Source organism: Scophthalmus maximus, chromosome 17, assembly GCF_022379125.1.
Source record: "Scophthalmus maximus strain ysfricsl-2021 chromosome 17, ASM2237912v1, whole genome shotgun sequence".
Classification (NCBI taxonomy): domain Eukaryota; kingdom Metazoa; phylum Chordata; class Actinopteri; order Pleuronectiformes; family Scophthalmidae; genus Scophthalmus; species Scophthalmus maximus.
Window position 1 is genome coordinate 15,492,007 of NC_061531.1, and position 277,994 is coordinate 15,770,000.

At 45.6% G+C, this 277,994-nt stretch overlaps 15 protein-coding genes across 45 annotated transcripts in view; 7 read left to right on the forward strand and 8 right to left on the reverse strand.

Moving 5' to 3' along the window:
• The window catches only part of map3k14a (mitogen-activated protein kinase kinase kinase 14a), an 11,455-nt gene extending 7,922 nt beyond the window's left edge, over positions 1–3,533 (reverse strand). The window contains exon 1 of one of the 2 annotated variants that reach the window (XM_035614713.2): positions 3,433–3,533. In XM_035614713.2, the coding sequence (XP_035470606.1) occupies positions 3,433–3,490 (58 nt within the window). In that variant the 5' untranslated portion in view covers positions 3,491–3,533. Of the gene's footprint in view, positions 118–3,432 lie in introns of those variants that run through there. The other variant, XM_035614714.2, reaches the window with a different exon arrangement.
• A 2,511-nt stretch (positions 3,534–6,044) lies between these two features.
• On the forward strand, positions 6,045–32,538 carry gpatch8 (G patch domain containing 8). 9 transcript variants are annotated; one of them, XM_035616323.2, is made up of 10 exons: positions 6,185–6,200; positions 11,527–11,604; positions 15,888–15,906; positions 19,102–19,174; positions 23,299–23,340; positions 25,782–25,849; positions 26,508–26,594; positions 26,716–26,859; positions 26,962–27,092; positions 27,425–32,538. In XM_035616323.2, exons 6-10 carry the CDS (start codon positions 25,823–25,825, stop codon positions 31,323–31,325), a joined length of 4,290 nt encoding a protein of 1,429 aa, XP_035472216.2. In that variant the 5' UTR covers positions 6,185–6,200; positions 11,527–11,604; positions 15,888–15,906; positions 19,102–19,174; positions 23,299–23,340; positions 25,782–25,822; the 3' UTR covers positions 31,326–32,538. The 9 variants fall into 9 exon arrangements, with proteins under 9 accessions (XP_035472210.2, XP_047184280.1, XP_035472216.2 ...); XM_035616324.2 differs by lacking the exon at positions 6,185–6,200 and adding an exon at positions 12,555–12,590; XM_035616320.2 differs by lacking the exon at positions 23,299–23,340.
• A 770-nt stretch (positions 32,539–33,308) lies between these two features.
• Positions 33,309–38,834, reverse strand: gosr2 (golgi SNAP receptor complex member 2). The gene is made up of 6 exons (XM_035616325.2): positions 38,642–38,834; positions 38,386–38,450; positions 36,301–36,409; positions 35,168–35,300; positions 34,926–35,066; positions 33,309–34,430 (listed from the first exon to the last, which is right to left on the reverse strand). Exons 1-6 carry the CDS (start codon positions 38,668–38,670, stop codon positions 34,269–34,271), a joined length of 639 nt encoding a protein of 212 aa, XP_035472218.1. The 5' UTR covers positions 38,671–38,834; the 3' UTR covers positions 33,309–34,268.
• Positions 38,835–47,386: 8,552 nt separating this feature from the next.
• wnt9b (wingless-type MMTV integration site family, member 9B) lies at positions 47,387–54,734 on the reverse strand. The gene is made up of 4 exons (XM_035616223.2): positions 54,060–54,734; positions 53,182–53,435; positions 51,638–51,903; positions 47,387–50,112 (listed from the first exon to the last, which is right to left on the reverse strand). Exons 1-4 carry the CDS (start codon positions 54,143–54,145, stop codon positions 49,651–49,653), a joined length of 1,068 nt encoding a protein of 355 aa, XP_035472116.2. The 5' UTR covers positions 54,146–54,734; the 3' UTR covers positions 47,387–49,650.
• A 1,451-nt stretch (positions 54,735–56,185) lies between these two features.
• Positions 56,186–62,042, forward strand: arf2a (ADP-ribosylation factor 2a). The gene is made up of 5 exons (XM_035616231.2): positions 56,186–56,322; positions 59,175–59,329; positions 59,452–59,562; positions 59,675–59,799; positions 60,060–62,042. The coding sequence occupies exons 2-5, from the start codon at positions 59,185–59,187 to the stop codon at positions 60,219–60,221; spliced, it is 543 nt and encodes a 180-aa protein (XP_035472124.1). The 5' UTR covers positions 56,186–56,322; positions 59,175–59,184; the 3' UTR covers positions 60,222–62,042.
• A 2,399-nt stretch (positions 62,043–64,441) lies between these two features.
• On the forward strand, positions 64,442–160,669 carry si:ch211-278a6.1 (SRC kinase signaling inhibitor 1). 11 transcript variants are annotated; one of them, XM_047328109.1, is made up of 23 exons: positions 64,442–64,686; positions 65,445–65,548; positions 125,494–125,843; positions 130,973–131,011; positions 137,173–137,368; positions 138,303–138,314; positions 138,781–139,076; positions 140,778–141,601; positions 141,832–141,933; positions 142,361–142,488; positions 143,926–143,946; positions 144,709–144,866; positions 146,950–147,125; positions 148,081–148,211; positions 148,553–148,700; positions 149,385–149,691; positions 149,847–150,108; positions 150,383–150,522; positions 150,749–150,901; positions 151,382–151,510; positions 152,469–153,344; positions 155,032–155,169; positions 160,162–160,669. In XM_047328109.1, the coding sequence occupies exons 3-23, from the start codon at positions 125,517–125,519 to the stop codon at positions 160,165–160,167; spliced, it is 4,569 nt and encodes a 1,522-aa protein (XP_047184065.1). In that variant the 5' UTR covers positions 64,442–64,686; positions 65,445–65,548; positions 125,494–125,516; the 3' UTR covers positions 160,168–160,669. The 11 variants fall into 11 exon arrangements, with proteins under 11 accessions (XP_047184065.1, XP_047184060.1, XP_047184063.1 ...); XM_047328104.1 differs by having other exon boundaries at positions 64,668–64,686; positions 160,165–160,669; XM_047328106.1 differs by having other exon boundaries at positions 64,669–64,686; positions 142,448–142,488.
• On the forward strand, positions 160,423–161,461 carry LOC124849451 (uncharacterized serine-rich protein C215.13-like). The gene is made up of 3 exons (XM_047328179.1): positions 160,423–160,434; positions 160,634–161,154; positions 161,362–161,461. Exons 1-3 carry the CDS (start codon positions 160,423–160,425, stop codon positions 161,459–161,461), a joined length of 633 nt encoding a protein of 210 aa, XP_047184135.1.
• A 4,715-nt stretch (positions 161,462–166,176) lies between these two features.
• fmnl1a (formin-like 1a) lies at positions 166,177–179,689 on the reverse strand. The gene is made up of 26 exons (XM_035616222.2): positions 179,447–179,689; positions 178,615–179,318; positions 175,684–175,767; positions 175,315–175,401; positions 175,129–175,202; positions 174,241–174,324; positions 174,006–174,149; positions 173,387–173,495; positions 173,129–173,205; positions 172,096–172,189; positions 171,666–171,740; positions 171,454–171,564; positions 170,313–170,462; positions 170,114–170,215; positions 168,883–169,597; positions 168,644–168,768; positions 168,336–168,538; positions 168,016–168,250; positions 167,842–167,910; positions 167,672–167,752; positions 167,465–167,594; positions 167,197–167,360; positions 167,006–167,107; positions 166,806–166,901; positions 166,608–166,713; positions 166,177–166,519 (listed from the first exon to the last, which is right to left on the reverse strand). Exons 2-26 carry the CDS (start codon positions 178,798–178,800, stop codon positions 166,455–166,457), a joined length of 3,468 nt encoding a protein of 1,155 aa, XP_035472115.2. The 5' UTR covers positions 178,801–179,318; positions 179,447–179,689; the 3' UTR covers positions 166,177–166,454.
• Positions 179,690–180,962: 1,273 nt separating this feature from the next.
• mlx (MAX dimerization protein MLX) lies at positions 180,963–186,137 on the forward strand. 3 transcript variants are annotated; one of them, XM_035616229.2, is made up of 8 exons: positions 180,963–181,082; positions 182,455–182,491; positions 182,606–182,695; positions 183,362–183,471; positions 183,584–183,686; positions 184,136–184,235; positions 184,646–184,847; positions 184,979–186,137. In XM_035616229.2, exons 1-8 carry the CDS (start codon positions 180,993–180,995, stop codon positions 185,033–185,035), a joined length of 789 nt encoding a protein of 262 aa, XP_035472122.1. In that variant the 5' UTR covers positions 180,963–180,992; the 3' UTR covers positions 185,036–186,137. The 3 variants fall into 3 exon arrangements, with proteins under 3 accessions (XP_035472122.1, XP_035472121.1, XP_035472120.2); XM_035616228.2 differs by having other exon boundaries at positions 180,980–181,082; positions 182,452–182,491; XM_035616227.2 differs by having other exon boundaries at positions 181,024–181,082; positions 182,393–182,491.
• A 454-nt stretch (positions 186,138–186,591) lies between these two features.
• On the reverse strand, positions 186,592–189,389 carry LOC118289311 (PSMC3 interacting protein). Its single transcript, XM_035616230.2, has 8 exons — positions 189,265–189,389; positions 188,573–188,673; positions 188,379–188,468; positions 188,170–188,281; positions 187,713–187,858; positions 187,551–187,604; positions 187,029–187,088; positions 186,592–186,904 (listed from the first exon to the last, which is right to left on the reverse strand). The coding sequence occupies exons 1-8, from the start codon at positions 189,281–189,283 to the stop codon at positions 186,848–186,850; spliced, it is 639 nt and encodes a 212-aa protein (XP_035472123.1). The 5' UTR covers positions 189,284–189,389; the 3' UTR covers positions 186,592–186,847.
• Positions 189,390–189,897: 508 nt separating this feature from the next.
• Positions 189,898–198,105, reverse strand: retreg3 (reticulophagy regulator family member 3). Of its 2 annotated transcripts, none has more exons than XM_035615678.2 (10): positions 198,011–198,105; positions 196,588–196,855; positions 195,363–195,469; positions 194,805–194,835; positions 194,557–194,683; positions 194,379–194,463; positions 193,766–193,903; positions 193,191–193,270; positions 192,253–192,385; positions 189,898–192,160 (listed from the first exon to the last, which is right to left on the reverse strand). In XM_035615678.2, exons 2-10 carry the CDS (start codon positions 196,836–196,838, stop codon positions 191,610–191,612), a joined length of 1,503 nt encoding a protein of 500 aa, XP_035471571.2. In that variant the 5' UTR covers positions 196,839–196,855; positions 198,011–198,105; the 3' UTR covers positions 189,898–191,609. The 2 variants fall into 2 exon arrangements, with proteins under 2 accessions (XP_035471571.2, XP_035471570.2); XM_035615677.2 differs by lacking the exon at positions 198,011–198,105 and adding an exon at positions 197,117–197,244.
• A 1,583-nt stretch (positions 198,106–199,688) lies between these two features.
• Positions 199,689–207,396, forward strand: tubg1 (tubulin, gamma 1). The gene is made up of 11 exons (XM_035614629.2): positions 199,689–199,872; positions 200,181–200,293; positions 201,306–201,473; positions 201,588–201,656; positions 202,826–202,905; positions 203,000–203,126; positions 204,368–204,454; positions 204,892–205,041; positions 205,266–205,418; positions 205,526–205,687; positions 206,290–207,396. Exons 1-11 carry the CDS (start codon positions 199,824–199,826, stop codon positions 206,485–206,487), a joined length of 1,356 nt encoding a protein of 451 aa, XP_035470522.1. The 5' UTR covers positions 199,689–199,823; the 3' UTR covers positions 206,488–207,396.
• Positions 207,397–207,736: 340 nt separating this feature from the next.
• Positions 207,737–241,078, reverse strand: plekhh3 (pleckstrin homology, MyTH4 and FERM domain containing H3). 6 transcript variants are annotated; one of them, XM_035614626.2, is made up of 14 exons: positions 240,499–240,629; positions 235,365–235,376; positions 235,183–235,263; positions 225,578–225,672; positions 221,186–221,368; positions 219,818–219,975; positions 217,091–217,214; positions 215,922–216,219; positions 213,617–213,824; positions 213,288–213,415; positions 212,552–212,672; positions 211,632–212,120; positions 211,350–211,541; positions 207,737–210,097 (listed from the first exon to the last, which is right to left on the reverse strand). In XM_035614626.2, exons 4-14 carry the CDS (start codon positions 225,642–225,644, stop codon positions 209,927–209,929), a joined length of 2,139 nt encoding a protein of 712 aa, XP_035470519.2. In that variant the 5' UTR covers positions 225,645–225,672; positions 235,183–235,263; positions 235,365–235,376; positions 240,499–240,629; the 3' UTR covers positions 207,737–209,926. The 6 variants fall into 6 exon arrangements, with proteins under 6 accessions (XP_035470519.2, XP_035470517.2, XP_035470516.2 ...); XM_035614624.2 differs by lacking the exons at positions 235,183–235,263; positions 240,499–240,629 and adding exons at positions 239,168–239,662; positions 239,803–239,892 and having other exon boundaries at positions 235,321–235,376; XM_035614623.2 differs by lacking the exon at positions 235,183–235,263 and having other exon boundaries at positions 235,321–235,376; positions 240,499–241,078.
• An 11,424-nt stretch (positions 241,079–252,502) lies between these two features.
• On the forward strand, positions 252,503–268,538 carry cntnap1 (contactin associated protein 1). Its single transcript, XM_035614560.2, has 24 exons — positions 252,503–253,354; positions 257,844–257,945; positions 258,937–259,130; positions 259,403–259,556; positions 259,887–260,090; positions 260,508–260,692; positions 260,770–260,919; positions 261,027–261,288; positions 261,440–261,589; positions 261,685–261,859; positions 261,937–262,043; positions 262,156–262,278; positions 262,517–262,720; positions 262,824–262,980; positions 263,062–263,189; positions 263,281–263,454; positions 263,550–263,768; positions 263,894–264,133; positions 264,211–264,450; positions 264,602–264,729; positions 264,930–265,023; positions 265,130–265,360; positions 265,456–265,500; positions 268,313–268,538. Exons 1-24 carry the CDS (start codon positions 253,294–253,296, stop codon positions 268,510–268,512), a joined length of 3,927 nt encoding a protein of 1,308 aa, XP_035470453.1. The 5' UTR covers positions 252,503–253,293; the 3' UTR covers positions 268,513–268,538.
• Positions 268,539–271,935: 3,397 nt separating this feature from the next.
• The window catches only part of ezh1 (enhancer of zeste 1 polycomb repressive complex 2 subunit), a 13,084-nt gene continuing 7,025 nt past the window's right edge, over positions 271,936–277,994 (reverse strand). The window contains exons 11-20 of one of the 4 annotated variants that reach the window (XM_035614564.2): positions 277,853–277,994; positions 276,453–276,544; positions 275,833–275,861; positions 275,593–275,718; positions 274,279–274,457; positions 274,102–274,197; positions 273,498–273,579; positions 273,313–273,393; positions 273,143–273,227; positions 272,670–272,861 (exon numbers count right to left, since the gene is read on the reverse strand). The exon at positions 277,853–277,994 is cut by the window's right edge and continues 40 nt beyond it. In XM_035614564.2, coding sequence (XP_035470457.2) covers positions 272,801–272,861; positions 273,143–273,227; positions 273,313–273,393; positions 273,498–273,579; positions 274,102–274,197; positions 274,279–274,457; positions 275,593–275,718; positions 275,833–275,861; positions 276,453–276,544; positions 277,853–277,994 — 973 coding nt within the window. In that variant the 3' untranslated portion in view covers positions 272,670–272,800. Of the gene's footprint in view, positions 273,001–273,100; positions 273,228–273,312; positions 273,394–273,497; positions 273,580–274,101; positions 274,198–274,278; positions 274,458–275,592; positions 275,719–275,832; positions 275,862–276,452; positions 276,545–277,852 lie in introns of all 4 variants that reach the window. The other 3 variants (XM_035614565.2, XM_035614562.2, XM_035614561.2) reach the window with 3 other exon arrangements.

Genomic DNA, 277,994 nt, shown 5'->3' on the forward strand with positions numbered 1-277,994 from the left:
CCGCTCTGTATAACCTGTCATCTACATGAGCAGAACTAGGTGCCGCGACTGTCTGCCCCGTCCTACATGCTCTGATTCTCATTAACAGTTTGGCTCGGTCCCTGCGACGCTGCTCCGCTCTGCCTGATGCTGGCTGCCGGCCAACAGGGGGAGGAGCCGGCCAACAATGACTTATGGGAAATGCATCTCCACTTCCCCATATTCCCCCCTCCCTCTGCTCCCTCCAACGGGGCCGGCGCTTACTTGCTCTTCCCTCCCGACTAGATTAAAGGATAGCACGTTTGATGATCAACGTGAACTACACGGGACGGTAAGAAAACCAGAAAATCAGCTCTCTGTGGGCCCACGCCTATCGTGTTTTTACACTAAGAAGAACTTATGGACGAGATCATTCTGTAATCTCAAAGGCAAATTAAAAGGACTTCCACATTAATCTGTGTGTATTATTGTTAGACACTGGAATGAGTCTCTGATCTTCTGCGCACACCCACGGCACTAAATGAAATGTAAAGAGTTTTGTGACCTTTCGTGTGTCGTCTGACATCCAAACGAGCATGTGGTTTCCTCATGTCACACCACTACATACCCTCCGCTGGAAGTGATAACAACAACAACACTAACACGAACTAACAAACATACCCAACAAAAAAAATGTGGTATCTGATTTTTGTGAGGTTCTTCTTCTTCTTCTTATGGAATATTAGGGAGCAATTGTATGAGGTATCATTTGAAAAATGAGGTGCCCTCCGTATCTGTATGCAATCTTTATGTGCAACTTGCACACATGAAAAACGCTGTAGAAACACAGGAAACTCAGAATACCGCCCGAGAGGCTCCGCTGCAGGCAATAAACAGAAAAAAAAACTGACGCAAGTCGCTCACTGCTTCCTTTGTGATAAGCCAAATCTGTTTGTTGTCATGGCAACAATATCTGAGACTGAGTGAGGACACTGTCATTGCCAGTTAGGATTTGATAATGTTACACGCTTAGCCAAGCGAGTGATTCAAAACTTTTTACATAATTTCTAGGAAAAAAAAAAAGTCTTGAAATGCCATGTTTCATATTTCCAGCAGCAGAGACTCATTTTGAATCAACAGACTACATGAGTGGTAGGTGTTAGCAGCAACGGCTGAACACAATACTGATATTGCCGTTAGGGATGCAACCAACAATTATTTTTATGTTGTTGGTTAAACGATCGATTCATCTGCAAAGATTTTTATTTAATTAATGGAAGAAAAAAAAAGGTGATTATTTTCTGCTTTTGCTCTATGATAGTGAACTGAATACATTGGTTGGTTGCATGCTAAGCTTTGGTTTATGAAATGTGAAAACAAAGGCCTGTCATCAATTGTTAAAGTCAAGAGATGTTCAGTTGACAGCGATCTAAAACAGAGAGGGATTCTCACATTTGAGGAACTGGAACCGATGAATATTTGAAAAAAACAGTAATGACTTTTCTGTCAGTGGAATACAAACCAGTACAACACAACCACCAGCTAGTTTCCTTTGATTCCGACTGAGTCAACCGAAAACCACACACTATCAGCTTCACAGAAATAAGGGATAAGAAAAGTTATCTCAGGGCCGTTGCATTGGTTCACATCCGAATGTACAAGTGGACCCAAATCAACTTGCAACGGAGAGTGAACACACACCAACTTTAATACGTGAAGACAATCGGGTTTCATCCATCAACATCAACTTTTGCGGAGAAAACCTGAGTTTACCGTCGCATGCGGCCGGTGGCCGTTCTGGGCCAACTTCTGCTGTACACCCACACAGATTAATGAAATTCCAAAGGCCTTTAGTAAGGAAAGTGAAAAGGGGACTCAACCTGCAGTTGGCCACAGCACAGGATACACACAGGCGAGCATTCCAAGAGGGACACACCAGCTGCCTCTCAGGAAAAATGACCTGCACCACACATGTCCAGGGAGTTTTCACGAAATCTGCACAATTTTGATTGCGAGCACATTTTAATGAGATACTTTCAAACCTGTTTGTTTTCCTTAACCTTTTTTTTGTTTCCTCCTCACTACTTATGAATAAACTGGTTTCAGTGCAGTTCGTAACACATGATATGACTCTTTCTCTGCAGACAGAGTGGACACAAAATGTTTCATCATCTGTTCCCTCGGGAGACGTGCTGCAAAAGAATTGTGGTATTCCTTTTTTATATGACTTCCATTGAAAATTCTGGATTAGGTCAGAAAAGGAGGAAGACAATTGCTGCTTCTTTGAAAACCTCTGGGTTTTGAACTGTCGGTTTGACAATAACAAAAAAAAGGAAGTCATTACCTGAAACTATGGGATCATTTTATAAGGAGCATCTTCCATCTTTCACTATTTTCCGACATTGAAAAGACAAAAAGATGGACTGATTAATAAATCTAGTAAATTAATAAATCAGATGAAAAGATAATAAGACATTTGCGCTAACAGGACACCACTTGTTTTCTCTCTCATGAATGGACACAGGTCATGTAAATGCAGGCAAGAGGTTTGACCCGTGTGTGTGTGTGTGTGTGTGTGTGCAAAATCAAAGAAGCAGCGGAACTTGTTTTCAACAAAATCACTGAGGGCTGACCGATAAACAGCCACATCTGCTATGAGCTTACGATGGCCTCATTAGGCGGCTACGAGCTGACAACAGAACAACATTACGCAGATCACTGATGGGGGGAACGTGACGTGAACAGATCAACTGCTCTTATGGTGGAGGTCGTGAGGTCAAATCCCATCTTTTCCACTTGTGTTCTTGTGCAACACATGTGCATCCTGGCTCTGACTGTGCTTCTTCTGGCCTCCCAGTTCTATTCTTCTTTTTGTTTTTATTGTCATCTTATGATAAAGCCTGCTTCTTTTTTCTTATGATAATTTTTTTTTAAAAAGGTAACCAATTAAAGTATCCAACAGACAATAAGCGGTACTACTGACACAAGCAAAAGCAGCAGCACAACAGTTGTTCTGATCAGACACATCTGGCTTCAATAGGTCTGTGTGCGGTGAAAAAAAGAACAAAACAAAGAAACTTGGGTGTACAGTCAAAGTTACAGTAACACCGAACTTTACTGGCGCTGATGTTTCTTTTTCTTTCTTTCTTTCTTTTGCTCATATAACAACCACAGAAACAAAGCCTGTGCCTCCCGGTGTGTGTGTGTGTGTGTGTGTGTGTGTGCGCGCTGCTCTTCTTCTTCGAGACGCTGTCAGGGAACTAGAAGATGAACTTCCCTCTCGACACATTCACCGCCATTCCACGTAATAACTTTACGCTCCGACATTGTTTCTGCCGTTCGCTCGGGAGTCAGCTATTCGAAATAAGACAGCGTTCTGTGGTAATGAGGCGGGAAACGCTGAGTGAGGGTCGGTGAATTGGTTACCTGGATAGACTAAATAGTTTTTATGTCTATAGTAGATTAATAACTTACCGAGCTTCCAGTTGTGGATAGAAGGCGTCGGCCGATGGCGATCGTCAGATCTACGCATAGCCGAGCTGGCTGCAAGAATTACTTCCGGTTGAATTTCAACGTAAATGTTATGATCGCTTAATTTTACAATAGTATTATAACATGTTATGGTACAAAATCATCATTATCTTTGTTTTCAATGACTCTTTCGACATATCATAAATGTTTCTCGGGTCTAAGTAAGATTACCGAAGGTTTTTTTTTTTTGAAGGGAGTGGCAATTATGCTTTTACTGTGAAGCAAAAATCCTCAGTATTTCCTGTATGCGCCTATTTTTTAATTTCACACTTCCGGGAGATTAGAGAAGGAAGAGGCGGTTTGGAAACTGAGAGGCCCAGAAATAATAATGATGATGGTAATAATAATAATAATCATAATCATCATCATAATAATAATAATAATAATAACAACAACAATAATAATAATAATAATAAATTGAAGCACAAATAAATGGATAAATAAATAAGCCAAACATGATCTACTGATACCAGCACCTCAAATGTGAATATTTGTGTTGTGATAGTTTCCTATGACAGTTTTCAATGAATTTTTGACTGTAGGTCAGAACAAGTAAAACAATTAGAGCATGTTAGCTTCAGGGAATCATGATGGGATTTTTCAATATTTTATTGAATTATTAAAGCGACACTGAAGAATCAATTGATTATTAAGCAATTTCTAGACACATTTATGTGTCTAACATCCAATTACATTTTTTCTTACTTTAGTAACTTGACTTTTTTTGACAAACAATTGAATAAAGCAGTTTGTTTAAAACACAAAAACAAATTAGCTCAACGTCGGTATTAAAACACGTAGGACAAATTTATCAGGTGTTGTTGTTTGTTCTCGATTTCCTATAATGATAAATATTCCTTGAAGTTAGACTGAGCCAAATGTTTTACCAGGCTGTGACGATGGCACATACGTAGTGATACCAGTAAACCCACTCTACACAGGGATACCTGTATTGACCCAAGACTGCCACAAGATGGAGTCATAAACCATGGACTAAAGGCAATTTAGTACTCATTAATTACTTCATTTGTATTGGTCTCTGTTATTCTCAACAATCTTGTCAACATCTCAAGAAATTCCTCAGTCTTGCACTAATGTTCATATTTTGTTTTTTGTTACTTTAAATAGATCAGTGTTTCTTGTGTCAGTATGGACATACTGTAAATCGCTTGAGCAGCTTTATCCAGAAATATGCTTGAAGTTCTTTGTCTGTGTTGCATGCCCAAAGAGGATATTGGTGATCTCATAAAATCCCCCTTTCAATGCCTGGGTATCTTGTTGTTGTGACACTTGTGTGAACAAAATCCAAGAGATTTTATATTATATTTTGTTTTAAACAGAGAAAGCAAAAGAGGAAATTCCATTTTGAATTCTACCCCTGGAAAGGTATTTGCTTGGTATATAAAATATGAAAGAAAAAAATGGGAGTCTGCAAATGTGATGAACCCTTACACAAAGCTATCATCTGAACAGAAGACAAAATGATACCAATGTTTTACAAGGGTTGGAAAAACTACAGGTGTTCTTCTCTTTTCTCTAAACCAATGGTCAGTGACCAGATAAGATACCTTAACAGGTAAGATTTGATCCATACTTTTTGAACAGGCAAATTACAATCCACTTTGCCAATAGAAAAGTTAGGATGTGTTTGTATCAGTTGGTTTGATGTTAAATGTACAAAACAGGAGCACAACATATAGGCTAAAATAAAAATGTTACTCAGGCACCAAGACGCCATCCAGAACTCGCAAGCGATAATAATCAGCCCAGGTTGATTAACTGAAGCTTAGATGAGAAAGTGCTTTTTAGAAAATATTTAAAAAAGTATGATAGTTGTCTATGGATTCTCAGAAGACTCAGAGAACTCAAAGGACTTTTCATTAATGTCTGACATTGTATACACTGAACAGTCAACCAATCATTACAGGGGGAGAAAAAAAATATTAAACCCAGTGATAGCCTTATGGAAATATTTGTTGATTACAGCCTTGTAAAAACGCAAATTTACGACAAATGATCTCAATGTAAACTAAAGTCAATTTAAACATAAAAAAATCTAAATCTAAATAATTTCCCTTCAATTTCAAAAACTTTTACAATACAGGACTCTAAAATTAACAAATAATGCAGTAATAGATAGTTAATTTGTTTACATTGTCCTTTACTGGTGCAAATTTTTACAAACATGTCTGCACTTTGTCCAGGTCCCTTTGGGGTCCTTCTGTGTCTGGGGGCCACTGTGCACTTGTCTCCTTTGCCTTACTGTGTGATCCAGCCTCGCCTACGTCCATTACTGTACAGTAAATATATCCGCTCGAAATAATGCAGTAATAGATAGTGGATTTATTGAGAAATCTGCAATGTGTCCAGGTCCCTTCGGGGCCCCTCTGTGTCTGGGGGCCACTGGTACACTTGCCTCCTTGAATCCATTACTGTACAGTAAATATATCAGCAGACCAACAGTGTAAACATACGAATAAAAGCACGCACACTGCGTTAGTTAGTGACACGACTCGACCGAATCCCCACAGGTGACAGTGTAACATCTCGCTGGTGAGATGTCAGTTCACATCGGGCGCATCGCTGGTGAAGTGCGCATCACCACCAACCACCACAGCGACACGGACGGAGCGAGCAGGGAAGCTGCTGCTGCCTGTGTTCAGAAAATGGCCGACAGATTTTCTAGGTTCAACGAAGACCGTGATTTCCAGGTAAATACGCGTGGGCATATCGGGCATTTGCACGGCTCCGTGCACGTTTGGCCGCGTCTTTTACCCGCACACGGACCGAAACGCGGCGGGACAGCATCGTGCATTCGCGGCGTAGACGTCGCTAGCTTGCTCTGCTAGCACTTTGCAAGCTAGCGGAGCTAACGCCAGTTGCGCTGCGGCTCTTTTGAATTTCACTTCCCGCAACGCCTCAGTGTGTTGGCTGCGTGGTGTGTTTAACTCCCGTCATAGGTTACGGGCCGTAACATCAATCCACGCTAACCCTCTTTACCGTGCGACATGAAAACCCACTATCGGGTCTTATTTGCTCGTTAGTGACCTTGGGTAGACTTGGTTATTTATCGACATATGCTAACGATGGATAGCCAGCTAGCTAGCAGGTTGCTTACTAGCTGGCTGGCTGGCTAGCAGGTTGCTAGCTAGCTAGCTAGATGGCTAGCAGGTTGCTAACGCGAACGCACATTGGGTGGTTGCAGTGCTAGCCAGAAACGGCTGCATCATGTTGACAGCTAGAATTCAACCACCGCGGCTAGTTAGCACGCCTCAGTTAACCCAGTGAACCACATGTTGGTCCGGTTATTGACTGGTATCACATGCACCTGCTTGTGACATATGTGGGTTAACTAAGTAGTGAGTGCACGGCGCACACATCTGAGGACGATCGGTTTTGGACAAACGAACGTGTCCTTGGTCACGCGTGTGCTTCTCTTTTGCCTTCTTTCTAATTGCGATGGTTCCCCGTTTGATCTATTGCCTCTCGGGTTTGAGTTTCAGGACATGTTCATCATTTGCTCAAGTCTCTCGTTAAACAATAGTCAAGTGGTGTCATGTGAGCCCTGGATGATTTTTTTTTTTTTTTTTTTAAGATGCTCTAATCCAGAGCTGCAACGATTAACCCGATTAGTCGATCAACAAAATAATGTCTGAAGCTATTTTCATGACTCAAATAATGCTGAATGTTTACTGTCTCCAAGTGAGATTTCTTCATTTTTCTGTGTCAAATATGATGCTGAACTGAATATCTTTGGATTGGACAGTTGGTCCTCAAAACAAGACATTTGAAGAAGTCTGTTTGGACTCTAGGGAAGTCCGACTGGCATGTTTCCACTATTTCTCCCCTTGTTTCTGCTGAAAACAAAATCCACTTCAAAGTTTTTGTGTAAAAAATGTATTGCAGACTTAATGAGATGCTGCAATTGGGCTTCAGCGAATGCAGTTAATCAAATCCAGTGGATCTCTTCTTGCAAAGTAACAGTCTCTTTATCACACGTTTCTCTGCCCTGTTTGTTTCCTTGCACAGTGTTTGGCCGCTGATCTGACAGTAACTCGATGAGATGATTTATTTCTAAAAAGTCTAACTTTGGATGTCATCCATCCTTCCTAATGAAAGCATATTGAGAATGATTTCAATAAGAAAAATGTGATTCAGTGCACATACCATCATCTGACTATTGTTTTAAGAAAGTTGGCTGAACACTCGACTAGGATCCTAACAAGGGGTTCCTAATTGTGTTTAAAAAAATCTGTATCTACTGCAAATGAATTACACTTGGTGATATTTTTGTCACAAGAGGCTATTATTGGGTCGTTTATTTACAACACGGGTGCCAGAGTTGAGTTGCTGGATTTCATAACCCATCTCTGAGCTCTTTCACTTGCTTATCTGTGATCTAAGACCACAGCCCAGTACAAGCCCCAAACACATCATTACAGGCTCGTCTGCTAAGTAAACCTAATCCGCATTTGACATTAGTTATTGGGCAGTTTTCTTCCTCAGTGTGAATCATTTTCGGAATCCCTGCGTTACCTAGCATCAGTCATACTTTGTATCCACCCATATTTTTTAAGCTTTCCTAACAGGATTTGAATTCTGTGGAACTTCCCTCATTTTGACATAGCCGTTATTAGCTAATGTACCATCCGGCCCTACAAGTGAAACATTGTGAGTAACAGTTTTACCATTCACGTCTGGAATTGTGATTTAGAGTCTTGTTCAGGAACACTCCGCAGAGTGGATAAATGCCAGTACGGACACTTGAACCTCAGTTGACATTCTGCTGCACATGTTGTATGTTCTGAGTTCTTGGACCGGATTTATCAAATGAAACTAACCCCATAAAAATATTTTTTGGGGGGGATCACATGGTTGTGCCCATTCAGACTCAGGTGTCATTACTTGACAGTCTCTAAACATTTGTAACAGGATATGTCTTGATGAACTTAGATATTATTATAAATGGGTAAATTATCAGATATAATATGTATCTGGTGTTCAATTTAGTGTGCCTTTAGTTTTTAATCTGTGTACAAATTGGAGAGTTGTGATGTTTGGTCTGGGTCAGACTAAGGGTTAAAATGAGTAATTTGAATACAAACCCAGAGGGAAGTTCTGGGCTCCCTCTGTTCTCTTTAAACCCTTCCTCATATTGTGATGCCAACATTTTGTTCTGTAATTTATGCCCCCACTAAAAATATGGGAAGTCTTTCTGAACAAAGAAAGGGAAGGCTCTGATGTTTTGGCTGGGTTTGAGGGCTATTTGGTTAGTCAATTATGGGGCATTTTGGTAACGATAGAAGTGAACATACCCGTATGTGTCACTGCACTAGTGTTTTCAGTCACCGCATGATTTACAGTCCATTACTTGGTGGACTGTCTGATGATGTGGCAACACTAATATCACATGTGTCCTCCATGTGCATCACAACAGGCAGCACAGCATCGTCCTCCTGAACTGTCGCCACCAGTTCGCCAGCTGTTCATCAGCTGTGGTGACGCGCGACTGTCCTGCGGCCGATCATTGACAGATCCAGTGACCCTCTCTTGCTCACGCAAGCGTCTTATTGTGCTTTGATGACACAGGCCGCTTGTAAATGGCCCATTGCACGTTTTCTTTGTCGGATTAAAAAGTCATGGCATACTGTATGGTCTTCTTCCAGTTTTGTTGATGTTATCATTTTGCTCTAAATAGGTGAGGAGCCACACCCAAAATTTTAACTCTCACATCAGGTCCAGTCCCCGATTCTGACAAATGAGCATTAAATATGGATACAGCCAGTCTAGATTAAAAAAAAATGAGCAATAATCCCTACTCAAGCCAGAGACCATAACCTGAGTTATAAGAGTGTTTTTGTCAAAATAATTTCACAGAAAATTACCTGTGGGTTTTTAATTGGCAGAGTATAGATGTATAAAAGTTGTTGTGCTGAAAATGTATTGCATTACTTAATTTTTTTTTTTTTTAAACAATTGCAGTAGCTGTATGTTTAAGTAGGAGTCAAGTGTTTGCAGCAACGTTGTGGTGAAATAGTCAACTTATCCGACATTAGCCGTGAAACCCGCGGCAAGTTTAAACATGAGTATAAGGAGAAGTGTGTGTAATTGTGGGGTTTTTTTTCTTCTACGTCCACCGTGTTGGTGTCCAGTGGGAACTCCGTATTCTGCTGCATTCAGTGAGGTGAATCACTGTGTGGTCTGAATGAGTCTGTTGAGTGCAGCTCAAGCTCAACACAGTGGGGGCTCTGTGTGTGAGATCTGCTGTGAAGGCATTCATATGCTCAGTATTCAGAAAGTTTCTCCCCGACTCCACGGACTAAAATCTCGCTGCCAGGCAACACGGCGCAGGAAACACCCACAGATGGTCTAACCCGATATCTACTGCACAACCAGTCCAACAGCTCTGGTGATTTACATTTTCGTTGGAGCAATTAGCATGTTGCTAATCTTGAGCTGCAGAAACACGCGCGGCAGTTTACGAGCTAACACATAGTTGGCCAGCGGTGGCTCTCTCATTTCCTAATGCAGGGCGGGACTGGAGTGCGTCCACTTCACTGTCGTAGCACAAATGGAAATGTACTGTTTTAATGCACACCAGAGGTCAGAGCAAAGATAATTTCTATGCAGCATCGATGTGGTGCTTTTGTACCAGCGTCGGGAAGATGAGGAGGCGAGCGGCAGCGAGAATAAGAAGTCATTGTGGCGGGGGACTTGTGCTGATAGCACATTAAGTGGTCTGAGCAGAAAGCCAGGAGGAAGACACATGAGGGGGGTGGGGGAGCAGGCAGCCATCGATTTTGTTCATATATAAATCCTTTGCGCTACCCCAGCATCTTCCCTTCCCCTAATCCCCGGCTTCAGTCCTGCTGATGCAGGGTCCTGTTACATCTGAATTAATGACTGCCAGTGTGGCATCAAATCACCTCATTATCGTGGGCTGATTTGAGCAGTTGCTTATCTCTGCAAAAAACAGTTTCCCCTAGAGAATGTGGTGGGTAAAGACACTTGCATGGCCCAGCCCATGTCAGCATTGTCTTGTCTGTTGTCTATAAACAGCACGTTCCTTCCCTTAAGTAAGAAACGAACAAATCTCAATTTGTCATATCGTTGTTTCTTTTTTACATTATATTTCTCTTCCTAGCTACAAGCAGCTAATTAATAATAGCAATAATAATAAAACAGCATGGACTAGTTTAGGAATCTTAAATTGTTGTGCTTGTGTGGAGACCAGGGAGAAAACACACTCACACACACACACACACACAACATGACCTTCGTGTCTCCTTTACTGCAAAAGAGAGGAAGCCATCTGTCTCGGAGCATAAACAGCTCTACAAACACACTCCTTTTGGTGAGGGGGTGCAAGCCCATTACTCACCCCCTCTCCCACCCAGGGCATAGATTTAAACATCAGTGCTCAGTTTCTACTAGTAAAGTTGTGCTTCAGATCCAGACTACAAATGGCCAGTGGCAGTTTTTCCTCCACCGCCAGAATAAATTTACCAAGAAAAAAATAAACCATGTCAAGTAAATTTTAAGTAACGGCTTTGAATGAACCAAAAAACTTTGAAGTTTTAAGTTATGATATCAACTTTAAATAGGCCAAATAGGCCCTTTTAAAATGGGTCATGGTGAAGGAATGTTAGGCAAAAATGGGCTTAGCATCTATGCTGTACTTCATGAGGATGTTTAAATATACTGTATCAGTTTTAACATACTGTATAATTATAGATTGCTTGATATATAGTAAACAGTTGGTGTAATTTGTGTTTTGTGTTTCATTTTGTTCTATTTGTTAGAAAAGTATTCTCAAAATACTCAGAGATATTTAATTTACTATCAAAATGACAGAGAAAAGCAGCAAATATTCACATCTAATACTTGGCATTTTTTGCTTGAAATATAATGCAACTGATAAACCATTCAACACAATATATGCGGCTTGTTAGTTTGTCGACAGGTTGTCCTGCCAACAAAGACAGACTGTCCCTGTCACGTTTCTAATAAAGCTTCTGTGTGTGATGTGTCACTCAGGGTGGGAATCACTTTGACCAGTATGAAGAGGGCCAGCTGGAGCTGGAGCAGGCGTCCCTGGACAAGCCCATCGAATCGGTAAGGCCACATCCATCATCTTGAACCATTCGGACCAGCTGTGAGAGTGGATATGATTGGTCCAGGGAGGAATAAGAACCACACTTTGTTTTTTTGTTTTGTTTTACTCCATTCATTCTGTCCATGTAGATGCATCCAGTGTTTTCTTGAACACACTTTGCCACGTAACCTGTAGAATCACTTGTCTCATGTCTATTAATACCCTTAAAGTCCCACCCACTTCCCATGTCCTCTGCCTACTCCATCTCCTGTGTGACAGTTAAAAATGATAATGTATATATGCTAGATCTTCCTGTTTTCATGTAGAGCTTACAGATAAGTTAGATGTTTTTTGTATCAGTGTCCCATTAGTCATTGTTTAGTCATCTTAGCATTCAGATGAGATGACTCATGATCCATGTTGTGGATAAGCACTGTCATTAATGCCTGTTATCTAACTGCTTGAGAGGAATTTTAAACAAACTCAAAAATCCATATTTGGTATTGAGCAGATATAATTCTGAATACTGGAAACAGCAGATTTAATTCTGAATACTGGAAACAACTGTTTTAAGTGATGTTTGACACCAGAGCCCTGCAGTTTTTGTTATCTTTCTCTGGTATGATCCATTGGGGATCTACCTTTTTTAAATTTCATTAATTATTTTACATGCCTTTTAAACAAGAAAACACAAACACATTTGGATTTAGAGTTAAAAAAATAAATGAGGCAGAGTTTACAATTTTAAATTTGCAGTGGCTCAAATATAATAAGTATATGCAGTGCTTATTTCACACTATTTAGCAAATAAGTGAGCCCACATTAGATGGTGTGAATGGCTACATTTGTGTTTGAGTGAGTGTGTCTATGTAGCCGTAGAAAATCAATGTGTTAGTGTATAGTGTTTGTGTCTATAGGACAGTTATCTTATTGTACACAACTTGGGGTGTTCGACATTTCTCTCCTGCAGCGAATTGGCCCCTATTAGCTAAGCAGCAATGACCCGGTTTGTATTTGCACGCTCTGCTTTCTTACTCCTATCTTTAGGGTCCTTGTAACGCTTCTCTGACTATCTCACTCTCTCTCACTCTCTGTTTCACTGCTGTCACACTCTACATCTTTTCTCTCTCTCAAGCTCTCACTTCTCTCTCGCTCCCTCCCTACTACACAGTGATTCGGTGTACAGTACCCTCTGTCATTCTGTGCTGGCATGGTGCTTGTGCAACTGGGACTGCATTTTTCGCTGAAGAGGCACATCAATAATAGCGCAGGCAGCTCTTTTCTTTCTGTCCTTCCCAATCTCCCCCCCCCCCCCCCTCTGTCTCTGAAGCACTGTGGTGAGCAGGCCTGAACTCCTCTTACCTGCAGTGTCGGGTCACCTCTCCTCAACATTATGAATGTGCTTTGTGAGCCGATCAGATGCCATCAGGAGCCAGGCGTAGATCAAAATAATGGCCCCTCAAACAGGTTTTATTGAACACTCACGACAGGTTTCGTAATCTGCCCAGTTAAGGACCAATAACGGATTAATCAATAAAAGCTTATAACTTAATAAAGGCATGTTTTGTATCATGTATCATGAGTAAAGCCGTAACACAACTGCGATAAAAACCTAGCTTTGCAATTTTCAGGAAGCATACCATATTGTTATTTCAATAAAAAGAGCTTTAGGCTACAAATGACCTGTATCTCCTTTATTTTTGAGGCACCGGAAGAGGAACTTCAGTCATCCTTGCCGACCAAGGTCATGTTCCTATGCCTCACTGAAAGAGAAAAACACCATTTACATATTCCTTTTATTATTTACCACACCATAAGATCATATCTGTAGCCTGACCGTGTGTTTTTCATAGCTAGAATCCAGCGAACCGAGAACATACATTTTTTATATCCTGGTCAAGTTTTAGCTATGACTCATATGCACACACACACATCCCCCTGTGTGTGTGTGTGTGTGGGTGGGTAGAAGAGAAAAAAGGGAGAGAGGTGGCCTGCTCGCCTGGCTTGAGTGGCTCTTTTTTTACTCCTGCGCTATTATTTGTGGAGGGGTGCTGAGGGCCGCGCCGCAGCAACACACAGCTCTTCACCCATCTGTGGAAAAAACGGGCCACATCAGAGGTGCCGTCATTTGTAACTTGGTCATCAATAGTAATGCTTGCACGCCTGATGTTTTTTTTCTCTTTGGCATGTGTGTGTCAAAAAAAAAAGAAGAAGAAAGCTGGCAGATGAATTAATCCTGAAGATAATTTTAGTGGATTTGCCAACATGTTTTGAGACACCAGGTACATTGTCCTGGTTCCTGTTATAAGGAAAAAATGTGAGAACATGTACAGGTCAGATGCCTTATTGCATTTCTCTCATTAGAATGAGAGAAGTTGATCTCTACCTCCTTAGCTTTACAATATGTACAGTAGACTTTCATACATGATTAACAGTATACTTTAATGGATACTCAATATCTTACTTACAGGACTGTCCCTGCCTCCTTAGTGTGACCCTCTAAGGTGGTAGGATTTATGGCAGTTATCCACAAGTGTCACCTCTCGGAGCTGTTGGTAAATGCTTTGGCCCAGCCTCTCGGAGCCCCTCCCCTGCCACTTATTGTGTGTGATCTATAGGCAGCTAGAGGTCTGTGGTACTTTATTGGGATCTTTTTTTCCTCTTTGTCTCTCTTCCCCCCCTTTGGCCTCTTCTCTTTTTCTCTAACATTGTTTTTGCATTGCATGTGTTAACTTGGTAGCATTCAGTGCTATTTCCTCTCAACACTTCTGTCCTAAATCACTACTACGGTTTTTCCCTTTTCCAAAGTCATTCCTCCCACGTCTCCTGCCCCTTCCAGTCCCTCAAACCTCCCCTCTTCCTCCTCCTCCCTCCCCTTACCTGACCCCGTCTCAGAGCGATATGCAGTGGGCAGCCTCAGAGCCACAGAAAGCGAACACACAGATCTAACAAACGTGACGATTCATTTCTGGGCAGGTTTATCCAAGCTGCGGTAATTCCGATTTCTCTCTAAATACAGTCACTGAGCCCCGACAGACATTTTAGGTGTCGGCCTATCAGCTGTCTCCAAAGTACGAGGTGTGGTAGCTTTATTTATCCACACCGTATTTTTCCCACAGCTGTTTGTCCCTGTTAACTGTTAGACTTCTGGCAGCTATTGTTAAGAAGAAGAACACATGGAAAAGGTCAAACTCAACCCTTTTAATGTATGGCCCTTATTCTCTGTACAACACCTCAAGCTCTCAATTTAGCACCAGTCTTAACCTAGTGAGCAGCAGGGGTCATGGGTGCAAGGTCGTCATTGAAGCCCCTTTAAAAAAAAAAACAATAAACAAACCAAAAAGAGGGTAAAAACCAGTCTGACCACCTTCCCTCAAACTCAGCGGAAATACTTTTGTTACAGTCTCTGTTTAAAGTTCGCTTGATGAATGGGGTCTTCAGATTCATGAGGTAAGTATTTGTTTTTAAATTATTATAAGTAGAGTTGATATTAATTGGACTTAAGGTGCTCAGTGAATGAAATCTTTAATCCCCTTCACATTAAATCGTTTTACGGAGAAGTAGGGGCCTTCTGCTTTCAGATGTTTGCCACTTGTCGCACAGAGACAATTGTTTTCCTTTAGTCACACCAACAACAGTAGTGGGAGTAGAGTCCAGGAATGTACGGCACCAGGGAGCTGCATTAGTTTATGAGGAGCAGCAGTCTGTCCCTGACCAGCTCCTGCCAGAAGACATTCCTCAGGGACACGAGAAAAAAGGATGATGAGTAACTGCAGCAACCCACTCCTTGCAAGACGGCTAAAGAGTCTGTCACAGCCTTTGTTTTGAGAACATGCAAAATCTAAGATCTGTTAAAGAGCAGCCAACCAGGAACATTTACAGAATATGTGCGGTTTTGCTTACTTTAGGTTGAGTAACTCAGAAATGTCTTATACCCACACAAACACAACCATTCTTGACACATATAAATGTCTCTATATACTGAAGTAATAAGATTCCTAAATGCTCTGAGGTCTCTAGGTGTGGTCCCCTGCATATCTCTTCCTTTACCCAGATCTATCTATCAATTTTATTTGGATAACATTTCTTTATTTTATTTTCCCTTTCTCCTGTATTAACACCCCATTGGTGGATTTATTGACATGCCTACCCTTTTTTTCTGTTTGTATACAGTATTGTGTTTGTTTAAAAGCAGACAGAGATTTGCATTTTTTAAGAAAACTAGAGAAGCTAGCAGAATTGCAGTTGAAAGCGTTTTGGCCGGTTTCTTACGTTGTGTCACGTGTGACTGTTTTTTTGACAGCCCAGTATTTTAAAGCCAGGTTCGTATGGAAATGCCTTCACTCCACTTGCACTGCTGTTGGACTCGCCGTCGTTGCTTTCATCCGTCTGTCTGTCAATTCTTTTGGTGCACTCATCTGTTGTTCAACATGCAGTCTGCGCCTCATCTCCGCCCCCCTGGCCTTTGCTGAGCCCTTTGGAAAAATAAAAAAAGCTGATCTCTTTATTAGTATTTGCAGTAGCGACTGGTGCCTCATTCAACCTGCCCTTTTTTTGTTCTTAAATCTCCCTGAGATAAAATAAAAAATGTCAAATATTTAGAGGAGTATGTTTAATTTAATGTTCTGCAGAGGTTCTCCTTTCACTGTGAACCCCTTGATCCGACATCTCTGAGGATTGTGTAGAGGTAGAGCAAGACTATTTCTTAAGGTGCGTTTTTATTTTCCTCCTTGCTCCCCAGCCTCCTACATCAGCTAACCCCCCAAATTGATATAAATGTTCATGTGCAGATGGTTCTTGCACCATAATACTGCAGTAAGGGACAGAAGCGTTCTCAATGTCGGTGGGAGGGGAGACATTCACTGCAGCAGATTCTGCAGTGTTTCCCCACACAATGAAGTCAGGGGGACATTTTGTCCAGACGGCAGGAGTAAGCACACCTTCACCAGCCAACACAGCCTGCGCATCTCACGACATGTCCAGAAACTGACGGGCTAGAAAGCGTCCTACTCGGTGACAGCATGATAATTTAAACCTTCTGTGTCAATTTTATTGGCCGATACAGGCAGGCTTGCCTCTGGGTCTCTGCCCCACCGTGTGAGGCCCAGCCCAGATTCCTCCCTTATCTCATCCCGCAGAGGAAGGTATCCGACAGTCACATAGCTCAAACATCATGAACTGGAGGGGGGGGATAACCAAACCCTAACAGAAACAGGAAGCGAGGCAGGGTATCTGAGGCAAACATCAGCCAGATATTTTGAATGTTTTCATTCTAGTCATCACGGTGAAGACGTTGTAATGTGACGGTTCTTAAGTCTGACATACTGTTTTTCTTCCAGAAATGTTAAATGGGGCAAAGGAAGGCAACAGTTTGCTCTGAAATACCAACCTTGGTTTAAAAAAATAAAAGGGGGGGTAAAACCAAATGTATCCCAATTGATCCCTTGTGGGCGGAGATGCAGTGTGTGCTGTGTGTGTGACTACCACCCCCCTTCACATGCACTAACCCATTACGAGCCCAGCTCACCTCCACCGCCCTAGAACAACTCACCTTCACCATGGCTCAGCCTGCTCGGTTCTGCCCCCGTGTCCTGACCTCCTCCGTTTGTCAAAGAGAACTAATTGAGCCGCGTTGAGCCATCACCTTCCTCTCTGTGCCTGATCCACCTGAGACTAACACAGTTGGAGTTCTGTTAACCCATCCATCCACCACAACCCCAGCCCGCCCCACCCCTCTGTATGTGTACCATTCCCAGTGCGCTACTAACACCGACGATCCTTTTTGTTAAAACTCTTTAACAAAAAGCTGCATGCTGTTGTTTTTTTTTTGTTTGTTTTTTTCTTCTGTTTTGTACCAACCCCTTCACTTTCTGTTTGTGAAAGTTGACGTCAACCTCTTTGTGATTATAAATATCCTTTTTGTTTGGTTTGTATTTTTTTTTCTTCGTAGAATGCAGCACTCTGGTGAATGTTAGACAAGCTTGGAATAGTTATAATCACAACAGAAACAACCCACTGCTTATTAAGAACTCTCATTGTTTCCTGTTTATTTGTGCTTGAGGATGTAATGTAGTGTGTAGTGGTGGGACGGTCTTGCATTTCACTTAATGTTTTTTTTAATTTTCTTGCTGACCCACACTAGTGATATAACAAGTCTCGGACATGCACATTGGGTCCCACAGTGTCCTAGGAATCCCTGTTGTGAATATTCCTGCCCTTCTCTCCAACCTCTTTGATTCATGATCAGTTGCCTGGTCTTGTCCACTTCAGCGAGTCCGCAAATCCATGTACCGATCTGTCACCACGTTCTTTTAAGTTAATTACTTTCACTCTGATAAAAACAGCACTTCTCTTGGAAATTTCCTGGAAATCACTTCTTCTTTGCTGCTTCAAAATGTGGTCGCGCTGTGCTGGGGAAAAGAAGGAGTGATTTCCGGTAGTGAAGCGTGAATATGTCATGCTGAAAAATATCACATATCGGGAAAAATCTCTAATTGTAGAAACGATTACATTGTCTTTGGTCAAATTAGAAGCGGGCTAACGGCATAAATCCTTATGCTACAGTAAAAAGTATTAACGCGGTTGGGAACAGACCACTGATAACTGACCAGAGAGGCTGGAGGTGTCCAGGAACGTGCAAAACAGATGTTCCTAGTTCATCTAGTGGGGCCACATGCACACGACGCCTCCCTCTCTTCACCTGCACACCCACACATCCCCTCACACGTGCATATTCCGTCCACCCCTGGGCCTTGTAATGGTAATCCAAGGCCCACTAGCTCCACTTCTGTCTCTTCCCTCTCGCTGTATTTCTTTTGTGACAGCTGCATATGTTTCATGGTGGTAACCCCCCCTCCCCCTCCCCCTCCCCCTGTCATGGTTACGGAATCATAGCAAGCTTGGAGTTTCTGGTCTTCGTCTTTGTTAATGCAAGATTTCCATACCTGTTCTGTGTCACTTTTCTTTGTGTACTAAGATCTTGCTCTGTAGTGGTTTCGTATATGTATGCGTGTGATACATATAGTACCCTCCCCTTCCTCCTCCTCTTAACTTCTCAGTTAGTGGATGTGACTTGATGTTTTATCTTTATCACCCCCCCCCCCCCAAAAAAAAAATGCTTATGCCCAATTCCTTTGCCTTTTAAAAAGGTTTTTTAAGCTGCACTGCCACTGTAGAAAGGTACGCTGTAGTTTACAGGCTACACATAGCCTCATGTATTCAACCTACTCTTCCTCTCAGCCCCCCCCCCACCCCCCATCTCCCCCAACCCACCCTTAACTACCACTCCCTGTGCTGGAAAACACTGATGTTACACGCTGTAGGTGATGTGGATGACGATAATGATGATGATGGTGATGGTGGTGGTGGTTGTGATGATGATGATGATGATAGCGTGATCTGAGTGTGTTATTTTGTTTTGTGTGTTTGTTTGTTTTTTATGACCCGTGCCCACGGGGAAAAGCTCATCTTATTATTGGAATATTTTTGGTTTTTTTCTCCTCTCTTCTCTCTGCCAGGATAACATCGGGCACCGGCTGCTTCAGAAACATGGCTGGAAGTTGGGGCAAGGCCTTGGCAAAAGCATGCAGGGTAAGGACTCATTCTTCTGCACACCTACGTTCAAATGTATGCCGGTGGTACTGGGCCACTACCTATTTACTGCCATTTTCTTTCCCCTTCAAATCTCCATTTTTTTTTTTGATGTACTAGCAACTTTTTCTTTTCTCCTCACATCCTTTCTATGACCCCTTCCTTTGTGTCTGTTACTGGCTAAAGTGGATTATTATTTAAACAAACGTCATTCCGGTTGTTCCTGTTGCTCTCGTGCTGCTGTTCCGGAGGCCTCGTAAAGGAATTAGCCTGGCATGAGGGACCCTGGGGGTTGGGGCATGGAAGTCAAAGTGTTAATTTATCTTTGCATAATGGTTTGAGTTTTCAGCAATTCGGAAATAATTCAGGTTTAGGTGGGATTCGTCCCTGTCTAGATTACAGTATAATCGGCTACAGTTTTGTTCACATCCCGTTTGTTCTTATGTCCTGGTTTGTTTGTATTTTAGTGCATTGGTCTCTTACCTTCTCCAGATCTCTAAATCCCAAATGTCAGCTTCGATCAGCTTAATTTTGTGAGGTTTTTATCTTTGGTACAGGAGATAAATGTTGTTTGTATTTTGGGCGGTGGTGCACATAATGAAGAGCACATGACTCTGGGAAATGGCAACATGGCTGCGTCTTTGCATGAATGTAAAGAGTGTAGTGAACACACACTGCACAGAGAAACGATTCTGTACGACCCAGAAGGCTGCTTTAAAGCCATTTACTTACTGCAGGTAACTGTAATTGAATGGCCAAGTTGATATTGACCTGCTGTTACAGAGGGAGCAGGCTCCACTGAGCTCACTGTGTGGGTTACTCCCGGCTAGCATCAGCGCCTCATTAGCTCAACCCTGCTGCGCTCGTAGGCTCATTGGCTCGGAGGCGGTGGTGCAGAGGCCTGGCATGTTTCCACTGAGCCTCTTCCTGTCTCTTCGACCGCTTTCCTCTCCTCATCAATATCTTCATTCTCTCTTACCCTCTTCACTCCACCCTTTGTAGCCTCACCCCCTTGCCTGTTCTCCAGGCTCCAGAGAGGATGATGCGTAGCATTGTCAGTGAGTGATATCATCTCTGACAAGCTAATGAATCCTCGCAGTCTGCTATGAAGCTTGTTTTTTTCCCCCCACATCTTTCCTGGCATCCAGTCTTGTCTACCTCCACCAGCATGTTTGTTTCTGTCCTCGAGGTCCACCCTCATTTTAACTGCAGATCCACCTATTTCATTTATATACCTCTCTTACACTCTGACCTCTCCGTCTCCCTCGGTGGCTCATTTGCAACCCTTGCTCGGTGCACTACCCTCCCCTGTAAAAACCCAGCAGTAACATCTGTGCTCAATATCAGCATTTTTAATGAGAAACACCGCTGCATTCTGCAACGCCCGTGTTTCCAGCAACACACCCAAAAACTCTGGACAAGTCCTGGCCTCGCACGTAAAGATGTGAGAGCCTATGCAGAGCTGGAATAATAAGTGAGTCATTGCATTGACGGCTTTAATTGAAGATGATGAGGTATGAGCTCAGACTTTTGACATCCAACTGGATTTTTGAGGGAATTAGATTTTCAAATTTGAAGCTGAAAGCTGTGTAGGAAAGCTCCTTAATGGTTTGCTTGACTATGGGTCTTTCAGAGCAGGCGATGGCAAAATTTCCTTTATTAAAAAGTTAAAGCTAAATGGGAGGTTGAGCCCCTTTTTCCTGCACTTTTGAATTTTGTCAGTGTTGGTTTGAGAGGTCCTTTTCCCTCATTCTCGTAAATGGCGTCAGATTTATTTGGCACAGTGTGGAAATGGTGTCACAGGCAGCCATCGCTGCAAACTCCTCATATCTGCTGTCCAGAGTTACACAGATCTGATGACTGGCTGCTAATCCGCGTCGCTGCTGCACTCGCACCTCTCGTTCATGCACATATATGGCCTCGTTTCCTTGTGTCATCTTGGAGGTATTCTCAGTGCGACCACGGCCAGTGACCGGAGTAGACCGGGACGCCGCTTGCTTCAGTTCTGGGCAGTCTGACAACTGCGCAGAGGCGGACAACACTGCCGAAATTTTCTGAGCTTAGCATTCAGTGGCCGTTCGTTTGTTTATTTCCATCTGGCCTTGAGCGGCTGAATAGCAGTTCTGTTTGATGTGATAAGAATGTGTGCTTTGTGTGGCTGAGAGAACAAGTTTGCAGGAGCTGACCGTGCTTGTTTTTGCCGCTGGCACCACTGACGTGTGGTTATATAAGCATCCTGCTTTTGTGGGCAGATTAGACTGCGGCAAAGTGTCCAGTTGTTGTAGGAATTAATGGCCCCGGTGTTTGGAGCCCACTTCTATCTCTGCTCGAATTTCCTAGTGCGCCCAGGAGGAGGCTCACAACAACGCAGTTGCACCCATTCTGCATCTCACTGAAGTCTGCTGGATAATCATTATGATCTCACTCTCATTCCCTGTCCCTCTTTGCCAGAAGAGAAGTTTTTTTTGAATTTCGAAGTGAAAGCATTGTGTCCCCTTTTTAAGTTTTTCCACTGTATTGACTTTGTTCTTATTCTTCTTTTGTCCTTTTTGCCCCTTTTTAGGTAAGGTTTGTTGGATCCCCCTCTGTATGTCAGTATGTGCGTGCCTGTGTGCGTGCGCTTGTGTGCGTGAGTGTGTTTTCTTTCTCCCACTCTGCAGTTGACCTCAATGTAACACCCCTTTTTACAGTGTACTGTAGGCTAATGGCCTCTGTCAGCTTCCTCCTCTTTGCTGCATAATCACTAAAACCTTTGTTCCAATCTGCTCGAGAGTGAAGCACTTCGATTTGAACGAAGAACAAAAAAATCACTTCTGAATCAAGGTAGATTTAGGAAGCTGTGATTCCATCAAACCCCGTACAATCATCATCTCCACGTATCTTAGATTTTTTCGTATTTTTCCTCTTCGAGTTTCCGTGGCTGCTGTCGGCTATCTGATTGGCTGTCACCACGGCTCAGACTTTGAATGGCTTGCAGAGTAGACAAGTCCCCCTCCCCCCTTCCCCTCCCTGCTTGTTTGCCTGTCTCTACCTCCAAACCTGTTAAACTTGTGTGAATGTGTGTGGTTATTATGTGGGACTGAGACACGAGTGTGTGTTTGTGGGTGTGTGCGCGCGTGTGTCTGTTACTGACCGGGCCATAGAGTCAACTTACAGGGAAAACCTCACCACCCTTCTACGCCCTGAACGTCTCTGTCCCCATGGTTACACGCTCCCATCCTGCCCCCCTTGTTTCTTTGCCCCTCCTGCACAGCATGTTTGTCCCAGAGGTGCACTCCAGTCCTGCCTGCCTCACACTGTCACACTCACCTGGGGCTTTAAGCAGTGTTGGAGGTAGTAACGCACTGAACCACTGTTTTCACTCTCAAAACGGGCGCACTGTTCACATTTTTTTTTAAGTGTACTCTGGTTAAAGATTCCTCTTCCATAGCGATGCAGACACCTGCTCTAAGCACTGCTTAAAGCCTTGCTGGCTCCTTCCTCGGGTACATTTTTATGTATGTCATGTGTCCACTTGTTCCCGGGAGTTTAAGCACATCCCCCAAAAAACAAGCTTGGTGGTTGTAGGCTAGCGAGGAAATGAAGGAATCTCGGGGGGGAGAATAAGTAACTGGGCTGACCACCATGAAGTGACAAAAGCTCAAGGGGGGGGGGGGGGGGGGGGGGGGGGGGAATCTCAGACTAGATATTTGACCACAAATGTTTCCCCTGTAGCATGCACTGCAAAAGTAGATTTCACAATTTTTGCTAGATGTTACACTTTCTTCCTTTACCTGTCAGATTGTCTGTCTTTTTTTTTATTATCTAATAATAAAAAGATATTGGACTTTTGGCATACTTTGTAAGGGTGGTACCCGTGGGGCATACTGTGGTTGAGATGATGCCAGTTTTAGGGACCTGGGGACTGGGACCAGTGGTCGGGGAGACAGTGGTGAGAGGAAATCCCTGTAAGCACTTAGACCCTGAGTGAAGGGACGAGGGGGGGTGGGTGGTGGGGTGACACACTAAAGCCCCTCTGGTAATGAACCCCCCTTTGACCCCACAACCACACTCCCAACCCCACCCTCCCCTTCTCTATGTGCCTCAATCTTCCTGCTTAACCAATTGGTGTTTCTTTTTTACAGCGATTTGATCCTGCCCATGTTGTGCTGATGGTAAACTTAGTGGTAAATGTTATTTTATCCCCCAATTGAATTGTTTTCTTTTTAAATTTTTGTTTTGATTTCTCCCATTATCTTTTTTTTTTTCTTTCTCGTTTTCCTCTCATCCGAGCACCAATGCTACATAGGCTTTCAATTCTTTCTGTATTAGTCCTCATCCTGCTGCTTGTATATTATCATGCATACGTATTACTCTTAGAACATTGTCATTTTGTTTGTTTTCAGTTTTTTTTTTTTGTTGTTTTTTTTAAACCTTGTGATTCACACCCTGTGATTTAGACGCACATTGTTTTTGTCTGGTCGCTTTTGTTTTCCACTGGAATGGGTAATGTGGAAGTATTGTCACTTGTGTTTTAAAAATTGGTGATAGCTTGGGATGACTGATTCGTTCATTAATCTTTAATCCTCGGCCTGACTTGTGACTCCACTCAGACAGACCACTGCAGTGGCTGGCTTAACCGACCAAACCCTGAGATTTTGGTTTCACTTCTCTACTGCTGTGGGGCAAACGACATGAACACACATGTCGTAGCAGTAGATCGTCTAATCATCTAAGATGTTACACAGTCATTCCTCTCCTCTCGCCACCTCCTCGGTAGAATAAGGCCTCCAAAAATCTTTTTCTCAGTCAAAGGCCCTCGCAGCTGACAGACACTGCAGTGGGACTGAGAGTCCAGGCAGGCAACTTTATGTTCCAATGCCCATGCATCCATGATTTCTGAATTAATGTCATTGGGCTGTGATGACTAAATTATTTAAGGAAAAGCGTATGAACGACACAGATATTCTTACCCTTCTCTCTCCAGGAACGTAAGAATATACCAGGAAGTAGCCCCCATTAAAAGTAATAAAGTTTAAAAGCCTTCAAATGCATTAATATTTAATACATAATGCATGTAGCCCCATGGGCTGTTTTTGCCTCAAAATATGACCGTGTGAAGGATAATGGGAAATGTAAAGCATTGCTTTTCTTTTTTCTTTCAATTTGAGAAAACCCTTAATTTTTGGAGTAAGTAATTTAAATCAACAAGTTTTATTTGGAGCAAGAATTACAACAATAATTCCATATGCCCAATGGTATACATATAAAATTGATTCATGGAGAAAAAAAACACCCCTAACTTGAATATGTGGGAGGGGGAAAAAAAAAAACTGAAACCAAACTGAATTGATAATCACTATCAGTAAGATGGATTATTGTATCTGGCTGGCAACAGGAGCAGCAGACTAGTCCAAATTCTTTTTATGCCCTTTGTTTTTTGAGATTCCCATGTCTACCTGTCTGTCTGTCCTCCCCCTTCCTTCTCCTCCCACCCATACCCATGTTTTACCAGGTAAGTATCCCCCATCCCTTGCACTGTCACCATGGCGATACCTGGCCTGTGACGTCACTCTGCTGTAGTTCAGTGCTTGTGTCCTTTTTTAATTTTTTACTCTTGTCTTTATCTCTGCTTTGTTTGGCTGATTATGAGTGGATTAAGCAGTTCTGTGTCAATCTCCAAAGTAGTTTTGATTTTTTTATATATTTTATATCTTTAATGTTTCATTCTGTTTCTTTTCTTTTTCTTTTTTTTGGTTGTCTTTGGTTTGTTTTGTTTTTCTACAGTTAATTTCCTTCTGATCTAGCTCTTTTCACAGCTTACATAACATGGCTTAAGTAAAACAAAGGTAAAATTATCTTTAAGCCTTGGTCTTGATGAGGAAGGGGGCCCGGGACAAGGGGGTAACACATTTGGACCTTAGGACAGTCAAAGGGGCTCGCGAGGGTCAGCCAGCCCACAGGAAACAGATGATGCAATAGGCCTTAGATAATATTTGGCTTTGTCTCCTCATGAGAGGATGTCGCAGTGGCATCGGCGAGCTCAGCTGCACAGGCAGCGGCTGCCACTACAGCTCCCTTCAGTCATGCACACACCACCTCCACACGCAGTCCCTTAAGCTGTATCGTCCTTGGTAAACTTGGCATTCTGGTTTAACAGGACTGCAGCAATGAGCGGGTAGAGGAGGGGTAAGAGAGCACTGCAGAGATATGGAATCCGATTGGCTTAAAGCAGACAATCTTGTTTCAGGTGAATCTTTTTTTTCTAGTTTAGAAATATAGCCGAACAAACCCTCCCCCGGACGCCCTCAACTTCATTTAATTCAACAAGAGTTGCACAGTAAGTGCAGCTAATTCGGCTCATTCAAAATGCAAATCAGCAGCCGGGTCAAATGAAACGTGAAGGATGAATTGGCCTGTTCGTTGGTTGGCTGCAGTAAGCTGTGAGAATGGCTGGTGTTTGGTTCACTGTAGCTTTCTGGTCTCTTTGCACTTCAAGCCAAAATTCTCTAACCCCAGCACCCTATGCTCTAAAAGCAGGCTGTCTCCGAGCTGACCCCCCCCCCCCTCCCCCCCTGTCCCAGTGTCAGAAACTCACCCGGTCCTTTCTCTGTCTCTTTTCCCTCAGGACGCACCGACCCTGTGCCCATTATCCTCAAATATGATGTCATGGGGATGGGACGGATGGAGATGGAGGTGAGATCTCATCACTGTGATTTTAAACGCTTACTTCCCTCCCAAAAAGCTACTGCCGCTTTGACACATCTCAACTATTGGTTGTAGAAATAATATTGAGGAATTCGTTGGCTTTCAGCCTGGGAGTAAAAGATCATGTTCGTTTGTCAAAAGTTCTGCGCTTATGCTGTTAAGTAGAAACAACAACAGAGTCCTTGGCCAATGGCCCGACAGAATTTAATGGCAACTGCAATAACAACTTGTAAAAGCTCACCAAAAGTTACTCTGCTTTGCTTTGAAAGATTTTGTTGGCCATTTGCTGACCTTTGACCTCGAAACCCTGTTTCAGATAAACAGGCCTTGAAACAGAAAACACAGCAAATTTAAGATGCAGGGAGGATGCCTCTGAAGTTTCTGGAATTTTAGTATTCATGCTCAGTCAAATTTGACCTTCACATATTCGGTAGTCCAAAGGAGCACATGACCCTGAATCCCTCATGTCTCAACCATCAACGATCTGTGTGCATCGGAAACTGGCACAAGCACACACGTGTTTCCATAGTTCCTGTGGCCCGGATCCATTTCAGTTTGCGAAACACGGGACCTTATAGAATAATGCAGTGTAAGATGTATTACGCCTGCTGCCGCCGTGTTGTAATTGCTATGTTTGTCCTTTCAGCTGGACTATGCAGAGGACGCCACAGAGAAGAGAAGAGTGCTCGAAGTGGAGAAGGAGGATACAGAGGAACTGCGGCAAAAATACAAGGTGAGGCCTTTCAGCCTGTCGTCACACTGACGACTGATGTCATGCTGTAAAGATTGTTTTTTTTCTACTGCTTTTTAAGATTGATTCACTCATTCTCTCCGTTGTTTTCTTTCCATTTTAGGACCAGGTGGAAAAGGAAAAAGCCATCGCAAAGGCTCTGGAAGACCTGAGAGCCAATTTCTACTGTGAGCTATGTGACAAACAGTACACCAAGCACCAGGAGTTTGACAACCACATCAACTCTTATGACCACGCTCACAAGCAGGTACTGTTCACTGTCCGTCTTTGTACTTTTAATCTGTTTTACTTTAAATCAAAAGGGAACCTGACAAGCTTTGTCTCTCCCCATCTTGTCCTTGTCTCGCAGAGGCTCAAAGAGCTGAAGCAGAGAGAGTTCGCCCGTAACGTTTCGTCACGTTCCCGAAAAGGCGGAAAGAAGCAAGAAAAGATGCTGCGGCGATTGCACGAGTTGGCAGAGCAGAGGAAACACCAGGACCGGTGAGAATTTATTCCAGGGGCGCCCTCTGCTGGCTGGATTCTACATTTATCTATTAATGACTGAGTCTGTTGAGTTCTGGATTATGATTGCGCAACCTGGAAGGTCAAAACAAATACTCTAACAGCCTCTAAATCCCCCAAATTATTATTTTTTTTAAAATAAAATTGATTTCTGATAATTAAATCAGCAGGGATTCCGCAAGTGATGATAAAGAAAACACAACAGTCATTCAATTATCCTCTTACCATCGTCACTGAAATGAAGTCTGTCTTCTCTTTAGTTGGAAACATTGATGATACATCACATTGGTTACGTGCTTCTGTGTTTTTAGGACTCCAGGAAGTGGGCCCATGTTCAAACCCACCACAGTGGCCGTAGACGGAGAGACGGCAGAAGACGGGGACAACATGACGCCCGAGAACCCTGCTTTGACGGAGTGTGTCCCGGAGCCGGAAAAAAGCCAAGCCTCCCCAAAGCCTGGCCCAGCCATCAGCTTCTCTCTGGGCAAGAACAGCTCCTCCTCCCCGACCCCGAGCAGTGCGTCCAAAGTCAGCGTCTCCTTCTCTTTTGCCAAGAAAGCTCCGGTGAAGCTGGAGACAGCGGCTGCAGTGTTTGCCGATCACGGTGAGGAGGCCATGGAGGACGAGGAGAGCCAGGACGGGGAAAAGGCAGGAGGACAAGAGGAGACACCCGTCTCCGGAACAGAAAGCCCCAAGGGAGTATCGGGAGGAGTTGAAGGAGGAGAGGGCGAGGAGGCGGCGGGGACAGAGGAGGTGCAGCAGCCCGACGACGGAGCCTCGCTTGCCTCCACACTTAACAAGCTGAAGATGATGATGAAAAAGGAGGAAGGATACGCCGGACAGGAGCCTCAGTACTATCACTATATACCTCCAGCTCACTGCCGCGTGAAACCACACTTTCAGTTTTTGTTGTTCATGAAGGCGACGGATCAGTGTGAGATCAAAGTAGATGAAGACGAGGAGGAGGAGGAAGACGAGCTGGAAGAAAAGAAGATTAAAGAAAGCCCCGAACGAGAACCGAATCCCGACGTTACAGATTCTAGCCCGAACAAGCCCGAACAAGAACAAGAGGAAAAACAAGAGGAAGAGGAAAAGGAAGCCACTTCAACCGCCGATTCCGAGCCAACTCCTCCGTCACCTAAAGTGAAGACGCAGGACGTGTCTTCATGCGCGGCAGACGCGGCAGACGTGGCAGACGCAGTTTCCACGGCACCAACTTCACCCCTGCAAAAAGCAGAGAACACACCAGTTACTATGGATTCCAATTCCGGCCCTAAAATCCCCACTGGTCCCTTCTTCCCAGTTCTTAGCAAAGATGAAAGCACCACCCTGCAGTGGCCCTCTGAGCTCCTTGAGTTCACAAAAGCACAGCCTTCCCTGTCTTACAGCTGTAATCCCCTCTACTTCGACTTCAAGCTCTCCCGCAATAAAGGAGCACGTGGTGGTAAAGCGGCAAAGTCGCCTAAGCCCGAAGAATCTGACGACAAGGGGCAAGAGGTGGCGACCTCAACAGCGGAAGTAGACACGACTACTACTAAACCCGGGACCAGCGCCGACAAAGAAAAGTCGGTGACGAAGGGAGAAACTGGCAAATTAGAAGGTGATGAGCAAAAGCCTGAAACTGGCAGCAGCAGTGCCAAGAAGAAAAAGAAGAAGAAGAAGCATAAGAAGTCTGCAAAGCACTCAAAGCGCAAAGAAAAAGAAAAAGGAGCGGCACAAGACGCAGAAGGAGAGACGGAGGTAATGCAAGAAAAGCCCAAGAAGAAGAAAAAACACAAACGGAAGAAGAGCAAAAACAAAGCTCCCAATCAGGAAGAAGCTGCAGGTGACGAAAAGGAGAAGGCGAAACCAAAGTCGGAAGATAAAGCTGTTTCCTCCACTGTTCAGCTGACAACAGGAGGGGGAGGAGCCACAGCAAATACAGGAGTCGAGTTGGGGAAGAGGAAACGTTCCGCTAAGGAAGTGCCTTCCAAGTCTGCGGCAGAGGAAGGAGGAGCCAGAAAAAGCTCAGATAAGGCGAACACCTCCGAGGAGCACAGCGGCGCCAAGCGCCAAAAGACGGAGTCTGGCGCATCTCAAGGTGCCTCCTGCTCCACCTCGGCCCAGAAGAGTCCCGGTCCAGGTAGACCCCCGAGCAGCGAGAGCGAAGAGGAAGGGGGCTCCAACACTCAACGCTCACGCCATCACCGGTCAAGTCCCCGGGAACAGCGGCGCCACCACAGTGAGGAATCCAGGCGCTCCTGCAGCCGCTCGTCAAGACGAGGGGAGAGACGGGGCACCAGCCGGCGGCGCCACCGCGGCAAAACCTCCCACAGTCACTCCTACTCCAGCAGCTCCGAGCGCTCCTCGGCGGGCAGCAGCGCCTACAGCCACCGCAGCCGCAGCTACTCCGACAGCTACAGTGACGACAGCGCCGAGGGCCGCAGGCGGCGACGCTCCAAGCGTTCCTCAGAATCTGAGTACGAGCGGAGGGGCAGTCGAGGACGCAGGCGCTCCAGGAGACACCAGTACTCCTCTTCGTCCTCGGACGACTCCCGCTCGCGTTCGCGCAGCTACAGCCGCAGGAAGCGGCACCGGCGGCACCACCGGAGCAGCTCCCGCAGCTCCAGCAGCTGGAGCCGCAGCACCAGCGCCAGGTCCTGGAGGCGCAGCTACAGCCGGAGCCATAGCTCCGCCAGCCGCTCCTCCAGCTCGGCCAAAGTTTCCCCCCACCGCCGGGTTCCCAGGGGCCGCGGTGACGGCGACGCACTCCGCAGAGACTTCAACCGCTCTCGCATCTACCGCTCACAGTCCCCACGATCCAGAGGCCTTAACCGCAACGCCCACTCGTCCAGTTCTCAAGCTCTGAGGCCAGGAGGGTCCCGGGACGCAGGGGAGCAGAAGAACTCCCTCACCGCACGGCAACTTCTGGAGAGGGTTCAGTCGAAAAAAAGTTCCGACGATTCCGCCACTGGAACAAAATCTGGCGTTAAGATTAAAGACCCGCCTCAGGGCTACTTTGGTCCCAAACTACCCCCGACCTTGGGGAGTAAAGCCATGCTTCCGCTCTTTGGCAAACTGCAGGCAGGGAAGAAGCCCTTGATTCCCTTAACCAGACCGGACGAGGGCGAGAAATCAGGAACGGGGAAGGAGGCCGAGGCCGAAGTCATCCTGGTAGAGCCCATCAGGGAATTTCCTCCTCCACCGCCGCCTCCAGCTCCACCTGTTCAAAAGGTTGAGGAAGCCCCACAGATCACCGTCGTACAGGAGGAGACGCAGCACCCAGCTACAGAAGAAGTGCTCCAAGACCCTCAGCAGTTGTTTGAACAGGAGCCTTCCATGATGATGCCTCAGTACCAAGGAGATCCAGGACAGGACCCCTCCCAGAACCCCATGATGGAGCCCCTCATGCCGGAAATGCAGCAGCCCCAGCAGATGCACGCGTACCCTGCGTATCCACCGCCCGACCTGGAGGGCGAGGGCATGGAGGCGGAGGAGGACGGACTGGCTCCTCTGGAGAGTCAGCCCATCACCTTCACGCCGGAGGAGATGGAGAAGTACAGCAAGCTGCAGCAGGCAGCGCAGCAGCACATCCAGCAGCAGCTTATGGCCAAGCAGGTCAAGACGTTCCCCTCGGCCGCCGCTGCAGCAGCTGCTGCCAACATGGCCGCCAACTTGGCGCCGGCTCCGCCTCAGCCGACCCTGCAGCAGATCCACATCCAGCAGCCAACCGTGTCCATGGCCTCCGGCACGTCGATCACCACCATGCAACATGCCATCCTGCAACACCACGCCGCCACCGCCGCGGCCATGGGCATACACCCGGCGCACGCCCACCACCCGCACCCCGCGCACGCCCAGTTGGCCCAGGTGCACCACATTCCCCAGCACCACTTCACCCCCATCTCCCTGTCCCATCTGGGCCATTCCCTGGGCCACTCCCTCGGACACTCCCTGGGCCACTCCCTCGGACACTCGCTGGGCCACGCGGGGATGATCCCCGCCCACCATACCGCCTTCCTCTCTGGTCAGCCCATACACATTATTCCCGCCTCCGCACTTCACCACACCCCTCTGGCTCTGCACCACGTCCCACATGGCCTCTACCCGACACTCTTCACACCTCGGCCCTCGCAGGCCGCCGCCGCCGCAGCGGCGCTCCAGCTCCACCCACTCCTACACCCGATATTTTCAGGGCAGGACCTCCAGCACCCCCCCAACCATGGCTCTTGAGTAATAATGAAAGTGAGAGTTAGTATCACAGCTCTGGTGGGAAGACGTGACCTGAAATGTCTTGGTTGGTTTGGGGGTATCAGATGAAGTCGTGGCGACGGGGTTGCAGGAAGCTCGTCCAACCACCGTTCTACTGGCCGACACGGTGCAGCAAGTTGTAGCCACAAAGTGGTGCTGCCTGCGTCGGCTTTAAAATCGACTCTTAAAGACTTTTCTTATAGTTTGCCCTGTATTTATGGGGCAGGGGGTCAGTTTAAAGAGACTCGCTCAAGACACTGGTTTATACTCCACGTAGGGGGAATATTAACAGAATCCATTTTGTTTTGATGACAGATCAGAAGAAACCACTGGAGTTTTGTCGTTACTCGTTTTTCCACTTAAAATATATTAATCTCACAGTTTTTTTCCGCTTATGTTTGGTAGCCAAAGAGAGACGGGAGGAGGAGGCGGGGGCTCGAAACCGCTTTGACTCTTTAACGTAAACGTCAGACGTGCTATTTCATAATGTAGATCTTTCTGTTTTCACACGACTACTCGCTTTCTTATCGGATCCCCAGTCTCAAGAATAGTTTGTAACGCAGTAACTTGTACATATATCAGTGTGTAATGTGAAGAATCCCGCCAATGATGACCATTATGTAATCACAGCAGCGGTGTCCCGGTCGGCATGACATTGTCATTCAAGACCCCCCCTCCTCTCTAAGGGTTGAAATGTGATGTGGGGGTTTTTAATATCCGTGACGCTCGTGTTCTCCATGGTGAGAGGGTACACCTGAATGAATTGCACTGAAACCTGTACATCATGATGGTGCTTTGTGCATCATGTAACAATAAGATTGTAGTATACTGCAATAACTGTATTTTTTTTTTCTGTTTTTAAATTATTTTCCAGAAATGCTCCTTCATAAGAAGGACTTTGTGTTTTTTCTTTTTTTGTTGTTTTTTTCCTTGTGTAATTTTGTAAATAAAACTGCTGTAGATTAACCTATTAACACTCTAGAGGTTTGTGACTGCTGTTTGGAAAAAAAGTTTAAAAAAAATGACGAGTGGGACAGGAAAATGGACGCTTGTCTTTTTACCAAGGTTATTTCTAAATTCCCCCCCCCGGCTGAGACTGGGACGAGCGAAGGATCGTGGTCTGTCAAACAGTAGCAGCGCTGTATTTTTTAAAGACTTAACTCTGTTTTCAGCAAATAAAAAAATCTTGAGTTCACGTCTTGTCTTTTTTCCATGATACTGTTTATAGGCGGATGAAATGAAATTCACGTGTAGACACTAGAGCTGCAACAGATTTGTAATGGACTACTAAACTATTTTGATTATCGGTTCAAGTAGTTTTTATGGTCCTCTATGACCGTAAATAAATATCTTTGGTGTGTGGACAAAAACAAACATCAAATTTTTCACCATTTTATGGACCAAACAATCGATTAATCAAGAAAATAATCGACAGATTTGTGAAGCTTCACCAAATTGCATAGATTATCAGTCACCTAAAGATGCCTAATATTTTTTCCCCAATCAAGATCCATGAATTCTTCCCTGGCAAATTGGTGGATATGTCAAAAAAATCACCCTCTCATGCAATGTAAGTGATGAATGAAGTTAGTTATTATAAAAAAAATCCTGGATTCGCACCATGGTTGAATGGGTTCTTTCTTGGCCCACGTCCCATCCTGCCATCAGGATAACTCTTTTTTTTTTTTCCCCCGTAGTTCTGCTGACAGAAAAAGGAGGTAATGAACCTGATCTGGGTCAGACGGGCCTGCGGTCCCTGCAGAGGTCAGTGCTGAACATGAAACACTAGATGGTGCCCTGGTTTCCTCGAATAGACTTGTGAAAGCTGTAAATCCACAAACATGCACAGCAACAGCAGAGTGAACACCCCACCCTCCCCCTGGTTACGCTCTCATCGCTGACAGTTATCTGTTTGACCTCCAACTTGTTAATGTTAACGGCACATTCGTCACAGACCCGAGGAAATCAAACATGTTTTTTTTTTATTATTCCATGAAGAGAATTAAATCACTCACATAGCGAGACTAGACACAAGCATCAACCCAAGAGAAAGTGGAGAACAATTACAAAAATGACTGCTGCTTCCATTTCTTTTCTCAACAGTTTGTTTGTCGCCATCCTATTTATCGCCGCTGCTTAATCCTGGATACAATTATGCTCAGTTTATTAGGAACACTTAGCTCAACAGTCTGATACAACAGTCCTGCAGGAAATCCTACCTTCATTAAGGTTTTTTAATGTTTTTTATCAACAGTTTTCAGAAGTTATTGATTGAACTGAATGATATATTTTTGAGGCTGCAGTTTATGTTGTTACACAGAGGCGCCTTAGTCATTTTGTATCAACAAGGTAAGGCTAAATAACACAAACAACATTCTTATTAATAATGATAAAGCTAAATCAACAATTTAATTACACTGTAAACTAATATTATTATTAATAATTACAACATTCACGAAGGTAGAACTTATTGCTGGACCGTTGTATTTGACTGCATTGAGTAAACATCAAAACACATTTCATTAATTGAGATGCAATGTAAAGAAATATGGAGCACTATGTGGTTATTTCCACACAATTTTTTCTATTTCTCTATCAACACAGTCACAGATGAAGGAACAGAACATGTTTTTTTAACTAGAGACAAAAAGCCTGTTGAGTATAAATATCTGGTTAAGGTATTTTTGAGAATTTACAGCTTCAGAGTGGTTTTGATAGAAAAAAAAAAACGTGTGGCAGTAATCTGAGGAAAAGCAGCATAAAGTCCGACGCGCTCTTGGAGCTTTCAAGTGGAATAAAATACTGCTGTAATGGCACTTTTTATAAAAAATTACTTTATTTTTTATCCTAATTTTTTTTTGCTCTGCCACGTTTCATATCACAAGGGACGGTGCGCCACGGCTGAGCAGCGGCGGCGGATGGCGATCAGCCGAGGTATCTGATCACCAGGAACATGAAGACGCAGGTCAGCAGCATTCCTCCGATCATGATGAACTTGTCTGTGGTGGCTCGCCTCTCGATCAGCCTCATCACCGTGTTCGACAGCCCCAACATGTTGGCCACGTCCAGCATCTTCTTGTGGGTCCCCTGCGCGGAGCCAGAACACAAACCGTCACGTGTCGGATTAGGACGTAAGAAAACAAACGCACACAGACACACATTGTTTTAGAAGACGGAGGCGTTACATGACGGCACTGCAATTATCTTTGCCGATTCATCGGGTTTTGGGTAGACGCCGCTGAGGGCCGACGCCCTCGCTGACGCGCCGCTCCGTCAGAAGTTTCTCACGCCGAGACAAACCGGGCCGTCAGTGCTGATCGGGCGGACACACCCTGATAAGAAGAGGCCTGAAGCGAAACCAGGAAGGACCATCTCCTCCCTGGAAACAAGGGCTCACCCTCGAAGCAGAGCGAACGCAACACTAACAATGAGACTATTGTGATCAGTCTGGACACCAGAAACTGGGTCAGGGAGTAGAACTTGGATCCCATGTGTCATGCTTTTCTGATACCTTTCTTCAGAAAACTAGAGATAATAGATCATCTTTTTTTTATAAATTGTGTTTCGATCGTCGGCGCACACCTTCAGCGTGGATCGTTGATCTCGGAGTCCGTTCAGGATGCTGCTGCTGCTGCCCAGGAGGTCGTCCATGCCTCTGTGCGCGTTGTGCAAGTTGGAGTTCTGCTGTAGGGTCTCGTCCATGGGGATGGACGTGTCCGCGTCCTGGTGAACAAGAACAAACATTTCTTTATCTCCATAGTACAAACACATATATATAAACATATATATATATATATATATATATACATATTTATTTGACTTACGTTGGTCGTGAAGGTGCGACTCATGAGCTCTTCCCGCTCTCTCTCCTGGGCCTCTCTGTCGTAGCGTCGGTGCTGGAAGTTCTGCAGAGCGGTGCGGAGGTGCTGCACGTCGTATTTAAGCTGGTCCACTCGCCTGAGGGAAGGACAAAAGAACAGAACACAGTTTAAACTCTGATGATTGAACTTGTCATGAAGTGGACAAAAGCTCTGTCTAAACCTGCTAACTACTACATGTACCCTGGTTTCTAGAAGGTCTTAAAGTCTTATAACGCTATTAATTAGGCCTGAAAAGGTATTTGAATAGTTTCAATTCCATTTGCAAATGTCTTAGACAGTAGCATAAGTTATTATTTATTAAGTATTTTGTATGTTGTTACACACCTATAAACTAAGTTGGTTCCAGCAGTAGACTGCACTACAGGAGGCTGATTAATCATTAGTTACAGTAGATAGGAAGCTCCATGTCTCATAATGGGTAATTTTATCAATAACGTAGGTTTTTAATTGGTTAAACCAATTATTATTATTATACAATGTGATCCATCGATTTTCTGATGATTATCAGTTTATATGAATCTACACAATAAACAAAAATGTGGAATATATGTCAATAAATGAACGTACTGAATAGATAATTCAGTAAGTGTTAAAAAGTCTTAAATTCACATTGGGTGAACAACCGCTCACTCACCTGTGCGATGACACCGCTCATCGCACCACAACTTAATTCTCACTGTTCATGATGAGAACATTTATTTTCCCTAAACAAAAGTCTCTCACGCAGCTGGTGTTGAGGCGTCTCTCACGGTCTCGCCCCGTCCCGTCGCGAGCTTCACTCCGGCCCCACTGCAGAAGATCAGACGAGGGCTGTGGGACGGGATGCTCCGTGTCCCCTGAGGCCTGTTTACCCAGCTCAGAAATGAATCTTTGCCCAATGCAGCAGGAATGCCGGCGATGACGGGGGCTTCAGACCAAATGTTTTCACAGAGCCACATCGCCACAGGGCAGGACCGGGACGGCCTGTCTCATCCTTTACACCCTCCCTCCCCGTGCCTTTATGAGATACGGCTCTCGCCCCCCTGCCTGCTCTGGGGCTTTAGTGGTCACCATCAATCGACTCGCTCCAAACTCACAATTTGGCGTTCTGCCGGCGGTTCAGCGGCTCCTTGCTCACCAGGATCTCCAGGCGTTCGAGATGGTTGAAGATCTGGTCGATTCTCGCCTGCAGGTCATTCTCCAACACTTGAGAAGAAGGAGAAAAAAATAGAGGATTAAGAACTTGACAATTCCTTTGTGTAGAATTACAGTATATTGGGGCTGCAAGTGAATATCAACCATCCAAAACCAAAGTCTGACATTAGAGAAGTTTTAACCTTTGAAAGATTTGGAAAAAAAAAATCAAATGCGGAACTAAAAGTGATAAATCACTTTTTAGTTGCACATCTTTCTTCTTTTTATCAATTTACTGACAAATACTTGCAATTCTACATCAGATTTTCTTACACTTTCCCTTTTTCGATCATACACTTCTTATAAATCTGGATTTAGTGCTTTTCCAACTTCACTCAGTTTTTTATTGTTGCACATCTGACCATGTCACGATTCCTTTCAATGCTTCTTTCATTAGTAACTGTATAAGGTAACCATGCTACGTCCCCGTCCCCCCCTGGGCGTTAAAATTTAAGTTGATGTCATAATTTGGGGAAGGAGAAGAGGGGGGTTGGGGTTGGCGTTGTCTACAGCTTGGCTCCCACCATTATCTAGAAGAAGACCCTCCCAGCTTCTGTCACTGCTCCCACCCTGCTGCTTCCTGTCCTGGCACCGGCCTGGCCCAGCGCTGACGGTGCAGGCACCAACCACAGAAAACAATCAACCAGGGAGACACCAGCCCCCCCCCCCCCCGACAGTCATTATGTGAGAGCGGGAAACGTGAAGCCATAACAAAAAGACCGAGTAACGAGAAGAAATTAAGAGACTGTTCAAAGGGACGTGGAGTGGAAGTGGTGCCATCAACGCTGATCCGACAGAGAAGAGGGAGAGCTGGATGTGAAACTCACATAAATCATGTCCAGCTCATTGCTTGTTTGTTTTTTCCTCCATCGCTCTTTTCCTTTCGCGGAACAAATAACAGCAACAACAAACAAAGCTCGGGGGTTGAGATAGAAACGATACAACGACACAAGGATGGCACATCAAAATATAAAATGAAGTACAATCTGCTAGTTTTTAGTCAGCACGCTTGGATGTGCTGCTTGCAAATGTCCATTTCAAATACTAATAGAGATGGTCTATGACTGGGGATTTAAGATTTATGAATCTAGCTTTTGACAACAATCAAATGGAATAACACTTTTTTTTTTAAACATTAGTTTTAACAAAATCATTTTTTTTCGTAAAGCAAAAGAGTGTATGTTCAAAAGACGGGAATTCAGAACCAGTATGTTGAGTTTTACTAATTTTGTTCTTTATCAATGAATGAACTGATTTTTTCTATAAAGTGGCAAAAAAAAAAAAAGTCCACTATAATTTCCCACAGACCACTGGGGGACATCTTCAAATATAGATCTAGAATCAGATTTAGAATTTACATCTGTAAATTCCAGACTTTCGTCCGGGCCAGGGAAAATTATGTTCAACATTAAATATGTAAAAGAAAATAGAATAAAGTACAAACATTGAGGGCCGTTTTTTTACTGACGTCCACTGCACGTCAGTTTCAATTATTTCCCCAAACAACCTGAAACAAGTGATGCTCAGGAGCCAAAGTGATCCGTTGTTCTGTTGATAAATAAGAGTAAGACATGAATAAGAATTTATTTTTAAATCACTGGTCCCAGCTTCTCAAATGTAGATCTCAGATTGTTTATTAGTTTTCCATGACGGCGACATCATCATCTTTCTGTTTTCATCCGGGTCAAACAAAAAGTGAAAATGCTGTGGAACGCGTCATCATATTCTGACTGTTAATAGTTCACACACTTTGGAGTGAAACTGCTCTACGCGTTGTTTTCTGTATTTTAACACAGTCAATTGAAATTTCCAATTTGACAAATCACAAAATGTTGACACATGCTGAGTCTCTGTACATGAGCACGGAAATGTGTTCACAGTCACTGTAGACACTGCACTTCCGCGTTGCACGTGTCTGACAAACATGTCACTGATCACATTGTACAGAACCGAGTGATGGGGAGTTGGCAGCAGCTCGGACTACTCACAGTGCACCGACTGGCGGTCCGTCTTCTCCAGGTGTCCCATCATGGACTGAACCTCCTGGATGTGTCTGATTCAGAGGAAACATCACGTCAGCTTCACGTCGGGCCACAAACACAACTCGACAGCTGAAGCACCAGCGACGCATGCTGATAACAGTTTAATCACAGTTCCATCCGTTAGCTAGCCGAGTGACACAGGTTCAGCTAGCAGCTAACACCTCTCACACTCCGTCCCCCCGCAGAGACAAGACGCACTCACTTGTTGGTCTGGTGGTAAAGAGTCTCCATGGTCCCCGATGTGGTGAAACGCTCCGCGTCCCCTTCTACTTTATTGTATGTGGTCAGTGTCTCGATAAACCCGTTATTCTGACAGGTGGCAGCGCTAGCACGCTAGCTAACGGTACCCGGACAGTACACGTCATCAGCCGAGTCGTTTGTGTACGGAAGTAGGAAAGCGGAAGCGGCGCTGCGTCACGCGGGAGCGAGAGAGAGAGGGAGAAAGAAACAGAGTTCTCACTCCGCCTCGATTTCTTTGGACACTGAAATTGCACTTGCGCACTTCAGCTTTTCTTTGTGGCCAACGTCAATTTTCTCTGATGAAGATACTTGTAATATTTATTATCTAACGTTCCCATTGTTAAAATCCACTCTTGTTAATTATCATGTATTGATTATATTTTGACAATTACTGAGGTTTGGTCGAAGAAACACCACCTAGTGTCAGTACAGCTCAGTAGCACACAGACAAAAAACAAACCTAACCTAAATACACAATACACATTGTCATTATCATTCTTGGTATTCAATCCTACACGATGTCCTGTTTCACTCCATTTTATCTGGGTCTACATCATTTTATCAATAAGAAATGTGTCCATTGTTCATCTTGTGGTCAAGTTTTAAGACTTTCAGTGTTTCAGTTTATATTTAAATAATTTGTTTTAGCAAACTGTTTGTTTAAAAAAAAAAATCTGCTTGTTAATAACATGACAAACAGATCAGAAAAACAGAAAACTTCAGCAAGGTTGTATCATTCCATCATAGGAGAACTGTAAGGCTGCAACCGAACAATTATTTTCATTATCATTTTTTATTTCTCTAAATAGCACCCTTAATGAGCATATTGAAATAGCTTCCTTTTATTGTCTGAAAGCAGTCAAATACTCCAGAATCTTCAGTTCGCCATCAACAAAATCTTGCAAATATTTACATTTGAGATGCTGGAACCAAGTTTATATTTGGAAATCAGAATAATCAAAATCCACTCATCATTTGAGCTCAAGCGCGCCGGTGGGTCTCTGGACAGGACAGTGGAGATCAATAAAGGTCCAACAACAACTCTTTGCCCCTTGTGTCCCTGACTCAAGTCAACATTTCCTTCAGTTCATTCAACTGAAACTTAACTTCACAAATTTAAATCCAGGCTTCGGGCTACATTTTCCATTGTATCTGATATTCCCCTTTAAAAGTAATAGCCGACTAAAACCAGCTCTGGGAGCATATAGCATAATCTGTTGACATGTAGACACCTGACAGGAAAAGACTCCGCGAAACATGTCCCGGGGGAAGCCTTTGTCAGCTCGACCTGCCTCGGTCTAATTAGGCCCTCCTCCTTTTGCACAGATAGGTGTCAGAATATTCCCGTCTGTCCATCCGGAGGCTTCCTTCTCGCCTGAGGTCAGGGACAACCAAAACTAATGGTATCAAACTTATGAGGCGAGCTTACGGAACACTTGTGGCGCGGGGTTGGGTGTCTCAGGAAGGAGACGGGGGTTGTTTGGGAAGTTGCCCGTCACAGACAGGACTCTGTCACGGAGAGTGCTGTGTGAAAGCGGCATGATTGGATTTCCCAGAACACGCATGTGAACCAAAAAGTTTCACAACAGTTCCCCCCGTGATTTAATGGGAGGAGAATCATCCCGGGGCGCCGCCTGGCACCTTCACAAAACCGCATCTCAATCACCTCTCACCGGCCCTCCGTCGCTGGTGCGTTTGCCGAATTCGGGAGCGGCGGACTGATGATGAGCGTGGAGCGGCAAGCAACGCCAACCTCAAGCATCCCTCTAAACCTAATTAGTTCCCAAGCTCCCGTTGGCCAGTCGTCGTAGGCCGACGTGTTTGTTTGCCTCAGCAATCACAAGTCTGCCCAGACAGTTCTCCACGGCTGCCTGATGGTACTTGAGTTGATGGTTGTATCTTCGGGCTAGACACTTCTCAACAGAGGTCCTTTTCACCCCCCCCCCCCCCCACATGTCAGGAAACCTTGAGATCCGTTCATGCCACTTCTTGCTCTCGCTGCTCACCGCTTTTTTTTTCTTTTTCGGTTGTCATAACACATCCCCAGGGCAGAGGTTGGATGTGCACGGCTTTAACCTGTTGCTCAGAAGAGAGGAGACGCAGAGAAGGGGAGAAATACAAGGCCTCTTTCAAAACCCTGAGCACATGAGGCACGTTGGCCTCCCGCTCTCTCTCTCTCTCTCTCAAGGTCGTGGGGTTCTCCGCGTCTGTCCTTTATCTTTCAGCCCTCGGGAAAGGATGAGATGAGCTTACAGGTTTTTTCCTCCACACCTGAGCACCACCGGGCACAAAAGTGGAATCCAGACTCCAGGTGTGGAGCACAATCACGCCACTCCGACTGACCGGAGGGACCACCATAGTTGGATGTCACAGTGTTCGCGACGCACAGTTCGGGGTCTGTTCGGGTCTCGGGGCCCATTTGACTGTTGTGTGTCTGATTTTTATTAGTGCGTCTCAAAAGTTTGTTACAGGTTTAAGAAAAAAAGTCAGAACTTAAGTTTTTCTTACGGTTCCAGGATTTAAAAACTGATCACATGTTTACAGACCAAATCTTGATCTGAAAAGTAACTAAAGCTCTCAAATATATGCATTGGAGTACAACTTTACTTACTGGGACGTAGTGGAGTTGAAGTATCCAAAATTGTAGTTTAGCATGATACTTTCATAAATGCATTGTTGTACTGCATAGTTGCGTAGCTTGTGTCTGCAGACCTGGAAACAGATGCAGAAATGTCTAGGTATTTTCTAAGTCTAAAATTTCACCAAATGTATTTGGTATTGTGCCGCCTGTGTGTGTGTGTGTGTGTGTGTGTGTGTGTGTGTGTGTGTGTGTGTGTGTGTGTGTGTGTGTGTGTGTGTGTGTGTGTGTGTGTGTGTGTGTGTCCCTTCCTCACTCCTCACTGGATTGTCAGTGAAGGTTATTTCCTGATGCCTTGGTTTCTCCAGCTGGAACCGAACAAAATTTAGCGCTGGATCAACCTCCCTGTCCGGGTTAGACAACACGTTCATTTTCAGTGGAGAAACCCCCCCCCCCCCCCCCTGTGTGTGCTCTGTGATGAACCTCAATAACACTCTTTTGTTCATCAAGGGGAAAATGATACGTTATTCAATCACTTCCAAACAACGTACCTAATGATCTTTTCCTGGCAATATAATACATCATAACTCTGCAGTGATTGCCCAAGACAGACGGAGTGCAGGAGCCAATTATGAGGAGCCAAGTTGCCCCCGGGTCAACAATTTTTTGGATACCAGTCATTTTTTTTGAAGGCACACTGACGTCTCCCCCCCCCCGAGGGAGACGATCCAGTCGTCTTTGAAGACATGATGAGACGCTGAATGAAAGCAAATGAGGGCCTGTCAGAGATGACGGGGGAAACTCATAAGCTCCCAGTGTCTCGTGGGTTATTGGTGGGGAGAGTGGGACCTGGGGGGGCGGGGGGGTTGGTCCCCCCGGAATCTTCAAGAGTCGGACAGTTGGCTCGTTGGCTTTCTTGTGTTGGAAAGTCAATCGAGCGGCGACAGAGAGACTCAAAATGACCAGACAGCAATTAAATGATCCGAAACCCCCACAAAGACTCAATTCTGGTGTCTTTTGCGCGCGTGTAGAAGAGGTGGGGGTCTTTTACAATATGTCCGGTTGCCCTTTCATAATCTGTCCATGGCTTTTTTGGAGTAACCAATAGGCAGCGATTTTACTGGTATTCTTTGTATTTCAAGTTTAATCTATTACCCTGATTTACCATGTTATAATCTTTAATCTGTTTAACAGGGAGTTTCCTTCTGACCTCAAAGACTTCTATACAGCTGCCACACACACACACACTCACACAGCCCTGTGGCCATACCACCTGCGACACCCACACTCCTCAGGATGAGAGACGCATGTCCACCCCTGTGGTTGCATGACGGCTCAGCCGGGCACGGAAAGACAAACATCTCCATGGCACGGAGGAGCGCTGCGCCCCCCCCCCCGACTGACAGCTTCCTACCCACAGTCATGCACCCACCCTCGACCGCAGTCTCATGATTAAGTCGAACGTGTCAGTGATCCAAGCGTGTGTGGTTCGCACACCTCTAGATGATGATAGATGTCAATGGCACATCATTGTGTATTTGAATCCTTTAACACGAGGGATGGTTTAATTAAGTGCAAGTGCTCGGAAGAAAAAAAAAAACCCCAACAGACGCCATCAATGTGTGGCTCTGCAAATTACAAATACTCATTGGCGGAAAGACATCCCAGACGGACTTTTCAGAAATGTTGCTGGTTGAGAGAACACGTAGCTCTGCCTTTTATCAGTGTTTTCCCCTCGCTCAGATATTGTTGTCCTGGGAAAGTTTTGTTCCGCTTGTAATGGAGGTCAGAGTGTGTGTGCGTGCCTGTGTGATTTTTTTTTGGTGAGAGAAAAGCAGAGGAGTACCATACATTGAGCTGGGGGGGGAGTCAGTTGTGAAGGTGCGCGGGGTCTTATCGCGTCCTATCGCAGCTGCTGCAGTGTGGACCCTGCTGTCCGTGCTGCAGGTGTTTCCGTGGAGCACCATGGGAACAACCTTCCCCAGGAGTTTCCCATTTGGTGAGGGGGGGGGGGGGGCACGAACGACTGGTCAAGGGGGGATAACAGTAAACACGTGCGGAGCATCTTTGCAGCATGAAATCTGTTCTCAAACACGACGCTGCCTTATCTGCTGCTGACCTCAAACACCAACTCTCTTTGAAACCATTTTCTGTCCAAGTCTGTGGAAAGTTAGTTACTTGAATACATCTTTAAAATACGTTATTATACACTCATATTAAAAGTAAAAAAGGGAAAGTTGGCAGTAGGGGCATTGTGACAAGATGACCCTCATACAACGTTGATTCAGTGATCGTTTTTGTAGCATTGATATTGTGACTGATTGACAGATTTAATGTTGAATTTCAAAACTTCAACCGTGCAACAAACTTTCTGTGTTGAATGAACAACTTTTGCCGTCCGGCGGGAACACACGGAATTATGGTGTGAGTCATTATATTTCAATACCCTCCATAGTAAAAAGACCACATATCAACACACTTATACCACGTTTCATGAATAAACGACAAAAAAAAAAAAAAAAAATCAGTTCTAAACATTCAGTGTCTCGAATTAGTGCTGAGTGAACCATCTTCCCAATCAATTCGGTGCAGGATCTCTGATAAGAGAGTAAACTTCGGACCGCTGTCAGACTTTACCTCCAGCGTCACGGACACAAGAGCCATTGATGAAGAGTTGTGATGAAGAGTTGTGATGAAGAGTTGTGATGAAGAGTTGTGATGAAGACAGCGATCGCTGCTTCTGCTGCTGCTGCCGTCGGGGCATTGCACGAGGGTGGGAGGCCGCCATCTTTGTTTCTCGTCGTCCATCTTTAAAGCGGTAAGGGCGGGTAATTAAAACAAAGTCTGACAAAACAAACATTGTCATTGTCAAATACGTTTTCGTGGTTGAATAGAATCCTGCCATTTTCATATGCTACTCAAGGGGAGTATTACCTTATTATTACTTTTCAGATATGTACACTGTCCAAAACACAATTTTATCGACTGGTTACAGCTCATGTGACCCTTTTCTGTTGACTAATAGTGCTACCTTTAACATTTGGTATGTCATTTTAGTGCTGTTGGTTCTGTCTGAAGGTTTACCAATTAGACATTTTTATTATCATTTGCAGATGTTTATACCTCAGTAAAAGATCATTCTTATATAATTTCCATAGAGGGGAGAAGAGTGGAATATATTACTCCTCCACCAATCTCCTCTTGAGCTCCACAGGATAACCTCAGAAAAAAACTGGTGTGTTCAGTGAACATCACAGCATGTAAACCCAAATTAAAATGATGAGCCTGAATATGAGCATTATATGTCTCCTTTAAAGTCCCTATAGAGCTAAACCACTAACATGGCTATAAATGTCCATCATGGTTACAGTAGAGGCCCAAGATGACAATATTTCAATTGCAACAGACCCCCCCCCCCCAAAAAAAAACACATTTCGTTGAATATAATAGAAGACAAAGAAAAGAAAACAAATGTCTATAATTTCTGCGCAAACAGGAGTTTCAACCTCAAACACTTACGATGAATTGATAATGAAAATAGTTGTCGGTTTATCAACTAATGATTTCAGCGCCAGAACAAACAGCGAGGAGGAAAACTGAACATCATGCAAGAACCGTCACGTTCCCAGTGATCCAGATTCTAGACGCTTGACTCTGGTAGACGTAACAGGATGCCTCTGGAAACAGAGATCATTTACAGAAAAGGTTTATCATGCAGCCAACTTGCTTGCTCAACGCTCACAGACATGATTTCAATCCTTCTCTCTCTTTTTTTTGCCTGCTCTAATTTTCTGTATTTGCTCTCATTAGTCTGAGTAGTCGTTCTGCAATGCGGCTCTTTTTCTGCGTCCCCAGGTGGAAATCCATCATTTCAACCCTGCCGCCTGCTCAATTGACCGTCACACGTGTTTACACACCGTCTCCACAGCCGAGCGTCTCATCACCCACCGCGAGGAGGCTCAGCCACGCATCCCCGTCCACCCCGGTCTCTGAGCTAGGCCCCCCCATAGAGGTATGCACTCAGCCCTGTCATAGCTCTAGGCAGTGCATGTTCTTGTTGTGGGTTGAGCAACTGCATTAGTCATTTCACATTCCAAATTCCTACCCCATGCTGTATTTACAACTGTCTCTCTCTCTCTCTCTCTCTTCTGTTTCCCTCCGCCCTTTCCCCTCTTTTACTTCGCCGAATCCCACTCAACACGTTCTCTCCGTCGTTTAATTTCGCCCCTTGTGTGATGTCAGGGTGTGGGGATTAGGTCCCAGCGCTGATGCTATCAAAGAAACCTTCTCTTCAGAGGCGGAAGTCTCGCGCTGTTTCGATGTGTGACCCGAGGCTCAGAGGTTCTGATTACAGGACAGGACGGAGCTTTGTGTCCTTGAGCAAAAGTATCTTGCCAGAGCCTTTCCACGCTTCAGTTAACGTCTACTGTTCTTACACAAATGAGTGATGTATCAGCCCGAAGGCTATGTATGTTGCTATGGATAATATCTTTTTTGCTAAGCGACACAAATAGAATACATATCTCCATAAAAATAAAAAAAAAGCTCCAGCCTCAAGTCTGTCAATTCATCTTCATCCATCAGAGCTCGGTGTGGTGCCGCAGCCCAGACCGGCATAGTAACCTTTTCCTGAACCGGACCGGTGCGGCAGACACGAGGGATAGTGTTACCACTACCAGCATCACCCGACATTATCTATGTCATTCAGTGTCCCAGGGTGACGGACAGCACACACAGCGAGGCCGACTGTGGCTGCCACCCGCACAGGAGAACCTCACTACAAACACACACACACTCGCATATCACTCCCGGAGAAGTGACCACAGGTGTGCACACGGCAAGTACGCACACACACACACACACACACACACACACACACACACACACACACACACACACCTATGCAAAAACCTTTCTGCCCTCACCTGTCTCTTGTCAGGACTGTTTCAAACACACACACAGACATAGGATCTTGCGTATTGCACCCCCCCCCGCTCCATCCAACCCCCCACCCTGCTCAAAGCAGCCACCCTCGGGGCTTGTGCGTGCGAATCCGGCTGTGGACTCAGCAGCCCCCATCGCTGCACCCCCTCCACTCAGGGTAGCGAGGGAAATGAAGGCTTTAGGAGTTCATTATAAAACAACAACAGCAGCAGTAGGGGAGAGGCCTCCTGGGGCCACAAACTATCCCGGCTCATCCCTCCATCCTCGTCTTTTTCCTTTATGTCCTTCAATATCTCAACGCCGGTCCACCCCGCCTGCTGCGACACACTCCTCTGTCTCGTTCTTTATCCCACCGCTCTGCTGAGAGGAAAGTTACTTCATTTTTTGGAAATGCCCAGCATACGCGTGGTGAATAAGTTAAAAATTGATCCGCAATATTATAATATGGCCAGTTAATATGGTGAGTCAGTATAGGCTCACCGTGTGAACTTATTTGACCTCAGTCGTCAGAAAGGCGGCTGACGCAGGTATGGATCGCTGCAACTGAAGTTTTTGCAAACTTAAATTAATATCGGAGCGAAGGATGCATGCAAAGTTTTTTATGTGCTGTTATGAGATGAGCGATATTGGTTCTTGTCCAGTGGAAACCACGTATCGCCCAAATTGTCAGCTTTTCAGTGAGCCAAGAATATCAGCCCTTTTTTCAGCTTTGTGACAATATCTTTTCAGCCTGTCCAGGAATGGGCTTTTAATATTGTACTTGTAGAGATGTGGGAATTTTTTTATCAAACCATAAAGGAACAGCGAGACTGTCACTTTTGAAATGTTTTCTAGAAGCAGATGTATTTTGCCATTACAATTCTCTCTTTCACATGAAAGACACTTTTCAGTCTTTTTTCTTTCTTTCCCCCGGATGAAATTTGTGATATTTGGTCGTTTCCCTAAAAGTTATATTAAAAGATAACTCGGGTATAACATGCCGTATACTCATCACACTGTCAGATCAATTGCGCCGACATTAAACCCTTTACCTAGCATCCTCGAGAGATTCTTGAGGTGATTGAACCTGTGAGAGAAACTTTGCAATTTTCAAAATTATTTTATAATTCTCTGCAATAGTCTGGGTCCTATAAGCCGATGTTCTAATAAGGAAATAATAATGGGTAATCTTGGTAATTAGAGAGCAACATCAAAGGCCCCGGAGCGCACACATAAACATGAATGCCTCGCACAATAGCCCTCTGTGCGCCGCAGCGTCGCTGATGAAGGTTGTGACTCACCGGATAATGGCACGTAAACTGCTCTCATCGCCGCGGTGCTGGGGGACGGGCCGATTCTGACTTTCTAATGGGGGAATCGGGGGGTCAAGAGCTCAGCGAGACGGCATTCCTCCGAGTCATCATCGTCATTATGATCGTCGTCGTGGTTGTTGTGCTGGCCAGAGGCACAACACCTGTAAGCGTGTCCCCCACCCCCCCTTCTCCTCGCCTGCTACGGGGGCGGTTGAGGGTGATGCAGCGAGACCACAGGCCTTTCAGATGAAAAGGAGGGCAGGGCGGTTCACCAGCGGGATAGACGCAGGGTGCAGAGTTGCAGGCAGGTGTATTCCCTTGTTGCGTGTGAGGTCTGTGTGCACGTGTGTGTGTGTGTGCGTGTGTGCGTGTGTGTGTGTCTGTATGTGTGTGTCTGTGTGTGTGTGTGTGTGTGTGTGTGTGTGTGTGTGTGTGTGAGAGCACGGTGGAGGGTGACCACCTGCGTCAGCTGAACAAGACACAACAAACGCATAAAGCTCTTTACAAACGTACGTCCATTTATTCATCTTATTTGTTTTAAATAAGTATGCGAAGCAACATGATCAAGGAAAAACATTTTTACTTTTGAAATATATATTTCTTTTTTTTAATTTTGAAAAATATATATATATATATACACAAGTATATTTATGTATATGTATATAACCAACTGTACAGAAAACTTTACTCAAACAGATGCAAAGGAGAGAACGTGTATTTACAGAGTGAGAATAACTCTGCATAGCTCATAAATCTTACTGATATTTGCCCAAAAACGATGAAGTGAGGTAGAAAATTACAATTCCACATTGTCATACGCCTGGAGCCCTGACATGAGTTATATTCATATCTTATATATATAACGTTCAGAATCGCTCAACATAAACTGGCCGATGAAAAGGAAACCCTTTGGGTCTAGTGGGCACTTTTGACCTGCACACATTGATTTGTGAATGTACTGGAGTAATAAACAGTGATTTTCTATGATTGAGCAAATGTGGGGAGATAAGGAGCACGAGTTGGCCCCGTGTTCAAAGGCATCGGGAACAAAGATGTGGCTGGATTAGACTTTGAAAACCAAACGGTTCAATCAGGGAAATTTAAACATGAAAGTATTGCAAAGTGTGTGACTATAAATAGACGGGGGGGCGGGGGGGGGTATGTTCACAAATTAAGTGTTTCATTCTTGTTTCGCAGCGAGTTGTTTTGGTGTTTCCCTCATTACCACTCCGGGAATTTCCCTTTGTTCTGTTGAGCGCACATTAGGCGACATGCAAGAGATTTCCATACACATTTCCATAAGAGCAACTGAAACCCGGCTCGTTTCTCAACAACAATAAACCGGTCCATGCACGCGGTCACAATGCGTATGCAGCGGCCCGTCAGAGCTTCCAGTGGTTGCATTCATACGCGCGCACACACGCATTTAGACACTCGACATTTTTTTTCCCCCTCTAACCTCTATGATTTACTATACGCTTTGTATCATGTCGTAGCAAGAGCAACGTAAGTGCTTTTAACTCAGAAGACAACCCTAACAAGGAGAAAGTAGAGCACAGCAGACGGAGAGACAGACAGGTAGATTCCTTTGAAGGCCGTGTTAGACCTTAGTGGCAACTCTAGATTATTAAAAACAAACAAACAACGGTTATAAGTATGAAGCAGCAGTACAACAGACACAATGACTGATACAATAAATAGTCAAATGAAAAGAGGGTAATTACAATAACAACAAAGTCAGTGTCGGCGCTCCCCTGCGGGGGGCTTGACGTCGCGCTGCTGGTGGCGTCCGGTCCGGTCCACAGTACCTGGCGGTTGTAAGAGCTTGTTCTTCCTCTGTCCCAGGAGAGTGGGAGTTCAGTGCATCCAGTGAGAGGAGAGCAGAGTGGCTTTAACAAACAATCCTCACCTACTGTGAGCGGCTGCGTATCAAATCGCTGCCGGCGATGATTAGCGAGTAAGCGGCAATTTCATAACGTTGGGAATGCGTGTTCCTCGCGCCGAAAAAACAAACAAACGTGCAACTCAGAGCGGAGGTCTGCAAAGACGTGCTCTGGTGTGCGATCGGGGCAGTGTACTGTCTCTAGGAGATTACAGTTCAGTCTGTGTGTATGTGTCTTAACGCGCCCCCTATATTTCTCCTATCTCATCATTTGATTATGCCGCTTTGCAGGTGTACACCTCCTCCTCTCGCACACACGTCTGACACTCCACGTGACAGCACCAGCGTACCTGGCAGTGGCAGGACATGCTCGTGAGGCGCATGGCCGTGTTGTAGCCCCGTCCGCAGCACAGACTCTGGCAGCTGGTGTCCTTGACACACGACCGGCCGCCTGTGCCCGGCGAGTAGCGGGACGGCCGGCAGAAGCTGGGGGAGTCCTCCAGGTAGACCAGGTCAGTAGTGCGGAGGCTCTGGCCGTGGCGGCGGGGCCCCGCGAGCTCCGTCTCGCCCGTGGCCGCGTTGGTGACGCTCAGCACGCGCACCGCCGTGTCGTATCGGTACTTCAGCAGCCGGCCGGTGTCGTGGAAGGGCGACAGCTGCTTCCAGCAGGTCCGTATGGCGCAAGAGCCCGAGACACCGTGACACTTGCAGGTCGTCTTCAGCCCGCTCTTCACAGCCTGAGATGGGAGGGGGGGGGGGGGGGAAGAGAGGTGTCAGTTTCCTTCTGTTTGATTCATTACCTGGCCTCTTATCTGGGAGGTCTATCTGGACAGAGTGAGACAGTTTCCTGCAGGGAGGGTAGAGGGTGTAGGGGTGGTGGTCTGCAGCCGGTGAGCCTTTAGCTCACCTCAGTCAAAAATTTTGACATAATGGATTGAGGGGGACTGCTCAGGATGCTGTATTTCATCTATCACACATTTCTCACTTGGACAGCTCGTGCGATTCTTTCTTCTCTCCCCTCAATGTGTTGAAACTAGCTCTGTCTCCTGTCTCTCTTCCCTCGAGCCTCGAGGCAGAGGTGACAAACGGCGCAGACGGTGGAATCTCTCCACCCTGTTCTTAGCACATGCCTGCTCATGGAAAACACTGATAAGACTTCTTTTTTTTTTTTTTTTTTTTTTTTTTCTGCGCAAGAAGTGCCAGAAAAAAAATTAGCAGCGGGGTTTTTTTTTCGCGATGGTCGCCACCGACCGCAGGTGAATAGTTCACCGAGCTTGATGGTCAGTGATGGGGGCACGATCACTCAGGCTGCTGTCTTTGGCGGGGGCCAGAGACAGGTCACACACACACACACACACACACAGAGAGAGAGCCAGAGGGTACTGCTGGGGTTGAAAAGTTCTGCTCAGTTCCTCCCTTTGCAGGTATGAATGCCTCGGGGGGCTCCAGAGAACCATTACTGAGAGATGTGTGTGTGTGTGTGTGTGTTCGGGGGGGGGGGGGGGGGGGGCTGTCACTTCACGTTTTTGTTAACGCGGCTCCTCTGAGCCACATTAGTGAAAAGTGAGGAAAACATTTAACTCAGGAAAGATGAGATAAGAAAGTTGCCCTAAAGTTCTTCCCGTCGTGTTTTGCCCTTCTTCCTTTTTTTTTTTTTCTGGTCTCCACTGGCTCTCGCTTGGGTGTGAGCCGCCGGAGTGGGACCCCGGGGCCTGCCGTCTCAGAGCTCCACAGTGGCGCTTATGAACATCAGGTGGATTTATGGAGAGAGCACAGTGGATCCAGTAAGAGGAAAAAAATGCCAGCTCGTATATTAAAAAATAAAAGAGGCCTCGGTTATAATCGTTCTCTCCGACATGAGACCTTTAATTTTCTGTAGGGCCCGCACGGCAAGCTTTATCATGCCTGAGAACACCTGGCTCCACCGATCCCACAGCCGTCTGCCGCGCCGCCTCACCCTCCGCCCACTGCGTTATCCACCAAGGCCAACGACGGCAGCGAATAAAGGAGGGGGGGGGGGCGTTTGTCTGGCTGGCACTGAGAAAGATTATGCAGGTGAGGATTGCAGTTCTCTATCTCCTGATGGTGCGGGAGTGTGTCAAGAGGTACAATCGTCGTGTAAGATTGGAGCCCAGCTAATTTAGCGAAGCCTGGCTCAGGTGTCGCTGGGGTTTGTGATGTCTTGGGCTTGGGTGGCAACGTGGGGTATTTTTACTGTAATATTCCTGCTCAAACTCTTTGTGTGCATCTGTTCGCACTCACCCGAATTCCGACGTTGATGTTGTGCGTGTCGACCTGAGCCCTCATGTCCTTGCTGACCCTCTTTTGGCCGAGGAACTTCTTCAGGAACTTGGTGCTGTACTTCAGGTTGTCGCCGCAGACCCCCCACTGCCACGCCTCGCGATGCTGGATGCCGGGGGAGTCGTCGCACGTGCACCGCTCCATCCGGCCCGAGCTGCACGCTTTGGCGAGGGCATGGGTCAGCGCCGCGGACGACACTGCCAGCAGGAAGGCAGTCTCCTTGAACGCTGAGATGAAGAAAAGAAAAAAAATTATAAATGTCAATTAAAACAAAATTCAGTTTTGTCTGGACAAATTTAAAGAGCTACATTAATAAAAGAGCTAGTCATGGTATCAGAAACACACTGGGTTAAAAGCTCCAGGGGATATTTTATGGTTTACAATCGTCACCATAAACCTTTAGGTGAAAGTATTTACAAAGTGCTCGCTACGTTGTCATGGTTTAAAAACAACGTCGGCATTCTACTGCAAGTTTCCCTGTGTCATAATTCCTCTTCTGACCTTTCCCTTCTGGTTTCGCACTGTTATTTGCTTCACCCAGAGCCGTCACCAGGGTATATTTTGATCCAATTAATTGTTATTTTGACTAGGAAGGATTTTCCCAGATGAAAGTGGGCAATCACGCCACCCTTTTCCTCTGGGAATGGGCGCTTTCCCCGAGATAAAAATAACCACAGGGCCTGAGCGCTGCGCACCGCACCGCACCACATTTCTTGGCTTTTCTACTCCCTCATTACCTCCATGCTGACCTGTTCATGCTCACCCACACACTGATATCATATGCATAACTCCTGGAAGATCCCGAGGCTTTTATTTATTTATTTATTTCATGCACAGCAGACCTGCGGGGGGATTTGAGCTTCATGCAATATGGGGATTTTGCGCGGACACATCTATTTTTCTAATCGATGGTCGTATCGGACCATGCAGAAAAAAAAAGAAGAGACAAGTAACGGAAAACTTTTTTTTCAAAGGTGCTCGTTTGAGGTCGAGTAACAAATGTCATGTAACAAATTACTGAATTTAAATGAGATGCATCACAGTGAATTAGTTGCTTAGATGGCTTACTGTGACCTGGGAAGTTGCATCTACTTGGTAAAATCAGTGATGCAGTAAAGAAAAACTGTCTCGGTTTGCATGATAAGTCAAAAACAAATACTGAAACCAATGAATAATCTAAAAAAAAAAAATCTATCTTTTTCTTTTTAAAAAAAACTTTTTTTGTTAAATTTTCTGTGAGACCAAGTGTTCATGTGGTTTATGGGTCAAAATGATAAATATATATTCAAGTTAGACAAGAATCATGTCTGATCCCTTTTTTTCACTCTCGGCTCCAAACTTTTATAAAAGCTCAACTTGTGATAACTTGGTATCCTTCTCAGAGACACACACACTGCATGTCACCTAGGTGGGTGATGGAGATATATAAGAGGGGGTGGCTGCTATGCACCTGTCTCACATCAGGCAAATGCAGATAAAGACTCTGAGTGACCTGAAGTTCTTACCTCTCTTCAACAGGCTCCCTCGGCCGTCCAGGCTGCAGTTCCAGCGCTCGCTCCTGAACTGGTAGCGACACTCCAGGAGGCTGAGGCGCACCGACTCCCGCAGCGTCTCGGCCAGGCCGGGCTCCCGGCGACAGAGCCTCTTCTGCCGCCGGGTCAGGGTCATCTGCTCGCACTGCTTCAGGTGCGCCTTCCCCGTCGGAGGCTCATTGGAAAAGGGACCGGGTAGAAACACCAGGGGCTCCCGACCCGTCAGCCTGGTGGAGGAAAGAAAGGAGACACGTTATGGAACTTGTGAGCCCATATGGTTAAAATATATTCTATACGCTTGAAATTAACTACAGAATTTGACTGTAGTAAAAAAAAAAAAAAAAAAGCTCCATTATTCAGGAGATTCTGCCCATAATAAAGGAAGATGTGACAGTGACGAGTCTGAGCGTTGTAGCCAAGTTGTTTTTCTCTTTACGCTGCAAATATTAATTCCTAAAATTATTATTTCAATGATAAATTGGTAGCCTGTTATTTGGATGCCCCTGCTAGGTGTCCATACTGTTTACAGTATGAACCCATGTACTGGAATAAAAAAAAGAGATAAACAAATCGGAGACAATCACAAAAGTGCCAAATAGCTCATTCTTCCCGATTTGGTTGAGATACCTCTTAGATTTCCACTAACGGTGATTATCTTTTACTGCAACGCATTCGCACAAACATTTGTAAAACTGTGAATTAACAATTTATAGTTTGTGCGCAATTAACGCGTGCGTAAAATTGGTCGAAGCTTGTTGCCGTTATCATCTCTTTTTAAGGATTAACACAACAAATGCAAACAAAAGCTTCGTATAATAGCCGCAGATACATACAAAGAAACATAATCTGACCCAAAGTAAGCAGCGGTGTGCGAGAGGAGGATGCAGAGCGCAACGAGTCGCAGTAGGCAGGGGGTCCGTGGGAGCCTGGAGCGCATGGTGCCGGGTCGGCGCTGCTCTTCATCTCGCTGATTCTTCCAACGGAGAAAGTCTGTGCCGTCTGCTCGGCGCAACTCTGCAAGGGGCGCCACATGCACACAAACCTTGAATCCGGTGCGCCTGGCCCAGTAGTCCGCGGGGAGGCAGGGCTCTCTCTCGTCATTGGACTCTCAATATTTTTGCGCGTTGCCTCCCACTGTATAACGCCACCCAGGTGGACGCAGCTGCGGGGGTGACTTGGTTTACCTGCTGCAGTAAAGAAATCCCGAATGCACGTGGGTGTGTGGGCGTCATTAGGGTGTTCGGGTCTCCAGCCATTCTGGTTTTACGCACGAGAATCCAACCCGACTATGGGCTCAGACTTTAAACAAATTGCGTTTCTCTGATGTCGAAGGAGTTTATTTTTGGTCACCTCCTCTCGTCTTTAACTATCCGTTTAAATTGTCCCCTCACAAATACATTTTTTTTGCTTAAATTTCTATTTGGTTGATCAGTAATCACATGAAAAGCAGCGATGTGGTTTCATGTTTGGAGTCTGGAACTCAGGTTCAAGGTCTAAGGACTGAAAACATTCACCCTGATTATCCTTGAGCAACAGTTTGAATCCCTTAACTTAAGAGAAGAGGAAGTTAAAAGGAAAAAAAAAAAGTATACCCCTTATATGACATTATAATCATTGCCATTAAGCAGCATAAATCCATCAGGCACAGCAAAGCACAGCAGCCAGCATCCAGCCCTGGATGTAGGAAGAAAATGATCCATGTGGTTTGAAATTAAAGGAAGCAAACATAGTATGTTATTAGAGGTCCAATAGTCTGTTCTTCCAATCAAACACACTCTTATGTTCTTCTTCCAAAATCTTCTGGTTCTTCTGGGGGGGAAAACAACCAACAAGCATTGATGGAGCCCCATCTAGTGGATTCAGTGCAGAAATTCAACGTATGATCAAGATTTTATACTGTGATTTAGTGGTTGACCAAAAAAGCTAACCAAATCTGAGGAGAAGAAAAATTAAAGATACACCTTTTCTGTCACAGTGTCTCAATTGGTCGTTTGGGCCATAACATGTCAGAAAATAGTTTAAAAGCTTGCACAGTTTTTAAAAACAAACTGCTATCCAAAGATGTCTTTTTTTTTGTCCGACTTGCACTCCAGAAGACAAAGATATTCAATTTTCTATCATATGAAACAGAGAAGCAAGAAATCCATCCGATTGTGAAATTGGAACCAGAGAACCTGTGCTTCAAAAATGACTCCAAATTATCAGAATATTTGATTAATGTTCAAATTAAATGAAGCCCAAAAAGCAGCTCTCTATACCTCACTGTCAAAGTATAATCCCTTTTAAAAATCATCTGCCATCACAAATCACACATGGGCGGTGTTTCAAAAAAATCAAGAGGCAGTTTTGTATTGTCTGCCAATGCAACTGTGGCCTCAAAGGTCAGGGCACAGATGTGGGTTAATAATGCCTTTACCATCCATTTTTTTTGAGTGAAAGTAGTTTTTATGAAAGCGTGTGGTTGTCCAATTGGCCTAAATGCTTCAATGACGCACTGTCAGAATGCAGTAGAACACAACTCTTCAGGTCACACAGGTTATACCGGCCTCTGCTGCTGAAACAGCCCCGGATCTATAGATTCCTCATATGAAAACTAAAAGAGAGTTGAGACAAATGCTTCAGTTCTTCCTTCACGTACAAGAACATCTTCTGATATGTTTGGCAAAGAAAAAAATCCTAATTTGTCCTCCCTCCATCTTCACAGTCAAGTTTCCTTGTAAGATCTCCCTACAGTGGCTGTGACCATTTATCCACCGAAATCCAGATGAGGAAAAGAAACGCTTTAGATTACAGTCTAAATAAGTAAATATTTTAGTAAATGAGTATCAGAAAAAGTTCTAGTACCTTCTGGTTTGTATGAGATAATAAAGGAATAGCAAGAGAATTTAAACTAGTGGGCGCACATGGCTGCCACACCTTCTACTGGCGGTAATGAGTCTAGCCACTGTTTGGATCCGCCTTAAAAAAACACGAAGAAGAAGACGAAGGGGCGTGGCCATGACGTCGACGGAGAAGAAGACGACGACGACGTCGCCGCCGGTAATCGCCATTTTGTTGTTGAACAGGAATACGTCGAAATATCCCAGAAGAACTAACAAGCGTAAGAAAAAAAAGGTAATATCATTATTTTAAAATATTTTTAAATTCGCGTGGCGCGTGTGTAGGTCTTTCATTGAAGCAAAGGTAAGGAGTGTTCACGTCGTCGTGGCTACAGGTTGGCCGAACGTCGTTGTTGACGCTTGAAGTTCGTCAGCTGTTTCTTTAGCTTGTGAACTTTAGCACGACTTAAGAAGTTGAAAACATTTGATCCTAAAGTGAAAAAAACAAACAAACCAGAAGATCTTTTTCCGTCGTCGTCATCATCTTGTTACTCGTGATGTTTACGCTTCAGTGATCCACTGTCGGTGTCGGCGAGTCGTTAACCGAAGCTAGGTTAGCCTCCCGGCTGCGTGCTAACAGAGGATCGCCTGTCAACATCACCTCTCACAGCCTTTACAGCGACATGGATCAGTGCTTTTTGGGGCAATGGGGTAAACTACCCGAGCCCAGCGTGACCACAACCGACCACAGTGAATAAAATACACGAGTCTTATCAAACTAGTGGAGTTCTTTCCCATTATTTTCAACTTTTACATGGCGCATTAACTGCATTTGAACAACAGTGATCGGGTGTCAATCATCTGATTAGCCTTCCTCTCATATCAATCCTCAGTACTGTCTAAGAATGACTCGGGGCCCTGTTAACAGGGACCTGTCATCCCTGTGTCCTCGAAGGGGAATCTGTCTCCAACAGGCCCTCCTGATGTGTCTGTGAAGCTGGACGTCCACCCCAACCCCAGTTGAATGAACCATATCTTTAAACATGAGTTTTTTGTTGTTGCTTTGCCACTGGTGGATTGTGTTTCCTGCCTCTGCTGACACGATCAGTCTCGGCTGCTGGTCACGAGTGAGTGCTGGGAGTTATTTCCCACTACTCCCTCAGGGAGTTCACACTCCATTCAGTGTTCACATAACCTGCCCCTTCACCTCCTGTATAACGCGTTCAATTACAGCTGCTACACCTGTTTTTTGTTTTTTTACCCCTGGAGATTTTGCCCATATGGTTGCCATATTGAGAGAAGATGAACCTGCAGAAATATTGATCAAATGTCAGTGAGACCCAGTTTGTGAGTTGGCAACCGTCATATGCAGTCGCAGGATAAATCTGAGGAGGGTAGAAAAGGATGAACTCATTTATGCTTTTCTCAGTCCGTCGTCAACACTTTGCTAGATATTTAACATCGCTGCACCCAAACATTTTCAAATAAACAGAGGAAAGCAACCAAAAAAATCAAATGTTAGTCGAAGTCCCTAAAATGATTTACACATTAGGGTCAAGTTTAGCAGGGATATCTGCATCCAAACATACAGGACAAAGCAGACGGTGACTGCGTTGGCTCAAACTATGCAGCTTAACCAGACTGTTGGGTTCAGGAAAAAAAACGCCTCTCAGACCGGCTCAGCCAGCAAGTTGAACTCAAGACTGTCGTTGATCTGAGGGGAATTATGTATGTGTGTCATCCAGCCACGGTTCATTCTCTCTCTCTCTCTCTCTCTGGGGAAATGCTTTTATTTTTGGTGCTGGCTACAGAAAACAAGATGCTAAAAAGTGGCAGTTGCTGAATTTTGTGGTTGGTCAGGCCAAACTGTCGATTTATGAAAGCAGGAAAGACAAGATAGGAAATGTGTCCGGCCACGAGCTGACACACTTGTACGTGTCTCTGGTGAGAGCCAGAGTGAGAGTGGACTTCAGGTTCCACTCTCTGATGAACGACATACAAGAGTTTTTAAACCAGGCTGTGTGTTCAGCGGAGGAGGGAGAGCTCATCTCTCACTCTGTGTTTATGACCTGATTTATTCTGTTTTTTTGCAGTTTTTTTTGTTGCTGTGTTTTTTTTTTCATTTCTTTTGTAGAGGACCGTGATGTTCTCTGGTAAATCTTAATAAACATTGTGTTTTAAAAATCTAATCTCTCTCTCTCTCTCTCTCTCTCTCTCTCTCTCTCTCTCTCTCTCTCTCTCTGTGTGTGATGTCAATCATAAGGAATTTCACTTAAATATATTTAAATTTCAATCATTACTTTTCTATGTTGCTGACAACATAAAAAAAGAGGTAGAGACTGAGCACAAAAGTAAACTGAATTGAAATTAGGTCATATATTTATGGAATATAATTACATGTAATTGTAGCCCATCATCAGCTTGTAACATCTTTCAGTGGCCTCTTTTGACTTTGTTTCACTTGGGAGGAGCGTTCACTGCAGCTGTGTGCTTTCAGGGTTTAAATTGTTTTAGTTTTTTTTTACATGTAATGGGCTAAGGTGAACTTGAAATTGCAGATGCTCATGCACATGCTTCTTTATATTCAGTTTTGAATGGCATTTACAGGCTATAGCAGGTGGTGTTGAATTCTCTTTGTACCAACATTGCCAGCAACCTCTAACAGCCCGGCCGACAAAATCAGCTTTTACAGGTGGAACACAAAGGCTTTGTTAGGGCTGGGCGATAAAACGATAACGATATGTATCGCGATAGACACGTAATCAATATCAATAGAAAATGCGTTCGATAGAACGTTTTGATAGGTTTTTTTTCCCCGTTGGAAGAAACCGGAGCAAAGAGTCTAGATACGCCGGCCGCTAGCTACGCCGGCACTCGTCCTCTGGTACCTGGCAACGTATGGAGTGACACGCCTAATAGCCAATCATGTAACAGTATCACGTTTGGTTGCGCCATCTCGTTGGCTCGTGTTTTTTTTTCTTAGGTCATAAAAATTATTGATATCGACCGATATAAAACACGTATATCGTGATAAAGTTTTCTGCCATATCGCCCAGCCCTAGCTTTGATAATCTCTGGCCATGTTTCCTGTATAGTACCACAATTTGTTTGATATCTGACCACTGGATATCCTTTGTCCTTTCACAGGTGAGCCAAGATGGGGAGTTTCCTTTCCGCGTTCAAAGGATTGTTTGGCAAGAAAGAGATGAGGATCCTGATGGTCGGGTTGGATGCCGCTGGAAAGACCACCATCCTGTACAAGCTCAAACTGGGTGAAATTGTGACCACAATCCCCACCATCGGTGAGTCCTCTCCCGCAGCATCAGGAGCTCGACCCTCATGCTGACTGGTTCAGCGGTTCTGATGATAAGAGCCTGCAGTCTTAACTTTAGTCCCCCTCTTTGTGTTTCCCCTTCATCCGCAGGTTTTAATGTTGAGACGGTAGAATACAAGAACATCAGTTTTACAGTGTGGGATGTTGGTGGTCAGGACAAAATCCGGCCACTCTGGAGGCATTACTTCCAAAACACACAAGGTAAGATGGCGTCCTGATGTGTCCACGTCTCTTCAAGCGTCAGGCCATCGGTGGCTGAATCCCCAATCACACATGAAGACATTTATCCACTCTCTCCATGCTCCATTTTCAGGCCTCATCTTCGTAGTCGACAGTAATGACAGGGAGCGAATCTCTGAGGCGAAGGATGAGCTGATGCGAATGTTGGCTGAGGACGAGCTGAGGGATGCCGTGCTGCTTGTGTTCGCCAACAAACAGGTGAATTTGAGTCATTGTCCTTCAAAAAAAGTAGCATATTTTCCCAATGGTTTATTCAGAAAATGTAAAAATAAGTAATAATGTACACTTGAGAAGATGAAGCGCTTTTTCCAACATGTAATCTAAAATGAAAATAGTTGCCTATTAGTTTTACGTTAATGAATAACCGACTAATAATAGTAAAAGCAGTGATCTCTAACAGGAAAGTTCAGTACTTTTTCTCTTCCGCGTTCATTGACCGTTGGGTTTTCCGCTCATAGGACCTGCCCAATGCCCTGAATGGAGCTGAGATCACAGAAAAGCTGCAACTGCACAGCCTGCACAACCGGACCTGGTACATCCAGTCCACGTGCGCCACGAGTGGAGATGGTCTCTACGAGGGTCTGGACTGGCTGTCAAGCCAGCTAAAAAACGCAAAATGATCTATCACCCCCGCCCTCTCCTCTCCTCCTGTCTGTCATCTCTGTAAAGGGAGACCACACTGGTGCTGGTCTCACTTGCTCCCCCCTCCCCCACGCCCCTTGTCTCTCCTCCTGAAGAGTCAGGAAGAATGTGTGTTTGTATGTGTGCGTAGAGTGGGAGCAGCTCTGCTGTGCCTTGAACTCGGTTAACTCTCCAACACCTCCTTCCTGCAGCGTCAGCACACCCAAAGGTACTGTTTTTTAACCAACACAAAGGACAACAGGATGTTGAGTCTTGGATGTCATCTGACAAAAATATATAAAAAAAAAAAAAAACCACATCTACTAGTGGCATTAAGACCGTATTGATAATAGGACAAAAGGCAATAAATGTTTTCATGGCGTGTATTGAGTGTAGATACAATGTCACTGGTGGATGTGTGTGTGTCCTCTGGTTGAGCTACATTCAGTCCTTTGGATCAATCAGGCCGTTTTGTTTTTCTTCTTCTTCTTTTTTTAAGAGTTGCTCCCACTCTGGATTTTTATTTACTTGTAGTCTTATATTCTATTGTATCTGGTTATTTTGATTAGGGTCTGTTTTCTATTTTAATTAGTTTTTTTGGCTGGTTTTGTTCTAAGTTGTTGTTGGTGCACGCATGACCTGGTCTACTTTTAGCATGAGCTGACTTGCCAGGTTTGTCGTCGTGTTTTGAGTAAAATGCTCTCGGGACCAAGTGTTTGGATTCAGGTTTGGCTCTTGTGATTGGAAGTTTGGATTGTCCTCCAGAGTGTGAAGTCGCACGCATGCTCTTGGTCAAATTGAATTGGAGAGCTTGCTCCGACCTGCTTTATAAAATCGGCACTGTAAATTGCCTCTTCAATGCTTCAGGCAATGTATACAGGGCACTTCCCTCCTATTGTTATTTACATTATGTCCCTCTGATGCCGTTTGCACATCCCCATCAGCTTGCACAACACGGGCCGGTGTGAATTCAGGAGTTTATCCATCAGCCTTTGTAATCAACCCGTAGACAACTAGAAGGGCGCATACCTCCGCCAAGGCTAACGCCCTATCTCACCATGTTAAAGAAAGTATGTGGGTGTGTGTGTGTGGGGGGGGGGGGGGGGGGGGGGGGGGGGGGGGTCCTGGATCCATCCCTTTATCCTTATCTGCTCCAAAATGTCATGGGTCCTTCCTCAGGTCACGGCCCACCGTTCCACAAAATTTCTTCGGAAATCAGTTTAGCGGTTTTCGGTGATCCTGCTGATAGACAGACAAACACACGGCAATGACAACATCACTTATGACCCTCCCCACTCTACACCAGCAGACGGTTAAAATGTACATGTGAAAATGTTACAGCAGTTCAACCAGTGATGGTTTGCCATTGATCCCAAATGCTCCTGCACTGAATTTAAAATAAAAAAACAATCTCGAACAGTGCACACCTGTTACTGAGTGAAGACGACTCTAAGGTCATAATATCACACTGGCCTCCTAAAGGGAAATTAATTTTCCCCATTCTTGTTTTTCTTCAACTGGATGTTTTCTTGGTCATTTTGTGTAACTGAATGACTAATTTATTTTTTTGTTATTTCCTATAAACATCAGTAGTTGCGTTACATAATCTGGTACACAGCAAGAAATACAAATGTATATACTATTCTGTAAGAAAATGTATTTTAACTCGACTTCATCCACCCACTCTGAAGCTTTAATTTTTCAAGACAGTTTCTGTACAAATGTATTTCTGAAGTATCTTTTTTGCCTTCTTTTTTTTTTTTTAACTCATCCTGTACCAGCTGATAAAAATGCACTATAATAAAGAGAACTCTATTGTACATCTGCTTTACTGGCCTCCTCATTGGAATATCATTAAACAAATTTCAAGGTGTTCATATGAGAAATATTCATTCACAGTCATGATTATATAATCTATTAAATTCATCTAGTTAAGTCCGCAAAAGTCAAAAGAGCGAACATGATCGTAACGGCTCTGATCGACTTAAAATAATAAATCATTCATCATGCCAACATGCTAACTTGTTGGCATGAGTGCAGATCATATCAGCCACTTCACACATATTTAATGCAAAGACATAGAAGTGTCAAGAACATGAGTTGCCTTTCAGATCTTGTTTTCCTTCTCAGTCAAATGTAGAAACACGACACTGTCACCATCCGCAGCGTGTTTCCTGTCATGTAGAAAAATAAATAAATAAGAACTGCAAAACTATAGATGTGATTTTGTTTTAGAGCAAAATTTCTGTTATTTTCAGAGATTTATAAATAAAATAAATATAACAATACATTTGCATTTGATATGTCTGTCACTTACTCAAATAATTGATAGTTAACATAGTCATTAGTGCTCAGTGGTTACATTAATTACTGAGTGTTGTTAAGCCTTGACGCTGGTGGGAACATCTGTATGAGGCATCTCCTCAATATATTTAAATATTTAAAAATATTAAAACTGATATTGATACTTGTGGTAGTAAGAAATTCAATGACAAAAGTGTAGCAGTTCTTCACTGAGGCCACTGGAGGGCAGCGAACACACATGATTCTGAATACGCTCAGATCACGTGTTAAGTAGACCTGATGGTCTTTCCACTGTTAAACTATTTCACAGGTGATAAACTGGTTTTAATGTTGTATGAATGTTCCATTAAAACCTTTTAATATTGCGGCTGATCAGTGTTTGCTCATTTACCTTTTTAAAATCATCCTCCAAGTATCTACAGGAACCACATAAATGTAGTGTAGTTAAAAAAAAGTTAATTTCTTTTATTATTACTTTTCAAGAATAAATAAGTGTAAAATTTTAATACTCAAACGCGGTGAATTGTACCAGAGTACAGCACTTAGACTTGCCTCTCTATGTGAGGCCTAACTTTAGGAGGATTCATTGGATTAATGAGACTGATGGTACCAGGGACCACAGTGCAGGACAGAGATGGACAGTAAAGGTGAGGGGCAGTTACCTGGAGGATTAGTGAGCCCGCAGACAACTGCTCACCCACCCTGCGTTGCTGCTCCATTTTAGATTTCAGGTGGCCATTCTCAATAGAGTTGTTACCTTGGAAACAGCACCTTATGTATTTATAGAGTGACTGACTTGACACGGGGGAAGCGAGAGCGGGAAACAAAACACACTGACGGCGCTGGCGGTTTTCATTCAGCACATGGCGGAATTACAAGATGCTTGATGTGGTAATCTGGTAATATTTCTATTTTTTAAAAGCTGAGGTGATAATTATTTTCTTTACAGCACTGTGAAACCTTTTTTTTTTTACTGGTTTAACACATTTGCATGTATTCCCTTAAACCACAACCCCATCCTTTCTGCCATAATCTACCTCAGTCTCACACTCACCGCTGAATATCAAGAAAAGCTGGAATGACCTGAAATTATTCTTATAAGCTATGTAGACTCAAGCTCTCCCTTCACAGTGCACTGCTATTGACCTTTGGCTGCTGCTCTTTGTGCGATCCACGAAATCTCCTTGATGTGTCAACCCCCTCTTTATTTGAAAATGTGAACAACAACATTTTGTCACTCACTATAAACAATAGTTCACTATCCATCACTGTCCAAGAGGTAGACAGAACAGACAGCTAAGATTCCTATCCATTGCCTGCTTATGCTCTTTCTATAAGCAGAGTAATTTCTCTCTGACATAGTAAATACTGAGTAAGGGAGGAAATACCAAGGTCTTGTTTTATGGTGAGTAGTGACTATGAGTATTGGCTAATATACGGATGATAGGCCTCAATGTGTGCATCCACTCAGACAAAGCTTGGAGAGAAAAAAGGGACCCCTCGCTCCACCTTAGTTTACTTGCCTAGTTTGGACAAATTTCTGGATGCCTATGCGATCATTATGTTGTTTTTTTTGATCCCACAAATCAGTTATGGGAAGGCAGCCTAATATTGTTGATTGACATTGTGTCAGACTCCACCAAAAACAAAAAAAACTAAGACAACAACAACAATAATAACAACAACAACAATAATAATAATAATAAGATTTTAAACTTCAACTCCTCCATTGCCACGAATCATAAAATAATACTTTTTCTGTCAGAATAAAGGCGCAAATCAAACACCTGGCCACACCCCTTTGTTCGACCAATGAGAATCTGGCATTCCGAGTAACCGCCCCTTCTTACTTTAAATATGGCTGACAATAACAAAACATCAACTAAAGATACAGGCCTAACACTGAAGAAGAAACAGCCCTGTTTTCTTTCAGCAGGTGTCGGTTGAAACAACAACAGCAGCAGCAGCAGCGGCAGCAGCGGTAGCAGAAGCAGTAGTCCATGTATTTGTCCGGACACAAGCCGACTGCGGGCCGGCTAGCTGCGTCTACCCGGCGGCTAGCTGCGTTTACCCGGCGGCTAGCGCGCCGCTCGGCCGGCAGGGGGCTACATTCACTCACAGCTGTGTTTCTAAACGGAAGTGGACCAGACATACACAGAGGTAGTATTTTTAAAACTAGTATTCATTATGTTGATTGGAATACTTAACTGTAATAGTTATATGTGATGACATGTTGAGTTTGCCATTTGTATTTACATTAGGCACTTACACGGACACCTATTGCCCGTATATAGTAGCGCCTGCCTGGAGGTCCTTGCAGTCAGTTGTTGATTCTGTCGCATGAGGTTCATAAAAGTTACCTGAATGTCTCTTCTGAATTCCTGCTATTTTATATATTTACAAACGTGTAAACAAAACATTAACAAGGTACAATGATTAGTTAATTGTGTTAATAGAGGCACTATCATGGTTAATATTATAATGTAATTTAATACTCTTGGACACCTATAAAAAATAAATATAATAATCACACCATGTGTTTTGTAGTGTTCTCTAGTCAAGGGGTCAGCAATCAGAAATAAACCCGGAGCCATGTTTTATCCAGCGCAGTTTATTGGAGAGAGGTGCAGTGAAAACATAAGCCTGAGTATTTATATTAATATGAATCATAAAACAGTTTAAATACAGTATCTGAGGGCAGATTCCATAATTCACATCAGCAAATTTGTGCTTACAGAGTTGAGGCGTTTTATGCGTAAACTCATTTGGCCCCAAAAAATATAGCCTACGGTGTGTTCGGTGTTCCACACACACACACACACACACACACGCACACACAGTGCCTGCTTAATTTTTTTTGGGACCATTTCATATTACCTGCGCTCATCATCTTTCATTCTTTAATTCATGTTTACTAGCTGCCTCTCACCCGGAAGCTACCCCGAGGGTCGACGTGCAGCACACTGGCGGCTCGGCGCAGCAATACCACCGATAATTTACAACCAGTCTAGTAAAGACACCGGTAAGTTCAACCTTCTCCGAAGGACTAATTTCATTTTAGTGACTGGAGAGAGATTGGGCTGAAGTAAAAATACCCAGGTATTTGAATTTATTATTCATCACCTTGACAGGCAGGTAATATGAGACACATAATGCTAAAGCCTGTTACATATCATAGTTTATCTTATATGTTAAACATATTAAATTCATCAGTGATCTAGATTAAAGCTGGTCTATGAATTTGAATGTATCCTTCATAATTGAAAGCACACACTTTTTGCGGACATCTCTCAAATCTTTAACCCTTCATTCACTCAAACATGATGTCAAATTTTCCACATCCCTGTTTTTACTTGATGTCTACCTTACATTTACTCAAGTACTGAAGATGGGCTTTGTTCTTGAGGATTTAAATTTTTCAATTTTGATGCTACTTATAAAGAAATGTACTTTTGACTCCGCTGCAGTTCTAAACTCCACAGGTTTAGAACTGCAGCTGCTTTCAGATTTCAGATTTTAAATGACATTACATTAAAATTACATCAGATAGGCTTGTAAAATGCATGCATTATTAAAGATTAAACCAATGGTTTCAGTTGTTTATGACTTGTTAACATTTCCTCCCGAAAGTAAAAGAGGAATCCCACTAAAATAGAGCTCGGGGCGTGTGGAGTTGGGAGAGAAGTGAGCCGACCTTTGTAGTCCGCTCCTCGTCCCTGCTTGAAGTCGGTCGCTCGAATCTGTGACAGACACTAATGAATATCCAGCAGTTGAGTTGCACTGTGGGTAGTGTAAGCGTCCGATTTTTGACAGGGAAGAATAATGAATGGAATAGAAAAGATGGTATCCATGGTTCTGCTGCATCAATTATAACATTTTTTTTAAAGCTATAAAGTTATAGGAGTGAATAGAGGAATGCTAAACTGTAGTAGTTCTCTTTGAATCTCCCTCTAGCTTGTCTGACACACTGTCATTTAAAAGAAGCATTTGTGGTTCAAATAGGTAAACTCCCCATTGTCCCCCAAGGGACTCGAGGCAATGAACCATTGTTGGCAATTGACCAGCTGTATCAATAAGCAACCTGTAATGATCAATCACATGGTATTGGTAATAAATTGGTGAAGGGGAGGAGGAGTGCATGGAGCCCTTGTCACATATGCACCATCCAGTATCTCTCATTAGTTTCTGCCTGGTGCTACTGTTGAGCATCATTTAAAAGTAAAGATATAAAATATATGAACTTGTATTTTATGTGTGTTGATATACAGTCTTCTGACAATGCAGTTCAATATTCCACTGCAACACATTTTTTTGGCCGACATGCTAATACCGTGTGCATGTAAAATGAATGGCCTCCTCTTGCATATCTTGGCGTGCACCAGTCACAGAAGGCACTCAGCGGTGTGCCTGTGGTCGGGGTGGTGTTTTAAATTCTGACCATCCACCCACACACACACACACACACACACACACACACACGCCAAAGGAAGCAAGAGTTCAGCCGCCGCTGACTTCACCTTTTATATATATATATAAAAAAAAAAGACGAGTCTTCTCTAGCCTTTTCACATCGCCATGGAAACACAGGATTTGTCCAGTTGATTAGTGGCAGACTGCTGAGGCCGAGAATTCTTTGATTTCATAATAGATGAAGTAGTCACAGTTCAAGAGAGGTGTCTGCTGTGCACGGAAAAAAAGAAGCTACATCATTAGATACGAATGGAGCCTTGCACATAAATTTAGTCCTTATTGCATTGTACAGTACGAAGTCTATAGTGATCTCTAGATTTGCTCTGACCAACCCCGAGTCAACGCAGTCACATGTGAACTGTGACGGATTCACATACACTATAATTACTCACATCCCAGTTAACAGGACTGTCACGACTTTCCAGACAAATTCTAAGCTTATAAATTCATCTCCATAGGTTCATTTCGTGCAGCCCTGAACCACTTACAACCAGCATTTGCATACATATAATATTTAGTGCAGATGTACATGTTCACTGAAAAAAGGCACAAATGCTAAGCTATTGATATTGGGAAGAATAAATATTAGATCTTTCTTATTCATTCTAATTGAAATTGCAACTAATCACAAAAACATTTTTTTAAATCCAGCCCTAATGGGCAGTGGTGGAAGTATTATTATTATCATTATTGTTTAGGTACAGTATTTTTTTAGGTAAAAGTAATAATGCTGCTGTATAACAACACAGTTACAATTATAATTGCAGCATTTTCCCCCCATAGCTTGTTGCATTTGTTTTTGTATATTCGTTAATAATCTATATTTTTGTCAATGGTCTCTATAGATTTCATCTACTGCTTAATCCATACATTTCTTAAGAAAATCCATTCTACTCCTAGCCATGTTTCTTTTCCAACTTTTATATGCTTTATGATAATGATGTGCAACATAGCTGGTGTCAGCTGAGCTGATGTATCTCACGTCCGACTGCCAACTTCTCTAGCCATCTCGATGGGCAGCTCACACCCACACGATGCTCGCAGTGTGTTCCCGTCTTGGTCAGAGGTGTCCTCAAAGGAACGGCCACACAGCAGCCGTCGCTTGTTGGCCCCGCACATTGTAGATCCGGCATAATAGCTGGTGTCACACTCTGTATTCAATCCAGTTTTTGGCAGACGCTTGTTATTGTTCTTTGTGAGCTGGCGGACTGAATGTGGCTCATTGGCTCCAATAAACATTTTTTCCTCTTTTCTTTCTGCTAGAACTAGAGGGTCATAAGTGAATCAGAGGCAGATATAGTGCTGGATTTCTGTAAAGGTTAAAATGGTTTGATGATAAATGTTGGTCATATAACTGGAATAGTCACAGTAAAGAGGACTGATTTCAGTCATTGTGGAAAATAAGGCTCATTCTTTTCCTCATGAGCTCCTCTCTCTGCACTCAGAGGATGAGCAGTGTCATTGGGCGGCACCCTGAAGGTTACAGCAAGACATATGCGACTGTGGGCATTAGTGCATATGCGCACATCATTTATGCATGCTGTGAAGGGGAGGTTGGGAGATGATTGATGGGTCACGACAGTTACCTCATATACAGTATGAGCACCTCTGCCCCTGCCGGGCCAGGTTGTCTCGTCCTCCTGACATTCCTCCCCAGCCCCCTCCAATAACCTCAGATGGCCAGTTTCCACTGAAGCGAGGACAGATCTATTGTGCCACTGAATGTGCTGAAGGGTTTCTGGGTCGAAGCGTTCGCACAGCTGAGGTGAAAGGATAGACGGAGGAAAAAACATGGACAAACTGGGTTCCTTCACCCCTTTAGAGAGGACTTTGGAGAGAACAAGAAATCTCTTTTAAGATTGTGAACTTGAAAAAAACAACAAACAATAGCCAAATTATTCTTTAGATTGAACACACTGATAATTCACTCTGCAAAAATGGCCGGTTTCCAAGCCAACAATAAAGCTGCAGATGTCATTTTATCAGAAAACCACCATGGCCAAAGTGAGCTCATGAACTACACAAAGCCTCTTACTAAGCAAGTTGCACTTTTGCAATGGTCAGCTTCCTTCTCTGGGGAAATAAAGAAACCTTGCGGCAAGACATTCCTAATTTCCACCATTCTTTTCTCAGACGGTGTAAGTTACTGTTTCAACAAATCATAGAAATTATCTCAGTATGACAACTACAGCGTCCTTAGACCTGATAATCCGGATAATTGTTTGTTAACTTGTTGTGTGCAGGTACACAACATGAAATATAGCCATGAAGCAGTTGTAAGTAAAGCGCAAACAGATTTAAAATTGGCATATTTATATATTGCCTGTCAAGTGCACACAGCCTTGGCGTGAGGTGTTTATCACGTGAAATAGACCAAAGAAAAAGACACGGCAGGATGTGAATAATGGAAGCACGGGATAAACGGCCACCATTTGTTCTTTTTATGTTATTAATAACGGCACATTACAGATAAATATCTGAATCCTAAATGCACCACTGGTTTTGGTCATGTTTGGTGAGGATCTTTTTTTTCTTTTAAAGGGGTCAACAAGCCAGACGTCCTTCAGACGTGACTCAGGCTGAGTCCCATATTCCGAAAGTGTGCGTGAGTGCTTGTGTAAGATAATACAAGGTACAGTTAGTGATTTTCATTTTAGATGTGGGATATAAATTATCTGCTTTCAAGTAGGACCCTGTCTCTTGCATGTCCCAGTCTTGGTGTTTATTATTTTTTATTTTGAATTATTTTTTGGAAAGCAAAATCTTAGTTGTTGCCACTTGAAAACAAATTTAATAATAATATCTCAATCTCAATACGGGACAATTTGCTATGAATATTAACCGACCCCTCCTGGGCAACATGGATCTCACAAGCAGGTCCAGCGGTAACAACAGTTGTGACATTAGTTTGCCATTTTGCATATATTTAGAATAAAAGGTGTTTGTTTTATGTAAGTGTGGTGATCCATTGTGTTTGTCTTTTGTGCAGTTACGTCTGGATTTGACAAATATAATGACGATTTAATAACGTACAACAATAAGGATGCATTAATCACACTTGTGAAGGATGTTTCTGTTTGCTCTGGAGTCTGGTAAACATCCCTCACCTCAACCTCAAGTCAAGGAAACCATCGATGAGTCTGTGCCGTTGCAGGGATTTGTCGGCTCGTGTTTACCTCGACGAAACTGTGAACCAGCCGAACGTGATGGACAGACCAGTGTTCTGTGTAAGTCAGCGAGTATCCTCCTCCTGACCATACATTATTCATCCCTCCATCCTCCTTTTATCTCTATTTTACTGTCTCCCCCTTACTTTAGTTCATCAGCACCCATTAGCTACTTGAGCAAAAACACAGCTTCGTTCTGTTTGACAGCAACACACAGAATCTCTCTTTCATCCACCAACACCTGACAGTTTCATCTGACCTTTCTATTTGTCCTTGATTCCACTCGGTCTGTTTGCTTTTCTCAGCCACTTGTGGCTCTCTCCTTTTTTAAAATTGAATCCATTGTTCGCTATAGGATACAGTATTATACATGATTGATTTTATGTATGGATTTTTTTTGTCTCTGCGTTTGAAGGGCATTTTTGAATAGCAGACATAATGCTCGACTCACTTCTGGACACTGATCGTTGCCGACTGGAATTCGGTCGTTGCCAGGATTCAAAAAGAGTAATAATGAATGCTTTCACAAACATCAAACAATTGAAGCGCTGCCCTCCTGCCACGTCCCCCCTTGTCATTCTCACCTTCCACTGCGCTCCGGTTGCCATGCCAATCGGCTGCAACCTCGCCTCGGGCCCAACACAGCCTCATCATTAGCTGCTGTTGTCACTTGGGGATATTTCAAATATTCGCTCTTGTCTCTCCCTTCCACTCTGTCTCACTCGCATCACCAGTACCACCCTCCCTCCCTCGTTCTCCCCCCTCTCTCTGTACAGTAGATGCTTCAAGCATTTCTCCACCCGCCTCCACCCCCCTGCTATCTCAGCTGCTGATCCCCACACAGGACCGTGTCCCTGGACTCCCCTTTATTACCATATCATGAGATGTGCCCAAGGCGTGTAGCAATGCAGCGTGCCGCCTGTGTCTTTAAGAGGGAGAGAGAGGGAGAGAGAGAGGGAGAGAGAGAGGGAGAGAGAGAGGGAGAGAGAGAGAGAGAGAGAGAGAGAGAGAGAGAGAGAGAGAGTATAATGAGTAATGGTGAGGAGATACGGCATGGAGAGAGCAAGTGAGAGAGTGTGAGTGAGGGAGTGTGAATTTATCATGGGTAAATTTTGTGCCTCACTCTTAGCAGTGTGCTGAGCATCCCTGAACCGGCATGCACCGTCTCCCAAGCATCATAGTGTTGAAGAGTACGCCCCTCTCTCTCTCTCTCTCACTCACTCATACACGCACGCACACACACACTCAGGCTCTCCCGCCCAACCTCTCCCTTACACACAAACGCACGCACACGCATGCACACACGTGCAACGTGTTCACACACGCGCAGTGCTGTCAGGAGCGCCGCTGCTGGACCACAGCCATCTCGCAAAGGAGGTTCCAGCGGAGAGGGAAGAGAAAGCCAGAGTGAGCGCAAGACAAAGGGAAGGAGGACGGTAAAAGGAGAGGAGAGCGAATAGGAAGCGCGGGCGCCGGCACAAGGAAGAGGAAGAGACCCAGCGCTTGTGAAGAACGGCAAACAAGGGACAGGAGGAGGGAGGAGGAGAACGGGAAAAAAAGAGGAGGGGGAAACAGGAAACGCGATCACTTTCAGCTGCAGCGGTCCGTGTTGCAGCATGGGCAATGCACCATCCCAAGGCATGTCAACCCTATCTCTTTGCATACTTGTGTAGCAGGTGTTTTTTTTTTCTGATTCTGCAGTGTGTTGTGCTGTCCAACCTGCTGGCTGTCCTCCTGTCACACTCTGTGGAGGCAGAGGATGGGGGTTGGGCTGAGGGCGTGTGGAGAGCCTAGCAGCATCACTTGAGGAGAGTAATGCTGTTAGGTAGCATCAGTTCACGGGCTGTAGACGCAAAGTGAGGCGCCTGGGTAGAGTCCCGCAGGGATGTTGAATACTAGGATCAGGTGCTGGAAAACACTAGGTTTGGGCACCATGTGTGGGAGCAGCAAGAAATGGGAGGGGGCTGGTGTAGAGTTCCATCAGTGAAGCAGGTGGTGCTGGTGGGTGTGTGCCTGTGTGTGTGTGTGTGTGTGTGCGTGCCTGCCTGCCTGCGTGCGTGCGTGCGTGCGTGTGTAAGAGATAGGGAGGTGAGAGATTTTTGTCATGTGTGTAGTTGAGCACAAAGTGCAAGTGTGTGTTCCATTTGCTGCTGTCAGCTATATGGACGACCTCTGGGAAGCGAAGCGATCCAGTGTGTGTGTGTGTGTGTGTGTCTATGTGTTTGTGAAAGATGATTAGATACAGAAGAGACATAGATAAAAAAATACAAATGAAATAGTCTGATCTTTGAAATTATGAAGGGACAAGCCAGATTCCCCTCTCGTGAATGGGGGATGGGATTGTAAACAGATGATCGGGTGGGTCAACTCCTTCCTGTGATGCTCTCTTCTTTCCTTCGGGCCTTTCTCTCTCTCTCTTCTTTTTCAATCCACTTATCTTTCTTTTAATCTCTCAATGTCCCTTAATCAGTGAGTCCCTCTGGTAAAATTGTAGTTGGCGAAGCTTTGCGACTGGAAAATGCTTTGCTGGAAAATCTACTGAAGGTCTCTTGATTCCTGATGAGAGGGAAATATGTATGTCTAAATGTGACTTACCTGTAATCTTGCAGCACACCTTATATTTGCATGCATGTAAGTGCCCATGCATGTGCGATACCTGCAGGAGAGCGGATGTGAGGTGTAGGAGCGAATTATGAGGAAAGGGTGGACAGGGGCGTGGGGCAAAGAATTAGGCGGAAATTTTACTTGATGCACGTTTGATTCACGGTCATGATTCAGCATCAAATTGCTAAATAATAATAATAAAAGAAAGGACAAGAGGGTTTAAAGGAAAAAGGCAGCACTGAATTCAGGGAATCCATCCACCTTCTGTTCCCTCTCTTAACTCGTCATTCTCCCTCACCCTCTGTATCCCCCCTCTCTTCCTCCCCTCATCTTCACCCCTTGCCTACTGTACGTGTGACCCAGGGACAGTCTGGTTGTTAGTTGGAGAGAAAGGGAGCGGGACAGGAGACCGAGGATTATGAAGGGCGGAGGGGGGAAAGAATGAGAGGAAGTTTGAAAAGATGAAAAAAAGGGGTTGGCACTTGGCTCGTAGATGGACAGGTACGTTGCAATGCTGACGTCTTGCAGAGTTTCTAAACACGGTCATCAGTTGGAACGATTGCAAGGGCTCAACGGAGGAATCGTAAACAGCTCCTCAAACGTGTTTGCTTGTGAGCTTGTTTGGTGTGGATGGAATATAGATACCTCCAACTTTTGTAGGTGAGTTTTTGGCCGCTGTGTTTTGTTTTTTTGTATTTGGTGGGCGGGTGAAGTTGACATCTGAATTTTCTTCTCATTTCTTTAAACACAGAGGACATTAGTTTGAGGCTCAGGTGAAGGCAGAGTAAAGAGACCTTTTACACTAGCCAGAGATCTGTGTGTGTATTTTAGGTATTTTTGCTTCATCCCTGTAAAGCTTGTCCTTGGACTTCTGTTTGTAGTCGTCGTCTATTTTAGACCGACTGGCCTGGATGAGGTGGCCTGTTCTATTTAAAAAAACGGAGAATTGATTCGGCTGACTGTTTGTTTCTTTCCTAGCAGGAGCAAAGACGTTTTTGAATTTATTAGCTGGAAGAAGATCCAGCAGAAAAGTCAGGATTGCCATCGCTGCCAGCAACTTGCCCCTGATCCGGTTTAGCTTTGCCAAGCTGGCCAGTAGAGAAGTATGGCACAACGTTTGGAAGTCACAGCTTACCCGCAGCCTATCACAGTAAAATAGATGCATCTTCATAAGCCCGTTACAGAGCTGTACTAGTTCACACTGCTAGGCTAAACCGTGAAGAATAGATTACCCAGTATCAAGTATTAAGCCCAGTATTAGCCTGCTTGTAGAGTAAATTGCTTATCGTAATGTTGCCTTTGTACAGAGACGGGAGATCCAGGTAGTTTTTATGCCTCCGTGTTATGCCTCGTACGCTCAGCTGAGGTTTATGTCAGAGCACATGTCTGTCTATCTGCTGATCCTCTCTAGTGAGGCAAAGCCTCGGAGCAGCCTGCATGTGGCTGAGGTCCGGCATGTTTAAGTGATGCTATACTGTGTGAAAGGAAAGATCTGCACATGATGCAGTGAAGAAGAAGAAGAATGGCGAGACGTAAGAAACCCGATGCTGTAACGTACGGACTGAGTCTGGAAGAGAGAGTCTCATGATCGCAGAACATGGAGAGGATGTTGTCGTGGGCAACATCCCGACACACTCAGTGCATCAGGGTTTACATACTGAAGAGATTTTATTTTATTAAGTCATATGTCAGTTTGACATGGACAGATTTAAACTTCCAACAGAACATTCCAAACTCACATATGCTACATGCAGATTGCATTAATTGACAGAAGCATAAAAATGCTTTTTTAATAGCATGATGGATGTTGTTTTCAAACCAGCTGAGCTCTTCTGGTGTGTTCAACATCTTTTTTTAGATTTTCATTTCGGAGGACAATACTGAAAATCATGGACAACTGGACTGTGCCAGATATGTGCCTGTCAGATATTTATCTAACACGCAAGGACATTTGAAACGACCCGTATTATACCCTTGCCTTTGTTCACTCCATAAATCTACGGATCATATCACTAGCAATTAGATTTTTTTTTTTCCGTAGAAATGTTCATAACCAAAATCCACAGCTGCTCGGAGCTTTTGGGCGTCTGTTATTGACGGCGTCACGCACTCGTGTGTGTGTGGATGTCGGATGTGTTTGCGGAGTCATTGTTTTGTGCTCATGCACCTGCTTATTCCCCAAGTCTCTGCAACACAAAGCCCCACGAATGCCGCCTTGTGATTGGCCGATGGTGATGCAATGTTCTGTGGCAGAGGAGCAGGCATATTTTTGGGGGCATTTCCCAAGTAATTGACCCCGCTGGGAATAGCGTTGCCAGACTTGCACCAGTGTTTAAGTCAATCAGCCAAACAAAATATTATAACACGATATGCAGAATCATGTCCCAGTGTAATTTCTGGGGGCCACAACCTTTCGTGCATTGAAAGGGGCTAAGCACATAATGACTGTGTGATGGGAACACGCCAGATTTCTCTGTCCGACCCAGCAAGCTGTTCTTTGTGTTAGCTCTGCCTCATGCAGTGTCCTCGTCTCAGCAATATGTAAAATGCAACAGGGCAGTGAGATCGCACATGTCCCTCCACATGCATCTGTGCAAATGTGCGCTTTTTATTAGTATACAAAAGGACAATTATATACAAGCAGCATCCAGGGGCATTGTAGAGGAAAAAACTGATCAAAGCATGCAACAATAGAGTTGAACAGATCTGAGAGAAATTGGTGAGGCTGTCTTCACATCTCTTTCGACAGTCTCTGCATTTTCTCAGGTGCCTCCGTCCTTGATGCGAACTGAGGTTGCAAAGTAAAAAAATCATTTTGGTTTGGGAATGTTTTTTTTCTTCCTTTTTACTCCAGGGGTTTGTGATCTATATGACGAGTCTCTCGCAGCCGCAGTGGTAGGCGCACCAATGAGCTCTGAAGGTCATCAATGATTCAAGAGTTTAAATATTACATGCATTTATCAAAGTTGGTTGTTTCCATGTCACAATCATGTGCATGGCAGAGTTTGATATCTGTGCATGATGATAGACTGATTTTTTAAGCCTTCAATAAAATGACAGAATTTCATAAGAATGTGACATTTTCAGAGGAAAGAGAAAATACATTGATCAGTTACAGTTTGTAGAAAGTCTATGACCTGCTGCTCAATATAAAGTATCATTTTTGTGGCGGTGCATCGAGTAAGCCAACCAACATCAAGGGGTACGGGGATTATGAGAAGTGAAGCTCCGGGGTTCAATATTTCTTCATATTTGCGCATCCCGGTTTTTGCGCCCACATGAATTAATGTGTGCCATAAATGCAGGGGGTACACATGCCGTCCTGTCGGCTGAGTAAGTTTGCTTGTCGGTACAAAAGTCAAGTGAGACAGTTGCAGCAGTTGAATGACTCCATAGCCGCTTGAACACGAACCTGAAGTAAGTGCACTGTGGGTCCAAGAGGCCAGTATTTACTTCGATATCCCTCAGTTTTTCCCCCGCTCACAAAGCTCTAGTTGGTCCACAGTGATATGTTGCAAAAGGTCCTGCTGCCCTAATGTGCTGCTTGAAAGCTCCAGCCTGTGAGTCATAAAAAAAAACTTTGTGTGTGTGTGTGTGTGTGTGTGTGTGTGTGTGTGTGTGTGTGTGCGTGTGCGTGTGTGTGCGCGTGCCTGTGGTTTCTGTAGTGAGACATAACAAAATGGACTCTAAATCAAAAGTAGCTCTCCGCTGACCGAGAGACCAAGTGCTACAAAGCTGCTTGGTGCTGCAGCAGGATAAAAAAAAAAACTTTGTATTTTTTAAGTGGTGTTGACATGCAATGACAATAACACGTGTTAAAGTTCAACGTCTCTATTTGTTGGCTGTTTGACACGTTTATGAGGTGGTTTAAAATGTACCATACTAGTACTTTTCATCTGGCATCATCTGGTTTCTGCTTTACTGAAAGCTGCTTCTGTGAATCAATGAGTGAAAATCTAGGAGATAGATATTCAAATTTGTTCCATAAAAAAGCAGCTGCTTGCCTTATTCGTCTTTTTGTTGTTGTTGTTGTTGCAGTGATTAGTGGTCCCTTTGAAATACTTTTTTAAAACTGCACTAGTCAAATAAGTTGGATGTTAAATTTCATTTTGAAATGCATACTCATACTTCTCCAGAGTGAGAGGCTGAATAGATATTAATGATCTTTTCATTTCTCCAATCAACCAGCATGTGGCAATCAACACACACACGCACACGCACACGCACACACACGACTCACAGCACGCACAGCAATGCAGGATGGATCTTGATCATTTTTGTTGCTGAATTTAGACATCAACTAATCAACTAACGAAACCTGTGGTAACTTTAAAATTGACTTTGAGATCATTGAAATGTGTGTGTGTGTGTGTGTGTGTGTGTGTGTGTGTGTGTGTGTGTGTGTGTGTTTTGTAATTAACTCAAACATTGATTCACTGGATCAACCCTCTGAGTCGAATTTATTTGACTCCATAAAACCACTCCCTCTGACTTTTATCCAGTGTGAACACATCATGTTTTAATAATGAAGTCAATAATCGAGCTTCTCTCTCAGGTTAATGGAAGAGACGGATATTTTTGGTAAATGTGTTCATTTCCTTTCCTTTCCGGGGAAAGAGATTCATACATCTCCAAATGTCTGAGAAGTAAATACGATTTCCAGAGCCAACAGCCGGTTAGTTTAGCATTGAAAAACAGGGTGGTTTTGGACAGAGCCGGGATAAGTGTACCCCCCAAGAGCAAGATGCTCACTAATTATCATCTAATATCTTGTTTGCTTCATTTGTTTAAAAAAATGAAAATTTGCTCTTAAATATGTGTCCTCCTTCTTTGGCTGCGAAAATGCCCCGCTATGTTCGCCAGCTAGTCTGCTGCCTTTGTAGTTTTTTGCACAGAAGATGATGTTATGAGAGAAGCTAGAGTGAAGTAAAACAGTGAGAGTCATCATTATGAGCACCGGATTGCACATTGCCCCACGCTGCAAATTATAGAAATATAGATTATTAACACTTCAAATTGCACTAGGAGGCTTTGCATCGACGGCTACATCCACTTTACTACGTTTGAGTTTTACAACGCATCGTTGCGGCTACATTTCCGCCCGCCCTCCACACTACTTTTCGAGCGCCTCAAACAGAGAAGTTGGGAGTTTTAAGATTTAGTTTGAAAACTCTGTGGCTGCGTTGTAGTATGGACCATGAAAAAAGGCGAATTTGGGATATGATAATGCAGTCACCAGCATCCCCTTCCCGATTTGCTGTCACCAGGCACGAACTCGGCGACCAGCGGTGCATGCGAAACGTTGTAAACACTCACTTTAAAGAACTAGTTCCACGTCGGCGTCGTTCCTAGAAAAACAAATCCCGCATGAGCCTCACCTGGTGTGTTGTTGTACCTGAAATAGCAGCGGGCACACGCTCAGTCATATTCGTATTCAGTGGAAATGGGGCACACAGTGTCAGATTCAAATATACATCTGCTTCCTCCTCCCTGCACGGGACGGCGGCGGTCTAAATATAGCAGATGCAGATCATGTCGCGCCGTCCCTCTTCCCGCAAGGTTGTGTTCCGTTACGTGGACATGTTTTCTTGTGGTTATTATTAAACACCGAACGCCAAGTGAACGCTTGAAATGGGTTTGAGCCGAGTCACTTACAAACTCCCGAGCGTGGGACGGAGTGCCTTTCATATTAGGGAGCGCATGATTCACATTTCAAATACCTCAGGGCTCGTTTTCTGGCATCTGTGTTACTTCACAGAGTGCGCTGAACTGAGGCAGCGGAGACGCATGAAAGAACGAAATAGTCGTTCCCTAAAACTTCCCCAGAAGAAAGACAGGAGAGTCGGAGGAAATTAGGATACGGTGCTGGAAGAAGAAGAAGAAGAAGAAGCCCTAATTGCCATCCCTCCTCCTACCTCCTCCTTTCATCACTTCAGATTTTTCATTCCCATGATGCTGAGGCAGGAATACAAAGCAGAGAGCGCAGGCGCTGGTGATATTGAGCAGATTAGTCTCCATCTGCTCCTGACTGGATCCAAATATCCCCCCCGTCTCATTCTGATCCTGGACTCAAAAGACCCCTTCGCCATTTCCTTCTTTATCCTCCTGCCTCGGATTGACTCTGACTTTCAGGTTAAAGGTTATCAACGTTAACACCAGTCCGCGGTTTTAATGTTTCGGCTGATTGGTGGATACCAGCACTGTCTTGTACCTTGACTCCAATTTGGATTTCCATCGTCACTCTGCCTCAGTCAACATTAAAACCTGCGCCACATTTACTGTCAGATGTGTTCTAGTCTAGTGCAGCTCTCCGCGTCTCCATGCAGGTTGCAGCAGTGAGAAAAAGCTAAACTCTGCTGTGACCTTGTGGATAACTTTTCATTTCCTTCCCCCATTTTCCCCACCAGGAGCCTCCCATTCTCACAAGGAAACCAATTCCGAAACGTTATCGCTCACTAATATACATGTAATGACTTGAAACCGGCTGAGAAGCAGATATGGACTTGAATTATCCATTATTCCATCCAAGCTTAAAAGATGGATTTTCTGTAGCGGGGACGCGCCGCGGTTACAAACATTGCATGTGAAATCCACGGATGCGTCCAAACTCGCTGTCATAAACTGTTAGAGTAGCGAGTATGAAAAGGTCAGACGTGTTTCCCCCTGAGACAGACCTGCATGAATCCCGCCTCATCCGATGCTGCCTGTGTTTTGTGTCTCCTGATCGATTTGCTGGGTGGCATCCATCTCCTACACTCACAGTGCATGGCACATGAAACGCAGCCGGTGTGCAGCAGAAACTCAACAGGGGCAGGAGAGAGAGAGAGTCGTGCACAGAAGGTGTTTTCTGAATTGTAGTGAGCAGAAAGGTGGAAAAGACAAAGAGGGGAAAAAATGGCTGAATATGACTGGATGTGCCCTTCTGGTGTTGCGTATGACAACCTGGTTATTGTTGCGAGTGGTAGTGAGTCACTCATTGGTCATAATCTCTGCAGCGAGGCGAAGAGTTGCCTTCGTATGTTTGACCTTGTTCAATAACAGGAGCTCTGCGGAGTACTCGGAGGTAATCGGTGCCAAAGCCAGTGGGTTACAAGAAGGGTGTTTGAAGGTTGTCATGGTGTGGATGCGAGTTCCTTCCTTTAGCTTTGTTTTTGTTTCACAGCATTTTTTTTTTTTAGAGCTCCAACAAATTCTTATTATTAATTTATTATTCATCATTTAAGCCTAACAGTTGTCTATTTCAACTTTTACTCACACGGTCTGGGGACCATGAACATCTGTATCAATTGTTGTGCCAATCCATCCAGTAGGTGGTGAGATATTTCACTGGAAAACTGAAACCTTCTGGTGGCGTCAGAGGAAGATACAGAGGATCAGCAAAATCATTAGTATTCATCCACTGGGGACCAAGAATGTCTGGACAAATGATCATGTAAATGCGTTAAATAGCGGTTGAGATATTTCCGTCTCGATCAAAGTAGTTGACCGATTGACAGGTCATTGCCATCCCCATGGCCATGTCACAAGCATGGCTACAAAAAAACACAAACCATGTGTACTCACGTACTCATCATTTGGAAATCATTGCATCCATGCGCACAAATGATAGACACCTTTTCGATTACAAAGACGCCCGTGTTCACCAGGCCCTGCATTCGTCTCACAGTTACTAGGAAACAAGAGGCTCACACACAGAGCCGCTTGCGGAGGCTGTGGCGGTGCATCGAGTAAGCCAACCAACATCAAGCGGTACGGGGATTATGAGAAGTGAAGCTCCGGGGTTCGACGCTATAAAAGAAATACTAGCTGCCGTATGCATTAAATAGATCCTGGTTTCACGTGGACACCTGTACGCATGCTTCACCCTCTGTTTTGGATGTTCACATGAGCTCACTTATTATCTACCTCCCTGTTTTGCGTGTTTTGTAAAGATCTGTTTCCCAAAAACACAATTCAGTCTTTGACGCTGTAAATTTGTGCTTTCTCTGGTGTGATAAATGTATCCGCACTCCTAATGACTCTCCTCCTGGTGGTAAGACTTCCTTCACACTGATGAAAAATGTGTTAACCTCGTCGGGCATGCATGTTGTATCACACTGTCGTACATCAAACAACTGATCTCAAGTGTAGTGTCAAAGTTTATAAGTCCTCACTTATTAATCCGTCTGTGCACGTGCATTTGCCTGCGCTTATTCTATTTGTGTGTAGGCAGATCGAGAGCTTTCTTCAGCTCTCCACAGTATTTTATTCCTGGCAGTGAGGTGTGCTTGGTTCCCTCAACCTACTCCTCTTGGTTTCGGCAGATTTGATTTTGCTTGGCCGGGAAACTGTGGGTTGGCTCGTGTTGCATCTTTTCTGTCCTGCTTCATGCCGCCTGTGGGCACACCAGGATGCCAAAGGCCATCGTGATAAAATATCAGCTCCGCCTTCTAGATAGCAGCAGGACTCCAGCTCTGACGGTTGCAGAGCTGCGGTGGAGAAGCTCCAGGGTTCATCCGGGCCGAGCCGCACCCTCCCACTGCCAAAATAATGCTCCGGTGATGGAGAAGGTCACTGCTTGTCGTTTAGACAAGTTCATTATGTAAAATATACCCTGGCATGCATGGATGGATTATGACACACTTGGCCCAGACCCTAAGCCACCCAGAATCTGTTGTTGTCTCTTTTGTGGACATTTAACATCTGTTTTTATGTCATTGTGTTTGGTTTTTTTCAGTGGACTTTTTTTTTTTGTATTTTGAAAACTCTTTGTGGCCAATTTGCATCTCTTTGTGGACATGTTGTGTCTGTCTGCTGGCCTTTTGCATGTCTGTGGGGTCATTTTTGCATCTTTTTTCGACACTTTTTGTTTTTTTTAGGTGATCTCTAAATCAAGCCCATATTGAGCTAAATAGGCACACATCTTTTCCTCCCTGTTTCCCCTCAATTCTTACTGGAATCGTATAGAATACGTCATTTGTTCTACGATATATGAATTTTTCACAATATTAACAAAGTGTCCTGTAGTGGGACTGTTTTTCTCCTTTCTGATATCTATCTACCTACCTTAAGATAGTTTTAATAAATCATCATCAATTAAGCAGAAGATGATTGGCAAGAGCAGAAGACATGGGCATGAACAACCCCATCCCCACCAGCAGCTCCGCTGCGTACCAGTGTGTGTAGACTTCCGTTTGGTAGTAATGAAAAAGCAAATTAAATTCCTCCCAGCAGAAGTGTCTCCAGGTCTGGGAGTCGGTGTTGGTGGAGGACGACGACTGTGTTTCCCAGGCACAAATGTCCCCAACCACTTGGGGTTCAACACGTTTCCTCATCGTTTCCCAACTTGCTACAATACCTTTCAATTGAAACTTAGTTATATGCATCAATATGAATATCAGTTGGTGGCCCTGCTGGATTAGAACCCATTTATTCTTGATGGGAGCGCTCACCTGGCCATATGTGACGCTCGCTCAGGCTATGCAGGGAGCGATTTCTTGAGCAATCAGACATTTCACTGACACTCGCTCAGAGACAAAAGCTCATAGAATTATTAATGCATCGTGCGCTCTAAGGGGGAGCGTTTGTACTTTACTGCTTTCATTAAAAGACTGTTCAGTTTCTCAGCTGTGGAAAATGCCAGAAAAAAAGGTTGCCGAGGCCACCGAGGGCTTTTCCTTATTGCTTCAAATCTTCCCCACTCATGTCTTTGAAATTGCACAGCTGCTTACCTTCGGTCTCTCTCACCTCCTGCGATGTGTAATTGTCCAAGTTGGAGAAGTTCGTCCCCGCATGCAGTTTTAAGCTTTGCCGGGAGAAAACAATAATTATTTTCTTGTATGTTGACAACAATGCATATTGCACTGTGCACAATAACATAACAATAGCACTTAAATTGCAGACTTTAGGATGTAAGTGAAGGGATGAGACGTTCAATGTGAGGTATTTAATGAATGCTGACTCTTGGCTGGGTCCGGCACAAATTGACAAATCCGCCGTAGACCGCTGGGGTTATCATCGACTGTCCCGATGTTTTTCACAGCACAGCGGTTGTTGTAATGTAAAGATAATCGATGTCAAGTATGGCGGTGAGATGTCGAGGAGACAGAAGTTCGCCCTTGTAGTTTTGCTCCCCCACTGAGCATGTGCACTCTGACTCACTCACAGTCACACAGACACAGGGAGAGAGAGGGAAAAAAGACGGAGACGAGTATCTTTATTTGAAGTTGATCCTTCCTGCATCAGTAGTCTGTTCTAGTTTGGTGTGTGTAAGCACGTTAACTGCAAACAGTTGTTGCGCAAATATGCAAATGGGTTTTGGAGGAGACGGATTTCACCTTGTGCAGGAACACAAAGGGCCTCCAGTGTGTCTTGTGTGTATCTTACTGGCACGCCAGTGTGTTTCTGTGCTGCGTAGCTTTGACATTTACTAGGGCAGCAACTAGCTTAAAGGATAAGTTGATTGATCAATAAGTAAGGTGGCAGGAAATTTGAAACTTGGCATTTATTTCAAGTAAAAATTCTCAATATTCTCTGGTTCAAGCTACTTATATGAAACTAATTTTCTGTTTTTCTTAGTCTTCTATGAACAAAAAAGTGAATTTATTTTTTGTGTTTTGAACTTTTTAATCCCTTTTGAGAAAAAATGCCAAAAGTTTAATGGTTTTAGTTTCATATTTGATCCTCCTTTTAACTCTTTTTTTTTAATGTTTTATAAATCACATAAATAATTTAGAGAACTAGAACGTCACTCAGTAGAGCGTATACCGGTTCTGCCAAGGCCCGACACTTTTTTTCATCAAGACCCATGAATTATTCCCTGGGAAATAGGTGAAAAAGCAAAAAAAAAAAAGCAATCTAGCAATGTTATAGGAAGTAAAGGAAAAGGAAAAAAGCTCCAGGATTCCTCTCCCTTTGGGTCCTTTCCTGGCTCATGTCCCATCCTTCCAACAAGTTTTGTAGCTAGTTTTTTTTAACTAGTAGTAGCCAAACTGAAGATGTCACCTTCAGGACATTGTAATGGATGTCAGACCACATCACCAATTAATTATTCAAGAAAGGAATTGTTACATTAATCAGTAATGAAATAATGTTGCAGCCCTAGCTGAAACTCCCATTATTAATTAGTCTGTTTTGCTGATCGACTACACATTACAGCGCTAGTATAGACTTTCCCTCCACATTGGTGCAGCTCTTTTTTGGAGCTTTTGTGTATGAGAGTGTGGGTGTGTGTGTGTGTGTGTGTGTACGTGTGTCCGTGTGTATCTGGGTGTGTGTCCCCCTCTTCTGCTGTTTGTGATAATGACAGCCGGCTGCGTTTGAATGATTCATAGCTGAATACTAATGAGACCCACTGCAGATGTCTTGGAGAAGCCCGGCTGTGCCCTTTAGGTGTCACTCAGCCCTCAGGGATGCTGCTGGTCACCTGCACACATCTCCGCTCGCACGATTCCCTCAAAACTCAAAGAGGCTTTGGAAGATGCCAACTGATGCTATACAAATTCTTAATTTCCTATTTGTCCTGGGCCTAATTGAACCCTTTTTCCAGCGACACTGTAACTTTGTCTGTTGTCATGGTAATTTATGACACTCGTGCACAATGCATACGCGATTGAAAGCAATATGAGCGTCGGATTGAAATAGATTAATCATATCTGCACACGCTTCGCATTAGATCAGTTGTTTGGCTAAGAGAGTACAACAGGAACTCACAGAAGAAGGTCACAGGGAGAAAGAACATTGTGCAGCCGAGAGCTGTCTCATAACAATAGGGAGCATCGATGATTCCTTCATTGCTCTCTTCCTCCCCTCATCTCTCCTTTTCTTGTTTTGTCTTCACGGTCAAATATACCTGATGCCGCCGGAGCGTGACTCGATATTGATTTCTCTTCACACTGGGTGTTTGACGCAGGAGTCCAGGGACACGCACGGGGCTTTTGTCGTTGCCCTTTCGCTCCCGTTCTGCATCCCGACTCTGGCCCATCCTCTCCGTATAATACATAAATGCCCCGTGGCCGTGTGCCACCCCGCCTGACGGGCTGTCGTCTGCCCTCACCCGGTGTCACAGCCCGGAATCCCATGGGGGCCCCGTGTGACTTTCCACTAGAGCAGCAGGATGCACTAAGATCTCAGCAGGGTTGAAGAAAATATCCCACTTACAGCGCGCCTTGGAAATGTATATTAAACAGTATGCGAAAGATTCTACAGTGGACTAATGGACGTTAAACCGGTTGTCGATGTAAGTTACTGGGAATCTAGATTGGAGCAAAGAGTATAGGTATAATGTGCTATGTACAGCCACAAGCCAGGAAGTGTAATCGCCTCATTCTCAGAGCTTCAAGATGGAGGCTGCAGGTAAGAGAGCAGCAGATGCATATATGATATTTTACTGGTGTGGTCCACTCTCCCAACTTTTTTAAGCCTTTCTTGTATTAATGTACCTGCACCTGTCAATGAACTGCAGTCACCTTAACAGAAACTGGACTGCGACGACTGTATCTTATTTTCTCAGCAAATGTGTATTTTACCGTCTCTGCGGTTCAAGGGTCATATTTTATCCCCTATCTCTTATTGCCCCATAACAATTCCAGGCTCTAGTGTGCTAAGTTTGCACCTGTGCCACCTGTCTTTCACTGTCATTATCATAATGATCATTTTACTCTTTTCCTCTCTCACATAATCACTTTAATTGGACTGAAGCTGAAAAGGAGGCAATTTTGTCGCTGATAGGAGGCGTTTGGCATGAATTGGTCTAAAAAAAAATCACTCCCAAATATATGAATGGGCTCTTGGGGTAAGGTTTGTGTTTATGCATGTTTGCATATTTCCTTTGGGGTTGGTAATTGTCTGTCTTTTCTGTAGATCTGACATCAGTCTTTTGCTGTAGCCATTTTGTGCATGTGTGCAGCGTAACATCGGCAGAGCTGGGATGTTTCTGGGCTCGTCTCTCTCCCTCTCTCTCTCTCTCTCTCCGACTGCGTGTCACTGGCTTCGGGAAATCTAATTCACCACGCACTACAATTTATGTCTCATGACACGAGACGTGTTTACTATAAATCTGGCACGCCGGTCGAATCGTTTCGGTCACATTGATTTTAATCACTTTCACCCGAGCATCTTTGGCAGACTTCAACTTTTGTATTCATCCCGGCGTTGTTAGGAAAGTAGGGTTTGTGGTCACGTTACAGCATCATCACTCCGTATTATTGATCCGCAGCCTTTCTTATTACAGAACAGACGAGGCTGCGGTATTATCATAACCGAGACGTATCGAAGGCGACTCCCTGTGCTTCTTGTGTGGTTCTCTCGTGTGACTTGAAGGATGTGATTAAATCTTTACTTTTCAGTATTTTTTTTCTTATCTTTAAGATAAAAAATCCAGAGCTGATGTTGCGCAAAAGCAAAAAGTATGATTTGATCATTCTTGTTTCTCATTTTTGCTCAAAGTCCTGTGGATTAAACATATACTTCCCTCAGTTGTGACGTCCACAGATATTAGCCTCAGCTGTAACACTAACATTCCTTCATTATTTCTAATATATATGTGTCAAAGTACCAAATACAATGTGCAGCGTTTTAACTCCCGTCTCCTGAAGCTCAGCTACACAGACACTGATCACGGCGCCATTTGCATTGATTTCAAACTGTTCTTCTCTGGTGCATTTACCCACTAACCTCATCCCTGTTTTCTGAAGAACATTCCCTCCCACCAGAGAAACAGAGAGGTGGATATAGATTTTTTTTCCTGGCTCTTATCAGACAATAAGTCTATTCCTCTTGGCAGTGGGTGCCCGTCATCTGGTTTGTCCTGCTTTTCTCACACACACTCAACTTTACATAAGCACATGCTTGTGTCCCACTGCCTCCTCTGTGCACCAGTCCTCGGGCCTTTCGCTATCATTAGAAAAAGCAGTTTTGTCATCGCAGAAGTGTGTGTGTGTGTGTGTGTGTGCGTGTGCGTGCGCGCTAGACGGTGTGTTTGAGTATATGCTGCTGCACATATAGCACCAAGCATTGTGCAGTGTGCGTATCTACATTCTGCGTAGTTGTTATTTATCTTGTTGTGTTTCTCTAGTGTGTCATAATGGGTTCAAGCATCTCCATAAGATCTAAGGAGCGTATTTGTGTACGCAATGCGGTGTCTGTCTACTGCCGAAATATAAATCTGTGCGAGAAGGAGATTGTTAAACTGAGCATCCGCCCGGTGTCACCCATGCACAAAACGGTGGCGAATGGCGGTGCGCACGACTTTGTAGGGGCGGAGCGGCTCATGAGCGAGCAATTCTGGTTTGCACCTTGGGCCGCGAGCACCGTCTCTGCAATCACGCTCTCCCACCGAGGGCGGCCTTTCATCTCAAGCCCTTTCACAGAAAGAAACCCTTTCAGACGAAGGAAGAGAAAGAGATGGGATGGGGGAGATCAAGGCAGAGAGACAGAGAGTGAGTGCAGAGGAAAGTAGAAGGGAAGTGCTTCTGCAGCCCCGAGCGCTCGTCTCCACTCCCTACTTTGAATAGACACGCTGCCGATGAAGAGCGCAGATGTTAAAAGAATGTATAGTGGTGTGTGTGTGTGTGTGTGTGTGTGTTGCTCTGCTATTGTGTGTGCTAACTGTGTAAACTGTCATCCGTCCTGTTTAGGCCTCTGCCACGGGTTCTAACTTCAGACTCCCTTATAATCATGATCACTGAGGCGTGCTGCTACCGTGGGAGGGAAACGTCGTGCAGTCTCTCGATACAGTAGATTACAGTGCAGCACAATAAGGTACAGTAGCGCGATGCATCACCGAGTATGCTGTAGTTGGATGAAGTTGTGCAGGTTGAGCTGATGGATAGAGGGTGTCTGCTGGCGGTGCAGGGGGAGGAGGAGATGTTTGGCGAGGAGGACCACCAGGTTCTCTTGTCTGATGGGCGGGCAGTCGGCCAGGTGTTGGTGCTGGGGCGCAGGCGCCTTGCTGCAGGAGGTAAGCGCGTCCAGCCACAGGGTGGATCCGTTTCACTAGGGATTTAACTCCAAACGCTTCTTTTGAAACGCTACCTTTTTTGAAAACGTGTTCCACTGTTACAGAAGCCACAGCCCGCAGCTTTTGATTTTCCGGCTGAGCTCAAAATGGCAGTGTTGAGCTCAGGAAAACTAGGTGTTTTCTATTTATTTTTTCGGAGCCAAAAACTCTTCCTTTGCCATCATCAGGTTTGTTAGATTTTGCTTTGTGTTGCATTTATCTAAAACAAACAACTGGCAAGCCTTGTTTCCTCTCATAAATCATTTAGGCCTACTTTGTCTGCCAAGTGGAGCCTGAGAGAAGATTTCACGCGGCAGTGTGACACTTTATTTTTTCTTGCTTTTGGATTCCCTTTGCCCCTGTGTTCGTACCCCTCTCCGTCTCTGTCATTACTGCATGGTCCGTGCGGTCTGTCGCGCTCTGGCAGCTTCGCGCGGTGGAGCTTATTCGATGTCCGTTCGAAACGGGAGCGATTGGAGGAGATGCTGTAAAAAAATCAGAGATGTGATTGATCGTCACCCGGGAGGGAATGGGAAAAGGGATGCACAACTCCCTTCCATTTTAAAGTCATCGCGTCTGCCTCCCTCCCTTTGAAAGCCCTGAATTTTGCAGGCATTGAGGCTAATTAGCCCGTTCCGTCCCATTCAAAATGTTCAGAAGACTTTGAGGTGAATGGAAAAAAACAGTGGATGGAGTAAAGATATGCTGGAGAACTGTTATGTCCTTCGATAAATGTGGAAAGTACTAGAGCCACGCCGATAAAATTGACCAATGTGAGCCTCTCACAGACATATTGGTGTTGGTGTATGTGTTTGCCGATATGCACCAATATGAAGACATGTATTGTACAGAAAATACAATTCAGAAAAGTTGTACATTTATGCTTTCTTTTTATTTAATGGTCTATAATAGTTTATACTTTCAATTCTTGCCAAATTGGATTTTTTTTTATATTTGTATCGGAATTATTTTACTCCCCAATATCAGTATCGGTCCCCAAACAGCCACATCGGTATGTATAAAGGAAAGACCAAACTAAAATTGCTTCATGTGCCTTTGCACGTAGTCTAACATCCACATTGAGTTTTTTGTGTGTTCCTTCGATGAAATTGGAATAAAGACGTGAATTACGGCCTACAGTACGGCCAACAGTACGGCCACATATAGCGAACATCTGCCAGAGTTTTTAGCCACCATATTCAGCATACACACAGGGAAGTGTGATGGTAATGACTTCCACCTCTGCGGCAAGACAATCAGACGCTGATAATTAGTTCTGCCACTGTGGCACTTTCAATCAGGAGGAATTCTCTGCAGCTACGGGCCGTGGTGGAGAAAGTTATGTATGTGTGTGTGTGTGACAGTCCCGACTATTTTGTTAGATTATGATTATGACAGTCATTAATCCTGATTATCTGCCTTGATGATTATCGAAATTTCACCCTGCTCTTTCGGTAGGATGTATCAACAACATGAGATATAAAAAAAATAAAATAAAATGATCTATTTCACTGTGACACTGCACAGCTGGAAAGGTTGGTGCGTGCGAGGATCCCCTGAGAGAGGAAACGGGTCGCATTAACCCGAGTAACCTCCCCGCCACTTATATTGTACCTTCGTAAAAAACATTGAATTTCCCTCACAAAGCGTTGTACAGGCCTCAGACTCCGTTTACACCTGGAATTAAAGTGCCTTTCGTATCCAGATTGTGTCTGGATATGATTTTAACCTGATTGCATTTCACTCCTGGCTTTGATGTGTCCCTAGTGTCAGATTGCAATCTGATCACTCCGTCCATGATACATCACATCCTCAAAAAAAAAAAGGATAGAAGAAGATGGTTGCCATCTGTGTTCGCTTGCTTTTCAAATTGTCTCGTCTTCATCCACAGTCGGGGAGAGGACGGCTCTGTGTGATTACTGGGTAGCAGCTGCTAGCTGCGTAGCTGCAGCTACCTCGCTGGTTTGGAATAGTCTTGTGCAATTATTGTTTTCTGCCAATTTAGTTAGGGTTAGTTAGTTAGTTAGGTGGGTAGGTCAATTGACAACACATTTGAATTTACACTTTGTGTCCACTGTGGTCCCATTGGTCCCTGACCACCTATACGGAGGTGGTTTGGCAATCTGTCCTCAATGCATCTTTGGTGTCTTTACACGTGCACTTTCATGTGGTCACCTCCGTCCGATTGCACAGCACCTTTCCACTAGTCTGAATGGTTAAACTCTGGTGAATTCACACACACTCCTTCTATTATTCTCAATTTTACTTTGTACTTGCACTTTAATATTTACACCTGTTTTTAATGTGCCTATGAAAATAAAAGACTCTTTATACGATCAACCCCCCCAAAATGTTTTAATCTCAGGTGTAAATGAGGTTTATGATGTAGCCTCAACCTGTTAATTAACCAGAAATGAATCGTTTTTAGAGTAGCTTTGGTAGCAAGACGTCTCAAGACGTCTCAATTAGCTGTCAGTCATCATCTGGGCGACAGACTGAGGAATGTCCCTTTTGTCCATGAAACAAAAGTGAAGCAGAGCTCGCTCCGTACGAGAGAGAGAGAAAGATTGGGAGACGGCGGGAGGGATGGCAGGAGTGTGCACGATGGAGATAAGCGGTGGAAAGACGGGGAGCCAGGCACAAGTCCTCTCCCACACACTGGGATCCCGGCGATACCTCCCGCTGAACCGGGCCAAGCACACTGCAGTCGCATTGTCACACAAGGACGTATGAAGGACACGGAGGGAGAGAGGATGGCTGTACCTCCGTGGCAGAGAGCATTCAAACTGAACGAGAGAGAGAGAGAAAGACAGACCCTTCCCCTGCGTTGAATGATACCACTGTGGCTCATGTCCTCCATCATAAAAAACAATTATGACTGAGATCAAAGGACAAATTGAAAACTAATACCTTCCCCTTCGTTTCTTTTTTTTTTTTTTACAAACGTGAACAGAAGCACTTTACGCTAATTCTACATCACATAGTAATGGGTGCTGGTTGGTGATGGCTCATAAATATAAATTTGGTGTGCCATACTATAGGAGCTGGACAAAACAATTTCATGACATCCTTAACTTGGGTTTATAGTGAACTTGGACCTTTATTCCAAATAGAAAAGCTTTAGTTCTGTCTGTGTTAAGATCTGCCCAGACTTTGATCTGATTTTGTCTTGTCAATGTAGAATTGTCATTCTACATGACAATCTTCGTTTTTGCAGCTGCCTTGTATAATTGTGATTCAGGTCCTTCAGTGTCAGGCCTGCATGCAACTATTCTAATCTGAACATCTGAATTTAATTGACTGACTAACTTTGTCCATTACCGCAGGACAGACTGGATGTCAGAGGTTCAAATAAACACGATTATGTTGGAACTAACGACTCGTCTTCGCGAGCATCAATTTATTTTCTACCTCTGTCCACCCACAGTTCTCTTTCCATTCCCTGCATTGCTCTCTCACTAGTTTCTCTTCACCATGACTGAACTGTTAATGCCTGTGAAGTGGCCATGTGATGGCGAGATATACTGCATCAGGGTCGTTGGCAAAACAGTTCCGTCTGCTCCCTCCCACTGTCTCTAGCGATGCTGCCGGTTTGGCTTTAGGCTTGGCAGAGTCAGTCCATCCGTCTCACACAATTCCACTAATGTGTCCAAACTGAAATATCTTGACAGCCATAGGGTGGATTGCTATTTTGGCCCCAGACAACCCCAGGGCACAAATCCCCCACAAAAATGCTGATTCCCTCACTTTTCATCTTTTTGATGTAGTTTCCTGTTGTAATAGGATGTTGGGGCCATGGTGCAGTTAGGGATGTTGGTGCGATGAAAAGTAGAGAAGGTCACTTTGAATTAGAAGTTGAATTGGAAGTTTTGCCGAACTTTTTCAGATTCAGCAGAAGTTTTGACATTGAAGTGTCTTTTATTCTAATTGACAAATGTGACAATGTTATCATTAGAAACATTTTACAGTTTAGTCTCTGAAATGGTACATGGTACACCTTGTAACTCTTCTAACAATGCAGCCTTTCCTTTGGCATGACTATGTATCCAAATGTTACATTTACATTTATTCACAAATATTACCAATATGAAAATATTTTCCATTTTCTTCTCTGGTTTGTAAATACAGCCTCGTGGCTATAGATTTTAGTCTTATTTCATTTTCGGTGTCCCATCCTCCTCCATCTCCGCTGCCTTCCCTCAGCGCCACTCTCTCTGCTCCTCCTCGCCAGCCTTGGTAACCGTATCTATGCAGCAAGGTGTGGGCGGGGCCACATGGGGCTTCTCTCTGATTGGCATATAGATAGTTGGTGTTTTCTCACCCGGGGAACACGTTAGACCATTGGACTGCGGGACCACAAAGTCATGTGGGTGTTTGCCTGGCACACACACCAGTAAACACGTCAACTATGTTTCACTGGCCTTTATTCTGCAGAGAGCTGTGCATGAATAAGTCTGTAGCGCACCATGGGTTACTGGCCTGGTGAGCTGCTTGCTGCTGGTTTTCACTGCACCTCAGTCAGCCTTTTTTTTCCCCTGCAGCAGTACAGGTTGAAGATGTTGGCTAAACTCTGCCCTTGGCCTCTGCTCAACCTCGTTCTGGAAGGTGAGCGGTTCTGACTGGGGAGGATCGCTCCCACGGGGCGAAAAGGCCGAGATATCCTCATCACCCTTCTCCCCGTCCTTCTCCGTACAGAGTGAATTTGGGTCAGACCTTGCGTGACGGACATCCTGCCATTATCGCCACTCAGACACACAAAAGGGACAGGCCGAGAGCTGTAAAGTGCTTGGAGGGGGGGGGGGCAGAGTGCTTCCCCCCTGTTTTGCCTTGCGGCGGGGCAACAGGATTGGACGTTCTTCCCATGGGTGTCTGCTCCTGCCTCCCTTTGACACGTTCACACTCTGCCATCATCGCTGAAGCAGAGGAGTAGATGCAGGCCTGCACACACATAATAAGACCACAGCAGCGAATGAGGGTCGTCAGTAAGAGGTTGCGTGTGTGAGGTCTGGTTTTTCTTGCGTGTTGGACTGTTGCGTTTGAGTCTTAGGGTTTAGAAAAGTGCAGACTCTCATTTGTCCAATTCTCCCTCTAATAGCCTTGACTTGTAGTCATTCTGTGGGTTCACACCGTGGGCCGTCATCATCCTGATGCTGAGATGACAAGGGCATGTGCCCTGCTCTATTTCCAGACTGTCAACAGATGACAGGGGTCATGCCCAGATCTGGCCGCGCCTCTCAGTTCCCCTCGCTGTTCACGTCTTCATACTTTTTTCCCCCACTCCTCAAATCTGTCTCTTCCACATTCACAAAGTCTTTCTTTTCATTTCTTCTCCATCTCTTTTCAACCATGTGCAACCATCCCCCCTTTACCCCTGCCTCTGTTTCCCCAGCTCACTCATTAGTGACGCTCGGCACACTCTGCATGCTCCCTAATTTGTTCTGCCAGTGACACCGATGTGTACTCAGGTAGAAGAGTCGAACAAAGCAAATGTCAGGCCTTTGCTGTGACCTGAAGAATTGCGAGTTGATTATACCCACGTTAGAGATGCAGGCGAAAAACACATACACACTTTTTGTTGCTCTGTGAGGATGCCCTAATTGCATGCGCAAATCTCTTGAGGTATCATGGGAATCAGATCTCTTTAGTTCTCTTGGCTTGTAGATTCAGACAAAACACAAATGAATCTAAAGAAATCTAATAATTCCCTCATGTTCCATGAGGCTAATATCAAGATCCTTTTTTTTTTTTTGAAAGTCGGCATTGCAAGTCGCATGGCATTTATGTCAAATCAAAAACTTCAAATGGCTTGCTGGGTGAGTCAAATGATTACCTTGATTCCAGGACTAGCTCCCGCTGAAAGCGGGGTTCTTAGGTAAAGGCTGGGAGGTTCCGCTCGGATCTTCTGGGCTTAAAGTCATAAATCCTCCCAACTCCCTTGACAGAGGCTGGGATTACATTTCTGTTCCCGATCCACCTGTTAACATGGGAGTGGTTTGCTCTGCCGTTGAGGAACAAAACAAGGTTTCACTTGTGAATTTGTACAGCATGATTAGAAGTGTCATGAAAGTGAAAAGATTATCAGAAATCATCACCGGTGCACGTGTACTCAGTTGTTGCTGAGACAGAATCCGTTGAAATCCCCCTGGGACACAACAGATCTGAGAGTCTAAAACGGTGTCTTAAGAAAAACTAGTTTGATCTTTGGTTTAAAGTGTGTGTGAATCAGTGTGTGTGGATCAGTGTGTGTGTACACTGAACTAAATAAGTCAAACTTTTCCCTTTCCTCACAATTGTAGTGCCGCTCTGAAAGCTAATGCAGATCACTTCCTGCACCAGGATATTGCAGTGGAAACTTCTACCTCGGCTCAGAGTATCTGTCAGTACTGATACCCAGTGCAATATACCTATAACTTCCTTTTTGCACAGATCAAAATCTGTCCAACACACTGCATGAAGCTTTTTGGGATCATTGCATTAGAACTGTATCTGCACTGTGAGTCACAGAGTAGCCCCTAACAAAATGACATGACTAGATTCGACTTAACACTCTGAAGCCCATGCATTTGGTATTAAAAATGACACATCAGACACTTATTCCTTGATCTACTTTCACGGGATATTGACCCTCGGAGATCTCGGGACTAACAGGGATTGTGCCAGGTGGAAACCGTAAGAGCTGTGACTTGTGTTGCGGCTTGTTGATTCTACGGTAGAGCGGAAACGAGGCAACAAAGCTTGACGATCCCATATGGTCCGCCAGAACATCCTATTTAGCTCAGAGGGCACAATTCAGACAATTTTGTCAGTTGGAAGCTGGAAAGGCTTCAGGATTTAGCTCATTTTGTTGCAGGCAAAACTGCAGCACTGAAATATGAAAAAAACAACAAATAAACTTTTCTGTTCTTAATTGCAAGCTGCCCTCCTCTGCATTGACGCTACGCAGATTTCTCTCGCAGATGGCTGGACTTGCAGCCAGCCACCAGCTGGAGAGACAGAAAATCGCCACCCACAATCACTCGCGACATTCTGCAACAGCAGACCCTGACCTGCCCAAACCACACACATTTCAAATACTTGAAAAAATATCAAGATTCATATATGTACAGAGGTCTCCTATAATACTTTGACATTCAAAGGAAGAGGAAAACTTCTTCTGTAAATCACTAATGCTCAGTTTGTGAACGTGCCCAAGGCTGCCAAATATCAGTATCACTAATTTAGATCCACATCCAAGCAAAATGTTCATAGACTTCAGTTCATGTTGGAAAGCAGTGTGAAAGATTTTTGTTCAGGTGGACAGTGCAAAATACAGAGGAAGAGGAATCCTCTTCGTTGCACCAGGGACCATTCATGGACAAGAACGTTTTTCTAGTACAGTATCAACACAATGCCGGCATTGACAATTATCATTAAGCCCTTGGTTAAGAAATTTGATTAAAGAGCTGAATGTTTTACAGTTGATTTAATTATAAATCAGGCTGGTGTTGATTGGAATAACAAATTGGGCGTGTGGGATGAAATCAGTTTAAAAATCTCTCTCTCATTCTTCAGTTGCCAAATCGGACATTTTGAACAATGCCTGTTCTGTTTGACATACTCTATTCCATTTTTTACCCGACAACAGCCAGTGTTTTTGTGACTCATGCTTCGTTTGTAGGTGCGCAGTTGTGGGTGTGTTGATGCTCACGCAGACCCGGGGAATGAGGAGCCCAAATTAAATTTCATCAAGGGCCCCCAGAAGGCCCAGGACGGCCCTGTTGAGCAGGAAGCCGAGCATAAAACCCTGGCAACACTCTCCATGAAACACGCGTTTCATTCCTCGCTGACGGAACGGGACGAGCAGCCCTTTTGTTAAAGCACACGAAAGTGGTGGTTTCATTTTTTTTTTTTTAAAGCCTTTGTCTTCTCATTTCACGAACGTCCTCTCGTGTATTATCTTGTCCTCCCTCTCCCCTTGCACCCCTGTGATAACCTCCATCCTCTCTTATATGGTGTTCTACATTTCCTTAAAAGGTATCATCAGATACGGCGGCTCATTACTGCTGATATCTGAACTCGCCGTTTGATACAGAAGTCTCTAACTGCAGCCAATTAAACAGCCAATTAGTGGATTCATTGGTGATACCGCAAGTTTTTCTGCACGTAGATTATCCAAATCAACATCGGCGCAGACAAAGGCTGAACAGAAAACTTAACTTTTACAGTGCAAAACTCTCGTCTGCTTGTCTTTTTGTCGGCAGAACTTTGTTGTTTTTTTTTCTCCTCCTCCAAGGACGTCTGGATCTGCACTGATAAGGTTGAGTAGAACAGTTAAAAAGCTGCTGCCGAAGCCGTAAAGCCTCTTAAATAAGAAGCGCTCATAATTTGCCTCTCTGGATGAATTAATACTACAATGCGGCACATCAGCGTCAGGGTGGAGGGTAAAGCAACGAATGAATGTGTGTGACATAACAGCGAGAGAGGTGGATGGCGGGTAATGCAGAAGGACAGATTTCAGACATACAGTACAGAGGAGCAAGTGCATGTGCACACAAAGCATCAGTGTGGATTTGTGCCCCCCCCCCCCCCCCCCCCCCCCCACAGGAGTAGTTAAAATTCCTGTCGTCATAGCAGCGGTGTGATGTAGTGGTCCTCCCCTGAATGTGATGGCCGCCAGGGTGAAGGGCAGAATGTTAAGATCCAAGAGTATCACAAATTAACAGCTGAAAAGAGGGAGTGACACGAGTGTAGCCGTGACGGTGATGGAGCCCACAGTGCAGTGCTGCGTGGCCAATAACCGATCGATATGTCACACAGTCCTGTCCGGCTTCCTGTTGAAAAGAGCCGGCCGACTCCCTCCGGATCTCCTTCAGACCTCACTGAGTCTCTGTCTCCCAGTGCTGAATGCTAATTCGTCCGCGATGCCAGGGGCCCATGTGCGCTCTCTAACGGCCATTAAAAGCTGCTTAGGACTTCACAGAACATTGCTCTCCTTTTTTCTTTTCTTTTGTTTTTTCCCACAAAACTTCATTGATGCTAATTTGGATGAGAGTTTTTAGTCCTTTGTGCTACAAAATCAACATTATTAATAAACTTAAGTGCATCATTCACATTCAGCTCTCTCAGTAAACTGCCAAGAGAAGCGTCCTTCCGTTTTTTTTAGACTGTAATAGCTTTAGGAAACACAATGACTCCCGGTATCTGGGGTGGCCATCCTCTGTCCGAGCATTTATTGTGTTTTTTGAAGGATGAAGACTGCCTTCGTCCTCATCATGGAACCTGGCGGTCATCAGGGACGGAGGATTGATGGATGGACCTTGAGAGGGCAGCTACACAGAACCGCTGACGTCGTGCAGCAACATGATTAATGTAAAGCCCCGTCTATATTTGGAAACATATGTAACAAGGATGGTCTTCTTTTGTTTTGGATATATAAGGTACCTTTTTCTTAATACCGCACATTCATTGCCCCTTTTTGATCGGACTTTCAGCAAACTCTGTAGGAATATCACTTGGCCTTGGTATCTACAGATGATTAACTTTTGGAGCTGATCAGTTTTGCACTTCCAGAGCAGGACTGCTGAGAACTGAACAGCACGCTCATAGCGTGAACGGGGTATGCATCGCTCCCTCTGATGAATTTCGTTAGTGTTTATTTTACAGTTTAAAATTCAACAAACGCAGTACAAAGAAATCAATTCAAATCAAAAAAAGCTCTGTGACAATTGGATTTTGAAAATACAATTTGCAGTGTAAACACTCTTCAATCTAACAATTGACTTTTCACTTACTTACAGGGACTCTGGTGCATAATCAGCAGCTTGTTTGTATTTTCTCCCTCTTTTTCACTTTCCATTTGTGGAATATGTATTTTGCAAAATTTTCAGCATTGCGAAAGGAACTCGTTTAAACTGTGCTGAGGCTTCTTGCCACAGGAAACTTAGAAGCAAATTTTCTTTCACAGGAAATGTAAAATGGGAGTGAAAAAGGTTGTTTATGGTCAAAGTTAGTAAAAGCTGATCCAAATGAGCCTGAGGCATTCAAAGCACTGTATGTAGGATGCAGCTTTTCGTGGTGTAGAGTTAATTAAATATTCTCTCAGAACAGTATGTTTGATTAACTGTCCGACCCTTCCAGACCAATCATTTCTTTCATGACAAACTGAAGCAAAGCGTGAGAATCTCATGCTGCCCTGCTTCCTGACGCAGACTGATTCTCTCAGTCATACGTCTTGAATCAAATAATGCACTTCAGTTGTTCTCCGTGCTTCTCAGAGATCGGTTGGTGTGGCGAGGGAACGCCGGTAAACAAAAAAACCAAGGCCGTCTTCGCTCGGCCTAGAATGAGAGCGAGCAACAACAGCAATCATTTGCATGTCTTTTTCTCTTTTCGTTTTTGCTTTGTTGTGTGTCGTCTTTGCCGAAGTCTTTTTAGTTAAGTGAGAGGAAGAGCTGATGGGAGTTTTCCTCTGTGTGGAGCAGAATAAACAGACAGCGCTGTGATTCACTCGCGGTCTTGCGTTGTCGCATCCGAAAGAGCTGAAAGCCCAACATGGCTCCGCTGTCTGTTTTGGATTCCTGGTGGACTGATCACATCTAATGTTAACGTTGCAACTGCGGCGCTCCGCTTGTCACCAATGGAGAAAACTCACCCACACAATGACGAGTGCTGACTGACACACATTCAGCTGCCTTTTGATATACAAACGTTTTTTTTTCAAAAAAAAAATGAAAGTGAAGAGTTGATTTCAGAGTGGCTGACTCATTTATGCCGTGTCTGACTTGGGTCGTTTGTCATGAGGTGCAGGAGCCGGGGCTGTGGGGGCCCCTGATCACATAACACTGAGTTACAGCAGACCCAATAACATTGGATTACTGCAGTGTGGGCCACAGTACAGTCAACAACACCTCTGAGAGGTAACTGAGGGAAGAAACCAAAACCCAAACAACAGATTAGTGGAAAATATAGAAGAGGGACACAGCCATTGAGGGAGTGGGATTCGAGAACCAATAGAAGTGAGTGCTGACGTGCAGGAGTGTAGCAAAGTGTAAGTGGTCAGACCCAAGGCAATAAAAATGGTGTTGGTGTGTGTGTGTGTGTGTGTGTGTGTGTGTGTGTGTGTGTGTGTGTGTGTGTGTGTGTGTGTGTGTGTGTGTGTGTGTGTGTGTGTGTGTGTGTGTGTGTGTGTGTGTGTGTGTGTGTGTGTGTGTGTGTGTGTGTGTGTGTGTGTGTGTGTGTGTGTGTGTGTGTGTGTGTGTGTGGATAGTTGGTTGAATGTGTGAAAATCCCAACTATCCAGCTGCCTCCAGCCGAGGATCAAAAGAGGGCAAGAGTCCCGAAATCACTCTTTGAGTTTTCTTCCGATTTTCGTGCGCTGCCCTCACTCCATGTCAGCTCCGACGCTCGCATGGTGTCGTACTGTATTTTTTTTACACCGCTCGCGTCCTCAACGTCGGGCACAGGGCTAAGATCAGGCGGAGAATCGCTGGAAACACGTCGCACAGGAAAAACTCCTTGTCATTTGTCTCCGCGCAGACCACTCCGTCTCCGTGACTCAAATCCATTGTGAGCGCGTCAGAGAGATTACCTAAATGATACTCGAGTGTCCTTAAATGAGGCGACCCGAACAGCCCTGCCTATCCATTACTGTTAGCATCATGATTAGCTCGCAGCCATTTACCGAGAAAAAAATCCATCCATCCGCTCTCCCCAGGCCCTCTTCCCCTCTCCCCCTTCACCACAGTCGAGCGCCTCTTCCATTTTGTCGGCCTCTGTGCTTTTTTGCTGAGTCCACTTCTTATCGGCCGAGGCTTTTTTTTTCTTCAAGCTCCCTCTCTTATCTGAGGCAGAGCTCATCCCTGCGGGGTAGGGAGTTGTCCTGAGTGGCCAAGCCTTGGTATAATGAGACAGATGCCTCTTCCTCAGCCACCCTCTCTCACACAGAGATACCACCTTCTTCCAGCTTCTAACAACTTTTTATTTTTATTTTTTTTATCTTTGCGTGGGACAGACTGTTTACGTGCAGCATCAAAAATAAGATCTGGTCCGAAAGGTCACTCTTGAGTTTTTCTGTGCTGTCATTGCAGTCGCTCCATCTCTCGGCATCCCTCCGCCAAATGCGAACGAGTTGGCGAATCCTGGCAGCCGACCTACCGAGCCCATAGCTAGACACCAGCCAACCTCATCCACATCGATGGGTGTTACATCTCCTCTTTGGCTCCATCAGCCAGCGGACTGACGCTGCCTTCCGTCACGCTGACACCTGAACGAGGCGGTTTCCGTTTGTGCACAGTCAGAGTTTGTGGACACAATCGAAGGGAGATGGACAGAAATGGAAAGATGCCGGACGGTGATAAGCGAAGCTCTGAGAGGAAGGCAGGTGGGACAGGAGGAGGAGGCGGCAAAGGGTGTGTGGAGGACAGGACAGTGGAAAGGGCGGGAGGGCTGAATAAACACAGGGATGATTGAATGTGATGTAGAGAGGCGGAGACGGGGGGGGGGGGCTGTTTTCCAGATGCCTCCCTCTAAAGATAAAGGGGAAGGAAGGAGCAGTCGCCTTCTCCAGGGAAATGCTCAGAGGAAGGAGGAGAGGAAGTGGGGAATAGGACGAGGGGGCAAACAGGGGGCAAGTAGAATTCTGTGGCAATACAAGCAGCGAAAGAGCGGGACCGGGTGTTAAACAGCGGAGGGGGGATGGACAATATATTGTAGCCTCTGTTCCATAGCCAATTATGGCCTGTAATGGCCAAATAATTTATTTGCTGATGGAGCATAATTGCAACGTCAGTGGGTTTGACTAGTGGTAACTGAGCTAATAAATCTCAGCTGATTTACTGCACGCACGCACACACACACACACACACACACACACGCACACACACACACACAAACACACACAAACACAAACACGCTCTCTCCCACAGTGGATGAGTTGATGGGCACAAAAAGAAGGTTGTGTGTGTTGATCTATCTGCCTGCCGAATCGCAATCCCCCTCTCCGCCGGAACGTTAAGTAAGCCTGCAGAGACGCTAATGCAATTAATGCACGCTCGCTCTGTACACAAGTTGGAATAATTAAAAGGTCAGAGAGGACGCAGTAAGCCATTAATATCTCGTGTGCATGTGTTCGTAGGTTGCTAAATTGCTCGGTGGGTAGAGGGTTGTTTTTCCAAAGGTAGAAGATACGCTGTTTTGTTTACTTGTTCTGTGCTTGTCCTTGTGAGCCATTAGCTCGCTGTTTTAGCTTAACAACTGACCCCCCCCCCTCGCTGTCACTTACACACACACACACACACACACACACACACACACACACACACACACACACACACACACACACACACACACACACACACACACACACACAAACACAGGCAGTGTTCACACCAACATCACGAAAATACATGTGCATGTATGCAGTGAATAGCTTAACCCATGTGTGCAGGTGTGTGTGTGTGTGTGTGTGTGTGTGTGTGTGTGTGTGTGTGTGTGTGTGTGTGTGTGTGTGTGTGTGTGTGTGTGTGTGTGTGTGTGTGTGTGTGTGTGTGTGTGTGTGTGTGTGTGTGTGTGTGTGTGTGTGTGTGTGTGTGTGTGTGTGTGTGTGTGTGTGAGAGAGAGCTGTGAGAGAAAACCTGCATGTTCAGCAGTTGTCGAGCCCTATGTGGCCATTGTTAACCTTGCACCACTCAGCGGGTGTAGCTCTGCATAGGGTAAGGTATCCGTTGGTGTTATCCTCTGCTGGTGGGAGGGGCCTTTGACTCAGATCACACACACACACACACACAGACTCACACTCACACTCACACTCTAAGGCTGAAGGTATGGACTCCAACACCATTCAATGACAGCCACTTTAACACGCGCTTTTAAATCATGTACGTACAGTTGCCCGACGCGTGACAGTGTGTGACCTCCGTCCAAACAGTCAATCAACATTTCCTGCCACTTTTACTTAACAGTTTCACCTCCACCGGCAGGATGGGAGGGTGAGCTCTTCAAAGTTTGCCTTGATTTTTTTTTTTTTTTTACCACTAAAGGAAAAGGTCACAATTTAAAAAAACAAATCTGTCTCAGTACAGTAGTTACACAAGGTGCCCAGTTGAGAATCAAAATAGTTTTGGTCCATTTGAATCGTCACTCCCGGGTCATGCTGCTCATTAAAAGAACCATACACACTTCCAATGTAAGTGGTGAGATGCAAAGGCGTAATTCCAAAACTTTATCTGCAGCAGCTAATGATGAGGCTTCAGCAGTCAAGAGAACATCTTCCAAAATTAGTCAATATACAAAGTTCCTTGTTCTTGTGACCGTCACTGTCCCTCAACTGTGCAGATCAACATTATCCAAGATGATAAACTTAAATAGGCTCAAGATAATCTTTGTAATATATTTCTGGATTTTATCTCCCACCTTTTACAAGGGATTTTTCAATGGGCCACATGAAAATCATAAAGGATTATAGCAAACAAAGCTGACTATTGTTTTCAGACAGGTACTATGGAGCAGTATTTTCTAACTGTTGTTTCTGTCATGTGCAAACAAGGAGCCACATGCGTATGATACCGTCACAAAGCACCAAACAAAGGCAGAGAATAAGAGGACTGCAAGCTGCTCAAATAACACAACAGTGGCCCAGTTTGATTCATTTAATTTAAGTGTTTTCCATGTCATTATGTTTTTGTCCAGATTAATTATTCCAGCCAAACTGCAACTAACTACAAACAGCCAATTAGCTGATACAGATTATTTTTTCTATTATGATTTTTCTGTATAATGAAAGTTCTAGAACAGTGGCACAGTGGAATATCAAAGCAACATTAATTTCCAGATTTCGCACACACATTTGCCAGATTGTAAAATTCTGAAATATACAACCAATTATTATTTTCATAATCAATGAATATGACAATCTTTTTCCCCCCAATTAATTATTGTGTGTCTAACATTTCAGATAATAATGAAAAACTAAAATGCCTTTTTAATATTAAACCTCTAGGGAAACTCTTCTGACCAGCAGTCCAAAATCCAAAGATATTCAGCTTATCCAAGAATGATTAGAATATTAATTTCAAAACATCTGAAACTATCCTTTGTTATCATCAAAAAATGGCAGATTTTTGCTTCTGTCGATCAACTGACCAATTAATAGAATTCGTTTTTCTTTCCCTGGGCTACTTTCCTGTCGGGGGGTCTTCACCTCGACAGATACCTTGACCCCTCGCTGCCTCTTATGACGCCCTCTCAGGTGCACCGGGTCTTACATGTTAATTAAAACATCGTCTCCATGTCAGAAAAGCAGGAGAGCAAAGCCTTCACTTCATCCACCTCTGATTAGGACCCGGCAGGTTGGTCCACATGGCCCTGTAAGCCCAGGGCCCACTGACGCTAATTAATGCAACAACTCCTCTCGCCTCCCTAGTCTGTGATTGGCTCTCTTTATCTGAGCAAAAGAGCACCCTGGGGGCTGTGTGTGTGTGTATACACCCCTTTGATGGGGGCTCTTTTTATTAGCGCAGTTCGTGACGCAGAGATCGACAATCTTTTCTATTCCTGCAGGCTGCGTGGGGCTACAAGCTGCTGCTGCTGCTGTAGATTTCAGAGATGGATGAAATTAGATTTAAAGACTCTTTTCTCAGGTTACTTGGAGAGAGGCAAGGCGGGGGTGGGGGGGTGGGGGTGCTGGGGAAAGGGAGGGAGAGGGGGAGGAGGACGTGGGGAGGGGGGAGGCAGGGAGCGGAGGTGTTGCCGGGGTGACAGGAGAGACGGATGAAGTGGGACGTGCCAGTGAAGCGTCGGTAATCTGGTGCTCTGGCTCGCTGACAAGACAGACCCACACACACACACACACACACACACACACACACACACGGTCCTGCTCAATCCATGGCCTCCAGCACACGACCAGTGGACACACAGGTCCACAGTCAGTGGCCAGCAGCAGGAGGTGGTGGCCAGTCTGCAAGGTGTTCCACGTGGGCCACAGCGGGCCATGTTTCTGCCGCTGCGGGCCCGGCACGAGCACTCACGTCGACATAATGAGGGAAGTGGAGAGAGAGCGAGAGAGAGCGAGGAGGAGTGAGCGGGACCGACAGCCAGGGACACACAATCAGACAGAGAGAGAAAAGAGACAATGTTCGGAACTGGCAGCCTCACTTCCCTCTCTTTCGCTCTCATGCTCTCCTCTGTGAGTCTTTCTCTCTCTCTCGCTCTCCCTCTCCCGCCTCAGTCACCATCCTCTCGTCCCTCCCTGCCTTCCCACTCTATGAAATTTTTCGGGGTCTATTTTCCTCCTTTTTCTTTTTACACAATATTCTGCCCAAGCCAGTTTTCCCAGTGCAGTGGCGACGGCAAGGGGATGAATGAGGAGATGGGCCGAGGCATGGATTGACCCAGACGGGAAGAGAGTGAGGCTGTAGAGGGGCTGAGAGCAGCGCTGATGGAGAATACTGGGAAACCCTCAGGTGGGCGCTTTGAGTGGTCCCCTCCCCTTGATTCGTGTGTCCCAGTCCCGTTTGTTCTCTTTCTTTTTTTTGTCCCCTTTTCCCCCCCTCACACTTTGTTTCAACGCATCTTTTTCTAGTTCGGCGCCTTTGCTTGGATGCTTGGTGTTTAATCTTGATAACTCGCAGCACTCAGGGACTCTCTCTGGATGTGTGTGACAGTGCGTTTGTGTATTTGTGTGATTGCAGGGATTGTCATGAGAGTCACGTAGCCCTGCTGTCTGCCTCTTGCCTGCCTCCTGTATGTTCAAAGGCTGCGGGAGCTCGGTCGGCTCCTCCAGGACTCGGGCTGCGGCTGCTGCCGATGCCTCAGTGATGACAAGCGTCTTCGCAAACTCTGTCATGGCTTCCCGTGCGCCCTGTGGGACTTTTTAAGTCGTTTGTAGCCAGTCAGATTTAGTTCATTTGATTTCTATTGTTGCTTCTTCTGCTGCTGCCAGTCTGATTCATATTTTTCGATGCTTTTTTTTTTTTTTTTTGCGAAAGCGAAAAAGCGTTTCTGCTGCCGTTGGAGCTAATTTGGATTCGCTGGTTTGCCTCGTCTGTGACGGGCTGCGGCTATCCCCGGCATATCGAGCACATCTGTTTCCAAGGAGACGTCGGCTTGCCAAAATAAAAGCCCCCAGTCAATCAGCGTTACCACTCCCTTCTCCAACTCCCTGTCCCTCTGTTGTCTGCTCGCATTTTCGGGACGAGTGTGTGATCCGGGGCAACTAGTTGGATGATGTTAGGGGAACAGCTGGGCCAGCTAGACCGGTTGTTCCTCATAATTATACCACTCTAATGACCTCGGTGACGGAGTGTGTGTGTGTGTGTGTGTGTGTGTGTGTGTGTGTGTGTGTGTGTGTGTGTGTGTGTGTGTGTGTGTGTGTGTGTGTGTGTGTGTGTGTGTGTGTGTGTGTGTGTGTGTGTGTGTCTGTGTGTCTGTGTGTCTGTGTGTGTGTGTGTGTGTGGCAGTTGTAGTTGACCACGAGCGATAAGGACACTGACAAGTAAGTGGGGATTTCTCTCTCTAGATATTTGTTTATGATGACTGACCCGCCGCCTTCACACTCTGACACAACAATTTGACAGTAATGAGTGTGTGTCTGTGTTTGTGTTTGTGTGTGTGTGTGTGTGTGTGTGTGTGTGTGTGTGTGTGGCGCTGTGTGTTGGAGTTCTCATTAGCCCACAGGGTTTTGAGTCAACAGAGGCCAACACCTCTCCTCCCCACTTTTGTCTTTCCCTTCACATCACACTGAATCGCAAATTAGGGTGTGCACGTGTTTGTAGTGTGTGTGTGTGTGTTCGTGTGTGTGTGTGTGTGTGTCTGAAACCTGTGCACTGATCTGTGGTTTACTACTTGGCCTCCTCTTGCTCTATGGTGCTGATGTTTCTGGAGAAGAATATTCCCCCCTGTTAATTAGTCAAGTGAATCTCCAGAGTTTAAAACCATTATTTATTCATCATGCCCTCTATTCGATCTTATCACTGAATTGAGAGTTAATGTTTGTGAGTGCGTGTGTGTGCATTTGCGATCAATGCCCGGAGGATGCAGGGTTCACAAAGTCACACCATAATACACACACACTCACACACACACACTCAGGTGTTCACATTTAGCGAAGCAGCTGCTACAGAGATTAAAATCACAGTGAGCTGTTCCTGCATAAATGACTTTCCACACACCTACGCCGTTGTCTTCACAAAATGAGTTTAAAGGATTCGAGGCATCTGGAGAATAGGCGGTGGGAGATCAAACGTGAGCAGCTGACATTTGCATTTGTACTGGGATTTCTTACATCTGTGGAGTCGATGCACGCACGGCATGCTGGGTGATGGAACATAGGTGTAGGTATATAACTTCACTTTTCAGAAGTTTTGGTGGGGGGACATGTTCTCCCCTTCCTCCTGGGATCTGCGCCCCTGCCTGTGTTTTTCCTCTAAGACATGTTCGGGTGTGTTTTGATCTGCATCTGTCATGTGACAATGACAGATTGCAAAACACTAAGAGCTACAAAGTGTGCATCGAGCTTCTGAGAGGGCACTCGTCAAAAAAACAAAAAAAACATTTAGTCACACTGTACAGAAGTAGAGGAGGTTGCCGCAGTGTCTGGTTCAAAAGTAGTTTAGCCTACTTTGTTGAAATTCAGCACCAGAGCTGTGTCGTGACTGGAAGGGGTCAGATTGAGGAAATGGTCTTCATCATTTTCTCCAAAGGCGACATCTGTGGTTTCCAAGTCAACAACTGTATCAAAACAGAAAAGCAGCAAATCCTGACCTGAAGCTGTTGAACATTGAATGTTGACTTATCTCTTCTGTCCACCAACTAATTAGCTCATGGACTTGAACCACTTCATGCAGCTTCTCAATACATGTTACGAATATCACCCTTCAGATCCAAAATGTCTGTGCGCCGAACCGAAGTCTAAGTCGTGGTGCTGTACGTCTGGGAACCGGGGGTTTCACTTTAAAAGATGCGGCTTTGCTCATCCTCGCCTTTTCATCCAGGCCCGGGGTTGACCTCGGAGCTTCGGGATCTGCCCTGTTTGCCACGACCGTGGAGAAGAGAGGCGAGACGCGAGGGTGAAATCGGTCGTGAAGAGAGAGGAGACGATGATGATGAAGGGCTGTGGCAGTATTTCTGAGCGTTCCCGCTCACCCCCATTATGTGATGCTTCCTTTTCATACATTTTCCCCAAGCGTCCCAGTGACACGACAAGAAGTCGACCTCTGTCTTTAGCTCTCTGTGGGGTTGGGTTCCATTTAGGATCAATCAGGAATGGAAATGTTCTTTAAAAAAATGAATTATACCTCTGCTGCCCCACTTGAAAATGTTATGCATGCACATTAAATCACATTAACCACATGTGATGCTTCACTGATCTTTATCCGTCCCCTCCACAAGCAGACCAGAGCACAGCGTTAGTAGCAAGACCGACACGACTGAAGCTGATAGTGACTCGGTGTCGCGCTCGAGGACACTTCAGCAGATTCAATTAAAAATTCCGTTCGATTATAAATTTGCTGTTGTATAAAGAGGAAACGTTGTGCCGTGCAGTAAAATTCTTAATCTGTGAAATCCCCCCCCCCCAAGAACATCACAAGTCACTAATTATTTCGAGGGGGGAAAAAAAGACAAGACAGAAACACATAGTAAATACATATAGTAGTGTGGAAGGGACTGGCTTTCAACTCATCATTCAACTCCTCTGTCCAGAAGAATTCATCCAAGACTTAGTTTGCTAGATGTTCGTGTCTCAGACATTTTAAAAAACTAGACCAAACAGGCAATTTGAGAATCATGGACACATCATTATTTTTTATGTTGATTGGTGTTAACAAACCGTTGCTTATGTACACATGTGAGGATGATGGACGGTATATTCATTCTCTTTTAGCTCTGCTGTTGTCTCTGTACCAACTCCTGAGGGAAACTGCTCTGCTATGTTCATGTTTGGATTCTGAGCCGGTGCTGTACAGTTGGGTCTTTAGAGCTTGTTGTTGTTGTTGAAAAACGGCTGCATGCTGTGACCAAGCACATCGCCCTGAGGGCGGTGAGAGTGAACCAAAGCGGAAACGTTGCGGCCCAGACAGTCTAAAAAAGAAGGTGAAAATCTGTAAGACGAGGGGAAATGCAGATCCAGGCGTTGTCAGTACAGGTGACCTCTTTCACACTCAGTCATTTTTTATATCGTTATAGTAAAAATGTTCATAGATTTTAATGTATAGGCTGTACAGTACGTCTCTATCGATTATGTCACTTGCCGGGGGAAGTCAGATATATCACTAGAGGAGGTGGGGCCCGCACGAAATCGTTAAACCAGTCATTAGTAATGATCAGCCGGTTTAGAGGAGATTTGACTGAGCTATTTGCACACGGCTTCAGGTGATGATTGAGCCACAGCCTCCTTCATTCATTCATTCATTCATTCATTCATTCATTCATTCCCTGGGCCCCGCGACAGCTTTATGGCCCAATGATCCACAGCATAGTGGGGTCAAAGGGCCTCGCTGCGGTTTAGCCGCAGGTCACCGCAGGAGGGTTTTTGGAGGATTCACGCTGATTCTAAAGGAGGCTGGATTTGTGGAGCTTAAAATTAGTGTGTGTGTGTGTGTGTGCGTGTGCGTGTGTGTGTGCGTGTGCGTGCGTGGCAGGAGGTGTGGTAGGTAGTGGGTGACGAGGGCCAAGCCGTAGCTAGAGGCGCCATCTACAGATGGGGAAAAAAATGTGTACACATCTGCCACGAACTGGCTGCAGGGTGAGAGGAACAGCAGGTCATCACCACATGTGGGTTGAGCTGGAGATGATGGTGGTTAGGTTTTTTTTCTTTCTAATTAACGGCTGTCGGATTGTTGCAATTTTCTTAGGAACTGCACAGAGAAAGGACGTGAATATGAGCAGAGTGAGCCTAAGAGGAGACAAAAGAAGTTGGAGAACATGCCGCGAGTGGCTGACAAGCTTTTAAGACGGAACTGGAAATATCTCGAAAGTGTCCGCCGATGCGTGAAGAGATCTGCAGTCAGAAGTCGGGAGGGAGAGTGGAGACGGAGAGAACGGAGGGAGGGTTTTGCTTTTGAAATTTTAAAAAGCACCATGTTTAAGGACGGTGGCTTGTACGGCGTCAGATACAGGTCAGTTTTTTTGTGCCAGATGGATATGAGGAAGACTCAGGACAGAGGAAAGATGTTCCTCAAGGCTGCTGATTGATAAAATAGTTCCCTGTCTTTGGGAGATCCGTCCATCTGTCTCCCTGTCCGTCTTCTCTGGGGAGATTTATGTCCCGCCGTCAAATCCTGGACACCCGCCTGTCAAACACACGCTCCAGAGCCTATTTATAACCAAACTCCAGCTCACAAACACTAATGAGCCCCTGGGTGACAAATGGGTTTGGGAGGACACCTTGCTCACTCTGACTTCCTCTCATCCCATCGCTCATCCAGCCCTTGGCCCCAAAGCCCACGACGTCTTCCTTAAATTTTCCCTATGTATAAACCGCCTCCTGACCCACTTCTGCTGGCTCTTCCTCCACTTTTCACTGGGGTGCTTTAGACCTTTACACCACTATCAACCATCAGTTTGTCTCCTCTTCACCAGCCCTCCTTCCGCCGCCAGCCTCTGCATTCCCATTTTGGTCTGCGACTCTCGCGCTGATCTTTACTTAGCTTCTCTCTCTCTCGCTCTCTGTAGCTTCCTTTGTCTCTTAGTGTCCCTCTCTGTCAGTCTCCATCTCTGGTTGTGAGTCAGTGCTATACTGGATTAGCCATGGGCTGCTCTGCCAAGTGCTCTGGGGGCGCCGGGGCAGAACACTTACCAATTGTCAGATTTCCGTTTCATCGAGCCAGCAGGTGGCAAAGATGAAAGAGGCGGAACAATCACTAAAATAGAGACATGTCTTGACATCTCTATTAATATTAAATGGCGCTCTATTCCTACTTTTACAGAGACAGTTCCCTACAGGAGTCCTGCTTTTTTGCTCCGAGGGCGTGATAGCCAGGCTTATTGTGCATGTGTCCAGAGAGGCAGATTTCCCATGGGCGGGATCGGCGGCGTGAGGCAGTGCAGACTGGAGGAAAACATCCAATCCAACGAGCCCTTGGGACTCATCATAAATGTCACGTTTACTTTGTTAAATGTTACTCGGCGCTCCGAATATCAGGGATTGGGAAATGTTGGCAAGTGTGCACCGGTGCCCCGCAGCTATCGATCCCACTGTAGAATACATTATGTGACCAAAAATATAGAAGCAGCACGGTGTTACCTAGTAGGAACTAGGGCTGTCACTTTCTATTTGAAATTCAAACATATATTCAAACGTGGGGGGTGGAGATCATATTTGTACTGTAATAGCCTGTTCAAATTCAAAATATTCAGACTTAGGGTCTGAAGTAATTTGCTTGTGATCCAGCACAGGGTGCTCACTATCAGCTTGACCTCATGCCTTCTGGACCTTTAGGTAAAGCAAGCAAAGCCGCGCTGAGCGGACAGTCACGACACCAATGTATCTGAGAAACAGGGTGCGGAGGTATTTTGGGCTCTACACCGTAGATGGCAAAGTAACAAACAAGGATGGCGCTTTGTCGACTTTGTACAAAGCAGCTGGCTCACTCTTCAACGTCCCAAAAATCTGTGGGCTCACCGGCCGAAGGAGGCAACACAGGCGGGCGACTGGAATAACGTCGAAACACAACCACAAACGTGTTCAACCCCGGTTTAGGATGCGTTCAGACCGAAAGCGACGTGAAGTCTTGCGCCGTGAGAAGACATGCAAAGTCGAATGCAAATTTGCCTCATTTGCTGGAGTTGAAATATTTGAACTTCAGTGGAATATTTGCGTGATGCCATGTCGCGAAAGCCAATTAGCAGTGATTTCCTCTGACGTCATTGTCGTCGGTGTCAGACGGAGGCCGTCCGATATTGTCTCTGGTTGTGTTTACACGCACAAGTAAATGTAAAGGATTCAGTGGCCAAACTTGCGTGAGTAAAGAAGTGCGAAAATTGGTGCGAACGCAGCATGACTGCCTGTTAATGTGCGGTACAATTATATTTAGGCCTAAGTGACTTACTGCTGTATAAAAATGTACATTTGATCTCTTTAAGACGCGTTAAAAAATGGTGTTTGTTTGTGTGTCATGACATATTTACTCAAACTAGATTTTTGGAAAATGTGACTGCCCTGGTAGGAACATTGTCCTGCATATTTTAGTAATAATTTTTAATAATCATATGAAGAAGTCGACTTTGATCAAATCCTGCTTGATGTTTGAACGCTCCTAATGTTTCCCCTGAAAGAGGTGCGCTCGGCCAAGGGAATGGGAGAATTTGTGTTTTCACGGCGCTGTTTCCCTGACAACATTACTAGAGTTGAAAAAAAAAAAAAAAGTTGCCTAAAGATACATTTGAACTTTATTCATCTTTTGGGGTTTGATTGATTTGCAATGCAGCAGTCAAAGAAAAGTGTCGATGTGGCAGCAGCAGCAGCAGCAGCAGCAACACTCACTAATCCTCGTCCTGCTGCACTAAGCCATTTAGGAGTGAGCCGAGACACCGAGGTTCGCCTGCGAGGAGACAGAAACCTTCGCTGCACTTTTTCTTTAACTTTCACCAACATTCTCAACACATTTGTTTCCATTTAACTTCTCCTATGCCGACACGGCTTTCGTACATCTCCTCTGTGGACTGGCCTGTTTGGTTGTCTTTGTAACACAAGGCTTGTCGGGGCGATGTCTCTGTTGTTTGTGTTGTCGCAGTGGGCGCTGTGTTGTTGTGTTGGCAGTGACAGCTCGTTAACGTCTAACTCGTCATCTCCTTCCTCCTTCCTCCGCCAACTGGCTGCTCTCCCCTCCGCTCACCTACAGCACATCACCGCGGAAACCCACGCGTCCATCTGTACGGCCGCCCCGCCCCTTCACCTGTCCCCACCCTAACCCAAATAGGATGGTCAAAACACATGCATCACCGGTGGCGACTGGGGACGAGGGAGGGAAGGAGACATGGCAGGGAGGGAGGGGAGGGACGAGGAGAAGGAAAAACAATGTTGCTTTAATAAGGCAGAGAATGAGGTGATACCTTTAATGCATGTGCACAAAAGTCAATGGGCAAACAATGAGCCTGCATCTTAACATAGACACACACACACACACACGTGATGTGGCATACATTACTGCATGGCTATTAGTGCATATGGACGAATGTGGCTCATAGAAGGACAACCAATCAATGATACACACAGGAAGAGGGGGAAGTGATGGATAAGCCGGATTTGCTAAATGAAACTTGTTTGTTCGAGTCAAGTAGGGTCAAGGTTACACAACAGTGCAGAATGTGCGACTGTAAGGACGCGGAATAATCATGCAGGAAATGCAACATGCCATTATCATACTAACACAATTCTGTGAAACCAAATAACAGCATTTAGCAATTATTTATCACGAGTTGCCCCCTAAATAATCTACTGTGTGCTGCTGCTGTGTGAATCCTTGCTGGAACAACACACTTCAAACTTTAAATAGAAACTTAAAATGTAGATGTGAAAAAACTGCAGTGTCCACAAAAATAATCCCAACACTGTCTAACTGGTTATTACAGTATTCTGAAAAAAACAAGTGCCTGGTTCACATAGTCATGAGAGTCATAAGACACCAAAAACATTAATGTTGCAGAAGTGAAACATTGAACCTGGAGTAACTTAATGTAACTTACATATCTATAACATTACTATATCATTGCAAAAAAAAACTTTGTCTCCTGCCCCAGGGTCGACAAATGAAGCCTCCCACAACAAAGGTTCCCTCTTTCCAGCGATGTTTTTTTTTTTGTTGCTATCATCCATCCAGAAAAACTCAACATAATTTGACTATAAATTATGACCCTTAAATCATAAGAATAGAAATTGCCTCAATCCTCAATCTCACTCTAATTCCATAAATCTTTTCTCTTCAGGGAGACCAGTAAATTTCCTAATTCCTAGATCTTTGACTTTTAATTAAAAACTTATTTTTTTGTACTGAGCAACAACAGATAATTTTTCTGTATGGAGCAGGAAATATATGCTCTGAATTATGCACTCTATTAAAAAATAGAAGATGAGAATTCTCCAGGGGACGTCTGTGTCGATTATGAACTCCCAGCAGGTTTATACCTATAATGTGCAGCCCTGCCATGAATAAAACCATTTTGAAACGCACCATATATATCTCACAGTAAATGTAATATACAACAAATGTTGCTTCCCAGCAAGAAGGGGTTCGACCACAGTTTGCCTGCGTGGGATTCCTCTGGGTATTTCGGCTTCCTCCCACGCTCCGGAAACATGCCGCTTAGGTTAATCAGAGCCTCTGAATTTGCCCCGTAGATGGGAAACGTTTGTGTCTGTATGTCAGCCCTGTAATGGCCCTGGCGACCTGTCCAGGGAGTTAACCTGACAGCGTCCGCTGGGATTGGCTGCAGCGAGTAAAAAGTAAAGTTTAGTTTTTTGAGGTCGCGGCATTTTTTTCTTCCTCCCTCCTCTGTGACAGAGACAAAGTGGCAGGCAGCAGAGGCTGTCGGGAGATGTGGAGGCAGAGGGCGGGGCGGCAGTGTCGCGGAGCTTCCCCGCTGCACAATTTGCGAGGGCCCCCATGGGAATAGTGAAACAAGCAATTACTCTGACATCCCACTAGGGACTGCTGTGTGCCGCTCGTCGCCAACCGCTCATTCCTGGAGCACAACAGGCTCGACGGATCCCTCCCCCAACGGGCTCAGGGTCTCGTCTCCGATCGGTGCCACGGCTGTTACAATTACCTTCAAATAAAAAAGATGGCAAACTTTGCATTTGTGAATCTGCTTCAACATTTCTGATCTATCTGTCCTCTCAGATCAGGGTTTTTTTTTTTTTAATCCCAAAAGAAATTTTCTTTCAGACATGAAGGAGTTGAAGTCTGAGTCTTGAACTTCACAGGCTTCTGTGGTAAAAAAAAAGAAAAAGAAGCCGTTTCCTGCAAGGCAGTCGTAAGGAAAATCCGCCGCCTACCTCCAGTCCTCTGATTCTCTCCGTTTGTCTTTTCTGTTTCTTTCTCTCCGAGGCCAGTTGACAGAGGGCAGAGTTTCTACTGTGGCACACGACGATCAGCATCACAACACAGATCTGAGCCCTGTTGACTCGACAACTTGTAATCTCCTCTGCCCTGCGTATGCCGCATCTGTCACTGGCTGTGTCATACGTGTGTGTTAATGTGTGTGTGTGTGTGTGTGTGTGTGTGTGTGTCTAACTGCAGCTTCTAAAACAGCTGACCCGTTGCCAAGGCAACCGATCTGCAGCGACAGTCCGCTGTCATACTCCTCTTGGCTAATGACTGGTTTCCCTGATTGATCCCTTTTATTTCTTTTTCAGTCTCTTGGAGGTCATTTTTTATTTTTCGGTGTGCATCTTGCTCTTTTAATTAAACCCCAGTTCTGGCAATCGCATTCCAATTAAACTGTCAGGGTAATTCCAATGGAGGAGGAAAAACTGCCCATGATTGTCTCACGATTTGGAGGAATGGTAGCAGAGTTTTTACGAAGGCCTGAAAACTGCACTGAAGCAGCGGCGTAACCTTAATATTTTGCTTCCCGCTGCTTCCGGCTTGTTTGCCTTTGTCGTCTCCTCATCATCCCTCTCTGTGTGCCCTTCACTTTAACCTTTTGCCTCTTTCACCGAGCCCCTCGGCTTTGGCCGGGTTTCCACGGTCTCAGCTGGTGCTGCATAGTTTTTAGTGCTAATCGCCTGGTGCCCGGCTTCGTCTGCAGCCCAGCCTTCCCCCCGCATCTGTCAACAACGAACTCGCCACCTGTGTGTATCAGTAGCCTCTCTGCATGCCTGTTAAAGTCAACTTCAGACGAAGCTGCCACCGCCTATACGGCACTTTAGCGTGTGTTTTAAAAAAAGTCAAAATATCAAGGTTTGTGCATTGATTTAATATCGAATCAAGCAAACAGACTGTTACGAAGCCATTAAATGGTGATGTTGCTGTCGCAGTGAAACTCTGTGCCAGGCGTGCTTTTGTCTCGGCAGCAGATGAACTCGCGCTGAGCTCATTCTTTCTCAGTTTTCACCGCTCACCGTCGCTTCTGTTCGGCTCGTGGAGCTGAATACATTCGCTCTTTATCGCTCTCCCCGTGTCTCTTTTTCGCCGCCGCTCCTGCCCGTCCGTTCCCGGTAGATCATTTAATCATCCGATGCGAAGTGATAAATGAATTTCAGTTTGTAATGCAATCCACCACTCTGATTGATAACCCCGTGGCCGGGGCCCAACTAATCTGACAACAGATGTGCTCCTGCGGGAGCGCGCTCGCCGGGTCGGCCCGCTTGGCGCTGTCTGATCCAAGGATGGCGGCATGCTAATGCTACGGGAGGCTTGGCAGCAGGAGTGCAGGCAACAGATGCAACTTCAGAGCCAGCTCGGTAATCCTGCCCTGTAGAAGAAGTTACTGTAACAGTGCAGCTGAGATCCTCTTATTTAACCAGCAACGATGACAAGATTTACTGCAACTTGCTCCTCATTACACGATCATTAGGGGAAAAAAAAACGTAGGCTCCCAATCCGAGGCAGCACAAATCGGGCTTTGGCTTTTGCTTCGCTGAAATTCTATTAGAACAATATTAATCTCGTTAAGGGTGTTCTTTGGGTGCTTAACAACAACTACGAGAAAAAAGAAAGGATCCGCTGGAGTCGTGTGTGTCTTTGCCAGTGAAACCCGCCAGTTAATAGGGTTTTATTTGGTATCAATAAATAATATCCAAATTTGAGTGAGGTCTTTAATGTTGTCGGTCAGCCTCTTAACTTTAAGTGGCCATTTTCATTACCGTTCAGCCTTTGCAGATCTCAGAGTTCGGTTTGTAATTGGAGAACGAAGAGGAGGAGTTGAACGTTCAGTAACAGTAGTTTTCTATTTTCAGCAACTCTTGATACTATTTATTTAATCCATTATCCACCATTTACGACCGTAGCAGCAGAATAAGATGGTTTCCTTTCCTCCCACTTGTGAGAAAACACTTACATCATTCTTAATCGTGTACATGCAGGATTGTACACGCGTCGAGCTTATTACATCTTTCTATGTATCTGCTGTTCTTTTTTCCCCCAAGGGAGCACTTTAAGAAATTTATAATATGAAATCTGGTTTCCTGCAGTATCTTCAAGGAGTCGTCCTGTTTTCTCGCACTACTACAAACAGATTGGAAGTTTTGACAGCTCTGGTTTTTTCCGACCATCGGTCTTGGCAACATGCCTGCAGCAGGTCTGTTGTGTAATCAGCCTGATTCTGTCAGCATGTCGGCCTCTGGAGGGGAGAAACAGACAGAGGCTATGACCTGTCCAGAGCCGGCTTAATGAACCTGCAGCCAGTGATGTACAGTAACAAGAAATACTGCCTCACTGGACTTACAGTATATATATATATATATCCTGAAAATGTTGGTCCATTGGTTTTCATTTTGTAAACAGTTGATAAGTCTTGATTCATTACGGGCAAGGTGTAGTAGCTTTTAATTACAGAGACATTTTCAAAGTTTTATTTAAACATCTTGAAATCACCATTGTTACCTCGTCAGCAGTCGTTTTCATTTTCTGGTGCTTGCTCTTGGCTTATATTGCCGCCTGTACTTTTGTTAAATAATGTGAATCCGTTGGCAAAAACGCGCCCCTTATGCTTTCATGTGCAAAACGGATGAAAGACTGCTGCCACGTTTCTACTAGTCCTCAAAAACTCCAGACAGCTCTTTAAAGCTGGAGAAATATATATATATATATACACATATAACTCTGGGGGACAGAGTGGTCCATAAGCTGATAGAAACACAGTCACCTGACATAAACTAAAAGTTTCTAGGTTTGGGCAATAATTCTCTGCGGGTTCATCATCGAGCAACCTCCTCACCCTTCGTTTTTTGATTAATCATTAACATCAAGCACACAGAGCGGAGCTTTAAAATATGCATTCCCATGACTTTATACCATTTTGTGACATAAAGATATCAAGGTAACGCGAACACAGTCCTAGTGTACACACACCAAACGGAAGATTCATATACACCCCCTGCTTTTATCGCCTCCTTCCTCTGGTGTTGCCCCCTCCTTCATAATATCCCTGCACATCTCATGAATATGCAGACACGCTTGTGTATCAGCTCCGATAGGGGAGGCTTCGTAAATCTTCTGTTCACGTTGACAGATTTTCCTTTGCCGCCGAAGCTTCCTTTGCCAAAAATTTCACTCCCACCGGTCATATTTCAGTTGGCGAATGCTTCGCTGCATTCCTCGCATCTGTATGTCTGTGGGGCTGCGCGCGCGTGCGCGTGTGGGGCTGGTATACATGTGCCCTGCTGTTAATAACATAGAAGCTATGGGATGAGTGATGACCTATTAATCCAGAGAGAATGACTATGGAGTCCTTGGCGGCTGTCACAGGGGGTATCTCTATTACCACTGACCTCCACCCGAGTGGTTTTCTGCCCCGCTTTTTATTGCTCACTTCTGTCGGGCGGCGAGACAGTACAGTACAGTACAGTACAGTGCAGAAGCTCGAATGCCTTTCAACGTCTGCACGTGTTTCTTTCACGTGGCTGTGTATTTCATGTGTGTTTTGTTTCAGAAGGGATGTGTGGGGACAAGCGAGCGAGCTGGCACTTGCTGATTGGGCGAGTGTTTTTTTCCTTCCACCTGCCACAGCCCCCAGTTGGCTTGTTTGGCAAGATAAAGAGTCGCGTTGGTTCGAGCCCTCAGGAAAGTCTTGCTCCTACGTCCTCGGTTTCGCCGCCGTGCCTCCGATCTCTCTCCCTTTCTGCGAACCCTAATTATTCTAATAAAGATCTGCTTTTCAGGTATTTTGTGTTTTGTTTGGTCAGAAAGAAGGGAACTTTTTTGGAGCTTTTTATTTTGTTGGTCTACTGGAGGTTCCTACTGTAAAAGGGGGAAATGCAGCACTTATATTTCTACAAAACTGTTTCAAATCATGACAGATATCTGAAAGAAAGTGTATATTTATAAAATACAGGCAGTTTGTGGTTGTCAGAGTTCGGCGTGTTTGTTCTGAGTATAAGAGAAACAGTCGGACGGTTGGATGGTGCCACTGGTGACGCCGTTCCCCAGCGCCGGCGTCCGCCTCTCAGGCTTTGTTCTGCCGCTGCTTTCATCACTCGGCTCCCCGGCCCAGCAGCGCGCTGCGGCGTGCTGCCCTGATGAAACCGTTAGCTTAGATCAGCGTGAAGCCCACACCGGGCCCTCTCTCACGCTGACGCATAGAGCCTCCATCTCCCACTGCTGCAGGATGAATTTTCACATGTTCAGATATGGGATATTTGTTTGTTAGCCGTATTCCTCTGTGGCAGCAGATTGGATGGATGTTTTTTGCCGATATGAAGAGGCAACAAGTGCAGTTGGGGTCGACTCTGGGCGCAATTAGATCTGAAGTTGCAGAGGCAAAAAGATGCGGTAGAGAAAACTGAATGCAGCATCTCATTCATCAGATCGGGTGTGGGTCTGCGGTTCCCTTACGGTTCTTTTCCTGCTTCATTTCCCTCTGCGCACAGCAGGTCTGCAGTGGTTGCACTACACTGCAGACAAAGGGACAATGGTGTATAGAGTGAGTTGGCCCCTTAAATAAGAGGACCTGGATTTAAGGTCTTTTTTTTTTTTTGTCTTACCAGCACCAAAGGCTTTTCTGTAACTGACACTTTAACCAGGAAGTGACATTTCCAGCATCGATCAATAACGTATCAGATTAACAATAATGATAATTACAATATTAATGGATGCTTGTAGATTGAGCACGTACGTCTGCAAGCGGTTTAACACAAACTGTCCGTGCCTCAGTATGCGTGAATTTGCTTGGCCATGTGGCAGTGGGCCAAGCGCATTACATCGCTCTGTCGGGGGGGTTTGTATTGTCCCCATTATATTCTACGGGTGAAGTTATTAACATTTGGACAAATGACTACAAGAATGTGAAGGTGTCATTGTAACACCACCTATTACAGCTCTTTTTTTTGATCTTTTGAATGCAACTTAGTGGCTCAGCTTTGAAGCACATCACTGATGCTTTTTGAACAGATTTGGATGTTAGATTAATGGCTTACCAGATCATATCCCAGTGTTTGAGGTTGTTTGATAGGATTTCCTGTCATGTAGCCACATTGCTGTGTGGTGTGAAACTGTACTCACAGAAGAACTGACACCTACTTTTGATCACTAATCCATCATTGCAGGAAAAAACGTTGCTTTTATTTATTGATTTTTGTTTGTTTGTGTGCTAGTGCTGACTTTACATCAAACAATTTAGCGGCATAGCATTGTTCCCCTTGATGGATCACCTTTTCTCGAACAACAGTCACATCTCTGAGAATGCCCTTATATTGAGATGGCGGCGGTGCGTTTGTATGTGATTTGGGAATAATCACGTAAAAACACTGTCATGCTGCTTTAAACCCCCGACTTAAACGAGTGAAGGTTAATTCATGCCGCTCCGCGTCTCCCTCCGGGGGGGGGGTGGGGGGGCTGCTGAGGTCTGTGGACTGAGGCGACTCCCGCCTGTGACTACCAGTCACGTTGCACCCTGTGGAGATCTGAGGTCCAGGCTGTCAGAGGGAGGTGCGGCTCTTTGATGTAGCTCCGCATGCAGCCGGGCCAATGGAGCCGATGCACGCGCTATCCAAACCGTCCTATACCCTCCGTCATCCACCATCTCTCGCACTCTCTTCCGTCCTCTGCCTTGTCTCCATCGAGCAGCCTCATTCGAGGTAACATGTTGCCCCCCCAGTGGGACAAACTGAGCAGCACTGATGTGATGAGGGGCTGGTTGGACTGTCCTCATCTTCTTCACACCCAGTGAGTCGCAGTGAAGTGTGCGGACTGACCCGGTTTAACAAAAGGCTGTAATTAAGAGGCTCTCTCACCCGCTACCCGACTGACGTTTTTCCAGGAAGAGACAGCCGGCCTTTACCGGGATGACAAGTGAAACAAAGAGATGCATTGTGCTTGCTAACTCCACCCGTCCCCTCTCGCCACCCCCACCCCACCTCCGCCTTTCCACCTGTCTCGGCCACATTTATATATCATCGCTAGGATTTATCCTCCAGTTCAGTACGCACATTTGCTGTGCTCCGTTTCAGACGGCCCCAGAGAGGTTGCCGTGGAGCCGTGGCATGCTCTAATTGCCAGAGCGTGTGCCCCTTGTGTATTAACGGGTGCCTTCCTGGATCCACGTTTCCTGCTGCGATTTCAACTCGGCTGCCTCCGCAGCGTCCCCCCCGGCGTTGCCCAGGGAAACAAAGTTTGGAGGTGGGAGGGAGGGAGAGGCCGATTAAAGATAGACAGAGGAGAGCAATTTAGGTGAAAAGATGGGCGGGCCACGTCTTATTGTGCATGTTCTTAATGGCCGAGCGGGCGTCCCCATCACCTTGTGCGGAGCGGCAGTTTGCCGTCGAACCTGTCAGTCTTGCAGGGCGAGCCGTGTGATTGTCTCGGCCTGTTATTGTCCAGCAACACAGACAACGCACGCTGACCTTCTTCTGATGGCCCGCTGCCACTGCACACCCATCAATTTCACCCCTTTTAACCCTCCTCTCCTGGCACACAGCGGCGCCTCGGAGCTTTCAGAGATTACCTTAATGGAGAGAGAAAAAAGTGAAATGCACATGCCTGCTGGGTTTATGTGTCTTTTTACCCGGAGCCTCGTCGTTTCAAGTGTATTGCGAGATCACTGAAAAGCGAGATAAGAGGGATGGAAAACAAAAGTTCCTCTTTTTTCTCAAGTTCAAAGTCTCTTTCGCTGGCTCTTCACTTAAAGACCGACAGTCAGAGCGTAGCCGCGTAGTAGAATTTCAAGGTCTGTGAGACGAGATTCACTTGGCAGTCCCTCGTCCCTTTTGAAGGATTAGTATCATGTTCACATAAACGGTTTTTAGAATGAATTAAAACTCAATGCATTTGCTATATTTATTTGCTCATTTAATACGGAGCATCGTGTGGTTTATTACAGCCTCACCAATAATAACACTAGTAATATTCAAGAAAAAATATTGTGAACCTGCAGCCATCAAGCTGGTTCTTGAGCTGTGACCTGTGGGGTTGTTAGAGGCCTGATCGGTTTTATAGGAGGCAACATTTAATCCTGCGATGCCCCTCTTCCCCTGCCAGTTATTTGTTTTAACTGTTCCCACTGGAGCGGAGAGAGTTACAGTCAGCCAGCAGCTGCAGGCCCGGTTGATTGCCTTACTTCCTGTTGCCTGTTGCCTTCATAGACATCCCGGATTTGCAGTTTCGCCGTTTTCACCTGCATCTGCTCGATTCAATTTTCCCCCCCACTTTCTTGTCTGGTTGATGTTCAGCCGGTCTGTGTCCTCCCCGTGCTGTCACAGCTGGCAACCCACAAGGAGGCCTGCCATGCTTGCGGTAAATTAGCCTGGGTATCAGAGGGGAGTAGTTCACCTTGCCTCTCCCAAGCATCTGCATTGCAACAGAGCTTCTGGTGAGGAGCCTGCACCACCAGACACTGAACATTGTTTTTATCACACAATTCCACAAAAATAAATACATAAAAGAATTCACAACACAGTAGCTTGTTAAAAAGATAAATGACTGAATGCTAAGTTTCACTGCATATGTAATCGTGATAATCTGATATGACGATAGGCATTTTCAGACGTGAACTCTGGAAAATGTCAGGAAAAAAATGCGTCTGGACATTTTCCGGAGTTTGCCGTTGACGTGTGATGGAACGCAGCGGGAGGTTGACCGAGCCAGACGAGTTCACAACAGCAGGAAAATCTCCGGCGCACTCTGCAGTGTCGGGGTAGAGCACACAGGAGGCAGGGCACGATGCGGACAATCATCATCACGCCCACTCGCTCGCTGTGAATTCCCCTGAGATTGTCCTGCTGTTTTTCTCTCATGGGCTCACTCGGACACACTCCCACAAAATTTACAAAAAGTTCTGAAAATGTCCTTAGTAACATTTGTGGAAATTTGGGTTCTCACATAGGGCCCCCTCTGGAGAAGTTCACGAAATTGTCCGGAGTTCAGTGCAGGTCAAAAAAAAGCACTGGAACAGACAAACAATATTTTTAAAACATAAGGTAAAGAAATGCATATCGCCACGTTTATGTAATCGATTGATGAAGACGGCAGTGAAGTAGTACAGTAGATCGTCACAAAACTCGCAATTTCACACTTATACACACTAATACAACATTTACTTTTCCAGGTTAGTGCTGCAGGCTTCGGTGCCTTTATTAATACAAAGTGTGTCTATAAAATGATGCAGCATTTATTTAATTTCTATCGTCATATGGTTAAAATCAGCAGCGCTGACGTGCAAACACACTCCAGAGTTGCCTGGACGGATAGTCCACTTCATCAAACTGCTGACATGTTCGTGTTTATTTACTGATCCAACTTCGTTTCCACGAGGCCTAACTGTGCACAGTCGAGTCTATTTAAATCACAGCTTGAGAGTTGAGACCATAGGCAGCGTCCAGAGAACTACGTTTATTAATTAGGTGCACACAAGTGATTACTGCCTGTGTGTGTGTGTGTGTGTGTGTGTGTGTGTGTGTGTGTGTGTGTGTGTGTGTGTGTGTGTGTGTGTGTGTGTGTGTGTGTGTGTGTGTGTGTGTGTGTGTGTGTGTGTGTGTGTGTGTGTGTGTGTGTGTGTGTGTGTGTGTGTGTGTGTGTGTGTTGATAAATGTTGTGGGAGGTTTGGCAAATACTTCTGCGTCACGGACTGAAATTACCGACATACTGTATATAAATAACTCGCTGAGGGCGTCAGAGTCTGGTGACTCAAAGTGAAGGAAGTTGCGAAGTATATGGCTCAGTCAAAATTCATCTAAATCATCTAAATAATTGTGAGGAGAATTAAAATAGTTGTTAATTACATGATATGAAACAATAGATTAAAAAGATACATTCCGCATCTTTGATATTCAATCCGTGGATTTTAGTCTTTAATCTGACTACTTTTGTTGCCAGAAGTTTTTTTGGTTTTTTTGAACCCCTGCAGTATCTTTTTCTCTGTGCAGGTCATTTCTCCTCCCCTTTGTTTGTCTCGCCTTATCTCCCGATGCCCACTGCAGCGTGCTCTTTTTTTATTTAGTCAGGTTAATGCTCCTGAGTGTGTGCCCTCTATCTCGGCAGTGCAGCCCAGGCCTCATTGGCTCGACCTCACAGATCCTATCAGTTCCGATTGTGGGCTCCCGTTGTCATTCAAGTCCTCCTATTATTCAGTTGATCAACAGGGTACCACCATTTCCTGGAGGCTGTTGAGCCTTTGTAGTTGCAGTTCGGCGTGCCGCAGACCCAGACTTGTTTGCGAACGCATGCTTTCTTGTGATAAAGGGGTCCACGAGAAACCCGCCCCATCAGGGCCCTTTTATGTAGGTTTAAAATGATGCCGGCGTTGCATGGGCTTGCACAGATTGTTTTGGCTCCCAGGTTTATTGTCTGCCGGCTTATGTGGAATGACAAAAGTAACGATGAATAACCTCTTCCCATTTTTTTCTTCTTCTTCTTACTCTCCTGCCCACACACTTTTGTTTGTGCCGTATTTAAGATGATCCCTTTGTACTAAAGCTTTGCAAAAGGCTATTCACAAATTGCAGTTTGGTAAGTTTTTCGGGCCGCATTACAACACCGGCGGTACGAAGAGTTCATCTCTTTTTGGCAGGTGTTGACGGTTAACTTTTCTGAGCATTGCAACTTCTCTGTGGACCTGAAACTTTCCTTGAATTGAACTATAAATGTTTGTCATATCGTTTTGCGGATTCAGCGCTTCATTCGCGTTGTTTTATATACTGGAGTCAGGCGGCACAGTCCACTCAGCTTTTCGCTGTTGTTTACGATTCTCGGTCACAATAATAAGCCATAGTACATAGGCCAGAGCTTTGCCAGCCATTGTAATGGGGCCCCCGAGTCAGGTTCTTGTTAGCTGATGCACAATAAGCTCCAGACTAATGAAGTGTAAACAAGAGATCCGGGAGGCTGAATACGAATACAGCCGGTGGCCTTTGGTTTGCAGCGTTACGCCGCGGCTCAACCCTAATGCCGTTTACCGGGAGAAGTCAGTCCATTCCGTCTCACCCCTACGCAGTTTATCAGCACATCGTAATGTAGTGGATGTAAGGGGCCAGGGTGTTGAAACAGTGCGGTATCTCTCTCCTGGAACGACCAGGGGTGAGAAGTGGGGTTCACGGCGGATGGGCAGCTGCATGTGGAATGATCGCAGACGCCGCTGCCCTTGACGGGCTTTTCCTCTGTGTTAGGGGTTCTGTCCAGCGGAGAGCGCTGCGGCCTCCTGCTCCGTTCATTAGAGGTCCATTTGTTGCTCCTGCCCCGAGGAGCCTCCCTCCGCTGCTCACTCGCTCAGCTCATCCTAATGCCACTGATGAGCCTTTAATGTGCAGATGGTCCACTTCATTCAGCCCTATTAAGCTGCAGCGCTTTTTTATTCTCTTGAATTGATTGGTATATTTTTTATTTTTTCCTACCTGCATAAAATCGGAAGTTTATAACGACATGATGATTGAATGTGTTGTGATTTTTAAAATACATTGTCTGTGTTTAAAAAAAAAAAGCATGATAATAGTCATTTACCACTCTTCAGGTAAGACACTTATTAGCATTCATGGCAAACCATTTCTCCATACGCTAACCCCTATGAATACATTATGATGCATAAATAATGCATTGACTAATTGTGATTCAGAGAAAGTGCTACAATTCCGAGATAGCACTTTTCTGATGGTCATGGTGACGATGTCCTGGTGCGTTTGCTCACACGTCTGTGCACAAACACACAAATTAATCCTTGGCATGTTTCTCTTCTAGCCAACGCCGGGGCCTGTTATCCTAAGCAAGGTAACTCACTGGGCGAATGGCTCCCTGCTCTTTTTGTAAAACACTCCATTTCATTTGTGTTGCTTTTTCTTTTCTTCCAGTCACATATTTTTTTTTGTGTAACCATACTGTCTCCTACTGGCTGCCTCTCCCTTCGTTCCCTGTGCGCCTTCCACCTCAGGCCGTGTTGTTTGTCAGTCACAGAACTGATAAAAGGCCAAAGGGCTGTCAGAGTGACGCGCCTCCTTTAGATATGGGCAGCAGAATCGAAAAACCTCCAGAGACGGTGAGAATATGAAATGAAAGAAAAAACAACAGAGGGTGTCAAAGGATGGAGGCAAAGCTCAGAAGGAAGGACGGGAGTGGGCGTGTGAGAGAGCAGGGACGGAAATGAAAGAGGTGCTTCCATGATGTTCCCACCTGACTCTCAGTCACTCAATTTTCTGTGTCTGGTTTCTGTCTGGTTCTTGAGAAAACAATAAAAGCCACTTAAAATGACAAGCAGGCATATCACAATAGAATATCCAGCAAAACAAATTCAGTTTGAGCCTCTTCCTTTTGATCTATTGCGGTCGCATTTTGCTTTTTTTCATTTTTTTCTTCCCTTCAGAACTTGAAATCAATAACTTCGCAGGGAACCGCTCCATCCTTGTGGCAAATAGTCTAACATCCCATCCCATTTCTCTCTCTCTCTCTCTCTCTCTCTCTCTCTCTCTCCCCCCTCCTCTGTGCCTTCATTTTTCCGCTCTCCTTCTCTCTGCTTCATTTGTTTCCACCTGTGCGTGCCTGCTCGGTGTGTACGTATGTCTCCACCTTGAACTCTTTCTGCATGACGATTCACTTCCTTTGTGCACACACTACTCCACCCCCTTCCTTCCTTCCTTCCTTCCGCCCTTCCTTTCCTTCATGCTCCCTTCTTCTCTTCTGTCCCCCCTCCCTTTAGATCCCGAGCGTGGTGGCAGTCACATGATCTCGACAGATGACTTGGAGTATCCAAGGGAGTACCGGACGCTGGGGAACAGCGCCCGGCGCTTCTCCAACGTGGGCCTGGTGCACACGTCGGAGCACCGGCACACCGTCAGCGCCGCCCAGAGCCTGGAGGCCCTGACCAACCTGCACAAGGCCGACATGGAACGCAAGCGGGACGCCTTCATGGATCACCTGAAGAGCAAGTACCAGCAGCAGCAGCAGCAGCTGCAGCACCCGCACCACAGCCCGCACCACAACCCGCCATCGCCCTCCCCCTCCCACGCCAGCATGAGAGGCACTTCAGAGCGCTCTGCACGTGAGCAGGTACGTAGTCCACCACCTCACTGTCAGACAACCATTTGCTGTAGGTACACATTCCAATGTCATTGTGAAATTGATGTTAATTAATTCATTGATGTGTTTGTTGGGCCTAGATTTCCTATCACTTTACTTGCACTTTAATATCTCTTGGAGATGGTACTTTCACTTAATTTGCTGCTCAGCATGAGCATCTTTCTTTCAGCTATTAAACGGGTCAATACTGTCTGTGTGGTGACGTCAATGAGAAGCTTTCCTCTGTTGCTCTGCAGGCAGAAGCTGCAGAACTTTACATTCAGGGCCAACGCTCCTCTTTTGTATTACGCACACGTACTAGACAATACCGTACTGTACACACTTATGCTCTGTTTGTGTGTATTTAAAAAAAAAAAAAAAGGTAAATTCAATGTACTGACATGACAGAAAAACACATCAGGGGAGAGTGTAGAGAAGAAAAGGGAGAGAGAGAGAGAGAGAGAGAGAGAGAGAGAGAGAGAGAGAGAGAGAGAGAGAGAGAGAGAGAGAGAGAAAGAGAGAGAGAGGGCAGTTGAAAGACAGGTGGAGTCCATAGTTGCCATGGTAACCTCTCCCATATATGGCAAGGAGGGATATCGCATTGCAAAGGTCAGGTTGTATGGAGAAGGAGCGATTGCACAATAATTGGGACAGAAAGGAGAAAGGGAATAAAATGAGGAATAGACAGTTTTAATAAAAAAGAAATTAAAAAACAAAGCAGCAGCTGGGAGAGTGGACGATCCAAAGGTGACGGGGCATTTTCCCCCACACGGGGGAAAGAAGCAGCAGAGCCCAGGTTTCCTCGTCGTCTCGTGGATGTGCAGAGCGTGGACGGCGAGGAGGGAGGGAGGAGGAGGAGCTGGAGAGGAGCAGAGCAGCCAGTCAAGCAGCCCGCTGCTCAATTAGCCAGCACCAGCAGGAGTCAGGCACCCATCTGCGAAGGAGTTAATCGGCTGGTGTTGTAATGAATTAAATAAAGAGTTTTCCGCCGCATGTGCTACTGGAGAGCGAAGAGAGAGAGGGAGATTGACTGAGGGAGAGGGAGGGAGGGAGGGAGGGTGAGAGCGAGGCAGAGGGAGGGAGAGAGACGGGCAGCCTGCACCTGACGGACAGCTTGGGATGACTGGAGTTGTGGACAGGCACAGGTGCACTGCAGGTGAGGAAGCTTAAAAACCGGGAGCCAGAGGCTGTCGTAGAGAGGCGTGTGTGTGTGTGTGTGTGTGTATGTGTGTGGAGGGGGGATAAGGACGTGTCAGCTGGGATTAGATTCCACGCCTGTTGTGTTTGTTGTGGTTGTTGTGGCGACGGTGTGCAGACGCTCAGCAGGCAGAAGCGCAGGCTAGACGATGTCTGAGCGGAAGATAGTAAAACTGAGCCCTCTTTGTGCATTTGTCTGGGTGAGCGTCAGTTCACTGTGCAGACTAGTATGGAATGCATTGGTTTTTTTACAAAAGAGAAGGAAAGAGACAAAGGCTGCAGTACAAACGTTGAGACACTAAACTGGACCGCGGGGAAAGACTGTGTGTGGCAAGGAGTAAGAATGATTGAGAGAGGGGGGCGGGGGTGCAGAAGAGGATGACGACATGAGAAAGAGACGGGTGGTGGAGGAGGGGTGTTGCGAGTGCAGTCTGCTTTACATGCTGGTCAGGTAATGCGGCGCTCCACTTCTGCGAGGCTACGTTCCTCCGTGGCCAATGAGCGCACACACACACACACACACACACACACACACACACACACACACACACCTCTGTGTGAATCTATACATTGTCGTCTTGACTTTGCAGCCATGAATGCATTTAGCCCCTCGGCCCCAAGTTTAATCTGACATCTCAAATGGACAATCAGTGACTCTGCCTCCTCGGGACTCGCAGCATATTTATTTCAATGGGAGTTGAAAATGTGAAATGTGAAAAAGTAGTGGAGCCTCAGTCAAGAGTGTCATCTGTCATTTGGGGGATTAGTGTGAAAACGACTGACGGAATAAAACGGCATTTTTTGAGTTGAATTACGAAAGCAGACGTAATGGACGAACTGCAGTGATGTTTGCCGGGATGGATAGAGGATATAGGGGAAGTGAAATAAGTCCATCTCCAGTTTGCTCTCACACCCTCACAGCTCCGTATTTGCAACTCAAAGTCCAAGTTCAAGTGTATCCGCCTCTGTCAGCAGAGCAGCGGTTACAACACGAGGCTGTGCAGCACGATGGTGTTTGCTTTACCTGAGAACTGTGAGCGAGCCTCGTCGAAGCAGCGAACACCGGCAGGGACAAGACACACAAGACCACAGAATCTGCGCCAGTAAAGCCCTCAGAGTCATGTAGGGGTTTGTGGGGAGGATAAAATCATTCAAATTGTCTGAACAAGTGAACGGAAATTATTTATGACGCGGCGACGGCGCCCCTGGGCCGCTTCAGTCAGCTCAACTGATTATTCGGGCGCGAGGCTCTGCCGGCTGGCCACGGTGAATGAGTGACTGACACACGACGAGGTGGTCAAGGCCGGAGAGACCTCATGTTTTATCTCATCTCCGACAGTGACCTAGTTTACCAACGACCTCTCCCCCCCATGCGTCCCACTGAGAAACAGCCTTTTGACCACTTCAGAGTAGAGGTGACTGTTTTATAGATTCGGCGCTCTTGTCCTGAAAAAAGAGCTCTTCCTTGGAGGTTGGTGCTATAATGCATATTTCAGTTTTGACACATTAAGGTTTATTTTTTCTAAAGGCGTTTCTTTATTTTATTGATGCACATTGGAGCATTTAATTCTCTGGACTTTGGGGGAACGCGTGGTTTTCAAAAGGACAGTGAACATTTTATAGCATTTAAAAAAGATATATATATATATATATATATATATATATATACAGAGCAACTTGCTCGAAGACAGAACGTTCTCCTCCGGGTCGAGATGAAACATTTCTTTGGTTTAGTTGAATTTTGAGGAAACAAATTGACCAAGATTGACAATATAATACAGTATTTGCAGAATATCAAATCATTTCAACCGAATTATTAGACCAAATATGGTCAATTCTGGTAAACCCATCAGGATTTGCCAGGTTGCTTGTTGAGCTGTGATACGCAAATGATTTACACCCCACTTTTGGTCCATGTCCATTGTAGCCGAGTGCCGCCACACCAGTGACCTCTCTGACACGGTTTCCTCTGGTTTGGAGCCAACTCCCAAATAAACGTTCAGTAAACATCAGTCTGACTGAGCAGTTTCCGCTAGGTTGGGCAAGTTGGGGGGAAAATACAGACCCAGTATTCGCAGGTATCGTCGCTCCAGCTGGAGAAAATAACGGATTATTACTGGGGGGTATTGATGCATCGCTTTTCTACTTTATGAATGTAACACTGGCAACCGTCCGACCAATGACAATTTAGTCAGAGGAGGGCATTACGACCAATCAATCAACCTGTCGGACTCCAGAAAAGGAGAAAGAAATGAATAGAGAGAGAGAGAGAGAGGTGAGCATCGAGTGGAAGAATGGGATCAAGTTTAGATTACGATGAGGTAATAATCATGACTATTGCTGCCTCGGATGCTCGTGTTTACTGAAATCATCTGTGCTTTTTGTTGAGACAGTATTAAAATGGAAGGGTGATAATGAAAACCCACCTGATATCATAAATCATAACTTGCCCGTCACTTTTTCACTTTTTTATTCCCATGACAGCAGAGTAATGCGAGTCCTGTAGAAGCGGGGCTGAATGGACTGAAAAGTGCATGCAGATAAGAATAAGAACTGGCATAAGAGTTTGGATTAGAATTAAAATTCATGAACTCTGCCCAATCTTTTTTTTTTAAAAAGGATTCCATGTCATTTTGAGGTATTCCTGGACCATGGCGGCTTGCCCTGGTTGGGACTGAAAGCTCACTTCCTAAGGCAACTGCCAACATGCCAGCACCTTTTCGTACACGGCAGAGCAGCGGGAGGGGCAAAATGGACAGATGAGATGTACAGTATGCGCTGCAGGAAATAAGGAGGCGAGGTGGCAGCAGGGTTCAGATGAAAAGAGCGCGGCAGGTGGGTCCAGAGTGAAGGAGACGGGGGAGAGAGTGCGAGGAGGAGACGGAGCGGTTGCCTGCCCGTGGTGGAGAGGTCTGGGAGAGAGGCCAACGTTGCAACAACAGAGTGGGCTGCCGTTTCATTCGATTTCACTCTTTTCATTTCCTCCCCTTCGCCAGCAACAGGCAACAGTGCAGTTTTGTTTTCAGGTGCGCGTTGTAACCCGACGCCTGTAAAACTCAGCCGCATTTACACCAGTCACTCTGCAAGCATTATTCCGATGTGGTTTGGGCGTTTGAATTAGATGACGCTGTCAACGCTATTAATGAGTTTCATAAATAGTTTGTCAGAGAAGGATCATTTCACACAAAATCTATTTAGAGGAAGCAAATGTTGCTGCTGACTTTTTGGCAAATCTATTGGACAGTTAAATGCTTTATTTATCCCCGGAGGGAAATTGGTTTGCAGCAATTATCACAGCGCATTTTCCATTCCACCTTGGAGCAGCTCTGGAGTGACAGGTAGACATCAAGTCCAGACCAGCTGGACATCCTGATTTTTGTACACCTTTAAAAAACGTAACAGCTTGTGGAATAAAGGACATTTTTGGATCAGTTTTTCGTAAATATGGGGCGGGAGTTATTTGTGACACTGTGTCTGTATATACTTTCCATACTTGGAAGTGTAACTCCCAACAGTTTACTGGCTGCTGTCAAGTCGAGCAGTCCGGTGATACAGTATGTGATTCATGATTGTGATTTCATCGGCTTCGCCTCCAGCAGCATAAGTGTGGTTACGTCCTTCGGTTCTGAAAGTGTTTAAAATCACCGTAAACAATCCGATCATGCAAACCACAGAGCGAAATCAATGATTGACACTTCAAAAACACTGATTAAAAACTAAAAAGCCAAGCGTGGCGCCCCCTTTGGATTTCTGTGTCAAACGCCTGCAAGTCTGCCTGTCTCCTCTGCAATCGTTTATTCTATGCACCTTTTTATTAAAAGTGTTTTTTTATTCATCAGTAACTCATTGGAGAAGTAAATATCTAACTTGTCTCTTTTCTGTCTCCCTCCCCTTCTTCTTTTGTCCTTTGCGGAACTTCACAGCAACAGCAACAGCAACAGCCCAACTACTGGAGCTTCAAGGTCAGTGCTGTGTGTCAAAGTATCACCGCGTGTGTGCGTTTGTGTGTGGAGTTGGAGTGTGTCTGTGTCGAGTTGTGGTGTGTGTCGAGTCGGGTCTGCAGAGGTGTCATGGGTGGCGACATTTTACAATCCGCCTGCTCCATTTAATCTAGGAAAGACAAATCTCATAGGATTTATGATGCCTCGGTCACCAAGCATTGATGGCTCGAAGTCACGTGACCGTGCTGAGATACTGCTCAGGCTGGGACATAAAGAAGAAATCAGACATGCCGCCGAGGCATTATTGAAACAATGCTTCGACATTAGCAGAAATGCTCGGGCTGCCGATTGTGTTTCATCCACAGATTGCAAAGAGGAAATATGGGATGTCTATTCACGGTATGGCGCGGTAGTGCAGTGGTTAACTTTGTCCCAAAGACCTAAGACACGCAGGTTTAGCTTAACTGGATTCCAAATTGCCGGTGTGTGTGTGTGTGTGTGTGTGTGTGTGTGTGCGTGTGCGTGTGTGAATGGTTGTTGGTTACCTGTCCAGGGTGCACCCCGCCTCTCGCCCCGTGTCAGCTGGAATTGGCTCCAACCCCCACCGTCCCAGGACACAGGGTATATTCATAATGGATGGATGAAAGTGTTTAGCCTGTTTGTTAACTGGCATTTCAAGAGGGAGGTGAGCAGGGAGGTGCACTATTTGGTGTGTGTGTGTGTGTGTGCGCGTTTGTGCATGTGTGGGTGTGTGGTGGAAGACTTATCCGGAGTGTAGTCTTCCCCTAAATCCCAGCTCACACTATCATTTGGACAGGGTGGAAATGTTACTGAATATCATCTGCCATGTGCCCTGACCCATGGGGAAGGCTAAGCAATTCATCCCTCACTCCCACAAGTACTTTAACCTCAAAGAAGAGTGATATGAAATGTAATTTAGACACCCGTCTCGCGCGTAAATCTATTACACAACGTAAAGATTCTGAACTCTTCAGGACTCTCGGGTGGGTTGCAAAACATACACGAGGATGAAGAATGTAGCTTTAGACATCAAACTATACAATTCTGTAGTTCAATTTACTCAAACCTGAATCTCCAGGAAGAAACTATTGAAAGGCTGACCTTAAAACCAAGAGACCGTTAACTGATTATTTTCTTTTGTGATTCATCTGCAGGTTATTTTTCTAGACTAAAATAAAAGCTCACAATAATTTCTCAGGCCCATAGCTGACATGTTCAAATGTCGGCAACAGCCCAGAGCTCACATCAGTTCAGCTTACAGTTGACATTAACCAGAGGAAAGCAGATCATATGCTCACTTTAGAAGCTCCGAACAGAGTGATGATTTCGAACTGCTTAGAAATGTAATGAATTTTAAATCAGTCAGAGTCGCAGATTGATTTTCTACCAATTAATTTATCGATGATTCTACTGTTTCTTTTGTGATTTGGTTTCTTGCGCTTCCCAGTACCGTAAATTGCAGTTCTTATCCTGGGCATAGGCCTTTAAAGTGATGCAGCTTAATCACCACACAGCAAGAAAGTTAGAATGTATTTATTGCCTCACAAGGTGCTGCTGAGTAAAACAACCAAAATTGTCAAAATGCTCTCTAAAACCTTTTGCTTTCAACACACACACACACACACACACACACACACACACACACACACACACACACACACACACACACACTGTTGTTGACACCTTTAATGTGTCTCATCCTACCCCCTCATCCCACCACCTGTAATCTGAACTACGATGAAGATTGCACTACACTCATGTTACACCTCAGAAAAAAAGAGGATCTTACCAGGAACTATGAGTTAAATACAGACACTTTGTAAACATTATTGATGGCAATTATTGATGTTGGGCACGGAACAATGCCCAGTTAAATTAATCTAGAAATATTTTCTCATCATGTTTTGCGGCTAGTGTTCTTCCGTTCCCTTCTACCTTCAATCTCCGCCAACGTCTGCCCTCTCCAAGAGCTCGCCATTTTGCTCCCTCTCGGCGATTGCCTCGACACACAATTCAGAGCAATTTGGCAAAGCAATTTGTTCCATGTATGGATGACTCCTGGTACCATAAAGACGCAGGATTCTCGGTAGTGTTGGGGGGTTGAGCGCTTGCATGTCCAGGCAGATGATCGACCTGACAGTTGAGAAAGATTGAGAAAAATAATGATGGTCGGGGGGCAGAGCAAGTAGAGACAAACGGATGTGAGAGATGGATCGATTCAGGGAGATGTTTTCTCTCCCTGAATCGATCAGGGCCACGTTATGGGCAGAGGGAGATAATAGTCAAATGCAGACAGAAACAGCACAAGCGAGCTACCTGGATGCAGCTTTGGCCTCTGCCGCAAGACAGACCAAGGAAGAGGCAAATACGATGACATGAATCAGCTCAGCAAGAACCAGAGGCGAGCTTTGGGAGCGATGGAAGAGCACGAATGTGTGAGAGAGGGGATTAAAAATGAGGAGAGGAAGACGCAAGACACAAGCTCTTGAGGAAGAGAAAGATAAAACTAGGAGGGGTAGAGATGGAAATGAGGTGTGAGGATTGTGACTTGAACCATTTTACACCTGTCTCCATTTGATACCCTGGAGACTTCATTGTCACTTTACGCACATCAAGCTGTGTTTGACATTTCTGTTTCTGACTTAGTGTATCCTGTATCATCTCACTAAGATCAAGCAGAATGTCTCGATCACAGGAGGAATAATGCACACGGTGAAAAAGATTAGAAAGAGAAGCCTAGCAGCACCCAAAATGTTACCGCGTTGCAAGATTTAACCCTCATTTTTAATATAAATCACCAAACCCCAACCTAGATCTTTACAGACTTGCTGGTGTGCTTCTTACAGCTGTGTAATTCATCCATAAATATAAATACTATAAACACTGCTTGGATTTACAACATTATCTAAATCTTAAATCTAAGTAACTCCTATATTATTGTCTATTGTGTTAACTCACACTTCACATCTCATTCTGCCGATTTGATTGGCCAGGAAGCGTCTATACTGTTAAATTACTGTAGTTTTTTCTCCTGGTATTCATTCAAGTCTTTGCATTTTTCATCAAAACATTCTATGGATGAAGTGCAAATTGATTCTTCACCTTCACCGTGTTAAAGTTGATATGAAAACGCATTGCAGTTGTAAATGTCGTGAGTGAGATCATCCTGTTCCCTGCCTTTTTCCTCTGTTCCGCCGTGCCTTTATTACGGTGTAGAGTTCTCACCAGTAATTGAGTGTTGCTGAAAAAGTCTGGATCACTCTGAATGAAAAGTGGAGGGCGGGAGGGAAGGGAGTAAGGGTGTGGGGGGAGGATTAAAGAGAGAAATAGGAAGGAGGTAGAACCAGTTTCCCCTCAAAATAGGCTGAGAACACCATCATGTAGAACACTGACATTGTCTAGCAGGACCAGATGGTCCTGTATTCACATATAATATTTACATTGCAAAATCATTACAGGGAGATCTATTTTTCGGTTTTCACATCACACAAGCCACCAATATGGAAGTCAGTGTTGCAACAAGGCAAGCTGACTAAGAGCATAACGACAGCTGCGGTAAGCTTACACACACACATTCATACTGTACATTGGGGTTTCATCATAGCAGTTGTTTAGAGAGGAGATCATTATTCAGTCACTTCCCCCCCTCCACAGCTACTACAGAAATTTGAAATGCAGACATTGTGAGTGGCGAGCTCAGTTATGCCCCATTACATTCTCACTTCCATTTTCCTTTTTCATGGAAAGCTTCAACTTGGTAATTTAGCCTTGAGATACGATTCTCACATGCGTAAGTGGAATGACTCAAGAGTTTGAAATGAGGAGTCCCTCTGCTGTGTTTTTTGTGCTGAAAAAATTGAACAGGAAAAATCTTCTTTGACCTTTTAAGACACGGTGGTCTTTTCAACCATTGGCATTAGGTATGGATTTGCAGTTCTTAAAAGATTGGTTCGACACTTTGGAAGTGGCAATTATTTGTTTTGCGTATAAAATATGAGGCTGTAACCAGTAATCTTTTTTGCAACCGGACGTAGAAAAATTGGGGGTTGGTCTGAGTGAGAGCTCGTCCACTGCATGCCCACTTACACCTGCAATCATGCATCGTGCTTTACTCTAAATGGGACCATAAATGAACATCATGATGTATTGAAGAAGACTTGACAATAGCGATTGAAACCATAAACACATCTGGAAAATCAAGTCAAGTGAGAAGTGGAGCCGTTTTTCATAGAATTCTGTACTAACTTACTTCCTTTTGCAAACAGCAGAGTCGCCCCCTGCTGGTGATTCCGGAGAATGCAGGCTCGCAGGCACGGTCACATTGACTTCATTTTACAAACCTCGTGACTACGTCCATTTTTATATAGAGTCTATGGTTGTTACTGTACCTTTGGGCAGAGCTACGCTAGCTGTTTACTTTTATTTGCAGTCTTTGGTGCTAAGCTGATCTGACCACTTTGTAGACATGTGGTATCAATCTTCTCTCATATAACTCTTGGTAAGAGTATAAGTGTCGAAGGTATTCCTTTAGATATGAAGTCATTGCATTCATAACTTTTGCCTGCTTAAAATTGGTTAAACCCAACCCGTGTCTAAAAGGGATTCAAAGAGATTCCGATCAATCGAGAAGATTCACCGCTGGCGGGTTCAAATCAGAAAATGTTGAACACAGATTCCTAGTAAATACGTTTATGTGTAGTACCCGTATTTTCCACATTCTACTTGCGTTTTTGCCCCCAGGGTACATCTTTCATATCTCACTGCAGCCTCCCAGAATATGACACGATGCAGTGCGTGCTGCTCCGCTGTGCTGCTGTTGCCCTGTTGTTCACTGTGGTCACAGTTTAGATAAATGACCCTATTACAAAACTGGGTTGGTGTTATCTGTCAGCGTCACCGGGCCCCTCTGTGTGCACAGACACCGTCTGCCACCACTATCACTGAACATGACCACTGTATATATATATGTGTGTGTATATATATATATATATATATATATATATATATATACATTATATATTGTTTGCAAAGTTGTTGATGGTATGTAGTTGGTATAAGACCAAATGACCCATGGCAGTAGTTGTCGCATCTTCCTATGTCCCCCTGTATTTATTTCATTCCTTTACATTATATCGATTACATTATTCATTCATTCATTTAAAAATGTAGATGCTAAAATTTATAATAGTGGTAGAAGCCCCAGTTTACTGCAGCATGGGCTCCTGGCTTATTGCCCAATTAAGAAAACTGCAGAGTCAATGAGCGCAGAGATGGCTCTTTGTCAGAGTCTCACATTAATTAAATAGCACATTAATGAAAGTCACACCACCACCATGCTGTGCTTTGAGTCACGAAGAGGACGGGAGTGGAAGGAAATCCTCGGGAGGAGGGAAAAACCAGTTTGTGGTGCGAGGAAGAGGACAGAGATTCTCAGCTACTGTACTGTGGCTAAGGACGCGTCTGCCGCCGCCGTCCAAACGATCAGCAGACGGCATTCTGGGAGCTCATTACAGCAGCCTCTGAGCCGGAGGAGATGGTGCAGCAGTCGGGGGATCAGGGAGCCAGTTCAGTGAGCTCAGCTCTGGCTGCACTAACCGTCTTTCGGCGAGAGAGACGCCTGGGCATAGGCCAGTAGGATAACGCCACAGTGACAGCCCAGGATTTGCGTGAGCTTCTCCCCCCACCCCACGAGCACCCGTTCAAAGTTTGCAGCTGCACAGGGGCAGGGAGTTTGGATGAGGGCATGTGGGAGGTGTTGCCGTGTCGAGCAAACATGTCTTAACTTATGCTAAGCCGGAGCACAGTTTTTCCGGCTTAATTTCTGCTCCTCGCCCACCGTAGGTGAGTCACGGAGGCTGGGCCCCTGGAGTGCTGTGCCATTGGGGTGCAGCTATATTGTGTTTTTGTTCTCCTGCAGCATTCAGCTGATGTCAGATACTGTGACGCTGGTAATTCTTAGAGAATGACTGGTTGCTAAACTATTGTCAAGGTTTCGTTAATCTTGTTATATGGTTCATTGTGCGGCGTGTCATTGTGCGCTCTGTGTCTCTTTTCCGGGTTGGTGTTTCTCCATTGGCCCCGTCCAATCCATTCTCTCCGCCTCGAATTTCCCCTCCCAGTATATGATTGTGGTGTCTCAATGTTTTCTTCCTCTCCCGCAGAGCCGCAGTCCACGGCATTCCCAGTCCACCCAGTCCGGGCTTGCCGACCAGGCCGCCAAGCTCTCCTTCGCCTCGGCTGAATCCCTGGAGACCATGTCAGAGGCGGACATCCCTATCGGCTTCAACCGGATGAATCGTTTTCGCCAGAGCCTGCCGCTGTCCCGCTCTGCCAGCCAGAATAAGCTGCGATCTCCAGGTTAAGATCTGAAGCACTGCTGGCAGGTTCTGTCACAACACGCTGTTTGGACTTGAGGCAGATTTGCTGCGGTCCGTGTTTACTTTGTATCGCTGCTGATGTGAACGCCTGTGCTTACAGAGAATGGGAGGAAGGGTTACGCTCTCACAAGCATTTACAGTTTAAGTTGTATCTAATTGCTCTGTTGCAGAGAACTGTCACTTCTTACTTTACATTTTATACTTGAACGATTTAGAGAACTTATAATATAGCAAATTCATCTTTTCACTTTAGACAGTATTCCCAGAAGTCTGTGCAAATGTATGAGCTGCATAGTTTACAATATGTGGTAGGGAGTTATTACAGCAAACTATTATGTTCAGGTAGTTGAGTTAGTGACTGATAATTGATAATAATGACAATAAACTTGATTAATATTGCCCTTTTCTTTACAATGTGAAAAAGTGCTTCATTAGAAAAGATAAGATAATTTGAATAAATAAATAGGATTTCAATGTCAGTGTAAATATTTGACAGTGATACTGCACCTGTGTTAATCATGCACGACTGAAGATGTGTTCATGTGCAATTATTGCACAAGTAAACTACAGAGTCAAGAACAGGTTTACTACAAAAGGGCCTTTGGGGTGTAAAGTGTGAGGCTCATAAAGAACAAGTTGTGGTCAGAAACGGTGAGATATAAAAAAAAAAAGTGGCTGTAAAACTAAAGTGACAGTGACTGATGAGGGATGTTGTGTATGAGGAGTTCAGGCGGAGGTAGAATAGCACGGCTTCCAATCCTTTCCAATCCCATGTCTCCATACTAACTACTGTCTTTGTTTTCTTCTCTCCCTAACTTGTTGTCTGCAGTATCTCGCTTATTTTGCTTGACTTTTAATCCCTGGTCTTTTCTTTGCCTTGTTTGTTCTTTTTGTTTGTTCCTCGGTGTATGAAGATGAATATGCAGGTTAGTCAGGCATCAGACTTGTATTTTCCTACAAAAATCAAGGGGTTGCAGCTTATTTGTCTATGATGTATGGCTTATTTTGGGGCTAAACTTATCATTTCTATTTAAATATTAATACGTTTTATTTGGAAAAGGTAGTACGAAAAAAATCAACCTGGCTTAAACATGAGTCTTTGCACCATGGGTGTGAATTCTCTTCCAGCTCACGCAGTCCACCCATTCTTACAGAGAGAACTGATGTTTAAATTGTCAGAGAATGTTCATGCTGATATCTGATGGTAAAAAAAATCTTTATCTAGAACTCCTATACCAAGAGGCAGAACATTTGGATCATAATCGACCACACTTTGACTTGCAGAACGGCAAAACACACCACGAGATTTGACAGAGCTGCTTTTCTAGTCGTTCTCCCTATAAAGCCATCTCCGCCTGACTCGAGCCTCTCTCCTCTGTCACTCTTACTTAGGCGTGCTGTTCCTGCAGTACGGGGATGAGACGCGCCGGGTGCACATCACCCACGAGCTGAGCAGCCTGGACACGCTGCACGCCCTCATCGTCCACATGTTCCCTCAGAAGTTGACGGCGGGTATGCTGAAGTCGCCCAACACGGCCATCCTGATCAAGGATGAGGCGCGCAACGTCTTCTACGAGCTCGAGGACGTCCGGGACATCCAGGACCGCAGCATCATCAAGATCTACCGCAAAGAGCCCATCTACGCCTCCTACCCTGCTGCTCCACACCTGGCTAACGGAGACCTGAGGGTGAGTAGAAGGGAGCTGGAGGGGAGAGGGGGGAGGTCCATGGGTGGCAATCTGGGTGGTTTAATAGAAGAAGAAAAATGCAATCTCATCTTCTGCATCTCCGATGTTTGACAACTGAGTTGTCAGTGAGAACTCCATATTACTGTGCCTCTCCAAAAAAAAAAAAGAGCATCGCACTTCTTTGGTAATAGTGTGTTTTTGTATTTCAATGGTAACTTTGGCAGGCTGTTGCAGTGTATGTGGAGTTAGTAATTTAACTGATATTCCTCCTGGAAATGTATTTTCTTATCTTTAAGTAGCCCATCTGTTGCTGTGCAGACGCCAGAGAACAATGTTCCTCTGTGAAATGAGCATATTTTAACATCCGAAGCTATTTCTGCTCCAGTGAAGATCAAGGAAGCCGGAGGGAAATCTTTTTTTTTTTTTTTTGAATACAAAACCCTGCTCTCCATCTGCATTATTCACACAATACTGAGAACACAACTGCTATTAACGATGCAAAAAGGCAGTGAAAAACAACAATTATGCCTGTGTATATTGTGTGTGTGCATGTACTGCACTGTGTTCTGTGTCTACGCACGGCCGCTCACATGCATGTTTGTGCTTGTGTATTAACGTAAAGTGACAGCTGACAAACACACACACACACACACCTGTCATCCACTTTTTAATACACCCTCAAACCAAGTTTGTTACCAGAAAATCTTACAGGCATTGTTTTAAGCAATACTTTTATTGAAGCTACACAAAGAATCGTCAGAGTTACCCGTCATATTTCACATTAAGTGTGACATGCACAGTCTGTTCCTTCGGTGTAACTGCTGGAGACTGAACGTGGTCTCCATCTTAACAAGCAGCATCTCGCCATTAATTTACTCTGGTGCATGTTGAGCGCCTCGTACCGTCTCGTGGAGCAAACAAAGGCTTCAAGCTGTGTTTTATCACTTCTTCGGCTTGTTTAAGTTGTGCCCGTACAGATTGTGCAAATCAGACCATCTCCTTCAGCCGTGAATATGTGTTTAAGAATTTGTCTGTGGGCATACAATCTCAGCGGCATGAATTCCTTTGTCACGCTCCAATATTTTCTGTGTTGTACCGTGCCGCATGTCAAGGTAAACTAGAATTCTGAGAACCATGTGAAAAGACGGGGGGAAAAAAGAGGATTGTGTTCAGCAAAAAAAAGTTGATGCGTGACAAAGGAAAGCAGTGTATTTGGCTTTGGAAAGCTGCAGACATGAGGAAAACCCACAGCAGGTGTAAATCCACAGCAAGAAATCTGAGGCAGAGGTGGGTTGAGAAAAGCGTCAGGACATGTGTGATGATGTTGTGAAGCTGTCCAAAATAAAGGCAGTGTAGAGAAAAATAAGTGGAAAAAGGTGGACATAAATATATTTGGCTGTGTGAACGGTCACCAAGCTCTGGAAGAGAATAGACGGCTGCTTGAAATGTTTCCATTTTGGCCCACACGCTCCATTTTCGTTCTTTTTAAAAAACTCTCGACTAAATTCTGCCATTGGATAATGAATTAATCTGTTGAGTAATCGTCTGCTTCTATTGGCATCTGCAGATTCTGACCGTCTGTCCAGTGTCAGTAAGATCTAAGTCGTGTTCAAGTGAGCCTGACACATGGCAAACACAGCGCTCGCACAGCATGTGCAAAAATCTCCATGGTAACTTTCAGCCCTGCTTGTTCATTTTCAGCGGGAGATGGTGTACTCCTCTCGCGAATCCTCCCCGACTCGTCGCCTCAACACGCTCCCCTCCTCGACGGCCTCGGCGTCGTCTGGCTCTCCATCCCGCTCGCGCCTCTCCTACAGCGGGGGCCGCCCACCGTCCTTCGCCGGGCCCCACCCCCAGCACGAACAGGGCCGACACCCCCACCATCCCTCTGCCGGTCACGGTGTCAACGCGGGCCTGTCTCCTTCACCCAGCGCCATCCTGGAGCGCCGCGACGTAAAGCCCGATGAAGAAGTGTCCGCAAAAAACATGGCGTTAATGAAGAGCGAGGGGCTGTATGCAGATCCCTACAGCCTGGTGCACGAGGGCCGCCTCAGCATCGCTTCGACCCAGTCTTTGGCTGCCATCGGAGACCCCTTTAGCTTCCCTGTTTCCAGTGGCCTGTACCGCCGTGGCTCTGTGCGATCCCTCAGCACCTACTCAGCCGCTGCTCTGCAGGGGGACCTGGACGACTCCCTCTACAAACCCGGAGGTTCGCTCTACTCTGACACGTACTCCTCAGCCACTCTGGGGATGGGTTTTCGAATGCCTCCCTCGTCGCCACAGAAAAACCCCGACATGCAGATGAGGGACAGGGACTCGTATTCCAGCTCGCCCAGCAGAGCCTCGCCCGTCAGGCAGGCGTTTCGCAAGGACTCAACCTCCTCCTCTGTGTTTGTGGAGAGCCCGAAGTCGAGGCCCAGCTCCAGTTCAGAGCCTCTGTGTCTGACAGCCGGGCCTGGAGAGGGTGGCAGGGCCACGCCTGGTTTTGGTTCTTCTTTGTCTGGACAAGACCCTGACATTAGCAGGTCAGTACCAGTCTGTGTGGTGAGCCTCATCAAGGTATGTTGTAATCTTTAAGGAGGGTCTTTAATTCCCCTTTTTTCAGCTTCTGGGACCTACACAAACACTATACTATCGAAAATGATACTGTTTTTTTTGCCTGAACTCTTTTAGTCTGTGTTTTGTTGCTGGTTTTAAAATTGGCAAATCACATCAGATGAAACCACATAAGGAAAATGGTTTGTTTCTCTCTTAGGGATCATCGCCTGGAGCGTATGGAGGCCATGGAGAAGCAGATAGCCAGCCTGACTGGCCTGGTCCAGAGTGTGCTGACCAGAGCGCCAGACAGTGACAGCACGTAAGACTCTCCATTATACCCCATTAACCCTCTAAAGTCTCACAGACACGGCTTTGGCTGAGACACACAGGCAGCGTTATTGACAGGAACAGCAGTGGGCTATTATTGCAGCCATTATCAGTTCCATAGCGGTGGAGTGGTACATTACTTTGTATGAGCACGTCACAAGTACAGAGCACTCGACATTAACTGCAGCGCACAGCACTATTGATTAATCCATTGATACACAGAGATGTGTGAGACAGCGTCTCAGTTCCACATTTACACTGAACATTACTATCATGAAACTTCACTCTCCTGGACACAATAGCGGCTCATTAACAAGAAAGGCTTGTTAATGTGATCAGTCTGACAGTATCCAGTACTCTATTAGTGCTGTTAGAGTTGGCACTGGTAATTGCCTTGCCCTGTGGCCGTTGATCCTCAGATGCGGCCTGCTGCGTCTCTGCATGATGGCGGGCTGCCCTCCGGACCAAGGGACGGAGTTCTCACGGCCATTACCTTTCTCTTCCAGCGAGAAGACCGAAACCAACAGTGACGGCTCCGCCACTGGAAGTGAGTACAGCGGCGCAATCGAGACCTGCGCACTGGTACCTTTACTCAGTAGTCTACTTGTTACTAGAGATGCTGCAGTCGTGCAAACCCCTTCTCTGTTTAGATGTTTTTTGGTTTTTTAGCCAACAGTGAACAGGCATACGAGAATGAACTTGCGAAGAAGCAATAGTGGTGATCTCCTGGATTTAAGACTGAATTTAATTTGAGAGTGTCGCTGCATATGGAATTGAGGGGGAGACTTTTTTTGTCTTTTAATTCAGGTCCAGTTTGTGTTCACACTGACTTTCAGTAAACGAACCAAGAGCCATAATCATAAATATATGCAGACTGACAGTTTATTCACAGTTTTGACAAGTGTCATGCTGCATCATCAGGGCTACCTGTGGAGGAAATCAAATTCTGGGCCGACTGACAGCGAGTCATGAAGCACATTAATTCTGCTCATGTGTATATTTAGGTGAAATCATCCTTAAACTCTCGCCAAAGAATTGGACATCTTCATTCATTTCCCATTCTCTTTTTTTCTGCTTCTGTTCCACTGTGTCTCTCGCCATTGAAGGTGAAGAGTTTCTATCCAAACGACTTATTCACTATTTGAAAAAGGCAGGTACACAAATGATGACTGGTCAAATCCACTTTATAGAATTGTTAAAGATAGAGGCCAATGCAAATCTTTTAAAAGAACGGAGCGATGCCTGGAAAAGGCATGTCTGAATTCATTTATTCTTTAATTCCCCAGTATGGAAAGGTGTTTACCTTTTACTGAGCACAAATAGAGAATTCATAGGGGGAAATACTGGCAAAGCTCTGTGTGGAAATGTGGAAAATGTGCCTCCTCACGGCTTAGGAGCTTTTAAAATGTGTTGAACAAACAAGATACAAGACTGTGAACACAAGCGCCTTGGCGAGGTTATAAGACAGATAGCTTTGAAGTACTTGAAGGGTTTATTGTTGCCCTTTTGACTATCTCTGTACTGGGACTGGGATTTTCTTTAAAGCACATTTTTGTCAAGATATCAGGCTGTTATTTTACTCACAAAACAAATATTTTCCAGGATAGAATATTTCAAATGTTGACGGGAATCATTTTTCAATATCTTTCTGCAGCCCCTTATCTTCTTGCTTTACATTTATCCCTCGCTTTTCCGGCCCGTTCAGAATTTTGTAGTGCACTTTTGGCACAAACGAACCTTCGCTGTAGACGGACCTTGTACAGGGCCTGTGCACGGGAAACAGTTGCCTTTTAAGATTCCTCACAAATTGATTCAATGCCAAAAAGGCGAAGCCATCACCAGAGTAATTCTCTCTGCTGTAGTCAATAACAAAATGCTCTCCAGTAAATATGAACTTTCAAGACCTCTTCCTCTCCCTTTTTGTCTCTCTCTTTCACTCTCTCATTCATTTCTCGGTAACCGGCTCGTTCTTTCCATATTCCAGCTGGACGGCTGAAGCACAAAGGTAGTTGCCATCTCCTTCTCTATCACCCTCTTTAATTTCTCCCATCAGACACCTCTCGTGGCTCTCTGCCCCCTGTGTGGGTGTGCGGTGTTTCTGGGTAGCTGGTGGGGTGTCTATCCTTACGTACCCTTTCCCTCATGGTTGGTTTCGTGGCGAGCGGACCCTCCCCTCGTTCTGTCTCTGTCTGTACTGTTTGAATTCCTCCTCTTTTTTTTTATTTCTTTGGGAATTTCAGAGGGGTTGTTTCGTCTCAGACAGAGCACTTCTTTATTAGTGTGTTTGAGAGTGTGTATGTTGAAGAGGCCTGTGTGTGTGTGTGTGTGTGTGTGTGTGTGTGTGTCTGTGTGTGTCTGTGTGTGAATAGCTGGGGAGTCAAAGGCCATATACTCACAAAGCCTTGTATTAAGATAAGAGCATGGCTATCCCCCTGTGCTGTGTGTCACTACTGAATAGATGGATTCCACCTAAATCTAGGTTACTAATAGCATGAGCTCAAGTTTTCCCCCGTGGGCTATAAGAGTTTTGTGAATATGGCGCTTTTGTTGCATTCACACACTCTATTTGTGTGTGTACGCCCAGATGTTCTACATTTCTTTGGGCCTGTGTGTGTGTGTGTGTGTGTGTGTGTGTGTGTGTTAGTGTTTGTACTGTGTGTCAGGCTGGCTGACTGCAAATCTCACCGGAGCTCAGCCCAGCAAACTAACCAATTTGTTTCCCGACGACCTCCCGGTGACCCACCATATCCTACTCTGTGATTGGCAGCTCACACGCCATCGGCACCTCTCGCGCTGATGCCGCCGCCCTCCCTCACAACCCCGATGAACAGCGTCAGCCGCTTGCAGATGCAGCTCCACCTGCACGGCCTGCAGCAGAATGCCACCGACCTGCGCAAACAGCTCAGCCAGCTGCGTAAGATACAGGTACATTCCACCCACTGGAAAATTATTTTATATTTTGTTCCCCCATATCACAACAAAATCTGAATCTGAATTCCGCCTTGGACAGCAACTTAAGAACATACCGAATGTACAAAGTCAAATAAGATAAGAAGTAATACCCAGAAAAGAATGATTTAAAAATAAAATCAAAAACGAGGTTATAAGTTGATATAAAATGATTCCAGTGACATGTACAGTCTCCCTGTATCTTTTGTTTTCAATTTGAGAATGATGTCATCGCATAATTACAGTGACGCCAACTGTTCCAAGTAATCGGCCGGGGGGGGGGGAGCTTAAATAAAAAACAAGATTTCCGGGAAGTCGTAGTCACAGTCACAGTTGTTATTCATTATTTTCTCCCACTGTGGATTATCCAGAGTGAACAGGACACCATTTCTGGGTTCAGAGCTTTGAGATGCATTATCTTTAATAGTTTGAATGCTGTACGGCAATAATGATGTTTATGACTACAGACTGTCAGAGCATGCATTTTATATGTGGTTTGCTTTTGGTGCAAACAGATTTGAACCACGGCTGTAGGAAACACCTCAATTAGTCTGTAGTATTTCTTTACTCCTCAGTTACATACTATCCGGCATTTCATCCCACACACACACACACACACGCAGGCAGGAACCGTGTCTTTGATGTTTGTTTGATCGTAAACATCAGTTCTGTTCCTGCAGTAAATAAAACCGGCAGGTTGAAAAAGCTGTACCCCATGACACATAGAGGGCATTGTACCTTTTGAGGATCAATAACGAAATGGAAAAGATAAAAGCTTAGCTCACACTGTGTGGCAGTCTTCACAAATACAGAATGTCATGACGGATGCCGAATCGGATGAAATGCCACAGGGAAGGGTTAAAAATGTGGAGATGAGGTCCTTATTTATTCCATTTATCCCCGATGCAAGCGGTGCCATGGTTACTGGAGGAGCTGTTGAGCTGAATGCTTTCAGAGGCAGAGGAGAGGATTCAATAATGTGTTGCAGGGGGGGGAAAGCGATAGTAATGGCGGTGACAGATGATGGGAGTGCAGTGCTTTTATTTGTTCCATGACAGCAGTCACAAGGGGTTTCTTGAACTGGCTAAGCGGTGAGACGGCGTCGCCGTAGCCGCAGAGGGCTCTTTGCTGATCACCTGTCTGTTTGCCCAAGTGTGACCTCTGCACATTGTCTCATGAATTATACAGAAGAGAGGTGAGGGAGAAACAGGAAACTCTGAGAGAGGGAGGGGCACGACTGCGAGATAAAAAAAGATATATAGCTAAAAATGTATTGTTAATTTTTAAAATAATTTTTACAATACGCCTCGAGCTTTTAACCTGCTGCATTCGCTTCACCACTGAGAGCAGCACAATGGGCAACACGTGGGTGATTTTAAATGATAGCAGCACTATTGTTGTCTTGCTTCACTTCCTGGAACATAAGGCTGATCAATTATTAATTTTTTTTCTTGCTTACCAGGTGCTTTCATCTCAGGGAGTTGTATTACCTCCAGTAGAACGTGTAGACTACTCCATTCATAGCAGCGGGAGCTGAGCCGAGTTCATGCTCGGCGCTTCAGTCGTGGACATTCTTCATTCTCCTCGGGGCTTCCGGGGCTTTCTGTGTTGGAGGAAATATTATATGTACTTGCCAATACACACATATTGTGAAGGCTCATGCACAAGCAATGGCTGAAAAACACGAGCAGTGGAGGGCAGAGCGCAACGTTGTTCTCAGATAACAAAGCAGCAAAGATTGCACAGTAACACAAGAGGCCTCGGTTGGCCCTCTTAAGGTCGGGGCAAAATAAAATTGAGCAATTAAATTGCTGTAAATCACAGAAGTCGTCTTCTTCATTAGTCCCGTTGTTAGGCTTCAACAGCATGACTTCAACAAGCTCTTCTCCCGGGGCCACTGAGGCTAACATTGATACAATTATTTCCAAATAACTGCAGAGTATTTAAAATCCCCTGCTGAAGTAAGAGCAATAATATGTAATGCAGTGTTTGAATTTGTGTGTGTGTGTGTGTGTGTGTGTGTGTGTGTGTGCGTGTGCGTGTGCGTGTGTGCACGCAGATGGAGAACCAAGATTCGGTGAAGATTCTGCTGAAGCGGGCCGAGGCGGAGCTGAATGTGCGCGTCGCCGACGCCCTGAGGAAGCAGGAGGATCCTCTGCAGAGGCAGCGCCTCCTGGTGGAGGAGGAGAGACTCAAGTACCTCAACGAGGAGGAGCTCATCATCCAGCAGCTCCAGTCAGTTACAGTATAAGCAGAGTTGAAGAGTTCACGGTTGTCAAAATCCCACAAGCTCCCGTTAAATCTTTTGTTTATGGATCGAAAATGTAGTGACAAAAATAAAAAATCTGTCTGTAATTGTTTCTACAATACCACTGAGGGAGTTTCGGTTCTGCGTCTGACATTTACACGGTTTCAGAGGTGATTTTTATCATGTATTTAATAATTGCTTTATACATGACGAAGTTCATATCTCTTTCATAATTAGACGACTTACGGGGTGACACAAGCACAGGATGAAATGTAATTATGCCCGGCGTCGAGCAAGATGCTTATTAAGATCTGAAATATGAGACGGTCCTGCAACTAATGGAAGTGACTGCAAAACCAGAGCAGAGAGTGCGCTACCTTGAGATTTAATAATCAGATAACTTGACTCATATGTGGAAATGCTCGCTGCAGTAATAATTCCCGAATCTCTCTCTCTCTCTGAGCGTTAAGGTAGTTCCTGCATCTCACTCTGAGCTGCATTTTGATCACAGACTAATTGGTTGAACTGTAAGATGATCTCCGCTAATCAGTGTCTGTTATTCAGGCGGGCTAATGGCCAATTTATTTCTGGTTAATTATACATATAACTTTAATTTCGTACATAACTTGAGGCCGATTTATTTGACGTCAAGACCGATGAGGCCAGAAGCACTGAATATCAGAGCTGAACAAATTGAAGTTTGTGTAGATTCCCTGTTCCACATTCTTACCTCGGTTTGTTGCATGAAACTTTTAAATACCAATCTGTACTCCTCCACTTCAGCTGTCCAGTGCCGATACACCGTCGCTGCCAGTTGACTGAGAGACAGTTAATTGGCAAAAGGTTTTCTCCAGACTCAAAGTCTGGGACTAAATAATCAATGATATCAAACGTGTCTCAGAGGAATCCCTGGTGTTCAGCCTTCTGTCTGTTCCATCTCAGCGACCTGGAGAAGTCGGTGGAGGAGATCCAGAAGGAGTCATCCGTCAACCACAAGCTCGTGACGGTGCAGGAGCTGGAGGAGAAGGCCTCCGTGCTGAGGAAACTGGGAGAAACACTCACAGAACTGAAAAGTGAGTCACGGTGGCGCATTGCACATTCTGTGCACAGGGAGAAAACAACAACACAAAAAAAACACCAGTCCTCTACGCTGGCAGACAGTTTATAAATCACTAATTAGTCACCAAGGCACTGATTATCTTTGAGTCACCCACAGCCGGTCTGTCAAACATTTAGTCTCAGATTGCTCAGCTTGTTCGTTGTCTTAATGAACTCCCTTGGCCATTTACTGTTGCCCAACAATGTTTTGTCTGATTACATTAAAAAAAAATGCTTTCAGGGGCTTTGACAAGCAGATACTAATTGTTTTTGCGTTGAAGGCTTCCGGTGCCACTTAACGCGCTTTCACCTGCAGATCAGTTCCCAGGCCTGCAGAGTAAGATGCGGGTGGTTCTCCGGGTAGAAGTGGAAGCCGTCAAATTCCTGAAAGAAGAGCCGCACAGACTCGACGCCCTGTTAAAACGCTGCAAGACTATAACCGAAACCCTCGCCACCATGCGCAAGTATGAGCCTGCTCATCATCAGCACACGCTTTACCTTTACCTCCTTATTACATCCCTATTGACATTGAAAAGATTTCAATATTACTATAAAGGAAGCATGTCCAACATTACCTGGCGCGCAACCTTGCTCTGTTTTGATCAGTTCGAGGAAGGTTTTTTTTTTTCAATTTTTACATCTGCCAAAGAGGTTACGTCTCTTTTTGCTTGTGTGTCAGCAAAACATTATGGATTTTTATGCAACAGGGAGGACAGACAGGCCTTGGACCACGGAAGATTGATTAGATGTTGTTGTTATCGTTGATCTGGATCAGAGATTTGAACCATAGCAAAATATTTCAAATCTCTTAAACTATCAGCTGCTGAGAAATGGAAAAAAAAACCTTGGGGATGCATTCGACCTGATAGCCTGGTTGCATTAGGTAACACTGAAGACGCTTTTTCAGTAACATAAACAAAGGCTTTTTAATTTTATGGTTATTGTAGATTTATCCGAAATAAGCCTTTTAGCTTTCTGTTGTCAGTCTCCTACTCAGACTTCTGTTCATCTCAAACTTCTACTTCAATTCACCTCACTGATAAAAAAAAAAAGATCTCAGATTATTCACGCTTGAAAACATGAATAATCCAGTAAGATTTGTGTCACATTTGCGTTGATTAATGACTGCGTGTGCCATGTCTTGCCAGACAAGCGAATGAGGGGGTGTGGAAGAAGCAGGAGGACTTCTCCCATCCCTCGTCGAAGCACAACGACGACTTGCGAAAGTTTGCGGACTTTGACATTCCCACCAGCCCACCTCTCACCATCAGTGACCTCGGGGGAGGCAACAGCCTGTCCAACTGGAGCCCCCACGCCAGCCTCAGCCGAGGCCACGGGAACCTGTCTGGTCCTCACAAGGACAGTTATCCTCCCGTCCCCCACAAGGGCAAAGCGCTGGAGGAGCTGGAACGCCGCGCTGCTGCGGACAAAGCTTTGTCCGTAGAGGTCCGATTGGTAGGAAGGACTTCCGCTGCTTTTCACATTTGCCTCTATTTTTCCCCTCCGCCGTACATAATCAGCACCACAAATCATTTCATATTGCAGTCACGCCAGTCGGGCAGTGCTTTAGAGTGTGCGTCTAGAGTTTCGATCCGTCTCTCCACTTCCAGGCGGCAGAGCGGGATTGGGAGGAGAAGCGGGCCAGTCTCACCCAGTACAGCGCTCAGGACATCAACCGGCTGCTGGAGGAGACCCAGGCGGAATTAATGAAGGCCATTCCAGACCTGGACTTTGCTGCCAAGCAGATAAAGCCCTCCTCCGTCACGGCCTCCTCTCAGAATCCTCAGAGTGGAGCGGCAACCCTGGAGCACCGCGTTAGCAAGCCCCAGCACAAGCTTTCTGGCAAAGAGGGCGGATCCAGGCGCGGCTCTGGTGAGATGGACTGTGCAGTTATTTCACTTGGCATCATTTTCATGCATTGCAGTCGGGAGAGAAACCTTGCCTCTTCAAATCGTCGACTTCCCAAGAGCTGAAAAATACAGCTTGGTTTCCAGCGAAACCACCATGTGTTTTCAAACTAATCCAGGTCATCAAATTCTGTCAAGAACTGAAACAAGATAGGAGAGTAGGGAAGCAGGTTTAACACACAACACACGCAAGTATTGCTTGTTCCTCAAAAGGTGTTATTTTCACGTCCCTGTTCCAGATGAGCTGACGGTGCCTCGATATCGCACAGAGAAACCCTCCAAGTCTCCTCCCCCGCCACCACCCAGACGTAGCTTCCCGTCTTCTCCGGGCCTGATCACCCGCAGCGGAGAGCCCCTCATTCCTGGAAAATGTATAAAGGTAAGACACGTGCACCATGTTATATAAAGGAAGGATTCTGCAGTTAAAATATTTTGAAATTGAATGCTTCCATAAGACTTATAGATCTACAGATTATCTAGAGATGACTAGAGGAGTGGAAACTGATGTTTTGTAGAATTAAGGAATGTTCTGGTTAGATCATTGTGTTTTCAGATTGTAAGCTTTGGAGTCACGACAAGCCCTTTTTTTTAATTTGCGCTCTTAGAAGTCTGAATCTGAAGAGACTGAAGGCCAGAAGCCGCATATAAAACTGAGGAGGGCTGTGTCTGAAAACCCTCGTCCTGCGTCCACACCCCCCACACTGGCCTCCGGGGACCGGGAGGAAGGGGAGGAGGAGAGAATTGCTGCCGAACTGGAGGTGAAGTAAAAAACATTGCTTGTACACGTTGATCGTATCCTCAACAGGCCGGCGTTCAACGAGCGGGGGAAACTGCTCTCCTGCTTTATTATTTATGTCACAATCTGCCACCGGCTTTTGTGTCCGTGCAATGAGTGCGCAGACACGCTCTCCATCATAACCACATGCTCAAGCAGCAGGTGCCGCATGTCGGCCTCCGCCCGCCCGCCCGTGGCGGAGAGGAGAGCCCAGAGATCACATACTGCTCAGTCACACACATCATCACCCAGGGCTCATAGATCACAGCCAGGCAGATGGACCCTGATGGCTGCTTGGACCGGTGTTTGAGATGGCCTGCCTGAAATGTGACGGAACTAAGCGTCAGAGGCTCCTTGTGTCGATTATTCAGAGGCTGTTGTGTGTGTGTGTGTGTGTGTGTGTGTGTGTTTTTTTTTTTGATCCTGTTATAACAGCTTTTGAACCTCACTCTTCCCTCCCCAGCTGTTTGTGAGAGCCCCACTCAGGCTCACACTGCCCCCAGCGTGTTCCCTGCCTGTTAGCGCTGGCAGCAGGAACAGCGTAGCCCCCTGCAGACGGGACCTGTGGCCCTCTCAGGCCCCGGGCCCTGAGGTAACGCTGACCCTGAGTGCTGTGGATTTCAAAAACTCAGTCTCTGTTCCTTTTAACCCCTCTCACACACACAGAGGGAACCCCCAGCTACTGCTCAGCCTCCAGACACATCCACCCGTGCACTCCTCTCATCTCTTCAACCCCAATTTAACACAGCAGATGTTCTTGCTCACCCGCATCTCTCTTTGTTGTTGATGTGCATATATTCTGTGTTTAAACGGAGTACAACTGACTAATATCACATACATACACATCAAAGGGCTTATTTTCACACTGATTTTAGCATTTATTCAATTACATAATGTGACTGGTTTTTAGACTATGTAACCATACAAGGTAAGCACTTGATAGTGTTTTTACTACAGTTCCATTAGCTCTCGTTTGGTCTTCACCAACACCTGAGAAAGGTATCTTGGTCTTGAGACGGCGCGGTGCACAGCTTTGTTCAACAGCTCGCTGCTGATGTTGTTTCTCCTTTGTGTGCTGGACAGATATCCAGATTTGTTTTGCTGGAAAAAGCAATGGTCATGATATGTTCGACACTCAACTGTAGAATGAATTTAATTCAAAATAATGAGCTAAAATATTTAGATTATAAAAACACTCCATAAGTTCTTGTTGGTAGAAGACTTGCTGTGCGTTGGAATGTCTTTACGACCATTTAGCGTCAAACATTCGTTCTATAATTGATTGTTAAATCATCCTTGCCACACAAACCTACTCACACTTAGCTCCGTCCTTCACAACATTAACTGTTGCTGATGTTGTTTTGTGTGTGCGTGAGAGCCTTTTATGTTAATAGGAAGTCATCAAAAAATACATTACACGTGATGCGATTACTAACTCTTCTCTTTCTCTGTTCTTCGGTTGCCTTATTGTGCAGTGATCATCACTCACTTGAGCGATGACTAATCCAATTTGTTTGAATTTAAAGCTCAAGTGCTTTCCTCATTTATAGGGAAGTCGCTTGTGTCCTGTCCCCCACATCGTGCTGACGGACACAGCTTCGCCCGCCGCCTCAGAGGATCCCGTCAGAGATTTAGCGAAAGACTCTGTGGAAGAGGGTCCATCGAGAGATTTGACGAGGCATCTTTACGAGACTCAAGTTTCAAGGGGAAGGGGTTCGTTCGGGAGCTCTCTTCAGCGAGAGCAGCGCTGTTTGAAACAGGACACAGAATCGAAACAGGAGCTCGCCCTGCTGTTGACAGAGACGGAGGTGAGGGTGGTGTCGGCTCTCGAGGCCCGGGAGCTCAGCGAGACCACGGGAGAAATCATTAAGACTCTGACAATCTCACCACAGACAAAAGATGTCTCTGCGGTTCAGCTGGGAGATTGGCCGCTCCTCGTGCTCTTCGGGGAGGAGACGACAGGCAGGGAGGCGTTCCGGCTGCTGTGTTCCCACCTGGAGTCGTCCAAGCCGGTGCCGAAGCCCAGAATGAAATCCTCCCTTCACTCCAGCAGGCAGAGCTCCCTGGTGGAGGCTCTCAGAAGAGGCATAGCGACAGGAGACGGGGGGCTGACGCTTCAGCACAACACCGAAACTAACACAGTTCCGGAGGGGCGGCAGGGTTCGACACACGGAACTCTCGAGCCCAGTGGCTCTGCGGAGAGTCGGACGAGAACAACGGAAGACGTGCGCCGCAGCACCTACAGGAGGCTGGACAGCTTGGAGGAGACCATCCGAGAGCTGGAGAACACCTTGATAGAGATCAGCGGCCATCCGACTGCGGAGCAGCTCTACGCTGAGACAGCCGCGAAGAGCGCTCCGACCCCGGAGACCAAGAAGCCTCTGGTCCCACCCAAGCCGTCGTCTCCGAACTCGGCATCGACCCAGGTTCATTGCTTGCAGCCGCTGTGCAGATTCCTGCTTTTAGAGCAGCATGCCCTGGTTTCTTCCTTCACTCCTTCTCTCTGGGTGGTTGTTGGGACTTTCAAGCCTCTGGTGTCTGCTTCCTGATTAAAAACGAATTCAAGTTGTGTTTGTGATTGAACATATGTAGAAGGGACAGACAACAGACTTCCTTCCCTCTCTCTCGTCTGTTGTGTGATTATTGCTGGAGCTGTCGTCCCGCTGAGCCGAGGCGTTGTCTAGTGTTTCTGTATTGATTTGTTCCCCGCCTCTATTCCTCAGACTGTGAACTTCAGCCTGTCTAACCTTTTGTTGCATCAATCGGGCAATAAAGAAGTCCCACGGAAATATACAAACATTTCTGATTTCTTCTTCTGCTTCTTTGCTCGTTCTTCTTTTCTGGGGTCTTTCGCTCAGAACTTTGGGGGCTGCATGGGGCCGTGTACTTCAGCTGTTGTGGGGTGCATATTTTATTTACTGGGTCACGTCGTGGTTGTACAAGTCAAAAGATTTGTGGCTAAAAGCAAAACAAAAAGAGAGTCATCATCTATGTTCTGCTCCTGAGCCTTCGGGAGAACAGAAATCTAGCTCTCGTACTCGCACCAAAGCCCAAATCACTTCTAATTCCCTTCTGGTTGATACCTACCGACTACGTGTTTAACTCCATTACCAGACATTGCGAGTAGCCTCCTTTTCAACTCGCCTCGACTAAAGAGTGGCGATAATCAGAATTGCATTTGCCGTTTCAGCTGCCACTTTCGGCGAGGTGTCTTGACAGCCGGCGTAGTATCCCCCTGTTGCTCCGAGTGCAGCCTCCCGCTCGGGGCAGGGCCGCAAACACTTGACAGCCACTACTGTCATGGTGAGTTTCAGCCCTCTGATGTTAGAGCCATGGAAGCATTCCCACGGGCGTGGATGAGGATTACAGAGTCTTGACACATGATTTCATCACCCAACTTCAACCGTGTTCATCATTTGATCGTGACCCCCCCGTCCCACTCCGGTCCGACATTTGCCTGCGCGCTCACCAAATTCACGCTGACAAGTGATCCACTTTCAAGCCCCGTTTACAGTTCAGTTTTTAATTAGAACGAGGATTCGCCCATCGACGATGGAGAACACCCTTTTTCCATATTCTTGCTTGGCACCAGGGAAGGGAGACGAGATGAGAGGAAAAAACTAGCTATTTGAGACCAGTGCGGTTAATCTTTCATTAATTTTCCTCTCAGCTGATATCTGCTGTGTGCAGAGGAGGCACCGCTGGATGGAAATTTTTCCCGAATGTGTGTTTGTTTTCGAGCGCATTAGAGTCGGTTGACGGAGTAGCTCAGCGAGAGAGACCATTAAGCACACTGCCTCGCGGATCCTGCGGCGAGGGCTGTACAGTAGGCAACGCAGTTGTCAGTTCTGATGCTGTGTTCCTCTGTTCTCCGCCTTTTGTCACTCGCTGCTGATCGATGCTGAAAGTCTGTGAAGTGGGTAGTTCAGTTTAATATTGGCTACAAGTGCTGATCTTAAAAAAGCCTCATTGGTCCCAGGAGATAGTCTGCACGGACTTTATGTGTTTTCTTAGGCAGAATCTAAAGGCACCGGAGGGGAGAAATGAAATGCACTGTGTGTCCACAGTCTGATTCACACTTTCTCCTCTCTTCTCCACTCCTCTTCTCGTCAGGGAGGGAACGGTTCCTGCGTCGGTAAGGTTCTCCACACCTCTGCTACCTCCAAGCTGAAGCACCTGCAGCAGAACAGCACAGACAAGACTAAAGGCGGCAGGCGGGAGGACTCCCTGAGGATCCAGGGCCAGCAGCAGGTACAGTATCATCTTCATGTTTAGTACTGATGGGTGTAGATGAGAAGCTACTTTCCGGGTGCTCTCAGTATTTGTTGCCTGTTGTGGAAGTGACACATAATAGGGGTATATAATACGGATTCCCTAAAGAACCGACAGTTGGGTTTTTTTTGCTCACAAGATAATAACTTGTTCCCACACAATAAATATCTTGTGTGTCTGCGTAGTGAAGGCATAATTGGCTTATGCTGCTAAAGCCAGAGGGGTAAGTTGCTTTTACAGCTTTTAAGAGTTTGTTCTTTTCTCACGATATTAATTGCTTGATTTGGACAGTTGTCCACGCTGTTGGTGCGTGAGCTCGAAGATGGATTTCTGCTTCTTGCCCGTTTGAAGGGTTAGGGTCAGCTACAAGATGTTAGAAAAAAGTATCACCTGTCGGCACTTTAGGGGCTGCGCAGTATAGAAATGATAAAGATGAAGATTGTTATCATTTTTGAAAGACAATGCATAGCAATTTGCCCTCAGTCGGGCAAAAAGAGGCAATGACCCATGATTATTATAAATCAAGACGGATGGGACAGAGAGTTCTTTGGCTGTGGAACAATGTTAACAACCTGTCGGAACAGACAGTATCTTAACACCTTTACTTAGTATTGGGTATTACCATAATATACATATATAGTAGTCCGTATAGTAGTAGTAGTAATTTTCTTTTAGTGATTTTAAAGATGTTTTTAGTAAGAAATTAGCCTGGTCATGCAGAACGTCTTGACTCCTTCACAAGTGTTTCATTTCTGAAGTCTGGCAGAAAATCAGGCATTCATTCATAACACTTTTTTAAAGTCTCTGTCCATACATTTGTCCGATAGCTGACATCTTCTGCTGGTTTTAATTTGTAAGCAAATGAGTGCTTGCTGGACATAAGGATGCTCGATGGCCTCCGGAGACCAGGAAATTGAACCGTTGAAGCATGTCAGTCCAGTAAAGTCAAAAGGAGATTCTTCACCGTCCCTGTGCACAGGAGGGGAAAAAGGGCTTAATGTCAATGTAATTTAAAACAGAACAGGAGCAGTGAAGTGCACCTAACCCCTCCGTACTGCACAGAATTTGACCGACCGTTCTCACACAAATCCACTCTCGGAGATTGCGGGCGGAAAATACGCAGAGAGGGAGAGATTTGAGAGATGGGGGGAATAATGAGGCTTTGGTCGCCTCAGACAGAGAGAAGATTGGAAGGAATCGCTGCGGTGCTACGTAATAATCGCCCCTGGAGTCGGTGGCAATCACTGATTATTCAATATGAAGAGGACATTTATCCTTCACCGCCATTAAGTCTTTTCACGTTTCCGCTCCTTCATGTCTCTTTCCTTCTTTTCGCTTTCTGCCCTTTGCAATTTTACACATGCCTCCCCTTCCTGCATTTCACTTCCCCCCCCAGTCGGTGCCTCATATTCCCTGTGATTTGGAAGCAGCGTGTATTCCTACACTTGTGTGATGAATGTTTAACTAATCCCATTATTTCAGTATGCCGCTCACACACGGCACGCTCTCTCCTCGTCCTCGGAGGGTAAAAAAAACAGTCATAGTGACGCTGTATGTGTGAAGGCGCTAAACCTCAGTCAGCTGATTGTCAGCGTGGGAAGGCGATGCCAAGCTGTCGAGGGTGGCAGCATAACTGCAACTGCATGACAAATAGCAACGCTGACCCAAACCAAGAGAATAAACAGCCAGTGAGCTGTCTACACAATTTGACAAATAACTGAAATTTGTGGCATTTTGAAGTATGATGTGCGTAGGTGAGAAGTTGAGAGATCAAGCTGTAAATTAGTAGGAAGGTTTGAAGAGGTTTTCGTCATGAAAACAACGAGCACAGAAGGAAAACAGCTCTATCGATGTACAACTGCCGACCAGTGTGGTTGTATTGGTCTTAATACCACTACTACTACTACTACTACTACTGCTGCGACTACTACTACTGCTGCTCCTGCAACTACTACTACTACTGCTGCTGCTACTACTACTACTACTACTGCTGCGACTACTACTACTACTGCTGCTCCTGCAACTACTACTACTACTGCTGCTGCTACTACTACTACTACTACTACTACTACTACTACTGCTGCTGCTGCTGCTACTGCTGCTACTACTACTACTACTACTACTACTACTACTGCTGCTCCTGCAACTACTACTACTGCAACAACTACTACTACTATTACTACTACTGCTGCAATTACTGCTACTATTACTACTACTACTACTACTGCTGCTACTACTAATACTACTACTGCTGCTGCTCCTGCAACTACTACTACTATTACTACTACTACATTAGTAGATACCAAATCCAAATTTATATGTATAAAATAAATATTAACATGATTAAACTGGGTAAAACATAAATTAAACTTGAGGAATAATTTTAATTATTGAAACTGAACTGTTATTATAATTTTTTTCTGAACAGTACATGTCGTTTTCATATGAAACATTTATTTCGTGACTATTTTTGTTTCTTGCCTTACAGCTATATATATAACATAATATATATATATATATTTATAGCTGTAAGGCAAGAAATAAAAAGATCTGCCGTCTTCAATGTCAGACCAAGAAACCACAGCACAGATCCCCGACAATTTCACTCACACAAACGTATGAAGCAAGAATCTGTCAACTGAATCGTTTTAAATTCGAGATAATGAAGCAGCTGAACACGGGCTGTTCCTGCAGTCCGTCCCATCAAATTAGCGAGGCGACTGGCTGATTTACATTCCGCCTTTTTTGAGAGCTAATTCGAAACTTTTTCCAACTGTATGTTCCCTTCTTCCAGTGGTTTTTCTCTCTTTAAATCGCTGACACCAGACGTGTGACCTTTCCGAAGATACGTCCTAATTATAGCCACTGAAAAACTAAACGATGAAGCATTCGGCTCCTTTTGACCAACTGAAAAGTTGGCAGGTCATTTTTAAAGAAGACATCTGTGCAGCATGTGACACATTCAATCAGTCACATTCATCCTGCGTCTGTCTTCGCTTTATGCCTTATTATTGGTAACATTGTAACCTAAATAAATCACCCCAATGTGAGGCAGTACTTCACCTTCTAAACTCCCGCATGCTGATCACACTTTTGACTGATATTGTTGTTCTGACAATCAGACGTGCCCACCTTGGGTGACATCGCTGCTCGGCCCACAGCTGAAGGTAAACGTGACTCTTCATCTTTAACCTTTCCCCGGACTCTGCTCCCTAAATGTCACCCCCCGACACTTTTACCCTCCCTCCAGCTCCCGTTTGGTGTTTCAGATCGTTCTCTTTTGTCTCTCTCTCTCTCTCTCTCTCTCTCTCTCTCTCTCTCTCTCTCTCTCTCTCTCTCTCTCTCGCCATATGATAATTGACATTTCTAGGGCGTTTCGTATGGGGCCACAAACTCGGGGAACGAGCACGGCGCTTTGGAGTCCCCCAGTGGTCGTCCCAACCCCCACGACCTAATACACTGACAGATCTAAATGTATAAACATCTTTAGAATTAAGAGGCACTGCCACCATCCGCCGAGTGACAGCACCAATTAAATGAAAGGCAGCTGGTGTTTGCTAACATGTTGTGAAAGCCAGCTGGAGGGACACTTTCACATTTTTGAAGACATCAGTCTGTAGTCGCGAACACGAGTCGCACTGGAACAACCTTTTCGGGATTTACGCAGGCTCGGTGTTCGGCGCTGCCAATTTTAAATTCGGCTCTGATGTCGTCTGTGTGTGTGTGTGTGTGTGTGTTAATTGCGGGTGTTAGAATTAACAGAGCCTCTCCGATGGTGCTCTGCGCCGGCGTGCTGGAGCTGCCTGCTCACCAGAGCTTCACTGAGAGGTAACGGAGCCTTTCCAGGCACGACGCCCCTTCGAATCAATGCGACGGAAAAGAATAGACGGTTTCAGGACCACAGTTTCTCCCCATTTGCTCTGGCACAGATCAAGGAGGTTCATGACAACGTGGATCACTTCCACGCCGGGAAAAACCCCATTTCACTTTCCCATTTTGGCCTCTCGTTACTTCTGGCGGTAAAACGGGGCCAATTAAAAGGTGCCGGGCGCGAGCTGATGGCCAAAAAGAGGCCGTCGTTTGGCAGGATTGCTCTGATGAGAGATGAAGGACGGCTGCTCTGCCGCACTCGCACACCAGAATAAATGTGTCGGCCGGGCTTGAGAGGAGTTCCTCGAGCAGAAGGAGCGGCCCCTTCGCTCCCGGGGGGATGGTTGGCAGCACCGTACCTGGAACGCCAATAGAGCGGGAGAGAACCTGCCAGCGAGCGCGGTCTAGACGAGCACACCTGCTCTCCTTTCACAGAACGAATCCCCAAACTAACGCTGTTTAAACTTTTATAGCTGCAGAAGAAAGAAAGATAACTTTCTCACGTTGCCTTTTATGAAAGGCATAAATAAAACTTGCAGGGTGAAAGCAAGCACGTAAAAAACAACAACACCATACACCTGTAAAAAGAGAGACAAACACGTGTTGTGAGTGTGTGACCTTCTCGTTTCTAATGTTGGAACGGTGCCACCTACTGGCTCGTTCCAGCATTACACCGGAGGGACTGAAGGGCAGATGATATCTGTCCATCGGAGTATTTTGCATTTCTCTTTTTAATGAGTAACACTCATTAAAAACAAGTGACAAAATAAAGACCGGTCAACCGTGTGAGTTTGCGGTCGACCGCCCTCGCTGCTGCGCCCTGTGAAAGAAGTTGTGCGTAGCGAAGGGGTTCGGTCATCATGTGTACGGCAACCTGTCTGGTGGTCTGCATCACACATGCTGATGTCAACCTGAATAACGATCTCCTGTGTTTGTCTCTTGTTCTTGTCTCCACCTTCCCTCCCGACCCTCCCACCCCCTCCCACTACACGTTTCCTCGGGCGGCACAACCTCACCCACCTCCTTCACCCTGCGTTGAACCCTGCGTCGCCCCCTGCATCTCCTGGCCTGCCCCACCCACTGCACCTGTGACCCCTGCAGCAGTGAGCGACCTCTCTGTGTCCGGCCTCTTCAGTTTTTCCTTCTTCTCGTGTTTACCAGACTGCAGAGCTACACATTATCCACCTCCACCCCCCCCCCCTTTACTTTTTTACATCTGAAGTGTTTTCTCTCAAATCTACACAGAACCCCAATTTGTGTGAATTCGTGTGTGTGTGTGTGTGTGTGTATGTGCGTGTGTGCGTGTGTGCGTGTGTGCGTGTGTGTGTGTGTGTGTGTGTGAGCGAGTGAGTGTGTGCAAGCATGCATGCACGGGCATGTTTGACTGTAATGTTAAGGGAAGGTGCTGCGGGGGACGTTGCCCAGCCACAACAAATTTTAAGACTTTAATTTTTCATGATTTTTCCCTCTTGATCCCCTGAAAACTTCATCTCTCTACATTCCAACCCCCCCCCCCCCCCCCCCCCACACACACACACGCTCCCTGTCTCCTGTGTCCCCGCTCCACCTCAAGGCCTTGGGGACCAACAGAACCAGCGGCGGCATTGAGCCGTACCTCTCTGGCATCAAAACGGGCATTTTCTCCGGCCGAGTGCCCTCTCCTCCGGCGGCAGCGTTTGCCCCTGGCCTGAGGAAGTACCCCCAGGAGGGGGCGATACCCTCCTTCACGGCCTCCCCCAGTCAAGCGAAGGCGCTGCTGGCGAGCCTGACCGCCTCTGGCCTGAGCGCCGAGGCCCTGCTCCTCTCCTCCGCCCTCCGTCATCACCGGCTTCTGCGCGAGCAGCGAGCCTCCTCCATGTCCCTGCCCAGCAGCCAGTCCTCTTCCCCTACTCCTACCCCCTCCTCCTCTTCCTCTTCTTCTTCACCCACCACTCCTACTCCTACTCCCTCCTTGTCTCCCTCCTCTCCCACCCCTTTGGGTTCCTCCCTCACCCTCTCCTCTGGGGATCTCAAGCCCGGCGGTCGTAGCCTTGACAGCTGCAGCCTCGACAAGGAGGAGGGTGTGAAGAGGGACCTCACCCCCGGCAACGCTCTGTGAGGAAGAGGAGGTGGAGGGGAAGGCATTTTAAGCAGCACAACAGAAAGGAAAATTCCAGCACAAGATTTTTTTTTAATTTCCTCTTTCTCCTCTCTAACTTTTGGACTCACTCCAGTCTTGATTCGTCATATTTCCACGGAAGGAACTAGCACGGAGTCACAATCCTCTTCTTGGACATGTTTCCTTCTCATCTGGTTCCATAGTTCTCCTCTGAAGTTCTCCTACACGGTCGTGCTGCCATTTGTCCCAGCTGGAGAGCGGCACAAGCGGCCCCCTCCCCTCCCCACCAGCTGCCGGCTGTAAGCTGATGGATTCACTGACGGCACCGATCTCGTACGTACCCTCACTCGACGGGGGGTGTTAGTGGAGTAGAGACATGTAATATCTAGACTGTGACATTTATCATAGAAAATAGATCGCAATAATCCCAAAAGTGAGTCCTGTAGTTGTGTGTGTGTGTTCTGGATAATATTACTCTCACCCACCTGCATCGCAGCAGAACGTGAGGCCGCTCAGAAAAAAAAGATGTGAAAAAAAACAAACTAAAGTAGATCAAGGTGGTGGTTGTGGTTTCAAGCTGTTTTGTGTTAAAATCACACGTTTTACATTCTGAACTGGTGCTATATTTTCCCCCTCTGTTTGTACAAACTGTGTGAAGAGTTTACATCGATTGTCCCTGACCTTTGACCTGCGCTTTGTACATTACACTATCTGCTGCGAATTTGTGTCATGACGTTTAAACATGTTTATCCATCAGTTCTCTTTGAAAAGAAAAAAAGGAATTGATTCTAAGAAAAATATACAATTTTAAGGGTTTCATTTTAAAAAAGAATATGAAATTATTACACTATATTCACAAAAAGCACACTGCAGGGAGCAGTCTTATTACAGCACATCTTCATAAGAACATGGAACAAAAGATGCACTGATACTCAAACAGAAGGGACAAATGCAAAATGGTGTAAACAAATGCTATATTACAAATGTTATATTACAAATGTTGTATACAAATGTTGTATACAAATGCTGAATTCCTGTACGTGTGTGTACGAACTAGTGAATTATGACAATCAGGATGTTCCCACAGTAGCATCTCACGGGTCGCTACGGCGTTCTTCAGCACCCGTGACGTCACGAAACCATCCCAAAGACTCGAGCACATTGGACCACGAGTAACACACACTTCCTGTCACACATGCACTTGGAAAGCCGAGCTGTTGGCAGGAGCACACACTCTGCTGGTATTTATTTTGTTGTTGAAAAAGAGCACTCTGCCATAAAAGGTACCATATATCGACCAGAACGGGATTTCACCTTCTATCGAATCTGATTAGTTTTTTTCTGTTGGCACACTTTTCCTGACCTCATTGTAGAACATAATAACCCTCGATGAAGAAGAACAAAGTGTATCGTTCACTCTAGTGAATCAATTTGCACTTGGCATCGTCTCAACGCCCGAGGAGTCGCTGAAAGATAAATCCGCACATACACTTAGAGACTTCGGACGAAGCTTGACTCTCGAAGGGTCCGAGAGGAGAATATTAGAAATGTAAACCCCGAGCACAGTTTCCTCTGAAACACACACACACACACACACACACACACACACACACACACACACACTTTCTGCTAAAACTTTAGACTCTGGGAATCTGGTTGATGTATGACGAGCACAAATGCTTCAAATGTTTCCCGAGGGCAGGAAAGTACAGTATAACGTACAGTACATTGTAACCTTTTAGGAATGTTCGGCCTTTTGGTTTTTCCCCAGTGGCAGAAGTTAAAGCACATCCACAAAAAAAAAAGAAAAGGTCTGTCAGTGAAGTGTAAAAAGAAAGAAAGAAAGAAAAGCACAAGGAACCGTTTCCAAGCCGCCTGCCCTGTGCTGTTGCCTCGTGGCTGCCCGCCGGCGTGGTGAACCGAGTCATGATTGGTTCTTTTTTCTTTCTTTCCGCTCGTCCGCCACAGTGACGGTGCGAAACCGATTCTTCGTGGCGCGGAGATGAAAACATGCGCACAGGGGCTCATGTCAGAGAGAAGGCAGCCCGAGGCGAGAGAGAGGGGATTAGTTGGGCGGACGTGTGTTTGAAGGCTACTTTAATAAGGGCGGCTTCGCGTCGCCCCGTCTCCAGCGAGAGTGCTCGTGATACAAAAGGGCCCGGAGAGATGATGGGAGGCCGGGTCGGGGCGGTCTCGAGATCCATTAAGCGGCTGTTCCCTTTCACTTTGCGTCGTCTTTGGTCTGTGAAATACAAAAAAAACCCCACTCAGTGGAGGCGACGCGGGGACAACGTTTGACGGGGCCTCTCCGTCGTGAACTGTGCAATATGTAATTTGACCCCTGACGAACTCCTGCCTGATTAGTTCTTTTTCTCTCCAGAAGGACCTGTGGCAGTGTTGTCTTTTCTCCCAGTGCCTCTTCAGATTCACCTCGATCTTCTATGACAGTATTAGATCAACAGCAATGACAGAATAACACTTGTACCCAAAAGAAAAGAAATGGGCTTGTCCCCCTTTTTTTTTGGCAACTTGAAGTGCAGCGGGCGCCCGGTCGCAGCGGTGACATCTTGACTACAAACTCTCGCCCGCAGCACGGGGGCATTCAACGCCTCACCTCTGTGGGGGCTGCGCAGCTCTGCCGGGCAGGTTTCGGGCCCTGGGCCTTTTTTTTTTTTTTCAAATCGAGTGAAGTCAAATGAAAGAAATTCACTTGCTCATGCCGTTCCACACTTCAAATCCATAACTTTCCGAGTTGAATTTGCCGCATTGCCGTCTGGCGGGCGTTGGGGGGAGGAAGTGTTCACGCTTGGCCGCCCCCCCCCCCCCCCCCCCCACAAAGTGACATCTGAGATGAAACCCTCGGAGGATTGCGTGACGGTGCCCTCTAGAATGATTTTTCTTTTTTCTTTTCTCGAGACAAAGTGTTAGTGGGGCTGTGATTTCAACATGGCTGGACGTTTGGAGGGCATGTTGGAGACACTCCCGGTGGGAGGCCGCTGGCAATCAAGACTGACTCATGCAAACTTGAAATCAAACAATAGAAGAAATATACATATATAAATATATCTAAGTGCGATGTTTGTGTATGACATTATAATTGTGAAGAAAAGTGTGATTATATATATATATATATAGATTAAATGATAAACTGTAAAATGTCATCATCTCTTCAGTTTTATATATATATATCAGTGACCATTTTGTACAGACTTTTCTTTTTTAGGTCATCGAGAGAGACAATAAAACATTTCACACTTGAGATTATTTATTCATACGCAGAACATTTTTATATTTGTTTAAAATAAATTATCTGTATAGATTAACAGTTAGCCTCTGTAATATAGACTGAAGTTCTTTTTTTTTTTTTAATTCTAGGATTTTCTTTCTTTCTTTATGAACACTTGAGTTGATGTCATTTATTTTTCCCTTTTATGAAAAGCCTGTCCCCTGAAAACGCTCGTCCAGCCTGTTCGCACCTTCGCCTCCTCGCGTGAAGGCAAACGGTGCTGGACTGGTGCCTGTGCTTCAGGGCTTATTTTGCTACTGTCTTTTGATTTTTTTGGGGGGTTTGTTGTGTTTCTGTCTTTTTTCTTAGTTTTTGTTTCAGCCCATCTTGTGTTTGTTGCTCAGCTGGTACTAGTGATTGTGGAGATGGTCAGAAACACACATATGGTGAAAGAACCGTTAATGTTTCGCCTGGAGGCTTCATGTTGAGCCTTTGCTGCTTGGAAGTTAAGGAGTTAAGAAAAGAAAAAAAAGGCTTTAATTCTCCTCCGCGTCATGTTTGCATGTGAAAGGGAACGGCAGCAGTGCGGATGCGTTCAGAGACGACGCGCTCTGATTGTCACAGCAGGTGGGAGGACGTTGTGTTGCTTATTCTGCTCCAGTTGTTGCACCGAGTGGCTTTAAGAAGTAGCAGTAAAGCTGAAACACACACACACACACACACACACACAATGTTTGTTAAAAACCACCGTGATGGATCAATAAGGGAATTGTGTGACGTGGTACAGTATGAAGTTTTATCTCTTCCTTTGCCATTGTGTTTTTTTTTTATATATATATATATCTATAATGAACCTACATTCTATAGTATGTATATGAGATGATTTTTACATGAATGTGTGGATGTTAAAAAAAGTCTTGGCATCGAAAAACAAAGAGGAAAAAACTAAATTGACTTGTAAATAGGCCGAGTCATTCCTTAGCGAGTTCAACAAAATTGTTATGTCCAAAAGAAGATGTTTTATGAACAAAAACTACGAGGATGGGTACAAAGTTATATACAAAATCATGCATGTATAGTTTCAAGCTATCGCACGGTGCAGTTTGACAAAAAAAAATGAAATAAAAATGTTGTCTACATGTTTTCTCGGACAAAATGAGGAGGGACGGAGAGAGAGAGGCGCTGAGAGGTTTACAAAGATGACGAATGAGACATTACTCTGGTATCTGTGACGCCGGCATGTTCAGTCTTACTGTGATGTTCTGTGATGATGATGAGGATGATGAGGATGAGGGTGAGGGTGACGACGGTGGCCGATGAGTGCTGAGCGTCTAGGGAGGCTGCAAAAGCTTGGAACGCCCCCCCCCCCCCCGACCAGAGGGGTCACCACCAGTGTCGGTGAACACTGTGATTCTCTCCATTTGTAGAGTAGTGTGATTATAAGAACAAGAGCAACAACAGAAAAATAGAATCTATGATATTAATGATATATGAGTTTAAAAAGCCTAACTGATACTGGAGATACTAATTTATCCGTGTGGATGCCATGATATTCTGTGAGAAATGTGTGTGTTTTTCCCCGTGAGAAGACAGCGGGCGGTTGAACCTGCCTTCTTTTGTACATAACTTGCCGTGATTGTGTGTCCAATAAAGTGCAGCTCTCTTGTACAGTGGTGGATTGTGGTTTTTGATCCGCGCCGACTCGCTCCGGAAAACGTTTTCGTCTTTAGCGTCCCACAATGTCGGACACGCGTCCCGTTTGGAGGCTCTGATTAAAGTACAAACGCAGAAGCAGCGGATAAACTAGTTTTATTTTAAAATAAAGTCATGATTTTCTTGACAGGAGGTGCCACAGTTTTATTCTTTAGCAAAATTTGGAATCAAATTCATCAGACTGCTGCATTAAAAATATCAAAATAGTTCCAACTTAAATCTATTTACAGAACAAATACACAATGCAAATTGCTATATTATGATATAACTGTATATACAGCACAGAACACATTGTTCTTTTATCTCTGTATGTTTGACTGTGATTTCCAGGTTCGTAAGTCTTGGGCCGGATGTGGCTCAAGTGTCCTGGCGCTGCGCCGACCGTCGACCGTCCGTCCGCCGGTACGGTGTGTTCCTCAAATCTGGGGGCAGAGCAAGGACGGGCTTACCGAGACGAAGGCAGACTTTTCAACATCGCACGTGCGCGCGCAATGTTCACATGTCACGCACCTGTGATGATGTCCTCCAGGGCGCCGTCCTTCCCCTCGCGCACCTGCGGCTTCACCTGCCTCTTCTTCAGCTCTGCTATCAGGTCCATCTGGGGCACCTTGGGCCCCTGGGGGGGGGGAAAAAACAAAGGAGACATACGCGTGAATCATTTGATGTCGATCCAAATCCACGAGGAAAGATTCCTTTTGAATCTCGTACCTTTGGCGCTCCGGCTCTGTTGGGGGACGGCGTCTCTTTCTCCTCGGAGCTCTCGCTCTCCATCTTCTTCCTCCGCTGAATCTCTTGCTGCGCCGTCTGCGTTTTTTTTTTTGTTTTTTTAAAAAAAATGATCAACATGTCAGTGATGTTTTTTCAAACACACGGGCGACGGATAAAGAATGTGATATTCGTCCTCCCACCTTGTAGGCCTTTATGAAACGGGCGAACATCGGGAAGAACATGGCAGGCTGCGTGGTTTTGGGGTTCTCGCCGAAGTACTCCACCACAGAGCCGTAAGCCTCCTGGAGAGAATGTGCACGCGTGTTAGCGCGCGACACGTTGCTGTTGCTCAGCGCCGCGCGTTTGGCTGCGATGTGGACTGCGGACTCACCTGTGCCGTCTTGCTGTCTCTGATCAGCGACTCCAGCTGCTCGCAGTTGGTCTTGATGAACTCCTTCAGCACGGGGCTGTCGTCCTGCACCAGGAACTCCTTTTTGGTCAACTCCATCCCCCGCTCCAAGGAGCGGATGTCCTGCAGAATGGTGTCCAGGGACACTGGCAAAGAACGAGGAATGAGATTAGAACCTTGTTTCCTCTCCCCGATCTACGACAAGCTCCTGTAAACTGCACGGGCCTGTGTGTACAGTGTTGTACAGTACCGAGCGCTGCCTTGTCCACAAAGTGCAGCTCCGTGTGGAAGTTTGCCAAGTCGGCGTATTTGTCCTGGATGATGTTGGTGATGAAGTGCAGGAGCGTCTGCGAGCGGTCCGTCGACTTGGTCTCCAACAGCTGCAAGGTGCGGACGTTGAAACTGTTGATTTGGTTGTGAAGGTGAAAGGGTAAAGCTGCAAGGAAAAGCTACTCACCAGGTCCAGACTCTGCAGCCGGAAACCGTACGCGGCCCCTCTCTTGCTGCTGTTCATGTAGTTACCGAAGGCGAGAACAATCTGCAGGGGACGCACGCGTGAGATGACTTCTACAGAATCACACATTTTTGGAAAAGCCCCGCCGGGATGTCGCAGTGTCTCTCACTTACTTCTAAAATCTTTTTCAGCTTTACTGAAGACTTGATGGACATGGACGCAGCGATGATGGAGTTCAGTTGCTGCAGACGAAGTGGAAAACCAAATCAATACATGGGGGTTGAAAAAGTCTCAAGTGTCTTCCCACACGAGCCGCCGTGCGTTTGGAAAAAAACGAAGACTCTCACCGGCTGCACGCGTTTCACAGTCTCTGGGAAATTGCCCATGAAAGTGAGGGTGTTTATCCGCTGGCTCAGGCGGGGAATCTTCCCGAAGCGCAGCATGAATTGGTCCTCGTTGGCCAGCTCCTCCAGCGGGCGGCCGTCCTTCTCGTAGTTGGCCAGCAGCTTCGTCTCAAAGTCCGACGGTATGAAGTGCTCGAGCAACTCCAGGAAGTCCAGGGACAACGCCTGCTGGTCATACCTGCGCCAAAAAACAGAAGAGACGCGTCGGTTACGTGCATGAAGAGGATATGAAGACGTTTTAAAGAAGGGCGCCAGGCACGTACGTCTCGATGGCGGTGCAGATACCAGACGGGCTCATTCCCCCCTTGCGCAAAGTGATGGCCAGGTTCTTGGCCTTGTTGGCGTCGATCAGCGACGTCTTACTCGGGGCCTTCTGCGCCGCCTTCTTCTTTACACTGGCCATGTCTGTTGGATTACTCTGGGCCTTGGTCTTGAACTGTTCCTCAAACATGTCCATGTTCAGCTCCTGACGGTGACGGAGAGAGAGACGCAGAAAAAAGTTGTCGTTTCCTCTGCAGTTTTTCTCGTGGAGAATATTCTAAAATGGAGGAGGCGTTTCCAGTTTTCTCACCCCTAAGACCTGCTCGTCATCCAACTCATTGAAGACGGTGCCCGTCACCTGGTTCGGTTTTAGCGCCTGCCAGTTCAACAACGGCATCCTGAACTTGGTCTGAATGGTCTTCTTGCTCTTCAGCCCTGAGGGAACGGGAACAGAGGACAGGTTAAAACAAATGAGATCGTTTCTGCCACTTTGCTTCCAACTCGTGATGGTCGCCGCCACTTTTCAGCTTCTTCTTCCCAACTCCTCACCAGTGTTTGGAGCTCCGGGAGGGGCCGGGGGTCCAACACCAGGGGAGGGAGGCGGACGCGGGACCCCTGGGCCAGGTGGGGGGGGAGGGGGAGGCGGGGCTCCAACACCAGGTGGGGGAGGAGGAGGAGGAGGAGGAGGAGGAGGAGGTGGCGGTCCATCACCAGGTGGGGGAGGAGGTGGGGGAGGAGGTGGCGGTCCAACACCAGGTGGGGGAGGAGGAGTAGGTGTCGGCCCATCACCAGGTGGGGGAGGCGGTGGAGGAGGAGAGACAATCTGCCCTGCACCACAAGGAAGGGGAGGAGGTGGAGGAGGAGAGACAATCTGCCCTGCACCACCAGGAAGGGGAGGAGGTGGAGGAGGAGAGACAATCTGCCCTGCACCACCAGGAAGGGGAGGAGGTGGCGGAGGGCCAGAGGCTGAACCAACAGAGCTCACGCCGCCGGGCGCAGGGGCCGGGGCTGAGGGCGCCGCGTGGACGTACTCCACCACCGTGACGGGCACCACCTGGATGTCCAGCCCGCCGGAGGCACTGCGCCCCAGGCGGATCAGCCCCTTGTCCCGCAGCGCGTGGAGCTTCTGCTCCAGCTCGGAGGTGGTCTGGGGGCCGGAGGTGCTCAGGCGCTCCCTGTCTTTCTCCCTCTCCCGGTCGAGCTCCCGCTCCCTCTCCCTCTGCTGCAGAGCACCGACCTGGGAGCAGGACTCCCGCAGGCTCTCCTACAAGGTACAAAACGCAAACATAGTCTCACACAAAGGGCATGAAACACAAAATGCCTGAGAGGAGATAACGTTGCCATGATGCGTTTCGTGTGTAACTTTGCAGGAGTTTGGTCATTTTGACACTGAAGTGGTCAGATCCTTAAACAAATGTTACAATTCCTTCTGAATTCAAACTTTCACTAACACTTGTCGAGACATCTCACTTCAGCTGGTTGTGCCAGGAGGAAAATGCCGGGGGATCGTTCACCCTCTTGGCCGCCTGCTCAAAATGGATGAATTCATCAAATGGCCGTTGAGATATTTCAGTCCGGGGCCAACTACCACTTGCCCTCCGCACAGGGCCACGCTGCTGAAGATGATTCTGTTTTCCCTTTCAAATTAGGCTTGTTAAAATAAAGCGAATCGACGAGTCCTTTCGACCTCATTGTGACTAATCGCTGTGCAGATAGGCCAGCCCTCTCCTTTGCTAATAAACCTCATTAAGCGCTGTGCATGTCGCGGGGCCGCACTCACTTTGAGCAGCTCCGTCTCTTTGGTCGCCTGCATGAGCTGAGTCTCCAGGTCGGACATCCGCCCCGTGGCCTGGTCCTCGATCTCCTGCAGCCGAGCGCTCAGCTGCAACACAACGCACGACGACACTGCTTTAACATCAGAAGATACGCCCCCCTTTTCCCCACTGAGATTCCTCTATCTTTTTCGTTGTGCGGCCGACCTGCAGGTTGTGTTCCTGCAGCTCGTCCACGTGCTCCAGCACCCCTCCCCTGCCCTCAGCGTCCTCCAGCAGGGCGCCCACGTCCAACACGTTGTCCAGGTAGGCCTGGATCTGGACCTGCAGCTTCTCGCTCTCCGTTTCCTTTAGACTCTTCACGCACAAAGCACAGGGAAAAAAACGACATGTCATAGGAATACACCTAAAACCTATATCAAGAACGACATAGAATTCATTTACAGTAACAATGTGCAGGGTCCTAAATTGAAAGAATTCTTCGTGAACGACTGAATTGCAGCTACGATTCTGCTCCTGTGTCTGATACACACAGAATATGGTTAGAATAATGTTTTTGAATGGGCTGTGGGCTGATTATATTTAGATTAGATTTATAGAAGTTATGTGAAGTTATTCACACATATGCATGTTTTTTGGGGAAGAGAGAAAATTGCTGTGTTCGAATCATTCAGAAAAATTCTCTTACAACCGGAATTTGGCTCAGAATTAAAAATGCAGGGAAGTTGCTGCGCGATTTCAAACCAGCAGCAGCGACATCCCACTGGATGAGGAAGTGAGAGGCCAGAACTGACCAGCCGGACTCTGAGCACATCAGATGACAACACATGAACATCATGAGATGTTGTGAGAATTACAATTAATTTGCACTTTTTGATGGTGAACTTTTTTTAGCAGACTGCTGCTTATTCACACCTCCAGTAGTTACAGATCAACGTTATCATCATATCATAAGTTCAGTATTCACAATTTTTTGCCTCCGGGTGCTAAATGCTCCACTATGTTTACTGACGAGACTCAAACTGTCTTTTTGGTGTTTTGTTTTTTTTAGCTTTTTCAACTGAAAACTGTTCCCTGACAATGTAGTGTTGATTTCCACATTGTCAACACAACATTAGAACTACAAAAATGACAACTATAGCAGCTGTAATTCTGTTGGTTAAGGGTGAACCATGGTTTAGGTCGATTTTTTGAATCAAACAAAATGGGAAAAGAACACAACAAATGAAAAGAGAGAAGATCCGGCACCTAAAAGCTCCGGTCTCAGGATTTCTATTTTTCCATCGTGACGTTTGGAGCACCAGGCCTACTGCACGCTGACCGCTGACCATCGTCCATGTGCACTCACCTCCAGATACTTGTCCAGTCCGAGGTGAGTGAACTCGTACTGCAGGTGGACGCGGAAGTTCATGTTCTCCACCGAATGGACCACGATGTTTATGAACTGCATGCACGCCACCTGGACCGGGACGCAAGTGGCACAGGTCAAATCTCAAACACCCTCTTGTGGCTCAACGGCCGGGCTGCTGTGCGGGTGATGGCGACGTTCGCCAGACGTACCATGAAGTCAATGTTGCTGTCGTCGTTGATGAAGTACTCCATCAGCTTCTCAAAGCGTCTCCTCTCTTTGCTCACCTGAGGAGTGAGATAGAAACTTGCATTTGGATCGTCGCCCACATGGGGGAGCGCAAATGCCAAACTTTCTGAAAAGTTGTCTCTATGAGGCCACCTATGGCAGCCTACCTCCGTGAACGTGAATAAACCATTATACCCTTAGCCCTGTGCTCTACTTGAATTTAGAACTACACACACAGGCATGACTGTTTAACATGTGCTGAAATTGTGACTGCAGTGCATGTGAGAGGTGGACTGAGTCAGTCACAGGATGAGCAGCGCGTGAGGGGGAAGTCTGAAACAAAGGTCTGACTGCACGAACGACAGTCGAGAGTCAAGCGAGGCCACCGCCACTAGGGATAATCCCTCGGTTCACCTCTCTGAAGTTGTCAAAGGCGGAGAGAATGATGTCGTGTCCTCCCCGGACGAGACACACGGCGGCGAGCAACTCCAGCACCAGGGCTTTGGTCCTGTGGCATGCAGAGGAGAACAACACTGAAAGTTCTGGAGGCAGACACACTGTTAACGCACACACACACACACACACACACACACACACACACACAGACACACACACTGTCACTCACACACACACACACACACACACACACACACACAGACACACACACTGTGTCTTAAACACACACACACACACACACACACACACACACACACACACTGTGTCTCTCTCTCACACACACACACACACACACACACACACACACACACACACACACACACACTGTGTCTCTCTCTCACTCACACACACACACACACACACACACACACACACTGTGTCTCTCACACACACACACGCACACACACACAAACACACACACACTGTCTCTCTCACACACACACACACACACACACACACACACACACACACACTGTGTCTCTCTCTCACACACACACACACACACACACACTGTGTGTTTTACACACACTGTGTCTCTCTCTCACTCACACACACACACACTGTGTCTCTCGCTCACACACACACACACACACACACACAGTGTTTTACACACACACTGTGTCTCTCTCTCACACACACACACACACACACACACACACACACACTGTGTCTCTCGCTCACATACTCACACACACACACACTATGTGTTTTACACACACACTGTGTCTCTCTCTCACTCACACACACACACACACACACACACACACACACACACACACTGTGTCTCTCTCTCACACACACACACACACACCCACACACTGTGTGTTTTACACACACTGTGTCTCTCTCTCACTCACACACACACACACTGTGTCTCTCGCTCACACACACACACACACACACACACACAGTGTGTTTTACACACACACTGTGTCTCTCTCTCACTCACACACACACACACACACACACACACACTCACACAGGCGCTCACCTGGGATTCCTGCTGTTGAGACTGAGTGCGATCTCGTTCACACAGCGCGGATGAGTCATCACCTGGTTGAAACCAGACTGGAAGCAGAAGGGAGAGAAGAGAACAGACGGCCGATCAGAGAGCTCATGTGGGACAAGATGCAGGAAAACTATAATGATTCAATTTGTGTTTTTCTTTCATCCAGCAGAGAATTCAAGTACCAGCGTTTTATTTTTTGCTGACGGTGCGAGAGGAGCGAGGAGGATGTTAAGACTCTACCTGGTAGTTCATGATGGCTCGCAGGCACATTATGCACACGTGCACGTCGTCTCTCTGGCTGGACGAATGGGACTTTTTATGTATTTTGTTCCCCAGCGTGGAGCTTATCCTGTGAAGAGAGAGAGAGAGGGATAACAAGCGTTCTGCGGACTAATGATCGGATGGATGCTTCAAGAGAAGCTGCTGGATGTGCAGGTGGTTTGAAGAAATGCAGGAGATACAGAACATGCAAAACAGCTAATTATAACGAGGCAATCCGGCACAGTTTTGGAAATCCACTATGTATGTCTGTGTCATCGGTTGGAAGGAAAATAAAGAACGAAGTACTCCGAGGAGAATGAGAAGTAGAATGAGAGGAATCGAGATATTCATATTGCCTCAGTTTAAAGACAAACGAATAAAGTATATAGAGTTTAGAGTCGTACACAATAAATAATAAAGACATACTGGTTAAGTAGAAATAAAAAAGTTTGTTTCATATTTTACAAACACAAGAAATCAGTCACTTCTCATGAGAACATTTGTATTCATGAAAAATCTGTGGATCTGAAACCTAAATATGCAACAAAAAAGACATATACATATACAATCTGTTTATATACACAGAACTTTCTTGTACCTCACAGTCAGCGCCCGGGCAGCTCTGGTCATCCCGTGCGAGTGCGAGCTGCTGGAGCTCTTGGTCAAGTCTTCCAGCGACCTCTCTGCTGGCTTTCCCCGGTCTGACAGGGTGCCGCCATTTTCCACGCAGTCCACATCAAACCTGCGAGGGACAGGAACGCAGAATAAAACATCGGCGGCGACAAATGGTTTTTTTAACGTAAAAAGCGCCGTCAGATGCTGAGATTGCTCACGAGGCATCACTCTGCGCGTGGGACAGGTATTCCACCAGGACATCCAGACCGTTGTTGTGCTCACTGAGGAACTCTTGGGCCCATCTACAAAAAAAAAACAAAAAATAGAGTGAGGAATGAAACACAGACAGATTCAGAACTGAGGTTGGACTTAAAGCAAGACTATGTAACTTTTTTAAGAAGAAATATGAAATGTTTCATTCATAAAACCATAAAACTTTACTTGGATTTTAACTTTAAAAAATAACAATTTTATGATCGAGGAACTTTAACCGACAACTGATCATAACAGTAATTGAAAACTTAATTTTCTGTAGCACCAGTCTTTGGCCACTAGCGGCGCTGTGGGGCACATATTCTGCTTTTGTGACGTCGACACACGGGAAAATGAAAATGCACATGAAAAGAGCGTCTGCATGGCAACGCAATACACATTTCTAACATTGGTTTCATATCATGTTACACTGACTGAAAGTTGGAATGAAAACAAAAGACAGTTTGTAATCATGAATCATAACGTCTTGCAGGATCGTTTCGATGGGCACCTTCAAATACTTTCTTACTTACTCCTTTTGAATTATCATTGTGGAGGTTTTTATTATACTGTATTATACTGTAGTTTTTTGCTATTAATTATTGATTTGATTACTATTTTTAGGCCCACTCAGTTTTCTTCCTCTTTCTGCACTGAATATTATTAAGTATTTCTGCTTTAAAAAATAATAATAATAATAAAACTAAAAAAACAGGACAAAAAAAATGAAAATTTGAAATACATGAAGACAAAAAATTATGAGAAGACTAGAAATATCATATTTTTGGATGATAAAAGTTGCTAAAGGGTAAAAACATCAAATCAATTCACAAATAGACACTGAACAAGCTCACCCGATGTGATTGGTGCGGAGTGAGATCTCCAAATCTTTAAGAACCTGCGTTGCATCTTGGATCCTTTTCTTCAGCTGGAGAAGCAACAGAAACACGTGCGAGTCAGGACAGAGGACGCCACCGTGCAGGTATGGGAAACTCAGCGTGTGTCAGATATGAAAAGTGGGCAGGCGGCTTCACACTGACCCTGCGGGACACGACCCCCTGGTCCTGGTAAAAGCTCTTGATCTTGGTCAGGTAAGTGGACGGGGGACTCTTCACCTGGAAACGCTCCTGGGAAAGAGAAATGTTCACAGAGAAATTTTAACAACAACCCAGAACAGTTGACATGACTGGAGACATTTTGCCGGTGCCAGTTATTATTGGCTGTGTGAATACGACAGACACAGACCGCTCCCTGTCTCCATGCCAACGCCTCTCTCACTTGCCACCACAGAAACTGTGCTGCAAGCGTTTCTCACTGCACGCTGCCATTTGTCACATATCCACTGTGGGTGATTATGTACTGCACTTTGTGACTCATCATTGATACAAATGAATAAAAATGACTCTTACCTGATCACAGACTAACTCCCACTTCTTCTCGTTGTCATATTGACTCAATAGCTGCAGTTTATCCGGAGGCAAATTCATGTAGCTCTGAAAGAGAGGAGAAAAAGTGACAGGTCATTGTTTTAGTCTGGAGTAAATTGTACACATGAACATTTTCAGAAAAGGGTTTCAAATGTTTTGTGATATCTTCTTGACCCAACACCAATAAGAAAAGAATGTCTTTACTGGGTGTACGTGTTTTTGTCTTCTTCACATTCGTCACACTACAACCCCATCTTACCACCTCCGCTGTCCTTCAGCGCATGATTATTGTTGGTGGTAAATTCTCCAGCATTTCCCGCTTTATGCATATATATTAAAATGCTCAAAACCACCGATGCACCAGTGTGAGGCAGAAAAGGCCGTCCCACCTACGAGCCGGATGCACAGATGACTCAGTGTTTACACGCATGTGTTGATGGTTGTCAGTGGGTACCATGTACCTCAGAGTACAACGTTCTTGGAAATAAAAAGGTCATAACTAAGAATTTATTATAATATTAGAGCCGAATGATGAAATGTCAAATTTGATTCTGGAATGCAATATTTAATAAAGGTATAAAAAAAAATTAAAAAAGAAAGAATATAATTTGATTTCTGAGAATTTATTGGTCGGTTTTGTTCTTTTTAATAAAATTTAATCTCATAAACTATCGCAGTTGTTTATTTGGACTTTTAGTTTATCTCATCTTCACATTATGACGTACAGTCATTTTCCCCACCTTCCATTTCGCAGCTCTCTCATGCTCTCTGACAGTTTCCGTGTGAGTTATCGCCCTCGACCTACAGTCACATGTTCGCCCTCCCGCCATAAAGGTTATCACCCCGAGTGGAATGGTCTAGGTCTAAGTCTTCGGGATATTCCAGAACCTAATAAGAGAGTTTGTGTTGAAAAAAGCCTTGGATTACAGTGTCGATGTGATTTCTTTGGTCACAGGTTGAGTGAATAATTATTTTTATATTTACAGTATAGTTTTGCTCGAAGATGACTTTTTTTTCCTCAGACTACTTATATCCTCCAGATTCACATCATGACTACAGTCTGCCCCCGGCCCTATCACTGCTCACGCATCTGATCTTCAAAGCACAGACATGATTTCATCTCCAAAACTGGGTGTTGAGCTGAACTCTACCAGTGTCTACATTTAACCAGTGGTTTGTAGATGCGTTTATGTTATTTTCACATGTCAAAAAAAGGGAGTTGACAGCGGAAATGGCCTGTTGGTTTGCTTCCGCCGAGTGGAGCGCTTCACCCTTGGCGGGGCAAGGGAGGGGTCTCACTGCGGGTTTCGGTGTAGAGCACTTGAACACAAGTACGTTGAAAAACAGGGCTCACATTGTTTTCACTTCACCCAGCCTGAACTGACACCAGCTTAGAGTACAAAGTCCTTTACGGAGAAGAAAAGGCCACTCCTCATTTTCCGTACAGTCTCACACTTAAAGAAAAAGTACAAATTCTCACAACTAAGAAGAATTACAGAATGACATCTTTGCCAAAAGAGGAAGTGACATCATGCTTTCACTAAAACGCCTGAAAGTTAGCACGACAACCCACACTTCTGGTTCCCTCAAGCATTATGACATCTGTGTATTTTTTCGGATTTGTCAACTTATGTGAAAGAGTCACTCACACGAATTTAAAATAAAGATACTTTTTTGTGCATAATATTTTTCTACTAGGCCGGATGTTGGCCTTTTCAAGACCTTTTTCAGCCATTGCCAGATAAAAATGTGCCTTTTTTTTCATTTTAGATACAATAAATAAAACAGCAAGTTACAGTAAATACAAAAAAAAAACCTTGTTTCCGTTCCTAAACAAATGAAAAACAAACCATCTGGGTATAAAGTGGATAATTAATACACTCTGTGGCTGCTGTTGTCAGTCTGTCTGTGTGAATTTGTGTTCCACTCGTGTCTCCAATCACGTACAAAGCGGACTTGTTTACAGCAGTCGACCTGGAGACGACTGCAGACTTTGACCCGCCAATCATCCATGATGCAACGCTCTCGTGCAGCATCATGACAAATGAAATGGAACGTTTTTTCTCGTTGTTTTTGTTTTCCCCAGAGAGCAAAGCTACTACCGCGGGGTCAGTGAGGCCCGTCGCAGGAGTCCAACCTGGGACAAAGTGTACAAGAGTCAGACTCTGCATTGATGTTGCAGGCTGAACACGGTCGAGTGATAAGACGCGTGACAAAAACGGATATTTTCCCCGTGAGTGGAATCCTCCTGTAATGAAGTAGACTGACACCAGACGTAGCAAAGATAAAGATTTAAGTGCTTCAGTCTCCCTGTTGCAAAACACCCGCTTTTCCTCCGAGGCTTTTGTCTTCTGTCTGTTTGTAAGGCTGTCGAAAGAGTGGTGAAACACTCTTTCGTTGCTTTCCGGTCTGATGGTCGCACTCATGTAAATGTGTTATTCAACTTCCCTTTTTCCGGGCCAGCCGCCTGCGCCGCCTGCACTGATCACCCCTGTTGCTCGGTCTGACGTCTCCAAATAGAACCGCGAAGGAAAGACATCGTTGGCGATGGTATGGTGTTTATTGTGAAAACCCCCCCCCTTCTTTGAATGGGCCAGTTACTGAGGACCTTTGCAGAATGATAGAAGAGACTGTCTCTCAGACAACCGGGCCTGTGTGGGTGGAGATATTCTAAAAGGTTGCGAGACTACAAATCGAGCAGACATCAAATGTTTAGTGTATTCATTTAAAGAGCGTAAATGTTCAAAACTGAACACACATTTGGATTTGGTTCGGTTGTTTCTGTGCCTCCTGCTTAATTCTTCCCTGCCTGTAGTACAAACCCTGGCACTGGTAACACAGCGAGTGCATAATCTCTGTGTTCTTTTTGCATGAAGGGTGTGTGCCCCTCCGGTCGCCTGCGCGGCCACTCACCAGCACCACGTTGAAGCGCTTCTCCAGCTCCTCCTCCGGGGGCATGGGCAGTTTGGGGGGAGCCGGCTGCTTCTTCTGCAAGGTGGCCGTGGGGTCACCCATTCCCGAAGCCGCGCCGACTGAGTTCCTGGCCTCTCGGCCCTCGGCGGGTTCCGGCTCCAAGCCCCCGGCGGCCGCATTCCCCATCACTAATCTCCACAAGTAATCCAGGGGGAAAGCTGTGCACGAACCCCTTCTCCTGAGAAATCCGTGTATTCCAAAAACAGGCTGGCAAAACAAAGCGGGCGCTCCAAATTTACTCGAAAGGAGCAGGCCTACAGCGAGCCAAGTCTTTTGGGGTCTTCAGTGAGAGGAACATCAAGCTGCTGGCCTACTGCCTCCGCGTTGGTCCTGAGGACAGGCTGGGTGATGAAAGAAGGCGCTCTGTCCTCATGTCTCTCCTCCCATCATCCCTGCTTACTAGCAACTCTGGAAAAGGAGGTAGCGAGCCTCGTTGGAACCTCTAAGAAGAATTAACCACCGACACGTCCAAACTCACTGTTCCCTGAACCAGTTGACCGAGAAGTGCTGTGGTGAGGGTTAGCACAGAGGGCTGCATGTGTGAGAGGAAGGAGAGGCGACTGTGACACACCAAGCAACACAGACAGAAACCGCAGAAGCAAAAAAGCAGAAGAGTGACTTCCTGTGCATGACAGCAACAGAACCTGGGGGGGGGGGGGGGTTGGAGGGTAAACAGGGTAACTGTTAGGCAGGGCACGCAATGCAGTAGGTGGAGGGTGATGATGATGATGATGATGATGAGTAGAATAAGGTGGAGGAAACACGCGCTAACCAAAGCAGATGAAGATGAGGAGGAAACTTCCTCCGACTGAACCCTGAGTTCACGCCTGCGTCGCAGTGTTGAGCCGTTCGTTCTCTTGAACCCAGCTTGACTTACGCGGCTCCTGGGGGTCACATTTGTCCAGGTTGTTTTATTCTTCAGGCGAGGTCAGCATGTTGGTTTGTGGCAGTCAGGTACGTCAGGGCAGGGAGGCGACGCCTCCTCAGGAATTTGAGTGGAGGAGAGTTATATGTGATGACAATACAACTCCATTAAGTTTGAGATTCCCTGTGTATTAATGGAACAAATATATATAATTTTGTTCGGTTGTCGCGTCGACTCCTGTCGCTGCTGACGTCACTGTGTGAGATCAAAACAGCCACCAAAGAAATGGATCTCTCATCCATCAAAGGAGGCTTGGAACGACTCCCCCTCCTTTGGTAAAAAAATTATAATAATAACAACCAATCAGAATTAAATTCATTGCTGTCGTCAGGTAGAATTATGCTGTATCTCTAACATACTAAACAAAAATAAAGATGAAAGGAGTGTGACTTTTTCGACCAATCACAGAGCCGTTGATAGCTTCTCTTCTGCTGTATCTGGCTAGTGATGTGATGAGTTGTGAAGAGAAACGCCAACAATGGAGGGACAGGAGGAGGATATTACAATATATACTTGTCAATACATAATTGAGATTAACATTCCAACACCAGCCACAACAAAAAATAAAAAAAATAATCGAAGACCAACTCTGAAACAAATAAAATTGAGAAGACGGCTAGTGTGTGTGTGTGTGTGCTGGTCAGGTAAAAGTGATGTAGATGCTGAGCGACAGGGTTAGAGATGATTGTCCGACAGCGCCCCTCTGTGGTTGAAGATAAACACTGCACGTAGGGGCTCCTGCATTTTTGGCTTCCATTTAATTAATATTTAATATGTTTTACATGAGTAAAAGTGGATATCGACCCTGCGACACATGTAAATTAATAATTCAAATATAAATAAATAGTTGGCTAGTCATGTGTGATATGGTTGTCTTGACATATCTTGAACTTCTGGAGTGACGAATCACGAAAGCAACTGATCTGTTTTCCACCTGTTGTTTTTTCATAGACATAGAAAAATAGGGGAAATTATTATAATCGAATCGATAAGGAAAATCATTTCTAGTTTCAGTCCTAGTTGTAAATATTATAGATACAAGGGAAGCTCATTCCTGCCAGTGAGGGGGGAAGTGAATGCTAAATCAAATTTACTAGATAAAAAGTTGAAATTATGAGATAGTAAATCATAATTATGAGATGGTAAGTGAAAACAATGAGACTGTAAATCGAAATTATAATAGAAAAGTCTTAATCATTCGATTAAAAAAAGAAGACACTTTTTATATCATAATTTCGACCTAGTATTCATCTTCCCTTTCTTTCACTGGCGGAAATGACCTCCGATGAGACATTTCTCTTATCACTGAAATTTCACATTTCCCCAACTTTTTATTTTATTTTTTTTTTTAATTTTACTATTTTAAAAAGAGCATGAAATTGGAATTTACTAGATGCACGCGAAGGCAGCACGGCTGTCGGTACTATTGCGTTCCTCCAAAAAAATGACGGACCCGACAGCGTCGCCTGAAGATCACTGGAAAGTGAGTAACTCGGATCAATTCAGGTCGAATCTTCACTGTAAAAAACGTGTGTCTGCAGTTTGACAGCAGCAACAAAGTGACAAGCAAGGAAGTTCTGTCTGAAAGTCGACGTCCTGCTCGGGAGCAGCGCTCTGTTAGCTCCGCGGCTAACGTTAGCTTGTAGCCGCTAGCTAAGCTAGTCAAAGTAAACAAACCGCCCCTGAAGGTGTAAATCATGTTATTCGCTCCTCATTCAATCAATTCGATCGGGACATATTGTCAGTGAACTGATCGCACGGACGGACAGAATCAACTTTCTATTTCTGTTTCATTTGTTAATCCTTCCTTAAGTAAAGTGCAGGTTTATTGGAGAGTGAAGTGCAACATGTAGGAGTTGTTAGCTTTAAACAACAGAGTCAAGGTGCATTGTTGTTATTGTTCTGCTGCAGACAACGACACAACGAAAACAAATGTTGCCCCTGTTTTGAAATTGAGGAATTATTTGTGATGAGAGGATGACTGTTGTCTTATCAGAAGTATTGACTGAGACTCCCCACAGGATGACGTCCTGTACAGTTCATCATCTGGCATTTCATATGGAAAAGCAGCTGTCACTCACTTGGCTGTGATCCTTTGATCATGCAAATCTACACTATATTTATTGATTATTTCCAATTGAAGGTAACATTTAATACAGGTGTTATTCAGGCTGCCCTGTTTGAATGTGTTTCTAGTGGAGCAGCAACAGTTATAATCGATTAGTGATCGACTACTGAATGAACCGACACCTATTTTGATAATCGATTCATCGACTTGTTTATGGGAAAACAAGGCAAAATTCTATTATGTCAGCCTCTTAAATGTGAATATTTTTCTGGTTTCTTTGCTCCTCTGTGGCGGTGACCTAAATATCTTAGGTGTAAAATACACGTCATGTCGTGGTTCTCAAACCCCGATGGACATTTCCCACCATCGATAATGAAGATAATCGTTTGCTGCGGCCCTGATTTCCAGTGTGACTGGAGAGAGTGAAGCCCGTGCACACGTCGCAGGACTAAACAGGTGTTTTGGGGCTTATACCCCCTGGAAGCACCGGACAAAACTGCACCTGACCACAGATTGTAGTGACCATTGTGTTGTGCTGCCCTAGATCCAACATCAGACCTGTGATTGAAGTCATTATTGCCGCGGCTCTTTACCACCTGCGTACTTGAACAGGACGAATCAGTGCAATGCTCAGTGGGGCTTCTTTGGTCGTGTCCATCAGGCCAGCTAGCTGTTGGCTCTGTGTATTCAAGGCAGCACAATTTTCCTCTTGTGGTTCCTTTCAGCCTCTCAGCCTTTATTTTTCCCCTCTTTTTTCCGTCCTCGTTGTCTTGTGATGGCACAGCAGACAGATGGAGCTTTCAGCGACAGCGGCTTTGACCACAGTGAGTATTCAGTCAGGTTATATCCTCATATTTGATATTTTTACACTATGCGATTGTGACCTTGTGTTTTTTGGTTGCTGAGTGTCTTTTTTTCCCGCTTGTATTGTTCCGCAGGTTTCTTTACCGAAACTGCCAGAAAGGGCACCGTTGTGTCCAGGGCCAACAGCATCGGCTCGACAAGTGCCTCTTCAGTACCAAACACAGGTACTGTGGTCGTAACAGCGACGGTCTGTGGAGTTAGAAGAGAGATTATTATGTTTAGATTGTGTGTAAATGTTCGCTTCACATCGCACTAAATGTTTCCTCTAAGATCTTTGCACTTTTAGTCCTAATCCAGTTACACGCATTGTAAAATGCACTCAGTCGGAGCCTGCTTTCTTTCACTCTGCTTCCTGCTACCTGAAAAGAGAAACCTGTTGTTCTACTCATTACGGTAATAACAACAGAGAACTTAAAACAGAGGACTTTGTACTGCACAATCTTGTTTCAAACTGTTCTATTTGTATAAGTTTGATTCAGATTCTGTTGACAGAGTTTCATATATTTTATGGAATAACACAAGCTCTGCATAACCGTTAGTGCTCCTGCCTCTGAAATTTTGCCTTCTCCCTGCCAAGGGCTTTTATATCAGTTGCTGCCTGTCGATAAATCATTTTGCGCAGGCCAGTTCAAAGTTAATTACAGAAGTCATTATGACCTAAGTGAAGCATGAACCATCTTCTCTTGCACGCATCCTGTTGACATGAAAAAGGCAAGATAAATCTTTCAAATTCATCTTTAAGTTTGTTGCATTCGTCAGTTTGTGAACACGCATTCGGTCACAGTCGGAGGCATGTAACTTATCTGAGTCTTAAATATGTCATTGAACAGATGATGAAGATAGTGACTACAGACATGAGACGTCGTACAAGGACTCGTATAAAGATCGACGGAGACAAGCACACACGCAGGCTGAGCAGAAGCGGAGGGATGCTATCAAGGTAACGCTAGAGTACGTTGCAGTTGGTCCCTGTGACTTACATGAAGAGTTTGAGTTGTATATATTGTATTTTGCTGTAGTTATTAATATTTTTTCTTTTTTTCAAACTGTAGAAAGGCTATGATGACCTCCAGGCAATAGTGCCAACCTGCCAGCAGCAGTCTGAATTTGCAGTGGGAGCACAGAAGATCAGCAAGGCTACGGTTCTGCAGAAAAGTAAGATGTGTTGTTGTCTCTCTGGGTGAACTCGTAGATCTACCATGAAATATTTAAGTAGTAGTTGATTTATAATTTGACAATTAGCCATCTCTTTCAGGGCATGATCATAATAGGAAGAATTCAGCGAGGCTCCGAAATTGGCATCATTACAAAGTAGTTTTCTAAAAGAGCATGACACAAATCTGCATTCATGCTGCTCATGACCCATAACTGCAGATACATTCTCACTGGCAAAAATGAAAAGAGCGTACATGCTTCAGATATAAATTGGCAAATTCAGATCGCCCAGATTCAAATGTCACGCTGCGCAGAGATATCGCCACGTCAGGGTTTCTTTACAAGGGGGAAAAGAGAACATGGCAAAATTTCATGGTCGGAAACTTGCCAGCATTTACTTCAGTACAACCCGCTGACTGATGCATGTCTTCTTCTTTTTTTCTTCTCAGCGATTGACTACATCCATTTTCTTCATAAAGAAAAGAAGAAGCAAGAGGAGGAAGTTTCTGTGTTAAGGAAAGAAGTGATGGCGCTGAAGATCATGAAAACGTAATGAAGTTGTTCAACGTCTGTCCAAGTCAAGAAACATTTTTTTTCTTTCTTTTTCCCCCCCATTATCTACTACACAGTTCCAATTTATCTGCTACACAGTACCACGTAGTTGAAGGCAAACCCTGACCACATAACTGCCTCATTTGAATTTAAAAGTCATGAATGTTCTGCATCCAGAGAGATGAAAAGATGGAGTTTAAAAGAGAAATTCCCCGACCAAAAGAGAAATCTCCTTTGATAGGAGCCCTTACACAGTATTAAGTCGAGTTACTATCAGATCTGAAAAACAGATGGAAATGCCCTCGACTAAAAGCATTAAATGCTGCGTTGGGATTTCTACGTTTGTTAATCCCCTTTATTAAACATTGTGGCCATTAATGAAGTTTATATTCTTTTTTTAAAATTAGGAACTATGAGCACATAGTGAAGGCCCACCAGAACCACCCACAGCAGGGAGAAGACCAGGTGTCCGACCAGGTCAAGTTCAACATCTTTCAGAGCATCATGGATTCCCTCTTCCAGTCTTTCAGCAATTCCGTGTCAGTGAGCAGCTTCCAGGAGCTCTCCGCCTGCGTCTTCAGCTGGATCGAGGAGCACTGCAAGCCGCAGGTGAGGAGTTCGTTTTTGCCCGGCAGACATAATCACATGCACTGCTGTGTATAGAAGCATTAAGAATGTGTGTATGTGCAGTTAATGTTGAGATAATTACAGCTCCTGTGCTTCTTCTGTTCTTCCCCTAGACGCTGAGGGAGTTTGTGGCCGGAGTTCTCCGGCAGCTCAGCGGTCAGCTTTATTGATCCAGTGAAACCTCCTGGACTTGAGTGAGTTTTGTCGGGAACTGCTCTCAGCCTCCGCAGCACCTCTGCTCATCTGTGAACTCCCTCTCTGCAATCGGATAACCTCAAGCCACAACGTGGGGCAGAGATGAGATAGTTGCTTTGGGATTGAGCAGTTATATGTTTGAGAATGTTAAGTGTGAGTGGAGTATTCACACTTCTTACTGTTGTTCTGCTAAGAAATGAATGTTAAATGCATCAGGGAGGCCAAACTGCAGCATCTTGTTGTTGTCACTCTGCAGTAACTGACGCTGCACGTTTCTTCTCGCAGATGAGTAAACTGGGGGCCTTAGTTCTGCAACCTTTTGATTTAACAAATGGAAATAATAGGGTTCATGGAAAAACCTGCGAGTCCACACATTCACGTCGGTCACAACAACCCTACGTTTGTAGTTTAATGCTGAGCTCCTCTCAGCTTCAGCTCACACACACCGCGAGTCCACCGCACCGCACCACTCCTGAACCTTAGCAGCGAAGAGGGAAAATACTCCACTACTGTTTCTACTGCAGGGTAACTTCTCCTAACTGTGCCTTCAGGCCGTTTATTGATTTCTAGCTTTAGCGAAACAAACTGTGAAGTTTTTATTGACGCGGCTGGGACAAGTCGACAAAGATGCTGAACTCTTGTGGGTGTCAGGTGTGTAATGCAGGCAGCAAAATGTATGTGTGTATATATATATATCATGACTTTGACAATAATTAAGCTACAGCGCACATTATGAAGACATTGTTTTATATACCTGCAGTTATTCAGTTGCAGCAATACGTGTTTATTTGAAAGATGTTAAATACTAAGTGTTTTTTGATCAACCTGTCAAATTGCAATTTCTCCTCAAGTGACTTAAAAATCTCCTCTCTTGAAATTTCAGTGGTTGTCATGCGAATATGATAAATGTTGTTTACTTTTGAGTGCCGGGGCCTTGTGTGATCAGTAGTAGTTCATTAGAAAATCGTGTGATCGTCAGCATCTGTCTTTGATGAGACTGTCACAGATTTACAGACAATTTGCACCGAATGAAAATAGCGAATGTTTAAATAAATGACAAATATTTTCTTGACGGTTGAAAGTTTTGTTCCTGTTGTCATTTTACTGTTTTTGCTTAAAATCAAAGGTAAACAACCCTGTCTTGCTGCCTCAAGTATTTTCTTCTTTAAAAAAATAAATAATTTGCATTCACTGGTGACTATCAGATTCCTGTAGGATCAAATACAATTAATTTCACCTGCTCCGCCATAAACAGCGTTTTCAAAAATAATGTTCAACAATTTTTGTCGACACTGTGACAAACTAGTTTAACTAAAAGTTTATGACTGAGGTTGTAGTCTGCATTGGTGTTGAGCTTTGTACTATCAAGTATCACTGACAAAAAGATGAGCTTAGTTCTGTTGTTGAAGAAATTCAGTCTGAATTGTCCGCATCTAAAGTTTCTGTCATGAAAAGTAAATGACTTGGTAAATAAAAAAGTAAAAGGTGATTGACAAGAGAAGGAAAAATGGGACAAACACCTATAACAATCTTTAAGTCATGAAAAACTGTCCATACTTTATTACTTTCTCTTTTTTTTTAGTTTTCAAAACACGTAATCAGAACAACAAAGAATATAAACCTCCGAAAGCCATAATAAAAAATATTTTCATTTCAACATGGCGTATAAATATACTATAAATTAAAAAAAGCTGTTGTTCCACTCATTACTTGTTCAAAAGAAATTATAGATAAAACAATGTGCTGAGGCTCGGGAGCGAGTAGGCGAACAAGCGCTTCCTTGTTCCTTAGGTACTTGGAACAACCACCTTACAGTCCTCGTCCGTCTCTACTCCGACTTCATCCTGTGAGGGCCGCACAGGGTGAATCGTTATACATTTTTGTACTGAGAACAAGAAACGGTGGCACAAGGGCAAAACGTGCACACGGTTACAGATCCTTTTTTTTTAATGAGCCTCTTTTACTCACCAGGAATTCCTTTTTGCTCTTGGGATATCCCTCCAAGATGGAATTCATCATGTCTGAAGCCTAAAGGAGAAAACACATGAAGTTTAAGGCTTTAGTGGCAAAAACGTATGTCTGTGTGTAATAACAATGGTTGTCTTTACAATTTACCTTATTTCTTTTTTTGCCTTTCTATGTACAGCTTTTAATAGAAGTAACAATAGAAGGAACAAAACATTGATTTCCTTTGAATCATACTACATTTGTATTTAATATTTACCAACTTAAATATTTAAAATGTGGTTCCACAGGAGCTACAGTTGTAGATAACTTTGGTTATTAAGTTGCACCTAATTAAATTCATTTAACTCAAAATATTCATTTAGGGCCTCAACTAACTTATTTTCACTATGTGCCATGTTAATTGTTTAGTCTGTAAAATGCTATAAAACAATGTCTTTGAAGCCACAGTTGCGTCTTCAATATGCATTTTTTTCTGTCTGATCACATCTCAAAACCTTAAATATCAATCTCTGTCTACATTACCAGTCGCTTCCTCTTTTTCCACTCTTTCACGTAAACCGTCCGCTCTTTGTAAACCTGTAAATTTAAATGTTATGAGGTAACTGTACAGAAAACGGGGAAGAGAAAAAAGATTTCTAAAGCTGGTGAGCTGGAACTAGAAATCTAAATGCATTCAGTAGGTACCTTCTCCTTCTCTTCAGGTGTGACGTGATTTGTGGCCGACTTTATCTTCTCCAAGCGCGTTCTGTACCCGGAACACTCCGCTTTCAGCTCCTGGATCTCTGACGTCATTTCCTCGGTTGTCAAGGAGCTGTTGAGCTCCTTCAGCTCTGTTATCACGGATTTCACACGGTTACATCCCCTCGCACACAAAGATATAGTACAATAATAATAAAAAACATGGCCCCCTGAGCTTGGACCTGCGCAAAAACATTTACTGTACTTGTGCAACATCCTGTGAGAGAAAAAAACAGGCTCTAGCAAAACAGAGAGGAACAGTGTCTGAGGATGCATCACTCATGTTGGAATTACGCTGGTGCACAGGCTCTACGTTGATTTAGTCTAAATAAAAAATGTAACTGTGTATTAAAGTACAGTAAGTTGATTTGGCCCTAATATTTAGATTTAATCATTTTTTTACCTGCATCTAACTGTTTGCAGCTCTGTGTGACGGACTGAGCCTCGGCAGCGAGCTCTGAGATCTGCGAGTCCATCGCCTTCAGGTCCGCTTCGCTTACATCTTTGAACTGAGCCTGTGGGGAGGGTCAGCAGACAGTCAGTCAAGAGTAACAGTTTGTGTCACTCTGAGCACTGCGTCATGTCTACAGCGACACGGCATTTCACACTGACCTGATCGGCAAAATAAATCTTTTGCTTGCCGTACGTCTTCTCCTTTATCTTGCCCTCGAGAGCCAGTAGCTCCATGGCTTTGACCACGGCCTGGTGAAATCAGATACACGATCAATCATATTTTACCACCCACACACCCACACACAACCCCACACACACACATTACTAGACCTTATGGATTCAATTCAACTTACAGTTTTGCCAAATCCATGCTGCTTTTGTAGATTACAGAAGACATCCTGGACACTGTACGGCCGGTTCTTCTCATTCAAATAGGCAAGGATGAGAGACGCACCTGTGGATGACAGCAGGACAGTCTGATCAAATGAGCAGCAGCAAAAAAACACACACACACAATTGTACATACGTGTACTATTGAATTAAACTTAATAGTCCTGTCATTTATCAGGATCCGGTCTAGAACAGTTTACCTGAGGAACGTCACTGCCTGTTTTTAAATCATCTCTCAAAACTCTTTTACCAAATATCTTTTGCATACATTTTTATCCATTACTGTGATCTGTTTTGTGAGTAATTTCAGTTGGGCTGATTTCATCCCTTAAGCACAGTTACGTCGTCTTCTACTCTATGTACCACAACGCATACATTTATTTTTATATTCCGATCAAGACGATGATGTGAGCTGTCGTTGAGAAGTGGGCGTGTCTGGAGAAACGTCACATCATGGTTTGAGCTCTCTCGAGTCAGCTAGCTTGTCATGCTATCTGGCTATGAATGTAGCTAACGATAGCCGTTAGCTTCTTAGCTAAGCGTTCAAACGTATTATCAGTGACATCTAACAAACATCGCTCGCCCCGTACAAGTGTCACGCACACACACCAGCCGGAAACGTCACACTGCGACATGACGCCGACTCTCGACTCACCGTTGTCTTTTTTACTCATCGCTAACTCGTCCACTTTCACTTTCCAGCTTTCCAAACCGAGTTTCGCGCGAAATATGCGTCACGAGAAAAGATCGTTTGTGTCTGCAGATGCGTCATTCATGTAGAAATTACGCTGGCGCACGGGCTCTACGTTGATTTATACCATAAAAAACCCCACATTAATTGCGATTAAAGTACAGTAAGTTGATTTGGCCCCTAATATTTTGATTTGATAATTTTTTTATATATAAAGTTGTAAGTAAGTTTTTTTTGGCTCAGTCCTACTACTGCGAGGTTTAGGATATCCGGAAAGAAGAGCGGAGTGAGAGCTCTGTGCTCTGAATGTCTCAGAGCCATCAAAAAAAGTTTAAAACAAAAAAAAATGAATAAAAGAAAATGGTTTAAACAAGAAACACCCCTAAAAATAGTTTTGGGGGAAAATAAGAAATATTAATATGAATGTATAGAAAATAGATAAATATTTGTATTGTTAAGAACGATGTTTGTTTATCCTCATAATGATAGACAAAATATTTGGTATTATATATTTAATTATAGCATGATGGAAAGATAAATCAGACACTTTGCAAAAAATATAAAGAGCTTTATCACATTTCACCGGAGACGGAAAAGTATTTGCAAACATTTTATTAAATACGATTTGCACATCAAAACCAGCTACAGAGAAGATGAAAAACACTACTGTGTACATGACATTATCAAACCGACTACAGAACATCATTCTGAGGAACTGACTCTTCCCGGAGCAGCACTTTGTTTTGTGACTGAGGTGGTCAAACAAATTGATATTAACTTCTCCTCCTCCTCCTATTTAGAATCTTAATCCCAGCAATGTACCCATCATTGCACAATTTCTTGACATCCCTTCCATGAGCGTGGATCCAGCAGCATTTTCTTTTCTATTTTGCAAAAATAACACAATGAATGCGAGTGATGTATCTTTCCTCTATTAAAAACCCAGCAATTTTAGACATTTTCATAAGTATTTTTTTCTATGAATCTCATTTGTAGCTTATTTGCATTTGAAATGTCATCCCACTCCATCCATCCAGTGGAAATCAGGCTGACCAACACACAAAGCTACTAATACTTATATTTAAAAAAAGGACATGAGGAGAACTTTCTATGCCAAATTTTGATGTAAACATGTTTCCCCATTAAAAAGTTAAAATATCAATGAATCGAACAATATTAGACGTTTCTCTTAAAATGTTCAGCATGACTTTCGACTACATCAAAAAAAAGATGATAAAACAAAAGATTTTTGTTTGAACATTTCTTCTTAAAGAAAGAAAAACACAAAGCTTAGGGCACATTCAAGGGTATTGGACGTGGACACGATATGTTACCGAGCTGTATTAAAGGGCAGGGAAATGGAAAAATAAAATTATTCAGAAAATAAGATATATATCTATCTACCCTGGGGCACAAACAAACATAAACTTCAAATGCTGCTCTCAATCAGCAATCTTAAGAGTGTGATATATATATATATATAAAATAACCTCCTGATAATGCATGGATATGTCTTCACATGTTTGTCAGGAGAAAAAAGGAAAAAGGAAAAAAGAAAACCACTCAGAAAAGTCACAGAGTTTGATCTAGGTGTTTGAAAGAAAAAGAAAAAAACTGTAACCTTTAAACATATCACCTACTGACAGATAACAGCCACGTGTCAGTTGAGCAGACAGCAGAAAACGAACATCTACAGCAATGTAAATTGTTTCTTTGACAACGTGTGATGGGAAAAGTGGGGGGCTGGTTTATCCATCTCAACTACTCCACTCACTTAAGAAAAAGATAAAACAGGACATGGCTAAGCTCAACCAACAGGAATGTCGTATTTGGTCCCATGATAAAATAGCCCTGTAGGTCTTGACCTCCTGGTAGAAAAGATTTGATGGGTGACGTTGTTCTGTCAACGACAAGTACCCCTCTCAACTGCGACAAGGCTCAATGATGCTGGTTTATTTTTTCTGTCTGAATGTGATTTGTTTGTTGCTGCGTTTCCTATTGCTCAGCCTACAAAGTAAAAGTTTTATGGACGATCGGGGCTTAAAAGTCGGGGAGAAAAGAGTTTGGAAACGATAAGAAAAAAAAAAAAATACTTCACAGTGATAAACTGATGCCAATCAGAAAGCAGGGGGCTGCTGGAACCTAAAATCATCACATTCACAGCTCATGAACATCAACACACAGGCGCACGCACACACACACACACACGCACGCACGCACGCGCGCGCACACACACACACACACACACACACACACACACACACAGGCACGCACGCATACGCACGCACGCGCACGCACGCGCACGCACACTACTGTGGTTTACCCAGCAGGCTAGATAAGAAGTTAGACCCCTGGCTCTCTCCCCGTCGACCACCCCCTCCTCCTCCTGCGAGGGGATCCATCTGGTTCAGTTCAGACTGATCCAGCATTTCAAAGTCCTCTCCATCCAAGTCCGTGTCCAGCTCAGAGCTGGACTGCTTGCGGTAGCTTCTGTGGGCTCTAGCCGCGGGCGGGGCTTCCCTGCGGTGGGCGGCAGGACGGCGAGGCTGCAACGCTCCGGCCAACGCCGCCTGAATCATGTTGCTGGCAATGACTCCGGCCAAGTCTCCACTGAAGTCGGAGGCAGGCGGCAGGCCGCTGAGAGAGAGCTCCCTGTCCAGGTCCTCCTCGTCGGAATCCAGATGACCGTCCATGTCCAGCACTGAAGCCCGGTGACTAGCCAGCCCAGATAGACACAGACTAGGCAGCCCAATGCTTGTGTCGTCGTCATCATCCATCAGAGTGGCGTCAGGGTTTATGGAGGGGAAGTCCTGGAGGTCTTGAGCAAAGGATTCCTCGGCATCGCTGTGTCTGTCAAAGTCTGACCAATATATAGACAGAAGAAAAGTCAGAGATGAGAACCAAACCGAAAATAATTAAAAAAGAAAAAATCGTCAACGCCTGTGTTCTTACCCTCAGAGCCCTCAGTGAGTGGGGTCTGGCCACGTGATAGGTTGAATGTCCCATTGTCAGTGTAGGACACCTCGGCATCAGAGTGCTCAGAGTCTGTCAGTGCCAGTTCCTTGGCAACAACAGCATCATCAAACTATGAGATTTAAAATGTTAAATATTTTTAGGTTGTGCTACATTTTCCTTTTCAGATGTAGATATATGCAAAATGTTACTCTTTTTGCTCTGCTATAAAAGATAAGCAAACTTTCTGTTCCACCTTCGTTATTTTTCTGTTTCCTCTGCAGACATTACCACCCACATAAGGCAAAAAATACACACGACAGATGAAGCAGATCATGTGAAGTTTCTAACCTCAACAGGAAGCAGCTTAGATGAGCTACTGAAAATAACACCCGATGAAATACAAAGCCATAGCTATGTCGTGAGTGATATATCTATTTTAACATTATATCTCACACCTTCCCATAGAGAGCGTCTGCCTAATTTCAGCTGCGTTAACTTTCCAACCGTCCATTGTCTCAACAACGGGACACGCATGTTGACATTCCATAAAGAGAACAGGGGCGTTAACCATCATGCAGTAGACAAGATTAGAAATGACTCTACAAAGAACACACACACACACACACACACACACACACACACACACACACACACACACACACACACACACACACACACACACACACACACACACACACACACACACACACACACACACACACACACACACACACACACACACACACACACACACACACACACACAAATCATGAGGTGCACCATGTACACGGAACAAATATCTTGTTTGTGTCAAGTGAAAGTAAGCTTTTGGGGATTGCCAATGAAAATCCATAAGGAAAGCCTAATTTTTGTAACAGTACTGATTAAAGTACTCAGCCTGATTAAATTGTTGAAAGACTTAAAAACAGACTTACTGTTGGACAGAAAGCAGCCAACTCTTCTTCACTGTCACTGGCTTCACCTGAGGCTGCGCCATGGATCGATCTCCGCAGGACTGCAGAGCAATATTACATTTTAAATAAATAAAGAGAAAAATATTTATATTAATGTAATTTAACGTGATGGTTACAACACACTTATTTGTTTAAAGCTATAGTGTTTAATTTTTGTACTTTTCTGGCAGCATCTGTTGGTAAAGTTGCGAACACCAACCAACTGAGCACCCGACAGGGGACACTTTTTCAGCGCTGAAAATTCAACACGAATGCGACGTATTCTGGACCGGTTGTGCAACAACCGTGTTCAACACGACGTAGCACACATGACTACTCATACGCAGGTCGGGTCCACCTCGTGTAACTAGATTTAACTCATTCAAAGTTGACGAAAAAACATAGGTTCTTTGTTGCAGGTGACTATAAATATATGAACACATAGTCATGGGCAATATATTCAAATTATGTGAATAAGTTCTCTTAAATATTACACACAGTAGCTTTAAGGAGTTCAGCTTACTGATATTGTAATTAAAATGTAATGTGCTACTTACACTGATTATCAATAGGCTTTGACATCATGTATCCACTGATGCTGAAGTCCAGCCGCTGCAGGACTGGCTCCAGCTTCACGCACACATGCTGAAAAACCCTATGATAGGCTGCCAGAGGGGCCAGGAGCGTCGCTAACACTGAGGAAAAAAGGCAAAACATACCAGTCATTGTGGAGAAAGAGGCGAATCTGAAAGAAAAGAAATGAGGTAATCTCTGTTCTGTATAGATTTAGTGTCTATCTGCTCACTGCAGATAGACACTTGCAGAGGCTGCGCCAGCTTTCGTAGATATACAGACAAAGTGAAGCGAGGGAGCAGCAGGGAGTTAACATGTTAGAGTAGAAGCTGCCTACACTGGTTAGAGGTGAGGAGATTAGCCCAGTCCCAGCCTGACCTCCTTAGCTTTCTGTCTGGCTCCATTCCCTCCTTCACTCCTGCCCCGTGCGTCTCATCCCAGCTTTAATCACCTCACAGGCTTGGCCCTTGTATGGGTCTTGTTTCACCAACCGCCCCCACCCATGTATTTTTAATAGACCCAGTCGAGCTGAGTTTGCCTGCCATTGTGGCCTTGTGAAAAGGGCCTGGGTCTGTAGTCAGGGCTGGTTAAACTCACCTGCAGAGTAGGAAAGCACCAATCCGGGAATGTAGCGCCCGACCACAGCCAGACAGGTGAAGACTCCACAGGTCAGGATGCAAAACTGACAGAGGGACAAAACAAACAGAGAAGGAAGTTAGGAACTACAGTACATAATGAGTATAGTGATATATTCATTCATTCAATCAATCCTTACCTTGCCAGGGTTGTGTCGTTTGTACTGCACCACACTGGATGTAAGAACCGCTCCACTGACCCAGGCCTCAGCAATATGGTGGCACAGTTCAGGCACACTGAGGATGCCAGGCTGCACCAGACCCCAGCTGGAGAAATTGACAAAATCATGAATCCTCTCAGCTGTTGTCATATTACCACATCATTAATGCCGTCAGAACACTGGCTGGTGGCTGGAGTTAACAGAAAACTGTGGCTGAAGTAACAAACCTCTCATTTTCTGATTCATGCAGGTTTCGGACTGTGGAGAGAGAGAAAAACATTCAGCACTTTAAGCAACATCACATGCCACAATATACACCAGTATAAGAAATATCAATATAAACTTAGTGTAGTCACGAAAAAAGCTTGAACGTGTTTTGCTGTTTAAAACAGTAAGCGCAGGGGGGAGAGAGAGGGGATGACAAGCAGCATAAGTTTGAGGCTGGATTTGAATGTTGGCTGCTGCATTAAGGACTCAGCCTTGTTTGTTGTATGTTTTCTACCAGGTGAACAATGGGGTTGCTGTTTGCTTTCATTTACAGTGTCCTCGGGACTTTGTTCTCTCAGCTCCAAAAAAATGTTAATGCAAATCACTTGCAAAGTCCATGGTGCAGGGCTGCATATCTATTCTGATGACAGAAGTATATTTGTTGCAATCACATAAATCTGGGAAATGATCCAAGGTACCATTAAATGAAGAAGCACAGGGCACTCTGCATGTAAATTTACAGTAAAAATACAGGACATGTCGGAAGAAGATCTGTCATTGAAGGAATAGTTTAGCACCTCTAATTTCTGGCCAGATCTTGCTCCTCCAGGTATCGACACAAAGAAGCACAGCCAGGCCAGAAGCCAGCAGGAACAGCAGGCGCAGTGAGGTCAAAGCAAAGAACCTGAAGGAGAATAAAACACATGAATAGGCAAGTTCATATCCCAGGCCTGTTACAAATAAAAATTATATAATTCATCTTTGTGGATTATTGGGGAAACCACAAAACCCTTGAGGGATGATGTAACCAAGAAAGAGGAACTGATCCCACCTTCTGATGCCTGCTGCACCCATCACAACTCTTTATAAATCAACTGAGAAATATGGCACTGCTGTACTATAAAGAAAATATATAACCGACTTGATTTTACTACTATTGACCTCAACAAAAGAACTTTTAATTGTTGCTCCAGTTTCAGATCACAAGACTTTGTTGACCACAAAAATGTTGCAGGATTCTGCCAATCAGCAGTTAGAGATTAACTAAACAAAGAACGTGTTGACAGAATGATGTGTAATATTATTTGGGACTCAGTGTAACGACCCCTGTATACAACAATATGTACACCTGTACTAAAATACAAAAACAATACAACAGGATGTCAATCAATACTTTTAACTACTGTATATGGCTCCTTCTGAAGAGGCAGTTTGTGGTTTTCCACTCCTGCAATGTTCAAATCTGGCTTTCCTTTAAGAGAAAAAAATCAGGGCAACCGTAACAGCTTTTTTTAAATATGCGACTTGTACTTGCAACATTATCGAAATATCAATTTTCCATCACTGATAATTTACACAACTTAAAACTTAGCAGTCTATGAATAGATGTACTGCTATTCAGTGACATGTGTGTTTTACTTGACGCCTTATAGATGTTGTACCAAAAGCCACAAAGAGACACACACAGACACACACTTGTGTAGTGACAACAGGTGGAGATGTAAATTGTCTCACACACATGAAACAGGTACAGTGTGTTACACATGAGCGGCACTGTATTCAATATCCAGAAGGAAGGAGAAGTATTGAGTGTTTGGCTGTAAGATGTGTCTGCAGAGAGAGTCTATAAATAGAGCCACTAGCCGGCCATCTGTCTTGTCTTGAATTGACAGGTGAAACGTTTGCATTGTGTAAAAGCAACCAGCCGCTCTCAGCCCAACCTAATGTAGGCTGCTGTAACACAAGGAAATCTGTCATCAACACGCAACTACAAGTTTCTCTCTAACATGAGCTGAACCTCACCAGAACACAGTGTTGACCACAAGGTAGAGCAGCACACACTGGAGGGGCCTCTCCCACAGCAGCACGGACTGTAGGTAGGTCAGCACGGGCTCGTAGGGCCCCAGCCGGGACTGGAGAGACGCCTTGACAGCCCGCACCTGGCCGTCTCTCTCGCTGGAGCACGGTCGACTTCGCAGGCACACACTGCTGGACTCCTGCTTGGCGGAGCAGTCCTCCATGAACACGTCCTCCGATACCCCAGTGTGAGCCATCTTAGAATATATAAAACCTGTAAAAAAAAAAATAATAATAATAATAATAATAAGCATGTAAGATGAAAGAGTCACGGGGAAACGTGCGTTGAGAGTCGCAACACCGGGGCTAACATATGCGCTAACGGATTTAAGCTAGCAGCTAGCCACGGCAGTTGAACCACCGTGTCAACGTGTAATAAATAAACACTTGGCTGTGTTTTTAAAACACAGCCAACGCGTTATTAAAAGGCTACCGGGGGGATATTTGTAAAAAAAAAAAAAAGGCTGACACTTACTATTTTGACATTTTAGTAGGAATGGAGCGTTCTCCTACGAAGGGGACAATATGGCGTAACCTGTTTTTCTGAGAGCGCAGCAGAACCAATCAGAATCCGTACGGTCCGCTGCGTCATGCTGCGTCATGCTGCGTTCATGTGTAATAGGAAAACCTGAATTTAAGTACTTTGCAGCGCCTCATGGACAAACACTTTTTTTTTTTTAAAAGTCAGCTGACAACACCGTGCTTGAAATAGCAACATTGTGATTATCAGATTTAAATCGTTACCGTCCAAGGTAGACTCACCACGAGCGACGGGATTGTTAAACGATGTTTTAAGAACAACATGTTTTATTCGCGCTGTCGTTGAGAACGTACCACACTAACCACAATCCTAAAGTGTATCATCGACGTCTCTGATTGGTGGAGCGCGCTGTTGCCATGAAAATTTTTACCCGACCCGCGAACTTGGCTAGTGATGAATATTATGATGAAATCAATGTTCAAATCAAATTCTATTTGGCCCTCTTCTCCTTCCACATTTTCAACCTAGAAACTTCATTCAAACTTTCCGGCTTGTATTCAACTTTTTCATAAACTGTCGTACTTTTCCGAAACATTCAACGTTTTAAGTCTCATTCATACAGACCAAAAGTGAAAGAAGAGAGGCATATGTAGTGATTATTTGTTTGACTGTAGCTTTTAAAACCAATATATTGTTCATTTTAATTGGTTGGAAAAAAGTTGTTGTTTTGATATCAAATTAAGTGTACAACGACAACGCACCCTTTCATGACTCTTACCCTTGCCCTAACAAAGACCCTGACCCTGACCGTGACAGCTTAAGTGCTTTAAAAGTATAAAATTCCAGGAGAACCAATACTCTTTCTTATCATGTTGTCGGGGGCCATACCTCAGAAATTGTGCTTGTACTTCGGGGTGGTGGTCTCGGCCCAGTTTTGTATTTTCAAATGTGGTCAAGTTACTCAGTGTCTCGCCACTGTGTCTGCTATAATTCAAATGGGATCATGAGAGGATTCACTGAGATCATAAGAGTGCGTTTATCTTTTATCCTATGATCTTTCCATCAATGGGGATGACATCACTTTTACATCTTTAAGGAATTTTTCATTTGATGTTTATTTTTAATTTTACTATATACAACTCTTTCTGTAAGTATTTTTATGAAAAGTCAATGGAGTAAATGAATGGGAAATTCACTTCTGGAACTGGAGCCATCACAGTTGAACTTTTTATTTTATGAATCATTTTCTCTTGCTTGTATGGCTTTGAAAGAGCCAACAACACAAACAATAAACCACCGACATAAAACTTGACAATTGCGTCGACAGAAATGCAACAGAATCCTGATTACAAACGCACTTTGCATGAAATAGTTAATTATTCATTGTTTATTTTTAAGGACTATTTAGTGAGCAAATGTATTTTTTCCCTCTTCACACTTGGTTTGAAAGACAATAAATATGAGAGACAGTAAACGTGGCTCTTCCGGTGGAAGCCAGAGCAGCCAGTAGTATGCAGGCACTATATTTAGTTATTACATGGACAGAGGAAGCAACAACAACAACAACCGTCAAGGAAGAATGAGTAACAAGACACTACAAATGAAACTGAATAAATTAATACATAATCCCAAACGACATATGTTTTGATTTTGACGTGTTGAAGCGAGGCTTAAAAACATCTTCCATCTTTTTGACGCGTTGACTATTAGTCTGCTTTAAATTAATCCAAATCTAATTCGCAGCCTTAGATCCTCAGGTGGGTCTTTACTCGTTGTTCCAAAGTCGAGGCTCAAATCTAAGGGTGATCGAGCTTTCTCTTTCAGGGCCCCTCGACTTTGGAACAGCCTGCCTGAGGAGATAAGGCTGGCAGAGTCTGTGCCTTCTTTTGAGTCACTTTTAAAAACCCATTTCTATAGACTTGCTTTTAAGTGATGACGTCTTTTTACGCCCTTTTAATTATAAGTATCAGTCTGGTAGAGATTACAGCGGCGGTTGTACAACTGTGCTCTCTCTCTCTTCTCTCCTACTGTCTCTCCTCCCACCCTCTTTCTGCCCACCTCTCCTCTCTTCCTCATTTCTCTCCTCACCCCAACCGGTCGAGACATATGACCGCCCACAACTGAGTCTGGTTCTGTCAGAGATTTCTTCTTGTTAGAAGGGAGTTTTTTTCTCTCCACCGTCGCCAAGTGCTTTGCCTATTATGGGATTTGTTGGGTTTTCCCTGTAATATTGTAATATTGACCTCACTATGTAAAGTGCCTTGAGACAATGTATGTTGTGATATGGCGCTATACAAATAAAATTGAATTGAAAACGAATTGAATTGAATTACATTGTCTTTTTATATATCTTTTTGTTTTTTCATATATGTGACCTGAAAACCGTATTATTGTTGGAATGCTGATTTTAATTGTCTGTGATTTGTCTGTATGCTGTTTGTGAAGGCACTTTGTGAAGCTACTTCTGAAAGGTGCTATATAAATACAACTATTATGATTGGGTCATTATTAAATACTCCGACACACTAGGTGGCGCTGTGCGCCGTCAACACCGGGTTGCCACTTCCGCTCTGGAGCGTCACACCAGCACCAAGCGGGAAGGAGCGGGCTTGCGGCGCAGTGTGTGTTGGTGTATTCATTTAGCTGGCCAGCTAGCAGCTAGCAGGCTAGCCGGAACCAGGAGCCACGTAAGGACTAAAACATGCCGCGGGAAATCATCACGCTTCAGCTGGGACAGTGTGGGAATCAGAGTACGTGTGGAAGACGTTGATAGAGTTGAGATTAGCATCCTCCCCCTCCTCCTCCTCCTCCCTCTAGCCTGTGACCTGCAGTGAACCGAGTCAGTGAGACGAGACGACCGCTGTGTCCCGTGTGAGATGCGAATATCAAGTCTCGTTGAGCTAATAATGGAGTTTGTGCGCAGCAGATTAAAATCGAATGCATGTCAACTCTAGCTGCAAGTGCAGGCCGTGTTCATGTGTCTTCTCACAGTCGGTTTGTTGTGACTCACGAGCTCACCGGTAACGTTGTGCCCACCTGCTCTTCTTCCTGTGTCCAGTCGGGTTCGAGTTCTGGAAGCAGCTGTGTGCAGAGCACGGCATCAGTCCAGAGGGGATCGTTGAGGAGTTTGCAACCGAAGGGACCGACAGGAAGGACGTGTTCTTCTATCAGGTTGGCTGCAGTTGCAACTTACACTGTCTCCTCCTTGTCTTTTGTGCAATGATTTAAAAAAAACTCTGCATGTACTGTATATACTCACCGAGCACTGCAAGAATACTGTGTAGAGTCTCTCTTAGACTCTCTAAACACCGCCAGTTCTTTGTGCCGTGGACTCCACAAATGTTGAAAACAGTCCTCTCAGATTCTGCTCCATGCCGACAATTATAAAACCTCATTTCTGCAGATTTGTCCACTCTACCTTCGTGCTGTGAATCAACTCTCGAGGCCAAGCAAGTTCTTCAAACTCGTCATGTTCAAATATTCATGAAACCAGTTTGAGATTACTTTTGCTGTGTTGCCTTGGTGCATTAAACTGAGCAAGTAGCCATTAGACGGTGGGTCGACCGTCGCCACAAAGTGATGCACGTGGTCAGCAACAGTCCTCAGATAGGCCGTGGTATTTAAACCATGTCAGGAAAAACCCCTGTGTCAGGAAAAAAAGTTCCCCAGTCCATCACGTCACCATCTCCACTCCAGCCTGGACTGTTGTCAAATTGCATGAAATCCAGTTTCACCAGACTCTTGATTTCCTGTCCCTGGCTGACGAGAGAAGAACCTGACTTGACGGTCTTCTTTTGTTTTAATTGTTATTATTAATAATGTTATTCTGCTCACCACAGTTGTGAAGAGTGGTTTCCCGAGTTACCACAGCCTTTTCGGTCAGCTCCAATTTGTCTTGTCATCTGGCACCAACAATCACGCCACAAATTTTCTTAATCAAATTGTTTCTCTCTCAATTCTAATATTTGATGTTATGATTGCACATGATTAGATTATTGCACTAATGGTTGTACTAGTGCTAAGTGCAATCTAATGATTCTTGTGCACAGCTGAGATGCAACATTGTCTGCCACTAGATGGCGTGCTTGCCGTGTAAACTAACTCCGACCCTGCATGGACAAAGTTTCCTACACACAGTTCACTTTCAACCAACTGACCTCTGGTTGTTCATCACACTCCCCAGGCTGACGATGAACACTACATCCCCCGGGCAGTTCTCCTGGACCTGGAGCCGAGGGTGATCCATTCCATCCTCAACTCCCCTTATGCAAACCTGTACAACCCGGAGAACATCTACCTCTCTGAGCACGGAGGAGGCGCTGGCAACAACTGGGCCAGTGGATATTCACAGGTGAATGCCGGATATTACATGCTCCTTTCTTAAACATTGTCACTATTACACAAATAAAAGACATAACAACTTGACCTATGATGTTTTTTCGTTGTTTTTTTTTTTCATTTTTAGGGCAAAAAAATTCAAGAAGACATATTTGACATCATTGACCGGGAGGCAGATGGCAGCGACAGCTTGGAGGCGAGTTTATCATTTATCACATACCGAGAGTCTGTGATTGGAAAACTGATTCAGAAAGTAATATGGGTGTTGTTGGAAATATTAGGGCAGGGAAGTAACGATTATTCTTGATAATCGATTAGTCTTTCGACCATTTTCTTGATCAATTGATTAGTTGTTTGGTTCATAAAATGGTCAAAAATGACAACTGTGTAACCCCAAGATGATGTTTTGTTTTGTCCACACACCAACGATATTTAGTTTATAGTCATAGAGGAGCAAAGAAACCAGAAAATATTCCCATTTAAGAAGCTGAAATCAGAGAATTTTTTTTCTCCATAAAAACTACTTGGACTTATTACTTGATTATCAAAAAGTTGGCGATTAATTTAGTAATTGATTACTAATCGATTAACTGTTGCAGCTCTAAGAAATATTAAATAGCTCTGTCAACTGACTCTCTCATCCCACTCAAGAGCAGCTTGCTGCTGAGTCTTGAAGCTCAGAAGGTGTTCTGAAGCTCAGAAGCTCAAGTGGCCTGTTGACCCTTTGGGGCCCTGACCCTGTGACTAATAGGTCTGTTCTGTGATCCACCAATGAATGAACAGTATCAGGGAAAATGTGATTGAAACAACGTGTTTGAAAACGGTGTCAGTGGCTGTCATCTCGAAACCAGCCGAGCTGCAGCCATCCCTCACTATTATTCTTAGCCTCTCTCTCTCTTTTTTTCTGTGGACTTTCTTCAGCTGCCAGCCTCCCATAAAACAACACTCACATTTCCTCTCTAAGGTCTGCAATTTCTGTAACTCATTCACATTATGACCCCACATTATTATTTAGTGTGCACACTCATGTGTGTGCGTTGGATAGGAAGGTGGGCCGGGCCGGGCCTGCTGTGGAGCATGTGTACGTTGGCAGGGTGTGGCATGCAGAGTGTCTGGTGATAATAGCCGGGCGAGTGCAGAAGGCAGGTATTACAGGGCTGTCCTGGGGGGTATGAGGGAGCCCATTTGTGAGGTGGGGCTGCACTCCCATTTATATAACTGCCTAGGAAGAGAGTCGTTTGGTCACCCACACACATCCAGCTTTCTGCATCGGTGGAATTCACAGTACGCTTTACACACACACGTGGCACAAGCTGCAGCTGTAAATCTGAACTGCAAGTAATGAGTGACACTTTGTCTTCGCAGGGATTTGTCCTGTGTCATTCCATCGCTGGGGGGACGGGCTCGGGTTTGGGATCCTATCTGCTGGAGAAACTAAATGACAGGTTCACAAACAACACATATGCAGCTTGTTCACATTTTTCTTGGTCTTGTTGGTGTGTGTGTGTGTTTAAATAATATATATTTTCTGATCTCCAGGTACCCAAAGAAGCTGGTGCAGACTTACTCCGTTTTCCCCAACCAGGACGAGATGAGTGACGTGGTCGTTCAGCCGTACAACTCGCTGCTGACGCTGAAGAGGCTCACCCAGAATGCAGACTGCGTGGTGAGCAGCAGCGCCCGTGAATGGATGTTGTGTAATTGCACTGCTCCCTTTGCTTAAAAATGTAGCCATGGGACTAAATTCTCTCACAAGTTGACTGTGGGTTTTTTTTTTTTAACAAGCCAAGAAGCTTAACTGTTCCACTATGAACGAGTTGAGACGGGGGAAACAAAATAATTTTTTATTAAAAAATGGTGGTCAGTCAAATTCCCAATAACGTCATGATGTGATGTCAGACTGTTAAATGCATTCAGCTTCATGTGTTCTGACAAAAATGGCAGCGGTCAAACCGCAGGCAAGCACTTTCTAGTACACATGTCAAACAGTGTTAATACATCAAAGACGTAAAAAAAAAAAAAAACTACTTGAATAAAGCTTGATTAAGTCTCACAGGCCTATTAAACAGTGTAGTCACTAGCTATAATTCATCAGCAGAAACCAGTTCTACACTGGACCAGCCGTGACTGGGCTTGTTTTAATGTGGATATTTAGCATTCATAGGAGTGCTCCACCCAAAATAATCATAAATCTGAAGACCGAGATTGTTACCTCGAGTGATCTGGTGATCTGACTAACCAGCAGAAGTTTTAAATATAATGATGCACTTCATTTGTGCTTTTAACCATGCACCAAAACAAGATTTGAAACATTTCTGTTTTTTTGCTATTCAACACCGAAGTCAATTTCTAAATTGGCAGGCATAATTTATGAAAGAATAAGACAGATGTAATCAGTTCTTATGTCAAACGGCTCCTTTTCAGGCTGCTGCTGTGCTTGTGTGGCAGACTAATAAAGAAGCTACTTGCAGTGCCAGCACTGAGGCTTTCTCAAATCAAACTTATTCAATCTCGATCCGAAATCACTGATTGTATTAGGCTGAGATACTCTTGACAGTCTAATGGGGCTTCCCCTCTAATACCTACTTCCTCCATGGTCTTGCGTAAGCCCCCCTCATGCTGATTGAATTAGCCGGAAAGCTAATAGAATCTGACCAAGAATCGCTCCCCCTGTTGCCACTGTACAGTGTGTCTTTTATGTTCAGCGCTGCTAACAACAGCGCACTGTGTTGTTTCTTTTAAAAGGTTCCTTGACTGCGTCATTACTCCGATGCCCTCTCTCGCTCTTCCTTTAACTTTGCAGCAGTGTATTGACTTTCACCATGTTGTTGTGCTGGAGGGGGAATCGCTTCCTCCAGTTTTCTCTTAAAGTCTGTCTAATGGTGACTCTCTGGGCTTGTGCGTCAGGTGGTGCTGGACAACACGGCTCTGAATCGCATCGCCACGGACCGACTGCACATCCAGAACCCCTCGTTCTCCCAGATCAATCAGCTGGTGAGTGAAACACGTCAACTTGTCAGTCGGCAGCCTGCCTGCCTTCCTGACTGTCCGGACAGACGTGTCAAAAATTACAAAGATTCACAAACTAGTTTGGCGAGTCCGTTGCACGTCGGACTGGATTTGTGGTTACTTAGGAATGAGTGGCACACGGTTGCGCTTTTCCAAAAGACATGTCATGTTGTTTGAAAAGAGCCACGCACCCTTGCATATTTAGAATTTAGGCTACACTATTATTAATATTTTGGAGGATAGAACTTGAGCTGCTGTTGAACTGTATTACATTACACAGGGAAGTGATATTAATCTAAAAACATTACATTTAATTAGATGCATTCAACATTTCCCCCTCTAACTCATTTCAACTTATTCACAAGCTCTAACCAGTTATCTTAAAAGCTCTGTGTGTAACTGAACCTTCAACATACACACAGGTTTCCACCATCATGTCTGCGAGCACGACCACCCTGCGCTACCCGGGCTACATGAACAACGACCTCATTGGCCTGATTGCGTCCCTCATCCCCACACCCCGCCTCCACTTCCTGATGACTGGGTACACGCCACTCACTACTGACCAGTCGGTGAGTTGTGGTCCAGACTGCTGAGAGAAATTTAATTTAAACTGAGACTAAGACTTGTTTACTCTACATTCAGTCAAGGAAATGGCATGTGAGTAGAGCCAGTGCAGATTTGTTTTTCTTTTAGTTTAATCCACTTGTCAGTGGATTGAAAGTATCTTTAATATCAGCAGTTAATATTTGAATAAAATGGTGAATGTCCTTTTGCTTACCCTCCTGTGTCTCAGGTTGCTAGTGTGAGGAAGACCACGGTGCTGGACGTGATGAGGAGGCTTCTGCAACCCAAGAACGTGATGGTGTCCACAGGAAGAGAGAGGCAGCCGAGCCACTGCTACATCGCCATCCTCAACATCATCCAGGGAGAGGTCGACCCCACACAGGTTTGTGTGTGTGTGTGTGTGTGTGTGTGTGTGTGTGTCAAAGTAATAACCTGATGAGTTCCACATTTCTTAACATTTGAACCCTATTTCGACCGACTCCACTGTAGGTGCATAAAAGCCTCCAAAGAATCCGAGAACGCAAACTCGCCAGCTTCATTCCCTGGGGTCCCGCCAGCATCCAGGTGGCATTGTCCAGGAAATCCCCGTACCTGCCTTCAGCCCACCGAGTCAGCGGCTTGATGATGGCCAACCACACAAGTATCTCCTCTGTGAGTGTTCATCTGAGTCGTGACGTTCAGCTACGTTCTTGACCTGTGTGTTTGGGATCTGCATAAGACCGATTAATATAATCAGTTAAAGTGAGGCCCTATACATGTGCAGGTTTAACTCAGCGTGTTTTTTGTCATAATTGTTGTATAAGTATTTTTTTTAATGAGTCAATTTAATCTCGTCAGATATGCATTGTCCTTGAATGTGAAGTTGACCTTGAACACCAGCGGGAGTTAATGGGGAATTCCACACCAATTAAGTTTTGCCCTGTTACGCTGCCAAACATTTCCAGAAAGCTATAGACATCATTTATTTTTTTCTGGTTTAAAACAAAAGCTGTGAAGTGGAAGGGAAAATGTAGTGCTGTGACATCATTTAATGACTTCATCGCATAAATCTCTTATAGTCAGCTCATATTACAAAGGTCATATTACCAAGGGAGTTCCAGTGAAGTCATAGATTTCATTTTCCTTTCTTGTAACACAGAATTAAAAAACAAAACAGAAACGGTGTATTTAAAGAAGTCAGAGAAAAGGAACCTGAAATCCAAACCCCCTTTCCTGGTGTTAGTCATGATCTTCTTCCTCTTGGTGTCCCACAGCTGTTCGAGCGGACGTGCAAGCAGTACGACAAACTGCGTAAGCGCGAAGCCTTCCTGGAGCAGTTCCGCAAAGAGGACATATTCAAGGAAAACTTTGACGAGCTGGACAACTCTCGCGAAGTCGTCCAGCAGCTGATCGACGAGTACAGCGCAGCCACGCGGCCGGACTACATTTCCTGGGGCACACAGGAGCAGTGAAACGCACCTTGCAGGTTTTGCGTCTCAGCTACAACTCCGTCAACATAAGTTCTTAAGTTTATTCTAACTCAATTTATGTCCCTTATACACAAAACATGTCCCAAAATAAACATATTTGACTTTAGCTGCTTCTCTGGGGGGAAAAAAACTATTTATTGGCTTCATGCAGCATGTTATAGTACGGTGTGGTTCAAAGTTCACTCGTTCCTTAGCGTCTTGACTGAGGGATGATCAATAAAACCTACTGTCTTTGTGTCAACCAAAATGTAGAAAAGGTAAAAATCTAAAATCTAGTCATGTAAATCAATCTTCCACCCAACAGTCCTGTGAAGGGGAAAGTAAGAGTAAGAAACCTCCTCACTGTGAGTCTGTACAGAAAGCGTCAGCGTGTTTTTCTACAAAACGATCTATAAATGTTTATAAGTTGTTTTTTCCTTTTCCCGCTAAACTCGGCTCTGCCCCCCCGTTGCCAATTTCTTTGCTCCTTTTTTTTAGGAATGTAAGATAACCTGTTGCCTTATGTTCAATTTCTTACCGAACTACATTAACTCTAGCACAGATGATTTAAAGTAAAACGGCCACACATCCGACAACATGACTCCCCTTGAATATTGGGGAGTAGAACTGGCAGACTGCATTGCATTATGGTGAATGTAGGTTGTTACATCCCAGACATTTGACAACTCTGTACATGACGAATAAGAACAGTCTGCGCAGATGAACATGCCAGGGCACAAGGATGGATCTCATTTTTAATACTTCATCTCTATGCCTGTAAATAGTCTTAAAAGTATCGCTGGCCCCACTGGCGTCCTCTGTATCGTCTCAATGAATATACTGTTCCATGTTGCTTTGCTAGTTGGACCTGCTCTAAATATGAATAAACACATTGTTTTTGGTGTAATCACACTAGGGTAATTTTTCTTTCCCTTTCCTGCTAAAACACCATTTTCTACCTCACCTGGAGCTGCTGTGTCCCGGTGGCCATTAACAACGAACTCAGTTAAGGCTCATTACCACGGGGGAACGTTGAAAATGCGCTCTGCAGCGCTTGCTCAACTGGCTATTGTTTTTAACCAGAAGCGCTTGAGGGGAGGTTCGCGCTGCTGGCGCCAAACTTAAGCCTTTTTAGAAAAATGTGTCTTGGTGTAACAATGGTCTCGCACCGCTTCGACAAGTGAGCACATTTTCTGAGAATGAAACGGAGGAAATGAGGGCTGAGGATGAACAATGGTACTGAAAGACTAAATATGGTAAAATGGTGCTGTTTTTTTTTATTAATTACATACAGTATTTATAGTTGTTTATTGCACTTCCAAGTTAGTTAAAAACAATAGTGCAATTAACTATACACACATAACATATAAAGGTACCGTGCAACATACAAACAAGCATAATATAAAGCAACAACATCCGCAGTTTGATTTTTTTTCTTTTTTCTTTTCATACATGTAGCTCAGAGCTGCCTGCAGCTGCAGTAAAAAAAAAAAAAGACCTGCTTCTGAGCAGGAGATAGGGCCATGATGACCCATCAAGGCCGTCCAGAGTGAGAACATTTTAGTTTTGCGGCTGGTTATCGCATGTGGTGTACTGTAAAATTAATATTTACAAAGCCAATTATTTTTCTTAGATTCCTAAAAAATTACTATAATATACAGGTGAATACAACTTCATATTGTAAAGATATTAAAGTTTAGAGAAATAAAAATAATTGGGGGGGATTTGTTTGCTTTGGGATAATTTTCTCGTTATAAAAAGCTTATTAAAAAAACATCTTTGGTCCAGGCTCAAACCCATGACTTTGGTTTCACAAGAATACGAAACAAAAACAGTGGAACATAAATGGGGCTACACGGGATTTACACATCTAACCAGAAGCATTTGTGGCTCTGATCAGCTAAAGCAAACCCACTATCAAAATGCACCTGGGTCTGCATTTAAGACATAAAGGACAGTAAAAAAGAAAAAAAGCACATAAATAAAACTACAAAAGCACCCATGGCCTGATTAGAAAAGTTTTTGTTTAAATAGCAGGAGACAGATCGGGGGCACCGCATGATAAATATGGCATCACTTCTGAAATGATCCACCGTGCTGACTCGGGGCTTTTTGTGTGTAGTCGAGGTTCAATTTATAACTAACAGAGAAGCACCTGTTATTTTCAGCAGAAGAGAAGAGCTGCAATTAGAAAAAGTATGCGACACAAAGCAAAATGATCAGAATCAGTCAAGTGTTAAACCAAGTTTTCGTGTGTCGAGGATTACAAGCCAAGACAAGCAGCACAGCAAAGGACAAAATCAGAGCATTTTGGTGGAAACGAAATACAAACGGCTCCAAAATCCTTTGGTTTCTGTGAAACGAAATATCCCAGGTCCTGAATGTGTCGTCCAGGAAATGGGTTTCTTGATCAAATAGACACACGTATGCGTGCGCGCGCACACGGACACGCTCGCGCACACGCAGCTGAAAAAAATACAAAAGAAATACAAAAATCTCATCTGAAAGAGTCTATATGGCCCTGGCAGCCAAAATGACTTGGCTTACAGAGTTCAACATCTGTTTCCAGTTCCCAAGTTCACATGGCTCACCGCATCAACAGTTCCAGGTAACACAAGCCCGACTGGGATCTTATGAAAACTAACTGTCTCTGATGAACATGTCAGCGTACGGGCACGTGAGAAAGTGAGTCTGTGTGTGTGTGTGTGTGTGTGTGTGTGTGTGGGTGACGGAGTGAGATGCCAAAGACGGGAGGGTCTGTCACTGAGTGCTCTCAAATCTATTCCAGCAGTGCACGAGGGACGACTGCTTTCTAGGAAAGGTAACACAAATATGGCACAGAGAGAGAGAGAGAGTTGTGCTCCCACGCCGAGCCACACCTCCACAGCGGGAGTACCGCAGCTTTTTGTTGCAACGAGTCCCAACTCCAGCTATCTCTCACGCCAACATCTCACATTGTCGAGGGGGTGGGGCGAGGTCGGGCCGGGGGCGGGGTTGCCATGTAGGGTAGAAGAGGTGGTTGCGTGACAGGATGGGGCAGGGGGCGGGGTGTGTGTGTGTGTGTGTGTGTGTGTGTGTGTGTGTTTGTGTGACACCTCATCAGCGACCGCACTGGTTTCTGTGGGTTTCTGGCCTCGCTCGCAAAACAGAACCCCCTTGCCTTCCCCGTTCCTCCACCATCCCCCCCTCCTTCTTCCTTAGCCAGCTCCTTCAGCTGGAAAGCTCAGCAAGGGTTTATTTTCTCGGATGGGGAGTGAAAACAGCCCTCTCTTTGTTTTGGCTGCCGTGCTGTTCCCAGCAGAGGAGGCGCAGGGTCCTGAGGACTGGGTCTGGGCCTCCTAGGGGCCATAGTTGAGGAGGATGGTGGGAGTTGTGTGCGTGTGTGTGTGTGTGTGTGTTGGGGGGGGGGGGGGGGGGGGGGGGGGGGGGGTATGGGTCCCTCTCAAACGGTGTGTGAGGGCAACTCCAGGAGGGTGGGCGTCTGCATCGACGCCAGGTGACGGAAGCCCATCTCTGTGCTTTCTGCTATGGTGATGTCCGCATCTTCCCCTTTCCCTCGCTGGCGACGGATGGCACTGAAATATGCATTCATCAGCTGCATGATCTCAGTCAGCTGTAACAGAGAGAGACAGAGAGAGAGAGAGAGAGAGAGAGCGAGGTCAGATTGGTAGCAGTCTCAGTGTCTGTCTGGCACTGTCACAGGAGGGTGGAGAAGGATGATGTCATCCAGCTGCTAGAAAAACTGGATACTCCAGAAACCGAGGATGATTCTAGCGGGGACGCGTCCACGCACACACACACGCACGCACACACACACATGCCTTGATCGGGAAAAAACAAGAGGCCTCACGTGTGTGGATATTCACTTTGACACATTTTGTTCAGCAGCTGTTGCAGAAACAAACGGAGGGAGGGCCACTGAGGGAGCAGCTCACTCGTCCGTCTCTCTCCCGTTAACCTGACCTTGGTGGACATGACCACCAAACCACTATAAGCCACCATGACCACTACCCTTAATCTGGTCCTGCGAATCCCTGCCTAAACATGGAGTGTGTGTGTGTGTGAGAGAGTGCAGCCTCTCGAGCTTCACCTGCACTTCAGCTGTAACTGTAACCCTGGAATCAGCAGCTAAATCTTGCCCTCACCATTAACTCAAGGCCTAACCATAATCGCCCCCTGCAAATCCACCCTCGCTTTCCCCTTTTTCCTGCCCGGTGGCTCTGAACTCTGCAAATTTATGTCAGAGCAGCATGAGGCCTCAAAGTACATAAAAGTAGAAGCCTCGCTGAGTTGTACTTCAATCCGCCTGTGTGTCCAATAAATAAATAAAAGCCACTTTTGTGCCCCATGAGAAATCACAGAGGGATTTTTTGTTCAGTGTGGTAAGATGCAAGCAAATCTGCCCAGTCAAAGGCAAGACTTGTTCTCTCCTGAAAAAAAAGGGGTCTGTTTGGAAGAACATCCATGTTTCTGAGAAATGTTTTGCCTAATATTTTAATCTAACCACTGCAATAAAACTCACCCCCAGTTACCATTTAATGCCAGGAAGTTTGACTTTTGGTGGTTAGCATGCGGCAGGTTGTGTGCTCTCCATTTAGACCAAATTAATGAGTGTTATTAAAGTGGGTCAGCGGGCCGGAGGGGGGGCTGTATCATGAGCAGACAGCATGCTTCTTTCACTTACTCTGCAGAACACTTGCATGGTGATAAGGCCACTTGGCTTTGCACCGTATCCAAACTGAACCCCGTCTACAGGGGAGATGGAGTGTGTCCAAGCGCGGTGTCGAAAAACGGGTCTAATGAATAAGGGATTTTTCTCCCCTTCACCCTCAGCGCTAACGTGGGACACGGGTCAGTCACTATACCTTGGTGGTTTCAAATAGCAGATCCCGATCGCCAGCTGTGATCTTGAAGGTGTTGCTGTCGGATACGCCGTAGGAGCAGATCTGACCGTACGGGAAGGACTCCAGCGCCTCTGCCTCTCCCTGCCGATACAGAGACACGGACGTCGCAGCGACACCCAGCCACAGCTTCTGGGAAAAGCTCCCCGTCGAACTCTGCAGGGAGGAAGGGAACAGTCCACAGTTATCACATGGGATCAAAATCACACCTACAATAAAACCAAAGCATGACCTCACGATACTCACGATATAAAAGTCCACTTCGTAGAGCGTGCATCCAAAGCCCGACCACTGGCGCGCAATTGTGAGGTAGGCGGCCATACTGTCCCTGCGGCTGTAGCCGGCCAGACCTTTCCAGCGCTCCAGGATGGATCCCATGACCGCCGCCGCCTCCTCCTTCAGCCGGCTCCGCAGGCGCATGTCCTGCTCCACCTTCTGCTTGTGCGCGGCCGTGGCCGTGTGGCTCCACAGCGTCCCCGCCAGGAGGCCCGTGGGGAAGCGCTGCGTCGCCGGGCAGCCCTGGGCCGCCACCAGGCAAGCGGGCAGCGCTTGCGGGGCAGACAGGGACATGAGGACGCGGGCTTCGAGCATGTCGCCCGGGAAGAGCTCGTCCAGCGGCGGGCAGGGGGCGTGCATGCCGAAGTCACCCATCAGACACTGGAGCCTGAGGGACGCCAAGGCCTGCAGGTCCTCTTCGCAGGCTGGCAGCTGGCCACGCACGACCATCTCATGGCACTGCAGCGCACAGACGGGCGAGACGGGGCCGACCAGAAGGAAAAAATAAGGTACAATGTGTCAGCAACCGCCTCAGTCCGTCCATCAATATTTTCTACCCCGCCCTGTTTTATTTTGTCCCATGAATCTTTCATGGGTGTCCTCTGGAAAAATGTTCCGATTAAGCCAGCGCTGGCTGCCTTCTGCCCCCTCTTCACCACAAGCTTAGTCACGCTTTTTTTTTTCACACACTGCATTTCATTGTGATCACAAGCCCATAACATATTAAAGATTGTTAAATAAAACATTGAAATCCAATGAAATACGAGGAATTTATCTTCGCAGTGACGATAAATTATGTCTCCTTATCGCCACTGGAGTGGTCACTCAGACAAAAGGCTCTCTCTCAAGGGGATAAGTGGCCTTGGAGGAGTCGTGTTCTGCTCCATTACCTGCTCAAAGAGGAAGAGATACTCGATGCTGTCCACTGATATGCTGTCAGCGTCCAACAGGCAGTAGAGCTTGAAACACAGTTTCCATTGGGATTTCGACTCAGACTCTTTGGTGGAGAGGCTGCACAGAGGAGGGGCGGAGGGGGGGGGGTTGTCAAAAAGCTGGGACCGGGAACAAATACGCAATATGCACAAATGGTACGCAGAGAATCTTCAGCCTAGATGTTAATGTGTTACACGACGCTGCCGCCCTGATTGTGAGATGTTGTTTAGTAACTCGGTGGTTTGCCGAGTTTCATGTTTACCCCGTCACTTCCTGGCACCGAGAGCACAAAGATACACACACCTGGTAAAAGAATACACACATCCCTTTTTATTCCGGCTGGATGCCCCTTATCTTCACCTACGAGACTTTGCCTTTGCACAAATGACGTCAGCTTCACCTTGGCTTTGCCGACACAGATAATGAGACAGGTCCAGTTTCCCAGCAGGGTGTCATGTTTGACCAAAAGGACCAGACAAGGTCACCACTTATCAAGGATACAGGATAACATTCAGCAAGGGAGTTGAACACGTCCAGATAAATACACAATCCACCGGTGGGAAATAGCTCGGATTCCAACGACTTGGCAAGGTGTTTTGCAAGGTGTGTCCGTCTGCTCGGTTTTATAATGTCTCACTTCCTGCCGTGTGTCTATCTCTGTTACGTGCTTCAAGACGGATTTACGCGTCAAACCTGGTCAGGATGTCCGCGATCAGAGCGCTGCCCGCCACCGGCTGCTCCCACAACGCGTTCTGCTCGTACAGCGCAAACGTGTTTTTGCTCTCCTGCAGGCCGAGCTTCTCCTGCATCCTTCGAACCACCTGGCGAGGAGACAGGTAGACGCCGGGCATGTGGTTAGACTCAAAGAGACGCGGCAGAATTGTTCCGTCTGTGATTCTCATTACTTATAAATGTCACCAGACTCGGCCAGGGGAATTTCTGAGCAGGAGCATGTGAGAAGATGAAACGCTGAGAAAAAGCTGTGCGCTACAAAATTGAATGCAGACAAAATGCGCCCAAACCTCATTGGCAGTGGTGTGCGAGCTGATGTAGAGCTGGCTGGATCCGGGGCCAGGATAGTGCACAGTGCACAGCATCTCCTGTCTGCTCATCAGCATTTGGATCTCCTCCCAGGATGGCACGCACTCCCGACACTTGGTCTTCTCCAGAGCCTCGCTGATGAATGACGCATAATTATCCATCTCCGACTCGGGACTCTGGCTCTGAATCCTGCAAGAAAGGGTGAGAAAGTGAGGCGGGTTTGTGCAAAAAACGAATGAATTCGATACCCCAAAAAAAGGGGGGAACTTGTTAATGCTCCTGATGTCAACAGTGACTCAAGGGCTATAAAGTGTTATGCTGCGATCGCGGCCTTTGCGTCACTCTTTTGATTTTCGACCGATTCTTTATTTTCTTTGGGCTGGCAATGCAAGAAAGTCAATGAGGCGTGGAATGACAAATGTTCTCACTTTAGCTCTTAGGGACTTAAAAGGCTCAACGTCCTTCAAACCATCAAAGAAAAGGAAAAATGGCAAAGAAAACATGTTTGACCTCATGTGTTGCGCGTGAGACAGGAAGAGGTGTTTCCGCTCCTGTGACCCAGAGTGACCTGCCACTTCCTCCCAGTGGAGCATCCAGGAGTGGTAGGTGAGCGTGTGTGTGTGTGTGTGTGTGTGTGTGTGTGTGTGTGTGTGTGTGTGCGTGTGGTGTTGGTTTTTAAGGACGGGACAGAAACAAACAAAAAAAAGCGGCAGACGACGCACTCCAACTGGAGCCCGACGTCTCGCACACTTTGCACGAGTGCGAAAGGTGTGAAACACAACCCCGATGGAGTCACGGGCTCGGCCCTGTGTAAACACCACGGGGAAAATAGGAAGGAAACAATTATACCGAGATGTTCGTCCCAAAATATATAAAACAGAGAGAGGCAAACGAGAGGGCCCTCAAAGTTTCTGTGAGACAGAGAGAGGCCTTCTCATTCCCTCCGATGTCTCTCTCTCTCTCTCATAACTATATGGCCACAGGGTGGGATTTGTCCTGCTAAAACATAATTAGGAATGTTCCACTGAGTCTGTGTGATCCTCCTTATGCTCTCCTCCTCTCCTCTCCTCACCCCTCTCTGCTCTTTCCTCCACTCTTGCCCCCTTCCTCCTCCTCCTCCTCCTCCTCCTCCTCCTCCTCCTTCTCTGCTTTCTTTCTTCTGGTCTATTCTCTCTGACAGCAGACATTCCCCGGGGGTTTCTCAGGGCACTGGGGGAGTGGAGGAGGGTTTTTCTGGGCCCACTGCCCGGCTCCACTCTCAGCTCTGCCCAGCTGCAGCCTCAGCACTGATCCGCAGAACGGGGGAGAGTGCGTGAGAGCGCCGGGCAAGGACGTATCAAAACACAGGCAGCGAGTTCCACAGTGGTATTATGAAACGCCATCGCATGCAACTGTTCCATTAGCTGCAGGCGCTTTCCCAGTACAGAAGTATAGATAGAGAAACTTGCAGTGCTTTGATGACGTGGCGTGAGTGAAATCTGGAGCGGGAAATTAGCGACTGCTAAGAACTTCAGATCGGCACGCTTGACAGAGGGGCTAATTCAGGACGGCAAATTCAACCCGAAAAACACCAGATCTGTCCGAGCGGACACGCTATCAACGAGAAGGCATATCACGCTACCATATCCAAACAGATCCTGACGGCTGCTTCTTAAACCCCAGTCAGGCCCCCAGGTTTTCTCTTCTACCACAGCATTCCACCTGTCCCCCCCCCCCCCCCCCCCCCCCCCCCCCCCCCCCCCCCCCCCCCCCCCCCCCCCCCCCCCGCCCCATCAGACTCCTCCAGGGATGGCGCCTTGCTGATGCAACTTTGTGACGTACATTACAATCAAAAATAAAGACTGCAATATTACTGTCAACTGACAACTTTGGCCCGAGACAACCTGAAACTGTCAACATAGATGAATCTGCTGTAGTGTTTTCCACTTGTGTGCCACAAGTCGTGTTTCCCAGTTGGACATAAATCAGAGCCTGAATAAACAAGAAGAAGAAAAAAAAAAATCCAGATTTTCCACTTGCAATTACAAGACGGAGATGATGTGAGCGGCTTTCTTGAGTCCGCGGGATCATTATTTATTTTTATGCTAAATCCAACCTGAACGCTGCCTTCACGTTATATTGCAAAGGGGAAAAAAGTTTCATACTTCATCATGTGCGTTTACAGGTCCAACTGTATAGTCATATGAATGTTAACAATTCCTATCTCAATGGAAACTAAAACGCAATCACCGCGCCTCCCCTCAAAGGGAATTTTTGTACTCTTCAACTCGGCTGTGTGCGTCTCACCTCTTGAGGTGGAACCGCAGGTACTTGAGCACGGTGGGCCCGGGCAGGAAGGTGCAGCTCATGCAGGTGAGGAGCTGCCAGTAGCGGAGGTGCGCGGCGGTGTACGGGGCCGGCGTGTGGCTCGTCTGCTTCACCAGCTGGCAGTAGACCTCGTCGCGGAGCGGCCGCAGGTCCAGGCAGGTCTGCAGCACGCCCTGGATAATGGGAACCGGCTCCCTCGTCGACTCCAGCTGCTGCAGGCAGTTGAAGAGCTTCACGGCCTCCTCACGCACCGAGCCGTAGCCTTTCCCACTGTGGTCTGGGGAGAGGAGGAGGAGGAGGAGGGAGGAGGAGGAAGAGCAGGGGCAATTCTGTGTCAGTGCTCAGAAATTGATCTCTGCGCGTTTGTTGCAGCAAAGGCTTATTATTGCAACACAACAATGAGAATCGCCGTCATCACGTTGCTTCCCATTGTCTGTGCTGATCTCTTCTGTTTTGTGGCGTGCACCTGTTTTCACTCGTTTTAATGAAGCGGCCGAAGCGAGAGCGCTTGTTATCGCAGTGGCCTGCATCGCACTGCGCTTAATACTGCCCCTCAGCAATTTAAACAGCACAGTAATCACAGAGATTACACTGCTTTCTTCCCACTTGGCAACAGAGTCCCCGAAAACTGCAGTTATATAAAACGGAAGCTCACCGCCAACCGGTATCTGTCCGACAGCAGTAAGCAAAGTCACTATGTACATATAGTACGTGCATCTGTTATATATTTTATGAGGGCTTGAAGGAAGTCTCCGTATATGTTGGACATGTTATCTGAAAAAGGGAAAATTACATTTCCACCGGTCACAATCCTTTTTCTCGAACATGTGGAAATCCAGTTGTTGACATCTGCAATCGTTATTCTGACTAGTGGAATAGGAATTACTGATAAAAATAATGAAATTCAAAGTCAAATTGCTTTATAGATATCTTACATTAACATTTTTAAATGTCATTCCCACTAGTGAAACTAAATCACTGCTTCTTAGCCTTCCTTACTATATGTTCATTCGGCTCTCCACACAGTCAGCCAATCAGAACTTTCTCAAATTGCTGTAGAAATAGTTTTTTCTTTATTTTCATTTTGATCCGCGGCTACACACATAAAATATGTACGAATGAACGACATGCACGTGTTAACTACTTACATGTGTGCTCCAGGCTGCCGTAGGGGAAGGGAAGCAGGGGGGCGTACAGGGGGCCCTGCGTGTACTTCAGGATGGGGTTGTGCTGGTAGATGTGCTCCACCACCTCCGGGTTGAACTTATTCTCCTTTAGCGCACACGAGAGAAATAATTGTGACGATAACGTCGTTAGACAAAGACGAGAGCAAAACCTTCGTATGTCTCCAGTGTGCCCGTGGTCAACCTGAAGGCGAGTCAGTGAGCGAGCGGGGGTGATTGAGTGTGTGGCCCGTCTGTCAGGGGGTGACCGGGGTCGACGTGAACCAGGCTCGCAGTTCGGCTCTGGCAACTTTCAAAGCAGCAGTGAAGGTCGAGTGATGACCCGGCAAACCGCACCGGCGCGACTGACACGTTATATTTTATCCGCCGGTGTCAACGGGTTTCGCGTGCGTGTGTTTGTGTCTTTCACTGCCGATGTGGATAGATGCCTCGCAGTGGTGCAGATGGCTTCCATGCTACTGCCCCCCAGCACCTGTTGCTCATTAGTAACGTTGCCACTGCCCCCCCCCAGCCCCTTCCTCTCCCTCCACCCACTCCCAAACCAGCCAGCCTTTCTATCCGGCTACGAGGCAAAGCCCGCCCGCCCCCCCGCCCCCCTCTCCTTAGTGGGGCAAAGTTGACACATTCTTCTCAAGTGTTTGGTGCACACTGGTGACAGGCTTGTCTGTTTGAACTGTGGGAATGGGATTCTGTGGGCCACATGCAGCGCGACGCGCAACCAAAATCCAGATGATGTTCATGCGCTTCGCCCCCCAGGTGGTCTCCTATTCCCTGCGGTCTCCCTCTGACGCATGCAGCAGTTCCAACGGTTTTTTCGGAAATATGCTTATTATCTTCCTTGCCAAATGCTACACGAGAGGATTGATGCCACCGCCGCGATAGGTGCAGCTGCAGCCGGCAGCCGACTAGCTCAGCTGAACGCTCGCACAATCACTAACAAACCTGGCTCGCTGCGTCCGCCTACACCTGCAACCACGCACCTACCAGCTGTCAATCACACGGTATCCACGCCCCACTTTGACTCTAAATGGGACCGCAGTTTAGAAATTGAACATCATGCTGTATTGAAGAAGACTTGAAACGGGTGGCAGTCAGTTTATTTGGAGGTAAAACCCCAAAACTGAGTCCACACAAATTAATCGCGCAGCGCCGAAGGGAAACAGTTTGCACAACTACAGCAAGTGCAGTGGATCAGAGTTGAGCCAGGAAGTGTGTGTGTTGATTCTGAAGAATGCTTACAATGAGAGCTGAGGTAACTAGTTTTAACAGTTGGCCTCCGTTTTCTCTTTCAACTCGTCGACTTGATTCCCCTTGCTAAATGGCAAAGTTGCTGCACTCACAGATTTCAGCAAATTAACCTGCGGTGCCTGCGGTGTGTCACTATTGCAGACGGCACTGATGGCCTGGCCCACGTTTAAATAAAAGCGAGGACTATCCTTTAAATGCCATGTGGGGCAGATTTGTAAAATAGAGAGGGTTCGCCCAGCTAATCTGTTCTTCAGATCCTCTGGCCATTCGTCTCCTCTTTCACACATGGCCTCTGGCTGTAGGTTCAAGGCTGAAACTGCAGTCCCTTCTCTCTCCCCTTGTGTCTGCGGCTGGAAGATGAATCTACGCTTTAACGAGAAGTGTGCAGTTCAGTCCACACAGAGCCTCTTCTGTTCATTCCCTCTTTGGGTTTTTTTTTTCTCGGCAGCATCAGCCGCCATAACCTCACACCAGAGAGGGACAATAATACCTCGACCATTTGAGAAAGTGTGCCTGTGTGTAAAAGTGAGGAAGAGATGGGGCGGGCAGGCTGAAAGGGGGGGGGGGGGGGGGGGGGGGGGGGGGGGGTGTTTAAGACGGTGTTAAAGTGGAGCACTTTATAAGCAGGCCTCCCCCTCTCGTCCACCAAAACATAATCAAGGCCCCTCCTGCGCGGAGCACACGGGCAGACGGAGGCAAGCAGATTAACCACTTTCTTTGAGATTAGAGACTCTCGTTGTGAGACAGGAGGCCCGGCACAGGACTGCTTATCTGGCCCGGCTGCTTCAGGCCGAGCCATCCTCCACCTCGTCTGCCAGAGTTGGCCCTCTCTTCACCCCCCCCCGGGGGAAGACTGATGCAAGACGAGTCATCCGTCTGCTCAATGAGATTCCAGCACACCGTGTTCTCTAGCAACCCCTGGTCTAAAAATATGTCTGTCGCTTTCAAACGCACTCCCTCCACGTGAGCAGATAAAGGCGAAGGCTTCCTCTCAAACTCTGAATAACTGGTTATGCCTTTATCTAGAAATGGCTGCCCTGCTGCAGGTCTGTTATTCTGTCCGGTCCCAGTGTGGTGGAGTAAGATGAGGTCATTCAAGGCAAGCAGAGGAAACTTTGGACTCCTGGCTCAATGTGGCAGTGTGGTTTCCGTAGTTACAAAGCAGAGGGGAAATAATGTATAGCCCAATGACAAATCCGACACTTCAGTTAGTACACTTGCTCAACTCACTGGTGCAGTGTGAAGTTTCTCAAATCCAACGCAGGCATTGTGCACTTCTTTAGAATACACTGGTGGTCCTTCACCTTCCGCTGTTCGGCCAAGATGGCGACCACTTTTGACCGTTTTGAGTGGGTACTTATCCTGGTATAGTGCAGTGCAGGTTGCTTATGTAGTCTGGTTACAACTGTGTGTATATGTATGTGAGTGTTCTGTGTGGCCTACCTCGATGTCTCGGATCAGGAGCTGTGTTGGCGTTTCCACCGGTGCTTTGGTATCGATGATTTTCTGGATGGCACATGCCCAGTGCACAGCTTCATTGAAGTGCTTGGTGTACAGCCTGTAGCAGTGCTTCCGGCCATATACTGTGATGCTCCAATAACCTGAAAAACAAGCAAACAATCTAGCATTTGTAACTGAAACTGTGACTAGTGTAATTGAAGAAAATGGGGAAGAGACAAGTGCAATGGTTACTGCACGGGGCCACACCGCATATCTGGCGTGACTCCCTCCCTCTGACTTCCTCTCTCGGTTTCACTGAGGATCAAAGGTCGGGCTGAGAGGAGCCTCAGACCACGCCAAAACCAAACAAGAACAGTTGTTGCACAGATGAGGTCAGTCAAGTGTTAAAGGCCTGTCGGACAACCCGCAATTGAAATGCGTGAGGCGTGCTTCCTCCTCGTGCAGAGGAAGTATTAGACATACCCAATGCCGCCTGCAGCCACATGGCTGTTATCGATCTTTCCTGCTACGTGATTTGACACCATCCACGTCTTTGTTCAGGTTCTTGGTGAAGTACAAGCACCAAACGAAGAGGTTTTACATCAGCAATCACGACGTGGTGGTAATGCCCAATACCGAGTCTGAACCTCTTCAGTGCCATTGTGTGATGGGTCAATGATGCCACAGATGGAATCCTTGAAGGGAAGTGGCTCAGGAGGAATATAAAGCCATGCAGTAGTGAAACAGCCAATGGGACTTGTGACAAAAGCCACTGCTGAAAGCCCACTTCTGTCCAGAAAAGTCCCATGGCGTACTGAGTTAGGAAGAACTATGTTTGGGTTTGGGTTTGTACAAAGGTTTGGAGATTTTTAGTGGTTTGGTTAAGTCAGCAGGACACTATCCCCTCCATTCATGGACAGACACACAGACTCAGACAGAGTGTGGCATGTCTGAGTAATACATTAACCCAAAAGGGACAAGTCATCCCTGTGTCTCTTCCCGTTTGGCAAAGACTCCTCTCTTTCATCTCAATGTCTTTTGTTTCTTTCATCCGAGAAGTGGAAGGGAGATGCCCACGCTGATTACTCGAATGTGAGGTTTTTCTAGACCAACATGGAACCATGTTTTGGACCAAAACACAGCTGGGGCTTCCCAAACCTACTCAGAATTGCTGCTCTCATGTGAAGCGAAATGGGACCACAATACGTCACAGACGAAAAAAACAAAAACCCTAACAACTTCTCAGGAACTTTTTTTTAGATGGAAGTTAACACGTCACCGGAGTCTACGTAGATTACAGGCAAGTAAACATGAGTCAGCTATGCCGCAAGCCGACGCTATTATCTACATACATATGTGCCAATTGCTCACCTGTTTCCTTGTAGGTCTGCTTGTCGGGCCAGATGACGGAGCAGAGGTTGGTGAGCACCAGCGTGCCCAGTCGACGGGCTCCCTTCTCCGGTCCGGTGTAGTAGTCGAGTGAGTCCTGGCTCAGCACGAACCAGTACCGACGCTGCTTAATCCAGTTTCCTCGAACCTCCCGCAACAGCCACCCTTCAAAGAACGTACGCACACATGACAACTTTGAAATGATGGAACACAGGGGCTCTAATACATCAGCAAATATTCAAAGCAAATATGCCTTGTTGGTTCCAACTTCTCAAAAATGACACCATATATCTTAAGGTTTTGGACTGTTTCTCTGGGCAAAGCAAGACATTTGAAGATGTCACCTCTAGCTTTAACAAGTGACATGGTGATGGATATTTTCTGATCTTTTATAGACCAAACAATTAATTGACAAATTAAACTCCAGATTCATCGACTCACAGCTCTACATACCAGCATTAGCCCACAAGTATTGTTTGACATTTATTAAACTCTTGCCAAGACACCTGTTTTGGTTTTGAAGACAACATAATACTTTTTCCAATACCTTACTTTAAGAACTATTGCAATTATCAAAATCAATTTATTGCTCTTGTTTTCCCCTGCTTGAAGAATATTTTGATAACATTCAAGTAATCATGGTGATGTCATTTAATTTGACTGTACAGTACCAATACTCACTGCCACTACTTTTATTTTAACAGACAAAGCCTTAAAGGGGAAGTAAGGGATATGGAAAAAAATTGGTTTATTTCCGGGGGTTGGAACCCGCAGTCCCGGGGTATGGGAGACGGACCCACTAACCACGAGGCCAAAACCCCGGAGTCGTGGCATCCGTGGAGAGCACGTCTCGACTCAAGGTTTCTGGGAGTGATGTTTACAAACTGCACACAGAGTCCGCACCATTTACAGAGCCAGGGCTGTGCCGGAAGAAAAACTGGATTTGCAGAACCGACAGCTAGCGGGCCGCGAGGACATATTTGCAGAATTTTTACATAAAGTGTTTTACTGCCCCTTTTAAGTGCACAGTGAGCACACACCAAGACAATCGTGTCCCCCGAGAGGTGTGGGTGGTAGGTGGGCTCGTCGTGGAGCTGCTGAACCAGTGCTGCCGCGCCATGTCTTAACTCAGAATAAATCCAGAGGCATGTAATTATCCATAAAGTTTGCAGCAGTCTGAATGCGACTGCCTTGTTGGGGTAAATAGTAGGGGATAAAAATACAGCCGGTTAATGGCATAGGCTTTAAAAACCTGCATGCAGCCAACATAATTGCCACTCCAGAGGTTGACAGAGTGAGAAGAGGAGGGAGCGAGAGAAAGAGAGTGAGAGGTAATGGAGGAGCGTGACAGTGGAGACACAAAGAGAGCGGAGCAGACGTGCAACAGAGGACACTGGGAACACGACAACAACAGTCTTGCATTGTAGGGCCAGGCCTGGCGGGATCGGCGGGGCAGGCCTAAGGGCTTGGAAAGACTGCAACGACAGCCCAGATTCACTGTTCCTAAACAGCAGTGGAACCTCCTCTTCTCCCTGAGCTGTGTGTGCAAAAATTGTTCCTCATAAATATTTAATCGTAGAGTAGTAGATAAATAAACTAGTTTGGCAGAGCTCTGTCCAGATGCTGCCCGGAGAGAAATAGAAATTAAAGAGGCCTGGTAGCGAGTCCTTCCAGGAGGTGCTGATGGAGCCGCTGGCACTGGGCTCGGGCAGGCCACCTGGAGGGATATACTAGTCTGGGTGGGACTTTCTGAGGGGGCAGGGCACCGCTACACACTGAGCCATATGTTGGGTGGATGTGCATGTACAGGGGTAAGTGCATATGGTTTGCGCGTGTATACTTCCGAGCGGTTTGAAAGGAACAATTAGGCAGTGTACCTTCAACTTCCTACCACGTGAAAAAACGCCAATGACGCCACACTGGCATCACAACTTCCTCTGTGGTTTAACAATCTGCGTGCCACCTGTCCACCTGCGCCGCCGGGTTTGCGCCCCGTTGCCTCAAAGTGGTTTTTTTGGAGGCAGCGCAAAGCTTCCCCTGTCTCGCCGCTACCCCCGAAATAAAAATAAAGACGGACGAGGGAGGGGGATGAAGGCTCAGCCTCTCGGGCCATGTTTCCTGTTTGAGAATGCTTTTATATGATATAAGTGCCAGGTTTGAACTCGCCATAAACCCACCCGATATAGCCTAAAGTGAAACCCCTGGAGGTACTTAACACCACATCAGAAGGGGGGGGGGGTCAGCATCAAAACCCAATGTGAAAGGGATAAATAAAAACCATGAGGTAAGTCAGGCTCGCTGACAGACTGCATGTGGGCGGCAGACAAGCCGACTGGGCGAGAGACACGGAGAGAAGGGCACGGCTGGCACCTCGACGCCGCTCTCGCAGACGCGGGACATCCCGAAGACACGGCTCTTTTCTGGGAACTTTGAACAGAGAGGGAGCAGGGAGCAGCCCTGGGTCCTGGGACCCCCTGTGTAACCCTCCCATGGTGCTCCATCTGGATCCCATCTCCGTGGCCTGCTAATGTCTCCCCCGGGGGCCATGGCTCGCCCTTAATTTGTTTCATTTGTGACCCCCTGACCCCACCCACGCCCTGCCCCCTCGAACACAGATTGAGAAGACAATCTCTCTCTCTGTAAATTTCCATCTCTTCACTGCGAGGCCTCCTGTCACTTTCTGAGCGAGGAATGTTTGTTCCGGGGATTTTTAAAAACAAAATTATACAACATGAGCTTCGCAAACCACTTCAAAGTTTAACGCCAACATTTGTTCCACATACATGTTTGCCCTGCGGGCCTTTGCATGCTGGCATTTCAGAGGAAACTCATAAAGAATGATCACTTAAATTAAAGCAGAGAGCTTTGAACATAACACATTGGCTTTATATTACAAAAAAACCCTTTTTGATATTGCTCCGTCAAAAGTTTACACTAATGGCGACCAAAGATTATCAAGTCAGCCAATGTTGTCAGCTGGTTGTTGAATGATATAAGAACCCAGACTGTATAATTATAAACAAGCAACACGGGACTAAACTTAGACGGACGGATTGAGGTGAAGTTTACTGGAGCATGAGGAGCTGTGAATCATGTGAGGAGCAGCTCGTTTCTATCTGTGAATCAACAAAGGTATGTCAATAAACCAATGTCAGCATCTCTGTCTGTCACCACTCCACGGGTTTTTACAATTCACCCACCGCCCATCGGTCTATATCTGCTACGTTGGTGCCCTATTTTAGAGAGCGGGGCAATACTTACCCCCCTGTAGCCTCAGGAGGTCCGGACGAAAAAACAAAAACAAAACAAAAAAACCAACATAGTGAACAAGGGGACATGCCCTAATGGAGGGGTTCTTGACAAACATATCCTTATGCAGCTCAAAAGGAGAAATGAGAGGGATTCTCTGATGCCCCGAGGTGTGCTGCCGTTGCTTTAATAGTGTGCTGGGTTAAAGGATGGGGGCCACGGTGCACATGCTGAAATCCTAAGTGACAGTGTAATCAACGGCCCGAGGAAAGTAGCCATCCTCTGTTTTGGAGGGAAAGCAACTGTGTACACTTCTCCGCCGGCAGCGAGACGGAGGGAGAGAGGGAGAGAGGGAGAGAGGGAGGGAGGGGCTGAGAGCCAAAAGGCACATGGCAACTGCTGTCAGAATTAGGCAATCTGACCGCCGCCACTCCGAACAGGACGTAACTTATCCAAGTGCTGGCATTTTAGTCAGCCGTTTTCAGTGGCAGGGCACAAAGCAGAAAAAAGGAAAAGCAAAAAAATCACAGAAATATCCTATGAGATCATTCCTCAAAAGCGTCATGCACGCACGACGGGGCCCCTGGAGCCAGGAGCGATCCTGACATGAACACCCAGGAGCGGCGGGAGACCGGGAGACAGCTGTGGGCCACATGTGGTCAGAGCGAGGCGGGCCACTGCGCGACAGCTCAGCGTGAGGCCGCGACACCACTTATAAGGAGACAGTTAGCGTAATGAAATATATATATACTGTACTTAATATGAAGACCGGCACCATCCTAGCCCTGCAATGACGCCTTTTATAAACTGAAAAACAAAGTAGCGCTTCATTTAAGATCATTTTCCTTTACTTTATACATCAGTGGATCATTTTAGTCTCTGATTCCCAAGAGGTCAGGGTGATTGAAATGATCAAAATGCATGTTTTGCATGAGCAACAGTCCAAAACACAAACGTTTTGATAATCAAAACCCATCCAAATCTCTAGCCACCGGCCGAATGACCGATATCTCGCTCCAGCTGTTTCACTCTCCTCATCAGCAGGTGGATGCGTTCAATCTGCAGGCTGAGCAGCGTAACGGCGGCGTCACCTGCTTTGCCGTTTGTCTCGTGAACAGGACTCACCTTTGACCAGCAGCTCAGGCTCTTCCTCCAGGCCCATCTTATTCTTCTCGATGATCATGCTCTTCATCTCGTCAGGCGCCCCAGAGACGGTGTGCCTGTGTGGAAGAGCGGGAGGAGAGTGTAAATAACTTTGTCTTCCCCCGACTACTCCACCTCCCCATTGGGCCTGGAGACCCACGGTTGGCTGTGACCCCCCCCCCCCATCCCACCCCTCTCCAATGTGACTCTGTGCCAACTACAAGTCTCTGATACTCTTAGGTGGGGGTCCACGAATATCTGTCCTCCAGCATTCTCCCACTTTCCCTCCCTAGCAGCACGCAAGAGCACTAACGCTCGCTGATGCATACCACGCCACTGTGGACAGCTCGCCTCTCTTTTATCACTGCAGTCGGCGGGCGACTGAAAATAAACGTGACAGAGCGACGCCGGCCTGATTCCCAGGCAGCCAGCTCACGGCGGTCAGTGGAAGGCACGAGGGTTCAAGGGGTCACAGGCAGCCTGGGCTAGTTAAAACCACGAACATCAAAAAACATCTGTAAATCCACAGCACCGCTGTTCTGTCCTGCCCTCTTTGAATGCCTCACGATCGCATATACGGCTACGTTCCCCCACGAACCCTCAGCATCTGGTGAGCCAACCATGTGGACTTTTGTTATCTCAGGGCCAAGGTCCATTTCCAGTCTATGAGATTGTTTAGAGGCTTTATCTCTCCTCGTTTATTTACCCAATCACTCGTTTATTTGCTCTCCTTCCTGGGTCTAACTAGCTTCGGTAGGTGCAAGTGACAAACCCCTCCTTCCTTCCTGTCCTCCTCCTCCTTCTGGGATCACGGCTCAGGAAATGAAGCTACAGCCCTCGCCGCTCCCCGGGATATTTGGCCCCTCGTTGCCTACTCCCTCTCTCTCCGGCTGATTTATGTCAGTATTGATCTGATAATTCCTGGAATGTTCCTGCACACGGAAGGCAGCGATAATCAATGAGTCTGAATATAGCCTTATCCGATTTGACTCTGTTTACATGACCGCAGAGGCCATTTCCTTTGCGTTCCGTGCGCTCCGACCTGATCCATGGCCCTATCAGGCTGACCACGGTGACGTCATCATCTCAAACACAAGTTTTTCCTTTTTTTAAACGCAGTTATAGATCCCTTGCATCTCTAATTCAAGCCAATGCTCAGACAGTGAGACTCTACGCGGTGGATGGTATCTTTTCTGTACGTCCATATAAACTCATCACCAGAAAGCAGAGGTGAGAGGAATCGGGATCCCGTCACGTCGCACTCGGTCACAGGCCGCACAGCACAGCCTCGTTACGGGCAGCAGACCACGGGGACCTCCGACGGTCCGCGCGTCCACGGACCCCACTCGAGGGCATTAAAATAAACACACAGGCATGTGAGGACGTCTCGTATTTGAGGTTGTTAATAACCCCCGGTACATAACGGAGACATGCATGCAGACGGGCAGAGTTAGCCTATGTGCGGCCCAAAACGGCACAGGGATTAGAATTATTGGAGAACTACGCCTCCATTGGAAAATATAGGGCCTGTGTACACAATGCGTCCTTGGACTTAAATCCCAATTTAGTATTTAGTAATATTACCACTAAGCCAAGTTTAAACTTATCAACAACTGTTATGACCAACAGCAGTGACTCTCATCTTCACAGTATGTCGAAGGGATTATATGGTCGAACATCTTGGAAGAAAAATTTCGCTCACAGTAATGTGCACATTTTGCCCTAATACCAGCACAGATGGAAATCTGTTTAGTTTTTTTGTCCCCCACTTAACTGCACGGTCCTCATCTCTAGCTTTAAAAAAAACTGTACAAGTCAACTTCAACGCCGCCTTAAGGTCACGCACAGAGGAAGCACAGGGATTACAAGAGGACAAAAGCACAGGTCCAAACCCAAGGTTTGACCTTTAGCAGCCGCAAAGTCGCTTGACCTTCAATTTAAACGTTGTCCTGCCAGGGTCAACATGCGCATTGTGTCCAGAAAGCCCGGCTAATGTCCAAAAATCTGGATATCAGCAGGAGACCACAGCATTAAAGTGAAGCGGTCTGCGTAATGAGTTGTGTTTGTTCCTTCTTTCTTTCATGACCGAATTGTGCGAAACATGTCGTTGTGAGGAGATACATTGACATATGTCATTATAGTGAGACTTGAGGTAAAGGGTAAACAATGCAGTCACAAATTAAACAGTATTGTTGCCTGTATCTGAAACATTATTAATATAAATAACGTTAAATGATGGCTGGAAAAAAAGACAGAACAAAGTCAATAAGTTACATAAAATACAGGAGAATCTACACACACACACACACACACACACACACACACACACACACACACACACACACACACACACACACACACACACACACACACACACACACACACACACACACACACACACACACACACACACACACACACACACACACACTCTGTAGTTACTGAACAAAAAGATGTCACTTATTAATAGAAACCCTAATGGAAAGTCGATTCTAAAATTATATGCAACTGTGTCTGGTAAAAAAAAAAAAAATCATGTGCACCTCCAGCACCTGAACACACTCATCCGGTCCTATTCTTCAATTGTGATATTACTCATCAGATTCTCATTCCTTCTGCTGTACGTCTTGCGTCATTCTGTACATTTCAGTCTTCGTCTTAGTATAAAATGCTTCACCAATTCACCAATTCAGCGAGCTTAGAGGGGAGAGAATAAACCTCGTTTCTCGTCCTCTATGGTTTGTCAACTAACGTCTGGATGACACAACTCGATCAATACGTTCTTCCCAGCCACACTCCCACAGTATCTATGGTGGAACACAATAACACGCAGCAGACCAATAAAGAAAAAAGAAAAGGACATGTATTACAGCTCGCAGCAACTGCTCGAGCACCGTTGATGTGAGGGCTTCGGACCCCTCCGCAGCTGTCCAGCAGCCCTGCCACCCCCACACACTGTACCACCCCCACATTCCCAGAAGCCCCGGCAGAGGCTGTGACGGTGGGGCCTTCAGTGGGCAACTTCCTGTGGAGCGCAGGAAACAATTTGACACGGGGATTAAGCAGCACGGAGGAGAGAGCGAGTGCAGACGAGAGCACCTCTCTCCCGCCCAGTCCGCCCCCGGGGACGGAACATCAGCTACTGCAGGGGAGGAGCATCGTTTTCAAAGTCACACCACTTATCGCTGAAGCTTGAGATGTGTTGAGAATCAGATCAAGGTTTTTTTTCCTCTCCCCTTTGGTCCGGGTTTTTTTTTTTTTTTTCAGACCGCATACAAGCTCTTCTCTCGGAAACACTGGGAAAATTAGTACTTTTCATCAAAATGATCTGTTCTGGAAGTTAAAAACAAAAAAATGTCAATGTCAACCCTGATTGCATGTATCCGCTCAGACCAGCAAATTAAAAAATTATATCAAAAAAGTAGGCAGTCCCGCAAGACTGGGAGGGGAAGCCAAAAAGAGGAAATGCAATTTGCGAGAGGAACAAATATTTCCTTATATAACCTCACAGAGTTTATTCTATAGCTTAAATCTAAAGCACATATTCACATCCTGTGCACTCAAACGCCCTATAGACCTTTTTTTAATAGAAGAGTGAGTATTACTGTCAACGTGTGAAATGCTGCACAAAGTGCTGTGACACAGGAGACACGGATATGACACTCATCCATTCACCACTGCTAATTCGTGCGTTCTCAGTTTCACACATGCAATTTCACCTCAACACACAACCAATGTAGGTGTGTTGGGTGGCAATAACAATTGATTGTTATTGGATATCCTGCCACTTATTTTCTTGATTGATTGATTGATGGACTTTTCCCTAAAGGTCTACATTTTTTCCCGAAAAATGGACTCAATCATTACTTTCTCAAACATGTTTCATTTGATCGATTAATCAACTATTCCTTGAGCTCTAATATAAAGTTCAGAAATCAATGAGGAGAAAAAAAAAGGCCTTTTTTTTGGAAGGAAACTTTTTTCTCCTTTAAAAAAAAGGGGTTTCAAAATGACACAACTGTTGTTTACAGTATCTCTCCTTCTCCTCATCCATTTGGAAACATGACTTGCAATTTTTTTTAACCTTTTTGCAATATTCTAATACAACCAAGGACACTGGCTTGCATTACTTGAAACCCACACCATCAACGTACGAGAGAAAGATAATGGCATATCATTAAAAATGGTGCTTTAAAAAACACTAATGACCTTGTAAAACACACCACTGCATTACCAAAGATCCTATAAGCACCCTGGCGGGTGTGTGTGGCCGACAGCGGCCGCTCTGGTTTGTGGAGACTTACTGGGATTTACAGGAGGTCACTAAATTCCATGTACTAGAGAGAAACGTGTCCGGCGATGCAGCCACGCTTAACAGGTGAAACAAAACCAACGGGAGAGCGGAGGAGATGCCCACACAGCCCGGGGGCAGAGCTTTAATTAGCCAAAGTAAGTGGAACCACGTCGGTGACAGTGAGGTTAAGTGGTGAGCTTTTTTATTGGCATTAATGCAATTAAGTTAATAAAGGCTATTTGGGAATTTTAGCTCGCTCAGTGGAACATCTCTACCTGTAAATCTTGCCGGCCTTGACCTGACCTTGTTTTTTTTCTTGCTCACTTGGTTATATGATGAATAATACATGCCGTTATTAGTGAAAGTACAATTTACAATGAGCACTTCCACAGATTAAATATAGTTCAGGAATCAGAGGCCTTTGTCTGCTGCTTGTGCTGCGTTCACGCCTGATCATCTAGATATGAATGGTCGGCGATCCATTTGGTCCAGCGGATCGCACCCTCCTCTGAGGGCAGTTTGTAAAGCTGTTTCCAGACATGAACTCGGAAAAATGGCACATAAAAGACGAACGCATTCCAACTACCAGTGTCTTAAGACTGTGTGAATGCGGCAGACGGTCAGGCATATGGGCCGTTCCTAAAATACTCAAAACAAGGTCATCACAACCGATGAGCGACCCGTCGACAGGCCCTTCTCATGGTGGCACGCTTAAATCTGCCAAGTGCGAGCGGGCAGCACAATGGCTTGATCGGTTCGTGACCGTGTGGCTGGTGGTGGCTGCTGGAGTGATGAGTAATTGATTTCAGTCCAGGGTCTAATCAAAACGCAGAGACGCTAATTAAAGCTAGAAAAAGTGGTGTCCTTGCTCTGGGGCTCGGGTGACCCCGGCGGGGAAACCGGCGGAGACATGTCCCGGCACACAAAGCGGGTCCTTGTGACCACAAGAACATGCACATTCGCAAACAAAAAAAGAAAAAAAAAGAAAGACCCTTGTGCGGGTTTGTCGCAGAAAGACTTTATCTGATGGACGAAAGAGCCAGACGGATCCAAACAGGCATTTTGACAAATGGACTCAAACCAGCGGCCCTTCTTGTTAGAGTCCAGGCTCACATACTGTACATCCACAGACTGTATTAGACATCTGAACAAGCACCGAGGACAAATAACCTTATCGGAAACAGCTTTCATCAAAAGATTCCGTGCATCGCACTCGGTGCACTGAATAATCACAGTTTCTCTTTGTAGAAATTCTTTTTCTCTCTCATCTCCATCCCCTCCCCCACACGGGGCACGGGGCTCGCTCGCTGCATGGGCCTCTGGCTGAAGCCGGGCTGGTGGGAAAATGGGAATGTGGTGATTAAGACTGGGCCTATATGACCTCCCAGCTAAAAATACGCTGTTTACTCAAGACCACTGCCAAGAAACTCTGGACTAGGCAGAGGGGGAGAGGGAAAGAAAAAAAAAAGAGTCATGTTTTGAGAAAGGAGGAGGTCGGGGAGTGTGTGTGTGTGTGTGTGTGTGTGTGTGTGTGTGTGTGTGTGTGAGAGACAGGAAGTCTGTGACTGAAGGAGAGTGTGTTGATCAGAAAGAAATGGTATGATAAAAATAATAATTCTGAATGAAGTCACTCTGATCTTAATGATGAATGTGAATTGAAAACTTTCTATATTTGCTGATGTTGTAGACGGGGTCAGTCTGCGAGGGCTGGACGGCTGACAGACTGGCTGACAGACACTCAGACAGGCAATTACCGGGGGCCCCACTTCTTCTTAGCTTTTCCACGCAAACACTCTGCGTGTTTCATGCATACGTTCTCTCCGTCATGCACGGACACACTGTATATCCACACACACATATACACACACACACACACACACACACACACACACACATGAAATACATTACACTGGTCTCTTTCAGCATTCGCTGACCTGGCAACCCATACCAAAAGCATGTCAAGTTTTTGACAGTCAAGAAGGGCAAAGGGGGGAAGAAGAAGGAAGCAGATGGAACGAATGATGAGAAAGAGAAGTCCTCATGTGTCCACTTTGCTTTTTTCGGTACAGTTGAGAAGGAGGCGTGAGGATGAAAAACTAGTGATGATGAAAGACAGATCCGAGTGTGAACACAGCAGGAGGGGAGCGAGCTGCCGACTGAAATCAGACCCGCTGTTAACATGTGTCCTGTGCCACATTAAAGGACCGCCTACTCAGCTGAAATCCTCTGACCCCCTTGAAGTTTTCATAATGAAGTGAAATTATTTTTACACTTCTCTGTGCTTCCCCCTGCACTGAATCATTTGTGGTGTGTCTGCCACAATATTGGCACCGACTGCCAGATGTTGATTTTGTTTTTCTTCAAATGGGTACAATCTTATTTCATTCCTTGCTCCCTTCTCTCTCACTCACTCACACACTCACACACACACACACACACACACACACACACACACACACACACACACACACACACACACACACACACACACACACACACACACACACACACACACACACACACACACACACACACACACACACACACACACACACACACACACACACACACACACACACACCAGGAAATATTATCACTTCCTCTCCACATCAGTCCTCACTGTCATACACCAGTCAAATTAAAACACTGTTTCCTTTCAACAATCAACTGTATTGTAGTATGATTGATATAATACTGAATTCCAAACTTTAGATGCTAAGAACCATGCAGACTGTCCAGTCAAGTCTATCTAGTAAAAAGGAATCTCAAACACAAAATCAGGCCAGATCACGAAATCACAGAAATCTTTCCATATTGTTTCTGTACACAAAAATGGGCCAGACTGTCTTTTCCTGTGTTACAGTTGTTGTTTTTTGTGTGATAGTAAGATACTTTTGATCACATTGTGTCTGTACTTTGTGTCATTGTTTTGTAAACTAAGTGAAACTGTGCATGAGGTCCATTTCTTGTTCTACCTTCCTGTCAACGAGGACGTATTGGATGCAATAAATGTCCACTATTTATGTTCCTTTCTTCTGGCTCGGCGCTTCAGGAGGGGAACTTTTTTATTTTTTTTTAGTAGCAGACTTCATTTGCCAAGCTTGGGAGGAAAAGGCAGAATATTTAGTTACAGGCCGAGTTGTAAGATAATACTTTATTTTATAATGAAGAGAAATGTAATAAGAGTGTTTGACCACGGCGACTGTACTTTTCGGTGTCTTGTGAACCCATGAGGTTTGAGCACTTTGTGTGCACGACACGGAAATAAGATCAAATTTACAGGAATGTCTCAGAGTTACCAATAAGTTGACTGTGCGTGTGCAGTGTGGCTATGTAAGTTTGCATAATTTAGATTCTGTTAGAAGATTCAAAATGCACATGACACAAAAATAACAGTATTTTCACATGGACACTTGAGGTGGCCCACAATCTGCATCCCTAGACATGTGTCTGTACACGCCACTGTGTTTTTATTTTTTTGGGGGGGTGGGGGGCTGTCTCCCCTCCTAACCACATCAGGCCTGCATCATGATGAATTATCTGAGTGTTACCATTCTAACCTCAGTCTGGTAGAACAAACATAAATTCCCCCAATTTATCACCAGCATATTCTGGGGCCGTTATTCAAACTAATAGGTTCAATTCAACGGCTCAATAAAAGCACAAAGCAAACCTGAGCCGCCCGCCCAGCCGTTTTTTCTCCGGAGGGCTAAGATAAATTGATATGACACCGTTCGCCGCACAACAATGCCGCGACTTATCGACGCCTGGCTTTTTTGGCTGTCCTTGCCGAACATCTGGGCGTGTCCACTCGCTGGCCAGGTAATGACGGAGCGCCGCACTCTCTAATCTCCCCCCCCCCTGTGATGACTACAGCCAGGCTTTTATCACACTCCCTTCAAAACCACCGGCACTATATTGTAGAAGTGACACACTCACACGCACACATATATCCGAGCCACACCTCTTCGGGGAGTGCTGCTGATGTAGGGCTGAGTCACCCAGTCCAGTTTGCCTACCTTTCCCCCCCCGCGTCTACTCTACAGACGGCATGCGGCACAATGTCTCGGGCCTCGGCTCGACGACGTACCTCCTGAGGCAGCCCGTCCTCTGGTTGAGAGCCGCTGCTCCTTTATTTCACGTGTTGTCTGTGATCGTCCTACAAGTCGCGCTTTGTGACTCGTCGGCAGATGTGCAGTGGAGATTGTGGATGAGGGGAGCGAGGTGGTGCTGGTGGGGGGGGGGGGGGATGAGGGCACGATGCCAGAGATAGAGTGGAGCAGAGCCTGGCTACATCACTGTCTGAGATCACAGCTCCGTACTAATAGTCTAGTCAAGCCCTCCATTAATCACTCCCTCTCTTTGACACTAGCATTCACTTGTAAAAACCACATGACCATTTAATTGTTTGCGAGTTGCACAGTGGTTCCTTGTAACTGGAAGTCTGAGTGTACAACCTTCAGACTAGGGCTGCAAATGTGGCTCCGGCCATTTTCCGGAACCTTACCGGCCAGCTCCCAAGTCAAATTTCCAGAAAAAAATGTCCAAGTGAGCTCACAAATCTCTGGAAAAATTCACAGTGCGCGAGTGGGCGTGATTGATAACTGTAAACAAAAAATGATCATCATGTCCTGCCTGCTGCATGCTCTATCCAGAGGCCACAGAATTTTCCAGAAATGTCCCCGCTGGGTGTGAACGCATCTGACTAAGATAATTTCCTGTTGCCTTCGTCATATGGCAAAGGCAAACAGAAAAGACATGAACTCCGGAAAAAGTCCAGAAAATTGCGCTGGACATCTTCCAGAGTTCGTGTCTGGAAACAGCTGAGGAAAGGGATTGGTCTCAAAGTTCATGGTTGAAGATTGACATAATTGGCCAGCGCAGCCCCCGACAACCGCCGAGTCGACCTTTGAATGGAAAAAACTCAAAAAGTCAAGAGGTTAACGAGGCTTAACCTGGCAGTTGCATATCCATAAGCAGCAGCTTGCAAATATTCTGTCATAAATACATGTGAGCCTGCGCCGCATGCACATGTGAACGTGTGTGTGTGTGTGTGAGTATAAGGTTAGAGCACATGTTTCGTGGCTTAGCACATGAGAAGAGCCCTATGATATTACACACACACACACACACACACACACACACACACACACACACACACACACACACACACACACACACACACACACACACACACACACACACACACACACACACACACACACACACACACACACACACACACACACACACACACACACAGGAGAGGAAGTGAAAAATCAAGTGTACTTACACACGAGCCTGCCTCAGAATTAATACAGAAATCCCCAGCACTCAGCGGAAGTACACGAGTAAAACAAGGAACTATTACTTCCTAAAAAAAGAAATAAAATAATTATTTTTTCAGAAACCTGTTCCTCTCCCTCCTTACCCATTTGTTCCGTTGGCTGTGCGAGTTGGTTGAGAAACAGTCACCTCAGGTGGACTCTGTCGACAGAAGAGAGAGAGGGAGAGAGAGAGAGAGAGAGAGAGAGAGAATAGGGTAAACAGATGATAATGCAACACAAATATTATTTTGTCTTTACAACTAGTCCACAGGTTGGAGAGGTTTCCTCAATGGTTGCCTTCAGTGGCCATGTTACAGTAGACCAATGCAGCCGTTGCTGGCAGCCACGGCACATAGCTGCTCTGTTCCTGTAATGCTTGGCTCTCACTTGCAAGGGGCGAGCTGGTGGGGAGAAATTGTGGCATGCAAAACAGGCTCATTTAATATAGGAGTGGGGGAACAGAGGGATCTTTTGTGCTGTAGCTGCGTGCAAACCCCAACATGCTTTTATTGCGATCGGTCAATTTCTCTGGGAAGGTTGTTAACCTAAAAATAAACTTGGGTCTTTGAGATTGCAACATTTGCAGGAGCAGCTGCCTTCATCTTTTCAATCCAAGTGTATAGAGAGAGACACAAGTTGGTGGTTGAGGAAAACAAGTGAGAAGGACCAGATCTCTCAGGGCGTTTGTATAATAAAAATATTATTATACTGCTGCTGCTGCTGCTGATGATTATCTCATAAACATAAAGTTGTAAAGTTATCCTGTCCAGCTAAGAGTTGGTGCTTCTACAGACAACAAATCAGGGCTGCCACTGGCAAGACGCGTAACATCAAATTTCACGGGCGGAACAATGAACTTTTCATTCCCAGACTTCCCCGTGTAGCAGAAGATGGGAGAGGATGTTTCCTTTTGCAGATGCTCCAGCCCTCAAGTTTCCCAAACCTTACTTTGGAAAACCCCATCAGACACCAGAGCCCGCCTGTGCGCAACATGGGCCGATTCCCTCGGTGTGCGAGGCAGCGCTGTGTGTCCCCGCGGCCTGACTTGTTGTCTCTGCGAGCCGCAGCCTTGAGCCAGCCCCTGTGGCTGCCCCGGCCCAGCTCGGGGGTGTTGGCCTACCTGAAACACTATCCAGGTCAGCTCTGGGCCCCTAACAGTTCACACACCACACTTTACTACTGGGCAAACTAGCCTAAGTATAGCCCGTGCCCTGTCAAAACAGTCGACTGCTTCTTTTCTGGATGGCCCGACGCTGACAAAGAAAACACGGACTGCAAATTTATAGGCCAGTATGGAATCTGTGTCATATTTACAAGGCAGACGGACTCTGAGGCAAATGCGGCAAAGACGAGGGTTCGGATAATGAGAGGGGATTAATGTTTAACTGAGGGAGCGATACTGTAAAAGTCAAACCAGACAGGCAAGACTAACTGAGAGCGTCAGGAAGCCACTTGTGAATGGAAGAGAGTGTGTACGGTAATTCCCTCCCCCTGTCTGTTAACCATAAATGATTCAGCTAATCCAACAGCCCCGGAGAAGAAAACTCAAGCCAAGTCTGAAAGCGACAAATCAATACAAATCACATCAACGACTGCAAAGCTGTAAATCCCACGATATAAACTAATCAGACAATCAATAAAACTAATGGGTCAGGTTGATAGAGTTACAATATTCTTTGGATCATTCTCCACAAGATGTGACAATTTACAGAAAAAATGGCTTTCCGATGGAGTTAATGGCCTGTGGGACGAAGAACAAGGATAGCGTGCGACGCAGAGCCCTGGCAAACGCTCACCCTTTGGACGAGCAGCGGGTGAATCACTCCAGACGAGTACAGAGCATGGAGGGAAGGAGGGAAAGATGCTGTGATGTGTTCGTTCCGTGGCCGACTTCCGCTCTCGCTTTCCCTTCTGTCTACTCTCTCTCTCTCCCTCTCTCTCTCCGTTCAGCTCTCCCGGGAGGCTGAGTAACCAGGAGGAAATGCTTGGGCTCAGCCAGTGTCGGCCTGAAGACCAGATGTGTGGCCTGGAGGTGGTGAGGCAGAGACGCAAAGGAAACCAAATATAAACCAGCGTTCCGTGACACCTCCGAAGACAGATTCAGTAGTGACAGTTAATGGGACCCAATAGCGGGACTGTGTCCGTTTTGTCCCGAGCAACAGGATGCACTGCGGTGCCCCGATCCACACACATGCGACGGCACAGGGCTGGCGGTGCTAATTGGTAAATGTGGCTTCACCTTGCATAAAAGTTGACTGGAGTTTCAGTGGAAAGATGGAAAGAAGAGAGAATGACGGATGTCCTGTCCCAAAATTAGTGCCCTGCTGTCCTAACACTGGAGGCATTCAGCTCCGTGGGACTGTTTGGCCAGCTGTTGGAGGGCAGTTTCATTGAATGGGGACTGTAAACATGCAGGGAAAAGGGTTCCGAAATGGCCCCGTGCTCCTGAGGGCCAAGCCTACACAAGCGTCAGCACTGACTCATGATTCCAACCTCAGTGAGAAGGAGAACAGTCCTGGCGAGGAAACAGTGCGTCGCCATTGGCTCCGGTGCCGTGGATGCTACAAATCGTGGCATCCTCTGGCACCGCGTCGGAAAACAACTCTGGAGATTGTGGTGGAGGTTTTGGACGTGCTTTAGGCAAAGGGAGACTCCGGCAGACCTGTGGGTTGCTGTGGTCATCCCTGGCAGGAGCTGGACGGAGTCCTGCTAAATGGAGTATTTCATCATTACGAAGCCCCAAAAGGACACACCCAGGGAGGTCTGACCTGCCGTCTGAAAATGTGGCTTGTCAAGCTCCGGATGAAATGGAGCTCTTTGGGGTAAATGATGGAACGAAGCCCTGAGGGGTTTACCCTGGGAATCTTCAACCCTCAATTCCGCCCCACCCCCCCTCCGTTGACACCATGGAGAGCCAAACAGTATCTCCCAGATCCGTATATTCTGAGGGGAGGGGGTTAACGAACTGAAATTGGATAAGAGTGGGTCAGCTGATGATATTGGCTTAGAGTGGTTCAACTGTGGTCTCAATTATTGGCTCAGTGTAGACTATTGACACAGACTCGCAAATACCCACCGGTGACACAGATCAAAAGGAAACAGGATTTGCAGGAGTGGATTCATTTCCTGCAAGCATCAAGGAATCAATAATCAATAACTTCAGAACACCTGGGTAACAAAAAGAATCAGCCAAAGGGAAGATTTTTTTGGAGGGGGGGGGGGGGGGGGGGGGGTTTCTTGGTAAGTCACATGGGTCAATAAAGTGATTCCTCCCATTAGGGAACTAATCTGATAAACTGAAAGGGGCTGACTTACATGATAGATTACACAGGATGCTCCTCGAAAGGGAATACATCACTGAGATTAATAGAAAACGACAAGTCAAATCATAATTTATGAATATTTAGGAGCAAGAAATGAATTGTACCAAAGCCAGAACCATCACTGATGTAACAGCGCTACAGCGGCTCTAGAGACAAAGGAGACTCGACGAGCCCCACAGTGGTCAGGTGGTTTCCATACACCAGCTTGTAATAAAACATAATAAATGCATCTTTCTTAAGGGAATTTTTGTGTGTTATGATTCGAGATACTTGGGGCAGCTCCAACAAATCGTCCCCTTGATCGAGACTGACAGCTCTGGGCTCAGGAGGCCCAACTCTGCATGCAATGACTGGTAACGGATGACCAACAAAACTCAAAGTCATTTCCGTTCACGACAACTTGGCGGAAAAAATAAACATTTTCGGTATTCCTGAGACACTTTCTGTCGGTCAAATCTTGCATCATTGCTCAGCCTTTGCTCACTTTTAATCTTTTTGAGAAATTATACATGGACCAGAATGGACTAGGGACCAGGGTTCTCCACCAAATAACACACCTAGAATACATTAAACCAATATATGGAATCCACCCAGAGGAACACACTTTTGCGAAATTTTAATGTCTCACCTTAAAAAGGCCCCCTCCATTGGAAGAAGTCACTTTGATCATGTATATTGATTGTAGATGTGGAGCCCAGTTGTGTTCCTCTGACAACCGATGCCAGGCAGACGGTACATTAGGACTGAAGACAGGGAAGTTTGCCAAGGAGACATGTGCTCAAAAAAACCAACACCTCCCTGGTTGCACCAGAGCAACAGATGTTTGCTCTTATCTGGCTGCTGCTGCTGCTGCTGCTGCTGGTCCTGTTTAGACTTCTGCCGAGACAATAACTGTACGAAGCGTATGCTCCCAACGTCTTCATGCAAATCGCTGTGGTGTTGCACTGGTTGGTTGCAAGCGCCACTAAATAGATAAGCACGATTTGCAAACAGCAGTGGCTCCAGGTGGTGTAGGCTTTGTACTCTCACCTGCGAGGCCGTGCTTGTTCGTGTGAGCCACTTGTTACCAAGGCAGATGGAAATAACTCCAGAATTATTCCAGAGTATATGCTTTTCTTTCTCCCTGTAGGTTGGGCCATAAAGGAAAAAAGAGCCTACCTCAACTCAAGGCAACAATGCAGCCTCACAAGTGGATGGACAATGCTGAACTCTCTGTGCCTGATCAGATGACTAACATCACCAGAGACAAGGCCACAGTCTTACCAGTTGCAACGGAGGAGTGGACAGAGGCCAAACACAGGATCAGTTCAACACGCCGGTTTCTTTTCCAGCTTGCATCATTGTGTGTGTGTGTGTGTGTGTGTGTGTGTGTGTGTGGACATTTCCTTCACACAACTTCAAAGTGCACTTCAAAGGTTAGGTTATGGTTCTAGGTGGGGAATTGCATTATGTCAAGTCAAGTGTCCTAGCAACTATGGGGACCGACCAGCGTGCGTGCGTGCGTGCGCGCGCTTCCCAAACCCTCGACGTCAAACTGGGCAGGCAGTCGCAGCACATCCTAGGGAAGAGGCTTGGACTGCGCGCGCGCGCACACACACACGCACACACACACACACACAGAAGTAACCAGGGAGCATGCTTCTTCAAAACACTGGGCAGTCTTATGCGCACAAGATGCATTTCTTATCACGCCTCCAAGTGCAAATCCATATTTACTTCTTATCAAGGCCTGTGGCCGTATCTGTTTGCACAAAACTGGAATTGTGCGCGTGGAGTTAAGTTGACCCAGTTTTATGAAGGTGCAATGTGCAAAGACGCACAGGGAAGTTTTTATTTATTATAATTTTGTTCTTGTTTACAGTCACTATTTGACATTTATAGATGTACACATTCAATCATCTGTGCGCAGCGACGAACGCACTGCTGCTGCCGCCGTCTGGTGCAGGTGGAGACTCTTACCCGTCCGTTGGGAGTCAAGTCGTCCTTGTTGCGCAATTCGAAAGACTCTTCCTCCTCTTTCTCCCCATAGTCGCGTCCCAGCAAACTGAAGCCCTGCCTGCAGCACAGAAACCAGCGGACCCCTTGCAAAGGCATTCAAATGAGGTGAGGAGGGTCGCTCTGCACGGTCTCCGGGTCGGTGAACTCAGCGTAACTCCCGTGCGCAAACGGGACACCCTCTCTCCATGGATGTCCGGGCGAGGAGGAGGAGGAGGAGGATGAGGAGGATGATGAGGGGGCACACATGAGCTCACTCTCTCGTCTCCTCTCTGTCACAGAACATGTGAAATAGTCCAGGAACTGTGCGTCGTAATCCAAGTGGGCTTCAAGGAAGAAAAAAACCCCCAAAAAACCAAGAGAAAACTTTAACATCCGAAACAGGAAGTGCAGTTTAAACGCGCGTCGATGTGGAAGCGTCGGAGCGGAGCCATACTGCTGCTGTCTTTTCTTTTAAAAGAAAAAAGAAGAAACACCTTCGTGAAGTGGTGGACACAGCGCGAGGGAACCGCGACTGTCTGACTTGTGAGGGAGTCTCTCTCTCTCTCGTTTTTTTTTTTTTGAACAAAAGCGTGCTGCCGCAGCTGGGACGGGACAGTGTGGGAGGAAAGGCCACGCCCACGCACCTCAGGCCCGGAATGTGGTTGGCTGAGCACAGACACTCCCCGGAGATGATGCGACCCCACAAGACACGCCCCCCCACAAGACACGCCCCTCCCCTCCACACTGACAGAGCATCACATGCACAGACTGTATACTGTATCAGTCAGGAGCAGGGGTATTTATTTATCAATATTTTTGAATTTAATTACCCATGTAATAAGTGTATGTACATTTTTCTACAGCTTTTACTTATATTATAAACTCTGAAACGTAATTGTTATTTTCATATCGCACAACAGCTACTTTTAAGTATGTCTTATTATATATATATATATATATATATATGTCTATTTCATCTTATTTACCCTAGGTTCTGTTTTCTGTTCTCATTTAATTTCTTATTCGATTTTCCTCTCGTGCTGCCACACATCTGTAACTACAGTTGTTAAATAAATGCAGTGGAGGAAAATACAGGTAAATGGAACATTTACATCAGAAGTATAGAGCATGAAATGGAAATAATGCTCAGTAAAGTACCCCAAATTACACTTAAGTGCAGTACTTAAGTAATGTGGCTGTGAGAGAATATTAAAGAATGATTGGCTGACTTGAAAAAAACAACAACTTTATTTGAAGGTGGGATCAGCTTTTTGTTTGTGCCATGATATCATTAATTACCCCCAATTGTTTGTTAACACTTCTTTGTTGCTTTCTCTTAATGTCTGCATTTCTTATTCTTTCTCTCACTGGCTCTTTTGCTTTTCTTTCGCGCACACACACACACACACACACACACACACACACACACACACACACACACACACACACACACACACACACACACACACACACACACACACACACACACACACACTCCTCCCCCACTCTTTCCTCTTCCACTTTGCTGAACAGTCTACAAAGATGCAGCAGTAGGAGGTAAGGGAGGGCTGGTGCTAAATCCAGACACGTGATGTATCCAGTCCCCTCGGCTCTCATGCTTATTTCTGCCTTAATATCCATTCATTTCCCCTTTGCACTCTGCTCTGTGTGCACCACCCCCCCCCCCTCTCTCTCCACACACACACACACACACACACACACACACACACACACACACACACACACACACACACACACACACACACACACACACACACACACACAGGCACACATGCACATCTCAGTCAGCTGACTTTAACTCATTCCTCACCAAGAAGAACTCTTTACCTTGATGGATATGCTCATTTGATTCAGTTTTCCCACCAAATACACACACACACACACACACACACACACACACACACACACACACACACACACACACACACACACACACACACACACACACACACACACTATAGGCAGTTTTCTTTTTTCAGTGTGCATACATAAGTACACTGCCCCTTCAGATACTTTTAACCCTTGGCCCCCTCTGCTGCCCCGAGGGCTTTGTGAATCAATAAAAGGCTCCACGGATGCACCTTTTCAGCTGGGGTGTGCTCCGCATTATGGACAGTAATCCTGACCACCCCCTCACACCCGTCTCAGACCGACCTTTTTCAAGCAACACACACAAACGCACTGCCCCACATTTCAGCCTCAGTGGACACAGGGAAGAAGAGAGGACAGAGAGTACGACTTGATTTCAGCTTCCTTTCCATTTACCATGTAGGTGTGCATTATAAAGGAGCTTGTTTCAAGGAGGAATATTTCCTCAAGTCCTTTCTTGATGGTACAGCAACCCCGTGTCCTCCCACCCTATCCTCCACTCTCACCCTCTGTCTGTGTCCACTCTGCAGTATCTCTCTCTGTAGGCCGGATCCTCCCTGTCCTCCCCCATATCCCAAAACAATACGCTGGGGGCCCCTGCTCCCACAGACCTGGAGGAACATATGTTTTATTTTTAGAGCTCGCTCCCTCAGCCCACGCTAGTAAAGGGGGAAAAAAAGGAACTGCCCTCTCTCCACATAGGGTTTCTGCAAGAGTCAGTAGAGCAAAAGTATATAATCAAAATCCTCGAATATCAGAAATTTTGTCATTGCCTTTTTTTTTTATTGTATCGTTTTCTTAGTTTGTCTTTTAAACTCTCTCCCAGTTTTACAATCTCTTTCTCTGTCCTTCTCTTCCACTCTTTCCAGGAGATGACACATGACTCTCCACACAAGCACACACGCGCACGCACGCACGCATGCACGCATGCACGCAAACACGCACGCATGCACACACACGCATGCATGCACACACACACACACACACACACCCACGCACGCACGCACGCACACACACTTTTAGATACGCACAAGATAACCTGATACAGTGTGTCAGGTTGAGGGATCAGGAGTAGGGCAGATGATTTGGTTGAGCTCCCAGCATGAACACGAGCCAGGCAGCCTGTAGCCTCACACGGCCAGGGAAGAGGGAATGTACAAGCAGCTATTGATAGGTTACATTATGGCGGGATGGCTTTGCTGGATGTGACAGAGTTTTGAAGAAAAATAGGATTTTGATGAAAGCAGAGCGGTTGAAATGAAACCACATTTCTCGGAAAATCAAATCAGGCGGCGTTGCTCTTTTGCTCTTGATATACACCCCATCTTCATTGTGGCCGTTAATAAACCTTCTGTTCTTCCTCTTGTCTTTTTTTTTGTTGATCATTTCAGACCGGTCCCACCCACTTCCTGCCAGCCCACTCCTCACGACACCGTTTGTTGAAGTTTGGCGCGTGGGGTTTCCAACGGAGACGTGGGGTAGACGCAAGTCGCACATGTCAAGTTGATCGGAGACAGAGCAGAGCAGAGCCCTGTTCCCTCCCGTCTCCCTCTCTCTCTGTGTTCCTGTCTGCGTCTCTCACTCTTTCCCCCTTTGAATGTCTGCCCGAAAGGATCCTGTTTCACTGTAGCCCGCATCGCAGCCAGACTCTCATGTTGGCGAACCAGATTGATTGTCAACAGAAAGGGGATGTGAAATCTGGTCTGTGGCCGTATGTAAGTTTATCTTTGAGGGCTCTCTCGCCGATGATTGATCAAATATTTCTATACGTTTGAGGAGTGCTGTGTGGGGGTTTTCTGCTTTTTGTGCTTTTTATGTGAAACAGAAGGTCCAGCGTGGTTTTGCAGGCACACATCAAAATAAATCCAACAAGAAGCTCCTTGTCTGTTCCAGACATGGTGAGTCTCACCAGCTTCTCTTCAGAAGACCAGCAAGAGGTCAAAGTTTATCTGACAACCCACAACTAAGGATTTAGGATAGGAACTGACCCCCAGTGACCCCCCCTCCCCCCCTGACTCAGACAGGATGTCCTCCCCGCTGTGTCCAGCATTGAACTTAACCCTCATCCCGCCGTGCCACCTCCCCCTCCGCCACCAGCCCCATGCGTGTTTTAGGTCCAACGGAGGTTTTGGTGTACGGGGTTGGTGAACAGAGGAGCGCTGTTTGGCGGCTGTTGGCCATGTAATGGGATAGGGCCCTTTAACTGCTGCACCACTTGACCCAAAGTTCCCACTGTGAAACATCCAGCTGTGCGTGTGGATCGTTTGTGACAGACGGGCTTGTAAATGTGCAGAACGGGACGAAATCATGACAGAGGAGAGTTGATCGGATGAATGATAGATGACGCGCAGCCGACCGCGGCGAGTCTTGTTCCGGGAGTTCATAATAGAGAGACTGTGGGACCCTCGTGAACGCAGCAGGGGTTCACGTCGACAGCAGGCCCAGGACCTTCTGTCTCCCCGTGTTGTCCTGACGTGCTTCAGGAACAGTGTTTACCAGCATTAGGGAGGCCAGATGGGAGGGAGGTGTTTTTATAGCCCTGGCAAGCGGGCACATCTGTTCGTGGGAGCCGTGTGGCACACAGGCTTGTGTGAGGGGAAGAGCAGGCCCTGGAAAACCCTCCCAGCTTCAACTTCCGACCTTCTTGCCCCAGTTAACCTCTTTGCATTCCCCATTTCCCCTCCTTGCCTACAGCTTCAGTAACCCTTGGCGCTCCGGCCTCTTGCACACTGGCTCAGCCTGTCAACACATAAACTGCCTGCAGAGGTTCTATTAGTCTATGAGTATACAGCAGCTAGCTATTTATCTACTCAAGTCAAGAAAATAAACGTTGGACCCCCCCCCCGTTTATTACAGCTGTTTGGTGTATGTGGGCAGCAACCAACTTGCAGCCATCTTTAAAGAGATTTTTGGCTGCAATCATTTAGAAACGCCAGGACCATTATTCATGCGATCCATTCAATTTATAAAGTTGCACAATTCAGCCTTTACAAGCTCTGCGCCACAATCCACCTATTACCGGAATTTGGAGAAGCGAACATTCCTCCGCATCGAGGGGGATAAAAAGAAAATAAGAGCAGATACAATAGAAGAAGTTATCTCCGACCGCAATCAAAAGCCAGGTGAGGAGGAGTTGTGCTGGAATCAGAGGCATGAGAGAAAGATGGGAGATTGATAAAGATGTATAGTCAACCAAACCAGAGCGGATAAAACAAAATCCAGGGGAGCCGAGACTACAAGTCGGAGAAGAGACACAACAACGGACAATGCAAACAAGTTGGCAGCGATATGGCCCCATGTTGTCTGGTATTTTCGCGTCAGGGAAGAAAATGAAGAACAGATACGGTGCCCAAAGACACCCGGTGCATTCTTTTACTTCTGGTTAAGGATTTATGAAGACAATGGAGTTATAGCTCTACCTTATTACTGTAAATCTCCCTTAATTCTTGCTGAACCTCGGCGCATTGTTACACGCCCGAGGCAGAGAAAATTAGAACAATTAACCATTAACTCGCGGTGTGTGTTTGGGGGGCGGTGCTGTCGACGGTCGTGGTGCGTTGAAGGTTTACAAGCTGTAAGCGTTTGTGCGAGGCAGAAGATAACTTATTGACAGTTGAGGGCGGCTGAGCGGAGAGAGCCAGAGTCCTTTGCGGCTATTTTTAGTACGCTGACTGTGTGAAAGTGCACTGAATGCAGAATCGATTGACACATTGCCAAAATCGGAAACTGTGCCGGAGTCGTGGCATCTGGGTGCACTTGCACGTGCAAAATGTGCAAATGTGCACGGGCGCACGTTGGCACAGAAGAAGCACATGTATACATGTGTCCAGTGCAGAGAATGCAAAACTGGGTGCTTGTATCTTTGCGTTCATAGCAGTGGAGGAGTGAGTTGATCGGAGGCCACTGTGGGGAGCGGCTGACTGATGGACATACTGTATCAAAAGGACGGCGCGGAATCGTCGGACGACGGTTTTGCTATTCGTGGAGGAGTCTGGCCTTCCTTGTGCGTCTGTGCTCTTTTGTTTCCTGTGTTTAGATATCAGCCTGGAGAGCGGCTCTTAGCCGTACAAGCAGTGCAATTACTGAATATGGAAAGAGTGCCACTGCTCTACCTCAGTCTGGGCAGCAGCCCTCCACAGATCAACTGGAGTGAATGATTCCTCTGGTCCAATCTGCATGTGCGTATCTGGGGTGTCTTCATAGGGAAAAACAGCTGTAAAGCAGAACTGTGCACACCCCCCCCCAGTCAAAACACCATCGTAAACAGGAATTCCAAAAACATGAATCAAGGAAACCGAGAATCCAGAGACAATGAATGGGAGGCCAATCGTCTGGATAATTACATATCTCGCTTGAACTTCTTTTTCACTTCATCGAACATGATGTGACTCTGCACACAACGGATGTCTACTATTCATAGAATTAGAGAGAAGGGTATCGTGCAGCAAAGATTTGTTTCGATCTTACTAATGTGTTTCATGACTGTACGTGCACTTACAACACTAACATCCCAATGATTTTTGCATAAAGGCTACGTAAACGTTCTTGTATGGGGCCCTTTTATTGAACTATCCACATCTCTCATTAGCCCACGCAGTCACAAGTGGTAAAGTGATAAATGAGACCACACAGAGAAACAAGAAATTCTTCCATTGTAAACAGGTCAGTGATTTGGTCTTAGATATTTCGATATTTTCATTTACTTCACTTTGTGAACAAAATGTGTCAAAGTGATTAAAAATCCACACACGAGGCCTCTTGTTTTTTTCCTGATCGCGGGGTGTGTGTGTGTGTGTGCGTGTGTGCGTGTGTGTGTGTGTGCTGTCTCAAGTTTCTCTCAGGACTCGATCCAGGCCATGTTGCCGTGACCTCCAGGAGCAACATTCATGGACGCAGACGATGAACCGAGGAGTCTGGGCTGCATTTTATTTCTGCACCCTTCCCCTGCGCGCGCACACACGCACGCGCGCATGCACGCACACACAAATTCCCCCATGTGCCTGACATGTGGGTATGTTTGTTCACTTACGGTTAATTATCAAGAACAATATCATCTCCAATGATCTCGCTCGCCTTTCTTTTCTTTTTTTCTTTTTTTTTGTTTTACAAGGGGAAGCAGAGGAGTCTCTGGTTTTAAGAGGTGGGACTTTTTTCAGTCTTTTCCACCGAGGAATAAAGGTTTTAGTGTGACATCACTGCACACTGACTTTACACACTTCCTATAGTTCAGACTTTTGTAAGACACAGGCCTCCTTCCATTAGACGTATGAATTTTCTTCCCCCCCGCCACATGTCCCAACTCCCACCGCACCTGCAGACTGTCAGAGCCATGGAGCTGCGAGGACAAGCCGTTCCGTGGCGTCGCTGCCAAGTGCACTTCACTGGAGCTGGGAAGGGGACGGACACGGTTTGCATGGATATCTCAGTGTGTCAGTACTGTCTGTGCAGAGCACAAAACCCTGTGGAGGGAGATCAGCAGGATCTGATCTCCGTTTGGTTTCAGTGACGTCTTGTTCTCGACTATGAAGAGAGCCGCTCCGTGTTGAACACCTCTCCTGTTTCTCCAACGTGACCACCTTCGTACGTTGTCACGAGCCTCTCGTTCACCCTCACTCATCATCCACCCAGCCGCAACTGTCATTTGACTGCAGTTAACAGGTTTGCGTCAAACAGAGCCCGAGGCAGAGCAACAAAAGGGAGGACACGGTGGGCAAACACACCGGGAGGCAGACTAAAGACCTGCGTCTTGTCTGCTGCGCCGGTGAAACACAAGCCAGTGGTGTGTGTGTGTGTGTGTGTGTGTGTGCTTCTCTCTCTGCGTGTGTGCGTGCGTGCGTGCGTGCGTGCGTGCGTGCGTGTTTGCTACTGTTGGCAGCAAACATGAGAAACAAAAGTGTCTCAGCTCCCCTGCATTGCCACCAGGCCGCAGCTGTCGTTCGTGTTTAAACTTAATGCAGGTGTCGGTGGCGTTGTCTTTGTGAAGCGCTCGACGTGCACACATCTCTGTGAATAAAATCAACTCTGAAAATATCGTGTGTTCATAAACAAAGGCCTGTATGTGTGTACGCCGAGATGGTTCGGTGACAGCAACTGATGTCAAACACACACCATTCAGAGACCAGTGTTAAAATGATAATTCACAGGTTTATGGTGGTTTTTATGACAAATTAATTCTTGGTATGTGAGATAGTCAGACTCAAATGTCAAAGGATGGTGGTAGGCGGGCAGACATGTTGACTATTCAAGGTGAATGTCGATTCACAGTACCCTCCATCACACTTGTAACTTGGTCAAAATTTAAGAATATAAATCTGAAAATGAACTCATCAAAACTCAAACAAAATGCACATGTTCACGGCAGCACGGACTCACCTTGTTCTCACTCCTTGAGGAGCAAAAAAAAAACAACTGCTACAGAATATATAGGGTGTTCAATTAACACCCACACTCCTTCAGCCCGTACCAGTATTTAATAAGGGATGGAACACACAGTGACGGTAACACCAGGAAATATAAATCATCATTTATCTCCTTTCCCGAGCTCATTACATTTCTGAATCACTATCTAAAAAGGTAAAGCATCACAACAGATTTTTACTAACAAACAATAAACTAACAAAATAAACATTTTGAATAAAAAGAACCCCCCCACCAGTTGGTTTAAACCATGATGTCAGCGATGACATCACCAACACCATAAAAACCAGGAAATTCTGGGCGTGGCCTCTCTCATACAACAGACCTGCATGGTGGCTCTGAACAAAGGAACAAACAATTGTAAGTATGAACAAAGAAACAAACAATTTCCAAACTTTTAAAACAATTTCTTAATAAAGATAACTGAAAGCAACTTATGGCTCGTGTGTTCGCTTTAACTTATATTAGGCTTTTGATGTGAACTGTAACGTAATGCTAACAGAAACAAACCCGGGCTAGTCAGTGAAGCGATGTCGCCCTAGCAATGCTAAATTCTGGCAAAATGAACACACGTAGAAAATAATAATATAATGTGCGAGATGACTTGTAGAAAGGGACGAGTGGTGAGCGGAGAGATCTCACCCACTTCGTCACATGGCTACAAGGCAAACGGCAAACGATCCAGGAGGTCACACTGTGTGAGAACTCCCTCCAATTTCCAACAATGTCATTGTTACTCTAAAGTTTTTGTTACAGATTAATCTGTAATCTGTATTAATCTAACCCCCCCACCCCGATCTGTGTCCTACACCGAGTTGGTTGGCGTCTCCACTCGGAGGTACGAGTGGTCCAACAGGTTTGCGTGGCAGCTGTCTCTTGCTGACAATCCCAACCTGTGCATCCCCTGCTGGGCCTATTTTCAGCTGGGATTGCCTCTCAGCAGCAGGAGGTCATCGCGGCGGTGTACGGACACCTGAGAGCAAGCCCTTTTTAACGGCCCTGTTTACAGCAGCTCATCGCCCCCTGATATGTATGGGGACATTGGGTTCCCATACAGGCGCTTCCCTGGAGTCCGACTGGAACACAATCTCGCCGAATTCTCCAGTTTCCTGACACGTCTTGTCAAAGCAGCCCCCGTCAGCATAACTCATGTCTGTTTTGTGTTTGACATAATCAGATACACAAAATAAAGCCGTTGCTCATCACGCAAAAACGGCGCATCCATCTTTGTGACAAGTGGCACTCACCCATGATAACAGGTCAGCAAAGTTATCACGTGGTAACACCTGGTCGTGACTTGACCCCCACCCCCCCCGTGTGTGTGTGTGTGTGTGTGTGTGTGTGTGTGTGTGTGTGTGTGTGTGTGTGTGTGTGTGTGTGTGTGTGTGTGTGTGTGTGTGTGTGTGTGTGTGTGTGTGTGTGTGTGTGTGTGTGTGTGTGTGTGTGTGTGTGTGTGTGTGTGTGTGTGTGTGTGTGTGTGAAAACGTCAATGTGCCAGTGTGTTTTCATGCTTGAGCACTCAGCACATGTCCTACGCAGCGTACAGTGGTACCCCTATGGAAAATACACACAATACAAATGGGGGCAGACCAAAGTACAATCTGATACAAACAAAAAGATCCCTGTGAGAAACTAGGCCACCATAAGTCTACACCTGTTGTTTGTTTGTGCATGTGTTTTTTTTTTTTTTAAAGATAACTGAGGGAGACGGGGAGAGGGTGACCTTTATGGTATTTGTGTTCAAGTTAGTTCAAGGTGGAAATAGAAAAGAAAAGATGTGAAAGATGTACATCTGTGAATATTTCACATCCCTCAGTGTTTAATTGCTTAAAGATGATCTGACTCCTTTTAGAAACACAAGCATTATCAGCGTGATCATCATTTATAATTTGTCAGGGTTTAATGTATTTCAGCAGCACGCATTATAAAGATAGGATGATGAACAGATTTTGGAGAGATGGACAACAGCCGATGAGTCAAATCATAATGCGTGATCAGATTCAAGTCTGAGCTTTATCTGACATCTAGTGGTCAGTTGTGGTTTGACGCCGACTCAGACCCTGATGTTCACCTGCAAAATACATATTTAGTTCACATATGAATAAATGAACATTTTGATTTACTCAATTGAGTGAATTAATATTTTTTTTTAACTTTGATTTAAAGTTTCTCTAGTTTTTAGTTTATTCCATCTTTACGTTACTTGTCAGTGAGGAGGATTACTTAATATCTCAATATTTGACTATTATTTATCACGAACAATAAGTGACACAGTAATAAGATTAATAAACATAACTTAGAAGGACTTATTAAATAAAATGAGTAAAAACAAAACAGAGACCATATTAATAGCAATGCAAATTTTGAAAATAAATGATACATAGAAGATAAGTGTAGGAGATAGATAGATAGGATTTTGTTTGTTTGGAAATATTCCAACCTACTGGCATAGGAAAACAAAGAGGATTGAAATATAATATTTACGTGGTGCCAAACGTACCATGACGTTGTGAGTGAGCTTGGCTTTGTGGTAAGCCTGAGAATTCTGCCTCTGATTGCTCCTGTCCTGTTAATCAGTTTATCACTTGAGCCTTTGTGCCTTTGTTTTTTTTATCCAGATGAGTAGTTGTAACCCCAACTGGATTGTATTAGGTCTCCTCTGGACCGGTCGCCATGGTTACTATGAGGTCAAATGTAAAAGGTCACCGGGGGGGGAGAGACAGATGGCAATCCAGCCTAATCACAATCCTCACATGTATAAGCTAGGTGCAGATGTGTGGCAGGGAGGATGTACGTGTGCTGCACACGTTCAAACGCTTTTCACTGTGTTGTTTGTCTCCGGAGTCTCACAGTGAGAAATCACTGGAGAAAAACAGAATATTGCCATTTTGTTCCTGTTTGATTGTTCGTTGTGGTGAACTTTAAAATCTTGCTCCCCCCCCCCCCCAAAAAAAATGTTGAAAACCATGACAGGCCCTTGAGGTAACAAGACATTTACAAATGCCACTGTATCTTGTTTGAGCCTCATCTGGAAGCCAATGAGTACATCGGATGGAGTAATATAGATGAGCGTGCGATATCCATAAGGAAACCTCTCAGAAACACGAAAGAAATGTATTTATGTCCACCGTGGTTCACCAAAAATCATTTTTCGTACCTGTCTGTTGAATAAATACGTGTGCAGTGTCTGGGCCCCGTGTGCAGCCCCATTCCCCCTGCTGATTCCATGTCTTACTTTAACGTCCCATGTCAGTTTCCTCCTGGTTCTGCCATCGTCTCCTCTCTGCAGATAATATAATGGCATTTCTGGATGGGAAACCAGTGGCAGGGAGCTTAACAAAACTGACAATCTGATTTGATTGGAAACATGGTAAATCCCACACTGGTCGAGGCATTCAATCCCACATCGCCGCCGACACACTGTGACGTCCCATGAACCCAATTCTTAATCCCAAAGGCTTTTTTTATTTTGCGGTCAGTGTGCCACCCGTCGCCGCAAATCCCCCACTGCCTCAGATTCACCCTGCCTCCACCCCCCCCCCCCCCCCCCCCCCCCCCCGTGTGTGTGTCTGTGTGTGTGTGTGTGTGTGTGTGTGTAGTGTGTTTACGTGTGTGTGCAGGGATGAGGCAGCTGGCATCATCATCATCTTCATCATCCTGCAACCTGTTCTGGACACGTTTGTGATCGCACTGGCTTGAACCGAGTACCTGGACAAGGTCAGGCAGACGACCGGCATCACTGTGTGCAGCCCGCTGCTCTGCTGTGATCGTTATCGTGTGGTTTTGCTGCTGACGATGTGAGGTTATGGAAGATTTTTGTTCTAGTTTTGGGCGTTCTTAAGTTCAGATCTGCGTTGCTGGAGGGAACGAATCCCCAACCAATGTGCACTCTTGGCCAGTTGGCAGCCATGCAAGCTTGAACCAAAGGGGGACAGGAGATGCATTGATGTTCACAGGCCAGATGGAAATTTGGGGCTTCTGACTGGCTTGGACATTGCAGACAACCTCTGATTCTCACTGTTCTTGGACATTAGGACCAATCTGCAGCGGACGTGAAAAGTTTTTTTTCTTCCAACGCATCTAAAAAAAAAAAAAAAATCCAGACTCCTGCAGAAGCAGAAAAAAACCCTTCTCCCATTTGACCAAGCAGCCACTCGGAGCAGTCACGCACATTGACAGATCCGCCGCGTGACGCCACGCAGGAGCCACGTCGTTCAGGCGACATGTGAATGAAATAAAAGAAGGAGAAGCAGAAGAGAATTAAGGAAGAAAGTTGCGCGTTCTCGGTGCAGCGGCCAGCATCCGATGCGCGTCCCCGCCCCGGCGGAGGCTCGCCTGAGATCCCGGGAAGAGGAGTTGGAGCCGCGCGAGTTAAAGTTGGGCCGAAGGGGGGGATGAGAGGATGCTGCGGAACCTTCCACGGTCCAATTAACAGCGCCCGTGCGGAGACGACGTGTCCCTAAGTGAAGGATGACTTGCAAAATACTGAGCATATGCCTCTTGATTCTGGCTTTTCAACACTGCTCATCGCGTAAGTCTTGTGAAACAATCTGTCATCGACTGCTACAATGTCATTATCCCGAGCTGTGTATGTCCGTGCATTATCTTCCGATTGCTGTGTGGTCGTGTGCATGAGGGGGGGTTACAGGTTCACATTTGGTGATAAGTGGGGATAATACCACCGGAGGGCAAAACAATGTGTCCTGGGGCTGTTGGGATGTTTGAAGGGCAACGCGCGTTGCGATGCAAACCGGACGCGTTATGGTCTCCAGACACGGATCGTTGCATGTCACCAGCTTTGCTTTTGCAGGGTTTTTGTTGTTGTTGTTGTTGTTGTTGTTGTTGTTGTTTTCTCGGGACTAAACGCGTCGTTGTGTTGGATCGCGGCGAACCGGCGCCGGTCCCGCAGGAAGGTGCGCGCGATGCTGCCCGTCGCACCGGCCTGTCTGCATTGCGGCGCTTCCTCTCAGCCCGCGTGCAAGTTTCTGCACCGCGCGCGTGCGCGTGTGTGTGTGTGTGTGTGTTCTCAACTCTCCACTTCTTGCGTCGGAGTCTGTTTTGTTGGCACTAAAATCACCGTGTCCATGTTAGAATGGTTGTGCGTGACGATGCTGCTGCTGCTGAGGATCACATTTGTCAAAGTGCCGGTCGACGGAGCGATGCAGGGCTCAGCGTCCTGACCGGGACCAGCCCACTGCAGCACTTTTTTTTTCTTCTTTTTTTTTGGGAAGCCTGCCGTGTTCGCATCACCCCGCATAGTGCACACGACCAGCGTGGATTCACCTGGCAGGGACATCGTCACCTATACTGATCAATGTTGGGCAGAGAGGTGGGGTTGTGGGGGGGGGGGCTAGAATTGTGCCATACATGACTCATTAGCTTTGACTTGGGGGGGGAGCTCAGAGATTAGGAATGTGGATGTCACGTGACTTCTGGATAGTTTTGAATGTCAAACTGCGGATGGCTCAAATTGAGAACAGAGAACAGAAGTAGCAGTACATCATCTAACAGTACTGTATAAGCCCGATCATTCATCTCTGAAGATCAAAAACAGTTTCTGAGGACATAACTTTAGTGAAACTATAGGATTACAGTTTGTGTACAGACAATAGATCCACTTTACTACTATATATATATACATATATATATATATATATATATACACACGGAGAATTGAAAAGTAAATGATAAGGAGCGACTGCACACAAGCAGAAGTTTGATAAATCGGATCAACACCAGTAAATTGAGGCCTGTTTTGTGGGTTTGGCTTTGAAATGGATCTTGCTGATACATTTTTACATGATACATGCAAACACGTTTATCGTGCTACGGTCGGATGTGCACAACAGAGCCGTGCTGTACTAAAATGGAGCCGCGGATTCCCGAGCACTGTGCCCCACCCAAGGCCTGCATGGGCCAAGTGCTCTGGACACAGTCTCGCTCAGTAAGATATGCGTGTGTGTGTGTGCCTGTGTGTGTGTGTGTGTGTGTGAGAGAGAGAGAGAGAGATTGTATTAACAGGCTGTGTTGCTTATGCATGAATCCTAAGTTCATGCTTTGTGCCTGCAGTCGTGGTTAGCAGCTCAAGCAGCAGGGGGGACCAACTGGATTCACAGGGGAGGGGTGTGTGCTGCTCTGTGCAGAGACAGAAAGCAGGCAGATCCAAAATTTAAGCCCGATTGTGATCCTGACGTGCTGTATAGTTTGGCTAGCGTGATCCCTGGCTGTACCCCACCCACTGTGATGCCCGGCCAGGTTTGAATAATTTAGTGAGATCCCCTTAATAGAGCATGCCATATTTTACTTCTATGTTCTGTTGCACTTTTTCTTTTGTGATTTAACAGCGGTGGCCGTCTGCATTCAGTCTGTCAGGGTCGGTGTCAGAATCCTCAGCGGCTACAAAATCATACTGTAGGCATGTGCCAGCTGGACAGAGGTGCCTCTCTGCATACTGCGTGTAACCCACGGTAACGATGTGTCAGCCCAGACAGAGCGGACTACACTCACGGCAGACTGATGATTCAGCAGGAGCGATGCAAGTGCCCCACGCAACCACACGGTTCCCCCCACAGCTCCTTCATGATACACGGAGAAAGAGATTTCTCTGCGTGGTGCAGAGGGGAGGGGGTGGATGCAGCACACACACACACACACACACACACACACACACACACACACACACTCTTCAGGTACAATTTGGCTACTGCAACATGACAACGCCTACTTAGAGAGAGAGAGAGAGAGAGAGAGAGAGAGAGATTAAAAAAAAATAGCAACATGACGGTGAGAGAACGCATGAGGTAACAGGAAGCATTGATGCACAGGAAAGAGTGGAGGAATTTCGAGAGTTGGGATGGAGCTCAGGAGAGAGGAGTGAGGGAAAGGAGGGAGACGTTGAATAGGTGGGGGTGCAGATTGCGTGACCGTCTTGCCATGCGGAGGAGCTGAGTAGCCCGGAGTAACCTGCTGCAGTCAAGGATGGAGCTGCTCTTCACTTTCAAATTCCCATTCCTCTCCTTCTACTGCTAATTGGGGGAAGTAAAACAAATTGATTCGAAGCCGTTAGCGGCTCAGAAGTGTTGGGTGTGTGTGTGCAAGAGCAGCATAAAGCCTCTAAATATTTTGGTTAGAGAGGCAGTTTGAACAGAGGATCACATGATATGACTCCGCGGTGCACAGTAATGGAATGATGCTGCAGAGATCAGTTATTCATCAGCTGCAACATCGTGAGGATTTCTGTATGATAAAGGTGGAAAGAGAGGCGGACTGGGAGAGAAAGTCAAGGTCAAATTTCACTTGCTCAGCACCATTCTTCCATCTGAATGCCCAACATGTCCTTGAATGAATGAAAGGTGACGACAGGAAATGGTGCCTTTGCGCAGTTCAACGGCTCACACGTATTTCATGTGACATCTAAGGCAGAGCAAAGGCTGCATCCGTATTTCTTCACCGCATAGGATCTGCTCTGATCTCTCCTCTACAGAGGTATTTAAAATGTAATGTAATGCCGTATCCCTGTTTCATCTTGCTTCATCTGGACCTGGGAGGAAAAAGGTTATCCAAACATGCCCGAGGCCTGACACAGTCGTATGGATCTGAGCAGGCGAAGAGGATCATACCGATAGAACTGACAGTTCCTCGGGTAGGAGGATGGAAAGAGGCCTCGGAGAGGAAGGCCATCAAGTACCAGCACATGGTCCAACAAAGGGTGGCAGGGCTGGCTATTTCCTAGTTGCGGTCGGGCAGGGCAGCGGTAAGAGCTTCTTGTTGGAACAGACTGGAGGTCATCAATGTGGTAAATGCGGTTCAGGGTTGAAATGTCCAAGGAAAGTTGGACGCCACCTACCGAAAGCTTCTTTCACAGGGAAGTGACTGAAGGTGTCAGCGTCTAAACGTATCCAACAGCAGCCCGCATCCAAATTCTGTTTTCGGCCACTGCCTATTGCGTTTTTATCCCGTGCTCAGAGACCTCTGTGATTTCAAGAGCAGGAGCTACAACTTTACATCTCCCAGTAAACAGCTTCACGTGTTTAGAAAGGAATATACCAATGAACGAACGAAGTGGCTGCTTTCATTTTCCTAATATCTGTATTTTAGTTGGTCCTGAACACACCATTTTTTCAGCGTATCTATATTAAATCTCTGGGGGGGGCATTAAAGAGCATACTTCAGCACTAAAATGAGAGCGTGTTTCTCTTGCAGCTCGAGGTGAGGGCATCGCGCGTTAATCCTCAGCAGTGACACGAGCAAGATTAGGTAGAATTATGGTCAGTTTTTAATAGCTGTGGGCCCGACGGGCGAGCCTCGGCAGATGGGCGATGGTCCTATCTGTCTCGTAACACACACGCATGCGAGAAGCAATTCTCTGTTAAACTTTGACTTTCCTGTCCATGAAACGGCATGTAAGATATTACACATAAATGTACAGACATCCAGGCCGCCAACCCACAATGACATCCACTCTGCAGGATCTTTATTCTGTCTCTGCAGCACTGACCAACACAAGACCGCATCCATCGCTCTGCTCCGTTGAGACAGGAAGGTGGTGTCGGGCGACTGCATTTGCAACGGTTTACCTCGGACACTGTGCTCATAAGCAGCAGCAGCAGCCCGCTGGTCTCTCGATTTACTGCCAGTCCCACCCAACCTGTGAGAAGAACCCATGATGCGAAGATGACTCACCCTCTGAGTGGATGTCAGGACACTTAGTTAGATTTGTAACTCCTCGTCTCGCTCCTCACAGAAACGCTATTTAGAGGCTGCCCAATATGAATCTTCAACCTTGCTGTCTGCACTGCATATGCACTTAACGAGTCCAAAAATGTTTGTGCTATACGCTTTGAATTTATCCGGCTACTGGAACATGTCGCCTCTAATTAAACACCAAATGGGGTTTTCTTATCCGGCAGTGCTGTCGGTCTTTGTCGCGACGAAACAGATTCATTTTGACAGTCAGATGTGAGTGCTGCACTATATGTTAGCAACTCTTTAATAACTCCTGACCTTGTTGTTTCTTGCAGGAGAATGTGTCGACCCACTGGTGTCCGGCCTCTACGCCTCCTCCTTTCTGGCCTCCTCCAGATATAACTTTCTGTACTCTGCCAATTTTGCCAAATTGTATGGTAAGTGCCTTAATTGTTCCGTAGAGTTCATCCATAATTTCATGCCATTTCCCTTTCGTGGACCTTTCTTAACTGGCGATAAATTATTATACCCAGAGAAGTCAGAGTGTAACTAATAACATTATGGATGGCTCCCACTGCAGCATTACACTGACACATTGTTCGATACACTTGTGTTTCACAATATTAAACTTGTAGTATCTGTATGTCACACTTGGTGAGTCCTTAAGCCTCTTGAGAATCATCTTTGCACATCAAAGTCTGCTCAAAGGTCCTTGGGAATACTGTTAAGTCTGTTCGCACTGGAGACGACGAGTGTAAAATACAGAAAATCTGGGGAGCGAGTAATAAAGAATTGGATTTACCAGACCTCTGTCACATGCTTTCATTTCTGCCTGAGGGTATTGGTTTGGAATTAAATTAAGTGGAACAGACCCAAATCTCCAACCGAGCCATTGGCAGTGTACTTGCACCAGTTCCTTTTGACACGGGGGAAAAAAGAATGCATGGAATAAAACAGACGACATCTTTGGTTTCGGCTGCATCAACTGGTCATGAATTAAGCACTGTAAAAGGTTAAAACTTTGATTATTGTAGCCTGAAAACATGGACCCCATATTAAATAATCTATCATCTGAGGGAAAAATTACAGCGAATTTACACTGGAGTCCAAAAGTCTTAAAACACTGTTGAATACGTTTGGATCCCATTGTAGTCGGAAAACATGCTGATTTTGGTTGAGATATCAGATTATGGTATAATGGCAACAATTAACTAAATATATTGCTGTTTTATACTAAATGTTTGTCCATGTCCGGATGAAGAGCTGCATTTCACCTGATCATTAGAGGTCTCCACTCCGGTTTGACTCAAGTTCAAAATGGCTGCCACGGGTTCAGTCGATGTCACAGTTTGTCTGGTCGTGATTTCACGGCCATCAAACTGTAACTGTCACTCCCTTTAAATAAAACGCTCTTTTGCTCTCCCCCAGGCAGCAGTGGCTGGTCCCCATCCCCCAGGGACAGGCAGCCATGGCTGCAGGTCGACCTGGGCAGGAAGTACCGACTGGTGGCCATTGCCACCCAGGGGACCTTCAACTCCTACGACTGGGTCTCCAAGTACTCCCTGCTGTACGGGGACCGACCGGATTCCTGGACACCATACATCATGAAAGGAGGAAACTCTGTAGGTGTCACTGAGCCAGAGTGGTGTTGGAATAAGGGTTGGGATGTGTTGTAGATTAAAAAGTCAAATGTAATCTTTGCAGCCGATTCTACACTCATTCCATTTATCGTCACCTGCACTGAAACAAAGACGAGCAAAGTCTTATCTTGCTCGACGCTGACAAAGCTAATCTCGGCATCAGTTCATCTCCAGTCTCCTAATAAGCTGTTAACACCATTGCAGTGACTCAATAATTCTCTCTCTCTCGCTCTCCCCGTCTCATCGGTTTGCAGACGATGCCGGGAAACTGGAATTATTATCAGGTGAAGAGGAATGTCTTCCATTACGCCTTCACCGCTAAACACATCCGTCTGCTGCCTCTGGCGTGGAACACGGAGGATGGAGGGAAGATCGGCGTGCGGCTGGAGCTCTTCGGCTGCCCTTATGGTAAAACGGACCAACAGTGATGCACCGCGTCTGATTCAGATCTGGGGACGTGCGACAATCCCAGTGATTAATCAAATGTGACGACATGCCACTACATCCACGTGTCAATTAGGCCCCTTATATGTTCCTAGAAATAGATGACGAGGATCAATATCATCTGAATCATACTCTAAACTTAATGCCAACACATATGAGATGCTCCATGAAAATGTGTTATACAGAATTTACTCAACTAATCCCATAAAACTCGCTAAATGCTATATGAGGGCAATATTTAAACCTCTTGTTATTTTGGAAATGTTGAATATATATTTCACATTTTTGTTTCAGATTCCTACGTGCTACAGTACAATGGGGACGACTCTGTGATCTACATGTACCCCGGGACGAGGTCCCGCACGCTGCACGACCACATCGCCATAAACTTCAAGACTCTGGAGCAGGACGGTCTGCTGCTGCACAGCGAGGGGATTCAGGGAGACCTCTTCACCCTGGAGCTGAAGAGAGGCCGCCTCTACCTGCACATCAGCCTCGGTACAGCATGATTGTCGGTGGTTTGATTTGAATTGAAAATGTCTCACGGTATTTTGGGCAGGTTATTGTTGTACAGGCAGTGACAGGAAATGAAAGAGAGAGAGAGAGAGAGAATGATGCGGCCAAGCTTCCAGGCGGAGATGGACCTGGTCCGCACCTCATTTTCAAATCCACACCGGGACACACTGAGTTAGAATTTATGGAAGGGATTTTGTTGTAGAGTTATGGGGAGAGGGAAAAATATTGCCCTATTTGACAATGACATCCATCTCAGAAAGGAGTAGGCTTCTCTCAATCCTGAAATCAATACTTCTAGGTATGTGGTTGCCTGGAGCCCAACAGTTCCTTTGACATGAAAAATTCGACATTTTTTTCCCCACTTTTACATGTAATTACTCCGTGCCCTCTGTTTTCTAGGGAGCAGTGTTGTGCACAGAGTAGATGGTCGAACTACACTGACCGCCGGCAGCCTTCTCGATAATCTACACTGGCACTATGTCACCGTCAAGCGTTACGGTAGACAGGTGAACTTCACCGTGGACAGTCAGACGGTGACAGCCGTCCTTGCTGGAGAGTTCATCCACCTGGATCTGGATACAAAGGTAACTCAGCATCTAGGTTAATGTTCCTCATTCTATCATGGTTACCGAGCGTAACTGACTGTCTAAATCCCTCTCAGCTGTATGTAGGGGGCGTAATAGAGAAAAACCTGCCTCACCTCCCTACCACGCCGAATTTCCGGGGCTGCCTGGAGAACGTCTTCATCAATGACGTCAACATCATTGATAAGGCCCAGAGAGAAGAATCTGACATCTACATACCAAGAAAGGTGGAACTTAAAACAAACCATTTAGTTACTTACTATCTATTCCATGGTGAGAATCACAATAAATGGAATGATGAGTTATTGTTCTGATTTCTCATTCTTACCCTCAGAAAAAGATGCACTACGCCTGCCGCGACATCCTCCTCAAGCCGATGACCTTCGCCGGGCCCAACAACTACCTGCAGGTGCCGGGCTTCTTCAGGAGGCCCCGCATGTTCGTCAAGTTCAAGTTCCGCTCCTGGGACTACACGGGGCTGCTCATGTTCACGCGCTTCGCCGATGACCTCGGTGCCCTCGAGCTGGGTCTGAGCGAGGGACAGATCAACGTCACCATATTCCAGCCGGGGAAGAAGAAGCTCCAGTTTGCCGCAGGTAAATTCATGCGTTCTCTGGCCTTGTCAGATGTCACAGAAAAGGTTTTGTAGGGCAGGGTTTAGCAAAGAGCCAATTGTTTTACATTGTGCATGAGATTTCTGGTCTCATAGTAGAACCACGACGTGAAAGGCCTTTCTTCAATCCCTAGGATACAGGCTAAATGATGGCTACTGGCATACGGTGGATTTGGCAGCCAGAGACAATCTGATGACCCTCACAATCGACGAGGAGGAGGGCTCCCCGCTGAAGATCACCAACCCTTTCACTATTCGGACCGGGGACCGCTACTTTTTTGGAGGTGGGGCGATGACATGAGCAATTCCTGACAACAAAAATTGACACTCGAAAATTCCTACCGTTGAATTCATACAACATTTGCTTGCCTGCACTCAGGTTGTCCGAAAACCAATAACACCATAAGGAAGTGTGAGACCAAGCTGAACCGCTTCCACGGCTGCATGCAGCACATCTTCATAGACAACGAACAGCTGGATATTGACATTATTTTGCAGCGGCAGTGGGGGCGCTACGCCGAGCTGCTGTTAGGAACGTGTGGCATCACTGACAGGTAGGAAACGTCATGAGAAACAAATATCATAAACAGAAAAAAAAAGTTCTCAATACAAGCATCTGTTCCGTTCACAGATGTACTCCAAATCCATGTGAGCACGAAGGCAGATGCATCCAGTCCTGGGATGATTTCATCTGTCTTTGCGAGAACACGGGCTATAAAGGAGAAGTGTGTCACATGTGTAAGTGCCGGCTGGTGATCTTAACTGTTTCGTCACAGTTAATAACACCTCATCCACGCTGCTACGTTTTCCTCCAAATTGAGAATCTCTCTCTCGCCCTCTCCTCTAACAGCGGTTTATAAAGAGTCATGCGAGGCCTACAGACTCAGCGGCAAGTATTGGTCTGGAAACTACACCATCGACCCCGATCTCAGTGGGCCTCTGAAACCGTTCGAGGTGTACTGCAAAATGAAGTGTAAGCAAGCGCCGTCACTGATGCAAAACAACTTCATTTACACAACGTGTTACTCCGTCCTCTGTGGTTTGTGAATTAAAAGTTACAAAGCAAGAAGCCAGGTTATCTATAATGAGGAATGTGTGCGGAAGTTTCATGGGAAATTAAAACGTCTTCTGAAATAGTTCTCCGAGTCTAAGCTTTGTTATCATTAAACATTAAATAGCTTTTTCTCCACCCACCCATAACCTCTTCACAGCTTATAAAGCTTGGACGGTGATTTTGAATGACCGAGTGGACGGTACCAAGGTGACAGGGAGCTCAATAAACCGGCCTTACATAGGAGACGTCAACTACTGGAATGCCTCCTGGGATGAAGTCACTGCTCTGGCCAACAGCTCCATGTACTGTGAGCAGTGGATCGACTACTCCTGCTACAAGTCCCGTCTCCTCAACACCCCCAGTGAGTCGGATTTTGTCAGGTTACTATTTAAGTGGGAAGACAAACATGGAACGGTCGGAAGCTCGAGTGACAGACTAACAAACCCATTTCTTTTCCTAAATAGACGGTAGACCTTTCGGTTACTGGATTGGTCGAAACAATGTGAGTCACTATTACTGGGGTGGGACGTACAGAGAGGTCCAAAAGTGTGGATGTGCCATCAACCAAACCTGCACGGACCCCAGGTTTCAATGCAACTGTGACGCGGACTATAGACAATGGTGAGAGACGGACATTGAGCAGGTTCAGCCTGTGTGTCAGCGACGTTCAAGCTTTAATCTTCCACCGCTGTGACTTTTCAGGTACTCGGACAAGGGCTACCTGGACTGGAGAGACCACCTGCCTGTGAGGAGGGTGGTGGTCGGGGACACCAACAGGACCGGCTCAGAGGCCCAGTTCACCGTTGGGCCACTCCGCTGCCACGGCGACAGTGAGCTTGAATATGATGGGTTGTTTGCATCGTTGTTGAAGCACGTGACAGCTTGTTGTTCATTGACGTGCAATTCAATTTTTTCCACAAGGAAACATCTGGAATACCATAGCCTTCACCAAGCCCACCTACATCACCTTCCCCACCTTCAGGCCTGGGTCCAGCGCTGACATCTCCTTCCACTTTAAAACCTACCGGGACCACGGGGTCTTCTTGGAGAACTCCGATGAGCAGCTTCGCAACTTCATACGGATAGAGCTCAACAGTGAGTTGACGCATCTGTTAGCACGGAACTATTCTGCAGTTTTATCTATTCTATTTGTTTCTCCCTATATCCTTGTTTTTTTCTCTCTCCCCCAGCCACCCAGAACCTTGTATTTCTATTTATGGTTGGCGATGGCATCATCAATGTGACCCTACACTCCCCTATGCCACTCAATGACAATGAGTGGCACTTTGTCCAGGCTGAGCTTAATGTGAAGCTGGCCAGGATCAAGGTTGACTATCAGCCCTGGGCTGTGAGACGTTTTCCCGGTCAGACCTTCGTCACCATGAAGTTTTCTCATCCTCTCTTAGTAGGTAGGTTGCCGAGGGGTGAATTTGGAATCTTACATCTGGCGTGACCTGGAGAGGATTTGATTTAGTCCTCCAAACTTTGATTGAAGATGAATAACCACTGCTAAAAAAAGTGCTCTTTGTATTAGGTGCAGCCAACCGCACCCTGAGACCATTCTTGGGGTGTCTTCGAGGGTTACGGATGAACGGCGTTCCTCTGGATCTCGAGGGAAAAGTAAACGAAGAACAGGGTATAAGGAGGAACTGTACAGGGCAGTGTCTCAATGCCACTATACCGTGTCGAAACAGCGGCCAGTGCATGGAGGGTTATGCTTCCTACACTTGTGACTGCAACAACACAGCATTCGATGGGTTCTACTGCCATAAAGGTGAGTTCAGACATCATGTGCATCCATGCTTTGAGACAGATGTGTATATATCTAATTCCACGACGATCTCTTCTAAGACATCGGAGCCTTCTTTGAGATCGGTTCGTGGCTCAGGTACAACATACGAAAGAGGCCCATATCGGACGAGGCGGCCTGGGCCAACTGGATCGACCCGCACTTTGACAACTTCAGCCTCGGCTACAACGACACGGCGGACGACGTGGAGTTCAGTTTCAGCACCGTCCACACGCCGGCTGTGTTGCTCTACATCAGCTCCTTCGTTCAGGACTACATCGCGATCATCCTAAAGACCGACGGTAGGAAAAGCTCAGACGATTAGATGATTAGTCAGAGAATGGAAAAGATGGATTACATTTGTAGGGTAGAAGACTACCCCCAAGACATTGATGTAATGGAGGAAAAAAGTTAATATGCTTTTGTTCTAATTTGTTGCGTCTGTCCCCACAGGTAGTGTCGATCTGAGGTACAAGCTGGGCCTCATAACACACAAGTACCAGCTGACTCACCGAAACCTGGCAGATGGATACCCCCACTATGTTAACATCACCAGACACAACAGGACCATCAAAACACAGGTTCGTGCTTCCTCTGCTGTCTCCGTGTAAAAAACGTCATCTGTGGTTTATGTTATTTCCAATGAAATCATTTGTTAGATGATAAGAAGAAGACAACGTCAGCTACTTCATACCAAATATCTAGAATACAATATTCATTAATTTCCTGAGTTACTTCTATCCCTTCAATGATTTTTTTTTTTTTTTAACTCTGCCCATAGGTGGATTACATGGAGCCCATTGTGGAGAAAATGACTTTAGTGGAAGACGCCAGGTTTGACTCTCCAAAGTCCATGTTCCTCGGCAGAGTGATGGGTAAAAGCCTTACTTGCCACTTCTCAACGAGGACGTGTATGTGTTCTCATCTTGTATTATTCAAGTAGAAACTCTTATGTGTTCCTGTTTGTGTCTGCTCCTGCAGAGGTTGGTGACATCGACTATGAGATACAGAGGCACAACGCTCCGGGCTTCATAGGCTGCATATCTGGGGTGAGATACAACGTCTACGCCCCGTTAAAGGCCCTCTTCCGTCCGAATGAAACCGACCCCCCAGTGACGACACAGGGCTACGTCTCCGAGTCCAACTGCGGCGCCTTCCCTCCCGTCCTGGGTTATGTACCATGGGAGGTGGACCCCTGGTTTACCAGCATAGGTGAGTTTGTGTCAATGGCCCATGATTTAGTAATACACAAAGAGAATTGTCTTTTCTGTTCATCCACTTAACTGCATGTATCTCTTTTATTTCAGAGTATTTCTATATCCACGATGACCTAGGCCTGTTTTGGATAACGGGTAAGATTCAATTCTAAGTCTAGACATTGTCCCGTCTGTCAAACGTTGAGTATCTTGTTTCTGAATTGTTGTATTCAATAGTAAGAGCAGTAATGTGACTTTTAGCAGTTAATCCTTTTTATTTTGGAGCACTGCTCCTCTCCCTCGTTCCTGTTTTATTCACTCTTCCCCTGTCCCAGATGACACACATCGGACGTTTGAAATACTCTTTCCCTTTTTTCCCCCTAAAATCCTCTAATCCTTTATCAGAACTGGGTTGTCGGACTCCAACGTGGACTTTTAAGTGTCTCTACAAGCATCAGACTGCAGACTGAAATTTATTTTATGGCACAAGATAAAAAAAAAATTACTCAATAATGAAATTTAATGAACAGTATTTCTAATGCACTGTTATCATACTGAAGATTATATTTGAGATTATCGTTTATAATCAAGTTGAATATATCAGTCAAATGAATATTAAAACAAATTGAAATTGCAATATCAAAAAGAAATTTGCCAATATTTGAAAATGATCAGTTCTCTTTATGTCTATTACATTCTACATTTATTTGGAATACATCATTTACATTACGCATAATAACTTTGGCTGTAACTTAAGCCTCCATCCATTTATCATCAGAATAATGGCGCAATGACAATAGCACAATAACGTTAAAGCAAAATGCAAAGAAACGAAAGAGATTGTGACCTAGAAGGAAATTTAAAAAGGTATAATTAAAAACACTCACTTTGATGTGGGTTTTTTTTTGTTTACCTGTAGATTTCTGCACAACACCAATATTTAATATGTCTTCTATCTCTTTAATCCCCGGCGGTAACACCACACCTTATTACGAGAGCGGACGAACGGCCTCAAGCGCAGTATTACATATGAATAAAATAATTAGAGCAGCGGGTCCCCACGACGAGCAGGAGAGTGGGCTGGAGCGTCAGGATTAAAGTGCGGCGCAGACACTCGCGGCTCCAGCGGCCGTCTGAGGCCTTTACCGGATCAGCTATATTTAGTCGGCACTGGGCCCGGCTTACTCCTCGTCATTGATGCAACGCCCGGGCTTAATAGATCATTTGGCTTCAGAGATGTTATGCTAATGCAGGACATCAGCGTGTCATTAAAGATTAGAGCGGCATTCAGGCTTCCCGAACAATGGCCCCCGCTGGTGATCAGACAACGTCCATGTCTCAATAGTCCCTCCGGATGAAATGGTTACGACTGAGAAACTGAACCTCTTCTTTTGAATGAAGCTGATGAAACTAAATGTTAAGCCGTGCTCGTGAGCATGCGATACTGAAGATATATGTCTTTACTTCATTTAGCCTGTGACAATATCACTTTTTTATACACTTTTTGCAGTATAGCTTTCCTAAAAAAAAACCCAGAATGCAATAGCTTATCAGAATTTATATTTATATCGGCAGTATTACCAGCACTGACCCGTTCTCTGAACCCTTTTATTGAGGAGCAGAGGCCTTATTTTGCAGGTCTATTACACACTGGTACAACCTGACAGAGCGAAACACACCTTCAGGCAGTTGAATGTCGCCACTTCACCTGAGCTGTATGTCTTTGCAAATGTCGAAATGCTAAAAAGCGAATGAAACCCAGAGAGCACGAGGGCCCGTGCAGGTCTAAATCTTTAGCTGCAGGGTACTGGCTCAGAGCTACTCGTACCGCGAGCGAGAACAATTGTGTTTGCGGGTGCCAAAGCTAAGACACAGATGGTCTGCGGAAAAACAGTGACGACCGTACAAATCCAGGACTCATTGTGGAAGCGGAGTCGACCTTTGGCAAACGCATTAGTAGCATCGCAAAGGGCACAGCTGTTTACCATCTGAAAAAATACTTGGACCTCCAACATCTGGGGTTTCCTGTCTCGGTTCGCAAGCTGAAAACGAAATACTCGTTTTCCTGCCCGACTTCTACTCTGGACAAAAAGATCTCTCCAGTCCCGCAAAAAACCTCCACGCACAACCTGTCTCTGTCAGACTCTGCCTGGCTTATGGAAGTCTTAATCACCCAGCTCCACAGTGTGTATATATATATATATATATATATATATATATATATATATATATATATATATATATATAGCAGGCCTCTGAGGTCACAAGGCACCAATAGCCTTCATTTTCCTGAAAGCCCACTCTAAATCTGCTGAGATTCAATTCAGCATTTATGGACCAGGAACATTGAAAATAGTGGAGCTGCTGATCTGAGATTTTATCTTTTTTATTTTTTTATTTTACCCTAATTTGACAGTCAGTGGAGAGAGAGAGAGAGAGAGAGGAAACAGGAGGAGACATGACATGGACCAGAGATCGCTGGGATTTGTGGATTTATTCATATTTTTACTTTTCTTTTTTTTAATACTAATGTGCAATAAAACGAACTTGAACTCGAACAAAAGAAGAAGAAGAAAAAAAAAAAAAAAGGGATCGGGATAACGAACAGTAATAAGATGGACCTGAACAGACAAATAAAACCCACCGCTACAGGAACTGATCCTTGATCAACAGCAACGAAAAAGACCAAAAAACATATTACCAAAAATGGTAAAACATTTGAGTTGCAGACTTTAGGCAGAGCAGTTTTCTGACACAACATGTTGTGTGCCTTCTGGACTCGATGCCTATTTAGAATCCAGATTCGGGCATTACAGAGAAGTACATATGGGGTTATTCCTGTGGTTATTATACAGTATTGTCGCACTAAAACCGAGCCCACTCCTCATCGGCGTTTTCCTCTTTCCTCATCGCACATCAACTGCTACTGTGCTATTTATTTATTTATTTATTTATTTTAATCATACAGTCATTGTGATCCTGGCGCTGCTGCTGCTCTTCGGAGGCCTGTACAGCATCTACGTCTACGCGTACCAGCAGAAGGGCAGCTACCTCACCAATGAACCCAAGAACCTGGAGTCGCCCAGCAGCTCCCGGCCGCTGACCGAAACCCTGAGGAGGGAGAAGAAGAACCTCCCCGAAATCGAGGAGGAGTTCAGGAGTGACTAGCATCACGGGACCTGTGGGGGCAGTGGGTGGGGTTCGACGGGGGGGGGGGGGGGGGGGGGGGGGGGGGGTTACACTTACAACAACCACTGATACCTGTATTACGTTTTCAAATTTAATTCATTCATTCATTTTTTCATTTTGATTTGTGTCCTTTTTCCCCAGTCGAGTGGGATCTGATGCCCGGTGCTGCACATAGTGCGTGTTTTGGTAAGTTCTAGTTTTTTCGCCGGGTTCAAAGTTCAAATCAAGCCCCGCGCCGCGAGAGTTCAGCCGACGAGTCTCGCGGGGGGAAATAGTGAAGTGCCTCATCTGAGGAGGCTTGATCTGAAGTGGAACCACAGCAGCTGAGGGTTCGGATCAGACACTGTGTGGGGGGGGGGACGTTTAATAACAGTGTTGAAACTTCCTGCGTAGATTTACCGCCATCTGAAAGACACCTTTCGACGACGATCTCTCGCGGAGAGCCATTTTTTTTTTCTTCTCACACCGTAGCTCATCGCCCGGCTTGGGTCCGAGCACGGCGCACCACCCGAGAGCTGGGGTACTCAAACCGGCGCGTGAAAAGAAATATGACGGCATTCATGAATAAAAACCAACCGACCGGAGAGACGCGCGCGGAGCTTTGAGATGTTAAGCTTTGATAGCATACATATAGAGATGGTAAGAGGTATAGACGCTTATGTTTGTCGTATCGCAGCCTATAGCAGTGCGTTACCTGTACAGAACGGCACACGTTCAGTGGTCTACGAATTGCCATGGTGACGGTAGATGGCAGCAGCTTTCCCCCCGATCACACCGTGCTCACATTCTCAGACTGAGGGGGGGGGGGGGTCAAGCCGCCAGCAGCTCGGTGCAACAGTGTTTGACTCGGTGAGACGTCTCCAGTCTTCTAACAAAGAATCCAGACTATAGATACAGAAAAGGCCTCTCCCAGGTAACGGCCGCCGCCTGTTGCCACGTGGAGAGAGCGCACACTTGAACACACACTGTAACACATGTACCAGCGGACCACGCGAGTGTAAAGAAACGCCAATCTCTTACTTCCAACTCGCACCGCCTGAATGTTCTGTTTTGCACGATGCTGTCATCACCGCCGCTGCTTGTTTTAGCTGCTTTCTGTGGAAAGTTTCAAATTCAATCCTACTGTCCGAACATCGTTTTCTTCTCTGGCAAAAAAAGGAAGACATTTCTTTTTGCTGTGTGGTGCAACCAAGAGCTTAGTGCCGTCATAACTCACCGCAGCTCCCCTGTACTACTAATGCACTATTTGAAATACATTTGCAACATATGGGCTATGCATACTGTACGTAGAGCATGAGCGCACGTTGCAGTCACATGCAATAATATGAGCTTCTTTCGGCCGTCGACGACGTTGATGTGTCCGTTTCATTTGCAGATGCACAATAGCACATAGGATGTAACGAGTGTATATGTGAATATAAGAATATTGTGTAAAGCGACTTTAAAAAAAAAGAAAAGAAAAGAAAAATTCCTTTGGTTTATACGAAATAGATAGAGGGGAGGTATTTGAATGTAAATCCTTTGACTCTGCATTGTATACGCCGGTAGTGAAGACATGTTCAGGTTCCTTCAGCGCTGAAAGTAATTCTCAGGATAAAGAAAGTGCAGTACTCGTTTTCTCTGTGGCGCTGATATTCCTCCAAACCCGGTTGGTTTATCTCCTGCCACAGATGAGCGGCACTGTGCAAAATTGTACAGTGACGGGATGTACAGCGGATTTCTGTAAAGGCACGACCTGCTATCATAATGTATGAAAAATTGTACACACAGATTGGGGCCAAGGCTGGTGTTTCCGGGGGCTATATTTTTTTGAGACTGTGCTGTGAGAAGATGAATGAAAAATGAGAAGTGAGCAAACGCGTGCAGAGTGATCTTGTTGGTTCGTGATCGACGCGGAGCAAGTATGTTTTCGTTGCCTACCAGGAAAGAGTCGACCTCTGTATTATATAAATGTATACACCTCACTGTATTCACTGGTAAATGGAGTTCAAACATTCAGCCTAGCAGTGTCATTGCAAATCACTAGTTAGTTCATGCGTGGTCCCTGAAGAGTGTGTGGTGTGTGATGTGTGTGTGTGTGTGTGTGTGAGACTGACTGGATGTCGACGTGTCGTGTGTATCGTGTCCACCAACATGCACCCGACCGATGTTACATAAAGACAAAAAAATAAAATAATTAAAACAGCAAATGTGCACCGATGCCAACTATCCAGTTCACGTGTGCTGTCGTGCACCAAACAGTAGGAGAATGAGACAGAAATGACGAGGGGAGGTGCGTGTGTGTGTGTGTGTGTGTGTGAGATTATTACAAACACATTGAATCTGTGCAGTAGTGTCCAGCCTGCCTCCCGATGATGATGATGATGATGGTGCTGGTGGCAGGGATGTTGGTGCAATGGAGAAAATGGCCAGCAGAGGGAGCACACGGGCAGGATGTCGTTGGCTCAAACAGGGTATCTGCTGATATTCTCAATGTGTGTTGCTTATTGCCTCAGATAAAGATTGACATCAGAAGTTGAATTTAAAAAAAGGGGCATAAAGTTAAATTGGGTTCAGTTAAATAAAAAATAAAAAATCATGGCTGCATTTAATCTTGTTCTGTGATCTATTAACACCATAAAAAATTCTAGCACCTATAAAAGCCTTAGGACTTTTCGACACTTCTCAATAAATCAGCAGACACCCGGTCAACATATGATATGTTTGAAAGTATGAAATCAAATGATAAAAACACCAGAAGCGAGGAGTACAGGCAGGTTAGACTGGGTTACACGTCTCTGCACCGTCAAGCTGAATCCTTCTGCAGCGACTACCAGAAATAACCATTACAGTATGTGATATTTAGGATTTTTTTTTCCAATACTACAGTATACACTGGATTTTTTTGTTTTGAAAAGCTTTCACTGTAAATGACCATTACTGTGTTAATCATGTCAGAGCCAAACTGTCATCTCAATAAAAGATGCTTGAAGGACATTGGTAATGTGTAGTGAAGGTTTACAGTTAAGACACAAGGAACCAGGGCAGCATGTTTTTTTAATGTATAAAGTTAAAGTTTTATTTTTATAGGCATACACTGTACATTTCAGTAAACTCCATTTTGTTCATCTCTTTTGAGAAAGATCTCATTTCAAAGTGTGATTTTAATGTTTTTATGAATGAAAAACAGAGCGGATAAGAAATCTGGACATATATAAAAATAATAATAAAGAAAATATGATAACGGACATTTTACATTCACATGTGGGGGACTTGAATATTTGGTCAAACACTGATCTTTTTTTTTTTTTTAGTTTTCTTCCCAATGTTCTAACCTCGCACAAGTGACCTGTTTTTCCAGGCAACACATTCTCACCGTTTCATCCTTTTTACTGGGTGGAAACATTTGGCACTTTTTTTTTCTTTTTTTTTTTTGAAAAGGAAGACATTTACTCTGTGCGACTCAGTCATTTGTTAAATAGTTGCCTCACAAAGTGTGAAGGCTTTTCGGGATCATGTAAACATGATGCTAAATGTTTGATGTGCACGCATGTCGCTTTAGGGTACCAATACGGAACAGGGTCAATGTGTGAAATGAAAAGAGGGATGAGATCTCTTCACCATCGTCTACCGGTTACATTCAGTCAGTCGGTTTCTCGTCTGGTTGCCTTTTTTTTTCTTCTTTTTTTTTGCAGAACAATGATATAAATGCACAATAAGTTTTATTTTTACCATAGAGCTGTGGTGATGGTGATGGTGGTGGTGGTGAGGCTCGCCACTGACGAGGTTCACAGAGGAAACACACCCAGTCAAGTTCTTCTGAAGAGGGTGACATCACGCTACGATGCAGAGTGACTGCGTCTGACTGAAGCTAATGCTGCGGCTCGCGCGTTTAATGGTTTTGTTTATCCAAGAGACGGCACATGCATTTCATTGATCACCATTAGGGTACGAAGTAGAAGCTTGCGTTACGCGTTGAGAGGGCAAACGAAAGCCGGTCTACGGGCACAGCAACAAAACTGGCAGAGAGAATAACACAGTGTGCGATGGGCGATCGCAGCCTCTCTGCTTTTGACAAGATGTAACAAAACAAAAAACAAAAAAAAGGGCAAAAGCGAGCAATGTGGATTAATAGCGTCTTAAATAGTTTAGTTTCGTAAGCTTGTCGTATACAGTCTTGCAGGTTTGGACAGATGAGGAGGGAGAGCTGGCGGCTGTCACGTGAGGGAGGCGGTGCTGGAGTCTGCAGAGCCGGAGCGCCTGCGAACCTGCAGGTACGACGGCCGTTCTATTGTTGGAAGTGCAGCGGAGAGGACAGGGACAGAGACCGTTCGTCGCTACACGTGACACTGCAGGAGGAGACAGAAGCATTATTGGGTGGCTGGAGGAGTTAGGGGACGGGTTATGGAGGTAGGCGGCAGCTGCAGCTAAGCCATGTCGACCTCCCTCTCTATCCCGACGTATTTGAGGGCGTCGGCTTGGCTGTATCTGTGGGAGGAAGGGGAAGCAGAAGAGCCTCAGTGCACCGCAATCTACAGGAAACAGTGATTCAGTCACACTGAACATCTGCCTGGTTTTTCTATTTTACTTTGAAGCTGATGGAGAGTCACAAAAAGACCTGTGACTCTACCTGTAGTCAAAGAAAAGTTCCTCTCCTTGCAGGATCGCTCGTTTCGCAAAGATTCCGATGCGGTGGTCTCCGTTGACCATTACCACTGCAACGCCAGCAAAGGAAACGTCAGCCAACAAATCTCTAAATCCACAGTGGACTTCATAGCAGAACAGTTGAGTCGCTCTTACCTTTTGCGTAGCAGTTGGGATTAACTGAATGATTTGCAAAGCGGATTTTGTTCCCCTTTCGCGTGGCATCAACAACAAAGTCTACGGAGAAACATACACACAGAGTATATTAAGGATTACATAAAATAGTGATAGTGGTTAGGCTGCCCTGTAACATTAAAGGGGAGAGCTTTGGGAATACTTGCCATTGTTCAAGTTGAAAAGAAAGCTGGACATGTATTTGTCGTAGATCCTGCCACGTCGGTCTGCCTCATCTTGAGAGATCAGCTGCTCACACACACACACATAACAAACACCCTAAGTAAAAAAACTTCAATAAAGCTGAAAGCTCATATGTTTTAGGGATAGTTAGTAGGACTATCGGACCAATTGCAGGAAGTTGAGGCCGCATTAAACAATAGCATAAGAAAAAGCAGCGGAAAAGATGCAAAAGTGAGCCGTGGAACCTCATGAGGAGACAAAATATTTCATTGCAATTTATGCAGGATTTCTTGCAGTTGAGCGATAAAATGTTTGGACGTTCATTTGGGCATTTGAACTAGTGTCGAGTACTGTGCCCGAAGCTAGTGATGCTGCTGGTAATTACATTATGATATTAAAGTGGCAACGGAGTTAATGAAATAAACCGGTTCGTTCTCCATTCAAACGGCAAGACTACTGTCCATCTACAAATAAATTAATGTTAAGGATAGGTAGATGCAGCCCACGTAGGTGATGACGAATGGATGTATGCATGCATGTCACACAACATTTTTGTTGCATCAATGTGACAACAGTGCGTGGACTTGCCTCTCCGCAATATTCTGAGATGAATTCGTTCTTCTGAACAGGCTCTTTGATGAAGGTGCCCCACCCGGCGATGTCTGACGGAGCCAGGAGCAAGTGCTGAAGGGGCGAAGGAGCTGTATGAGTGATCTAAACCACAGTGAGCTGTGCACATTGCCACTACCGAGTATCTTTTGGTACCTTTTTTATGCCTCTCTGGATGCTGCAGTTTTTGCAGGAGACCATTTTGCTGTCCCAGTGGTCCGTGGCGCCGCAGGTCATGCACAGATCGGGGTCACACTCCCTCACGGCCAGGTAGCAGGGGCACTGTTTAGTGTTGCACTGAGTCTTACACCTGCAGCCTGGGAAGCGGTTCTGGCCTGGAAAAAAAAGAAGAAAAAAAGGGCTGCTCAGAAAAGGCATATGCAGAAATATAACACGATATATGACCCGGCAGAACGCTGTGTATGATTTTGATGGATAATCCATCACGTTATTTCCATCCCAAAATGCGGCTGCAGCACAGAAAGCTGCACGGCTGAGCTGAGAGGCTCGTCGGAGACCTCTGCTGGCAAATATGCTGCAATACAATTTTGCGCCAGTGTAAGGTAACACCCTCCGGGGCAGACGACGGGACGGAGCAGGCAAAGAGGAATCGAAACGACTTTTTCAGCGGCCTCTGCGTGGGTAAAGCTGTCCACAACAAAGAGCCCGAGGCAGCAGTTGTCACCATTGTTGTGCCGGCATGACCTCCCGTCCCCGGCCTGCGTGGGGTTTTTAATGCGTCTGTATCATCAAGCATTGTTTAGCCGGAGCAGGCTGACTCATGCTGGCGCTGGAGATGATGTTGTATATCAGCCACAGGGCCTGTCACATCCCTTTGATTCCTCTCCAAGACTTCGGAGCACGCACATGTGCGACCAGGGGCTGCTTCCTGTTTGGCCCCGGCTCTCCCCTGCTACGGGAAAGGGCGAGGTAACATTCGGGTAAGGAGGGAGGGGGGAGATGGGGGGAGGGGAGAAGGTGACCGAACCACAAGTGATGAACAAATAAAATGGTAAAACCATCTTTTCCAAACCATGGCTAAAAAATATTTACTCCTCCTTATCCCCATTTTCCCTGGTGTAAACCTGCCAGAGGGCAAAAATACAGAATGCATTCCTCCGCCATGTGGTCACTTTGGAAAGCACAGTTCTGGGTCATAACTGCTGCAGCGAGAAGCCTCATTGTGAATGCAGCTCTGTGTTAAACAGACACCCACCTATCCCCGCCGGAGGACAGCTTCTCCTCTGACGGCTGCCAGGACACTGCAGAATCGTTTTACATTCGGCCGCCCTGCTCTTTTTGTGGCCTGGCAGCAGCTATTAAGCCACTGGGAGCTTCCAGTGGAAAATGTGGCGACGGGGCAGCGCTGGGCTACCAATCGATTTTTATTTTATTTTATTCGCGTATATAGAAAGGAAGGAAGCGTACAGAACTGGAGACACTGGCGAACCAGAAACGGTGACAACTCACACTCGTGCTCGCACTGACAGAACTTCTCGCAGAAATTCTGGGTCATCACACACGGGCAGGAGCTGTCGCACGGGTGGTCGGGGTGGTCACATGGTTGGTAGTTGTACACCTGATTGGATGAGTTATCTGGAGCAACAGAGGACACAGCACTCAGACCGGCACCGTTAGCTCGATCCTATTTTAGAGGGCACAGTGTTAGTGATAGTGGTGCTGCGATATTTCAGCGTGGGATCGACGTACCTTTCTTTAGCTGGATCTTTGCCCATAACCTGCCGCCGCATCAAACAAACACAAAGAAAAAGGGTCTTGGTGAAAAGAAGCGAAAACCTTTTCCATATCCATTTACTTTTCATGGCTCATGAAAGGGCCAGTGGGTAGGATTTATTGGCATTTAGTGGTGAAGTTGCAGTTTGCATCCCACCAAGACCCCATCTTTTCCAAGCATTTATGGAAAATCTACAGTGGCCTTCGAGTAACATGAAAACACTAAAGTCCCTTGGTGGTTCAACATGACAGACTCCGTGGAAGAGGACCCGCTGCCGACGCAGGGCTCATTCTAAACTAACAAAAACACAGCGATTCTTAGTTTCAGATGATATTATTTTCCATTTCTGCAAATACATTTTCCTAAATCCTACACAGTCTGGACTTTTAAGAGCCAAGAATTGAAATTTGACAGGAAAATGAAAATGCGGTTTTAAAGCTAACTGCGCGGGAATGCATTTTTTATCTTCATTCATTTGAACCTTCATCTACTCAGGTTCACTAAAGGCCAAGTCTTGAGAGATCATGTTGTAAAAATTCATTACAAAGACAAGAGAGGGCAAAGGTAAGGGGGAGAATAACTGGTCATATCCTACCTGTGTTTCCTTTTCTTCTTTTGGGGTGAGATGCCTCCATCCTCCAGAGGAAGACGATGGATCAGGGCCTCCTTCACTGCAAAGTCGTACACCTGCGGCCGGAGGGGGAAGGGGGGGGGGGGGGTAAAATGGCAGCACATGGAAAATCATGCACCACTGTGAAAGAACAACAACATGTTCTCAACATCCTAATTATGTTGTGTAATGTACCGCTCAAGCTGAAAAGCACAGCGTCTCGATTACGCCACAGAACATCCTGCCCCCCCCCCCCCCCCCCCCCCCCTGCCCCCCATCCTCTGTTATCAAAACTCCACTGCAGAGGCCAAACACACACATACATCTGTGTGTGCACGCACACACACACACACACACACACACACACACACACACTTCTGGCTCCCAAATCCCGGATTTGGCCTCTTCCCTAGGACACAGACATACATAATGATGCAGCTGGTTTTAGCGTTTCCACTCAATTAAGCAGTGAACAGGACTCTCTCTGGATACAGGCGTGCGACGGTCAGGCCAATGCAGACTCTCGGACGTGTCTCAGACAGATTAAGATTCTCGTCGTACCTGTTCTTCATCGGGTAAGTTGTGCTGAAAAGTTTTTAAAAAAAGCTGTGATACGTTTTTGACATGAGTACATGACACACGTAGCATCTGGAAAGCATCCCTGTTCATGGTGCCACATGCCATTCTCTCTGTAGTCTGCCCAATTATCCACACCATAAAACCGCAGGCGCAGGATGCATGTGTTATTACGCTCGCGCTGACGCAAATGCAGCAGAAATCCGCAACGCCGAGTGTTTTAAAAAACATATGCATCGATATCAGAAAGAATTTGTGAGTTAATTTTTTTCTCTCAAACAATAATTTTGCATCAATTTCCTATTCGTCACCTGTGTTGTTTCAGGTGAGTTCTTTTTCCTTTGCTGTTCCACTGAAGCATCAATAATTTGTAAAGTCCATTTACTTTCACATTCCAGCATCTGGCAATTTAAAGGGGCAATTCCCCACCTATATTACACATCAGAGTGGGTTTTCCGGTTTTAAGGTAGCAGTAGTACTACTGCTGAGGTGGGAAAAAAAAAGTTGTATAAAGCTTTTTGTGGCTCCTGAGCGAGCTACAGTACACAAAGTCTTTGCCACTTGAGGCTGCTTTGGTTTGGGTGTGGACCAGACATGTAGCTGCTCGATGCTACGTTAGATGCTACTAGTACAACACACCTGAGTCACGGGCTTAAGTTCTGGCAGTTGAGTTGTATTGTGGGTAATGTAGGCACCAATGGTGAATGAATAAGTAAAGTAAATGCAAAAGTAAATGCCGTAACTTTTGCTCATGTTGCCAGGGGAAACACACTGAGATGGGAAAACTCTCAAACGTGCGGACATCTCACCTCCTTGCAGTTCTTGGTACCGATGAGGCGCGCGATGGAGCAGAAGTTGTTGAAATATGTGCCGTGAAGGACCCTGAACAGCGACTCCTCCGCCCCACTCCACTGGACCACACAGCACGCCTGCTGCTCGCCGTCATCCCCT

Excerpts from the sequence above, each read along its gene's own strand:
- gpatch8 (XM_035616317.2), top strand. The coding sequence starts at position 6,048 with ATGTCAGTTCACATCGGGCGCATCGCTGGTGAAGTGCGCATCACCACC. Across the intron at positions 11,605-19,101 it reads TGGACAAGCCCATCGAATCG|GATAACATCGGGCACCGGCT; the intron begins GTAAGGCCACAT and ends TCTCTCTGCCAG. Across the intron at positions 26,595-26,715 it reads AACTGCGGCAAAAATACAAG|GACCAGGTGGAAAAGGAAAA; the intron begins GTGAGGCCTTTC and ends TTTCCATTTTAG.
- gosr2 (XM_035616325.2), bottom strand. The coding sequence starts at position 38,670 with ATGGAGACTCTTTACCACCAGACCAACAA. Across the intron at positions 35,301-36,300 it reads CGCCGGCAGAACGCCAAATT|GCGAGTGGACCAGCTTAAAT; the intron begins GTGAGTTTGGAG and ends TCCTTCCCTCAG. Across the intron at positions 35,067-35,167 it reads GTCGCACCTTCACGACCAAC|GACGCGGACACGTCCATCCC; the intron begins GTAAGTCAAATA and ends CTTGTTCACCAG.
- wnt9b (XM_035616223.2), bottom strand. The coding sequence starts at position 54,145 with ATGCGCTCCAGGCTCCCACGGACCCCCTGCCTACTGCGACTCGTTGCG. Across the intron at positions 51,904-53,181 it reads AGGGAGCCTGTTGAAGAGAG|CGTTCAAGGAGACTGCCTTC; the intron begins GTAAGAACTTCA and ends TCTTCATCTCAG. Across the intron at positions 50,113-51,637 it reads ACATCAACGTCGGAATTCGG|GCTGTGAAGAGCGGGCTGAA; the intron begins GTGAGTGCGAAC and ends CTCCCATCTCAG.
- arf2a (XM_035616231.2), top strand. The coding sequence starts at position 59,185 with ATGGGGAGTTTCCTTTCCGCGTTCAAAGGATTGTTTGGCAAGAAAGAG. Across the intron at positions 59,330-59,451 it reads GACCACAATCCCCACCATCG|GTTTTAATGTTGAGACGGTA; the intron begins GTGAGTCCTCTC and ends CTTCATCCGCAG. Across the intron at positions 59,563-59,674 it reads TTACTTCCAAAACACACAAG|GCCTCATCTTCGTAGTCGAC; the intron begins GTAAGATGGCGT and ends CTCCATTTTCAG.
- si:ch211-278a6.1 (XM_047328109.1), top strand. The coding sequence starts at position 125,517 with ATGATCTCGACAGATGACTTGGAGTATCCAAGGGAGTACCGGACGCTG. Across the intron at positions 139,077-140,777 it reads TGGCTAACGGAGACCTGAGG|CGGGAGATGGTGTACTCCTC; the intron begins GTGAGTAGAAGG and ends GTTCATTTTCAG. Across the intron at positions 153,345-155,031 it reads CGAACTCGGCATCGACCCAG|GGAGGGAACGGTTCCTGCGT; the intron begins GTTCATTGCTTG and ends TCTTCTCGTCAG.
- LOC124849451 (XM_047328179.1), top strand. Across the intron at positions 161,155-161,361 it reads CTCACCCCCGGCAACGCTCT|TTCTCCTCTGAAGTTCTCCT; the intron begins GTGAGGAAGAGG and ends CTGGTTCCATAG.
- fmnl1a (XM_035616222.2), bottom strand. The coding sequence starts at position 178,800 with ATGGGGAATGCGGCCGCCGGGGGCTTGGAGCCGGAACCCGCCGAGGGC. Across the intron at positions 174,325-175,128 it reads CTCCGCACCAATCACATCGG|ATGGGCCCAAGAGTTCCTCA; the intron begins GTGAGCTTGTTC and ends TTTTTTTTGTAG. Across the intron at positions 169,598-170,113 it reads AAGAGACGGAGCTGCTCAAA|GAGAGCCTGCGGGAGTCCTG; the intron begins GTGAGTGCGGCC and ends TGTACCTTGTAG.
- mlx (XM_035616228.2), top strand. The coding sequence starts at position 180,993 with ATGCACGCGAAGGCAGCACGGCTGTCGGTACTATTGCGTTCCTCCAAA. Across the intron at positions 181,083-182,451 it reads CGCCTGAAGATCACTGGAAA|CAGACAGATGGAGCTTTCAG; the intron begins GTGAGTAACTCG and ends GTGATGGCACAG. Across the intron at positions 184,236-184,645 it reads GCGCTGAAGATCATGAAAAC|GAACTATGAGCACATAGTGA; the intron begins GTAATGAAGTTG and ends TTTTAAAATTAG.
- LOC118289311 (XM_035616230.2), bottom strand. Across the intron at positions 188,469-188,572 it reads AGCATGGATTTGGCAAAACT|GCCGTGGTCAAAGCCATGGA; the intron begins GTAAGTTGAATT and ends TGATTTCACCAG. Across the intron at positions 188,282-188,378 it reads AGATTTATTTTGCCGATCAG|GCTCAGTTCAAAGATGTAAG; the intron begins GTCAGTGTGAAA and ends CCCTCCCCACAG.
- retreg3 (XM_035615678.2), bottom strand. The coding sequence starts at position 196,838 with ATGGCTCACACTGGGGTATCGGAGGACGTGTTCATGGAGGACTGCTCC. Across the intron at positions 192,386-193,190 it reads TGGCTGCTTTCTGTCCAACA|TTTGATGATGCTGTTGTTGC; the intron begins GTAAGTCTGTTT and ends TAAATCTCATAG. Across the intron at positions 192,161-192,252 it reads ACTCACTGAGGGCTCTGAGG|ACTTTGACAGACACAGCGAT; the intron begins GTAAGAACACAG and ends TATATTGGTCAG.
- tubg1 (XM_035614629.2), top strand. The coding sequence starts at position 199,824 with ATGCCGCGGGAAATCATCACGCTTCAGCTGGGACAGTGTGGGAATCAG. Across the intron at positions 199,873-200,180 it reads GGGACAGTGTGGGAATCAGA|TCGGGTTCGAGTTCTGGAAG; the intron begins GTACGTGTGGAA and ends TCCTGTGTCCAG. Across the intron at positions 201,474-201,587 it reads GGGCCAGTGGATATTCACAG|GGCAAAAAAATTCAAGAAGA; the intron begins GTGAATGCCGGA and ends TTTCATTTTTAG.
- plekhh3 (XM_035614623.2), bottom strand. The coding sequence starts at position 240,633 with ATGCCTTTGCAAGGGGTCCGCTGGTTTCTGTGCTGCAGGCAGGGCTTC. Across the intron at positions 217,215-219,817 it reads TCCTGATCCGAGACATCGAG|GAGAATAAGTTCAACCCGGA; the intron begins GTAGGCCACACA and ends TGTGCGCTAAAG. Across the intron at positions 213,416-213,616 it reads CGCACACCACTGCCAATGAG|GTGGTTCGAAGGATGCAGGA; the intron begins GTTTGGGCGCAT and ends TCTCCTCGCCAG.
- cntnap1 (XM_035614560.2), top strand. The coding sequence starts at position 253,294 with ATGACTTGCAAAATACTGAGCATATGCCTCTTGATTCTGGCTTTTCAA. Across the intron at positions 257,946-258,936 it reads CAATTTTGCCAAATTGTATG|GCAGCAGTGGCTGGTCCCCA; the intron begins GTAAGTGCCTTA and ends GCTCTCCCCCAG. Across the intron at positions 265,361-265,455 it reads CCCCTGGTTTACCAGCATAG|AGTATTTCTATATCCACGAT; the intron begins GTGAGTTTGTGT and ends CTTTTATTTCAG.